Source organism: Phyllobates terribilis, unplaced genomic scaffold (genome assembly GCF_046119375.1).
Source record: "Phyllobates terribilis strain yellow unplaced genomic scaffold, ASM4611937v1 Scaffold_4__5_contigs__length_816908805, whole genome shotgun sequence".
NCBI lineage: Eukaryota > Metazoa > Chordata > Amphibia > Anura > Dendrobatidae > Phyllobates > Phyllobates terribilis.
The window spans coordinates 491,358,833-491,647,190 of NW_027362764.1; the positions used below are offsets into that span (position 1 = coordinate 491,358,833).

The 288,358-nt window shown below is 45.1% G+C and overlaps 1 protein-coding gene across 2 annotated transcripts; it reads right to left on the reverse strand.

Annotated features, from left to right (window-relative positions):
* Positions 1-1,031: 1,031 nt before the first annotated feature.
* Positions 1,032-209,222, reverse strand: ELOVL2 (ELOVL fatty acid elongase 2). Of its 2 annotated transcripts, none has more exons than XM_073678770.1 (8): positions 209,086-209,222; positions 45,070-45,133; positions 43,653-43,840; positions 14,829-14,906; positions 12,106-12,277; positions 11,643-11,767; positions 9,034-9,168; positions 1,032-7,132 (listed from the first exon to the last, which is right to left on the reverse strand). In XM_073678770.1, the coding sequence occupies exons 3-8, from the start codon at positions 43,815-43,817 to the stop codon at positions 7,010-7,012; spliced, it is 798 nt and encodes a 265-aa protein (XP_073534871.1). In that variant the 5' UTR covers positions 43,818-43,840; positions 45,070-45,133; positions 209,086-209,222; the 3' UTR covers positions 1,032-7,009. The 2 variants fall into 2 exon arrangements, with proteins under 2 accessions (XP_073534871.1, XP_073534870.1); XM_073678769.1 differs by lacking the exon at positions 209,086-209,222 and adding an exon at positions 159,542-159,714.
* Positions 209,223-288,358: the final 79,136 nt, after the last annotated feature.

The window sequence follows — 288,358 nt, forward strand, 5'->3', positions numbered from 1 at the left end:
TGAATACAATACCAAGAACACCATCCCAACCTTGAAGCATGATGGGGGAAACATACTTTGGGGGTGCTTTTCTGCAAAGGGGACAGGACGACTGCACTATATTGAAGATAAGTAAGAGTACTGAAGATAGGTCAAGGCTCTGTAACCATTTCAAGGTCCTAGAGTGGCCTAGCTAGTCTCTAGACCTCAACCCAACAGAAAGTCTTTGGAGGGGGCTGAAACTCAATGTTGCCCAGCGACAGCCCAGAAACCTGAAAGATTTGAAGATCTGTATGGAAGAATGAGCCAAAATCCCTGCTGCAGTGTGTGCAAACTTGGTAAAGAACTACAGGAAACGTCTGACCTCTGTAATTGCAAAAAAAAGGTTTCTGTACCAAATATTAAGTTCTGTTTTTCTATTGTATCAAATACTTATTGCATACAATAAAATGCAAATGAATTATGTAAAAATCATACAATGTAATTTTTCTGCATTTTTTTAAGATGTTGAAGTGTACCTACGATAAAAAATACAGACCTCTCCATTCTTTGTAGGTGGGAAAACTTGCGAAATCAGCAATATTTTTCTTCCCCACTATGTGTGTGGATATATATATCTAGATTGATAACTATCTAGATAGATATATATATATAAAATATAATCTCTATGTCCAAGTGAGGGAATTGGGTATGGGGCTAAACAAGGGAATAATATCAAAGAAAGAAAAATTGGTCTTGCGTCCATGAAATATAAAATACATATCAAAAACTTTATTTATTGAATACTCCCTGATGAAGTCTTATCACCAAAACGGCTGTCGGGGCTGGCACCATTACAGTCGGAGAGGACTTTTTTGTTTTTGTTGGGTTTGTGTTTATATACTTACCATTAATTGTCATACTAGTATGTTTACACATTGTGTTTTTATTGCACTGCCCTCATGTTACCCTTTATGATACTGATCGCACATAGTCATGGCTGAAAGTGTTGGCACCCTTAACATTTTTCCAGAACATGTATTTTTCCCACAAAATTATTGCAGTTACACATGTTTTTGTAATACACATGTTTATTTCCCTTTTTGTGTATTGGAACAACACCAAAAAACCTGAGGAAAAAGGCAAATTGGACATAATTTCACACTAAACCCCAAAAATAGGCCAGACAAAATTATGGGTAAAATGTTTTTGTTTCAAGCATGTGATGCTCGTTCAATCTCGCCTCTGGCAAGTAACGTGTATGGGCAATATGGAACTCACACCTGAAAACAGATAAAAAGGAGAGAAGGTGACTCCATCTTTGTACCATAACGTCAACAGCACATCTGGGCGAGCGCTCCTCTGCTCCAGTCCTGGCGCCACAGTGTTCAAATGTGTTTGTCTTTCAGACATTAATGCATTTGAATATAAGAAAGTGGGATCGGCGTCTTCTGGACAGACAGACTGGCATATGAAAGGCTAGTCTTATGAAGAAAATCTTTGGGGGGAATTTGCTGAGTGTGCCATAGAAGCAGTGCCGTTCATTACAGCTAAACATTTAAAATTGCATTTTCTTTGGCAAGATTCAAACCATATGAGTACACAGATCTAATTGTCATGAAATCACACAAACATAAGTGCAGATCTTGTAAGATCAATGTGTATATTTTGTGTCCAAAAAAAGGCTCAGTGAGGTACAGCACGGGAGCAGAGACTGGCTATTGCTAGTGGTGCACTGAGGGGCTGGCACCACTGCAATTTTCTCAGAGTACCCGTAATGCTGTTTGAGATATCATTGTGTGGTTTGTCCTGAAGAAGTGTTGCTATTTCGAAATGCGTAGACAAACCGCAATTTCAATCTCCAGGATCCTTGGTTTCATTCAAATTCAGTCCTTAGGTACGGCAGCTCAGAAGTTAACCCGTTTTTCCAACATATATATACATTACTCAAAAAAATAAAGGGAACACTCAAATAACACATCCTAGATCTGAATGAATGAAATATTCTCATTGAATACTTTGTTCTGTACAAAGTTGAATGTGCTGACAACAAAATCACACAAAAATCATCAATGGAAATCAAATTTATTAACCAATGGAGGCCTGGATTTGGAGTCAACCCCAAAATTAAAGTGGAAAACACACTGCAGGCTGATCCAACTTTGATGTAATGTCCTTAAAACAAGTCAAATGAGGCTCAGTATTGTGTGTGGCCTCCACGTGCCTGTATGATCTCCCTACTATGCCTGGGCATGCTCCTGATGAGGTGGCGGATGGTCTCCTGTGGGATCTCCTCCCAGACCTGGACTAAAGCATCCACATTGGTGGATGGAGCGAGACATGATGTCCCAGATGTGCTAAATCGGATACAGGTCTGAGGAACGGGCGGGCCAGTCCATAGCTTCAATGCCTTCATCTTGCAGGAACTGCTGACACACTCCAGCCACATGAGGTCTGGCATTGTCCTGCATTAGGAGCAACCGAGGGCCAACCGCACCAGCATATGGTCTCACAAGGGGTCTGAGGATCTCATCTCGGTTACTAATGGCAGTCAGGCTACCTCTGGTGAGCACATGGAGGGCTGTGCAGCCCTCCAAAGAAATGCCACCCCACACCATTACTGACCCACTGCCAAACCGGTCATGCTGAAGGATGTTGCAGGCAGCAGATCGCTCTCCACGGCGTCTCCAGACTCAGTCACGTCTGTCACGTGTGCTCAGTGTGAACCTGCTTTAATCTGTGAAGAGCACAGGGCACCAGTGGTGACAGCCAATCCTGGTGTTCTGTGGCAAATGCAAAGCGTCCTGCACGGTGTTGGGCTGTGAGTACAACCCCCATCTGTGGTCGTCGCGCCCTCATACCACCCTCATGGAGTCCATTTCTAACCGTTTGTGCAGACACATGCACATTTGTGGCCTGCTGGAGGTTATTTTGCAGGGTTCTGGCAGTGCTCCTCCTGTTCCTCCTTGCACAACGGCGGAGGTAGCGGTCCTACTGCTGGGTTGTTGTCCTCCTACGACCCCCTCCACGTCTCCTGGTGTACTGGCCTGTCTCCTGGTAGCGCCTCCAGCCTCTGGACACTACGCTGACAGACACAGCAAACCTTCTTGCCACAGCACGCATTGATGTGCCATCCTGGATGAGCTGCACTACCTGAGCAACTTCTGTGGGTTGTAGAATCCGTCTCATGCTACCACGAGTGTGAAAGCACAACCAACATTCAAAAGTGACCAAAACATCAGCCAGAAAGCATTGGTACTGATATGTGGTCCTCATCTGCAGAACCACTCCTTTATTGAGGGTGTCTAGATAATTGCCAATAATTTCCATCTATTGTCTATTCCATTTGCACAACAGCATGTGAAATTGATTGTCAATCAGTGTTGCTTCCTAAGTGGACAGTTTGATTTCACAGAAGTTTGATTTACTTGGAGTTATATTCTGTTGTTTGTGTTCCCTTTATTTTTTTGAGCAGTGTGTATCTTTTCTCCAGTGGGTCTGCAGCAGCCGAAGCCCAGCACTATCTATGGTTGTGGTACACAACCTGAAAAGGTGAGCAGGTTTCCTATTACAATTTTTAATAGGATAAGACCCTATTTGTGCAATTATTCTTTCAGCCTTTATACAGAGGACATTGTGTGACTGAGTATTGTGCTTTAGTTTTAGAAAAAAAATATTCTTAAGAGCTATGAACGTCTTTGCACTTATGTAAAAATGTGTTTTTTTTTTTCCATGTCAGTTTTATATAACAATGAGTTTCAGGCTGAAATCTTCATTTTTTCAGACCCCTTGAAATGCAATTTTCAGTCTGACCTTCTGACCCAAGCTTGAGATTTTTCTCCTGTGTGAGTGTCTGTACCAGTAATGTAGGCAGGATTTGAGGTTTATGTATTTCCAGGGTGCTGCTGCTGCTGTTTTATTAGGTCATTTATCAAAACAGCTTCTATCCTGAACGTATCTCCTTTTCTTGTGTCTTTGTCCATTTTAGCATCTTTTCTCCCTGAGACTGTCAATGCTTTCTCCCCTCTCTATGCTGTGTACAACCCTATCTCTAATAGTGAGCAGAAACTCTGTTGGTTTTGTAATATTTTTGCAGAGAACTGCGACAGAAAAAGGGCTTACACACGCTCTACAGCAGCAAAATGATACATTAACTTTCTAAATAGTCTTCATTAAAAAAGATACATAACTTTGTATATTGGAAGCAAATGAACAAGAAGAAAATGTCTGTGCTAAGGTGTACATATCTTTTAAGAGTATATTCACATCTGGGACGTAAATTTGAAAAATATCAGAGAGGTGACAGGCTAATCTCTATATAGTGGAAGATGGCGATCCGCTAATCACCATGGCAGAGGGGAGAAGACAAGGTAAAAAGGTGGCTCCATACGCATGTTGCTCTGTCCATTGTAGTTTGTGAGTCTTCACGCTTTCACCTGTTCTGAATTGCCACTCGCTGGATGTTTTATGCAACCATTTCAGTAAACTTTTTAGTGAAGATGTCATTACATTAGTCTGATCCCACTCCTTCCCCATTTTTTTGTTTGGTCTGAACAAATGAACCCTAGGATTGTGTCTATATACTTGATGTATTCCGATGCTTTGTGATTAACTGATAAGATACTTGTATTAAAGAAGCACACCCATCAAAATTTTTATCCTCTCAATACAGAGGCGACCCAAAGTTTTGCATTTTTTTTAAAGTGTGATTACCTCTGTCTGATTGTTGTGATGCCATTTCCCTGGTGATGAATTGAAAGTGCATGAAGTTGTCATCATACAAGACCTTAATTTTAACCACAATGCTTTTGAATATAGGTATGGTCAATTAATTAAAGAAAACTGACTGCCAAAAGTTTTGCATATACTATGTATTGATCACAACATAGAGAGTAATTCATTGCTTAGAATGCCATAACTTAGTATTTTGTAGCATAACCTCTTACTTTAATTACTGCACCACACCGATGGGGCATTGAAGCCACTAGGGTATTCAAGACATCTTGAGGGATCTTACTCCATTCCATTTACAAATCTGCAAACAATTCATATTTATTGCTATAGGTACGGGCCCCAACTCTTCGCCCTAACTCATCCCAAAGGTGCTCTATAGGGTTTATATCAGGTGATTTGCTTGGCCATTGCAACAGGAGAACATTTTTCTTTGCTCACCAATTTTTTACTAAATTGGATGTGTGCTTAGGATCATTGTCCTGCTGGAATTTCCATCCCTTGCCTACTTTGGTTTTACCATGTGGCAGCATTACATTCTCCAGTATATCCTTGTACATGGTAACATTCATATTTCCATCAATTCTATTCAGGGGTACAATAGCAGATGCAGAAAAGCAGCCCTAAACCATGACATTGCCACCACCATGTTTCACTGTAGGTGTTTGGTACCTTACATCATTATGTTTTCCAATTGACCAGTATATATAGTCCATGCCATCACTACCAAACAGATTGAATTTGGATTCATCCGACCACAACACCTTAGACCAATCAGTCTCTTTCCATTGGCTGTGTTCTTTGGCAAACTCAAGTCGGACCTTCCGATTCTTTGCAGAGATGAAAGTCTTCTTGACTGGAACTCGTGAATTCAACCCTACTGCTCTTAGCCATCGCACCAGTGTTTGGCGACTCACTTTGACCCCATATTCTTCATTCATTTCGTGTGAAATCTGTACAGCACTTTTATGGACATCAGATATTGACTTTTTCTTAATAATGTGATCAATTCTGGAGTAAGTTTTCCGTGGTCGTCCACTTCTAGATTTGTCAGCTGTTCCATAACCTTCTTTTTCTTTCTTTAATATACGTGACACCTGACTCTGAGAACAGTTGAATTCCATAGCTACCTCTTTTTGGCTTTTGCCTGACTTCACTCTCAGAATAATAAGCTTCCTGACATCTGGTGATAAATTTGGCTTTGTCTTTGTCATTTTTTAACCTAAAAACACACACATTAAAAAAAAAAAGTAGGCAAAATTTGACTACCCATGACAAAATATGCAAAACATTTGGCCCAGCAAATGTTGAAAACTTACACATAAAAGGATAAAACAATGTGAAACACAATTTCGGCCATTTGCTTCTGGTTTACTAAAATCACCAGGAAAATGGCGTCACAACAACCAGACAGAAGTAATCACACTTAAAAAAAAAAAAAAAAAAAAAAAAAAAAGCAAAACTTTTGGTACTGTATATTGCAGTCATCATATTATATGGCACTGTGTACTGTACTTAAAATTGCTCAGTTTGCCTTTCTACCCACTCAATTCTTCTGTTTTCCATTAGGTCTATGACATCACGTGATTAAAAACTGACTAGCTGAATCCTTCTAAGCTCTATGTAGAAACAGGAGGTCAATTTTGCCTGTATGAGTCATCAGTCACTGCAGAAGTCCCTGGCGGGGGTGGAGGGAGCAGCTGAGTCAGGAGTTGAAGAGAGGAATGATAATTGCAGGGACAGGATACTTCCCGTTTCTACATAGAGTAAAGAAAAGAGAAGAATTAACTGGGTAGAAAGGTAAAATGAGCAATTGTAAGTACCCAGTGCTATATAATATGATGATTGCAATATATTAAGAGGATAAAAACTTTGATGGGAGTATTGCTTCTTTAATATGTGGATTAAACCTTTATATTCATAATAACCAAATTCTGAAAAGTAAAATACAAATAGTCTTTCTTCACAGAATTTAAATTTTAGTAAGTACAAAGGTCTACATTAAATTAAAAATTGTTAGACATGTAAAAGAATGTAATCGGGAGGATATAAGGCATTTCCTGGACTACAATTAAGTACTTTCAATTTGCAATATTGTTATGTTGACATTTGGATAAAAGCCTTCAGTGTCATTATTTTGCCATAATCTATATAGCAAAAGATTACAATAATCTGGGGTAGTAATTATTTAAAAAAAATATATATATATGTATTTAACGGAAAAACTGATATTGTTCAGTTGTTAGGAGGACGCTGCCTGGAAGCATGTTCAAATATCGCTCCAAACAGCGGCTGCGTCTTAATAATCCTTCATCAGGCTCTAGTTGTGTTTCTTGTGCACGGCACCATTGCTTGCATTTACGAAGTTTTTGTGAAATCCATTCTGAAGTTCTGTGCTGGCCGTACCATTTGTATCTGATTTTGCTGGTCTTGATTTGTAAGTCTAAATAGTAGAATAAAGTTTACATTGTTAATATGTATCATTTTATCACATTCACTTTTATATACAAAATGAAAAAAAATCAAGAAAGTGATGGCCTGCGCTAGATGTACCTTCATAAAGCAAAACTCATGCCTTCAAGTTAAGGCGAAAATGCCGTTATAATGTTTATTTCATAAATCAATAGTACACATGAAACTAAGTAACTTTGTAATACATCTAATCAGAATGTGTGGGTTTTTTTTTCTCCTGGTTGATTTTTTCGCTCTTATTTTATTTGCAAATCCTTGAAATTCTGTATTCATTGAGAACAGATTTTCCCATTACTCAGAGAGATGGCAGTTGGTGCTTATAAAACTCCATGGAGAGGAGAAGAAAAGCTAGATAGAGACTGACATTCTGCTGCAAGTTCCATAGAACTTCATAAGCACCAACTCTTATCTTTTATCTTCGTAATGGGAAAATTGGTCTTCATGGATAAAATCTGTTTCAGTGAATTGAGAATGAATGATCAGTCCCAGAGGAGAAATTGGATTTCTCTGATGAGATATACTAAAAAAAAGTTGCTTATTTTCATGTGTACTATTGATTTATGGGAAAAAAAAATTAAAACGGGAGTTACTCGAACTTTTGAATTCGCCTGTTGGCTTTCTTGTTATGGAGTATCTCAGATTTGCACCTCTCAGCTTTTTTTTCCCTCTGAAAAAGGAGACATTGGTGGCTCATCTTATGTTCCATTTTGTCATATTATCACTATTCTCCCTAAGTGTCCAGCATACTATACGTACATTTTTTTTTTCCCAATCCAGTTTTGGTCATTTTTCCAGTAATGGACCCCACTCATTTGTACTCGAATGGATAATCAATACATGATATAATCCATCGTTCATCTCTATCATTTGCTTCTTCCAAAACAAGAATTAACGTTTCCTACTTATTTTCTGTTTAATAACAGATTCTAATGAATAAAAAAGTACCTTACAGAGACCTATCAGCTGATGTATTTCCCATGGAATAACAATTCTGAGGCACTTTATCTAAGATTTTCTTCCTGAAAATGTATATGTAAATTGTCTCTTCAGAGAGGATGAGGACTGGAACTCTAGTGCCACCTATTGGGAGCAGCAATCTTACAAGTCAATCTCTAGTCTTTAATGAGTCGTGCAATATGACTTAGGATAAAAGCCAAAACAGAATCTCAGTTTGCAGACAGCATTTCGGGGTGTTGCCCCTCATCAGTGCAAAGTATGAGATCTGATATGGCTAGGTGAGAGACACTGGACTGGGGTCTAAGGGTTAACGTTTCTCCTTGTGGAGAGTGAGAAGCCAAGCCTGGCATGTCATAGTGAGGAGAATTATAAGCCATGCATGCTCCTCTGGGAAATTAAATATGCAAATTGTCTCTTTAGAGTGCTGCTTCTAATAGGTGGTGCGAGAGTTCTAGTCCTCTTCCTCTCTGAAGTGACATTGTGGGAACGTAGCCTAACTAGATAAAAAGGTATAATGGGCAGCACGGTGGCTCAGTGGTTCGCACGGCAGCCATGCAGACCTAGGGTCCTGGCTTCAAATCCCACCAGGGACAACATCTGCAAGGAGTTTGTATGTTCTCCTTGTGTTTTGCGTGGGTTTCCTCCGGATTCTACGGTTTCCTCCCACACTCAAAAGACATACTGATAGGGAATCTAGATTGTGAGCCCCAATGGGGACAGCGCCCATAATGTCTGTAAAGAGCTGTGGAATTAATGGCGCTATATAAGTGAGTAAAATAAATTAAATAAAATGAAGTATAAAAAAATAAAATATGGGAAGAAATAAAAAACAGATGTTTCCATGTAATAAAAAAAAGGATTGATCATGTTGTCATATGATAAATAGGGTAAATGTTGTTCTTGTGGATAACTTACCTTTAGATAGAAATTCACAAATAACAAGACCAATGTAGTCATATATGAAGACTGGAATATGAGACAACCGAATGGAAACCCACAGGGCTTAACCACGGCACTCAGTGTATGTGAAATGGTGAGCAAGAACTGGATCTGGGAAAGCAAGACAGACAAAAAGCCAATGACTGCTCCTGTTTTATGAAATTGCTAATAGCACCTCTAAAGTTGTAATATACTGCGATAAGAATATTGTTTATAATGCTGCATTATATAATGAATTGACCACCTTTCGCTGCAATTAATGCTTTTGCGGTATGTCTCTACCAGCTTTACACATCTAGAGGCTGAAATTAGTACCCATTCCTCTTTGCACACTAGCTCTAGCACAGTGTAATTGAATGGAGAGCGTCTATGAAGAGCAATTTTCAAGTCTTGCCACAGATTCTCAATGGGATTTAGGTCTGGACTGTGACTGGGCCATTTCCACACATGAATGTGTTTTTATATAAACTATTCTGTTGTAGCTCTGGCCGTATGTTTAGCGTCATTGTCCTGCTGGAAGGTGAACTGTGCGCAGTATGGGGGGGACGGGGACCCTGTGCGCAGTATGGGGGGACGGGGACCCTGTGCGCAGTATGGGGGGACGGGGACCCTGTGCGCAGTATGGGGGAGACGGGGACCCTGAGCGCAGTATGGGGGGGGACGGGGACCCTGTGCGCAGTATGGGGGGGGGACGGGGACCCTGTGCGCAGTATGGGGGGGGGACGGGGACCCTGTGCGCAGTATGGGGGGGGACGGGGACCCTGTGCGCAGTATGGGGGGGGACGGGGACCCTGTGCGCAGTATGGGGGGGACGGGGACCCTGTGCGCAGTATGGGGGGGACGGGGACCCTGAGCGCAGTATGGGGGGACGGGGACCCTGTGCGCAGTATGGGGGGACGGGGACCCTGTGCGCAGTATGGGGGGGACCCTGTGCGCAGTATGGGGGACGGACGGACCCTGTGCGCAGTATGGGGGGGACCTGGATGGGGGACATGTCTGCAAGATAAAGACCAGGATGGAGGACCATGTATGCAATATGGGGGACCATGTCTGCAATATGGGGGACCTGGATGGGGGACCATGTCTGCAATATGGGGGACCTGGATGGGGGGACCATGTCTGCAATATGGGGGACGTGGATGGGAGACCATGTCTGCAATATGGGGGACCATGTCGGCAATGTGGGGGACCAGGATGGGAGACCATGTCTGCAATATGGGGGACCTGGATGGGAGACCATGTCTGCAGTATGGGGGACCTGGATGGGAGACCATGTCTGCAATATGGGGGACCTGGATGGGAGACCATGTCTGCAATATGGGGGACCTGGATGGGAGACCATGTCTGCAATATGGAGGACCTGGATGGGAGACCGTGTCTGCAATATGGGGGACCTGGATGGGAGACCGTGTCTGCAATATGGGGGACCTGGATGGGAGACCGTGTCTGCAATATGGGGGATCTCGATGGGAGACCATGTCTGCAATATGAAGGACCTGGATGGGAGACCATGTCTGCAAGATGAGGACCAGTTCAAAAGGTGTATAGAAAATAAAATGGTATCACTAAAAATGTCACTTTGTCATGCAAATAATGCGGCCCCCCAAATTAAATGTTTTTCTGTGTGCGGCCCATATGCGCAGCTGAGTTTGAGACCCCTGATCTAGATGGTTTTGAAGGTGGTGTGCAGAGTTAGTTTTTTGCCACACAGTGCTTAGCCCCAAAAAGTTCTACTTTGGTCTCATCTGACCAGAGCACCTTCTTCCACATACTAGTTGTGTTCCCTACATGGCTTTTTGCAAATGGGACTTAAGACTTGCTTTCAAAAATTGCTTTCTTCTTGCTATTCTTCCATAAAGGCCTGATTTGTGGAGTATACGACTAATAGTTGTCCTCTGAACAGATTCTCCCACCTGAGCTGTGGATCTCTGCAGCTTCTCCAAAGTGACCATGGGCCTCTTGGCTGCTTTTCTAATTAGTGCTCATCTTGCTTGGGATGTCAGTTTAGGTGGACAGCTGTGTCTTGGTAGATTTGCATTGTGCCATACTCCTTCCATTTTTGGATGATAGCTTGAACAGTGCTCCCCGAGATGTTCAGAGCTTGGGCTATATTTTTATAACATAGCCCTGCTTTACTCTTCTCCACAACTTTATCCTTGACCTGTCTGGTGTGTCCCTTGGTTTTCATGATGCTGATTGAGCCATAATGTTCTCAAACAAACATCTGAGCCCTTCACAGAATAACTGTAGTTATATTGAGAATGAATTACACACAGGTGGACTCAATGTACTAATTATGTTATTTCTGGAGTCAGTTGGTCGTTCATAATTTTATTTAGGGGTACCAGTTACAGAGGGCGAATACAAATGCACGGCAATTTTTCTAATTTTAAAAATATTTAATTCCTTTACACTTCACAAATACTTGCTACTTTGTTGCTATATCACATAAATCCCAATAAAATACATTTGTTTGTGGGTGTAACGTGAAAAATGTAGAAAAGGTCACGGGTATGAATACTTTTTCAAGGCACTGTATATATAACTAGATAGTCATGTAGAGAAATATGTTTCCTATCGCTTACCAGCTGTGCCTGAGTGAGGTATTTCTTCCACCAGAGGTATTTGTGCATGGATGGAATAACTGAGAGGCCATAGTAGGAGTACATGAGGACATGAATGAAACTGTTTAGCGTAGGTCCAAAGAAACCTATACAAGTATAAAAAAATGAGAGGAAAGGAGTTCAAATTAGACAGCATTGCTTCACAGCTTAGAGTTCCCAGAATTAGTCCAGAGTTTGAGGGCTGTATTCTGTGCCATGCAGAGTATAACTTTAATATTTATCTGAAAGTCCACCATGTATTCCATTGTAGGTGCTACACAATTGTGAATGTCAAAACTACTCTCCAATAAATACTAAGGACTAATTTGTGTGTATGAGCCATCCCAAAATAAAAAGGAACTTAGCCAACGTACTGAGGCTAATGTGTCGCCTAGTAGGACTACTGCTGCTTTTAGCTATTGCTATGCCACCAACGAAAACTTACTCTGACCACAAGGGATCCAGTTCATGACACACCACCATATATTGAACATTGTGGCATGATGATATACATGGAGAAATGTGATTTGGCTGTTCTTTTTCCGTAAAACAAAGAAAATTGTGTCCATGAATTCAATTGCTTTGGAAAAATAGTACCACCACAAAACTTTGGCCACCTGTGTAATGTTGAAAACAGAATAAAAAAAATCAAAGGATAATACAAAAATACATTAAATGAGTTTAGATATACATTACATGAATTTAAGTATTTGGACACCCCCAGTATATTGTGTTCAGGTGCATCTGCCACGCTAACTGCAAAACGTTGCATAAAATCAAGCGCACAGCCATGCAACTTCCATAAAAAAAAACAGTAGATTGGTATTGTCATATGCTGCCCTTGTCAGCTACAACTGCTTTAATTGTAAGATGGAAAGTTTTAGAAGTAACAAGATGAGCAGATCGCCCGAAATTCAAATTTGAGTTTTGTTCACTAAATTTGTTTTTCGGATGAAATCTATTTGATCCACATCAAAAGTTCTCCAATTTCACGTAAAAGATGTTTATTATGTTCTGAGGTCTCTCCAGACCCTAAAGCCGTGTTCCCCAACTCCGGTCCTCAAGAGCCACCAATAGGTCATGGTTTCAGGATTTTGTTAGTATGGCCAAGGTGATGGAATTATTGCCTGGGCCATACTAAGGAAATCCTGAAAACATGACCTGTTGGTGGTGCCTGAGGGCTGGAGTTGGGGAACACTGCCCTAAAGCATAATAAACAGGGCAATGAAGGGGTTAAAAACACAAAATATGATCACCTCACCTATCCTGTCACTGCAGCTTCCCGCTGAGTCCTAGGCCTCCGGCATGTCCAGTGCTGGCAGCATGGATGTCACGGTCATCTATACCATATGTTGCACCTTAGATGACAGGAGTACGACATATTATAGATGTCAATAATGTGCCGGAGGCCTAGTAGTCGGCAGAGAAAAAGGAAACAAGGAAGCAAGTGGAGGACAGGTTGAGAGGTGCGGTGGGTATAATTAGTTTTTTCCCCTTCCCAGATCTAAATAAATGTCCAGCAAAATGGTGGTAAACAAAACTGTAATTTTTGAGAAATTCTTAGCTAAATCAATTAGCATCAAATCTATTTGTTCATGTCTAGTAAAAGGTCAGTCAAAAGCAGTTAAAGGGACTTGTCAGCACAGAATAAATGTTCAAACCAAGTATAGGACTTGGTGCTTCACAGCGGAACCAATCATTAACATACACCTTCACACCTGCTTGTTTTCCATCTATCTCCACCCTTCTCTGCCCTATGAAGCCACAGCTGCGAATCAAAGAAGAGGAGAGTGGAGATGGAAGTGAAAACGAGCAGGTGGGAAGGTGTATATAAATTATTGGTGGCACCATGAAGCACCGAGCGGGGGGTACTTGGTTTGAACAATCGTAAAGGGCTGACAGAGGCCCTTTAACCACACAACCTTACACAGCTGGCCCACTAAGTGCCAAAGAGGAGAGTGAAAATCCTCTGTTGTGCGGCTCTCTACAGAATTCTAAACTACCTCTGCGTCCTAGGAAGCATCATTTTTCCATGATTATGCATAGCTGTGCCCCGTGCCGGTTATGGAGAGATCTTCGAGTTAAATTGGAACAGCAATTATGAGCCAGAGCATTTTGGCCAACATTAGTTCTTGACCCCACAAATACTCTTTAGCTGAATGGGCACAAATTCCCGCAGAGAAACTAAAATCTTGTGGAAAGCCTTCTGTGATAAGAGCTGTTATGGTGGTGTGAAGACCAGGTGCCTACATGCCTTTGATCATATAGTGTATGTTGCATACCAGATATGGAGATTTTAACTTTAGAGACAGCACATCACTACTTTTATTGATGTCATAGCGCAGTGACTTATGGCTGTGATTTAAGATTTCTTAACAAGCAATTATTTGTTTTTGCGGGAGAAATAACTCTGCCATTCTTGTATCCACGACACGGTTGATCCATATGGCCTTAGTCTAACTACACACAGATAAGGCTGAGTAACTTGTCTGTATCCTTCTAGAACTAGAAATGTAGAAAAAAATGCATTCTGTGTGGTATATGCTTTATTCCACAAACTGCTTCTGCCTTGAAAAGCATAGTTTGCTCATTGTGAATAGATCCTAACCAACAGGTAGATTTCTACTGTTAAACATATACGGTATGTTCTGGAGAATGCTGATTTCGCCAGCTTTGAAGCGGTTTTGTATTGGGACTAGAGAGCTTCAAGCTAAACACTTAGCTGTTGAACAAAATTTAGTTTCACTAACTATGACTTAAAGAAGTCCAGTGAAATTCTTCCATTATATATATAGTGCACATACTTCCACGCAGTTCAACCTCCTATTTTCTTCCCTCCTATATCCATCTTGATTCAAAAATATTGCCTTGCATTTTTTTTTCTCGGCTATGAATCCTATAATGCATTAGTACAGCACCTCATGGGCAGCTAGTGCTAGATTCTCCTCAAAAGCTTAGAGATTTTAAGCATAGAATCAGGAAGGCTGAACTGTTAACGTCGTCATTATAAATGTGTGACAGGGCGCTGTCTAGTCATTATCAGGAACTGTGATAGTGGTTTCTGTCACCCCTCCAACACCACAGGCAAAAATCACTGGACTGCTATGTTAACTGAAGTTGATTCAAATTAATTTGTTTTTACATGCATAGGTCATAAAAATGACTTACCCGCACATCGGCTTCACCTGCACTGTCCAGGTTCTGGCATTGTAAATTATAACCACCTTCCCATGTTGAAAGAATGAGCTGTAAAAGAAGACTGATTTTAAAAATATCTAAATTCATTTTTAGTTTTATTTAAGTGTATCATAGTTAATATGATGACATATTTAGGTACTATAAGACTTTTTAGCAAGAAACAAAATCTGTGCCTTAGACCTCTTCCTTAAAGGTATTAACCTGCAGCTATAGGGTTAATCTGCCGGTGAATAGCTTAACAATGGTCCCAGATCACTGTATTCAAAGGGGCGGCACCTGGAAGATTATTAACTTTATTTCTCCCTGGAGCTGCCGGCTTTGTCATGCAGGTGTGCATTATCACTCACTATATTGTGAGGGGCGGCTTTACACACACTCTGGCACTTTTACTGTCAGCGATGCCAGTATGACTGAAAGCCAGCGGCTCCTGGGAGGAATAAAGTTTGTTTTCTCCCAGGTGCCACTTTTTCAGTACAGCAACTGGGCACCTGCACAACGTTATTAATTAACCTGCAGATTAATAGCATTATCAGTCATGACAGATTCCCTTTAATGATCGGGCAAAAGCTCTTCTAAACAAACTTGTCATGAATCATACCTGCAATACCAAGCACAGAGGCTACAAAATATACAGCAGCTGAGCTAACAGTCTTGAGCTGTGATTGCCAGTACTTGGGAGAGAGGGGTGAAAGCCGCACCCTCAGAAGACTCTGAAGAACTGCCCAGTTGAATTCCAAGCAGAGATGTATATAATGTGTGTGTGTGTGTGTGTGTGTGTGTGTGTGTGTGTGTGTGTATATATATATATATATATATATATATATATATATATATATATACAGTACAGACCAAAAGTTTGGACACACCTTCTCATTTAAAGATTTTTCTGTATTTTCATGACTTTGAAAATTGTACATTCACACTGAAGGCATCAAAACTATGAATTAACACATGTGGAATTATATAGTTAACAAAAAAGTGTGAAACAACTGAAAATATGTCTTATATTCTAGGTTCTTCAAAGTAGCCACCTTTTGCTTTGATGACTGCTTTGCACATTCTTGGCATTCTCTTGATGAGCTTCAAGAGGTAGTCACCGGAAATGGTCTTCCAACAATCTTGAAGGAGTTCCCAGAGATGCTTAGCACTTGTTGGCCCTTTTGCCTTCACTCTGCGGTCCAGCTCACCCCAAACCATCTTGATTGGGTTCAGGTCTGGTGACTGTGGGGGCCAGGTCATCTGGCGTAGCACCCCATCACTCTCCTTCTTGGTCAAATAGCCCTTACACAGCCTGGAGATGTGTTTGGGGTCATTGTCCTGTTGAAAAATAAATGATGGACCAACTAAACGCAAACCGGATGGAATAGCATGCTGTTGCAAGATGCTGTGGTAGCCATGCTGGTTCAGTATGCCTTCAATTTTGAATAAATCCCCAACAGTGTCACCAGCAAATCACCCCCACACCATCACACCTCCTCCTCCATGCTTCACGGTGGGAACCAGGCATGTAGAGTCCATCCGTTCACCTTTTCTGCGTTGCACAAAGACACGATGGATGGAACCAAAGATCTCAAATTTGGACTCATCAGACCAAAGCACAGATTTCCACTGGTCTAATGTCCATTCCTTGTGTTCTTTAGCCCAAACAAGTCTCTTCTGCTTGTTGCCTTTCCTTAGCAGTGGTTTCCTAGCAACTTATTTTACCATGAAGGCCTGCGGCACAAAGTCTCCTCTTAACAGTTGTTGTAGAGATGTGTCTGCTGCTAGAACTCTGTGTGGCATTGACCTGGTCTCTAATCTAAGCTGCTGTTAACCTGCGATTTCTGAGGCTGGTGACTCGGATAAACTTATCCTCAGAAGCAGAGGTGACTCTTGGTCTTCCTTTCCTGGGGCGGTCCTCATGTGAGCCAGTTTCTTTGTAGCGCTTGATGGTTTTTGCAACTGCACTTGAGGACACTTTCAAAGTTTGCCCAATTTTTCGGACTGACTGACCTTAATTTCTTAAAGTAATGATGGCCACTCGTTTTTCTTTACTTAGCTGCTTTTTTCTTTCCATAATACAAATTCTAACGGTCTATTCAGTAGGACTATCAGCTGTGTATCCACCTGACTTCTGAACAACACAACTGATGGTCCCAACCCCATTTATAAGGCAAGAAATCCCACTTATTAAACCTGACAGGGCACACCTGTGAAGTGAAAACCATTTCCGGTGACTACCTCTTGAAGCTCATCAAGAGAATGCCAAGAGTGTGCAAAGCAGTCATCAAAGCAAAAGGTGGCTACTTTGAAGAACCTAGAATATAAGACATATTTTCAGTTGTTTCACACTTTTTTGTTAAGTATATAATTCCACATGTGTTAATTCATAGTTTTGATGCCTTCAGTGTGAATGTACAAATTTCAAAGTCGTGAAAATACAGAAAAATCTTTAAATGAGAAGGTGTGTCCAAACTTTTGGTCTGTACGGTATATATATATATATATATATATATATATATATATATATATATATATATATATATATACACTGCGTGCAGAATTATTAGGCAAATGTGTATTTTGATCACATGATACTTTTTATACATGTTGTCCTACTCCAAGCTGCAGAGGCTTGAGAGCCAACTACCAATTAAGTAAATCTGGTGATGTGCATCTCTGTAATGAGGAGGGGTGTTGACTAATGACATCAACCCCGTATATAAGGTGTGTTTAATTATTAGGCAACTTCCTTTCCTTTGGCAAAATGTGTCAGAAGAGAGATTTGACGGGCTCTGAAAAGTCCAAAATTGTGAGATGTCTTGCAGAGGGATGCAGCAGTCTTGAAATTTCCAAACTTTTCAAGCGTGATCACCGAACAATCAAGCGTTTCATGGCAAATAGCCAACAGGGTCGCAAGAAGCGTGTTGGCCAAAACATGCGCAAAATAACTGCCCATGAATTGAGGAAAATCAAGCGTGAGGCTGCCAAGATGCCATTCGCCACCAGTTTTGCCATATTTCAGAGCTGCAACGTTACTGGACTATCAAAAAGCACAAGGTGTGCGATACTCAGGGACATGGCCAAGGTAAGGAAGGCTGAAAAACGACCACCTTTGAACAAGAAACAAAAGATAAAACGTCAAGAATGGGTCAAGAAATATCTTAAGACTGATTTTTCAAAGGTTTTATGGACTGATGAAATGAGCGTGACTTTTGATGGGCCAGATGGATGGGCTAGAGGCTGGATCAATAAAGGGCAGAGAGCTCCACTCCGACTCAGACGCCAGCAAGGTGGAGGTGGGGTACTGGTATGGGCTGGTATCATCAAAGATGAACTTGTGGGACCTTTTCGGGTTGAGGATGGAGTGAAGCTCAACTCCCAGACCTACTGCCAGTTTCTGGAAGACAACTTCTCCAAGCAGTGGTACAGGAAGAAGTTGGTATCGTTCAAGAAAAACATGATTTTCATGCAGGACAATGCTCCATCACATGCATCCAACTACTCCACAGCGTGGCTGTCCAGTAAAGGTCTAAACGAAGGAAAAATAATGACATGGCCCCCTTGTTCACCTGATCTGAACCCCATAGAGAACCTGTGGTCCATCATAAAATGTGAGATCTACAGGGAGGGAAAACAGTACACCTCGCGGAACAGTGTCTGGGAGGCTGTGGTGGCTGCTGCACGCAATGCTGTTGGAAAACAGATCAAGCAACTGACAGAATCTATGGATAGGCTGTTGAGTGTCATCATAAAGAAAGGTGGCTATATTCATCACTAATTTTTTTGGTTTTTGTTTTTGCATGTCAGAAATGTTTATTTCTACATTTTTTGCACTGATATTGGTTTACCTGGTGAAAATAAACAAGTGAGATGGGATTATATTTGGTTTTTATTAAGTTGCCTATTAATTCTGCACAATAATAGTTACCTGCACAAACAGATATCCTCCTAAGATAGCCGAATCTAAAAAAAAAAACCACTCCAACTTCCAAAAATATTAAGCTTGAATATTTATGAGTCTTTTGGGTTGATTGAGAACTTAGTTATGGATCAATAATAAAAATAATCCTCTAAAATACAACTTGCCTAATAATTCTGCACACAGTGTATATATATAAAAATACAGACGTCTGCTTGCCATTCTTACATTTTCAATATATCTATATACATATATTGAAAATCCATGTAAAAATGACAATATAATCCTGACATTGAGAAGAGTATTTTATAATCAGGCCTTTATATACAGATTTTCAAAGTAGGTACACCAGCATCATCTGCTCTAAAAGATCTATTCATGTGTGCCATTTGCATTGTGCAATATGGTGACCGATCAGCTTTAAAACAACAAGATGTATTTTCTATAAGCGTAACAGTCAGTAATAACTTTACCACTAGAGGGACCTCTTGTATTACTGTATGATATTCATGTTTGCTACAGTAAAACTTTTGCTAGAAACAAAGTTGAAATGTAATGAAAGTGGAAGATGTTTAAAAATTGTTGCAAACTAAAAGTATTCAATCATGTTCTGCTTTCAATTTTCAAAGGGCCTATGAATAATGAGGCAGCATTTGATTACTACATTTTTCTTTTAAACAAGTTTTGATAAATTCTCTCCATTATATGTAGACATAAATGACAAACTGCATGAAAATTGAATTATGCTTTATAAAAACAAATGCAAACTCCGTAAGATACAAGCTATATGCCATGTATAATACTGGGATCTTCCTGTGCAGCAGAGAAGCCCACGGCACTCTGTCACAGACGTCCTGCTACAACGCCGTCTCCTGCACCTTCAATAGCTACATCTGTCAAATTTATTAATTTTTTCTTTAAATAACGTTTCGCTAAAATCAAATCTGATTGCTTTTAGCAAGAAATATTGACACTTGTTCTGTTTTCATACATGGACAATTTATTTGGGTCTCCCTTGTAGTGATGAGAAGTCTGTCTCTTTTTGGTGAACTGAATCATTTGTCTTCGCTCTCCAAATAAAGCTGGCTCTTTTGGATCCCAAACAGATGAACACACATGTATGGTAAAATCATAGAAGTCTTATGTGGCGGCTTTCATTTTTTCACGTACATTTTACCTCCAGTGAGAGCCATTCACAGACTGCCAGCAGCTCTCACTATGTTGCCATCTCCCATCGTTCACTGAAGGAAGCCAACTCTTCGTACCAGATCGGTCGCGAAGGATCCATCACTACTTTCCTGGTTTATGAGATTGCCATAAACCCTAATATCCTTGGTCTAATTAGCTCTTTGATAGTCATAGCAATTGTTACATGAGCCAAGAAGGCCCCTTCCGATGCAGGGGAGAAATCCCTAATGGTTGTGGCTTTCTGCTATCAAACACTATTAGATGCCCCTTGGTGAAGAAGATCTACTGTATGATAGATCCATCCATCTTCTAATGTATACTATTCAAGTAGAAATTTAGATTATATTGTGGGGGGCCTGTTTCGCACTTTGCTATGGGTCTCTTTGAATTTCCCTTATGTTCTGCCCAATATAAAACACATTCTGAATGCAACTTTCAAAAATAGTAGTTCTTCACGAAGAGGAAAATGCCCATGTCTAAGCTGAATGGAGCTGGCATTTCTCCCCGTATTCATGGGTTGCCGACCTTTGGCACAAACAGCATTACTCGTAGAAACAGCCAGACTATTAATCCAGCGGCACAGCACTTGTTCATGCTCCGCATGTTAGCACCGACGCCTGCTGCTGTGTGAGAAGAATCAAGCTGATGGGTTCCTAATACAGCCGACATACAGAAAACTATCTATAGTCAATTCTCTAGAAAACCCCTTTGGTACAGGACACGGACGGCTTCTAATACAAGATTCACACTACATAATCTAAAGTTTTACAGAAAGACATGGGAGGCTTTCCCAAATCTCTCCATCCAGCATTGTTCAGCTACCAGCTGCAGTCACCAGGGCACAACCTAATTATGCATTCTACACGGGGCATACGATTAGTATGGACAGGACAAAAGCTTATGTAAAATCCCAGACAACTCACATACGAGAGGCATTTTAATTTTAGGTATTAAGTTCCTATTTAAAAACCTCTTTTTAAACTATGGAATGTGCTACACAAATTGAGGATTGTCCTCCTGTGGTCACCAAAAGCTCAATTTCAAAAATACATTAAGTGTCTTTTATGTTTTTTTAAAGCAAAATTTATTAAAAGCAGTACATGCATACAAAAAAAAAGTTTTTCAATTACATTTTTTTTAATGTAAGGAATGCATAATTCAAAAGTAGACCAAATCCCTTTTAGAAACTTTTTTTTCCATTTTGTATGCCACATTTAAACAGAACCTGTCAGCTGATGCATGCTTCCCACCCAAGGGCAACATATATGAGGTGGCACTGGCTCTATGATCTTATCCAGGTATGTTTGACTCTGAAATGCTGCAGTGTTTCGGAGAATATACTTTAATAGCTGCAAGGGTCCAAGACTCACTGTAGACTACTTGGACAGGCAGATCCCCGGCAGCTTCTCCCTGCCCTGCATTGACAGGTCTCTGCATAGGTGTGCTTATAATCAGAGACCTGTCACTCCTGGTCAGTGGGCAGGGAGAAGCCGCCAGGGGCCCGCCTGTCCAACTAGTCTACAGCGAGGCTCGGTCCCTGTTGGTCATTAAAGTATGTTCTCTGAAACACCGCAGCATTTCAGAGTCAAACATACTTGGCTGAGTTCATACAGCCAGTGCCTGATACATGGTGCCCATGGATTAGACAGCATGTATCAGCTGTCAGATTCTGTTTAAAAGGTTATTCCCACAATGAGAATATCTGCATGATTATTGTAAATATATAGTACAACCCAACATAAACTTTTTTGTACCTTTTAAAGAGGGGGAGACACCAAGTGCAATAGGGTCTTAACCGGTGGAGAAATTGGTCTAGGTGCGAGGTATAGGAATTGCTCACCTTTTGGGGTTGTTTAACCCACAACTAAGGAATCAAAGTATGATACCTGCTGCACTACCCTCAGGTAGGGAGATCCCGCCGTTTGGAACAATTGGTAGGAGGATAGTAGTGGTGTGCAATATTTAGTTTCTCCCAATAAAGAAGTTGGTTCAACTTTAAAACACTTTGAAAATAAACCTTGTGGTCTAATCCCTCATCACGCCCTCCAGATTTCTTGAATCTAGCACAGCCACACAGACCACTACTCCTATGCTCCTACATTTTTTTTTTGTACCTTTTGTATCTTTTGTTGTCTCCTTTTCCCCGCAGTGCATCCAGTTTCACATAACTGAATTAGATGTCCTATTTCCTAGCTACTAAAACTGTCACATTACAAACCCTTCTATGAGCTCTCCTCCTTTCATACCACTGTCACCTCTGCTGTACTGCCCTACCCCCATATTGCTTGTCCAGAGATGTCAGTAATCACACTTATGTCTGTTGTGCTCAACTTGTAATCACACCAAAATTGCTCAATGGTATTCGTAGGGATTAACTAATATTTTAAATCTGTGAACAACTTCTCCCTGTATGATGCACAATCATAAGCAGGCAGCCACACACAAAGGAAAGAAGAACATGCCCCATCCATAGCTTAGAGCAGGTTTCTCAGTGTGTGAGATGTAACATTCTTATGTCTGCTGTTCTCAAGCAATTGGCAGTGAGATCAGAGCAGGGTCTAACTCATCTCACACAGGAGCAGTCTGTTCTGGGCTACTCCAGTGTGAGATGTAAATGACAGCTTATCTCATTGTAGAGCAAATACAAGTTGCTTGAGCACAGCAGACATAAGAATGTTACATCTCACACACTGAGAAACCTGCTCTAAGCTATGGATGGGGTGTGTTGTTCTTTGTGTGTTGCTGCCTGCTTATGATTGGTCATCATACAGGGAGAACAAGTTCACACCCCCAGTGAAAACTATCTGACAACACCCATTTGGCTTACCAAAGTTAACTCATTAGGTGCCAAAACTTTGCCAATACCTTCACAACAGAGGGGCAAACGTTTTATTCTACTTTGCAGCCACTATTACATTGTGTCCAGTTCACCATGAAAAATTTGGTAAAAGGTCCTCTTTAAAGTACAGTGAGCATTTAAGGTTCTGCAATTGATGCAATACAAGTGTACATGCTGCTAGGAAGGTTACATTCTGACAACAATACACAAAGGATTTCTATGCAGAATTTAAGGGATTTTCCACCAGTATGATATTAATAACCTATCCGCAGGTTAGGTTGTAAATATCAGATTAGTAGAGGTCCACTGGGTGTTGATCTGCAGTACCTGGCAGCGGCCACTAAATAGTGTGATGAAGCAGTGGTGTTCTGCTCTGTTCACTGTTTGCATCTGGCAGCTGTCAGAGCTGATAACAGCTGATTAGTGAGGGGGTCATGTGTCAGATCTCGAGGGAACCTATAATAAATAGGTTATCAATATAAGTGAAAAACCCTTTAAGCCTGTGTGCCTACGATGCGTTTTTCGTGCGGATTTGCAGCGCTGAAACGCTCCAGAAACGCATTGCATACCTTATCCCATGACTTCCTATGACATTCTGCAAGTTCTGTGCACATGGTCAGGATTTTTTCTGCCTGGATTTTACTTGCAGAAAAAATACGGACATGACCAATTCTTGTGCGTTTTTGCATGCGTATTTGCCTATACAATGCATTGGAAAAAAGCATGGCAAATACGCATGCAAAAACGCATGTAAAATCCGCATGCGTTTTTCTGCCAAGGAGATGCAGAAATGCTCAGGAAAATTTCTGCTTCATTTCTGCATCGTGGGCACTAAGCCTAAGAGTAAAACGTGCATATGTTCAGTTTTGGACATTAAACCTTAGTTAGATATTGAGAATGAGTAGTTGTGGCTTCCCAAGTAATGGGTGAAGACAGCAGATCCATGGCTTATAAACTGCAACTGTCACAGTACATGTAATCTGTGAAAATAAATAATGAATATTCCTTTTGAATAACAGCAAGCAGATCTCTTAAAAGTTGTAAAGAATTGATATAAAAAATATATTTAACTTTTTATTTGCTTAAACCACAGCTATGACATTTAACCTGCCCAACTAGGAATCTCTGTCAATACATTTTTAAATGGAACCGTTCATCAAGTTTTCCCTAAATAAACTGTATAGACCACCCTTGTGCCAACCGTGTCATATGATCACAGCTCCCGGCATACCTAAGATAATGACTTTTATAATTATTCCTCTCCTTATGCTAATCAGAGATGTGAGGTCTTATGGGCGTCTCCAAATTGTGCTAGGTGCCTCCTCTGTCTCCGCAATCGCTACCTCTCTTGACTTGATTGACATGGCTGGTGCCATCCACACAGCCTGTTGCTCCTGCGCAGCTCTTGTTCTTTACTGTACAGACGCGAGAGCTGAACAGACTGTAGATGTAGGAGATGTCAGCCATGTCAGTTAAGGCAGGATGGCTGGCGAGTGCAGGAACAGAGGAGGCGCCTAGCACCGTCCACAGACACCTACATTGCACCACTGATTAACATATGGAGAGGAACAGTTATAAAAAGTATTTTCTTGGGTATGTGGAACAGCTGTAATTTCATTAAAAGGTTGCAGGAATTCTTTTCTAGATGTCTGAAAGGTGATGAATACAGTTTGTATGTGATAAAATCTGGTAACTGGTTCCCTTTAACTGATACTGAGATATTATAGGAGACGACTATACTACTCTATAAAAGTCAGGGATAAATTAAACGTCCAACTAGTTAATAAGGCTCCATGTTAATGTCATACATGGAACCCCCTCTTTTGTTTCTTAAAGGATACGATTGACCCAATAGCTGTATAACAAAGATAATGCCTTTGAGTGCAGTCACTCTTGCCCTTGTACAAGTATATTTTGGACCTTCAATATTACAGATATGATAGGAGGAGAAACATCAGGACGAGACTCTTCTACATTCACCCTCTTAGAGGCGCTCTGGGTTTTATAAAGTAAACTCTTTTCATTCCTTGGCGTGATTATAAAGGAATTATCTGTAAATGACCTTGTATCCTATATTTGTGACATGCCATCTCCTTGCCTAGCTCCCTCCTGCTAGAAATCACAGTTATCGTATCTCACATTCTCCCGGCTGTCCTGCATTGTCCTTGAATGTGACCATTTACACAAGAGAAATCACTAGAGTAAGAGAAAATGAATCCTACCCATGGCAGCTCGCCCAGCTCTTATACCTTTGTGACTAATTGGCGTGTGTAAAGCATGGCACAAAACTTACAGTTCGATGGACCATGTACTTAGCTAAGCAAATAATGGTAGGACAATTTATTTTTAACTGCACAGAAGGTGAACTGGGGTCCCGTAGATATACTGATGCTTGGGCTATATTCACACATGACATGTCTGTGTGCTGTCCGTTTTTTTTTTTTCTTGGACAGGACACGTGCCCAAAGAGATGAATGGATCTTTTCACTCATCTGTGAAGACCATGGATTCGAGGGTGAGATCTGTGAGATTCAGGACAGGTCACATTCTGACTCGCGTATGTGGGTCAGGGTTGGCCATACAAATCAATAGGGGTTCATGAAGCGCAAATGCAAATCTGAAGTCTTCCAATTTGCTTCTGTTTTGCATCCATGTCTTATGGATCTGTTGCTTAGTGATAAATTTCAATAACACATGTAACCATCCAAGGGTATTTTTTATTGCATTGGTAACAAACACTTCATCAGTGAAAAACGATAGAGAAAAGACGGATGTGATTGACAATCGTCCGTTTCACACGGACGGTAAAATTCACACGTATGTGTGAATGTAGCCCAAGTCTGTAGGAGTTATATGGCACAATAAAGAAGTTCTATGGACTATGGACTGGTATGATCATCTGTGCATGTATATCAAAAAATACAGTACGATATTCTGACTTCTTTGTCACACCATTTGTGTGATCCAAGCAATCTGAAAGGTTCAAACTGCAGGCTTCTGATTGAGCTTTTATATAGTTATAAAATATAGAATCAAAAAGATGTCATTTTATAACATTTTCTTAATCTATAATGATTGATTATTTCTCACTGAGGTTTTTGTAACAATACAGCTTGTATTGTAAATGTATGACATTATCTTATACATTTCCAAGCTAGAGTTGCACTTAAATTTGCAGCTTAAAAAATGAGCATAAAAAAAACAAACACTTACTGAACAAATCCTTGCTACAAAATCTTAGCACAAAGTCTTATACTATACACAAGTACCTAGTGGGCCGGACATCCCTGGCAGAAAAACAGAGACCCCACTACAGGTCTGTGTAAAGCAGATTTGCAATTTTGGTCTTCGTTTCAGGTAACTTTTTACAATACGCGGTCAGGGGCATACTGATCATGCTGGCACACCATGAGGCTGCTATGGCCCATGAGCTGAGGGGTGCCCGTTGTCGAGCAGCACTGCCTCCCCCACTCAGTTTTCACTGGGCATTTTGATCACTTGAGGATACAGATACCTTTTAATACAATGATAGATTAGGGAGCGGTTTGCTACCTGTGCCACCATTCTGCCCGTGTGTCTGAGCTCTGAGTTTTAGTAAAGCAGGTGCCATCATAATGTGTGGGGGCATTTTTGGTATCATCATCCTGTGTGGTGGTAGAGGGGGTATCATACTGTGTGAGGGGCTGTTGGACCATAATACTAGTTGGGGGTGTGTGGGACCATTATAATGTGTGAGATTTGTAGGACCATCATACTTTTGTGGATGGCTGTGAGACAATCACACTGTGTGAGGGGGGATGTACTGTGAGTGCATCATACTGTGTGGAGGGATGTATTGTGTGGGACATCATACTGTGAGGTAGGTTATGGTGCAGGCATTATACTACGGGGGAGGTCAGTGTTTGGGGTACTGTGAGGGCTTCATAATGTGTGTGAACATTTTATTGTAGGCACTTGCTGTAGTTTCATTGTGACACCCCAGGGGTCTGGTTGCCACAGTGATAGAGATATTATGTCTGAGAGCAGGTGGGAGGTCCTTTGGTCAGGGATCCTGTGCATGCCACACCTCCTGCCCAGTCTTGGGAGGGGAAGAACTTCCCCTGTATAAACCCGGGGCTGAGGCAGGGTGAGTCAGACAAGGAGAGTGGAGAAGAGAAGCAGCATAGGAAACAGCAGAGTTACAAGGAGTCAGGGGCTGGCAGCTACAGAGCTCGCCCTGACTAAGAAGATTCTTTACCGGACCCGGAGTCCGAGGCTGTGGGGACTAACTCCTACCCAGCAGCAGAATCCGTCGGGCAGGGGATTTCAGGTCCTCTGGCCCAGAAGCCCGAAGGCACGGTCACACGCGTGGGACCAGCACCGCCATCGTGGAGCGGAAGCCATTAGAAGGCCCCGAGTCACCGGCCATACGGGTGAGCACCACACGGTACACTCAGGGACGTGGGCTACTTACATCAGCTTCTAGCAAGGTAGCCAGAAGAGTACAGTCAGTTTGGGAGGCCTACAACTACGCCTGGCCAGGGGAGATCCCATCTGCTCAAAGACTGACCAGGCCCCGTTTGCTAGCAAGTACTCCGGGAGGGTCTGTCGTTGTTACCAGTAAAGACCCTGAACTACACCGTACCGTCTCTGAGTGGTTCCTGCTACCCCCATCATCCACGTCGGCTGCCCTGAGGCCATACCCCTCCCGTTGGGGGTTATACTATCACGCTGCACAATCCTACCACCGGCCTCAGCGGTCTGCCCTGCAGCAGCAGCTTCCTGGCTGCACTCAACGGGTGGCGTAGTCATCAACTATTTACTACTAATAGACTGCCGTCTAGTTTGACTCCCTGGGCACGGACCGGGTCACCGCCACGAGATTACAACCCTCCACGGATCCGGCTCCGGGTAAGCGCCCACGTGCGCACCGCAGCGCGACACAGGCCCAGGGGCGCGTCAACTTTGGCGTAGTCGGCAGGATTTCGTGCCCGCAACCACCGGGTACTGCGTGCCTGAAAAGCAAAGACTGTTCAAACTTACCAGTGGTGAAGGTTTCCCGCCATCCGGCGCCATCTTCTACCTTCTTCCCGCCATCCGCGAAGTTTTCCCGCCATCCGGCGCCATCTTCGACCTTCTTCCCGCCATCCGTGGAGTTTTCCCGCCATTGGACGCCATCTTGAGGACGCCGCGCGGGAAGAAGAGGGGCGTGGACTCCGAAAGCGAGCGAGAACTGAAGCCCCGCCTCACGTCCGGACGTTGCGTAAGGTCCTGGAAGGAGCCCAGCAGACGCCGACGTCACAGGAGCGCGACGGAAGGTCCTCAACCCTGACGATCCACTGCGGAGCCGCGGCCTACGGAAGAGGATCATCGCAAGGTAGGCCACGGTCCACTAGGGGGGAGGAAGATGTCGGATACGGAGGAGAGCTTCACTGCCTCAACCCCCGCCAGCGCTACCGCTGCTGCAGTTATGCCCTTCACCATGCCCTATATCCCGGGAGCAGCTTGGCTACCCCAGTACTCAGGGGAGTCACATACCCTGCATGACTTTAGAGAAAAGCTGGATAGCCTCTTCCAGGTGTACCCCCTCACAGAAGAGCAAAAAGTGAGCATCCTGGTGGCCCAACTAACCGGGGCAGCCAAAAGGGAAGTAAAATCCTGGCCACCTGGGAGGAAGACTGTCGCAGGGATACTAACCCGGCTGAAGGACACCTTTGATACCCGCACCTCAGCCGAGATTAAGCTTAGATTCTACGGGTGCAAGCAGCGAGCGCATGAGAGTATAAGGGACTATGCACTAAACCTACAAGAGGCCCTGAGGGCCATAAAGCAGACCGACCCTGATGGGGTGGGAAACGAGGACAGGCTGTTGACTGAACAATTTATAGAGGGTTTATATTGCAATGCACACCGAACCCAGTTGCGGGCAATGGCCTTACAGGATCCCCATCTGGACTTTGCACAGTTCAAGGACAGAGCCATCCGGGTGCTCCGAGAACCGGCACCAGGTGGCGTTGTGACCCACAGACGCCCCACTACCACTTACTACCAGGAGGCGGCGCCCTTGTCAGCAGGGCCTGTGGGAGCTGATGCGCAGGCTTTGGACAATGACCCGGCTCCAGACCTACACCATCAGGTCCAAGAGCTAGCTAAGAGCGTTGCTGCGCTAACCCGAACTGTGCAGTCTTTACAGGTTTCCACCCCAGGGAAGATCCAGCTGGCATCCGGACCGGAGGACATCCCGTGGCGTCGACCAAGGAGGACCCCACCGGCCAGAGGAAGACCCAGTGACCGATACAGTGAGGACGGACGACCCATCTGCCGCCGCTGCAATCAACCCGGACATATGGCAAGGTACTGTTCTTTAAACGGGCACAACCTGGGGTAGAGGGCCAACCCCCAGGAAAAAGATCACCAGGCCCATCGAACTGGCGCGACAGATATGTGGGAGGACGTCCAGTCTTGCCTGTGGTACTGGATGGCATTCCCATGAGTGCCCTACTGGACACCGGGTCACAGGTCACCACCATCCCGTACGTGCTCTTCAAGCAGTACTGGAATGACTCGGATATTACCCGCTACCCCGACGACGACTTGAGTATCATCGCCAGCAATGGTCAGCCCGTGCCACAGATCGGATTTAAAGAGGTGACCATCAAAATTGGTAGAGTCGAACTGGCCGCACAGGGACTGATCATTGTAGATATCGATAAACATGAGTCACCCAAAAATAACTCTAGGAACTAATGTAATTGAAAATTGTCTTGCAGAGGTGATTTTCCTTTTACAGCAGGTTGCCAAGAATGCCAGCTCCGGCGAGCAGCGGGTGCTCCAGAAAGAGATCCGGGCACTGATGCAACGGCAACAAGTGGAACTCTCCGGCGGTGCGATTGGTAGCGTAAGAATGTGTGACCCTTTTCCTATTGCCATGCCCCCAAAAAGTGAAATGATGATTTGGTGCCGGGCAGCTATTGGTCTGAGAGGTAGAGATTACCAGGCAATGGTAGAACCAGTTTACTCAGACAGTAGGCCCACCATTTTGACAGCACGGGGGGTGGTCAATGTACGCCATGGGAGGGTGCCCATTCGCATAATAAATATCGGGGAGAGGGAAGTGTACCTGCCCCGGTATGCCACGCTAGCCAAATTATATACCACTAATCAAAGTTCTATACAATCTGTGGAACCCTTGCCTCCATCTCACCCGGAGGAAGGTAACGGCTCTAAGAAAGACATGGAGGACTGGTGTCAGCAACTACATTTGGGTACTGACTCCACTCCCTCACATCAGAAACAAGGAGTCTATCGGGTGGTTCAAGAGTATGAGAGAGTGTTTAGTAAACACCCGTTAGACTTCGGGCGAGTCAAGGGGGTAGAACATCGCATCCCCACGGGAGATCATCCTCCCATAAAAGAGAGGTATCGACCCGTACCCCCTGCACATTACCAACACGCCAAGGGGATGCTTAGAGATATGAAGGAGGCTGGGGTAATCCGGGATAGTTGTAGCCCCTGGGCAGCCCCATTAGTTTTAGTCAAAAAGAAAGACAACACCATGAGGATGTGTGTAGATTACCGGAAAATCAACCGTATCACACACAAGGATGCGTACCCCTTACCAAGGATAGAGGAGTCATTGGCTGCTTTAAGATCTGCTAACTTCTTCTCTACCTTGGATCTCACTAGCGGGTACTGGCAGGTTCCTGTAGCAGAGGCGGACCGGGAGAAGACCGCATTCACCACCCCGATGGGACTTAGCGAGTTCACCTGCATGCCGTTCGGACTCTGCAACGCACCAGGAACCTTCCAACGCCTAATGGAGTGTTGTCTGGGCCACAGAAACTTCGAGACGGTCCTGTTGTACCTGGACGATGTCATCGTATATTCCAAGACGTATGAGGACCACCTGAAACACCTGGCGGAAGTGTTCGAGGCTCTGGCGAGTTACGGCCTAAAGGTGAAACCCTCCAAGTGTCACCTCCTGAAACCAAAGGTGCAGTACCTGGGACACGTGGTGAGCGCTGACGGAGTGGCTCCCGACCCCGATAAGATCACCGCAATTAAGGGATGGCCAAGCCCCTCCAGCGTAAAAGAAGTGCGGCAGTTCCTCGGGTTGGTAGGCTACTACCGAAGGTTTATTCCCGGTTTCACCAAAAAGGCAGCACCTATGCAGGACCTCCTGATAGGCCAGTCCCGGAAGGCCAAGAACCAGAAGCCGCCCTTCAAATGGGAAGAGCTGGAAGAAGAGTCCTTCCGCCAGCTGAAGATGGCCCTCACGGGGGACGAAATCCTGGCGTACCCGGATTATAGTCAGCCCTTTATCCTCTACACCGACGCCAGTAACATCGGGCTAGGAGCCGTACTGTCCCAGATCCAGCAGGGGAAGGAACGAGTAATCGCCTACGCCAGCCGAAAACTGCGACCCACCGAAAGGAACCCCGAGAATTACAGCTCATTTAAGTTAGAGTTCCTGGCCGTAGTATGGGCAATCACTGAGCGCTTTAAGCATTACCTCGCTTCTTCCCGGTTCACCGTGTACACGGATAACAACCCGCTGACACACCTGGACACGGCAAGACTCGGTGCCCTGGAGCAGAGGTGGATGGCCCGTCTGTCCAACTACGAGTTCACAATTAAATACCGGGCAGGACGCTCCAATACCAACGCGGACGCCCTGTCCAGGATGCCCAACCTGCCGGACGGAGGAGAAGATCCGGAGGGACTGGAAGAAGTTGAACTCCCTGCGTTCCACCGTCATGGGACTATTCAGTATTCCCACCGGGTAAGGAGTAAGCAGGCTGCTACGTTGAACCCCTTACCCCACTACAACTGGGCGGAAACGCAAGACAGCGACCCTGCCGTCCGACTGGTGAAGGAGATGCTGACTCGGCCGGAGGCTCGCCTTGAACCAGACGCTCCGGAGGAAGCCAAACAACTATGGGCAGAGAAGAGTCGACTGTTCCTTTACAAAGGGAAGTTGTGCCGCAGAATGGTTAACTCCCGGACGCATGAATTACTCTGGCAAGTAGTGGTGCCACGAAGAGACGCAGCCATGGTGATGGAGGCATACCACGACGGAGCTGGACACTTTGGGTGGAAAAAGCTGGAGTTCCTGCTGCGCGAGCGGTTCCACTGGGTAGGCATGAGGGGAACCATCGAGAAGTGGTGCAGAGATTGTGGCCCGTGCAACCTGAGAAGGAAGGACCGAGCCAGCCAGAAGACTCCCCTGCAGTCCATCGTCACCCGGCAACCGTTGGAACTGGTAGCCTTGGATCATGTAAAACTGACCCCAAGCAGAAGTGGCTACGTCTACGCGTTAACCATCGTGGATCATTACTCCCGGTTCTTGGTTGTCGTCCCCGTCAAGGACTTAACGGCTCAAACAGCAGCTAGAGCCTTCCAGCAGCACTTCTGCCGTCCACACGGGTACCCGGACCAAGTGCTGACGGACCAGGGACCTGCCTTTGAAGCGGAGGTCTTTCAGGAATTCTGCAATCTGTATGGCTGCCGGAAGATAAGGACGACACCCTACCATCCGCAGACTAATGGACTTTGTGAAAAAATGAACCAGGTGGTAATGGATCTTCTAAAAACGTTGCCCCTGGAAGAACGCAGTCTGTGGCCTGAAAAGTTGCCCGATCTGGTGGACCTATACAACCACATCCCGGTAGGTTCCACCAACTGTACCCCGGCTTACCTAATGAGGGCAAGACCTGGTAAGTTACCTGTTGACCTGGAAATGGGAGTCCTGACCCCCGAGGACACTTCACCAGAAACAGACTGGGACACAGAGAGGCAGCAGCAGTACCGGAGAGTACAGGAGAGCGTGGAGCGAAGTCTCTGTCAGGCTAGGGAAAGACAAGAGAAAACTTACAACCAGTATGCTCCCGCTGTTCCCCTGGTACCCGGAGAGCAGGTCTTGAAGAGGAAGAGACGGCTCCACAAGTTGGACGACCAGTGGGAGAAGGACCCGTACACCGTACTGCCCTCAAGCCACGAGAACCCGAAGGTCTGTACCATCAGTAAAGACGGAGGGGAAACCACAGCCATTGTATCCCGGGACCACCTGAAGAAGTGTCCCGAACAACTGAGGAACCCTGAAGAGGAACAAGAAGACCATCGACCCGTGGAAGAAAGGGAAGATATGGTTAGTACCGTGCTCGGGGACTTTCCTCAGTCTTGGACTCAAGTCAATGGTGCAGTTGTGGTACCCGTACTCACCTTCCTCCAACCATCATCCCAAGAACCTACGGAGCAACGGGTAGAGCTGGAAGAACAGCCGGTCCAGGAGGCAGAAGACTCCACACAAGCAGAACAGGAGAATCAACCCTCTGCTTATAGTGAGCCTGCCGTACCCCTAGTGAGACAAAGAGCCGGTAGACAGCTGCCCAGTTTACCCTTGACAGCTCCTACACCCTGTAGTTCAGGGCCAGACAGTCAGCTCCGTAGGTCCACTCGGGCCACTAGAGGCCAGTTACCCGCACGCTGGAGAATTTAAAGTGTATAAATTGTTTTATTTATGTTTTTCTGTGTCTTGTTGCTTGTGTATAATTTTGTGTTTCTAGTTATTTTTAGGAAACCTTGGTGGATTTACCGGGAATCCTTGTATATAGTTGGAGCGTAACCCAGGATGGACTAGAGACTGTTAAGGACTCGGGGTAGGACAGACCCCTACCTGGTTACGTCTCCCTGTGTTGGTGAAATGGACACCTTTGCTTTTCTTCAAAGACTGCATCCGGTTGCGGACACGCCGTAACCATCTTATGTGTTTTTCTTATAGTATTGTTATTGTTATACTTTGTTATGTTTTTCTAAATGTGTTTAGTCCCGGAGTACTAAATTTCACTAGGGGGGAATGTGACACCCCAGGGGTCTGGTTGCCACAGTGATAGAGATATTATGTCTGAGAGCAGGTGGGAGGTCCTTTGGTCAGGGATCCTGTGCATGCCACACCTCCTGCCCAGTCTTGGGAGGGGAAGAACTTCCCCTGTATAAACCCGGGGCTGAGGCAGGGTGAGTCAGACAAGGAGAGTGGAGAAGAGAAGCAGCATAGGAAACAGCAGAGTTACAAGGAGTCAGGGGCTGGCAGCTACAGAGCTCGCCCTGACTAAGAAGATTCTTTACCGGACCCGGAGTCCGAGGCTGTGGGGACTAACTCCTACCCAGCAGCAGAATCCGTCGGGCAGGGGATTTCAGGTCCTCTGGCCCAGAAGCCCGAAGGCACGGTCACACGCGTGGGACCAGCACCGCCATCGTGGAGCGGAAGCCATTAGAAGGCCCCGAGTCACCGGCCATACGGGTGAGCACCACACGGTACACTCAGGGACGTGGGCTACTTACATCAGCTTCTAGCAAGGTAGCCAGAAGAGTACAGTCAGTTTGGGAGGCCTACAACTACGCCTGGCCAGGGGAGATCCCATCTGCTCAAAGACTGACCAGGCCCCGTTTGCTAGCAAGTACTCCGGGAGGGTCTGTCGTTGTTACCAGTAAAGACCCTGAACTACACCGTACCGTCTCTGAGTGGTTCCTGCTACCCCCATCATCCACGTCGGCTGCCCTGAGGCCATACCCCTCCCGTTGGGGGTTATACTATCACGCTGCACAATCCTACCACCGGCCTCAGCGGTCTGCCCTGCAGCAGCAGCTTCCTGGCTGCACTCAACAGGTGGCGTAGTCATCAACTATTTACTACTAATAGACTGCCGTCTAGTTTGACTCCCTGGGCACGGACCGGGTCACCGCCACGAGATTACAACCCTCCACGGATCCGGCTCCGGGTAAGCGCCCGCGTGCGCACCGCAGCGCGACACAGGCCCAGGGGCGCGTCATCATCATACTGTGTATGTGGGGGGGGGGGGTACTGTAGGGGCAAATTGTGTGCAGGAATTGACAGTTGGGTATTCTACTGTGTGTGGGTGGCATTTTAGAGGACATCATCCTATAAAATGGGTATCGTAGTGGGTGAAAAGACTACATGCTCAATACATGTCCCTCCTCTCCCTGTCTTTAAAAAGTTGTGAAGTATGCTCTTCTGTGACTACGCCTCTGTGACCTGACCCTGTCTACTATGTAGAATAGCAGAATATTGTTATGTGTGTGTAAATGAGGAATAACACTGTCTGATCATTTGATGATGTGTATCCTGCCTTCTTACCAGTTTTCCTCTCTCCAGGCTGTATCTCTACATTTCAGTTGTCTCAGACCTAGTGGGTGGATACTAGCTGCTTTGATGTCTCCCATACACTGTACACAGAATCAGAGCGATCCCTGCTCCTCTTTCCTTATGTAGCACACACAGCCCTTGGTAACATTTTCCTCAAATTAGTTATGAAATGGTTTTTATTGAGTGGACACTTTTAAGGGAGTCTTTGTGCTAAATGGGATTATTACATGCTTCTCTTTTCACTTGCCTTTATTTCCTATCTTGGTTACAAATCCAAGTACAATATGCTCTATGTGTTATCTGAACAAAAGAATATTGAATTAGAACAGACCCAGAGGTCAGGTCCTTGTGAAAAAAATATTCCAACAGTGTAAATGAAAAGTCTTGTACACGAGACAGAAATAAAACATATTTTGTCCCATTTCTGTTCATTTTGTGTTTGTCACAAAGACACAGTAAGAGCTTTGGAAAATTCCTCCCAGCACAACTCTAGCACACATAAATTACCGTATGAATCCAAAGCTACAGTGTCCGATGCTAAATTCATGCAACTTATATGGCTTCATATCATTAACAGCTTCAGGATGCAAATTAACCCTTGCAAAATCTGGCAATTTTTTGCTTTAACACTTTCGTTTTTTTCCCTGCACTTCTTTAAAAAGCCATAACTTTTTTTTTATTTTTACGTCAACGTATACTCAAAAAAACAAGAGCTCAGACGGCTGTCCATTTCGAATGACATCAATCATTTTTCCAATGTACTGAAAAATGTGAAAAAAATTCTAAGTGGGGTGATATGACGAAAAAAAGTAATTCTACTATTATAATTTTAGTTTTGTTTTTATGGCATTAAGTGTGAGTTAAAAATGGCCTGGCAATATGATTCTCCAGGTCAGTACGATTACAGTGATACCAAATAAGGTTTATTTATAATTGAGTAGTTGAAAAAAAATTCTGAGTGGGAGTGCAGTGATTGAAAAATGACAATTGTTTAAATAATTGTGTATATTGAAATTTGGATAGATCTGTTATGGACACGACAATAACAAATATGTTCATTTTTTACATTTTATTTATACTTTAATTTTTAAATCCCTTTAGATCACTTGAACTTAACAGAATTTAATGGCACAATACTACTATATTGCAGGATATAGTGTAACTAAGGTCCCCCTCAGGCTGGGCTTCATAGGAGGACCAGATTTTGAGGCTCTCAGCAGGCCCCCTGGCTGCCATCAGCTCCACACATCGCCATTGCGATTGCGTCAGTGATTGACAGCTGCATTTACATGTTTAAACTTGCAGTCACTGCAGTTAGACAGATACTGTCTGTGTAACACAGCTAGCGTCTGCCCAATACAGAGCAGGCTCAGCTCCTGAGCCCGCTATAAACAACCAGGACACGACCTGTGACGAAAAAGTATCTTACAAGTCTTTAAAGATGTACATTATCTATTAATACTGTTATTTTATGCTTTTCATGCAGATCATATAGTGGGGGTCCACATCTTAAAAAAATAATACACATAAACACTTGTCATACCATATCAAGTAAGGTGTAAATGTAGGGCTTTTAATCACAAAGTGACCATATAGTACAGACCAAAAGACACACCTTCTCATTTAAAGATTTTTCTGTATTTTCATGACTATGAAAATTGCACATTCACACTGAAGGCATCAAAACTATGAATTAACACATGTGGAATTATATACTTAACAAAAATGTGTGAAACAACTGAAAATATGTCTTATATTCTAGGTTCTTCAGAGTAGCCACCTTTTGCTTTGATGACTGGTTTGCACACTCTTGGCATTCTCTTGATGAGCTTCAAGAAGTAGTCACTGGAAATGGTTTTCACTTCACATGTGTGCCCTGTCAGGTTTAATAAGTGGGATTTCTTGCCTTATAAATGGGGTTGGGACCATCAGTTGTGTTGTGCAGAAGTCAGGTGGATATGACGCGCCCCTGGGCCTGTGTCGCGCTGCGTTGCGCACGCGGGAGCTTACCCGGAGCCGGATCTGTTGAGGGTTGTAGTCTCGTGGCGGTGACCCGGTCCGTGCCCAGGGAGTCAAACTGAGCGGCGATGTATCAGCGGTAGATGTTGGACGACTACGCCACCCGTTGAGTACAGCTAAGGAGCTGCTGCTGCAGGGCAGACCGCTGAGGCCGGTGGTAGGATTGTGCAGCGTGATAGTATAACCCCCAACGGGAGGGGTATGGCCTCAGGGCAGCCGACGTGGATGATGGGGGTAGCAGGAACCACTCAGAGACGGTACGGTGTAGTTCAGGGTCTTTACTGGTGACAAAGATAGACCCTCCCGGAGTACTGGCTAGCGATTGGGGCCTGGTCAGTCCTTGAGCAGATGGGATCTCCCCTGGCCAGGCGGAGTTGTAGGCCTCCCCAACTAACTGTACTCTTCTGGCTACCTTGCTAGAGGCGGGTATAAGTAGCCCACGTCCCTCAGTGTACCGTGTGGTGCTCACCCGTATGGCCGGTGACTCGGGGCCTTCTAGTAGCTTCCGCTCCACGACGGCGGTGCTGGTCCCATGCGTGTGACCGTGCCTTCGGGTTTCTTGGCCAGAGGACCTGGAATCCCCTGCCTGACGGATTCTGCTGCTGGGTAGGAGTTAGTCCCCACAGCCTCGGACTCCGGGTCCGGTAAGAAATCTTCTCAGTCAGGGCGAGCTCTGCAGCTGCCAGCCCCTGACTCCTTGTAACACTGCTCCCACAGAGCTCCTGATGTTCTGTTCCTATATTTGCTTCTTTTCTCTGTCTCTACTTCTTCTCTACTCACTAACCCTGCCTCAGCCCTAGGTTTATATAGGGGAAGTTCTTCCCCTCCCAGGACTGGGCAGGAGGTGTGGCATGCATAGGATCCCTGACCAAGAGACCTCCCACCTGCTCTCAGACGTAATATCTCTATCACTGTGGCAACCAGACCCCTGGGGTGTCACAGATACACAGCTGATAGTCCTACTGAATAGACTGTTAGAATTTGTATTATGGCAAGAAAAAAGCAGCTAAGTAAAGAAAAACTAGTGGCCATCATTACTTTAAGAAATGAAGGTCAGTCAGTGCGAAAAATTGGGAAAACTTTGAAAGTGTCCCCAAGTGCAGTTGCAAAAACCATCAAGCGCTACAAAGAAACTGGCTCACATGAGGACCGCCCCAGGAAAGGAAGACCCAGAGTCACCTCTGCTTCTGAGGATAAGTTTATCCGAGTCACCAGTCTCAGAAATCGCAGGTTAACAGCAGCTCAGCTTAAAGATCAGGTCAATGCCACACAGAGTTCTAGCAGCAGACCCATCTCTACAACAACTGTTAAGAGGAGACTTTGTGCAGCAGGCCTTCATGGTAAAATAGCTGCTAGGAAACCACTGCTAAGGACAGGCAACAAGCAGAAGAGACTTGTTTGGGCTAAAGAACACAAGGAATGGACATTAGACCAGTGGAAATCTGTGCTTTGGTCTGATGAGTCCAAATTTGAGATCTTTGGTTCCAACCACCGTGTCTTTGTGCGACGCAGAAAAGGTGAACGGATGGACTCTACATGCCTGGTTCCCACCGTGAAGCATGGAGGAGGAGGTGTGGGGGTGCTTTGTTGGTGACACTGTTGGGGATTTATTCAAAATTGAAGGCATACTGAACCAGCATGGCTACCACAGCATCTTGCAGCGGCATGCTATTCCATCCGGTTTGCGTTTAGTTGGACCATCATTTATTTTTCAACAGGACAATGACCCCAAACACACCTCCAGGCTGGTGGCTACTTTGAAGAACCTAGAATATGAGACATATTTTCAATTGTTTCACACTTTTTTGTTAAGTATATAATTCCACATGTGTTAATTCATAGTTTTGATGCCTTCAGTGTGAATGTACAATTTTCAAAGTCAAGAAAATACAGAAAAATCTTTAAATGAGAAGGTGTGTCCAAACTTTTGGTCTGTACTGTATGTCCCTCCAATGTGTTGTTTGGTTTCTGTAGCCCAAAGTACCTCATATGAAAAAAGTGATTCTAAGAGAGGAGTTCACACATTAAGCCTGGACGACAAGACAAAGATGGTGGGCCAAACCTTAAAGGATATGGGTACCAATTTTCAGAGTTGCAATATATACAACTCAAAAAAAATATATAGGGAACACTTAAATAACGCAATGTACCTCCAAGTTAATAAAACTTCTATGAAATCAGCCTGTTCAGTTATGAAGCAACACTCATTTTGAATCAATTTCTCCTGCTGTTGTGCAAAAAGAACAGACAACCTGTAGAAATGATAGGCAATTAGCAAGACAACCCCTATAAAGCAGTGGTTCTGCGGGTGGTGAACATAGACCATGCCTCTGTTCTCATCCTTTTTGGCTGTTGTTTTGGTCACTTTTGCATTTTGTCATTGCTCTCACCCCTAGAGGTACAGTAACATGAGGCGGTGTCTACAGTACAACCCACAGAAGTTGCTCAGGTAGTTCAGCTCATCCAGGATGGCACATCAATGCAAGCTGTGGCAAGAAGGGTAGCTGTGTCTGTCAGTGTCCAGAGCATGGAGCAGATGCAAGGAGACAGGCCAGTACACCAGGAGACGTGGAGGGGAGCGTAGGAGGGCAACAACCCAGCAGCAGGACCGCTACCACCTCCTTTGTGCAAGGAGCAGAGGCAGGCCACTAACATCCATGTGTCTGCTCAAACTGTCTTAAACATGAGGGTGGAATGAGGGTCCGACGTCCACAAGTGGGTGTCGTGCTTACAGTCCAACACCATGCAGGGCGATTGGCATTTGCCAGAGAACACCAAGATTGGCAGATTCGACATTGGGGTCCTGTGCTCTTCACGGATGAGAGCAGGTTCACACTGAGCACATGTGACAGAGTCTGGAGACGATGTGGAGAACGTTCTGCTGCCTGCAACATCCTCCAGCATGACCACTTTGGCAGTGGGTCAGTAATGGTGTGGGGAGGCATTTCTTTGGCGGGCTGCACAGCCCTCCATGTGCTCGCCAGAGGTAGCCTGACTGCCATTAGGTACCGAGATGAGATCCTCAGACCCATTGTGAAACCATATGCAGGTGCAGTGGGGCCCTGGGTTCCTTCTGATGCATGACAATGCTAAGCCTCAAGCAAGAATAGAAGGAAAGGCAGCACTCACCCAGTCTTCTTTAAAACGTTCCTTTATTTTTCTGTGCGAAGCATTTCAGCGTGCAGCATTGGACTGAGACCCCGAAGGGTATGCGGGGGAGAGGAAAAAAGGGACAACGGCCGTTTCGCTGCCTTCCGGCGCTTCAACGGGTCTTTGGACCCTTCTACAGACCATGAGGGACGGCCTCCGCCTTATGCTAGCAGATACTAATATTGAGGAATGGGTGATTTTCCCCTTCTATAGCTGCAGAGTGTGCCATGGATTCTCTCCTTTCTACACTAATGCACAGCCTGTGTGATTTCTCCTCTCAACTCCTTTAACATGTGTATGCTTTTCTCCCTACCTATATAGGGTGGGCCATTTATATGAATACACCTAATTTAAATGGGAATGGTTGGTGATATCAACTTCCTGTTTGTGGCACATTAGTATATGGGAGGGGGAAAACTTTTCCAGATGGGTATACGCTGATACAATGCAGTCTTTGTGATCTGCCCTCCCTGAAGATGTGAATGCTTTTTCTCCTCTCTACAGACTCTGATTTCCTGTGTACAATATTCCTCCTCCTGCTGGTATCTCTAACACTAAATGGAGAGCGGAGAGAGCAGACACAGCCAGGAAGAGTGTTCAGTAGGAAATGCACAAATTAGATAACAAAAGGTTTTTAAGATGATTTAGAAAGTTACTGACTTTGCATTTAGAAAGGAAATGAACAATACAAAATGCTAAAATATTGTTAGGCTATAGGTCATGTAAGACTCAAAAATATTATTCTGGTCTTCCACAACAAAGAACATATGATGCACTTTTTAGAATATCTAATACCCTCTTCAGCCATCTCGTTGTCCCTCCCTGAAAGTCCTTTTCTCACTGCAACGGCACCTTGAGTATCTGACATATATGTACATTTTCTCTTCAGCTTGAGTCCTTCCCTCGGAGCCACCTAGGTCCAGCTGCCTAATATGTCTATTAATTCTAAGTGTTGGAGCATGGCTGGTCTCTCGAATGCCTCATTAAAATATAATATACCATTTCCGTAAAAGGCTACATGACAGAATTTGTTATTGCTGGATGCTGGTTTCTTTTCATAATTCTGGGAATACTCCTTTTTTTAAGTTATTCCTTATGTTTTGACTGGAGCCCCGCTATCTCAGTCCTCTGAAAGGAAATCTGCAGAGCATCGTCTTGAGTGGAGCAGAGACCCCCCAGTGTATGCCCGACCCCCTTTCCATTCATTTACTATGGGACTGCTGAAATTAGCAAAGTGCTGTGCTTGACTTTCTCCAACAGTCTCATTGACAATGGATAGAGCGGAGGTCAAGCATGCACACCTTGGGGTTCTGCAGAGTCCTAGTCTCAGGATTGGGGGTGCCAGTGGTCAGATTTCCAGCTGTCAATGAGTTATCCCCTTTGAATAGGGGATATTGAAATACCCCTTAAAGTCTCCTTGTACTGATTTTTCACAACAGTTTTGGAAATCCAGCCTTGGTATCCATTTTTAACCACTGTATAAATAGCGTAAAGAATGTACATTCATGCTTGTAAAAAGTGATGTCATGGAATCCTTTTAATAGCTAAAATGGTTGAAAAATACTCTCTAGTAGCGCTACTTCATCTATGTATTTGTTCTAAAACTGAAGCTTAATCTTGGCACCACTGACCCTGGACAAGTCGCACCGCACCGAATCACGGATAAACACCTACCCATTAAAGTCTATGGTGCTGTTCACATAGCTGAGGTTTTTTGTAGACCCTGTGTTTGCAAAAAATCACAGAAACATGTCTGTTTTTGATCTGAGTCACAGATGAAAATTACCCATAAAAGTCTATGGGTCTGTGAAAATGACTGACAGCACACGGATGTCATCAGAATGCAATCCATGCTCTGTCCTAATTTAACACTGCAATGCATATGAGAAACTTTGCAAAAAAAAAATGTTGTTGAAAATTACTGATGAAACATCGATGGTAAAAATGAAAATCCTGGCCATACACTGATTAAAATCTGATCCAGCACACTGATGAAAAATCACTCCATTTTTCTTTTATGTGAACAAAAATGGATGTCCGAATGAAGCTTAGAGTTTATTCTTAATTTTTTTACATCATATTACTACATAGCACCTGGTGTGAAGACTACACTTCACAGAACTCAGAGCGACAAAGCTGTTGTTTTTTTGTGTATGTATATATATATATATATATATATATATATATATATATATATATATATATATATATATATATATATATACTGTATAATGTCCAGCTGTGATGCTGGAAGATTTATTTCAGCTCTGAAGTCTGCAGAATCATAAATCATTGTAATAAAATGCAGGCTCTAACTCAGAATCAGAGTAAGTAATACCATGCACTTATAATTATTTTTTAAAAGGGGTCATTTCTAAAAATTAAGGGGGTTGTCAGTTATATAACATAAATCTTTTTCAGTCATGCATCTTGAAGGTAACCTGTCATGTGAATAAACGCTATTAAATATTGGACTTAGCTACAGGTAAATAAAATTCTGAAGCGGCCCAGAGAACTGAAAGTCCAGCTGCTGGGAGGAAATGAACTTCATTCGCCCTGGCACTAACTGACAGCCGGCTCTACAGTACGTCAGTGCCGGAGCGTGGTTACAGCAGCTGCTCACTATGTACTGAGCGGTGACTGAAGCCGCGCCACCATGACTGAATAATTTCCGAACCCGACATTTAATGCACGACTTGAAAACGTTAAAGCCGCACACAAAAGCCGATACAAAAATAAACCGAAAAGATAAATTATTAGTTATTAACGAGGTACGTGATGTCTGTTGTGGTGACTTTGAGGGCGCGTCCACATCGGATGGAAACTGAGCTTAAATAATGAAATGAAAACCCATCTCTTCAAGAATGCTCACAACCTGCAATGACCCCGGTGCCTCCTCACCACCACCGGAGCTACTGCAACCCCCCAACCTACTGTCTCCTTCCCCGTTCCTGTAGAATGTAAGCCCGCAAGGGCAGGGTCCTCTTCCCTCTGTACCAGTCTATCATTGTTAGTTTGTTTACTGTAAGTGATATCTGTATTTGGTATGTAACCCCTCCTTATGTACAGCACCATGGAATCAATGGCGCTATATAAATGAATAATAATAATATGACTGAAAGCTAAAGGCTGCCGGAAGGAATAATGTTAATCTCCTCCCGGTAGCTGAGCTTTAAGTGTTGGCACTGGGCAGAATGCTGTTAATTTGTAGATTAACCCCATATCTGCAGGTTATTAGCTTTTTTTCACATGACAGGTTCCCTTTAAAATAAAAAAAAATGGTGGCATGCTCACCTATCAGGATCTCTTTGGATCCAGCACAGGCCACCCTGGAAGTCTAGTCAGAGGATCACTGCAACTTGCGATTGGCTGCAGAGGTCACGTGACTAGAAGATCACGTCATCAGAGAAACCTCTTATGATTCAATTGCTGTAAAAAATTTGCACAATCACATTTTCAATTCTTACTTTTACTGTTTAAAGTCTACCAACTACATTCATTCATCCAATAAAGAAAGTGACATAAAAACACACAAAAGACATGTTAGCCACTTACCTCTACTAACATGTACATGGAAAGCAAAGTGACTGCAAAATTGTAAACAATTAAGTGACCCCTGAGAGAGAAAGCTGGTCTGTTCTTCATATATTTGGTCCCCAACCATATAGAAATTATGTAGAGTATAGTCAAAGAAAGGGTGGGAAGGCAGGAGTCCAGCATGAACCATCCTCTAACCCTCGGATCTGAAAAAAGGCAGAAAATGGAGAGAACGGTAATATACAGACAGATTATTATAGGCCAGATGCCACAATAGCCACAATACAATTGTGAACATCATTAAAAGGTGATTCATACCAAAAAGTAATGTAGAGATAGGGGGGGTATTTTTCTTGCTGAAATACTAAAAACATCTGTAAACTGAATATTCTGACCTAAGTAAGGTCGTCATATTGTAGTGACTGGTCTGCTCCAATAAAAAAACAAACGGACTTTAAAAAAATATATTGTGCATTCGACTAATGGAAGCAACCAAATAATAAGGGTATGCAATTATATGTTCATAGTGAAAGGAGAGCTATCAAGTAACATTCCAGAATAAACGGTTATATGTATGTACATGAAGATTAACACTATTTCTGGCCCTTATGCCAGTGATCACAGGATACTGACAAGGCCGCTGGACAAGGGTCCTGTGAATAGATTTTATTATCTCTAGAAGTTTGTCACTTCATGAAAGGTGTCACACTGACAATATTAATTCATCTAATTAATCTGGAATATATTTTTTAATCTGCATTGTAATGTATTGCACTTACACTAGCCAGGTATATTTACAGTTGATTGGTGACAAATTGTCATTAATTTATGGCTTTATGACTGGTTTACAGCTAAAAGAGGTGATGCATGGCCAAGGCATTCATAAAGCATTAAAGAGGGGATGTGTGTGCCATGCACTGCACCTTCAGACCAGCACTAGGCTTAACACAGTGTTCCAGCTTTGAATAGTCTTCCTGTGACAAGGTATCCTCCAGAAGGAAGAAAAACTGTCTTACTCGTGCCATGTATTGGCAGTAGCTACCATGTAAGTTGAGGGCTATAAGAGCCTTAACACATATTTAGCAATCTTAGCCAAGTTAGAGTCTCTGTAAAACAGAAGAGAAATCCATCTATAGCCAGCTGTTTCAGGTTATTGCCCCTCATCAGTACAGAGCACGGTGCTAGAACCAAACAGTTTTACTTCATTCTGGAGAAGAGAGAATTTGCATATTTTTCCCCAAGCAGCATTGTCTGTAAGACTCCAAACTCACTGGATCCGCACAAATTTCACATTTACGTCAATTAGTATTACCATCCAGAAAAAAAAGATACAGCTAGATAATAAAACATACAATATTTTAAAATATAGACATGCCGCATTTTTTCAATAATTTCCACATTTCTTTAAACGTGAAGTTCTATTCAATTTACTTACCTCTTGGACCAAACAAATAATCCACAAAAGCATTTACTTCTCGGTCTAGTGTCTGTATGTGATCCTACAAGAAAACCATTAAAATATTTATTCTATTTGTGTATATATCATCTTACGTTTTCTAGACGAAAATATTCAAAACGTAATAAAAACGCCAATATTAATTTTTAAACAAAATGGTAAAAGAAACTTATATAAATGAAAGGAAAACAAATGTCTAAGATTAGTTAGTAAATTAATTGTGGAATTTTCATATTGAATAGAAAACTCTTTTTTTAGGGTAAACAGATAATTATCATTATATTAAAATTGATAATTGCCATAGCAATTTGAATACTTAGTACTACTACAGGTTCATCTCATTAAATTAAAATATCATCTAAAAGTTAATTTATTTCAGTTCTTCAATACAAAAAGTGAAACTCACATATTATATAGAGTCATTACAAACAGAGGGATCTATTTCAAGTGTTTATTTCTGTTAATGTTGATGATTATGGCTTACAGCCAATGAAAACACAAAAGTCATTATCTCAGTAAATTAGAATACTTTATAACAACAGCTTGAAAAATGTTTTTAAAATCCGAAATGTTGGCCTACTGAAATGTATGTTCAGTAAATGCCCTCAATACTTGGTCGGGGCTCCTTTTACATCAATTACTGCATCAATGTGGCGTGGCCTGGAGGTGATCAGCCTGTGGCACTGCTGAGGTGTTATGGAAGCCCAGGTTGATTTGATAGCAGCCTTCAGCTCGTCTGCATTGTTGGGTCTGGGGTCTCTCATCTTCCTTTTGACAATGCCTCATAGATTCTCTATGGGGTTAAGGTCAGGTGAGTTTTCTGGCCAATCAAGTACAGTGATACTGTTGTTTTTAAACCAGGTATTGGTACTTTTGGCAGTGTGGACAGGGGCCAAGTCCTGATGGAGAATGAACTTTCCATCTCCAAAAAGCTTGTCGGCAGAGGGAAGCATGAAGTGCTCTAAAATGTCCTGGTAGACGGCTGCGCTGACTTTGGTCTTGATAAAACACAGTGGACCTACACCAGCAGATGACATGGCTCCCCAAACCATCGCTGATTGTGGAAACTTCACACTACACCTCAAGCAGATTGGATTGTGTGCCTCTCCAGGCTTCGTCCAGATTCTGCGACCTTGATTTCCAAATGAAAATTGGAACTTCCCCATGATTGTGGCGCCTACTGAAACAGACTAAAGGACCTTTTTAAATGCTTAAGAAGCCTTTGCAGATGTTTTTTGTTAATTATTTTAATTTACTGAGATAATGACCTTTGTGTTTTCATTGGCTATAAGCCACAATCATTAACAGAAATAAACACTTGAAATAGATCACTCTGTAATGACTCTGTATAATATATGAGTTTCACTTTTTGTATTGAAGAACTGAAATAAATTAACTGTTTGATGATATTCTAATTTAGTGAGATGCACCTGTATCTTATGGGGATCTCCAAGGTAATATAAATAGTCATAGAAGACCTGAAGATATGCTCTAACTTAAAATGAGCCATTATGCTCACTATTAATGGAATAAGGGGTTTCTTTGTCATTGTAGTGACCTTGTATTAGTGACAGTGATGAGATGCCTACATAACTTTCATGCAGGGTAAAGCAGTGAGATAATGCCTGTTCCTCATTGAATATTCCTCTTAGGAATGCCAGGGCACTTCAGACATCTTGTATGCTTTAGGATCTAACACAGGCTTGGACTGGCCCAAAGGTGATCAGGTGAATCTCCTGGTGGGCCCTCCACCCCACAATATGAGCACTGGTAAGCACAATACATTTGATTCACTATGTACAGACAAAGGCAGCATTTTAGCATTCATTAAACAAACTACTGTTTATTTACATAAAAGCATAGGTACATTTGTGGCTGAAGGTAATATAATATTTGCATGTAGCTGAACAGTAGGCCCCCAAAGTCAATGTTAATGGTGGGCCCTTGGCTCCCCAGTCCTACACATATCTAGCCTGGAAAATTGTATTCTAGTTTGAAGAAAAAGCAAACCATCTCATAACATAAATTGTGCACTATATGTCTGTGATAAGTAGATAATTACCCTCATTCCTGGGACACAAAGGATTATAATAAAGTTGATAATTTCAGACTAATTAACCTTGCAGTATAAAATAAGAGCCTCCCAAGGATCAAGTACACACGGTACATTGCACTTTCTAATTAGGTCATTTTAGTCTAGTTCTGTGACCTAAACCTTCTACTAGGTTATCAGGAAAGAGATAAGAAAATGTTATTGCTACACTGCACCATTATTATGCTATTACAGCATAACATACTAGAAAGTTGCATTTTTTTTTACAAAATGATAGAAAAATTGCTGAGTTTGTCCATCTTTGGACTGAGAACATATGGTAAAAGAGGGATATATTCCTCATGAAGTTATACAGTGGGGAAAAAAAGTATTTAGTCAGCCACCAATTGTGCAAGTTCTCCCACTTAAAAAGATGAAAGCAGCCTGTAATTGACATCATAGGTAGACCTCAACTATGAGAGACAAAATGAGAAAACAAATCCTGAAAATCACATTGTCTGATTTGGAAATAATTTTTTTTCAAATTTTGGTGGAAAATAAGTATTTGGTCAATTACAAAAGTTCATCCCAATACTTTGTTATATATCCTTTGTTGGCAAAGACAGAGGACAAACGTTTTCTGTAAGTCTTCACAAGGTTGGCACACACAGTTGCTGGTATGTTGGCCCATTCCTCATGCAGATCTCCTCTAGAGCAGTGATGTTTTGGGGCTGTCACTGGGCAACATGGACTTTCAACTCCCTCCAAAGGTTTTCTATAGGGTTTAGATCTGGAGACTGGTTAGGCCACTCCAGGACCTTGAAATGCTTCTTACGAAGCCACTCCTTTGCTGCCCTGGCGGCGGTGTGCTTGGGATCATTGTCATGCTGAAAGACCCAGCCACGTTTCATCTTCAATGCCCTTGCTGATGTAAGGAGGTTTGCACTCAAAATGTCACGATACATGGCCCCATTCATTCTTTCATGTACACGGATCAGTCATCCTGGTCCCTTGGCAGAGAAACAGCCCAAAAGCATGATGTTGCCACCCCCATGCTTCTCAGTAGGTATGGTGTTCTTTGGATGCAAGTCAGCATTCTTTCTCCTCCAAACATGACGAGTTGTGTTTCTACCAAACCGTTCTACTTTGGTTTCATCTGACCATATGACATTCTCCCAATACTCTTCTGGATCATCCAAATGCTCTCTAGCAAACTTCAGATGGGCCCGTACAAATAATGGCTTAAGCAGGGGTTCACATCTGGCACTGCAGGATCTGAATCCCTGACAGCGTAGTGTGTTACTGATGGTAGCCTGTGTAACGTTGGTCTCAGCTCTCTGCAGGTCATTCACTAGGTCCCCCCGTGTGTTTCTGGGATTATTGCTCACTGTTCTTGAGATCATTTTAACCCCACAGGGTGAGATCTTGTATGGAGCCCCAGATCGAGGGAGATTATCAGTGGTCTTGTATGTCTTCCATTTTCTAATTATTGCTCCCACAATTGATTTCTTCACACCAAGCTGCTTGCCTATTGCAGATTCAGTCTTCCCAGCCTGGTGCAGGGCTACAATTTTGTTTCTGGTATCCTTCGACAACTCTTTGGTCTTCACCATAGTGGAGTTTGGCGTGTGACTGTTTGAGGTTGTGGATATGTGTCTTTTATACTGATAACAAGTTCAAACAGGTGCCAGTACTACAGGTAATGAGTGGAGGACAGAGCCTCTTAAAGAAGAAGTTACAGGTCTGTGAGAGCCAGAAATCTTGCTTGTTTGTAATTGACCAAATACTTATTTTCCACCAAAATTTGAAAACAATTTCTTTCCAAATCAAACAATGTGATTTTCAGGATTTGTTTTCTCATTTTGTCTCTCATAGTTGAGGTCTACCTATGATGTCAATTACAGGCCTCTTTCATCTTTTTAAGTGGGAGAACTTGCACAATTGGTGGCTGACTAAATACTTTTTTTCCCCACTGTATGTAGGATCATCTTCTAACTACATACACATGTCGCAGTGCAGGGGTGTGCAACATTTTGTGATCTGAGGGTCACAATGTCAAACTTTACAGCTCCCAAAAGCCATAGCAAAAATGGTATTCCTATCTGAGATACTTAGTCAGCATTCAGATATCCATTTTTTTATTTTGTAGGGAAAAAAATTCAGTTCATCAGAGTTTGGTCAATGTCAGTCAGCCTTTACCATCAGTGATTTTCTTATATGCAACCCCCCCCCCCCCCCGACCAAATTGCAAATTTCCTACAAATTACAATGTTAAAAAGAAACAACACACAGACTCCACATGGATGGTATGTGCTTGCTGTTCTTTAATTTCATAGTTTCATGGTGATTGTCACAGACCCATAGACTTACATGGGTAATTTAGATCAGTGAGTTGCATCAAAATTCGACGTTTCTCTGTTATTTTTGTGCAGACAAATGGTCTGCAAAAAAGTACATGGATACATCATGTACACATTATGGTCAGTGGTGCAGTTTACATGAAAAACATGGAAAAAACACTTAGAGCTTGTTCAAGTGTTGAGTATTTGCAATGTTTTTTTCCATGCATTTTTTGTTTACAATGTAGCGCCCCGAGGGTTCGGTCGCTACAGAGGTATTGCATCTCAACCAGATGTGCAATATCTCACTTCCAGGTAAGGATGGAGTGTGGATCAGGACCCCGACACCTGCATGCATTACACCACATTTCCGGGGGAAAGGGCGACCGATATGCTCCAAGTAGAGCACGACAGTCCCTGTCCCTGGCTGGAGTGGGGGGTGGGAAGGGGGGACCCTGTAGTGCATAGGAGGGAGAGGGCAGTTCCTGGGTGCACTTAGAGAGAGGTATAAAAGGTGGGCACCATCTTAGTTCTGTGTTCAGTTTGAGAGAAGAAGTGACAGAGTAAGGGCCTCTGCAAGGCACAAAATACGCAGCAAAAAAAAAACCAAGATGTGTGAACAGAGAATTTCGGTTTCTCATAGACTTTGCTGGTACTGCAAAACGCAACTGAAAATTTGCATAAAAATTTGCATCAAAAAACACTGAAAAACCCAACATGTGTGAACCTCCAGTCCTCAAGGCCCACCAACAGGTCATGTTTTCAGGATTTCCTTAGTATTGATGGAATTATTGCCTGAGCAGGTGATGGAATTATCACATGTGTAATACTAAGGAAATCCTGAAAACATGACCTGTTGGTGGGCCGTGAGGACAGGGGTTGGGGAACCCTGGCCTAAGGGAAAAGAGAATGCCTAAATGAGGCCTTAGAGATGTATCAAAAGTCTCCTAGTGCAGGGTATGAGGGCAATGCACTGAACAAGGTTCACCAATGAAAAAATAAAAAATGCCAGTATTTCTCCTTTAAAATCGAAGTTATATAGCAACTCGGTGTGACCCATCGCTGTGCCAGACACAAGTTGCCCCAAGGAAGTGTTAAAGGGCCCGATGTCCTGATATAAATGTCTCACACTGGTAACACCCATTTTAATTTAAAATATTCTCTGGAGGCAGATTCTCAGGGAGATCTATGTCCAGCCCATAGATCCTAACAGCTCATTTACATATTAAGAAAAACGAGGATTTCTCTGGAATAAGACATCAGATCACAGATATCAAGGTATCATTTTAGTCTTCTTATGAACTACATACAGACGGCTTAGGAGGGTTGATCCTACTGACAGATTCCCTTTAACTACAATTCTCTGCCATAATAATGCAATCTACACAGTGACCCTAGTTGTTCTACCCATCATACCAGTATGGGGCACAGAATACACCCCCAATAATGATAGCCACAAGGTGCCCGCTTTTGCAACCATCAATACACTCCCCCAGCTCTGCACAAAAATGGAGCCATAATATGCTAGGGAGCATAGGCCATAAATTTAGGAGTCAATTTTGTGCTTTCAATAAAGTAATTCCAGCTCCAGTCTTAAGTAGGGGAAAGGTTCCATATTAAAGTGCTGGTCCCAAAGTTCCCTATTATCTTACAATCCTATAAATAAGAGAATTTGCAAGTAAAATTCTGTCCAACCTTCTGACTGTGAATGCAGCTGGACTCAATAAAGTAACTACTTGATTTCAACCTCAGGTCTGTTTAAGACAGTGTTTTCTTTAAGCTAATGTGGTTCTGTGTAAATTATACATGCATCATATTAATTACAGATATAACTTTAGATTCTTAATATCTCGCATCACAAAATGATCTACTGATGGAGGTCTAATGGATTTACTTATTGTAATTACACTAATTACCTGATATAAGAAATGATGTGTAATCATCATTCATTCGATTACTTATTTCTGGTGGAAAAGAAACCGCTGCAAGGTCTCTAGAGTTGATAGGTCAAAGGAAGGAGATCTATAGATGCTAGCCTATCATTTTCAAAGTATTATTATTTATTACTATAGCGTCATTTATTCCATGGCGCTTTACATGTGAAAAGGGGGGTATACATAATAGAAACAAGTACAATAATCTTAGACAATAGAAGTCACTGATTCGTACAGGAGAGTGGACCCTGCCCGCGCGGGCTCACAGTCTACAAGTGATGGGTGAGGATACAGGATTGTTCAGAAACAGTAAAAGTTATGTAAAGTTTTTTTGTTGTGGAACTTATTAGTAAACTTTAATACTGAAAACTTTACAGATGGCTAAATTAAAATCCCTACTGTTGTCCCAGAAGTTTTTATTTTTAAAATGTTTGCCAAGAAATATCTATTTTTATAAGCCATTATAGTCTGGTAAATATAGGAATTAAAGCCAACAGATATCGCCTTCTTGATTAGTAAAGGGCCTTTCTCTTTTTGCTTTTTTTCCATTATGGTGTATTGTTTTCCTAAATATTTTTTTGGGCAGCACACATGACTGTTTTAATATGATACCATATATTTTTTTTGTTAATAAGTAGTTGAAGATGGACATTTTAGGTTGATCGCGCTGCTGGGAGAAAGGAGTACTACAACGCTGTGGTTGTACTACAAGTAGATTTAGTAACGCGTTTCAGGTTCATGTCCAATCTTTTCTTAAAATTGAACTACATGTCACACCTCAAGTGCTTAATTTCTACTGTGACCTGCAGATAGCTCGACAGATCATGCTACAGGTTATCTCCAGGTCACAGTAGTGTAGTGTCCTAATGCACTTGCTCACAAGTCCTACATTTTAGGACAGGTTAATGCCTATGTACAATACGGTGACCATTTTGAAGTAGTATAGTTATTACCTCTGTACAGTAGAAAAATGAACTTGACTTACTAATTAAAGGTATTTAATAATTTATTCAGTGTTCAGCATAAATGATTGTACCTCCTTTTGAAAAGTAAGATTGTAATCAATATCTCACTGAACACGGGAACAGTGTCCAAAATTTTGACAAGACTGAGTTTCATAGAACATTTTTAATCTTTAATATGAAAGTAAGGTTAATAATCTAAAATCTTCAGCGTTACTCAAATTAGTTGATACACATCAAAAAGTACTACATCTAGCATTTTGTATGATCGCCATGATTTTTAAGGACCACGCTAAGTCTTCTAGGCATGGAAAGAACATGTTGGTGACATTGAAACATCTATGTTGTTCCATTCTTCAAGAAAGACCTATTTTCGAGACTGGATGCTGGATGGAGATTGATGCTCTAGTTGCTTCTTCAGAATTCTCCATAGGTGTTCAATTGGGTTTAGATCAGGAGACATACTTGGCCACTGAATCACTTTCACTCTGTTCTTCTTCAGAGATGCAACAGTGGCCTTAGATGTGTGTTTTGAATCATTGCCATGTTGGAAAGGTGCATGTCTACCAAGGACAAAGAAGATGGCAGGATGCCCTTTCAATATAGTGCAGTACATCTGTGAATTCATTATACCCTCAATGAAATGTAGCTCTCTGATATGAGCATCTCCACATAAGGACACTGCCACCACCATGTTTCACTGTGTAGGCACCATGCATTTTTGTTTGCATTCTTCAGCTTTGCAACATGATACATTTTTGAAACCACCAGTCCCAAAAATATTTATCTTATTTTATCTTGGTCTCATCACTCATCACTCCAGAGTATAGTCCCAGTAGTCTTCATACTTTTCAGCATGGGCCCTGGCAAATTGTAAACCAGCTTTCTTGTGCATGGGCTTTTCCTTCGTGGATGACACCAATGCATGCCATTCGTCTATAGTGCACGCTGTATTGTGTGACTTTCTACTTCTTTAGCTAACTGCAATGAACTTGCATGTCGATTTTACCCTTCTCATCAGAAGATGCTCCTGTTTAGGTGTTAACTTTTGTGGTTGGCTTGGTGAGAAGGTTGGAGTTCCATCTTCGTTGAATCTTTGTATCACTTTTGCTACATTATTCTGGCTAATAAATAAATCTTTGCTAATCATCTTCTAGCCTTCACCTTGTGTAATTATTTTCTTCCTCAGGTCTTGTGACATTTCTCTTCCATGTGGTGCAATTGCTGACAGCATGAAATGGGAAGGGGTTTTCTTTGAAAAGTCACGCCCTTTCATAGTCAATTATCTTCTGGACACTTGTTTAATGAATAATTAGACTTACCTGTGGTTGAATTCTTGTTCATTAGAACTAAACTTTAGCTTTACTCCTAATACTTTCATTGGGGTGTAAAATTACTTTTTAGGGTATGCAAAATAACAAATCTTGAATGCAATCAATGACTCACATTTGTGGGAATATTTTGGAGTATGGTATCCCATAGAAAATGTTGATTCTGAAAGGTAACTAAAAATTTTCACTAAAGTTATTTTTTTACAAAACTGTTGGGGTGTACTTATTTTTGTTGAGCACTGTAAAATAACATTTTCTCAATTTTTTTTCTATTCCCTGAGAACCCCTTTAAAAATAGATTAAGGAGCATTTGGATAAGCAACAACTTACAAATGGATAAAAGACATTTTTACAAACACATTACATTACCATTATATGCGGCCTTGCAGTTCTTGAACCTCTAAATGCAGAACAGTTCTGCTTAAAAGACAGATCAATGCAATCCATTTATAAGTAATCCTTCTCAACTCTTTTTTTGTTTTATCCCAGTGCTCAAAGCTTCGCACAGAGCTCAATTTAAGATTAGGCAGCTTTAAACATGTTTCTGCTACATCTGTTTTGCACTATTAGTAGAAATAAAATTAAAGAGGACCTGCCAACAGCCCATAAGTGGATAGTTGTTGCTCTTATTTTATTCCTGCTGCTCCCTTGTCTAATCCCATTTATTTATTTATTTTAATTATTTTTTAAACCTACCATAAAGTTCTAGAGATAATGGCCTTTTTATTTAGTGCAAGTTTTTATAGTCTTTACCAAAGGGGCGCTGCTCACATGATTCTCTTATTAAGACTTAAGACTTATTACCTTGTGAGCACCACCCCCTTAGTAAAACCATAAATATTACCGCTAAATAAAATGGCCCATATCTCTGAAACTGTACAGCGGATTTAAGAAAAAATAAAGGAATACTCAGGAAAGCAAAGGGAATAAAACAAAGAGTGAAAACTGGCCACTTTTCACCTAGTGATAGGTTTTCTTCAAATTACAATATATACTCTTTTTTTTTTTAGGATTTAGCATTCCAGTGAATCACTAACCTAATATTGGTTGTATACCGACAGTTTTTTTTTAGAACTTCTTCACATTTACGTTGCATAGAGTCAACCAACTTCTGGCACCCGTCAACTGTTATTCCAGCCCAGGATGCTTTGACTACATCCCACAATTTTTTGGCAGTTGTTGGCTTTGCCTCAGAAACGGCATTTTTTATGTCACCCCACAAGTGTTCTATCGGATTAAGGTCCGGGGATTGGGCTGGCCACTCACTCCATAACCTCAATTTTGTTGAACTGGAACCAAGATTTTGCTTGTTTACTGGTGGATTTAGGGTCGTTGTCTTGTTGAAACACCCATTTCAAGGGCATATCCTCTTCAGCGTAAGGCAACATGACCTCTTCAAGTATTTTAATATATGCAAACTGGTCCATGATCCCTGGTATGGGGTAAATAGGTCCGGTATCGTAGTAAGAGAAACATGCCCATATCATGATGCTTGCACCACCATGCTTCACTGTCTTCGGAGTGTACTGTGGCTTGAATGCAGAGTTTGGGGGTCGTCTGACGAACGGTCTGTGGCCCTTAGACCAAAAAAGAACAATTTTACTTTCATCAGTCCACAAAATGTTTCTCCATTTCTCTTTAGGACGGTTGATGTGTTCTTTGGCAAATTGTATCCACTTCAGTACATGTCTTTTTTTTTTAACAGTGGGACTTTGCGGGGACTTCTTGCTAAGAGATTAGCTTCACACAGGCGTCTTCTAACTGTCACAGTACTTGCAGGTAACTTGAGACTGTCTTTGATCATCCTAGAGCTGATCATTGGTTGAGCCTTTGACATTGTGGCTATTCTTTGATCCATTAGAATGGTAACCTTCCATTTTCTTCCACGTCTTTTTGGTTTTGCTTTCCATTTTAAAGCAGTGGAGCTTATTTTATCTGAACAGCCTATTATTTTCTGCACTTGTTTATAAGTTTTACCCTCTCAAATCAACTTTTTAATCAAAGTACGCTGTTCTGAACAGTGTCTCGAACGACCCATATTTCTCAGGCTTTCAAGGAGAAATGCATGTACAGGGTGTGCTGGCTTCACCCTTAAATAAGGGCCACCTGATTCACACCTATTTCTTCACAGAATGATTGACCTCAGTAATTGAACTCCACACTGCTATTACTTTGAACACACACCCTTTAAATTAATTATTCAAATACACAAACTCAAAAACATGCAGATCATGAATGTGGAATCTGTTAGTTTTCTTAGAATATACTGTACCAACTGGTAAATTGTTTGACAAGTGGTAATATCATGTATACCAAAAACAGTGATTAATCTGGTTAGTCATACTGGACTGCTATTATTTTGAACACTACAGTAAATGTCAAAATAGTGCCACTTAATGTTCACACATTGTAATACTGTGCTCACATAATCAAGGAATGGTCACAAGTTGTCAAACAATGCCTGATAATTGGCGCTTTCACTTCCGTTCCTACCATGACTGGATTCCGCATACTTTTCCCCAAAACAAAGCAGCCAATGTTAAGTTTCCTCTTGTTCCTGTGGTAAGAACTAAAGGTGCATTTATGTTAGACCTAGTTATCAGGTAACACTTGGGTGGTTTCGTTCCATTCAATCTCCAATGCACTGTACTTGGCTGTGTCCTATGGATAGGTGGTAGCTTGTTCTAACTGGAATACCCCTTTAACTGTTCTTGCCTTTCCAAAAGAGTTCATGCTGTCCTGTCAGTAATGTCCCCTTGACATTACTAGTTGAAAGCTCCTCCCTGTGTTCAAGACCTTATAAAATCCATTGAACCGAACATTCTGACCAGCAAGACAGCACAGAAAATCTGACACTATTCTACAAGATCCAGAACACTTGTGAGATTTGATAAGTAAAATAAATTATTTTGAACCTTTCATTAGGGGCAGTAGTGTCACAAATCCCCAGACTAACTACCAGTTACAAACTCTCCTGTGTAGACAAGTCAGTCCTCATGGTAGTTCTCATATCGGTCCCCTCCTTGCCAAGTGCCTATTCCTCTCTATGCCCCCCTCATGCAGTGATCTAGTAGCTTTTAGTAGCAAAGTTATATATACTATCAATATATGCTGTGTGTGCTGTGAGAAGACTGCAGTATATACTTATAGGATGCAGCGTCACATTCCTCCCCTGCCTCCAGCTTGTAAGAGCTGACAGAAAGAAACTTATCACCTGCAAAAGGCAGGAGAAAGGCTAAGGGTGCAACACTCAGATGCTACAATGTGAGGGGAGAGCAGGTTTCTGTATTTAGTGCATATATCAAAATATATTTTTGCAAATCTCAGTATGCATAATGTAATAAAATTAAAACAGAAAAAAATCTGCATATATATCAATTAGAATATTTGTCAAGTATGGTATTATGTTTACCATTTATCTTCCCTTAACTTTTACAGAAGCACATATTTTCTCATGCTGAATTGGTGAAAAGGGTGTTCTGAGATTCCAGGGTTTACTGAACTTGCAACATGATGACGTCATTAGATCTATAGAGAAGTGCTGTCAATAATGCAGTTTTATCTCTTGATTACTTAACAGCTCAAGCAGCAGGAAATTAAATATACCCTGAGGAAACCTTGGGACAGTATGACGCCAGGGTTTGGAGCAGCAATCCAGTTTCATAGTGTAACAAACTACAGTAAGGTTGCGTGCCCACGATGCGTTTTTCAAGCGTTTTTGCTGCGGAATTTGCGCAGCGTAAACGCTTGCAAAACGCTTGGAAATCCTTCCTCCATTGTCCCCAATGTCAATCCGCTCTATGCCCATGCTGCGGAATTTTCCGCAGCGTATTTTATGTGCAGAAAAATCCGCAGCATGTCCATTATTTGTGCGCTTACGCATGCGGAATTGCCTACTCAATGCAATTGAAAAACGAAAGGCAATTCCGAATGTCCAAAACGCTTCAAAAACGCGCGAAAAACGCGTGTTAAATTCCGCACACGTTTTTTCGGGCAAGGACATGCAGAAATGAAGTGGAAATTTTCAGCTTCATTTCTGCATCGTGGGCACATAGCCTAACTGAAAAAAGAGTTCTGCATGACAAACTGGTGAACACCTACTGCAAAGGAATGCACAGTATAATATAGTTGTAATGCAGCGGCTTGCTGCACTGCTAGAATGTCCAGGGGGTGTGCTCTAGCTGACCGTTTACCTCCCCCTCAGGTGACTGATCACGTGACTGTGACATCATCACAGGTCCTGAGTGCACAAAAGGATCTATAAACACTGGTAGTTTTGAAACAGGTAGAGAAAGAGGTGCCTGGTGAAGCCTGGAAGGCAGAGGCTGGATCCCCGGTGTTTGAGATACCAGTAGCCTTGGAGGGCGAGAGGCCTGGTCCCTGTGTGGGACTCCACTAGCCGGGAAGGTAGAGGCTGGATCCCCTGTGTTTGAGATACAAAATACAAAGACACAGAGGATATAGCCACATATGTAGGGGTTTTCATCAAGGACCAGTTGGTCAATGTAAATTACCCATAATAGCAGAAATTGTGTACTATATGGACTAAATATAAATGGCAGACCATTCGGTTAGACACACAACAACCAAGAGAATCACCGAATGTAGGGTCCAATTATCAACATGGCATATATTAAAAAACCTTTATTAAAGTATTGGTTACAGTGATAAAACAAGCACAAGAATGCCCGCATTCAGATAAATAAATCAAAATATTAGTACATCAGATGCAATAGTGCATAAAACAGTCTATGCAAAATATATAAGAAACCGAGACCGCCAACCCATGCATGGCGTTATGACATGTGGAATGGTATATTGTGCCCACCAGAAAAATTAAATACTAGAGTAATGGTATGCAATATTGTGTAAATCTAATGATACTATGCTGATGGGCACATAAACCAAGCAGACAATGATTGACAATGCTATGACACTAAACGACCACTACACTGCCCATAATGAGAAAAAAGATGCGAAACCACAAGTGTAAAGCCCCCTCATATGAAGGAGGGAAAAAATTGAAGTAATCAACATAATAGTGAAAGACTCATTATAGGAGCAGGGAAGATGACAGTATATACCTTCAGTCATGGTGGTCATTGATTCGCATCTTCAGCCATGGTGGTCATTGATACCTTTGGGCCTTCGGTTTTGGAAGAGATTTTGACTTCCTTTCTCCAGTGGCTACGCCTCTTGTGACTGTCCTTTTCCTATAGTTATACTTTAATTGGTGGTTGTCTATGTAAAAGGTCATGTATACATATTTATGTATTTTTTGTGTTTTGTATTGCTCTATATGTGCATTTGATCATGTATCATAAGGTTGAATGGCCGCATATACATATCATGGTACATCGCATGGTGTTTTCATTTTTGTTTCCATCATTCATTTTATCTAATTCATTCCATTCTTCTCTCCTTTTTTCACCATCACTACACAATCCTTTACAATACGCTATATAATTCCCACACTCCACATGGCAAGTTCACATACCATCTAATTTTTTACATAGTACACATCATTCCATTTTACCCCTTCACTTCAACTTCCACGCAATACACACTATCTACCAACACCCCTTTTCCTCTTCCTATTCTCCCCATCTCACTCTCCATAATATCTCATTTCACTCATTTCATTTAATTTTGTATGTTTTGTTACAATAGGTATTTTTGCACATGTATTGCATATTTCCACAATTTTCTTGATGCACCGTCTGTGCTCCGGATGTCTCGGGCTCTGTGTCTCTATGGGTCAGATGACTCGGGTCCCCGACGTCACCTGTGACATGACGCGGATGCCCGCGGTTTCCGGTCCCTCCTGACGGCGCATGCGCGATAATTCATTCTGACCATCCTGCATTGGTGAACATATACCGCCAGCGCGTCCATGAAGTTAGGCATCCACCCCTTCCGGCCTACATTCTGCCGGACTTCCGGTTTCACTTTTGGCGGTCAGCCACTTACCATCTACCTTAATTCGATTGGCTATTCACCTCTTTTTAACCTTTCCGGTTCTAAGGAACTCTACCCCCTGACGAATGACCTTGTGTCCGAAACGCGCGTCGGGGTGTGCTCTGCATTCAGTCTCAAGACCGCCTATCAGGTAATCTATACTGTCATCTTCCCTGCTCCTATAATGAGTCTTTCACTATTATGTTGATTACTTCAATTTTTTTCCCTCCTTCATATGAGGGGGCTTTACACTTGTGGTTTCGCATCTTTTTTCTCATTATGGGCGGTGCAGTGGTCGGTTAGCGTCATAGCATTGTCAATCATTGTCTGCTTGGTTTATGTGCCCATCAGCATAGTATCATTAGATTTACACAATATTGCATACCATTACCCTAGTATTTAATTTTTCTGGTGGGCACAATATACCATTCCACATGTCATAACGCCATGCATGGGTTGGCGGTCTCGGTTTCTTATATATTTTGCATAGACTGTTTTTATGCACTATTGCATCTGATGTACTAATATTTTGATTTATTTATCTGAATGCGGGCATTCTTGTGCTTGTTTTATCACTGTAACCAATACTTTAATAAAGGTTTTTTAATATATGTCATGTTGATAATTGGACCCTACGTTCGGTGATTCTCTTGGTTGTTGTTTGAGATACCAGTAGCCTTGGAAGGTACGTGGCCTGGAGGCCCCATCTGGGAAGCCTTAAAGCCACAGCTGTGGCAGAACGGAGCTGACTGAAACAGCTACGACCCGGCAAAGGTAAAAACGCTGCTTGATGTGGACATTGATATTGTTACCTTGCTGAAGGCTGTATCTGGAGCCAAGTGGGCATATCTGTCACTAGAAGGGCTCTGGGATATTATGTGCAACATGTCGGCGAGCCACTGAGATGGACTATGTTATGAGCGGTTTATGAGATGTAATAAACTGCTGGACTGTGAATTACCGGAAAAACGTTGCATGTGTGCTTTAATTGACCCGGTGAAGCGTGTGCCCACCAGCGTGATGAATAGCGCTACCTTACATGTGGTTGGAGAATGTGGGCAACTGCAGCCTGGTTGCTAGGGGTAACGGCACAGGACGACGATTGTGGATGCAAGCATCTTGCTGTGGCTCGGCGGGGTCACGAAGATTAAAGCATCTGGCTGTAACTCGGCGGGGTTACGAAAATTGTCGTCACACCCAAACCTGGTTTTGCTGTGGTTCGGCGGGGTCACGAAGATTAAAGCATCTGGCAGTAACTAGGCGGGGTTACGAAAATTGTGGTCACACTCAAACTTGGTTTGTTGTGGCTTGGTGGGGCCACGAAAATTTTCCGGGGAGAGCGGTGTGAAGTGTCTAGTGTGAACAGTGTACCGCGATGGCTATGAATGGAGCAGTATCCCCAGACGGAATGGAGAAGTGGTTAGATGATCGGCTGCAAACGCTCTTCAGCAAAATGGAGTTTTCTGAAGAAATGCAGGAGCAGATAAAGATGTCTGTGAAGGGAGCAGCAGATGAGACTGAGGCTGCTGAGCGGTTAAGGTACCTGTTAAAATTGCAGCAACAGGACATGGTGCAGGAACGGCAGGAGCTGTTGGCACCGTATAGAATGGCGGCAGTGGACCATTCTGTGAGTTCTCCGGGGGTACCAGTATTGTCCCAGAGTGCCCGGGGAGGTGGTAAGAGATGTTGTGAACTGGGTCCTTAGACGATTGCGTGCTTTGTTTTTTTTTAAACCCCTCTACAGGTGTGGATGTCCAAAAGGGGGCGGAGTCTCAAAAGGGGGCAGAGACTCAAAAGAGCGTGGAGTATAGGAAACCAAAATTGGTTACTGGTTGTGGGTTGGTACCGCCTAAAAATAAATGTGATCGTTGATAACGGAGTAGCTCCAGTAGAAGGGGTTGACGTCAAAGTGGGAGGTGACTTGTTGGTCCACAACACCATGGGGAGTGACACAGACCCCACAACTGATGGTGACACTACGAAAGTAGAAAGAGAGTTCAGTCAGGAGGAGCTAGACGAGGTGAGAAAGTCCCCCTCTCGTCGTCGACGGCGCAAGGGCCACAAAAAAGTTGCTCCTGTAGCCTTTGCTGAAAGCGCAAATAAAGAAAATGTAATGCTGTGTGCTTTCATTCCGAGTGTGGATCCTCCTTTAGAAGCAGAAGAGGAGGTGATGTTGCCAGTAGCAACCTCCGGTACAGTACTGAGACAGAAGGATCAGGATCCGACAGCCCTTAAAGAGGAGGCGGCAAGTCATGACCAAGAGCTGGAGCCTATCAGGCAGCAGTATAAGAGTGACGTGCAGCAACTAAGGAAAAACTTGGAGAACGTGTCCTCAAACCAGCTGAGCCTGGAGTCTGAAAGGCAGAAAATAAACCAGGTTGTGAGGAACTTACAGCGAGAACTGGAGGAAAGCAGCAAGGAAGTCACCAATTGGAAGGAAAAGTTCCAGAAAAATAAAGAGGAGGTTTTTCAGTTGGAGCTTGACAAAGTGGAGTTTGAAGATGAGCTGTGCGAGTTGAAAGATCGGTTCTCCCTGGTACACTTAGAGCTGATGCAGGTGAAGCAAAAGCTGGATGAGGGACTACACCAGAGGGATAGAGAGCTGTCTGCCTTAAAAGAGGCGCTGCAGGATGAAGTTTCTGGACGTGACCAAAACCTAGAACGACTGCGCGAACAGTTCAACAGGGAGCTGTGTGACTCCAAGAAGGAGTATGGTGAACTCATGAGGGAGCTGCAGCAATTCCAGGACCAAGTAAAGCCTCTAATGCAGGAGAAGGAGCGGCTGGTGGACTCTCTGTACCAGCGAGACCTGGAGCTATCCGCCCTTAAAGAGGCAATAAAAGATGAAGTGTCTGGTCACGACCATGAGGCAGAAAAGAGGCATGAAAAGTTCAATAGGGAACTGCAACAAGTCAAGAGAGACTATGAGGATCTCCTCAAGGTTAAGGAAAAACAAGAGGATGATAAAACTGAGGCAGAGCACATGCGCCAAGTGATTGAGACTACTCTACAGGACACCCGTGCTGAGAATGATGATATCCGCAGAAAGATCTCAGGTCTGGAAGCTCAGGTGAAGGAGCTGCAGACGTTCTGTGGTGATCTCCAGAGGGCAGAGACGTGCCTTAAGGATAGAATCTGCAGGATGGGGGTGTCCATCGAAGAAGGGAGGTATGAAGCAAATGCCTCTTCGCATAATGCGAGCTTGGGTGATTTGGTGGATGTGAGAGCCGAGATCAAGGAGCTCAAGGAGTCGCTACAAGCCCATTTGAAGCAAGAGAAGCTTGAGAGACTGGCTGTTGAGAGCCGAGGGGGCGCATTGGAGGCAGAGAGCTCTGAGAAAATTCTGCTGATAAAGGAGCAGTTGAAGCCGGAAGAGCTTCAGAGATGGGCTGCTGAGGGGCGAATAGCTGAGCTAGAGAAAGAAGTTGTCGAGCTCAAAGGTCGCCTGGCAAAGTACCAATCAGTGAACGAGGCCTCCTTGGAGAAGGGCAAACAAGTTGCGCTCAGTCCTTTGGGTCATAAGAGGGTGGACCTGAGAAGAGCTGAGAGAGTGTTGAAAGAAAATAAGTATGAAATGGGAGGGGTCAAGACGAGAATTCTTGAGTTCATAGCTGTGAGTCAGCTCAGGGGAAGCATACAGGGTGAAGAAGTTGAAAGTCAGTTGTCCCTGAAACCTGAGCCAGATGATCATTTGGAGACCACTGGTGAGACAGAAACGTCTCGGTACAAGTGTCTTATAGATGTACCCGAAGATTTGAGAGAAGAATGCACCAGAGAGTCAGTGCATGAAGAGTTTAAGAAGGCAGTGGGAGCCTGTAAGGTGTACTCGACCTCAGAAGCTAAACAGCTGGTGGTCCTGTCCATAACCGAAGTCACAGTGAAGAGGGTGGCTATCCTAAGTGACATGCACTGGCGATGTGTTCGCACGAAGCGGTTTGTCCGGTTGAAGACGGAACAAGCCATTAGACAACTGGAGCTTATGAGAAAAGCTCAAAGTCTGCGGGAAGAAGTCATCCGGGTGCCTCATGCTCTGGTAAGAAAGATCATTGGGAGAAATGGCCAAGCCATGCAAATGATGGTAAAGAAGTCTGGTGTGATGAAAGTAAGCAGTCCACGTGATCATCAGGACTGGATACCAGATGAAGAAGGCATGGCGTCATTCTCCACTGTAGGAAAGGAAGAAAATCTTGCATATATACGCATGCTGATGGAGTAAAGCGTGACCTACCTGTGAGAGGTAGAACAGTTGAATCTCGCCAGACTGAAAATGGAAAGACAGCATCGTCTGAGCAGCAGAAGATGGCAGCCGTCTATAAATTGTGAAACCAGACAGAGAAAGGGCCCTTCAAATAATAGGACGGCTACAGTAGACGTTAGAGACCTTTCAAGATGTCCTGAGGATAGTGGGCGTGGGTTTAGAGGTAGTGAGACCTCCAGTAACTCAGGTCTGAGAGGCCCATACAAACGACCCAATAGAGTACGGGACAGCACGAAGTCAGACCTGACCGTAGATACAAGGGCAAGTAAGTCACACTGCTGTATTGACCGCTGGGAGAGGGGGAGGTCTGACAAGGTTACTACTCGGAAATGTGACTTGACGAAGTTAGTGACAATGACAGATGGTAGGTCCCTAAGGAATGGGATAATGTCGATGACTAATGTTCCAGGGGCTGAGCAGCGAAATTGTCAAGTACATGGTCTCTGTGTGAACCGTGGGTTATAATGTGATTGTGTATTCTATGTGTTCAACCCCACAAGTTTGAACAGAGGGGGGGATATGTAATGCAGCGGCTTGCTGCATTGCTAGAATGTCCAGGGGGTGTGCTCTAGCTGACCATTTACCTCCCCCTCAGGTGACTGATCACGTGACTGTGACATCATCACAGGTCCTGTGTGCACAAAAGGAAATATAAACCATGGTAGTTTTGAAACAGGTAGAGAAAGAGTGGCCTGGTGAAGCCTAGAAGGCAGAGGCTGGATCCCCGGTGTTTGAGACACCAGTAGCCTTGGAGGGCGAGAGGCCTGGTCCCTGTGTGGGACTCCACTAGCCTGGAAGGCAGAGGCTGGATCCCCTGTGTTAGAGATACCAGTAGCCTTAAAAGGTACGTGGCCCGGAGGCCCCATCTGGGAAGCCTTAAAGCCACAGCTGTGGCAGAACGGAGCTGACTGAAGCAGCTACGACCCAGCAAAGGTAAAAAACGCTGCTTGATGTGGACATTGATATTGTTACCTTGCTGAAGGCTGTATCTGGAGCCAAGTGGGCATATATGTCAATAGAAGGGCTCTGGGATATAATGTGCAACATGTCGGCGAGCCACTGAGATGGACAATGTTATGAGCGGTTTATGAGATGTAATAAACTGCTGGACTGTGAATTACCGGGAAAAACGTTGCATGTGTGCTTTATTTGACCCGGTGAAGCGAGTGCCCCCCAGCGTGATGAATAGCGCTACCTTACAAGTATAAAACCAAAATAAATTGTGGCAAGGAATATCAAACTGTGTACATAGATACATATAGAGGTGGCTCGTAACTGGACCTGATTATAGGCAAGTTCACTTCTATCAGAGGCGTCTGTAAGATGACCGTAGATGTCACGGGTGTGTCAGAGGTGACAGACAGTCACCCTGCAGTTGGTTGCAGGAGATCTCTGCGTTTGTCATTACAGACATCTTCTTAGAGGCTGGCTGTCTCTAGGACCCAGCGACTACCTCCCTTTGGCTAATTCTCTCCCTGACCTGAGTGTATAAATACCTGGTGTGTCTGAGAGGGAGGTGCTGGTGATATTCATTACTACTTGTGAGTCTTTAGCAAGAGCAGTACTTCGTCCTCTCTGGAGCTTGAGGCCGTGTGCGCATTTGGCTGGAGTCGTCGTCTAAAGGTAAGCAATTCCCCGTTTGTCTACCCTTGTTGTCTATAGAGTTTAGTGGAGATCTACTAGTGCTCATCTCCTCCCTTCCCTAGCCTTAGCCATAAGCCAAGGAAAGTCAGGACGAGGCACGCGTGCTGCAATTGGTGAAAAGCCAATATAGGGATGGTAGGTGAGACAGGGTGACAATAGACCACACTAGAAGGTCTCCACTCCCCCTTTCCCTAGTGTCTGGGCTCACTTTCTCTCTTCCCTCTGTGTTGCACTTAGTCTTTCCCACACCCTGCGTGACAGTAGAGCACATATGTACATTTCTGGCTCGTGGGGTGGTTTTATTTGGCCTGTGACATCAGAACTACCACCTATATGTGGGACCATTATTCTGTATGGAGGACTACGTGGGGCTATTATTCTGTATGGAGGACTATGTGGGGCCATTATTCTGTATGGAGGACTATGTGGGGACATTATTCGGTATGGAGGACTATGTGGGGCCATTATTCTGCATGGAGGACTATGTGGGGCCCATTATTTTGTATGGAGGACTATGTGGGGCACATTATTCTGTATGGAGGACTATGTGGGGCCCATTATACTGTATGGAGGACTATGTTGGGCCCATAATACTGTATGGAGGACTATGTGGGGCCCATTATTCTGTATGGAGGACTATGTGGGGACATTATTCGGTATGGAGGACTATGTGGGGCCATTATTCTGCATGGAGGACTATGTGGGGCCCATTATTTTGTATGGAGGACTATGTGGGGCCCATTATTCTGTATGGAGGACTATGTGGGGCCCATTATACTGTATGGAGGACTATGTGGGGCCCATTATACTGTATGGAGGACTATGTTGGGCCCATAATACTGTATGGAGGACTATGTGGGGCCCATTATTCTGTATGGAGGGCTATGTGAGGCCCATTATACTGTATGGAGGGCTATGTGGGGGCCATTATTCTGTATGGAGGGCTATGTGGGGGCCATTATTCTGTATGGAGGGCTATGTGGGGCCCATTATTCTGTATGGAGGGCTATGTGGGGCCCATTATTCTGTATGGAGGGCTATGTGGGGCCCATTATACTGTGTATTGGTTGGCCTGCGACTTTGTCCAAGTTTTTGATTTCAGCCCTCTGTGTGTTTTGAGTTTGACATCCCTCAAGCCACTGGCGGACACAGACAGTAGAAGGCCCTTGTGCAAGCACAATATAAGGGTCCTTTCCAGTCCAATAGCTCATCATAATGCACAATTCCACCTTTGAAGGTAGACGTGGGCCTCCTTACCTCTTAGGCCCTTGTGCGGCTGCACAAGTTGCATAAATGATATGTCCACCCCTGTCACAAACACACTAATCATGGGTTTGAGCAATCTATGTACAAACGTCACTGTGATGGAGCGGACTCAGTAACTAAGTACAGTTATATGAAAAAGTTTGGGCACCCCTATTAATCTTAAGCTTAATGTTTTATAAAAATTGGTGGTTTTGCAACAGCTATTTCAGTTTGATATATGTAATAACTGTTGGACGCAGTAATGTTTCTGCCTTGAAATGAGGTTTATTGTACTAACAGAAAATGTGCAATCTGCATTCAAACAAAATTTGACAGGTGCATAAGTATGGGCACCCTTATCATTTTCTTGTTTTAAATACTCCTACCTACCTTTTACTGACTTACTAAAGCACTTTTTTTTGGTTTTGTAACCTCATTGAGCTTTGAACTTCATAGCCAGGTGTATGCAATCATGAGAAAAGCTACTTAAAGTGGCCACTTGCAAGTTGTTCTCCTGTTTGAATCTCCTCTGAAGAGTGGCATCATGGGCTCCTCAAAACAACTGTCAAATGATCTGAAAAGCAAGATTATTCAACATAGTTGTTCAGGGGAAGGATACAAAAAACTGTCTCAGAGATTTAACCTGTCAGTTTCCACTGTGAGGAACATAGTAAGGAAATGGAAGAACACAGGGACAGTTCTTGTTAAGGCCAGAAGTGGCAGGCCAAGAAAAACATCAGAAAGGCAGAGAAGAAGAATGGTGAGATCAGTCAAGGACAATCCTCAGACCACCTCCAGAGAGCTGCAGCATCAACTTGCTGCAGATGGTGTCACTGTGCATCGGTCAACTATACAATGCACTTTGCACAAGGAGAAGCTGTATGGGAGAGTGATGCGAAAGAAGCCGTTTCTGCAAGCACGCCACAAACAGAGTCGGCTGAGGTATGCAAAAGCACATTTGGAGAAGCCAAATTCTTTTTGGAAGAAGGTCCTGTGGACTGATGAAACCAAGATTGAGTTGTTTGGTCATACAAAAAGGCGTTATGCATAGCGGCAAAAAAACACAGCATTCCAAGAAAAACACTTGCTACCCCAGTAAAATTTGGAGGAGGTTCCATCATGCTTTGGGGCTGTGTGGCCAATGCCGGCACCGGGAATCTTGTAAAAGTTGAGGGACGCATGGATTCCACTCAGTATCAGCAGATTCTTGACAATAATGTTCAAGAATCAGTGATAAAGTTGAAGTTACGCAGGGGATGGATCTTTCAGCAAGACAATGATCCAAAAGACCGCTCCAAATCTACTCAGGCATTCATGCAGAGGAACAATTACAATGTTCTGGAATGGCCATCCCAGTCCCCAGACCTGAATATCATTGAACATCTGTGGGATCATTTGAAGAGGGCTGTCCATGCTCGGCGACCATCAAACTTAACTGAACTGGAATTGTTTTGTAAAGAGGAATGGTCAAAAATACCTTCATCCAGGATCCAGAAACTCATTAAAAGCTACAGGAAGCGACTAGAGGCTGTTATTTTTGCAAAAGGAGGATCTACTAAATATTAATGTCACTTTTCTGGTGAGGTGCCCATACTTATGCACCTGTCAAATTTTGTTTGAATGCAGATTGCACATGTTCTGTTAGTACAATAAACCTCATTTCAAGGCAGAAACATTACTGTGTCCAAAAGTTATTACATATATCAAACTGAAATAGCTGTTGCAAAAACACCAATTTTTATAAAACATTAAGCTTAAGATTAATAGGGGTGCCCAAACTTTTTCATATAACTGTATCCATTTATGCTAAAAGACTATCATTAAATGAGCGTTTTTCAAAATGCTTGTTTCGCAATAACCTTTCAGTGTAAACAGGCTGCCAATGATCTGATAAACGATCAAAATGCTCACTACTTGAGTGAAATGCTCTTTTGTGCTGTACAAAAGATCATTATTCTTGGCAGCGCATCATTCTGTGTAAACAGGACTCGAGCTGTCTATGTGCACTGAATAATCTCTTACAGATCGTTCAGTGTGCATCATTTACTATGGTCAGCCTGTGAAACCTGAGATAACAGTGACTCCTGCCGTTTAACTCCTTCGATCAATAGTGGCCCTCCGTCACCATGCTGCAGGAACAAAAAAAAATTCTTGCTGCATCATGAAGTGGTTAAACAGGTGCTACCATGATGCCAGTTGTCCAACGTTTGTCTGATTCATTAACCTGCCATACACTGACTTCTGATATGGCGCTGGTGGGGTGAGCTGAATGTAACTATCGTCTATACTTAGTTACAAGTTGTAAATGCTGCAATTATAATTAACAGATAATATTTTTAGTTCAGATTAGTTTCTGGCAGACTGATTAATTGGCCACTAATACTTGTCCACTTTAAACTAACAATGGCCTGATTGCATAGAATTTAGTTATAAATCTGTCCATGTAAATGTCATGTACATATCCTCCAAAGTTAAAATACAAAATGTAACTAAATGTACAGTCAGCAGAATTGGTGCCTTTCTTTTGAAGGATTCTAGTGCTGTTCCTCCATTCTGGAGTGACATTTGTATTGTCCCAATATGGCTGCCACAGTCTATGACATCTGTATAGGGGCCCCCATACACATTAGATCAGGGGCACAACATTCCAGCCCTCAGGGGCCACTAACAGTGCATGTTTTCAGGATTTCCTAATTATTGCACAGGTACTGATTCTAACACCTTGTGCAATGCTAATGAAATCCTGAAAACATGCACTGTTTGTGGCCCTTGAGGACTGCAGTTGTGCCTCCCTGCATTAGACTAAAAGTTGGCCAACCCCACCATTTTCAAATTTAAAGGGAGTCTATCACCTCCAAAATGCATTTTAATTAGCTATACCATTACATGGGGGGCTTGACTCCTATAAAAATCATACTAACAATGTACCTGTTACTAGTACAGAGCTTGAAAATAAAACACTCGAAATTTGAATGCAAATGACAGGGCATTGGGGCACCCCTGCTGTGGCCAAGAGTTCTGTGCATCTTTGTGCTCCCTCGTTTTGCATGTCTGGGGGCTTCCCTTATTTCTGATTGACAAAACTTGCTTAATAGGGCGAAAACTGCTTAAAGAGGACCTTTCACCAAATGTTCCATGTTGAACTGGACACTTGATGTAATAGAGTCTGCAGAGTGGAATAAAACACACCTCAGCTGCTGAAGAACATCATAATACACCTCAGCTGCTGCAGAACCTCCTAATAGATCTCAGCGGCTGCATATCATCACAACACACAACTCAGCTGCTGCAGAACATCATAATATCCTTTAACCAAGAGTTTACAACAAAGTGATGTCACAGAATTAATTTTTGCTCATATACTCCTGCCACCAGGGCACTCTACACTGTTCTGTTCCTTTTGTTTAATTTTTACCAATCACTTTCGAGCAGAGAGCGGAATATACTTTCATAGCCACCAATGTTACAAGTTTGATCTTTTCATCTACAGTTCTTTGCTGTGTAATGTAGCTTCAGTGCTTATTTAGACTACACACTCAGGCTGGCAGGACCTGAGGACTGTGGTCATGTAACCCCGAAAACATCATCACTAGTGTTGAGCGATACCTTCCGATATCAGGAAATATCGTATCGGATTGGATCGGACCGATACCCAAAAAGTATCGGATATCGCCGATTCCGATACCGGAAACCAATGCAAGTCAATGGGACACAAATATCGGAATGAAAATAAACCCTTTCTTTCCTTGTAGGTTAATTCTACATGAAGGAAAACAACCAAGAATAATGTAGAATGTATTACGCGAAAAGCCGGCAATTCATCAGCGGCATACACCGGTACCCGACAATTTACAACAGAAAGAATAGAGCTTCACAAATAGATTAGATAGATAGAAACATGTCAGTCACATATATATGAAGTACAGTGACAGTGTTGCTTACTGTACTTGTCATTTAGTGTAAAGGATTTATTTAAAAATATAATAGTGTTTTCATGCACTGTCTCTTTAAAAAAGCCGGCCGGCAATTCAGCAGCGGTACCCGACAATTTATAACAGACAGAATAGAGCTTCACACATAGATCAGATAGATAGAAACATGTCAGTCACATATATATGAAGTACAGTGACAGTGTTGCTTACTGTACTTGTCATTTAGTGTAAAGGATTTATTTAAAAATATAATAGTGTTTTCATGCACCGTCTCTTTAAAAAAGCCGGCCAGCAATTCAGCATCTGTACCCGACAATTTAGAATAGAAGGAATAGAGAATCATACATAGATTAGATAGATAGAAACATGTCAGTCACATATATAAGTACAGTGACAGTGTTGATTACTGTACTTGTCATTAGTGTTAAAATAAAGGATTTATTTAAAAAAAAATTGGCGTGGGGTTCCCCTTAATTTTAGTCTCTAGCGGAGGTTAAGCAGACGGCTGGGGCAGATGTTTGAAGCCTGGGAAGGGGGTAATACCCACAGAGCTTCCCAGGCTACTAATATGAGCCCCCAGCTGAATACCTAGCCTTTACTAGCTATTAAAATGGGGGACCCCCTCAAAAAAATGACGTGGGGTCCCCCCTAATTTATTAGCTAGCAAAGGCTAGGCAGACAGCTGGGGGCTGATATTAATAGCCCAGGAAGGGTGCCATGAATATTGGCCCCCACCCAGGCTAGAAACACCAGCCGTCAGCTGCCCCAGAAATGGCGCATCCATAGGATGCGCCAATTCTGGCACTTAGCCTCGCTCTTCCCACTGCCCTGTAGCGGTGGCAGTGGGGTAATAGGGTTGGGGTTGATGTCAGCTTATAATGCCAGCTGACATCAAGCCCAGGTTAGTAATGGAGAGGCGTCTATAAGACACCCCCATTACTAACCCCATAGTCAAAGTTAAAAAAAAAAACACAAACACCCAGAATAAAGTCCTTTAATTGAAATAAACACACAATTCTTTATTGTTCTAAATTAAACTCTACTTATCATCACGCCCATTCCAGCTGAAGCCAACGATCTCCTGCAATAAAAGAAAAATAATAAAGCAACCTCATCCTTACCTTTCCATGGTTCCCAGGACAGCTTCAGCTCTGCTACATCGAGATGACAGGCTGGACCGCAGCAGAACGCTGCCATCCAGCCTGTCATCCCGCAGACACTGAGAAGCGCAGGCATGCTTGCGCTCCTCAGTGTCTCTCTGTGACAGCATCCAGATGAGCCGAGTTCATGTCCAATGAACTCAGCTCACCTCATGCACGTCACTGACAGCGTGGGAGAATTCTCCTGCACTCAGCGCTTCAGCGTGAGAATTTTCCCACGCTGTCAGTGACGTGCATGAGGTGAGCTGAGTTCATTGGACATGACCTCACCTCATTCACGTCACTGACAGCGTGGGAAAATTCTCACGCTGAAGCGCTGAGTGCAGGAGAATTTTCCCACGCTGTCAGTGACGTGCATGAGGTGAGCTGAGTTCATTGGACATGACCTCGGCTCATCTTTATGCCGTCACAGAGAGACACTGAGGAGCGCAAGCATGCCTGCGCTTCTCAGTGTCTGCGGGATGACAGGCTGGATGGCAGCGTTCTGCTGCGGTCCAGCCTGTCATCTCGATGTAGCAGAGCTGAACCTGTCGTGGGAACCATGGAAAGGTAAGGATGAGGTTGCTTTATTATTTTTCTTTTATTGCAGGAGATCGTTGGCTTCAGCTGGAATGGGCGTGATGGTAAGTATAGTTTAATTTAGAACAATAAAGAATTGTGTGTTTATTTCAATTAAAGGACTTTATTCTGGGTGTTGTGTTTTTTTTAAATACTTTACTAGAAATTCATGGTGGTCATGTCTAATATTGGCGTGACCCCATGAATTTCGGGCTTAGGGCCAGCTGATAATGCCAAGCTGGCCTTAACCCCTTTATTACCCAGTGAGCCACCGCACCAGGGCCCTGGATGAGTTGGGTACAGCGCCAGAAGATGGCGCTTCAATGAACGCGCCATTTTCCGGGGTGGCTGCGGACTGCAATTTGCAGCGAGTGGGGCCCAGAAAGCTTGGGCCTCCCTGCGCTGCGGATTCCAGCCCCCAGCTGCCTAGCTGTACCTGGCTGGACACAAAAATAGGGCGAAGCCCCACGTATTTTTTTTTTAAATTATTTCATGAAATTCATGAAATAATTAAGAAAAAAAGGGCTTCCCTATATTGTTGTGTCCAACCAGGTACAAATAGGCAGCTAGTGGTTGGGGGCAGCCCGTTCCTGCCTGCTGTACCTGGCTGGACACAAATATAGTGCGAAGCCCCACGTCAATTTTTTTTTAATTATTTCATGAAATAATTTTTTAAAAAAAGGGCTTCCCTATATTGTTGTGTCCGGCCAGGTACAAATAGGCAGCTGGTGGTTGGGCGCAGCCCGTTCCTGCCTGCTGTACCTGGCTGGACACAAATATAGGGCGAAGCCCCACATCAATTTTTTTTTAATTATTTCATGAATTTCATGAAATAATTAAAAAAAAAAATACGTGGGGCTTCTCCCTATTTGTGTGTCCAGCCAGGTACAACTAGGCAGCTGGGGGATGGAATCTGCAGCGCAGGGAGGCCCAAGCTTTCTGCCCCCCTGGTGCAAATTGCAGTCCGCAGCCACCCCGGAAAATGGCGCGTTCATAGAAGCTGGATGCTGTACCTGGCTGGCATACAAAAATATGGCAAAGCCCACGTCAAAATTTTTGGGAAAAATTAATTAAAAAATAAATAATAATTTAGGGACTGCATCTTTATTAACTCCTCAAATGTCATTTAGTGTTAAAATAAATGATTTATTTAAAAAAAAATTGGCGTGGGATCCCCCATAATTTTAGGCTCTAGCGGAGGTTAAGCAGACGGCTGGGGCAGATGTTTGAAGCCTGGGAAGTGGGTAATACCCACGGAGCTTCCCAGACTACTAATATCAGCCCCCAGCTGAATACCCAGCCTTTACTAGCTATTAAAATGGGGACCCCCCCCAAAAAATGACGTGGGGTACCCCCTATTTAATAGCTAGCAAAGGCTAGGCAGACAGCTGGGGGCTGATATTAATAGCACAGGAAGGGTGCCATGAATATTGGCCCCCTCCCAGGCTAGAAACACCATAGGATGCGCCAACTCTGGCACTTAGCCTCGCTCTTCCACGCTGCCCTGGTGCGGTGGCAGGGGGTAATAGGGTTGGGGTTCATGTCAGCGCCAGCTGCCATGAAGCCCAGGTTACTAATGATGGGCGTCTATAAGACACCCCCATTACTAATCTACAAAGTGTTAAAAAGAAAAAACACACTACACCCAGAAAAAAATAATTTATTTGAAATAAAACACACCATTTTATTTAATTCTTAGTTTACTAAAAAAAAATAGTTATCTGTCCACGTTCCTGCGCTGATCTCCCATGCACAGCTGTCACATCTGGAGATGGTGACAGCTGTGCATGGCTGCTGTAAGCTCACACTGACGGGAACACGTCCGCTCCCGGCAGCGGGAGCCACTGACTGAGGTCACCGGAGTGCATTCAGGCAGCGCAGCTCCGGAGACCTCCTTTATGGCACTGCTGTACCGTGGGAATTTCTCACGATACAGCAGGGCCGTAAAGGAGCTAACCGGAGCAGCGCTGCCTGAACTCCGGCGAACCCGCTTATGCAATGACGGGGCTGCTTTACGGCCCCATCATTCTAGCGGCGGCAGCGGTCCAGAGCGGTCACATTCTATGTGGCTGCTCTAAACTGGAGATCATCGTGGGACACTCGTGGACTACTACGGAGGGGTAAGGATAAGGTTGTGGTTTATTATTTTATATTTTATTACAGGAGATCGATGGCTTCGGGGAATTAAGTGTCTAGGTGAGTATAGGTGTAGTTTTTTATTTTTTACTTTATTTTAGGTGGCGATCGGCGGGGACAGGTAATGTATGAACTAATTTATTGTAGGCAACCACTGGCCACAAATGACATGTATTTAAAATTTATTGGGGACACAGTAGGGCAATTTAAATAGCAGGATCAGGCTGATGGGAACTACTGCTCCCATCAAGCTGATCCTGCTGGCACGAGTGGAGACGGGGGACAGACATAGGCCGATGGGAGTAGTAGTGTCACATCGGCCTATGTCTGCCTGCACGCACACACACCTGCAGACATCGCACAGACACCGCGCACACTCGCAGACATCGCACAGACATTGCACACACTCGCAGACATCGCACAGACACCGCACACACTCGCAGACATCGCACAGACACCACAGACATCGCACAGACACCGCGCACACCCGCAGACATCGCACAGACACCCCGCACACACTCGCAGACACACGCACAGACACCCTGCACACACTCGCAGACATACGCACAGACACCCACACACACCAATCATGACAGGCTGATCGTCTGGGAGGTGTGGCTGACTTGTGCGGCCGTGGGAAAGTTCATGTGAGTTCATGCAATGCAGTCAAGCATGAACTCACGTGAACCCTCTGAGGGCATAGCGGCTACTTCAGATGAACAGCTGATCAGCATCACCTGATACCTCAGCTGTTCATTTGAAATAACCGGCGGGAAAGCGCAGCACAGAACGAGAAAGCCGGCGGTGAAGACTTTTCACTGCCGGCTTCCCCGCCCGGGTCCTTCGCTCCCCGCTCCTTGGTGCTGCGCTCCCCGCCCGGTCCTAACTTACGATCGGGATGGGAGGTGGCGAGGGGAGCGGAGGATCGGGGTGGGAGGCTGCGGGGAAGCAGTATGGGGCTGTGTGATTGTTTAAAAGCTGGCGGCTTTTTACCGCCCGCCGGCTTTTAAACGATCAGGAGAATTCTCCCACGCTGGGATGGCATTCTGATGACAGGCTGGATCTCAGCTGAGCGCTGCCATCCAGCTTGTCATCCTTCAGAGACACTGCAGAGCGCAGGCATTATGGGAACTTCCGATTCCGGTATTCGATATTGTAAAAGTATTGGAATTAAGTATCGGAATTCCGATACCGCGAATATCGGCCGATACCCGATATTTCAGTATCGCAATGCTCAACACTAATCATCACAGGTCGTTTTATATGTCTATGTAGATGACTTCAGGAGGCTAAAGTACACCCCCCCAGAGAAAGCTGTCTAATAACGCAAAATTGAACTTAAAGAGGTATTCCCATCTCCATGATCCTATCCCAATATAAAGTAGATGTAATAATAAAAATATATATATATATATATATATATATATATATATATATATATATATATATATATATATATATATGAGGATGCATAACATATATATAAGATATATATATGAAGAGGCATGACAGTGCATCAAACTCTTGGCCACACCAAGTTGTCCCCTAATTTGCATATGAATTAAAAGCTATTTTTTTCAGGCAGTGAACCAGTAACCGGTACAGTGCTAGTATGATTTTTATAGCAGCTAAGTCCCCTATATCATGGTGTAGCTAGTTTAAAATGCACTGTTGGAATGACAGACTCCATTTAAAAACAGACGATCCCTTGATCCCACGGAGATAACTCATGCTATCTAATGTGGGGTCCTTTAGAATGTTCTAAGAAGTTACAGACATGTCCTCTCCCCCTCCACAACCCTTTGATAGGATCACTGACATCAGAACTAGCGTCACTGGTCCTATCCAGAAAGAGGAAACAGTGGCAGGATTATTCGAAAGAAGAGCACCAATTACGTTCACCATACAGTTCACAAATATATTTGGACTGGAAATTTTTGATAGGCCAGTCATACACATTATACAACAATCTCCCAAACCCAGATACTCCATAAACAAGATCAGCCGAGCAATCAAGCTCATTTCAATGGAGAGAGAGCGGAAAAACTGGGGTGAAATCAAAGGTTTCAGCTAATTATTGTCTGAAGTCCACACAAATATCTATTCACATCTGATTTTTTTACTCCCAATGGAACACAAGCTGTCACGCTGTCTCTGTATACTGGAGGTAGGGGGCCTAAGCTGACCCTAAGCTGGGGCCCTGACTAATCCCTCAACCTGGAGGTACTGTTAAAGGTACAGAGGTCCAGGCCGCCAGCGTAACCCCTACCTCCTGAAGATCCCTGCACCTCAGTAATCTAGTCCTGAGAAGGACCCCGATCACAACCAAAGGGAACAAGAAATAATATGCCCAAACACAGTATTTAGACGAACGAGACAGTACAAGGGAAAAACCAAAACCACCTTGCATACAAACAACTTCTCAACTACAACAGAGGGAAAACCAAAGGGAAAGGAGATAAATGATAAAGCGAGGAAAGGGAAAAAACACTTCCAAGTACACTTATCTCAGCAACTCCAAACACCACGATCCGCTCTGTCAGTCTGAATGAAATGCTTTCACCGACACCTCCCAGACAGACCAGCAGGTATATGAAGGAGTCTCACTACAGAAGTATTGATTGCAGCTGGGCGAGGCTGGACCTCATCTAGCCCAGAGAGAGAGAGAGAGAATTAACTCCCTCACTGCCGAGAAACACAAAGCACCAACAAGTCAGCTGCGAGAAGTCAGGCTGTGTACTCGTGACGATCTTCGTGGCAACACACCCGTGACAGTACCCCCCCTTCTACGAGGGGCCTCCGGACCCTCAGGGCCAGGTTTATCCGGGTGAGTCGTGTGGAAGGCCCGAACTAATCGGTCTGCGTTAATATCCGACGCAGGAACCCACATCCTCTCCTCAGGACCATACCCCTTCCAATGAACCAAGTACTGAAGGGACCGGCGATTAAAGCGTGAATCAATGACCCTCGATACCTGGAACTCCAAGTTACCATTGACAACCACTGGAGGGGGAGGTAAAAGTGACGGTACCACCGGCGCCACATACCTCTTAAGCAATGATCTGTGAAACACGTTGTGAATTTTAAACGTAGGGGGGAGGTCAAGACGGAATGCCACCGGATTAATAATAGAACTGATTCTGTACGGCCCGATGAACCTGGGACCCAGTTTCCAGGAGGGAACCTTAAGTTTTATATTCCTGGTAGACAACCATACCCGATCGTTCACACTTAGGTCCGGACCAGACACTCTCCTCCTATCAGCCATACGTTTGTATCGGTTCCCCATAGTATTCAGATTCTTCAGCACCCCTCTCCATACTGAAGCGAGTGATGAGGAAAATCGTTCCTCCTCAGGAACCCCCGAAGAGCCCCCCCCACTGAAAGTACAAAACTGGGGGTGAAAACCATATGCCCCAAAAAACGGGGACTTACCAGTGGACTCGCTCCGCCTATTATTAAGAGCAAACTCTGCCAGAGGTAAGAAAGAAGCCCAGTCCTCCTGGTTCTCTGACACAAAACACCGGAGATATGTCTCCAAGCTCTGGTTCATACGTTCCGTCTGACCATTGGTCTGAGGATGAAAAGCCGATGAGAATGACAACTGCATCCCCCGCCGTGCACAAAACGCCTTCCAGAACTTAGACACAAACTGAGACCCCCGATCAGACACCACCTCGGAGGGTACCCCGTGAAGCCTCACAATCTCCCCAATGAACACCTGCGCAAGAGTTTTAGCATTAGGGAGAGCCGGAAGAGCGATAAAATGTGCCATCTTGCTGAACCTGTCCACTACAACGAGTATGACCGTTTTACCCGAAGACGGAGGGAGGTCCGTAATAAAGTCCATAGACAGATGAGTCCAAGGACGCTCCGGGATCTTCAAAGGTAAGAGGGCCCCAGACGGACGGGTATGTGAGGTCTTAGAGCGCGCACAAACCCCACAGGACGCGACAAAAGTTACCACCTCCTTATGTAAATTAGGCCACCAAAACCGACGCGAGAGGAGATCCACAGTTGCTTTACTCCCCGGGTGTCCTGCAAAAACTGAGTTATGGTGTGCCTCGATCACCTTTTGTCGCAACTGATCTGGAACAAACAATCTCCCTGGAGGTCCAACAGGGGCGTCCCCCTGAGCCTCCAATACCTCCTCCTCCAGCTCAGAGCATACTGCCGAAACCACCACCCCCTCCTGAAGGATAGGAATCGGGTCGTCCGTATTCCCGGCCCCCGGGAAACTACGAGATAAGGCATCCGCCTTTACATTTTTTGACCCAGGACGATATGTAACGACAAAATTAAACCTGGTAAAAAACAATGACCACCTAGCTTGTCTGGGATTCAGACGTTTCGCGGACTCCAGATATAGCAGGTTCTTGTGATCGGTGATGACGGTGACCGGATGAACTGCCCCCTCCAGAAAATGGCGCCACTCCTCAAAAGCTAACTTAATGGCCAAGAGTTCCCTATTGCCGACATCGTAATTCCTCTCAGCGGACGACAATTTTTTAGAGAAAAAGGCGCACGGATGCCACTTACCAGGGGACGAACCTTGTGACAATACTGCTCCCACCCCTACCTCGGAAGCGTCTACCTCTACAATGAATGGCTGAGACGCATCAGGTTGAATGAGTATGGGCGCCGAGGCAAAGCATTTTTTCAAAGAGGAGAATGCTTGACAAGCCTTGTCAGACCACCTAGAAAAATCCGTCCCCTTTTTAGTCATGTCAGTGAGAGGCTTAACCATGGACGAGAAATTACGAATGAACTTTCGGTAATAATTAGCAAACCCCAGGAAACGTTGTAGTGCCTTAAGATTCTCTGGCCGATCCCACTCAAGAACTGCCCGCACTTTCCCAGGGTCCATACGAAAACCGGACGCTGAAACCAGGAAGCCTAAAAACTGGAGTTCCTGTACGGCGAACACACACTTTTCCCACTTGGCATACAGTTTATTATCCCGCAAGATCTGTAACACCTGCCTAACGTGCTCCTGATGAGACACCAGATCCGGCGAGTAAATTAGGATATCATCCAGATATATGACAACAAACTGTCCCACCAAGCGGCGAAAAATGTCATTAACAAAGTGTTGGAACACCGCCGGGGCATTAGTCAGACCGAATGGCATGACAAGGTTCTCATAATGCCCCTCCGGAGTGTTAAACGCCGTCTTCCACTCATCCCCCTCCTTCATCCTAATCAGATTGTACGCCCCCCTGAGATCCAACTTAGAAAACCATTTGGCACCCACGATCTGATTAAAGAGATCGGGAATAAGTGGGAGCGGATACGGATCTCGGACCGTAATCCGATTAAGTTCACGGAAATCCAGGCAAGGGCGTAGGCCTCCATCTTTCTTCTTAACAAAGAAGAACCCCGCAGCCACCGGTGAAGATGAAGGTCTAATATGCCCCTTAGCCAGACTTTCTGAGATATAATCCTTCATGGCCTGCCTCTCAGGACCAGAAAGGTTATACAACCTAGCTTTAGGTAACTTGGCCTCTGGGAGCAGTTTTACAGAACAGTCATACACGCGATGAGGAGGTAGTTCCTGACACCCTTTCTCCGAGAATACATCCTCAAAGTCCGCCAGAAATGGAGGTAAGACCCAAGGAGTAACCGCACCAATGACCGTGTTCATGCAGTTTTTATTACAGAATTTACTCCATTGGCTTATCTCCCTGGTTTGCCAATTAATAACCGGGTTATGCTTAGCTAACCAAGGAAGGCCCAACACAATAGGAGTGGGAAGACCCTCCAACACGTAGCAAGACAACAGTTCTTTATGTATTGCCCCCACTTGAAGTTTTACGTCATGCACAACTTGCAAAAAACTTCCCTGCCCGAGAGGCCTGGCATCGATCGAGAATATGGGGATGGGTTTAGCCAACTCACTCAACCGCATACCTTGAACCCGGGCAAACCGAGCATCAACCAGATTAGCCCCGGCCCCACTATCCAGAAGAACAGATATCTTCTCAGTTCTCGTACCCACCACCACCTCCGCCGGTACGAGAAACTGAGACGAACCTAGGGACGAAATACCTACTCCCAGATTGCCGTCCACCACACAACCTGGGATCAACAGTTTTCCGACGACTCTTCACTCTGCAAGGGACGGGATGGACACCCCCCAATAAAATGTCCCTTTCTCCCGCAGAAGAAACACCTTCCTGCCTTATGGCGCACCACCGGTCCCCTCCCCCGAAATGATGTCCCTCCTAATTGCATAGGCTCCTCTGGACTGACCAGGGGAACCACCATATGAGGGGACCTTGTAGGAGGTGGAGTCATCACAGGGGGTAGAGTTATCCCGCACCTCTCCCGAAGCCGTCTGTCCACGCGAATAGCGAGGGCCATAGCGGCTTCCAGAGACACGGGAGAGTCATACTGTGCCAACACATCCTGTAATTTGTCGGATAAACCATGACAAAACTGGCTCCTAAGAGCCGGGTCATTCCACTGGGTGTCCGTGGCCCACCTACGGAACTCCGAACAGAATTCCTCCGCCGGACGATCTCCCTGCTGGATCCTACGTAACTTAGACTCAGCAAGAGAGATCCGATCTGGGTCATCATATACGAGTCCCAGGGCAGCGAAAAACCTATCCACTGTCTGGAGAGCCGGGGAACCCGGGGGAAGAGAGAACGCCCAAGATTGTGGGTCCCCTTGTAGGAGCGAGATGACAATTCCCACCCTTTGTTCTTCACTCCCCGATGACCGAGGCCGCAGCCGAAAGTGCAATTTACATGCCTCCCGGAAAACAAAAAACTTGTCCCGCCCCCCAGTGAACCTATCAGGGAGAGCTACTTTAGGTTCTGGTCCGGCTTGCTCCTGAGGATGCCAAACCTTGGACCTAACGTCCGCCAGCTCCATGGACAAACTCTGCAATTGCCGAGCTAGACCGGCTACTGGATCCATAGTAGCTGGAGAAAAACTAAGTGGGTCGGTGAAAATGTCACGCTGTCTCTGTATACTGGAGGTAGGGGGCCTAAGCTGACCCTAAGCTGGGGCCCTGACTAATCCCTCAACCTGGAGGTACTGTTAAAGGTACAGAGGTCCAGGCCGCCAGCGTAACCCCTACCTCCTGAAGATCCCTGCACCTCAGTAATCTAGTCCTGAGAAGGACCCCGATCACAACCAAAGGGAACAAGAAATAATATGCCCAAACACAGTATTTAGACGAACGAGACAGTACAAGGGAAAAACCAAAACCACCTTGCATACAAACAACTTCTCAACTACAACAGAGGGAAAACCAAAGGGAAAGGAGATAAATGATAAAGCGAGGAAAGGGAAAAAACACTTCCAAGTACACTTATCTCAGCAACTCCAAACACCACGATCCGCTCTGTCAGTCTGAATGAAATGCTTTCACCGACACCTCCCAGACAGACCAGCAGGTATATGAAGGGGTCTCACTACAGAAGTATTGATTGCAGCTGGGCGAGGCTGGACCTCATCTAGCCCAGAGAGAGAGAGAGAATTAACTCCCTCACTGCCGAGAAACACAAAGCACCAACAAGTCAGCTGCGAGAAGTCAGGCTGTGTACTCGTGACGATCTTCGTGGCAACACACCCGTGACACAAGCTTGGGGATTTTAGAATTGTAAACCACTAAGCCGAGAGTGTATCAACCAATGCAAAGCAAAAAATAGCGTATTTTACATATGATTATGGCAGTTTTGGTTGGCAATAGCTCCAATAAAGTAGTAGAGGATGCACAGAAGGTAAATTATCGTACAGGTTTCGGGGTGAGTCAAGACAATTTTTGCCGGGATCCTGACTAAGCAGCCAGACTACAGAAGTAGTGCTTAGGAAGCCTTTGCAGGTGTTTTTTGTTAATTATTCTAATTTCTTGAGCTAATGACTTTTGTGTTTTCATTGGCTGTAAGCCATAATCATCAACATTAACAGAAATAAACGCTTGAAATAGATCACTCTGTTTGTAATGACTCTATGTAATATATGAGTTTGATTTTTTTGTATTGAAGAACTGAAATAAATTAACTTTTTGATGATATTCTAATTTAGTGATATGCACCTGTATATGAATCTCCTCCAATCTAAGATTTTGGCATACATGGATCACTTTAACAGATGGCACTGGGCATTCTAATAGTAAGCACTCTCTAGGCGTCAAGGATTTTTCCATCACACTGTCCAATAGTAAAGTTGAATCAATCCCTGTAGAGAAAGCATTGCCACTACTTCACAATAAAACAGTAGTGTTCTTTAAACTACTCAAGCCAAGAAATTATTTGGCAGTTGTCTCAACCTGAGATTCGATATCAGATCTGTGTACATCTACTCAACCACAAAAACAGAAAGCAATCCACATGGCTCCTGTCAAACAATTCCCAAGCTAAAAGAACTTTCACATGGTGCATAGATATCTATGAAATTGTGTGGCCCACTTTCCAAAGGTTGGCCTACAGTTTCTCCTAGCTGTTGTTCAGCTGCGGGGTTCATCTGACTTTAGTCTAATGTTTATAGAGACCTTAATGTGGATAGCAATGTCCTTTCTCTTACTGGTTAATAGCATATTGAGAATTCAAGGATTGGGTATGTTGAATACAAAAAAAGTCAATCCGTTGTTCCCATGGGAGTCATGGTCCTATGACTTATTCCCCTCTTTCCAAACAAGCTTGCACAGACTGGGCATGGGGGTCACAAGGGAGTGGGAAACATTGTCCGAACAAGTATTTAGCTGACAGCTATTTCTGTGATCTCATTGTAGCAGCAAAGAATTATAAGGACCCTGGTTATACTCCATTTTCAATAACTAAGCTACCAAACATAACCCCAAACATTTTATAGAGCTTTAACAAGCTAACAAACAAGTGCTGCCAACTGACTGCGTTCAGTTCTGGGATTTAACCGGGTGCAATTATAAATTTACTGTGCAGGAATAAAGCTCCTGCAATTTAGCAGGTGCAGGTTTGATCCCCAGCTGTCAGACACAGCCAAGGACACTGGGGAGAAGACCTACGTGGTTTATAGCAGCTTCTGTCTTCTCTTACGCCAGCTACACAGTGCACAGGAATAGTGTTGAGCGAGTATGTTCTATTAACCCTTTCGCCGAGTATGCTCGGGCCGAGCTCCGAGTATTTATGCTGCTTGGTGATAAGGTTAAATCGCTCCCGTGTGCATGATTTGCGACTGTTTGACAGTTTTATTACATGTGAGGAATGTCTATTTCTTACACATTCCTTCCATGTAATAAAGCTGTCAAATAGTTGCAAATCATGCACACGGGAGCGATTTACCCTTATCACCGAGCAGCTATAAATACTCGGAGCTCGGCCCGAGCATACTCGGACAGAACATACTCGCTCAACCCTACTCAGGAAGTATTGCCAATGCTTCTGTTGGACTCGGTGATCACATGATAGCTAGGCCTCTGCCAGCATAACAGAGGTGCTTGGTCCTTGCGGAGTCACATCAACTCGGCCAGTGATGTTTGGCATAACAGGACACTGTTTTCCACTGTAGCTGGGGCTTCTATGGTTGTCCGAGTTACAGTGGAAAAAATAACAATAAAAAAAATCTTCCCCAGAGAATGATGTCTTGGAGTACAAATTATGTAAAAATTAAAAACATGAAAAAACATTTGTAAACAATAAAAAGTCCCCATGACAAAGACTAGGGGAAAAAAACTAATTTTTACATACAGAACAATAAAAAGGACACATATTAGGTATCCAAATGACCATAATTAACAGTTGAATTAATTTTCCAGGTTTATTTAGAGTGGAAAGTGAACAGTAAGAAATAAACATTAAAAAAACAAACCAAAACTAGCTTTTTCTTTTACATATCTTTCTATAGTAGAAAATTATATAAATTATACAGTAAGTTTTATGTACCCCAAAACTTTGCTAAAAACATTACAATTTGTTCCGAATACAACAAAGCCTCATACAGCTGTGTCAATGTCCAAAAAAAAATTCTGGCTCTTCAAGATAAAAAAATCATTCAGGCCTTGTCACTGCAGGGGGTAATATTGCTTTTTTGGACTTTTGAGTCACACATATGCTATAAAAGTAGTAATTGATTGGCAACCATCGGTACAAAAGCTTATTTATCAGTGATTTCCTCTTGTACTTCCTTAAAACTGACAACATATCGAAATTTTTGTGTAAGATTTGTCAATGAAAATCAGAGAGTAAATACTACATCCCCAAAAAGGGGCTTAATGTACAGCAGATATCCCCCTCCTGTTACGGCTTGAGGGGATAACACGGGATTTTCTAACACATGCTGCTAGGCTGTGGCGCTGTATGCTACAACACTACATGACCTTGTTTCACAGCAGAGTGCTGGATTATCGGAGTGTCTCTCGTGTTACTGGTAAGTGTAGACCCAGACAGTAATAGCTGAAATACAGGATCACTTTGCAGAATGCTGACTTGACAAATGATGCCTCAGCTTCGAGAAACAAATTCAATCCATGTTACTGTGGACGTTTAATGCTCGCCCCCCACTGTTCAAACAGATGGACAAATAATTACTCAAAATACACAGTAACAGTCGATCAATTTGGCACTTTTGCGAGGTTGTCATATTTTCTGATTTGTTTAACATTAATATTACAAGGATGGAGCTCCGACTGTCGGCATACACTCTAATCAGGGGTTCTGGAGATCCGGTACGGTTCAAGCAGATAGGACTGAGCTGTAATTTCAGGTAAAGCCACAAGAACAAGTATGGAGCTGTGTCTGGTGACTAATGCAGGGGACATGCTGGAGCACCATAGCCATTTTAATTAACAGATCTTCAGAGTCAAACTCTCACTTGTACGATATTAATTAACAAGTGTTAAACTAATCTAATAGGGTCCGACATTAATGGTATTTCTTTCATTTCACACTAAGTCGTCTAAGGGCTGAAACACGTAATTCAGTGAATACTTTCTCCTGTATTCTTATATGGCTTGTGTATTATTTTAGCAAAAAAGAAAATAAAGTGTTTTTTATTAATTGATGCCGGCTTCCTTTATCTACCTGATAATAATGGTCTATCTTTTTGTCTTAGAGAAGTTATTTTAAAGGTGTTGCTTAGAAGAGAAAAACTATTTTCAAGTACCCTACTAGGGAGGGGGTTCTTTCGTTCATGAGTGTGACCATAGAGCATTATGATAAGCTATCATCAGAAAATGACCTATTTTTTAAATGAGGATTTTCTTTCAGTTGTATTTTTTAAACATTTTTGTCAGTTATTTTTTTTGCATATCACAAACTGTAATAAGAATTAAGAAAACCAATATAAACAAACGGAGGTTTCTTTGTAAAATTTAACAATTCAGAGTTGCAAGAGGCAAATTCAGCAAGACGGCCTGACACGAGAAGCCGCATGGTAACCACGGTGAGTTGGGCAGCGCTGATGAGGCATGCGAGTTACCACCATAACAAATTACACCCTGGCTACATGATTGCAGCCAAGTACACTGCTCAAAAAAAATAAAGGGAACACTAAAATACCACGTCCTAGATATCACTGAATGAAATATTCCAGTTGAAAATGTTTATTCATTACAGAGTACAATGCGTTGAGAACAATGAAACATAAAAATGATCAATGTAAGGCTGTGTGCCCACGATGCGTTTTTTAAGCGCTTCCGCAGCGGCAAAAACACTGCGGAAAAAACCGCAGCACTACCAATTATTTTGCGGAAGCGCTGCGTTTTCACCGCCATTGACTTGCATTAGAACGCATGTATTCCGCTTCACTAGATAAGCACATGCGGAATACATGCGTTCAATGTGCAGATAGCACCCGGGTGTGGAGGAGAGGAGCCTCTCCTCCGGACACGGGTACCATAGAACCTGTAAAAAAAAGAATAAAATAAAAAATAAATATTATATTTACCTTCTGATGGCCCCCGCTGCGCTCGTCCTCCCTTGCCGGCAGATCGCGATGGACTGAAGGACCTGCGCTGACGTCATAGTCATGTGACGGGTCACGCGATGCTGACGTCGGCAGGTCCTTCAGTGTACCGCGATCTGCTGGCAGCCAGGACGGAGCGAAGCAAGACTGCGGGGGCCATCGGAAGGTAAGTATAGATTTATTTATTTTTTTTAAACATTCTTTCAGTCACAGTATATAAATCCATGCCGGCTGCATGGATTTATATAGTGTGACCAAGTTGACAAGCACTTTCCAAGTGAAGCTAAAATCGCTTGGAAAGGAAAAACGCATGTGCAATCCGCATGCGTTTTTTCTGCCAGGGGAGATGCGGAAACGCTCAGGAAAAATCCGGAGCATTTCTGCATCGTGGGCACATAGCTTCAATCAAAATTTATATCCCACAGAGGTCTGGATTTGGAATGATACTCAAAATCAAAGTGGAAATATCAAATTACAGGCTGATCCAACTTCAGTGAAAATGCCTCAAGACAAGGAAATGATGCTCAGCAGGGTGTGTGGCCTCCACGTGCCTGTATGACCTCCCTACAATGCCTGGGCATGATCCTGATGAACTGAACCGGCAGATGTTCTCCTGAGGGATCCCCTCCCAGACCTGGATTAAAGCATCAGTCAACTCATGGACAGTCTGTGGTGCAACGTGGCATTGGTGGGTGGAATGAGACATGATGTCCCAGATGTTCTCGATTGGATTCAAGTCTGGGGAACAGGCAGGCCAGTCCAAAGCATCAATGCCTTCATCATGCAGGAACTGCTGACACACTTCAGCCACATGAGGCCTAGCATTGTCATGAATGAAAAGGAACCCAGGGCACACTGCACCTGCATAAGGTCTCACAATGGGTCTGAGGATCTCATCCCGGTACCTAATGGCAGTCAGGTTACCTCTGGCGAGCACATGGAGGGCTGTGCGGCCCTCCAAAGAGATGCCTCCCCACACCATTACTGACCTACTGCCAAACTGGTCATGCTGGAGGATGTTGCAGGCAGCTGAACGTTCTCCACGGCATCTCCAGACTCACATGTGCTCAGTGTGAACCTGCTCTCATCCGTGAAGAACACAGGGCCCCAATGTCAAATCTGCCAATCTTGGTGTCCTCTGGCAAATGCCAATCGCCCTGCACGGTGTTGAACTGTAAGCCCAACACCCACTTGTGGACGTCTGGCCCTCATACCACCCTCATGGAGTCTGTTTCTGACAGTTTGAGCAGACATGTTAGTGACCTGCTGGAGGTAATTTTGCAGGGCTCTGGCACTGCTCCTCCTTGCACAAATTAGGAGATAGCGGTCCTGCTGCTGGGTTGTTGCCCTCCTACTGCCCCCTCCATGTCTCCTGGTGTACTGGCCTGTCTCCTGATATCTGCTCCATGCTCTGGACACTGTGCTAACAGACACAGCTACCCTTCTTGCCACAGCTCGCATTGTTGTGCCATCCTGGATGAGCTGCACTACCTGAGCAACTTTTGTGGGTTGTACTGTAGACAGCGCCTCATGTTACTGTACCTCTTGTGGTGAGAGCAATGACAAAATCGAAAAGTGACCAAACAACAGCCAAAAAGTATGAGAACAGAGAAATGATCTATGTTCACCACCTGCAGAACCACTCCTTTATAGGGGTTGTCTTGCTAATCATTTCTACAGGTTGTCTGTTCTTTTTGCACAACAGCAGGAGAAATTGATTCAAAATCAGTGTTGCTTCATAACTGAACAGGTAGATTTCACAGAAGTTCTATTGACTTGGAGTTACATTGTGTTGTGTAAGTGTTCCCTTTATTTTTTTGAGCAGTGTGCATTATTTACACTGTAACGTTTCAGGGAACATATACTTTGAAGATCCGGCTAATGACCATAGCTGGAGATGAGACTAGTCCAGCGCCAGCTCTGGCTGGCTTGTCTTGGCACTGATACAGGTGATTTACAGGTCTCTCTATATGTATACACGAGAGAGACACCTGTCAATCACCTGCAGAAGCGTTGGAAACAACTGGACTTTCAAAGTTTATTTTTTTCTGAAGCCAGAGCATTGCAGAAAATTATACCTGGCTCCAATTGTACAGTCTTAAAGGGGTTTTCCCACTAACAAAAGTTCATGTTAATCAATAGATCTTGGAATAATAATAAGTTCCACAATTGGATGTGTTAAAATAAAATGTTCCTGTGCTGAGATAATCTTATAAATGTTCCCCTGCTGTGTACTGTGTAATGGCCGTGTCTTACCATGCAGGGACATGGTCTGATCATACCACATCTCCTGGGCAGGGGGGGAGGGAATTATTATTCCAAAATCTAGTGATTAAAATTAACTTTTTTTTAGTGGGAAAACTCCTTTAAAGGGCTGGTCTCAATCTAATATTGATTTGCATCCTAAATGTCTATTTATATTAATAATAATAGTTTTTTTTTAAATGGTTTAATTAGAAAGTCCCTATCCTTCCTTCTCTAATCTAACTGCTTTATATTTATAGCTATTTTCATTTTAATGATGTTCATTTGAGAATCCCCAGTGCATGCTGGGATACTCTTTGAAACGTTATCAGGGGCTAAAGGCTGTGGTCACTGCAGGAAGCCTCTGTCCCTACCCTGAGATGAAGTGTCATCAGTGGCGTCCGTTTCAGGAGTTGGGCTAGTCCCTGCTGTACTCAGTAAACATCGGTTGTCAATTCCAATATATGCTCAGTATGAGATCCCGTCTTACTGTGCAATATTCTTCCCTGTGCACACTGACTCTAATGAGAAGTGACGAGCCTGCAAAAGAGCACGCTGTGAGCGCATTGTAAGGAGATAGCCGGGCAAGCAGGCTACTACAGCTTTAGGTTATTTACTATATATGTTTTGTTTGTCGCTTAAAATGAACAGTAAAAAAAAAGTTCGTCATAATGAGATATCTGGACAGTTATTAGACATATTTGAGCCCCAAGACAAAAACATAATCGGGCACTCTGACCTAAAAACACTTACAGAACGTCATGCCAACCTTCATATCTGGACTTTCACAGTCAACATTTAAGAAGGAAGTACTGACACCTCATTTTTCTGGAATTGTCATAGTCCTAGAACAGTTCATGAGGACTACAATGACATTATGCTTCCCTATGCTGATATTCAGGTGAGTTAAATACTGTGCAGTACAGGTTTGTTAGACTCATAATTTTTTTCCCCCAGGCAATCAGAACATTATTAGATGTATTAGAGTTAAAAAGGGTTCACTTAAAAAAATCCTTAAATGTCCATAAAATTTTAAGTTAGATATACACCTTACTAATATACTTCTATCAAAGGTGCCCTGACCGATAGATATTAGAGCTGTCTGGTTCTAGGAAGTTCCACTTCCAGCATGTGCTGGACGGAGGACAACATTTCTGGTGTCCACACGCCATCAATGCATGAAGGGGGCTGGCTGGCTCATTTCAGGAGCTAAGGCATTCCGCCTCTGTGTCACAGCTGACTCTCTACTGTATTGAGCAGAAGCTAGAAATGGAGCTGCCAGGAACTGGGACTATGTTGATATTTGAAGACCGGGGCAGTGGCTCCTCTTATAATTGAAGTGTATTAGTAATTTGTATATGCAAATAGGAAAATATCAAGGGTCATCCATAGTGTTCATTAAAAATAGGAAAAGAACAAAGCGCATCTATAGTTCTCATTAAAAAATGATGCTTTTATTTCAAACTCCATAAACCTTCACCGTAATGCATCATACAAAACTCTTGACACTTTTTTGGCGCTTACCACACTCTTAGGCCTCTTTCACATGTCCTGATATTTCCGGTACTGGAAAAAACAGTACCGGAGATATCCATATCTGTGTGTCCTTGTGTGGCATACGTGTGCCGCATCAGAATCACATGTACCGGCGCCTCGGAATCAGTGGTACAGTTTTCGCTGTTCCCTGGCGCCGGGTGCTGGAGGCATCTCACATCATTGTCCCCTGCTTGTGCTGCGATCAGTGAGCACAGTGCAGTACAGGGACCCTTCTCGCTGCAGTCATTCTCCCCTGCTCCTCAGCTTGTGGGTCGCCTCAAGTCACCACACACACTGGTGAAGAAATGTTGCACAGTTAGATTACAGCGTGGGACACTGGATTATTTTAACTATGGACAGGTGAGGGATATTGTTCTTTTTTATTTTTGGTTTGATTACAGGGAACAATGGCTTTGGGGAATTAGGTTTAAAGGTAAGTATAATGTGTTTTTCATTTTATTCTTATTTTTATACTTGGAGACATCGGGAGGTGAATACTATTCTCAACATTGTCACTTGCTTGTGCTGATCGCAGCAAAAGCAGGGGACAATGATGAGAGATTCCTCCAGCACCCGTCGCTTGGGAACAGCATGAACTGTACCTCTGATTCCCAGGTGCCGTTATATGTCACACAGATGAAACACGGATGTCATCCGTGTGTCATCAGTGCGCACGTGTGCGGGACATTTTGTGGCCCGTGCAGTGTGCAAAAAACAGACATGTAGCGTGTTTTGCCCACAGACACACGGTCTGTGAAAACACACTGACACGTGCACAGACCCATTCATTTGAATGGGTCTAAGTGTGTCAGTGTCTCTCTCTCTACGTGTGAAAACTGTTACCACACGTACTGGAGAAAGGGACATGTGAAAGAGCCCTTAGTCATAGAGCATAACACAGTATGGTGCAATTTAAGAGCAGTGACAACCAATCATGTGTGAAGAAAAAATATTCAATTATTTCCAAAAGGCATCAAATACATATTATGAATTTTTTTAGTAAACCTTTTTACACATATATGAGTATAACCGAAACATCAAAATTAATATATGAGTAGTGTGTCGTTCTTAAAGGGAATCTGTCAGTAGGATCTGCTGTTCATTAAGTGCTCCTCCTCGGTGCACCAAGAGTGGGTTTAGCTTCAGCGGCAGCCTATGTGGGGGGCAGACTGCCATTTTTATCTTGCATTGTTGCTTCTAGCTCAGGCTTTTTTCCTCCTGTTTCTCCTTAACTTTTGAAAAGCAAGAACCAAACATTTGGCCCGTCACATCAATCCCCAGTTATAATCCTTCCCATTTAATATCAAATAGATCACTCTCCTAAAACTCCTTGCACTGGGACATAGCTGCAAAAGAAAAAACAACAGGTTGCAACCCTAGGCAGCAAGCCATAGAAGTCACATTTGAGGCTAGTAGCTGGAGTAATTATGGGAAATATTAATTTTAAATACTCATTGCTCATTGTAGGTATATTTGGAGGTGGGCATGAGTCAGCCAGGGCACTCTTAACTCTAGTGGTGGTTCTGCAGGAAGCTGCAATGCACTGTGGGTCCTGACATTAGTGATGGGTAAAATGCGATTTTTTGGTGAGCCGGCTCTTTTGGATCGGCTCACCAAAAAGAGCCGGTTCTTTTGGCTCAGAAAACAGCTCTTCATTTCCTATTACCTTTGGCTTTAAATTTGAAGCCAATTTGAAGCCAAATTCTGGTATGTTTTAACCCATGATTAGTAAAAATCTACACATGTGCCAATTTATGACATAAAACAGAATAGTTTCCAGAATAACCAGATTTTATATTATTTGCTGTAAAAACTTTAACAAACACAAAATGAACATGCAAAATAGCAACAAGATACTAATTATCAGTGCCACATTTTAAAGCTACCTTCACACTTGGCGAGTTCGCTGTGGGCTGTCTGCTGCAAACAGTCTGCAGCAAAACTGCAGTGTCAAATGTCGCATCTGCATCCAGGCGGATTTAGATAAGGAATTTGCTGCGGAATTCACCCGTCCATTGACTGAAATGAATTTCGCATATCGGATATTCTGCACATATTGACATGCTGCTGCTGAAGCCAATTTCACACCTCATGTCAGATTCTGAATTTTTCCACGAAGTGAGAATGTGTTTTGGATAAAAACCATTGCCACTGTTAGCTTCTGTAAATGCCATGGAATTTCCACGCTGATGATCTGCATGGAAACTCCGCTGCAAATCCACAAAGTGTGAAGGCAGCCTAAAATTGTCTTTAGGGCCCATTGGATAGATAAACTAAGTGCCATAGCTTGGATGGACTGATTCATTTTATTTCTTCTGTTATTATCTGTTTTGGAAAAGACTGTTTTTTTGGTGTCCCATCAAGGACCAATGTCTTTTGCCATCACTAATATAATGTCATTAAAGGGGTTGGATCACATGGGCATTAGTGCCATTAATTGAAGAGAACTTTTTAAAATAGGTATATTCTCCATATACTTATTTTAAAAATTCTGCTTCAATCCTGCTGGTATTCCATAAAAACCAATGTAACTGTTTACATGGGTTTCCATGGAAGTTGTCCTGTGCCGGAGCCCTATTCAGCAAAAGACACACAGGATGCGACCATGTTGTCGGCCAGCGCTCGCTGACTGACCGCATGGACCATGCAGCACCCGAGCCTGCGATCCAGTGATGCTCAATCCAGCGATGGTATGTTTGCAGAGGAGATCCTTATCTGCCCTGCCCATATGCATCACTGGATCATTTGTTCTCTTCCATTCAAGTGAATGGGAGAGAACAAGGGACGCACATTTACATCCGCTGTTTCTCCCTCGCTCAGCGAGGATTTACAAGCTGGCGGTAAATAACTATAATCAGGCTAAATCCAGATGTCAGTGTTCCTTTAATAAAGTGCCTGACTGCCTGACTGCTGCTTGCTTGTCACAGATTGTAGGGGGGCAGGGCTGTGAGTCAGTGCTATGTGTGGCAGCAGGAGGAGCATGCATTCTCAGTCTCCTGAATAAGATCAGAGTGACTACTGCCGGGAGGGGCGGGGCCAGAGGGGACTGGCTGTGGAACGTGAACTGGCAAAGAGCCGTTTAAATTTCAATTGGCTCCCTGCCAGGAGCCGACTCATATGATTCACTATAAATTCCTTGAATTGTTTGACAAGAGTAAATTAACAGAACATACTAACATACTTTTTTCTTTCTATCAACTGTAGTAGAATGGTTGCAAACTTAGTTAATAAACTAAGCCAGGCATCCAGCCCCTTCCTTACTTCAGCAACACTGAGACCGGAAGGATGCTCTTTGCCCAAGTCAGACCATCAGCAGCTCCACTTCTGTGACCACGAGGGGGAATCTGTGCAATTTTTACAAGTAGAGTATATCAGTTTCATTGGTTTAAATGTGCACAACTCAAGGACTTTTTCTGGTGCCAGACAATCCCTTTAATTTTTTCAACAATTTGTGGTGCAGTAACGCCTCCGAGGGATTTGACCAGGTGAGATAGCATTCTCTCTAGGTACATCAATGTCATTGGTTTTCCTTCCTTAGACGAATATTGGAAGGTAATAACCACTACATAATTGGAATACTCCACAAGACATGTGACTCGCCCCCTGGGCCGTGGGGCACTCGGGACCGGGCTTCAGGGCAATGCTGGGAGTAGTAGTGGCGACCCGGTCCCGTGGCTCAGGGTGGTCAGACCAGTGGCAGTCTTCTATGTGCTTTGCAATGTCCGACTACGCCACCCGTGGATTGCGGCTATTATGAACCGCTGCTGCAAGGCAGTCCCCGAAGGCTGATGGTGTGTGCAGCTGAGATAGTATAACTCCCCACGGGAAGAGTGTAGCCTCAGGGCAGTGTAGTAGATGGTGGGGGTGATGGTGCAGGGAGTCCCAGTACCGTTAGTGCTGGCGAAGTAAGAAGCACAAAGACAACGTGTTGCAGTCCAGGGTCTTTTACTCACAGTTCGTATACTCCAAGCCACTTCTGTACAGGTAGTGACTGCCCAAGCCGTGCTGCGTCCACCAGGTGAGGGGCTCGGTCAACCCCCAGGCAATTCAGGAGCATGGCACAGGACTCCCTTCTATCCTTCCTCTGGCTCGTGCCCCACCAGTGACCAAGCTTTTGTCCAGCTGCCGCGGATCTATGCGGGTAAACGTGGGCCCCGTTTCCCACTATCCTATATGGTGCCTTCCTAGCAAGGTTTAGCAGGGGGTCGCACCAAGTGATGATCACGACCTCCGGTTCTTGGCTGAGGGATAATTAACCTCTACCAATTTGGGATCCGGTACCCTTTTCTTGCCTGACCCGTCACCCGTAATTTCCTGGGTCCTTAGGGTCCCTTCTGCCTTCTTGTTTCTGAGCCCTTCTGTTTCTCTGTCACTCCTTCTCCTTTCCTGATCCTTCTTCTCCTCCTTCCCTCGGCCTCTTCTCCAGGCCTACTTCTCCTTCTCCTCCCAGGCTCCGGCCTTCACCCTAGGCCTGCCTTTGAGCAGAGCTCCTACAGAGCCCCCGCTCCCTGTCTTCTCCTGTCACTGACTTGACTGAACTGAACACTGATCTAAGATGGTGCCCACCTTTTATACCTCTCCTCTGAGTGTGAGCTCAGGTGACCAGCACCCAATGAGCTCCTACCTATGCTCAGAAACCGTCCCCTTCTGCTCCTACATCACTGGGTTTTCCTCCCCCCTCCCCACTCCAGCCAGGGACATGGTCTGTCGTGCCTGCATTACTGTATAAATGGGAGCAACGTTGAGCAGTCCCCCGGAAATGGGGTGTGTGTGATGCATGCAGCTAACTGAGCCCTGGTCCATACTCCATCCTTACCCGGGAGTGGAATATCACACCTCTGGCAGAGGTGCAATACCCCTGTAGCGGCCGAACCCTCGGGGCGCTAAACATGCAGTTTTGGACCAAGTCACCTCGCCAACTTAAAGGGGTATTCCCATCTCCAAGATCCTATCCCAATATGTAGTAGATGAAATAATAATAATATTAGCAAATACCTCCAATTAGAAATGTAGTATAGTTTTCCGATTTTTCGTTGTCTCTTTCCTCATGTGCAGGACATTGCAGGACCTTAGGTATCCATGGTTACGGCCATCAGCAATGAGCTAACTCACTATATCAATGGTCGTAACCATGGATACCTAAGGTCCTGCAATGCCTGCACATGAGATAAGTGACACAGAGAATCAGAAAAACCATACTACATTTCTAATTGTAGGTATTTTCTAATATTATTATTATTACACCTACTACATATTGGGATAGGATCTTGGAGATGGGAAAACCCCTTGTCTCATGTCACTAAGATCCTTACACTTGCCCATTTCTCCTGCTTTCCAACATTTCAGCTGAAGAACTGACTGTCCAATTGCTATCTAAAATATATCTCACTTCTTGACAGGTGCCATAGTTCATCTGTTAGTGGTTTTAATGCTTTGACTGATAAGTGTTCACACAGTTATATATATATATATATATATATATATATATATATATATATATATATATATCCACTGCTCAAAAAAATAAAGGGAACACTCAAATAACACATCCTAGATCTGAATGAATGAAATATTCTCATTGAATTCTTTGTTCTGTACAAAGTTGAATGTGCTGAGAATCACACAAAAATCATCAATGGAAATCAAATTTATTAACCAATGGAGGCCTGGATTTGGAGTCACCCCCAAAATTAAAGTGGAAAAACACACTACAGGCTGATCCAACTTTGATGTACTGTCCTTAAAACAAGTCAAAATGATGCTCAGTATTGTGTGTGGCCTCCACGTGCCTGTATGACCTCTCTACAACGCCTGGACATGCTCTTGATGAGGTTGCGGATATTCTCCTGTGGGATCTCCTCCCAGACCTGGACTAAAGCATCCGCCAACTCCTGGACAGTCTCTGGTGCAATGTGACGTTGGTGGATGGAGCGAGTCATGATGTCCCAGATGTGCTCAATCGGATTCAAGTCTGGGGAACAGGCGGGCCAGTCCATAGCTTCAATGCCTTCTGACACAATCCAGCCACAGGAGGTCTGGCATTGTCCTGCATTAGGAGGAACCCAGGGCCAACCGCACCAGCATATGGTCTCACAAGGGGTCTGAGGATCTCATCTCATTACCTAATGGCAGTCAGGCTACCTCTGGCGAGCACATAGAGGGCCGTGCGGAAATCCAAAGAAATGCCACCCCACACCATTACTGACTCACTGCCAAACCGGTCATGCTTAAGGATGCTGCAGGCAGCAGATTGCTCTCCACGGCATCTCCAGACTACCTGCTTTCATTTGTGAAGAGCACAGGGCGCCAGTGGCGACTTTGCCAATCCTGGTGTTCTGTGGAAAATGCCAAGCGTCCTGCACGGTGTTGGGCTGTGAGCACAACTCCCATCTGTGGATGTCGGGCCCTCATACCACCCTCATGGAGTCGGTTTCTAACCGTTTGTGCAGACACATGCACATTTGTGGCCTGCTGGAGGTCATTTTGCAGGGCTCTGGCAGTGCTTCTCCTGTTCCTCCTTGCACAAAGGCGGAGGTAGCGGTCCTGCTGCTGGGTTGTTGCCCTCCTACGGCCCCCTCCACGTCTCCTGGTGTACTGGCCTGTCTCCTGGTAGCGCCTCCAGCCTCTGGACACTACGCTGACAGACACAGCAAACCTTCTTGCCACAGATCGCATTGATGTGCCATCGTGGAATAGATCCCACAGGAGACCATCCGCAACCTCATCAGGAGCATGCCCAGGCGTTGTAGGGAGGTCATACAGGCACGTGGAGGCCACACACAATACTGAGCCTCATTTTGACTTGTTTTAAGGACATTACATCAAAGTTGGATCAGCCTGTAGTGTGTTTTTCCACTTTAATTTTGGGGGTGACTCCAAATCCAGGCTTCCATTGGTTAATAAATTTGATTTCCATTGATGAGTTTTGTGTAATTTTGATGTCAGCACATTCAACTTTGTACAGAACAAAGTATTCAATGAGAATATTTCATTCATTCAGATCTAGGATGTGTTATTTGAGTGTTCCCTTTATTTTTTTGAGCAGTGTATATATATATATATATATATATTCCTCTGTACTGAACCGAGACGGAGAAAGATCGAGATATTGTAAATGTGCCAAGCTCTGATATAACGTTGACATTTGACCTGCTCATAAATTATTTTTGTATCTATCTTTCAGCAGTAAATACATAGCAACTGTTATCAGCTTCTACAGAGGTCCAGTTAAATAATTGATTGTTATCTGCACTTACTTCATTTAGAGTATATTGGATTACTTTGCAAAGTTCTCATTCAGCTATATTGAACCAGGTGATTCTTTAGAAATGCACTTAGGCATCATCTGTATATGACTTTATTTTCTGCCTCTTAAAGTTGAAGAGACATCACTTTTATAATAAACTATTAAAAGCAAACATTTCTCACCTCTTTTCTGAGTTTTGCATGGCATAGCACTTATCGCTTCTTTTTCTGCTACCTTTGCCTGCCTTGAGCAGGGCAGCAAACTGTAGTTCCCTAGCGAAAAAAGCCTTGCAACATTGCTGATCTTGAAGACTTGTCCAGTACTTTGTTTTTGGGTCATATTTCACCTCACTCTACATACAGATAATAGGATCCCAGTTGTAGATGAAAGAAACAAAATCAAAGATCGTAACTCCATCCCATATAAATAATTGGGAGGCTGAATACCAGGTAAAGCCACTATGAAAAGTAAGGAGAACCACAGCCCCTTCATTCAGCTGAATAGGGGGTCTATCCTATGAGGTACCTTGTACTGTTAATGCAAGAATTTTGACACATAATGAAAATGCCTCTTCAGTGTTCTCCTGCAGTGTCCTCCTCAGTGTTCTTCTGTAGTGTCATATTCAGTCTTATCCTGCACAGTGTCATCTTCAGTGTTGTCCTGCACAGTGTCATCTTCAGTGATCCCCTGCACAGTGTCATCTTCAATGTTCTCCGGCACAGTGTCATCTTCAATGTTCCCCTGCAGTGTCATCTTCAGTGTTCCCCTGCATAGTGTCATCTTCAGTTTTCCCCTGCACTGTGCCATCTTCAGTGTCCCGCTGCAGTGTCATCTTCAGTGTTCCCCTGCACATTGTCCTCTTCAGTGTTCTCTTGCACAGTGTCCTCTTCAGTGTTCCCCTGCACAGTGTCATCTTCAGTGTTCTCCTGCACAGTGTCATCTTCAGTGTTCTCTTGCACAGTGTCATCTTCAGTGTTCCCCATGCACTGTGCCATCTTCAGTGTCCAGCTGCAGTGTCATCTTCAGTGTCCCTCTGCAGTGTCATCTTCAGTGTTCCCCAGCAGTGTCATCTTCAGTGTCCCCCTGCACAGTGTCCTCTTCAGTGTTCTCCTGCACAGTGTCATCTTCGGTGTCCTCCTGCAGTGTCCTCTTCAGTGTTCTCCTGCAGTGTCCTCCTCAGTGTTCTCCTGCAGTGTCCTCCTCAGTGTTCTGCTGTAGTGTCATATTCAGTCTTATCCTGCACAGTGTCATCTTCAGTGCTGTCCTGCACAGTGTCATCTTCAGTGTTCTCCTGCACAGTGTCATCTTCAGTGTTCCCCTGCACAGTGTCATCTTCAGTGTTCCCCTGCACAGTGTCATCTTCCGTGTTCCCCTGCACAGTGTCATCTTCGGTGTTCCCCTGCACAGTGTCATCTTCGGTGTTCTCCTGCACAGTGTCATCTTCGGTGTCCTCCTGCAGTGTCCTCTTCAGTGTTCTCCTGCAGTGTCCTCCTCAGTGTTCTGCTGTAGTGTCATATTCAGTCTTATCCTGCACAGTGTCATCTTCAGTGCTGTCCTGCACAGTGTCATCTTCAATGTTCTCCTGCACAGTGTCATCTTCAATGTTCCCCTGCAGTGTCATCTTCAGTGTTCCCCTGCACAGTGTCATCTTCAGTGTTCCCCTGCACTGTGCCATCTTCAGTGTCCCCCTGCAGTGTCATCTTCAGTGTTCCCCTGCACAGTGTCATCTTCACTGTTCTCCAGCACAATGTCATCTTCACTATTCTCCTGCACAGTGTCATCTTCAGTGTTCTCCTGCACAGTGTCATCTTCAGTGTCCTCCTGCAGTATCCTCTTCACTGTTCCCCTGCACTGTCATCTTCAGTGTCCCCCTGCATTGTCATCTTCAGTGTTCTCCTGCAGTGTCATCTTCAGTGTTCTCCAGCATGTCATCTTCAGTGTTCTCCAGCACAATGTCATCTTCAGTGTTCTCCTGCACAGTGTCATCTTCAGTGTTCTCCTGCACAATGCAGTGTCATCTTCAGTGTTCTCCAGCACAGAGTCATCTTCAGTGTTCCCCTGCACAGCATCATCTTCAGTGTTTCCCTGCATCAGTTTTTTTTCTGCAGTGTCATCTTCAGTGTTCTCCTGCAGTGTCCTCTTCAGTGTTCTCATGCATAGAGTCATCTTCAGTGTTCCCCTGCACAGTGCAGTGTCATCTTCAGTGTTCTCCAGCATAGTGTCATCTTCAGTGTTCTCCAGCACAGTGTCATCTTCAGTGTTCCCCTCCACAGTGTCATCTTCAGTGTTCTCCAGCATAGTGTCATCTTCAGTGTTCTCCTCCACAGTGTCATCTTCAGTGTTCCCCTCCACAGTGTCATCTTCAGTGGTCTCCTGCACAGTGTCATCTTCAGTGTTTCCCAGCATAGTGGTGCCTCTGGACACGCTACACAGCTGGTGGCCAGGACCATCCCTGTGCAAGGAAAATGCTTACAGGAGCTACAACCCAAAAACAATACTTTGGCCCCTTCATTTTCATTTATCAGTTGGGGTCTGAAATCCCAAAATGATTCGCCATCACTTTATGGATGATATATTTCTATATTATTAAATATACTACTATTTCAATGGGTTATTTCATATGCTGATTAAAAGAACTGAATATGTATGTTTTCTCCCCAATAGCTGCATAACAGAATTTTATTATGTCTTTTCAGATTATCTGAGGGAGAAAGCATTAGCCGGGCTCCTTGAGTTATTCAGCTTTATCTAAGAATCCGATCAATTTATCCATTTACTAATGTGACATTTTTTTCTGAATTGTTCTTAACATTTTACATGCTTATTGAACTGTACCCCATAGTACAAATTACAGTGTTACCATGGAAACCCTGTATCCTGGAATATCTTTTGTGTAATGGCACAGACCTTCCGTCAGACATGTCCTGAGGCATTTACCTTTTCTATTAACATGCTGTACTGATACACAGTTTATGTCTGGCAATAAACACAAGTACAATGATATGGTTTATCTAGGAAGTACAAAACCTCAGGGAATATCTTCTGCTCCATTTTCTTCTTGCATTACTTCACATAGTGATACAGACGACATAAGTAGATACGCAGTGCCCCGAGAAAGTATTCACCGCCAGTGGTGCTTAGTTTGTATTTTTGGGCAGTATGTTCCACTTGATTTACACAACATGCTTACCACTTTGAAGGTGCAAAATATTCTTTACTACACAAAAATTAAGACAAAAAAACAGAGAATTTTACACCCTGTTGAGGCCAATACTTTGTGGAGCTATGTTTTCCTGCAATTACAGATGCAAGTACCTTAGCATTTCTAGATATTGCATCTTTCTCAATTTTTCAAAGCAAAATTCCACCAACTTCTTCAAGTTAGATGGGTTACATTGGTTTACAGTAGTGTTCAAGTCATGACACAGATTCTCAACTGGATTTAGGTCTGAGCTTTGACTAGACCATTCCAAGACATTTATAGGGGTTAGCTAGGACTTTCATTATTTTGTGTATGGCGATAAAAACTATCAGGCAGGTAGTTGCTAACTAACTGAGCGCTCTGCAAGGAGATGATCTTGGACACCTCAGCCAGTGATTTCTCTACTTTATTTCACCTCCCTTAAACTGAGCAGCACCTTCTCTTCCAATCTGCTATGTCGACGTGTCACTGCTGACATCATGCTAATTGACAGCTGGTTCTTCACAGTTAGGTAGCAGGGGCCAGCTGTCAATCAGCATGACATGGGCAGACATGGCCCATCAACAGAGCAGAGCAGAAGAGAAAACACTGCTCTGTAGACATGATGTCAGCGGAAGCAGGTGAATAGCCGGCTTAAATATTAGCTTGTGTATAATGTCAACCATCTTTCCTTCAAACTTAAGCAGCATTCTAGTCCATGCCTATGAGAAACATACACACAGAATAAAGCTGCTACCATCATGATTCACTATGTAGATGGTGTTCTTGGGGTATGCAACACAGATTTTTTTATGATGACCAATAATTTCAATTTTAGCCTCATCTGACCAAAGAGCCATTTTCTATGTGTCTGGGGAGTCTGCCAGATACATTTTGGTGAAATCCAAATATGGTTTTTGGGCTCTCTTTTATAAAGCCCCACTCCATTGAGTGTGGGGCTTATATTGGTTAATGCTCTCCTTGCCCGGTTTGTATGTCTTGCTGGGTGATCTTCCTTTGACAGTTGTGCCATATTACATATAAATATATCTTGGATGTCTAGTCGTAGCAGTGTGCTGAGATGCTTTTGAATGGGAACGTTAATACAAAGGAGAACTTTTTTTGTGGGCAAGAGAAATCCAGTATGTGCTCTTACACCAATATCAGAGGCTGATTCAGTGCGTATTGTACATCAGCTAGTTACGCCCTATGCTTATTCCAGCCTCTAAGCACCATTATTTTTTTTTAAAAAATCTGCAATTTCATATAGTGTTAGATATTTACTATTTTTACTATTCAGTTCTTATTGATTATCTGAATCTATAGGTGGCAGAAGCCAATATATGGCTCTTTGTTTGCACATTATGTTACAGTGGAATAGATGAGCATTTTCTAAAGGATAAGAGGGTATTCATGAACACAAGTAAAACAACTTGGTAGCTTGCAATTACACTGCCACAGGCAATGAAATAAAGCTATCCCCCTGCCATTACTAAATGAGCATAATTTCAGAGCTACTGTACCAACATGGAATTGATATAGCTGAACTTGTACAAACCCCATCTTGCGAGCTGTGCCAATTCTCTACAATGCAAAACCCAGGACAATTTGATTAATTGCCAATACCCACAGTTTTAAGCGTGCCCTAAAACCGCACTTCTTTAGACTCACCTCACTTATGTAATTATTCCAGTTCTACAATTCCAAAATTTTCTTCCAAATATGATCCCTCATATCATCTGTTTACACAGCCTCCATGCACTGTAACTGTAAAGATACTGGCTGGTGACCAGTTCATGCAGCATTATGTGAACACCCTATTTATTATATTGATGGCCTGTCACTGGTGTGTCAGAGGTGACAGACAGTCGCCTTGCAGTGGGTTGCAGGAGATCTCTACGTTTGGCACTGCAGACAGTTTCTTAGATAAGAGGCTGTCTTTAGGACCGAGCGGCTACTCTCTCTTGCTAATTAGCTCTCTGGCCTGGGTGTATATATGCCTGGTGTGTCGGAGAGGGAGTCGCCAGCTATATCCATTTCCACTTGTGAAGCTTCACAGGGTTCCTTCCGATGTGGTGTCTGATCGGGGGATCGAGTTTGTTTCCAAGTTCTGGAAGGCATTCTGTTCTCGACTAGGGGTGCAGATGTACTTTTCCTCTGCCTTCCACCCTCAGTCGAATGGTCAGACCGAGCGTGACAATCAGAACTTGGAGACATACCTCAGGTGTTTTGTCTCCGAAAATCAGGAGGATTTGGTATCCTACTTACCGCTGGCAGAATTTGTCATCAATAATCATCGTCAAGAAATCCACTGGCAGGTCATCGTTCTTCGGTGCATACGGTTATCATCCACAGTTTGGTACCTTCAGTGAGGGAGGAGCTTCAGGAGTTCCTGAGGAGGAACGGTTTGCTTCCTCGCTCTCCTTGGTATGGCAGGGTGTGCTGAGTAATTTAAAGATCATGGGAGACCGGTATAAACGTATGGCTGACAGAAAACGCTTGCCAGGTCCAGACCTGAATATGAATGACTTTGTGTGGTTGTCCACCAGGAATATAAGATTGAAAGTTCCTTCTTGGAAGCTGGGACTTAGGTTTATTGGTCCCTATAAAATAACCGCCGTCATTAACCCAGGAGCGTTTCGTCTTGAACTCCCTCAGGCCCTTAAGGTCCACAATGTGTTCCACAGGTCCTTACTCAAAAGGTATGTGGAACCTCTTGAGCCCTCACCTCTATCACCGCCCCCAGTAATGGTTGATGGTAATCTGGAGTTCGAGATTTCAGGATTGTAGATTCTCGTCTCCAACGTCGTTCTGTACAATACTTGGTGCACTGGAAAAGCTATGGTCCAGAGGAGAGGATGTGGGTTTCAGCGTCAGAGGTGAACACTCCCAGACTGGTTCACTCATTCAACACCTCTTTTCCTGAGAAACCCGGTCCTGAGTGTCCGGAGGCCACTCATAGAGGAGGGGATACTGTCACGGGTGTGTCAGAGGTGACAGACAGTCGCCGGGTAGTGGGTTGCAGGAGATCTCTACGTTTGGCATTGCAGACAGTTTCTTAGATAAGAAGCTGTCTTTAGGACCGAGTGGCTACCTCTCTCTTGCTAATTAGCTCTCTGGCCTGGGTGTATATATACCTGGTGTGTCTGACAGGGAGTCACCGGCTATATCCATTTCTACTTGTGAAGCTTAGCAGGAGCAGTACTTCGTCCTCTCTGGAGCTTGAGGCCGTGTGCTTATTTGGAGTTCATCTAAAGCTAAGCCATTTCCCCTGTTTTGTCCACCCTTGTTGTCTATAGAGTTTAGTGGAGGATGACTAGTGCTCATCTCCTTCCATCTCTAGCTGTAGCCATACACCAGGGAGAGTAGGGCGAGGCACGCGTGTGGCAATTGCTGAGGAGGCAATATAGGGACATTAGGGGAGACAGGGTGACGCTAGACCAGACTAGGAGGTCTCCACTTCCCCCTTTCCCTAGTGTCTGGGCTCCCTTTCCCTTTTCCCTCTGTGTTGCACTAAGTCTTTCCCACACCTGGCGTGACATGGCCAGACCATACAATAAAAGCACTTTTTACTATTCATCTTTCGTGTCTCACCTATTTCCCCATAGATTGTAAGCCTGCGAGCAGGACCCTCACTCCTTTTGGTATCTGCTGAGTTATGTGTTACTCTGTTATGCCTTTATTGCCTGTACAAGCCCCTCTGTAATGTAAAGTGCAGCTGATTATGTTGGAGCTATAGAAATAAAAATTATTATTAATATTATTAACCCCCTACTGTATCACCCTGAATGTACAAAACTAATTTTGTAGTGGTTAGTAATACAGCCCAATTATCTGTTTTGTTTGGAAGTCATATAGTAGTCGGGTCAGTTGGGCATGTAGCAATAGTATCATACGTAAAAGCCTTTTACTGCATGCAGAATCTCACTTGGATTTATCAATACATGGAAATATTTATTGCTCAAGAATGGGGTCCAATGGAACAATTGGAAAAATCCACAACAGTAGACAATGTAATCTACGGCAAGGCGTCGGCAGAGATTTACATGCATCCTTCATTCTTGGCTCTCAGTGAACAATCATGAGTAAAACATCTGTGCACACTAGAGAGAGTCAAAAAATATTTCTGAATATGAATTGATCAAGATTATTTCCAGAACCCATTCACACACACAACTAAGCAAGTATGCATGTAACCTATTGTTTTCCAATTTGATAAAGCAATGAATGTACTTAGATCTAAAATACACATTCAAGGGGTAATCTGGGAGATGACAATGTTCTAATATATTCTCTATATTAATTCAGTCTATGAAGCAGATCTTGGAGCAGCACTGTATAGATATGCAGCCAAAAGACAGGTACTCTAAAGTAGAAAATAATGTAAAGGGAACCTGTCACTATGATCATGATTTTCTAACTAAAGGAAATACAAGTTATTGACAGGAATGTTCAATTTAAAAGGGTTGTCCGGAGAAAACAAGTTATCACCTATCCACAGAATAGGCGAAAACGTATTGATCGGTGGGGGTCTGACCGCTGCAGCCCTCACTATTCGGCAGAATGGTCCATTGAGAATGAATGAATTGGCAATCGGGCATCAAACATGCCACTCCATTTCGTAAAGGGGATAAAAATTCCCTGCTCTGCCATACATGGAGGTCCCAATTGTCTGACCGCCATTGATTAATAAGTTATTGCCTATCCTCTGGAGATATTAATTCTTAAATCCCAGCACTTAGTGTATTGATCTGTCAATCACAGGAGCAGGGGAAAGCAGATGGGAGTAGTGGCATAACTAGAATCTGATGGGTTTTGATGTAAGATTTGGACCGGGCCCCCCACCCATCCTGAATAAAATATATATACATACAGTTGAAACCAGAAGTTTACATACACTGTATAAAAAGACACATACTGCCAAAATGGTAACAAAGTAGCTTAAGGATAACAAAGTCAATGTTTGGGAGTGGCCATCACAAAGCCCTGATCTCAATCCTATTGAAAATTTATGGGAAAAGCTGAAAAGGCAGGTGCGAGCAAGGCGACCTACAAACCTGGATCAGTTACACCAGCTTTGTCAGGAGGAATGGGCCCAAATTCTGACCAACTATTGTGAGAAGCTTGTGGAAGGATATCCCATATGTCTGACCCAAGTCATTCACTTTAAGTGCAATGGTACCAAATACTAATAAAAAATATGTAAACTTTCGACTTTGCAGTAAGTAATAAAAATGCCTTAAAACATTCTCTCTCTCATTATTCTGGCATTTGGCAAATATTAAAAATTATGGTAATCCTAATTGACCTAAAATGGGAAAGGTTTATTCTGATTTCATGTCAGATATTGAGAAAAACATGTATATGTGTCTTTTTATATAGTGTATGTAAACTTGTGGTTTCAACTGTGTGTATGTATATATATATATATATATATATATATATATATATATATATATATATATATACTCCCTCCATCCTGTTATATATGACACTTATCCTGGCCCTTAGGGGCACACATAGAAGTCATGGGGCCCTATGGCAGAAGTATAATGCACTTCCCATAGTCCTCCATATGGTATAATGCACATTTCATAGTTCTCCCTATACCATAATGCATCCCCCATAGTCCTCCATAAAGTATATTGCATTCCATAGTCCTCCATATAAAATACTGCACAGTCCATAGTCCTCCATAAAGTATAATTCACAGCCTATAATCATACATGTAGTATAATGCACAGCCCATAGTCATCCATGTAGTATAGTGCACAGCCCATAGTCATCCATGTAGTAGTATGGCCACGGGCACCATGTACTCATGGATTTAAAATAAATAAACCATTATACTCCCTTTCCTCCGCTCCTTACGCCACGAGGCATTCCCTTGTGAAGCTGGCAACTGACTTCAGCGTGCAACAGGAGCATGATGGGTCTGTGCAATACACTTCAGCTGGACGTTCGTCCGAGGACGCACACCCAGCTGAAGCTTCTGTTGCTGTGGGCGGACCCCTAACCTGCAGATATCTGGCAATCCGAAGTGGCAGGGTGCAGAAAACAAAAGGATGATGTCTATCAAGCACAAATGAAGAAATCTGTAGTTTTGAAGTGGCAGATTATTGGGGAGCAGCTTATCAGACACATGTCCCTGAGTCTTTTTGTGGCCAGAAAATATATTTACTTTCCCAGAAAAATGCCTGTGCTATTCATATTCTGCAAATTCTTCAAAGTCATCCATGAAAATGCAATAGTTAATGCTGCTTTTTTTCTGAATATCTTAGCTTGCTCTAAGTGAATTGGAGCATTCGATAGAAACAGGTTTATATTTAGAGGCTGTAAAGACTTCCAAGCATAAACCATATATAAAGAGCGTATATGAAGTGTTTGTCTCTGTAATATAAAGGTTTCAATACAAGAAAATAAAATTCTCCTTCAGCTCGGTCCCTGTGCAGAGATCTTGGAGACTGCAGGTGCAGGAAGCAAGTAAGGCCGGTGTTTGGATCACTACATACATAAACACTGGCCTCCGCGATCCAGGACCATAGGGACTGAATTATATTACAGTGCTAAAGCCTGGCTAAGATAGCAAAAGTGTTCTATCTGTTACTTAATAGTCCAATTTAAAGAGCAATCTGACCTGTTAGTGCACACCATGCAGTATCATCATTGGCGGCATATAAAACACTAACTTCCACTCTGTTATCAGTCCAGTATCCACAATTTAGCATTTATAACATGGTATAAAAGGTATATATTCGTGTTACAGAGTTTCTACTTTCCTGACTAAAGTGTCCCCGATGTTGTCAGGCTGCTGAAGGTGTTGTCATGAGAAGCATATAAAACCATATATAGAAGGGTAGCCCATGTGGCCAGTGATTATGGGTCCACGTCTTTCGTATGATTGACCCGGCTTCAACCAGTACTATTGAGATTGAGGCTCTGCTTCTTTTTACATTCTTCATAAAAGCCCATGCAAAATTGTTGCTTGGTGACTTTGAAGGAAATGATAAAAATTATTACAAAAATTTGATGCCTGGTTCATCGATGGGTAAAGGAGTGACACAGGAGGGTACCTAGACATTTCTGATGGCAGTCCTTCCACACACAATCATTTTTTTTGACTAGCAATATTAGAATATTGGCAGAGATTTGTTATTATGTTTTACATATATCCTAGATTATATCGAAAGATGTGCCAAATCTATCACAAACATCCAAAAGACTTCGTATCAAAATGGAATTGCTCAGGTGGTGCCCAAAGGAAAATCGTCTTGAAATGGCTTCCATACAAAAGTAGCGACTTTACCCATGATAAAGAATGACGCGTTTTGGGAAAGATTTTGCACCTTTATCAGGTTCAACAATCCACATGTTCAAATTCTCATATATATATAAAATGGAGGGAAGATATAACAACACATCCGGATATGCCCTAAAAAAGGTGTACCTATCTGCAATACATAAATTGTTAAAGGGAACCTGTCAGATCACAACCCATACGGATGCGCCCCAAAAGAGGTGTAACCATCTGTAATACATAAATAGTTAAAAGGAACCTGTCAGCTGATTCATGCTGTCCAGGCAATGAACAGCATGATTCAGAGCCTATATGCACAATTGCAGCCAGACATAATCTTCTTTGAAACGAGATGGAAAATATTGTTAGGAGATCGAAAGGGAACTAGAAAAGAAAAAGGTAATTGATTAGATGCTATTCACCTTTTGCAGCTCTTTGAATCTTGCCATCGGTTTTTAAGATTCTGTCTCTTACAGGTGAAGTGTACCTACGATAAAAATTACAGACCTCTCCATTCTTTGTAGGTGGGAAAACTTGCAAAATCGCCAGTGTATCGAATACTTATTTTCCCCACTGTGTAATGTAGATTTTAGGTAAGCTTTTCTTCCGCGAGGATTTACAGTGGCATGTAAAAGTTTGGGCACCCCCAGTCAAAATTACTGTTAAGCTAGCAGTTGTCTCTGTAATAAACAGTTAAGCTAGCAGTTGTCTCTGTAATAAACAGTTAAGCTAGCAGTTGTCTCTGGAATAAACAGTTAAGCTAGCAGTTGTCTCTGTAATAAACAGTTAAGCTAGCAGTTGTCTCTGGAATAAACAGTTAAGCTAGCTGAAGATGAAATGATCTCTAAAAGGTCTAAAGTTAAAGATGACACATTTCCTTTGTATTTTAGGCAAAAAATGTATATATGCTCATCTTTTACATTTTAAAAATTACAAAAAGGAAAATGGGCCAATGCAAAGGTTTGGGCACCCTGCATGGTTAGTACCTTGTAGCACCCCCTTTTGAAAGTATCACAGCTTGGAAACGCTTTTTGCAGCCAGACAAGAAACTTTCAATTCTTATTTGAGGGATTTTCATCCATTCTTCCTTGGAAAATTCTTCCAGTTCTGTGAGATTCCTCAGTCGTCTTGAATGCATTGCTATTTTGAAGTCTAGCCACAGATTTTCAATGATGTTCCGATCAGTGGACTGTGAGGGCCTTTGTAAAACCTTTAGCTTGTGCCTTTTGAGGTAGTCTATTGTGGATTTTGATGTGTGTTTAGGATCATTATCCATTTGTAGAAGCCATCCTCTTTTCAACTTCAGCATTTTTACAGATGGTGTTATATTTGCATCAAGCATTGGTTGAAATTTCATTAAATCCATTCTTCCCTCTACCCGTCAAATGTTCCCCGCCCGTGCCACTGGCTGCAACACAACCCCAAAGCATGATTGATCCACCCCCATACTTAATGGTTGGTGAGGTGTTTTATTCCTTAAATTCTCTGCCCTTTTTTCTCCACACATACCTTTGATCATTGTAGCCAAAGAGTTCTATTTTAACCTCATCAGTTCACAGGACTTGTTTCCAAAATGCATCAGGCTTGTTTAGATGTTCTTTTGCATACTCCTGATGCTGAATTTTATGGCGAGGACTCAGGAGAGGTTTTCTTCTGATGACTCTCCCATGAAGGCCATATTTATGTAGCTGTCTCTGAACAGTAGAACAATGTACCAGAACTCCAGAATCTGCTAAATCTTTCTGAAAGTCTTTTGCAGTCAGGCTGAGATTCTGATTTGTCTCTCTAGCAATCCTACAAGCAGCTCTCACTGAAATTTTGCTTGGTCATCCAGACCTTATCTTGACCTCCACTGTTCCTGTTAACTGAGGAACAGGGCAACTTTAAAACACTTTGCTATCTTCATATAGCCTTCTCCTGCCTTATGGGCCTCCACCATTTTCATTTTCAGAGTGCTAGGCAGCTGCCTAGAAGAACCCATGGCTGCTGTTTTTTGGCACAGGCAGATAGGTATACGGCACTCAGTGTAAGAATGGTGAAGGAGAAAAGGTTCCACCCTATGACATATATATATCAAAGTACTCGGCACTCAAAATTCTGCACAAAATTGATGCAAAAAATCTTTATTATTTCATGAAGCACTCCAAAGCAAATGTGACGTTTCGGCGTTATACACCCAGGCCTTTATCAAACACGGATTGCATGTGCTGTGTAAACATGGAAGCAGCGCTGCTGAAAGGCAGGAGATGCCTGCAATGGAAGGCGCTCGTTTTTTGGCACAAGGTTAGAGGAGGCTGGGTTTTTATAAAGATGGGAAATTTGCATCACCTGGCCTTTCCTAACGATGATAGTGAACAAGCCATAACCCAGCAGGCTAATTAAGGTCTGAAACCTTGATCACAGTTATCTGAACACACAAATCTCCAAGGATGCCCAAACTTTTGCATCGATCCATTTCCCTTTTTGTAATTTTTAAAATAAAAAAAAAATGTCAATTTTTTTTTTGCCTAAAATACAAAGGAAATGTGTCATCTTTAACTTTAGCCCTCAAGGAGATCATTTCATCTTCAACTTGTTTAACTGTTCACAATAACAGTAATTTTGACCAGAGGTGCCCAAACTTTTACATGCCACTGTATATGATAGAAAGTATGTTAGCTTTTTTTTAACCAATATCAGTGCCACATTGTTTTTAAGGTACAGTGGTTTCTTATGGTGGAATCATGAACACGGACATTAACTGAGGCAAGTGAGGCCTGCAGTTCTTTGGATGTTGTTGTGGGGTCTTTTGTGACCTCTTACATGAGTCGTCACTGCGCTCTTGGGGTAATTTTGGTTGGCCAGCGACTCCTGGGAAGGTTCACCACTGTTCCATGTTTTTGCCATTTGTTGGTAATGGCTGTCACTGTGGTTTTCTGGAGTCACAAAGCTTTAGAAATGGCTTTATAACCTTTTCCAGACTGATAGATCTCAATTACTTTGTTTCTCATTTGTTCCTGAATTTCTTTGGATCGCAGAATGATGTCTAGCTTTTGAGGATCTTTTGGTCTACTTCACTTTGTCAGGCAGGCCCTATTTAAGTGATTTCTTGATTAAGAAGAGGTGTGGCAGTAATCAGGCCTGTGTGTGGCTAGGGAAATTGAACTCCGCTTCCTAAAGATGTGATAAACCACAGTTAATTTATGTTTTAAGGAAGGGGGGTGCAATCACTTTTTCACAAAGGGCCTTGTAGGTTTGGATTTCTTTTTCCCTTAATAATAAAGACCTTTGTTTAAAAACTGCATTTTGTGTTTACTTGTGTTATCTTTGTCTAATATTTAAATTTGTTTTGTGATCTGAAACATTTAAGTTTGACAAACATGCAAAAGAATAAGAAATCAGGAAGGAGGCAAACACTTTCACACCACTGTATATCTACTTTTCAACAAATTATGTATTGCAGATGGTTTCACGATTCTTAGGATGCACCCGGATGGGTAGTTATGTCTTCCCTCCATTTTATGTACAAATATGAGAATGTAAAAGTGTATATTGTTGAACCTGATGAGAGCACAAAATCTTTCAAGATATCTGGAATGTTATTTTGTTCTTACGCCACTTCTTATTTGGCTTACTTTACATCAACATTTTGCACCACAATTTCTGAGCAATTTGCCATATTTTTAAGACTCTTCCTAGTTGCTTACCCTTTTCTAGACAAATGTAAAAACTTTCTGGTGAGGTACAAAAATTATCTAAAACACATGATAAATGTAGCACAAGGCATCTATTGCCATAAATTTTGCCAGAATGTTGCTAAATTTAGCCTAATCATTCTCCATTTTTCTTTTTGTTTCTTTTGGTTAGGCCACGTTCAAACAACAGTATTTGGTCAGTATTTCATATAAATATGCAAGGACGTAACAACCTCGGTCGCACTTGTGACTGTGTCCGGTGGGTCATGGGCCCGATGACACCAGCAAGTACTTCATTTGGATGTGCGTCATCGGCAGCCAATGTTGGTGTGAACGTGACCGGGGGAGCATGGCAGTGATGTGATGTGCTCCCGTCGCCTTAACTCTGAAGTCAGCTGTCAGCTTCAGAAGAGGACGCCATGCGGTGGGGGAATGGAGGGAAGGTGAGTATAATGGTTTATTTTTTTTTTTAAATCAGTCAGTAGACGGTGCCCGTGGCCATACTACTACATGGATGACTATGGACTGTGCATTATATTACATGTATGACTATAGGCTGTGCATTATACTGCATGGATGACTACAGTGGTGGCCAAAAGTATTGGCACCCCTGCAATTCTGTCAGATAATACTCAGTTTCTTCCTGAAAATTATTGCAATCACAAATTCTTTGGTCTTATCATCTTCATTTAATTTGATTGCAAGGAAAAAATACAAAAGAGAATGAAGCAAAAGTCAAATCATTGATCATTTCACACAAAACTCCAAAAATGGGCCAGACAAAAGTATTGGCACCCTCAGCCTAATACTTAGTTGCACAACCTTTAGCCAAAATAACTGCGAACAACCGCTTCCGGTAACCATCAATGAGTTTCTTACAATGCTCTGCTGGAATTGTAGACCATACTTCTTTGGCAAACTGCTCCAGGTCCCTGATATTTGAAGGGTGCCTTCTCCAAACTGCCATTTTGATATCTCTCCACAGGTGTTCTATGGGATTCAAGTCTGGACTCATTGCTGCCCACCTTAGAAGTCTCCAGTGCTTTCTCTCAAACCATTTTATAGTGCTTTTGGAAGTGTGTTTTGGGTCATTGTCCTGCTGGAAGACCCATGACCTCTGAGGGAGACCCAGCTTTCTCACACTGGGCCCTACATTATGCTGTAAAATTTGTTGGTAGTCTTCAGACTTCATAATGCCATGCACACGGTCAAGCAGTCCAGTGCCAGAGGCAGCAAAACAACCCCAAAACATCAGGGAACCTCCGCCATGTTTGACTGTAGGGACCGTGTTCTTTTCTTTGAATGCCTCTTTTTTTTCCTGTACACTCTATGTTGATGCTTTTTCCAAAAAAGCTCTACTTTTGCCTCATCTGACCAGAGAACATTCTTCCAAAAAGTTTTAGGCTTTCTCAGGTAAGTTTTGGCAAACTCCAGCCTGGCTTTTTTATGTCTCGGGGTAAAAAGTGGGGTCTTCCTGGGTATCCTACCATACAGTCCCTTTTCATTCAGACGCCGACGGATAGTACGGGTTGACACTGTTGTACCCTCGGACTGCAGGGCAGCTTGAACTTGTTTGGATGTTAGTCGAGGTTCTTTATCCACCATCCGCACAATCTTGCGTTGAAATCTCTCGTCAATTTTTCTTTTCCGTCCACATCTAGGGAGGTTAGCCACAGTGCCATGGGCTTTAAACTTCTTGCACGGAAGACACAGGAACATTCAGGTCTTTGGAGATGGACTTGTAGCCTTGAGATTGCTCATGCTTCCTCACAATTTGGTTTCTCAAGTCCTCAGAAAGTTCTTTGGTCTTCTTTCTTTTCTCCATGCTCAATGTGGTACACACAAGGACACAGGACAGAGGTTGAGTCAACTTTAATCCATGTTAACTGGCTGCAAGTGTGATTTAGTTATTGCCAACACATGTTAGGTGCCACAGGTAAGTTACAGGTGCTGTTAATTACACGAATTAGAGAAGCATCACATGATTTTTCAAACAGTGCCAATACTTATGTCCACCCCCTTTTTTAGGTTTGGTGTGGAATTGTATCCAATTTGGCTTTAGGACAATTCTTTTTGTGTTTTTTCACTGAAGACAAATTAAATGAAGATAATAATACCAAAGAATTTGTGATTGCAATCATTTTCAGGAAGAAACTGAGTATTATCTGACAGAATTGCAGGGGTGCCAATACTTTTGGCCACCACTGTATGCGCTGAGTATTATACTACATGGATGACTATGGGCTGTGCATTATACTACATGGATGACTATGGGCTGTGCATTATATTACATGGATGACTATGCGCTGAGTATTAAACTACATGGATGACTATGGGATGTGCATTATACTACATGGATGACTATGGACTGTGCATTATACTACATGGATGACTATGGGTTGTGCATTATACTACATGGATGACTATGGGCTGTGCATTATACTACATGGATGACCATGCACTGAGTATTATACTACATGGATGACTATGGGCTGTGCCTTATACTACATGGATGACTATAGGCTGTGCATTATATTACATGGATGACTATGCACTGAGTATTATACTACATGGATGACTATGCGCTGAGTATTATACTACATGCATGACTATGCGCTGAGTATTATACTACATGCATGACTATGCGCTGAGTATTATACTACATGCATGACTATGCGCTGAGTATTAAACTACATGGATGACTATGGGTTGTGCATTATCCTACATGGATGACTATGGTATGTGCATTATACAGTATGTAGAACTATGGGGAGCGCATTATATAGTATGGAGGACTATGGGCTGTGCATTATACTATATGGATGACTATGGGCTGTTCATTATACTACAAGTATGACTATGGAATGTGCATTATACTACATAGATGACTGGACTGTGCATTATACTACATGGATGACTATGGGGAGTGCATTATATTACATGGATGATTATGGGCTGTGCATTATACTACATGGATGACTATGGGGATCGCATTATACAGTGTGGAGGACTAAGGGGAGTGCATTATACAATATGGAGGACTATGGGGTGTGCACTATACTATATGGATGATTATGGGCTGTGTATTATACTACATGGATGACTATGGGCTGTGCATTATACCATATGGATGACTACGGGCTGTGCATTATACTACATGGATGACTATGAGATGTGCATTATACTACATGGATGACTATGGGCTGTGCATTATACTATATGGATGACTACGGGCTGTGCATTATACTACATGGATGACTATGAGATGTACATTATACTACATGGATGACTATGGAGTGTGAATTATACAGTATGGAGGAATATGGGATGTGCATTATACTATATGGAGGACTATGAGAAGTGCATTTTATTTGGGGCCTCATGACTTCTATGTATGTCCCTGTTGAATATAATGTTTTATTTTTTTTTTATACATTAAAGAACAGTGGCAGAACAGGGGACATATATCAGGAAAGGGGATATATATACCAGGATGGGACCCAGCATAAGCGACATATACGAGGATGGGGCCCAGGATAAGGGACATATACCAGGATGGAGGATATACATATCAGGATGGGGCCCAAGATAAGGGACATATACCAGGATGGAGGGCATATATATACCAGTATGGGGCCAGGATGAGGGACATAAATACCAGGATGGAGGGCATATGTATCTATAGTTTTTTTTCTCCATGAGTGGGTGCAAACCCTCTCAGACAATGATTCAGTTATCTTAATATTATATATCTCCAAAGAAAAAAAGGCAGCACTCCATATGTAGTGGAAGAAAATAGGACTTTATTAGCCCATCAAAATTGTGGCAACTTTTCGGCTGAGCACAGCTTGAGAAAGGCTTTTATTTCTTTGGATATATATATATATATATATATATATATATATATATATATATGTATATATATATATATATACAGTACAGACCAAAAGTTTGGACACACCTTCTCATTTACAGATTTTTCTGTATTTTCATGACTATGAAAATTGCACATTCACACTGAAGGCATCAAAACTATGAATTAACACGTGTGGCATTATATACTTAACAAAAAAAGTGTGAAACAACTGAAAATATGTCTTATATTCTAGGTTCTTCAAAGTAGCCACCTTTTGCTTTGATGACTGCTTTGCACACTCTTGGCATTCTCTTGATGAGCTTCAAGAGGTAGTCACCGGAAATGTTCTTCCAACAATCTTGAAGGAGTTCCCAGAGATGCTTAGCACTTGTTGGCCCTTTTGCCTTCACTCTGCGGTCCAGCTCACCCCAAACCATCTCGATTGGGTTCAGGTATGGTGACTGTGGAGGCCAGGTCATCTGGCGTAGCACCCCATCACTCTCCTTCTTGGTCAAATAGCCCTTACACAGCCTGGAGGTGTGTTTGAGGTCATTGTCCTGTTGAAAAATAAATGATGGTCCAACTAAACGCAAACCAGATGGAATAGCATGCCGCTGCTGGATGCTGTGGTAGCCATGCTGGTTCAGTATGCCTTCAATTTTGAATAAATCCCCAATAGTGTCACGAGCAAAGCACCCCCACACCATCACACCTCCTCCACCATGCTTCACGGTGGGAACCAGGCATGTAGAGTCCATCCGTTCACCTTTCTGCGTCGCACAAAGACACGGTGGTTGGAACCAAAGATCTCAAATTTGGACTCATCAGACCAAAGCACAGATTTCCACTGGTTTAATGTCCATTCCTTGTGTTCTTTAGCCCAAACAAGTCTCTTCTGCTTGTTGCCTGTCTTTAGCAGTGGTTTCCTAGCAGCTATTTTACCATGAAGGCCTGCTGCACAAAGTCTCCTCTTAACAGTTGTTGTAGAGATGTTTCTGCTGCTAGAACTCTGTGTGGCATTGACCTGGTCTATAATCTGAGCCGCTGTTAACCTGCGATTTCTGAGGAAAGTGACTCGGATAAACTTATCCCCAGAAGCAGAGGTAACTCTTGGTCTTCCTTTCCTGGGGCGGTCCTAATGTGAGGCAGTTTCTTTGTAGCGCTTGATGGTTTTTGCAACTGCACTTGGGGACACTTTCAAAGTTTTCCCAATTTTTCGGACTGACTGATCTTCATTTCTTAAAGTAATGATGGCCACTCGTTTTTCTTTACTTAGCGGCTTTTTTCTTGCCATAATACAAATTCTAACAATCTATTCAGTAGGACTATCAGCTGTGTATCCACCAGACTTCTGCACAACACAACTGATGGTCCCAACCCCATTAATAAGGCAAGAAATCCCACTTATTAAACCTGACAGGGCACACCTGTGAAGTGAAAACCATTTCAGGTGACTACCCCTTGAAGCTCATCAAGAGAATGCCAAGAGTGTGCAAAGCAGTCATCAAAGCAAAAGGTGGGTACTTTGAAGAACCTAGAATATAAGACATATTTTCAGTTGTTTCACACTTTTTTGTTAAGTATATAATTCCACATGTGTTAATTCATAGTTTTGATGCCTTCAATGTGAATGTACAATTTTCATAGTCATGAAAATACAGAAAAATCTTTAAATGAGAAGGTGTGTCCAAACTTTTGGTCTGAACTGTATATGTGTCACCCTGGCCTGGATGCCACAAAATGTATTAAAGCTGTGTCTGAGAGCAAGGGGGAGGTTCTCTAGTCAGGGGAACATTAGCATGCAGTACCTCCTGTCTCAGACCAGTAGGGGGAGCAGGCTGCCCCTATAAAAGCTGGTACTGGGGGCAGGGTTAGAGAGAACTTGATGGCCTGTCTCAGGACTGAGACGTGTCCCAGAGCAGAGCAGGGACAGACAGTCGTATTGCACCTAAGAGGAAGTGTGGCAGGAGGAGAGCCACAAGCCAGAGACAAGAGGCGAAGAGAGCCTGTCTTGGCAGATTTAGGCTGAGTGCCCACGTAGCGTTTTTCAAGCGTTTATGCTGCGGAATTTCCGCAGCATAAACGCTTGTGAAACGCTAGGTAATCCGCACCCCATGGTCCCCAAGGGGATTCCGCATGTTCTATGCACATGCTGCGGATTTTTCCGCAGCGTTTATGCTGCATACAAAAATCCGCAGCATGTCATTTAATTTTGCGGAGGCGCAGCGGAACTCCGCCATTGACTTGCATTGAGACGCATAGAAACCGCGACTGTACATTTTTACAAGCGGCTTCTATGCGTCTCTATGTGCGGATGGTACCCAGTTCTGGAGGAGAGGAGACTCTCATCCAGACCTGGGTACCATTCTACCTGTAAAAAAAGAATAAAATAACAAATAAAGTTTATATTCACCTGTCCGGCGGCTTCTCTCTGAATGCCGGCATCGCTTGAGGACCTGCGGTGACGTCACAGTCATGTGACCGCAGGCCCTTCACCGCTCTGTCTCGCGATATGCCGGCATCCAGGAACCAGACAGGAACGAGCGCTGCAGCCACGCCGGGGCCTCGGGGGTGAGTATAGCTTTATTTGTTTTCATTTTTACGGTTCACACTATATAAATCCATGCTGTTTGCATGGATTTATACAGTGTGACCTAGTTGTCAAGCACTTTCCAAGTGATGCTATCGCCTGGAAAGCGCTTGTCAATCTGCATGCGGAAACGCATGTGAATCCGCATGTGGATCCGCATGTATTCTGCAGGAAAAACGCATGCACAATCTGCATGCGTTTTTTCTGCCAGGGAGATGCAGAAATGATGCAGAAATTTTCTGCTTCATTTCTGCATCGTGGGCACATAGCCAAAAGACTTACTTTACCAGACTTTGGTGTCTGAGGCTGGGAGGATTCTACATCCTCCAGCAGATAACCAGTTCGCAAGGGACTGTATATTCCTTGGCCTAAGAAGCCTGGAGGCCCTGCCACAACCGAAGGGACCAGTAAAGCCGTACAAGGCTGGGAGCAGAAAGGAACCCACGTCGCAGGCCATAGAGGCGAGAATTCACGGAAAGCTCGGAAACGTGGGCTGTTATCCTATAACGAGGAGATAGCCAGAAGGAGCGCAGAAAGCACGGTAGGCCTACACCCTCACCCTGACCAGGGCCAATTTCCCCGTTGCTCTCAGACATCCAGGTCCCCTCCTAGCTGGGACTGTTTATGGGTCAGTTTACCTGTTTCAGTAAAGACCCTGGACTGCAACCTATTGTCTGTGTGCTCCTTCGCGCCTCCAGCACTACCGGTACTGGGACTCTCACCACCATCACTCCCACCATCCATTATACTGCCCTGGGGCCGCACTCTTCCCGTGGGGAGTCACACTACCCTAGCTGCACGCCTCATCAGCCCCAGCGGTCTGCATGCAGCGGCGGTTCCTAATAACCGCAATCCACGGGTGGCGTAGTCGGACATAATCAATAGCACATAACGGACTACCACTGGCCTGACCACCCTGAGCCACGGAACCGGGTTGCCACTACTACTCCCATCGTTCCCTATTGCCCGGATCCAAGTGCCCCACGGCCCAGGGGGCGAGTCAGCTTTGGCGTAGTCGGCAGGATTTCGTACCCGCAACCACCGGGTACTGCGTGCCTTCAAAAGACTGTCATACCTGCCGTGGTGAAGGTTCCCACCATCCGGAGCCGTTTCCCGCCATCTTCAGTCGGTTCCCGCCATCTTCAGCTGTTTTCCCGCCGTCGGACGCCATCTTCAGGACGCCGCGCGGGAAGAAGAGGGGCGTGGACGCCGAAAGCGCGCGAGACCCGAAGCTCCGCCCCACGCACCGACGCTGCGCAAGGTCCTGGAAGGGAGAGAGAGCGACGCTGACATCATCAGGACGCGACGCAAGGTCCTCGTCCAGAGCAGCAGCAGCGGAGCCGCGGCCTACAGAAGAGGATCGTCGGAAGGTAGGCCACGCTTAACTAGGGGGGAGGAAGATGTCGGACACAGAGGCGCCCACTACCACCAACGCAGCTGCAACAGCAGTGATGCCCTTTTCCCTGCCCTACATCCCTGGAGCGGCCTGGCTGCCCAAGTACTCAGGGGAGCCCCATGCCCTAACTGACTTTAAGGAAAGGCTGTACAGTTTGTTCCAGGTTTACCCCCTGACAGAGGAACAGAAGGTCAGCATACTAACAGGGCAGTTAACTGGCGCAGCCCAAAGGGAGGTAAAATCATGGCCCACTGAGGATAAAAGGACTGTGAAGGGTATTCTGGCCCGGCTGCGGGGTACCTTTGACACACGTACCTCCGCTGAGATTAAAATGAGGACAGCATCAGAGACTATGCCCTAAATCTGCAGGAAGCCTTGAGGGCTATTCAACAAACAGTGTGCAGGAAACGGATAAGCTGCTAACAGAACAATTCATAGAAGGTCTGCTGTCTAGCGCCCACAGGGCCCAACTGCGCCTCATGTTCTTTCAGAACCCCGACCTGACCTTTGCCCAATTTAAGGACAGGGCCATAAGGGTGCTCCGTGAATCTGCAACCAGTGGCGCTATAAACCCCCGACGCCCTGCTCTCACCTACCACCAGGAGGCGGCGCCCTCATCTATGGACCCCGTGGGGGCTGATGCACAGGCCCTGAACCAAGCCCCGTCGAAAGACCTGCACCACCAAGTCCAGGAGCTGACCAGGAGCGTTGCTGCGTTGACCAGGACCGTCCAGGCGTTGCAAGTGGACCCGTCAAGACCCATCGAGCTGGCTTCAAGTCCAGAGGATGTCCCGTGGCGTCGACAGAGGAGGATCCCGTCGTTCCGAGGGAGGCCCACAGACCGCTACGCAGAGGATGGACAGCCCATTTGCCGTCGATGCAACCAGCCCGGACACATTTCCAGGTACTGTAATTTAAACGGGTCCAACCTGGGGCAGAGGGCCAACCCCCAGGCATAAGATCACCAGGCCCTTACAATTGGCGTAATAAGTACGTTGGGGGGCGCCCGGTTTTACCCGTGGTGCTGGACGGTATCCCCATGAGCGCCTTGCTGGATACTGGGTCACAAGTAACCACTATCCCTTATGTACTTTTTAAGCAGTATTGGACTGATGCTGATATCACACGGTATCCAGACAGTAACTTGAGCATCATCGCCAGTAATGGCTTACCCGTGCCGCAGATGGGGTTCAAGGAAATGACCATTAAAATTGGTAAAGTTGAACTGCCGGCACAGGGAGTGATTATTGTGGACATTGACCGTCGTGAAAGTCACCCTAAAATAACTGTGGGTACTAACGTGATTGAAAATTGTCTTTCAGAGGTAATTGTAATCTTACAACAGGTGGCGGTGAATGCTAGTTCCAGCCAACAGAGAGTCCTCAACAGGGAGATAAAAGCCCTGATGAGACGGCAGCAGGTAGAACTGTCTGGTGGTGAGATCGGTAGCGTAAGACTGAGTGACCCATTCCCCATTTCCATGCCTCCCAAAAGTGAAATGATGATCTGGTGTCGGACTGCAATCGGGTTGAGAGGTAGAGACTACCAAGCCGTGGTAGAATCCGTGTACTCAGACAGCAGGCCCACCATTTTGACAGCCCGGGGGGTGGTTGATGTCCGTCATGGGAGGGTGCCCGTCCGCATCCTCAACATTGGGAAGAGGGAAGTACACTTACCCAGGTACGCTACACTCGCCAAACTGTTTGTTGTCGAACACAAAGCTATCAGGGCCGTGGAACCCTTGCCTCCATCTCCACAGGCGGAGGGTAATGGCTCCCAGAAACAAAAGGAGGACTGGTGCCAGAAACTCCACGTGGGTGCTGACTCCACTCCCCTGCACCAAAAACAAGGAGTCTACCGGGTGGTACAGGAGTACGAGAGAGTCTTTAGTAAGCACCCGCTAGACTTCGGCAGAGTAAAGGGGATAGAACACCACATCCCCACAGGGAGCCACCCACCAATAAAAGAGAGACACAGACCTGTACCCCCTGCACATTATCAGAACGCAAAAGGCATGCTAAGAGAGCTGAAAGAAGCTGGGGTCATTAGAGACAGCTGTAGCCCCTGGGCAGCCCCCCTGGTTCTGGTCAAAAAGAAAGACGGCACCATGAGAATGTGCGTAGACTATAGACAAATCAACCGTATCACCCACAAAGACGCATATCCGCTGCCTAGAATAGAAGAGTCTTTAGCCGCACTAAAATCAGCTAACTTCTTTTCTACTTTGGACCTTACTAGCGGGTACTGGCAGGTTCCTGTGGCAGAGGCTGACAAGGAGAAGACCGCCTTCACCACCCCGATGGGACTGAGCGAATTCAACTGCATGCCTTTCGGGCTCTGCAACGCACCAGGGACCTTCCAGCGGCTGATGGAATGCTGTCTAGGGCACCGAAACTTCGAGACGGTCCTCCTTTACCTGGACGACGTGATCGTCTATTCGAAGACCTACAAGGACCATCTGAAGCACCTGGCGGAGGTGTTCGAAGCCCTGGCAGGCTATGGCCTGAAGGTGAAACCATCGAAGTGTCACCTGCTGAAACCAAAGGTAAAGTACCTAGGGCACGTGGTATGTGCGGAAGGAGTAGCCCCCGACCCTGACAAGGTCACAGCAATCAAGAGCTGGCCAAGCCCCTCGAACATCAAAGAGGTGAGACAGTTTCTCGGGTTGGTAGGCTACTACCGAAGGTTCATCCCCGGGTTCACTAAGATGGCAGCTCCTATGCAGGACCTCCTGATCGGACAGTCTAAGTCCAGGAGTCAAAAGCCACCCTTCAAGTGGGATAAACCGGAAGAGGAGTTCTTCCACCAGCTGAAGATGGCCCTCACGGGGGATGAGATCCTGGCCTACCCTGATTATGGCCATCCTTTTATTCTTCACACGGACGCCAGTAATGTGGGACTGGGAGCCGTACTGTCCCAAAACCAACAGGGCAGAGAACGGGTGATCGCGTACGCCAGCCGGAAGCTGAGGCCCACCGAGAGGAACCCGGAGAATTACAGCTCCTTCAAGCTAGAATTTTTGGCGGTGGTGTGGGCCGTGACGGAACGCTTCAAGCATTACCTGGCCTCCGCAAAGTTCACCGTGTACACGGACAACAACCCGTTGACACACCTGGACAATGCAAGACTGGGTGCCCTGGAACAGCGGTGGATGGCCCGTCTCTCCAACTATGACTTCGTGATCAAGTACCGGGCAGGCAAAACTAATGCCAATGCGGACGCCCTATCAAGAATGCCTCACTACCTGAAGGTGACGAAGACCCAGAAGAGCTGGAGGAGGTAGAACTCCCCGCGTTTCACCGGTATGGAGCCGCTCAATACTCTCACCGCATGAAGGAGGAGGATCTAACAACTGTGATGATCAATCCCCTACCTCACCACAGCTGGGCCGAGACCCAAGATAGTGACCCTGCAGTCCGCCTGGTGAAAGATCTGCTGACCCAGGAAGACGCCCGCATGGATCCAGATGCCCCAGAGGAAGCCAAGCAGCTATGGAAAGAGAAGAGCAAGCTGTTCCTCTACGAAGGCAAGTTGTGCAGAAGGATTGTCAACCACCGGACGCACGAGCTGACCTAGCAAGTCGTGGTTCCAAGGCGGGATGCAGTTATGGTCCTGGGGGCTTACCATGACAGAGCGGGACACTTCGGTTGGAAGAAACTGGAGTTCCTGCTAAGAGGAAGGTTCTTTTGGGTCGGCATGAGAGGAGCTGTAGAAAAGTGGTGCAGAGACTGTGGCCCTTGTCACCTGAGGAGGAAGGACCGCACCAGCCAGAAGACACCCTTGAGGCCCATCGTCACCACGCAGCCTCTTGAGCTGGTAGCTCTGGACCACGTCAAATTGGCTCCAAGCCGGTCTGGATACATCTATGCCCTGACAATCGTGGACCACTATTCCCGTTTTCTAGTGGTGGTCCCGGTAAAGGACTTGACAGCCCAAACAGCGGCCAGAGCCTTCCAGCAATATTTCTGCCGTCCACACGGGTATCCGGAACAGGTCCTGACAGACCAGGGTCCAGCGTTCGAGGCTGAAATCTTCCAGGAGTTCTGCAACCTCTATGGCTGTAAGAAGATTCGTACGACGCCTTACCACCCCCAAACCAACGGGATGTGTGAGAAGATGAACAATATAGTCATTGATCTCCTGAAGACGTTGCCCCTGGAGGAACGCAGCCTGTGGCCAGAAAAACTGCCGGACCTGATATACCTATACAACAATATCCCGGTGAATGCTACAAACTGCACCCCGGCTTACCTGATGCGAGCTAGACCAGGTAAGCTTCCCGTAGACCTGGAGATGGGAGTCCTAATACCTGAGGACACCTCCCCGGATGCGGACTGGGATACGTAAAGGCAACTGCAGTACAAGAAGGTACAGGAGAGTGTGGAGAAGAGCCTGGCCCAGGTGAGAGAGAGGCAAGAAAAACTCTTCAATCAACATGCCCCTGCTGGTCCCCTAGAACCTGGTGAGCAAGTCCTAAAGCGAAAAAGAAGGCTACATAAGTTGGACGACCAGTGGGAAAGGGAACCCTACACCGTACTGCAGTCTGACCACGACAATCCAAAGGTGTGCGTAAACACCAAGGACGGAGGAGAAACCACTAGTGTTGTCTCCAGAGACCACCTCAAAAGGTGCCCCGAGCAACTCCGTAGTGCAGAAGAGGATCAGAGTGACCTTGAACCCGCAGAGGACAATGAAGAAATGATCAGCATTCCCTCAGTCCTGGACTCGCATAAATGATGTCATAGTGGTACCTGTCCTGCATTTCCTGCAACCGGCACAGCAACAACCAACACCAGAGCCGGAAGGTGAAGAGGAGCAAGAGGTTCCAGAGGCAGAAGAGCCTGTACCAGCAGCCCAGGAGAGTCAACCCTCTGCTGACAGTGAGCCTGCCATGCCTGCGGTAAGCCAAAGGACCCGCAGACAGCTTCCTGCCCTACCTGTACACCCAGCTGGTAGCTGTACCCCTAACGCTAGTGGGGAAAGCCAGGTTGGTCCACCACCAGACAGTGGGCTACGTAGCTCAACCAGGAGCACAAAGGGGCAGATACCCGCTCGCTGGAGAATATAGAGCGCGCAAAAATTGTAAATAACCCTGTTACCAAATGTTGAATTGTTTGCAAAGTTATATGCATGTTTGGTAATTCTGTGTTTCAGTTTCTTGCAGCTACCGTAAGGACTCAAAGGTTATGGACCTTTTATAACCGGGACCTTGTATGGACTGCGTTCGGAGCCTAACCCAGGAATGAACTAAGACTGTGAAGGACTTGGGGTAGGACAGACCCCCACCTGGTTAAGGCTCCCCGTTGTATTGGTGATATGGACACCCGGTCACAGGCCACACTGTGACCTTAAGAACTCAATCTGTGCATCGTTTGTCTATTAATGTTTTATAGTTATGCATATTGTCTTTGTGTATTGTTTAGTCCCGGAGTACTAAATTTCACTAGGGGGGAATGTGTCACCCTGGCCTGGATGCCACAAAATGTATTAAAGCTGTGTCTGAGAGCAAGGGGGAGGTTCTCTAGTCATGGGAACATTAGCATGCAGTACCTCCTGTCTCAGGCCAGTAGGGGGAGCAGGCTGCCCCTATAAAAGCTGGTACCGGGGGCAGGGTTAGAGAGAACTTGATGGCCTGTCTCAGGACTGAGACGTGTCCAAGAGCAGAGCAGGGACAGACAGTCGTATTGCACCTAAGAGGAAGTGTGGCAGGAGGAGAGCCACAAGCCAGAGACAAGAGGCGAAGAGAGCCTGTCTTGGCAGATAAAAGACTTACTTTACCAGACTTTGGTGTCTGAGGCTGGGAGGATTCTACATCCTCCAGCAGATAACCAGTTCGCAAGGGACTGTATATTCCTTGGCCTAAGAAGCCTGGAGGCCCTGCCACAACCGAAGGGACCAGTAAAGCCGTACAAGGCTGGGAGCAGAAAGGAACCCACGTCGCAGGCCATACAGGCGAGAATACACGGAAAGCTTGGAAACGTGGGCTGTTACCCTATAACGAGGAGATAGCCAGAAGGAGCGCAGAAAGCACGGTAGGCCTACACCCTCACCCTGACCAGGGCCAATTTCCCCGTTGCTCTCAGACATCCAGGTCCCCTCCTAGCTGGGACTGTTTATGGGTCAGTTTACCTGTTTCAGTAAAGACCCTGGACTGCAACCTATTGTCTGTGTGCTCCTTCGCGCCTCCAGCACTACCGGTACTGGGACTCTCACCACCATCACTCTCACCATCCATTATACTGCCCTGGGGCCGCACTCTTCCCGTGGGGAGTCACACTACCCTAGCTGCACACCTCATCAGCCCCAGCGGTCTGCATGCAGCGGCGGTTCCTAATAACCGCAATCCACGGGTGGCGTAGTCGGACATAATCAATAGCACATAACGGACTACCACTGGCCTGACCACCCTGAGCCACGGAACCGGGTTGCCACTACTACTCCCATCGTTCCCTATTGCCCGGATCCGAGTGCCCCACGGCCCAGGGGGCGAGTCATATATATCAGACTCTAGTTATGCCACTGTCCGTAAGCCAAAATCAGGAGAGGAACATCAGAGGAAAAGTATAATAGAAACACGTCACCACTTCTGTATTTTTCACCCGCTCCTGGTTTTGGCTTGCAAATACTGATGTGAAATACTGACGAAAATACCGCCATGTGAACTTGGCCTTATACTGACAGTTTATAACATCCTACCATCTAAATTCAGTAAGGTAAGTCATTTCCTGTGAAAGGTCGCTAGTTCAATATAATAAATAGATGTATATTTAATATATAAAAGAGTTAAGCCTCAAGCCTTTTAATATCTACTATATGAGTCAGCAAGCTTTGTTTTGCTGAATGCACTGATTGTTAGGACACAGCATGGGAATTTTCTTTCACTGTTTTGTCTAATGTCTTTCAGTTCCCTGGAGAGAGAGTTCTGCATGAGATAATTAGCTTATGAATTAAAAGGAAATATAAACACCTCTTATGTGATTTTATAGAGTGCTATTTGCAAGTGCCAGACCACATAGTGCTGTAGAATATAACAAACCATGATGCATATGCAGAAATAGTTGAAGAGGGGACTCATACAACTCACACCACATCTAAAAATTGCTTAAAAATGTTTCTTAATGTACACAGTTTAGCTGTGGTCTGCGGCATGTTTGTTCTTAAAGGGAATCTGTCAGTAGGATCAACCCTCCTAAGCTGTCGACATGGACATACGGGTCATAAAAAGTTGAATAAAATGATAGCTTGATATCAGCAATCTGATGTCTTATTCCAGAGAAATCCACTTTTTCTTAATATGTAAATGAGCTGTTAAGTTCTATGTAGTGGACATACAGCTCTCCGAGATTCTGCCTCCTGAGCTTATTTTGAATGAAAGGGTGTGTTTCCTGAGTGGGACATGTAATGACTGACAGTCTGTTTTCCTGATCTACTTGTCTCACACTGGTCACTCCCCCTTTCATGTAAAATAATCTCTGGAGGCAGATTCTCATGCAGATCAGTGTCCTGTCCATAGACCTTAACAGCTCGTTTATATATTAAAACGTGAATCTCTCTTAAGACATCGGATCGCGGATATCAAGGTATCATTTTATTCAGCTTCCTACATGCCCATATAGATGGCTTAGGAGGGTTGATCCTACTGACAGATTCCCTTTAATTAAGAAGTTATGGGAATTGTTTCGAGGACTAGGTAAACTACATCAGTGATTACAGGTGTTTACATGTGAAATTTCATGCAGAATCTTTGTGGGAAAGATATAACTTAAAGGGGTTGTCCGGTACTTTTTTTAAGTTGCCCAATGTATTCAGCATGTGGGCATAAGTATCTCTGTAAATACCTTGTGTTGCTGATAATGCCTGTGAGCGGCGCTGTCACTAGCCGCTCACAGGCATCACGTGACCCCCGGCTGCAGCCGGCGCTGACATCCGCTGATGTCACGACAAGTCCAGGCTGTAGCCGAGGGTCCCTCTTCCGCGTTCCATCGGTGGCTGCTGGGTTGTGGGCGGGGTTATTCCCCTGCGTCACACTCGGCATCCACCACGCACTCTGTCTCTCCCCATTCATTGGGAAAGCGCATGGTAGATGCTGGGTGTGACGCGGGGAATAACCCCACCCACAACCCAGCAGCCACCGCGGGGACCCCAGTGCTGAGTCACGCCTCACTTGTCATGACGTCAGCCGGGGGTCACGTGATGCCTGTGAGCGGCCAGCGATAGCGCCGCTTACAGGCAGTATCAGCAACACAAGGTATTTACAAATACGCACATGCTGAATACATTGGGAAATTTTAAAAAAAAGTACCGGATAACTTTTTTAAAAAGCCCCAAAAACTGGACAAATAACTTTTAAAAATAGTAACCACATGTGCCACTAAAAGAAAATCTACTACTCGTGTCGAAATTAGAGTTTTCTAAACTTTAAAACATAATATGGAACATAGATTCTACATTTATAGAATTGCACACTGCAACAGCACTAGGGACATCTCTTTAAAGAGAGTCTGTCACAGCCAAAACGCTAATTAAACCAATGATACATGCACTGGCGTAACTAGAGTCCGATGGGGCCCCGATGCAAGATTTGGACCGGGCCCCCCATCATTCTGGTATATATACAGTATGTCCTCATCCTGGCCTTATCCTGGTATGTGTATATGCCCTCCATCCTGGTATATATGTCCCTCATCCTGGCCCCATCCTGGTATATACTGTATATGACGCGCCCCCGGGGCAATGGGGTACTGGGCAGCATATGGATGCTGGGGGGGGGGGGTATGTCACAGTGGCTGGCCCGGTCCGTGGCCCAGGGCGGTCAACAAAAAGGGGAATGTTATTTATATGGGGTTTGTAGTTTTAGGAAGTGTTCGTGACGCCACCTGTGGTACCTGGTAAGGATTACCAGCGCTGCTGCAGTCCTCCGGGGGTGATGGAATGGCAGCCGGGATGTTTCTGCTCCCCACAGGCGGAGCGGGCCCCCGGGGCAGTGTAGGTGCAGATGGTGGTGATGCTGGGCGTTGTAGTGCAGGCTGGAGGGATGGCGCAGCTGAAATAATGGACTGAGGCAGTACAGTGCAGTCATCCGAGTCTTTACTCACAGTTCTTATGTAAGTTCCACAGGTACACTGTACGGGTGTCAGCCTCCCACGTCGCGCTGTATTCACCAGACTGGGGGTTCAGCTCTTCCTCAGATGCGTCAGGAGTGCTTAACAGAACCCCGCTTTCTTATGTTCCTTTCCTTGACCGACTTCACGCTGGGTCTTCTCCCTCCTGCCCTGCGCTTCCCCACTCACAGTCCCGCTCGGGTGCTCTGAAGTCCCTCTGGGCAACTTGGAGTTACCGGACCTGCTTGAACCCTCACGGTGACTAGGATGAGGCTTTGGCAACTGCACTATAAAAGCCACAAGCCTCCGGTTTTTCCAGCCGAGACCTGGAGTAACACGGCGGGGCCAGGGGCCGGTCCCCTTCTTGCGGCCTGATCCCTCTGTCTTCTGACAGATTCGGGGCGTACGGGTGCCCTCCTGCACTCGCCGTACCCCCTGGGATCCCTTCTATAGAATAGAGCCTTTCTCCTCTGCTCCCCTCCTGGGCCTCTATCACTAGGCCCCACTTGTGGAGCAGAACTCCCAAGAGACTCTGCTCCCTGACTGACTGTCCTCACTCACTGTGCTCTACTGTATTGCCACCCTAAGATGGCTTCCCTTTATATATCTCCTGTAAAAGTGCTCCCCTAAACTACTTCCTCCACCTACACCCACTACTGGTTCCCCCTACCTTTGGTTCCCCCCACTCCAGCCAGGGACAGGGCTCAGCAGGAAACACATTGCATCTTGCCCTTCCAGCCGGCCTGGAGCAGTGTAGTGTTGAATGCGGGTGTTGAGGTTCCGGGCATCACTCCCTCCTTACCTGAGAGAAGGAGACACCACACCTCTGATATATATGTCCTTTATCCTCCCTTATCCTTACTGGACTTAAAGCAAGAAGTCCAGTAAGTGACCCAGCACTGGAATCAAGATCTCTGCACTTAATTTATGTTCCTCTAAGATGGGGCGGCATTAACCTGGTGACAAGTTCTCTTCAAAACAGAGGAAATTGAGATTTTGATGCATATAGCATTCCATTATTTTAGGGGAAAATGCAAATGCAGCACCAACTGAAAGGCTATGTGCCCACGATGCAGAAATGAAGCATCTCCTTGCCAGGAAAAACGCGTGCAGAATTTGACACGTGTTTTTCACACGTTTTTCGCATGTTTTGCACATGTGGAATTACCATGCGTTTTCTAATGCATTGTAGATGGCAATTCCGCATGCGTAAACGCACAAATAATGGACATGCTGCGGATTTTTGAGCGCATCAAAAACGCTGCTTTTTCCGCAGCATGGGAATTGAAAGTGTGGAATTGCATTGGAGACCATGGGGGAAGGATTACCAAGAGTTTCCCAAGCGTTTATGACGCGCCCCCTGGGCCTGTGCTGTGCAGGGGGATACCCGGAGCCGGATCGCTGGGGGTTGTAGTTCTCCGTGGCGGTGACCCGGTCCGTGCCCAGGGTGGTCAAACCAGTGGCAGTCTATTTGTATTGTAATTGTCCGACTACGCCACTCGTGGATTGCGGTCAGTGGGGACCGCCGCTGCGCTGCAGACCGCTGAGGCTGATGTTATATGCGCAGCCAAGAATGGGATAACTCCCCACGGGAGAAGTATTGCCTCAGGGCAGCTAGTGTGGATGATGGGAGTGATGGTGTGAGCGTCCCAGTACTAATGGTGCTGGTGCGGCGATGAAACACAGAGACGTGCAGTTGCAGTTTTCAAAGCTTTACTCACGGTTGTTATTCTGGTCACTTGTGCACATGAGGGACCGCCTGAACCGTGCTGCGTTCACCAGGCAAGGGACTCGGTCAACTCCCAGGCAATTCCAGAGTGTGGTTCAGAGCTCCCCTCTCTTCCTTTCTACTGGCCGTCCCCACCAGGGACCCACCTTTGTCCAGCTTCCTCGGGCCTTCTGTTGGCGAAACCTCTCTCCGGTTTCCCTGACCCTATACGGTATGCCTTTCTGGTGGATGTAGTGAGGGGTCGCACCAAGATGTGGTCACAACCTCCGGTTTTGGCTGAGGATTAGTCGCCTCCACCAATTCGGGTTCCGGTACCCTGCTCTGCCAGCCCTTCACCCTGTATCTCCTGGGCATATGGGGTTCCTTCTGCCTTCGTGTCTCTGGGCCTTTCTCTGTGTTCCTTGCTTCCTTTCTCCTCTGTTCCAGTTCCTTTCCTACTTTCCTTTCTCTTCTTTCTTCTCTCTCTCTCTCTCAGGCTCCAGCCTCCTGACAAGGCCTGCCTGCAGAGCAGAGGCCATGCAGGGGCTCTGCTTCCCGTCTTCTCCTCAGACTGTCTCCACTGAACTGGCTGGACTGGACTGAACTCTGTTCTAAGATGGTGCCCACCTTATATACCTCCTTCTGACACCCGAGCCCAGGTGACTAGCAACCAATGGGCTCCTACCTATGCCCAGAGACCCACCCCTATCTGCTCCTACACCACTGGGTATTCCACCCCCTCCCCACTCCAGCCAGGAACAGATGCTGTCGTGCCTGCACTTCTGTCTAGTGGGAGCACCGTTGAGCTGTTCCTCGGAAATGGGGTGTGTGTGGTGCATGCAGCCTACTGAGCCCTGGTCCACACTCCATCCTTACCCGGGAGTGGAATATCACACCTCTGGTTCGAGGTGCAATACCCCTGTAGCAGCCGAGTCCTCGGGGTGCTACATTCCCCCCTGGTAAATCACAGCACGTCCTCGGGCTGGAAAAGAGCAAAGACAATTTAAACATACAAGTTTTTAGAATGCATTCGTATATAAGACAATAACTTTTCACTCATCCCTTTATGGGATGTATTCTTCTCTTTTTAACGTTACTGGTACTCCTTTTCGTAAAACATCTTGTTAATGCCACTGGAACTCTTTTAGCATATAAAACATCACATAAAACATTTGTATTATTATTCTAGCAGCATATAAAACTTTTCAATCTAAAACATTTTCAAGTAGAACATTCTTGAGCTCTGGCCACTGTGCAACTTGCGACCAAGAAAAGGTGCAACAGTCCATTTAATCCGCCTTGAGGTAGACGTTGCGGTTTTTGTATAAAACCAGTAGGGGGCGCTTTAAGAAGCGCAACTATGTACAAGGGTATGGCCGCTCTCAGTCCTCGGCCAGTGGGGATAAGGGAGTGGCTGCTCACAGTCCTCAGCCTAGTTAGGGATTAGGGGCACACAAGTAACAGTTCTTTAACTATTCCACACGAGTCCCAACGGGGACCACACTTCACTCAGCAACAGTTCTTGTACCCTGACGGGTAACTATATACAGTTCCATTTTACCGTTTACTGGTAACGGTGTCCTTCTCGCTCTTACGGGTAATCTTCTGGTCCGTCCGGATCCTCAGTGTATTCCGTGTCTGGGCGGTACTGCAGTTCCTCCTCTGTGAGCCGGTGAACGTGGAGGGCGTACAGTCCCTTTGCGCCCTTGTGCCGGGTGTAGGTGACCACGTCGCCGGGGTACAGGTCACGTCCGTGATGTCCCTCTGGCAGGTGGCTTTCAACGTCCCTTCTAGTGACGAAGACGTCGGTGTCAGCCTCCGGGTCTCTGATGAAGCCCCAGCCATGCTCCAGCTGGAACTTGACTACAGTCCCGGTGGCTCTGGGTCCGCGGATGGCGTGGGTGTCTTGCCGGGCACTCCTCTTTTGCTCCGCGCTCCTGGCCTGGAGACGCTGCTCCCTGATGCGCCTCTGCCGCCGCTCTCTTTCATAGGTGGCTAGCTGCTGACGGCAGCACTCCAGGCGCTGGGCTTCTTCCGCCCGGGTCTCCTGGGTGAAGCCCATGAGGTTCTCGCCAGTGGGGTCCCATGCAAACTGGGCATCCTCCGGCAGGGGTGGAGCGATGTTGGCGGGCTCCGGGGCCGGGATCAAAGGCTCACTCAGGGGTCGCTCTTTCCGGAGACGGGGGTTGGCGAACTCCGGCGGCCATTCAAAGGGTAGCCCGTCCGGAATGGTATATTGGGCATACAGGTCCGCGCCCAAGGGTGGCACTGTGGGCTTCGGACGGGTGGCAGCGCCCGGGGGCACTCGGCCTTGCGACCAGGCCGGTGGTCGCTTGTTGGTCGCGCCCGGGGGTGGCACCGCCAAGGTAGGGGGCGCTGATGAGGCAGCGGCGCCCGGGTGTGCTGGGTCTTGCGTCCTGGCCCGTGACGTCTCACGCTGTACGGCACCAGAGTTCAGAGGGCACAGCGCGGGGCGGGGCGTGACGACGGTGCTTGCTGCCTGAGGCCTAGCTGGTGGCGGTGGAGGCGTGGTGTCAGGTACGGTCCCCGGGGCTTCGGGTCCCGCAACGGAGGGTGAGGGCAGGCTGGTGTTCCCCGGGCTTGGGGTGGTGGCGTCCCCATTACCTGCCTCGGTCTCCGTGGCCTCCTCCGCGGCGTCATCTGCAGCTGCCGGTCCCTCTTCTCCGCGCCCAGTGGTAAGCGCGCTGCCCGGTTCCGGCGGGGTCCTCTGCTGGTCATCTCCGTGCTGCCGGGCCATCTCCTCTCTCCACCCGGCAAACACATCCCGCTGCGCCCGGACCATTCTTCTATTCAGATCTTCCAGCGCTGCGCGCGCACGATCCGGGTCTCTAGGCAGTTGGGCCAGCAGTTCTGTCAGGCTGCAGGGTGGCTCCGCTTGCAGCAGGCTGCGGGCCAGGGTGCTGGTGGAGTTTTCTGCTCCCTCCATCTCCGGGTGCAGCAAGTCCAGACTGATCCAGGCCGCACCCAGCCCCTCAGTTTTCTTTCCTATCCGCCCCCATGGGGGTTGGTCTTGGGGGCATCTGCTGACAATCACCTTCAGGGGCAGCCCCCCCACGTTGATGGACATCTCCATTGCTGCATTCATGGCTGGTGGGGGCGGGCTCCTTCTTTGGCGCCACTCTGGGACCTGGCCCACGATGGGAGGTGGCTTCCTGCTGTCCTTTGGTGCGCACATAATGGCGTCCGCTCTGCCAGGGCGGGAAAAACGGATGAAGATGGCGGGAAACGGTCCAAAATGGCGTCTGATGGCGGGAATCGGCTCCGGATGGCGGGAAACGACTCCGGACTGCGGGAAACTTCTGGAAATGGCGGGAGACTTCTTTTTAAGGTACATGTGCAGTTTTCTTCAGGCACGCAATACCCGGGTATGATGGCGGGTTGGTAATGATGGCGGGTTGGTAATGATCCTGCCGACTACGCCAAAGTTGACGCGCCCCCTGGGCCTGTGCTGTGCAGGGGGATACCCGGAGCCGGATCGCTGGGGGTTGTAGTTCTCCGTGGCGGTGACCCGGTCCGTGCCCAGGGTGGTCAAACCAGTGGCAGTCTATTTGTATTGTAATTGTCCGACTACGCCACCCGTGGATTGCGGTCAGTGGGGACCGCCGCTGCGCTGCAGACCGCTGAGGCTGATGTTATATGCGCAGCCAAGAATGGGATAACTCCCCACGGGAGAAGTATTGCCTCAGGGCAGCTAGTGTGGATGATGGGAGTGATGGTGTGAGCGTCCCAGTACTAATGGTGCTGGTGCGGCGATGAAACACAGAGACGTGCAGTTGCAGTTTTCAAAGCTTTACTCACGGTTGTTATTCTGGTCACTTGTGCACATGAGGGACCGCCTGAACCGTGCTGCGTTCACCAGGCAAGGGACTCGGTCAACTCCCAGGCAATTCCAGAGTGTGGTTCAGAGCTCCCCTCTCTTCCTTTCTACTGGCCGTCCCCACCAGGGACCCACCTTTGTCCAGCTTCCTCGGGCCTTCTGTTGGCGAAACCTCTCTCCGGTTTCCCTGACCCTATACGGTATGCCTTTCTGGTGGATGTAGTGAGGGGTCGCACCAAGATGTGGTCACAACCTCCGGTTTTGGCTGAGGATTAGTCGCCTCCACCAATTCGGGTTCCGGTACCCTGCTCTGCCAGCCCTTCACCCTGTATCTCCTGGGCATATGGGGTTCCTTCTGCCTTTGTGTCTCTGGGCCTTTCTCTGTGTTCCTTGCTTCCTTTCTCCTCTGTTCCAGTTCCTTTCCTACTTTCCTTTCTCTTCTTTCTTCTCTCTCTCTCTCTCAGGCTCCAGCCTCCTGACAAGGCCTGCCTGCAGAGCAGAGCCCATGCAGGGGCTCTGCTTCCCGTCTTCTCCTCAGACTGTCACCACTGAACTGGCTGGACTGGACTGAACTCTGTTCTAAGATGGTGCCCACCTTATATACCTCCTTCTGACACCCGAGCCCAGGTGACTAGCAACCAATGGGCTCCTACCTATGCCCAGAGACCCACCCCTATCTGCTCCTACACCACTGGGTATTCCACCCCCTCCCCACTCCAGCCAGGAACAGATGCTGTCGTGCCTGCACTTCTGTCTAGTGGGAGCACCGTTGAGCTGTTCCTCGGAAATGGGGTGTGTGTGGTGCATGCAGCCTACTGAGTCCTGGTCCACACTCCATCCTTACCCGGGAGTGGAATATCACACCTCTGGTTCGAGGTGCAATACCCCTGTAGCAGCCGAGTCCTCGGGGTGCTACATTTACGCTGCAAAAAATCCGCAGCATAAACGCTTGAAAAACGCATCATGGGCACGGACCCAAACAGTCATGGACAAAAGCATCAAATCAGACAAAAAAAATCACAATAACGCCAATAAGATTCCTGACAATTTCAAGTGGAATGCATGGTCTCCTTTCAGGCATAGATTTCTTTTTCTATTTTAGTTGAATGAAAAAAGAATGTTTAGGCTCGAGGGAGAAATTATGACATTTAAATACAAGGCAAGCTATACCAGGACTGTACAAAAATAGTCCCAATGCTGGGGTATCGGATAGCATGTAATTGGGCAATAATTCTACACTCAAAATGTCCACGTGTAAACCTCATGAGAGTCTATGGGTTAGCCAGGACAAGCACTGATGACATCTTTAACTGTTGCTTGGAGAGGCTTGAGAGGCATAGGAGGTAACCGGAAACAACCACATCAATCATCCAGTAAACCTGTTAATCCGACAAACTGCTAGACTTAGATTGTGTAAATTGTACAGTAATGTTGGGAGATTAAATTAAAAAGAAAGAGAAAAGCACTAGAAGAACAAAGCAAGCACTGAAAACTCACGTAGTCATACACATATGCATTGTACATAAGTGGTATTCTTTATATCCCATCTACTATTTAATGTAGCAGCGTTAACACACTGCGTGCCATCGAAATGTCAAGTTAAAGTTTGCGGCTTCCTGCAATGTAAGTAGGGATCAGAAGCACAAGAGGTAGATTTAAACTTTAGCCAAGATCTTGGGAGGAACATACTGAGATTTAGAGGAACAGATTAACCTTGTATTTTAGGCCTAATTAAGATGGCCGTTTTTCACGTATGTGTTCGATTCGTGGCTTTCACAGAAACAACAAGTACCCATTGTAATCTATGGAGCTGTTCATATATTTGTGGTTTTTTTTGCAAACTGTGTGTCCACCAAAAAATCATGGAGACTTGTTTGTTTTTGTTCCAAAATACCCATACAAGTCTACGGGTGTGTGAAATTCATAGACAGCATGCAGATGTCATTAGTGAGCAGTCTATGTGCTGTCTATGATTAACATTGTAAAGGGTAGGAGAAGATGTGTCATTTATATATTTATTTTTTTCATATATGAGAGTCACTGATGAAACACTGATGATGCTCAGACTGTTAAAAAAGTAATGAAAAACACTCACTGATGTCTGAATGAGGCTTTAGAACTCAGGACTAATAAAACCTGATACACAGAGAGTGCCCTGTAAGCCAACCACAGCTCTGCTTAGACCTTGCCCATTGGCTCAGAAATCACATCTGTGTGTCCCCGTCTGCCTGCATGTGGCTCTTTGGTCTCTGTCATAATATTGTACTAAAGTTCATCTAGGGATGTCGAAGAATTGCTGGAACTTGGCACTAGAGTCACAACCGTATCATTTGACTCCAGCAGTCAAGATTATGTAACTGGTGCGAGACTACAGTCAGCATTGTCCAACCGGACTTTGCAGCAGCACAATATCACAAGCACCTCACATATTCTGTTTGTTGGATATTTTCTTCTCTAATTGCCGCTTGTAAATGCTAGTCATCAGATCCAGACTGCCCTGACCTCGGGCGGCATGACATAGTGACAGGCTCTCTGATTACAAACAACTATGGGGGGGATGTATCATGCTTTTGTCGTATAAAAAAGTTACACATTTTGTCACGCATCACTTTTGTGCAAAAGTTTGAAACTTTTTGCTATTTTGTGCCACTTTCAAAAAATGATTGTAATTTGGAATATGCACATAAATTTTAAGGCAGAATCATGTATCGCAACTTTTTGAAAAGTTGAACAAAAAGTCACAAACTCATTCCAATAGTGGGGTGGTATAATGAGTGTGAAATCATTTCCAGACAGCAGTTTTGTACTTAACGATGCGCCAAACTTATTAACCGGTTCAGGACCGCCCACTGTACATAAATGTTGGCGCTGCCTGGGCTCTGTGCAGCGCCGACGTTTAAAAACGGTGGGTGGTCCCGCAGCGCTCAGGACCCCCAGGGTCCTGCTAGCGCTGCGGTACCGGTTCAGAGCGATAGCTCTGACATGTGGCATCATGGGGACCTGATTGGATCAGGTCCCCATGATGTTAACCTGTTCCTATCTTCTAGATGCCGCGATCCATAGCGATCGCGGCATTTAAAAGATAGGGACAGCCGGTGGTCGGCGATCGGGACCCCCCACATACCTGTCAGCGGCGGGGATCCCGGTGCTGTGACCTCTGACATCATCGAGACCTGATTGGCTCAGGTCTTGATGATGTCAGCGTCACACCAGCCAATCAGAGAGATCACCAGGGAAGTTTGTTTTAGCAACAAACTTTCCCGGGCGATCTGCCTGATAAATGCAGTTTCTCCTCCGATCTCAGTGAGAGAGCAGAGGAGAAACAGTGTGACAAGAGCTGTCAGCCTTGCCACTGTGAAAGTAAAAAAAAAAAAAAAAGAAAAAAGAAAGTAAGAGTTAGGGTTAGTGAGTCTGTCAGATCAGTCAGTCCTGTCAGATCAGTCCAGTCAGATCTGTCAGTCAGTCAGTCCTGTCAGATCAGTCCAGTCAGATCTGTCAGTCCTGTCAGATCTGTCAGTCAGATCTGTCAGTCCTGTCAGATCTGTCAGTCAGTCAGTCCTGTCAGATCTGTCAGTCAGTCCTGTCAGATCTGTCAGTCAGTCCTGTCAGATCTGTCAGTCAGTCAGTCCTGTCAGATCTGTCAGTCAGTCCTGTCAGATCTGTCAGTCAGTCAGTCCTGTCAGATCTGTCAGTCAGTCAGTCCTGTCAGATCTGTCAGTCAGTCAGTCCTGTCAGATCTGTCAGTCAGTCAGTCCTGTCAGATCTGTCAGTCAGTCAGTCCTGTCAGATCTGTCAGTCAGTCAGATCTGTCAGTCAGTCAGTCCTGTCAGATCTGTCAGTCCTGTCAGATCTGTCAGTCAGTCAGTCCTGTCAGATCTGTCAGTCAGTCAGATCTGTCAGTCAGTCAGTCCTGTCAGATCAGTCAGTCAGTCCTGTCACATCAGTCAGTCAGTCCTGTCAGATCAGTCCGGTCAGTCCAGTCCGGTCCCGTCCTTTCAGTCCGGTCCATTCAGTCCAGTCAAAAAATATAAAAATAAAATGGCCTGTCAGACTTATACCGCAGAGGAGGTGTATGCCCTGCTGTGTTCTGACACTGATGACAGCGCAATCTCAGATGGAGATATGGATTTTGAGGGCTTTAGTAGCGGCGACACTGAGAGCCCAGAAATGAGCAGTGATTCTGTTCCATCCTCAAGCCCAAGGACCAGTACAGCAATAGGGGCAAATAGCGCTACTGGAGAAACGTCTCCAAATCAGGGAACACTGCCCAGTACAAGCGCTGTCCCTGCTACTAGTGAATTGGCGCACGCCAGTGTACAAGGGGCGTTGCCACATGATCTAGCATTTCCCAGATGGGAGGCTTCAGATTCGGCTGCTCCATTCAGCCCTGATTTCAACGCCATTCCTGGTATAAATGTGGAGGTGGAAGATTTTGGACCAATTCATTTTTTTAATTTGTTTTTTACAGACAGCTTGCTAGAGCATATTGTCGTGCAAACAAATTTATACGTGTCCCAATTCATAAGCCAGAATCCCCGATCTTACTATGCTAGGGCAAATTTATGGACACCAACTAATGTCCCGGAAATAAAAAATTTTTTAGGACTTACATTTGCCATGGGGCTTGTTAAAAAAACGAGCATTCGATCCTACTGGTCCAACCACCCTGTTCAAGCCACCCCTATGTTTTCAGTCATTCTGCCTAGGACCCGTTATGAAATGCTCATGCGGTTTTGGCATTTTAACGACAATAGTCAATGCCTGCCCAGAAATGCCCCAGAACATGACAGGTTATATAAAATTAGACCCATCATTGAAAATTTGTCAGAAAAATTCTTAAGCCTCTACACCCCAACACAAAATATTTCTATAGACGAGTCCCTTGTAAAATTCAAAGGAAGACTGCACCTCAAGCAATTTATCCCATCTAAAAGGGCAAGGTTTGGAATAAAGCTCTATAAAATGTGCGAAAGTTCAACCGGATACACATCCGCTTTTCGCATATATGAGGGGAAAGATAGCCAACTAAACCCACCAGGATGCCCTACTTATCTGGGGACATCTGGAAAAATTGTTTGGGAGCTGATAAGTCCATTTTTTCAAAAAGGCTACAATCTATATGTGGACAATTATTACACCAGCATACCCCTATTTAAAAGTCTGGTTGAACACAACATCGGGGCTTGTGGGACCATCCGTAAAAACCGTCAGGGGTTTCCACAACCATTGGTCAACCAAAAGTTTCAAAAGGGGCAGTCAGGGGCTGTACGCAACGGAGAGCTGCTTGCCCTGAAATATAGGGATAAGAGGGATATTTTTGTCCTCAGCTCGATCCACACAGATGCCACAAGGGCCACTGTAGAACTAGGATCCACCACTCCGAAGCAAAAACCTGTGTCAGTCATTGACTACAACAAACACATGGGGGGTGTGGACCTTGCAGACCAGGTTCTACAGCCATACCAGGTATCAAGAAAGTCCTATACCTGGTATAAAAAGTTGGTTATTTATTTGTTTCAGGTGGCCACATACAATTCTTTTGTGTTGTACAAAAAAGCAGGAAATTCAGATCCTTTTCTTGATTATCAAGAAAAGGTAATTGAAAATCTTGTCTTTCAAAGTGTTAGCCCCGCTCATCCATTAGAATCTGAGGATGTGAAAAGACTCACTGAGCGACATTTTATTGCACTTATTCCAGCAACGGAAACAAGAAGGAACCCCCAGAAAAGATGTCGTGTATGTACTAAGAGAGGAATGAGGCGTGATACCCGCTACTATTGCCCACAATGCCCATCATTGCCAGCCTTATGCGTCACTGACTGCTTTAAAATCTTCCACACAGAACCACGTTTTTAAACTGTAAAAATGTATCCCAATTTGTCATTCAAACATTTGGTTCATTTAGTGAATGACACATTCGAGTAGAGCTCACTTAATTTCGAGGGGGGGTTCTCCAGAATCTAAACCTTCCATTGCGTGCTTGTTTCTGGAAATCATCCATTGAGTTAAAATGGTCACTAAACCCATAGATGAATTCCCAGAGGGGTTTCATTTCCAAAATGGGGTCACTTCAGGGGGGATTCTTTAGCTCTGGTACTCTGAAAAGTGCCAGAACAGCATAATCCCCCCTGAAGTGACCCCATTATAGAAATGACACCTCTGTGGGAATTCATCTATGGGTTTAGTGACCATTTACCTATCTACTTATTTTCCCACCACTAGATTAATTTATACAGAGGAGTAGATTGTAAAATTCGGTCACTTGTTGTGGGTTTCCTCTGTTTAGGCACCTCAGGGGCTCTCCAAATGCAACATGGCGTCCGCTATCCATTCCAGTCAAATTTCCATTCCAAAAGTCAAATGGCGCTCCTTACCTTCCAAGCCATGCCGTGCGCCCAAACAGTGGCTTTGCACCACATATGGGGTATCAGCGTGCTCAGGAGAAATTGCACAACATATTTTGGGGTCCATTTTTTCTGGCTGCCCTTGTGAAAATTAAAAATTTGAGGCTAAAGTAGCAGTTTTGTGTTAAATTTGTGTTTTTTTATTTTCACACTTCAACATTATAAAATTCTGTGAAGCCCCTGGGGGTTCAAGGTGCTCACCACACATCTAGATAAGTTCCTTGAGGGGTCTAGTTTCCAAAATGGGGTCACTTGTTGGGGGTTTCCTCTGTTTAGACACCTCTGGGGCTCTCCAAATGCAACATGGCGTCCGCTATCCATTCCAGTCAAATTTCCATTCCAAAAGTCAAATGGCGCTCCTTACCTTCCAAGCCATGCCGTGCACCCAAACAGTGGCTTTGCACCACATATGGGGTATCAGCGTGCTCAGGAGAAATTACACAACACATTTTGGGGTCCATTTTTTCTGGCTGCCCTTGTGAAAATTAAAAATTTGAGGTTAAAGTAGCAGTTTTGTGAAAAAAAGTTAAATGTTCATTGTTTTCTTCCACATTCCAAAAATTCCTGTGAAGCACCTGAAGGGTTAATAAACTTCTTGAATGTGGTTTTGAGCACCTTGAGGGGTGCAGTTTTTAGAATGGTGTCACTTTTGGGTATTTTCTGTCATAAAGGCCCCTCAAAGTCACTTCAAATAAGATGTGGTCCCTAAAAAAAATGTTTTTGTAAATTTTGTTGTAAAAATGAGAAATCGCTGGTCAACTTTTAACCCTTATAGCTTCCTAACAAAAAAAAATTTTGGTTCCAAAATTGTGCTGATGTGAAGTAGACATGTGGGCAATGTTATTTATTAACTATTTTGTGTGACATATCTCTCTGATTAAAGGGCATGAAAATTCAAAGTTTGAAAATTGCAACATTTTCAAAATTTTCGCCAAATTTCTGATTTTTTCACAATCAAACGCAAGTGATATCAAAGAAATTTTACCACTATCATGAAGTACAATATGTCACAAAAAAACAATCTCAGAATCAGGGGGATCCGTTGAAGCGTTCCAGAGTAATTACCTCATAAAGTGACAGTGGTCAGAATTGAAAAAATTGGCCCGGTCACGAAGGCAAAAACAGGCTCTGGCGCGAAGTGGTTAAATATTGAAAATTTGATAAATTTGTCACAAATAACGACATCACTGCCAGAAGCAAAGCTGACTTCAAAAATCCCTCTCATAATAAATCTCTCCCAGAATTTGGGATGTTGCCGGCCATTGAAGGAGCGCAGCTGGGCAGCTCCCCTTCTGATTCTCCTGCCTAGTGCAGCCTGATTTATAGGTCCCTCCCTACAAAAAATATGCAGCAGCACTATAGCAGTTCTTTGTAATGAGGGAGCCTGTCCCTCTGGCAGCAGGAATTGGTTGTCAGGTTCCCTTTAAAGGGAATCTGTCATCCAGTTTTTGCTATGTTATCCGAGATGAGAAGAGACATAGTAGATATATATAAGGGATTACTTGAAAAAGTAAACATACATACCCTTAAAAACAATATTTATTAAACTCCTTATAAAATTACACCCTGGTAGTCCTGGTGGTCCAAATAGTGTTCTAGATCCTTTGCACGGGGTTCTTAGGTGCAATTTTATAAGGAATTTGTTAAATATTGTTTTTAAGGGTACATATGTTTATTTTTCATGTTATCTGAGAGCAGCATGATGTAGGTGCACAGACTCTGATTCCAGTAATATGTCAGTTACTAGGCTGCTTGCTATAATTTTGATAACATCACTGTTTTACCTGCTGCAGATGTAGAAGTTCTCTTAGGCTGCGTGCCCACTATGCATTTTTCAAGCGTTTTTGCCGCGGAATTTCCACAGCGAAAACGCTTAAAAAATGCTGGGTAATACGTGCCCCATGGTCCCCAATGATAATCCGCATGTGCTGTGCACATGCTGCGGAAATTTCCGCTGCGGATTATCATTGCGTAAAAATACGCAGCATGTCCATTAATTTTGCAGACACGCAGCGTAATCGCCGTCATTGACTTGCATTGGACCGTGTGACATCTGCATCACTACATGTGCACATGCAGATATCACACGGTTCAATGTGCGGATGGTACCCAGGTCTGGAGAAGAAGAGACTCTCATCCAGACCTGGGTACCATGGTACCTGTAAAAAAAATAATTTTAAATAAAAAATAAAGATTATATTCGCCTTCCGATGTCCTCCCGGTGTTTTCTCTGCTGCGTCTGGTCTGCTGTATGGGTCGCGGTGGTGTGAAGGACCTGCATTACGTCATTGAGTCATGTGACCACAGGTCCTTCAAGACACCGCCCAAGACACCGGACATAGCGGAGAAAACACCGGGAGGACATCAGAAGGTAAGTATAATCTTTATTTTTTAACATTTTTATTCTTTTTTTTTAACTATTACTTGGTCACACTATATAAATCCATGCTGGTTGCATGGATTTATACAGTGTGACCAAGTTGTCAAGCACTTTCCAAGTGATGCTAAAATCGCTTGATAACCCACATGCAGAAATGCATGCAAAAACGCTTGACAAACGCTTCTACCTGGCGGGAAAAACGCATGTAAAATCCGCATGCATTTTTCCTGCCAGTGAGAAGCAGAAAAAATATGCAGCATTTCTGCATCGTGTGCACTTAGCCTTAATGTTGTGATTGCCAGTTTTCTACCCATGTACTGTGTATGTTGCCAATCAGTGGTGGAGCGGGGTTGTGCAGAGCTCATGAATATGAAAGTCTACCTTGCAGCAGGTTTAATAGTCCTCTAATAATTATCTCCTACTGATGAAATAGTGATTTTATTAAAACTACAGCAAGCAGCCCAGAAAGTGACACATCACTGGAATCAGGGTCTCTGTCTCTACATTATGCCGCTGTCAGATTAGGTGGCAACAACCTGGTGACAGATTTTCTTTAATACACTTATACAAAAAAAGTAGATTATGTGTTTTTGATGATCTTTCATAATTCTAATACACAAGAACACTCAGCCACATCTGCAATCGCAATAGTTGCAATTTGTCTGATTCTTTCTTTGCACAGAGAAAAGCTTGTGGTCCTGTGCTCAGCAGTACAGCTCTTCTGACCTCTCAGTGTGAAGCCCCTCCACATATGTGTTCTTCATTGAAGGCAATACTGATTATGTGCTAAGTAGTAACAGAGCAGAAGAATGTGCTGTAAACTATAGCGCCATTACTGCCATTGATGATGGCTTCTATTTTATCCACTGCCTTATTAAAAATGTTTCTCTATCTACTGTTCTGCGTACTTGAATGCTATGGATTAAATGGGTTGAACGAATCATGAAACCGTTTGCTCTGTGTCCTGCTAAGGCATGTGCAGCTCACGGAAGGTAGTCCACTCATTACCACTCGATTTCTGTAGGCACCAAGTAAAGAGTTATTCTCATTATAGCCTAATTGAGACAGGAATAAGTCTGTCCTACATTGGATAGTTGGAGGTCCGACATCTGGCCCGAGCAATGATCAGCTTTGGATGTAAGCATTGAGTTGAACAGAACATCTACGTACACTGTTCAGAGGCCTTTGCCGATAGCTACAAATCAGATCCTACAAAATTGAGTTATTCCCAAAATTACAATGTGGTCTTATAATATGTGCACATATACATTTGGGCCAATATAACTAACTTTTAAATCTGGCCTGTTTTGCACACATCACCTCAAACAGATGCCCCTCTGGGCTCTATTTAACCTCCAGTCGCAGTTGGAGCCATCCTATTGTTATGGAGTGCTCCTGGCTGATCATGAACTCTCTCAGCTGACGTCCTGCCATAGCTGTGTCTGCCTCCAGCACTGACATTATTCTATCTGTAGAGTACACTCTATGCATCTACATCAGTATAGCTGTCTGTGTGGTTTTACATCATTAGCTGGTTTTTCTCAGAGCGCAACTCTCCTGCACTCCTCCACACCTGAGCGTGAAATTACTAGGCAGAACAGATAAGCTGTTTGTTACCCACTGCTAAGAGGATAATTTGCTTTTGTTACTTTTGTTATATAAGTATCAGGGTGGGCTAGTGACATTCTTCACATCCCAGGGCAACATCCAATCTACCATTTGCTATTAGGATTTCCTGGCTGATAGCGCTGTTATTATTAATTGATCACAGTGACAGCAAAAAAGGGGTTTACTTCTTTCACATACGTCTTGTAAGTTAGGATCATAAGCACCGAGTAAGGCCAAGAAGCTGCACTAGGCAGATAAAAAGTAGATCTGACCTTTAACCAAGATATTGACACGATGCACATTAATATTCACAGAGACTGATAAACCTTGTACTCTGTAGCTCAAAACTAATTAAATAACCCTGATATCATACTGTATTTTTATCTAAAAAACCTGCACAAATATGAATGGAAGACATCAATGGATGTCATTTTTTTGTAGGAGCATAAGGCTTCATGCACTAAGGTATACGAGTATACGAGACTCTTTACATGTCCCATGTTGTCCGGGGCCCTATTTCAACACCCATAGAAGGCTATGAGGCCACACTGTATCTCTCTGATTTTACATAAATTCATAGAGAATCCAACAGAAACATATGATACCATGTTCATTTGGATGCAGTATTAAGAAGAATTCTGCCTTAGGCCACGGCCCCATTATCAGTATTTGATCAGTATTTGGTCAGTAGTTTTTCTCAGCAGTGGGAGCCAAAACCAGGAGTGGGTGATAAATGTAGAATTGGTGACTTGTTTCTATTATACCTTTTCTCTGATTGTTCCTCACCTGGTTTGGGCTCCCACTCCTGAGAAAAATACTGACCGAATACTGACCAAATACTGATAATGATGCTGTGGCCTTAGAGGCATTACCCCCCGCCCACTGCAGTATAACAGTACCATGGAGTGTGCCACTGTATAGGCTGCATGTGAAGATCGAGATAATGGGGTCTTCATAAAGCCGGAATCTTGATCTTCGCATGCGCCACTTCCAGCGTCATTTCATTGGAGCCCTAAGGACTGTCTGTGGAATCACACTGCACAGTGCCGCCCACCCCAATGATGGCGGAGGCGAAGTAGAATTTCAAAAAGGCGGCAGACCACTGAATAATAAGTGACCTGTAAAAGAATCACAGGAGTCTGGCAGAGGGGTGGAGGAGCAGAAAAGACCCTACCCCCTAGGCCCGCCCCAATACACAGATATATCATTAGAAGAAAACTTTAGAGGCTGATTAAACAACAATCACTGATCGGATTCCTTCACCGCAGGTATCATTTTAATCAGCATAACGGCGCCATTATGGCCATGCATTTACTTTATAGTGTTAAATCCTGCTGACAGGTTCTCTTTAAGTAGTGATAATATTGGTCTGTGTACAGTATTTTTCTGTAGAAGTATGGTGATATTATTTATATACTATGTAGTAATATTGGCAGTCGTCATGGTGTAGCGGTATTAATTGAGCCTTGTATAGTGGTAACTGTGATCTTTGTATAGTGTTTTAGTATGTAGGTACAATGTAGTTTTAGTATAGCAGTAACAGTTTTATATTATATGATTATTATTTTCATTTAAATAGTGAGGGGGTGGAGACACATAGTTTGGGGATTGGACTCCTAATCTTTTAAGACCATCTCAAAGCCCCTGATATGCAGTAGTTTCTTAATCCCTCTGTAGTGACAGTGAACATATTATCTTAAAAATCTATATTTATGCAGGGCAATTGAAGCTCTGTTTAAGGAAAACAGTACTCCAACCATTACAAAGATATATTAAGAAATGACTTAAGACAGAATCTTGGACCTCTTCTGATTTTACATATACCGTAAATTAAAAAAAATGGTTTATCAAGGCAGACATTAGCTTTACAAGTCAAAGGAGTAGAACTAAAAAGCTAATAGGTATCACCCCCAGGGTAATGGCTTATGTACGTTTGATGAGCAACTATATAAATACTTATACCATTAAATAAAAAGAATTACATTATTTCTCACTTTCCTAAGGATTTACAACAAGTGTACTGTTTTCAACAGGTTTTCTGGAGAACCATTCTGCAGCACATCGAAATTGTCAGGGAGAACAGCAAACCTGTTATTCAGAGCATCCCATATAATTCATGTTAGCATGATCTTTATTACTTAGCAAATAATTAGAAAATTTGGAGCTTAGAAGAAATGGTTTTCAATGGTTTCAAAGCACTCCTAAGGCTTGTTCCCACTAAGGATTTTCATGCTATACAAAGCAAACTAGATTATGGCGCTTACTGCGCTATAGCACAAGTAAGAACGGGCCATGTGGTTCCCTCGGGACTTCAAGACCTGCTTCGTTCTTAATGTAGATTATATGAATCTGCACAAAGGGGGAAAACCACAAGATAAGGGCCAAGCAAGTAAGACCCTTAGGACGTAAATCTTCTCTTTATTTTTCTGTTCAGGATCTAGGACTAATGTATCACAGAATATAATATAAGAATAAAATGCTGCAAAAGTAAAGCACCTAACTTTCCCACAATGGCATACAAGAAATCTCATGAGCTCAACACTGGAAGATTAGATCACGTAGGACTTTAATCACGTAGATCAGGCTGTTGGTGCTGGAATAGAGCATTGCTTAGCCATGTTTACTGTAATGCTATGGAAAATTGTCAATGGTGGTGCGCAATATTCTACCCAGGATAGCAACATTGACTTTGCCTTGCTTCAAAATATACGCTAAGAGCTGCAGGGCTTCCACTACTACAGAGCACTATGGTGTCATATTCATATTAGTTTTTATTCCGCTGTTAGGACCACAACACTGGTATTGTATGACCTCCAAATCTCCCTGCTACTTGAGTACAGTATTTATTACATTACTTATATAGTGCCATTAATTCCACAGCTCTTTACAGACACCATCACTGTCCCCATTGGGGCTCACAATCTAGATTCCCTATCACTATGTCTTTGGGTTGTGGGAGAAAACCCACACAAACATGAGGAGAACATACAAACTCCTTGCAGATGTTGTCCTTGCTGGGATTTGAACCCAGGACCCCAGCGCTACAAAGCACAATGCTAACCACTGAGCCACCGTGATGCCCTAGTCATTCAATTTTTCAGCAATTTATGGAGCACAAACAGCATTATTTATTTTATAAGCGTGTGTCACACATATCCATTTAAGACACTCAAACTCTTACATAAAACCCAAGCCGATGCTTACCTCTTGAATTAGCTAGGCCAATTCCTGAATTAGTCTCGAGCCCCTGCCATGTCTTTTAAGAGGAATGCAGGCAGTTTCTACCAAAGTAGGACACAAGGACATGTCTTCTCAAGGTGAGTGCCTTTCATATACTCCCATTAGTACTGTAGAGAGGAATCTGTTCATCAAAAACCATGACAAGATTGCTGCTGCTTTACAGTTTCCACTTCATTAATGATTTAAAAAAGTCAGATTGGTGGGGGTCCGACCCCCTGAACCCCCACCGAACAGCTGTTTACAGCTCCAGCAGATGTAAACAGTGAACACTGAAGAGCACAGCTCCGTTCACTACGCAGTGGTCATTGCCAGGAACTGCAGCTGTAATTTGAGGGCAGCATGGGGTAGAGGCTTAGAAACTGATTTCAGGGATGTGTCACTTATTAGGCTGTGTGCTGTTGTTTCAATACAGTCAATGTTCTATCAGCAGGAGATTAGCACTGCCGGACTAGCTGCCTGTGTGCCCCCTGGTCCAACCACACACCCAACAACACTGATCATCAGCTTACTGTCAATATACAATGTACACAGAAAGCTGCTAATCAGGGGTCAGCTTTCTGAGCTTTGCTACATCTACAGAAGAAAACGCTGATTGTATCACAACTGCTGCACCCAGTAAACTACATGACACACCACTTGAATCAGGGTCTCTTTCCCTACATTATGCTGCTCACAAATTACGTAGCAAAACCTGGTGACAGATTACCTTTAAAAGGAATTTGTCAACACAAATTTCCCTGCATAGCAGAGTAGTAGTCTGGACCATTATCTTTTTAAATTGTGCTTCGGTGCATCTAATAATGTGACTTGAAGCTAGAAAATGAAGTTCCATCCCTGCTGTAGGTTTGATTGAAGTTTTGCCTGTGAGGGTGCTGAGCGCGACGACAATGAAGGGACAGTATAGCCGGGACTGATCGGGGCTGCGGCTCTACCTAGATGACTGGAACTGTCACCACACAACAAAGATCTAACTTCATTCTATTGCTTCCAGTCTCACTGACAATTGCAACTACCAAAAGAATGAATCACCCTAAACTATCCTGCCCTTACATAGAGACAGAAATTTGTGATGTCAGGTTCCCTTCAAGGAACCTGTCACCATGAAAATGCAGTCCCATCCGCAGGCACCATGCTATAGATCAGGGGGAGCTGAGCAGATTGATATATACCGTAGTTTTGTGAGTAAAGATTCAGTATAACTTGTGCTTTTATCACTTAAACCTCTGCTCTTTCTGGGATTTTCTGTCCAGTGGGCGGGGCCATCAGTGACTGACAGCTTTCTCTCAGTGCATAAAGATAGCGGTCAGTCACGGATAGGTTATACTGAATCTTTTCCCAAAAAGGTCTATAACATGCTGCCTGCAGATTGAATAGTATATTTGTAGTGACAGGTTTAACTGATCGATTTGTGTGAATTGAAGGAAATTATGCAAAGCGATCTCAGACATTTTGGTGGTGATTGTAAAATCTGGTACCATTTATTTGATTTTACTCACTTGTATAGAGCCTTAATTTTCCACAGCGCTTTACAGACATCATCATCACTGTCCCCATTGGGGCTCACAATCTGAATTCCCTATCAGTATGTCTTTGGACTAAGAGAGGAAACCCATGCAAACACAGGGAGAACATATAAACTCCTTGCAGATGTTGTCCTTGATGGGATTTGAGCCCAGGACCCCAGTGCTGCAAGGCTGCAGTGCTAACCACTGAGCCAGCGTGCTGCCACTCCCCCACCCCCACCCCCACCCCACCATAATCTGTACACTATGATGGTCCTGGACTAAAACAAACACTTAAATATGGTATTTACCATTGACAAGTTATTGGCACAGCAACCACCTGGATCAGGATGACCTTTCCGCATCTGATGAGCTCATTTTTCTTTACAAGTCATTGATGTAATTTGGTGATCACTATAACGTTTACTTGACCCATTGATTTATGTAAGGTGCACTTTAGCATGTTGCCACTTCCATTAGTTTTGTATGTAGTAGAGACATACATTGTACTCTATGCAGACGCCTGTTATCGGAGATGTCAGAGTCTAGAGCATCTGACCTGTGTACCTCACCTGACACTTTCCTTTGTCCTCTTCTCAGTGCATTGCCCAATGAAGGCAGACGGAAAAGATAAAGCATTTCATCACCTCATGTCTACGTACTGCAGCACTTTGAACATACAAATATAGTCAGAGCCAAACAAGTAGGAATAGTACAACAGACTACCCAACAATAGGACTTGCCATATATTTCTTTACTACTCAGTAAATTGACTTTCGGTACTTTAATGCCTTTTTTTTTTTACTAGGGTTAATTGACTTGGGGAACTTAAGACATACTTTTGTAGGGCAGGCTGGGACATCTTGGTCAGAGATTTACTAAGTAGCTAAATATGGCAGTTTTTTTCAGGAGCACAGCACATGGTGTGTAGAGGATAAAAGCGTTACCACAATCTGATTATAAAGTCTGTGGTCGCATTACCCTTGTTCAGGGGACAATATAAAGCAAATTAGCTCTGGGTGGACAGAACTATCTGATCACTCCATTTTCAGGCAGCGAATCATGCAACTAAATTACTTAATCACCTTAGGAAGAAAATCCTCTTATTTGGAAAAATGTCACGTGGGAAAAGTGTTGGGAGTAAAAGACGGGATGTGCATCTCATACATAAACCTACATGGGCAGAACAACCTCCAGCAAAAAAAAAACAGAATTTAATTATAATAATCTGTAGGTAGATACTATTTTAAACATATTTGACAGCTTACTTGAAAGTGCGTTTGCAGGGAGAAAATGAAGTTATATTCTCCCTGCAGCCACTGACTTCTGGCCATCGGTGCGGAGTGTGCTGCAATCATTCCCTTGTATGATATCCTGCTTTGCACACACACGTGGAGGAGGATGTCTGTCAAAGAGCAGGTGAACAGTTTAGGGTCTGTGCACACGTTAAGTATTTTGTGCTGAAATTTCTGCATCTCTTGGCAGGAAAAATACTGCATAAAATAAATGCATTTTTGATGCATTTTTAGGGTCTGTGCACAAGTATTTGGTGAAGAAATTTCTGCATCTTTTGGCAAGAAAAACAGCGGCAAAAAACATGCATTTTTACTTGCGTTTTTGGTGCAGATTTTTCATTAGTATGTGTGAAATCTGCAGAAATTCTTTCTGCAATAAAGCTGAAAGAATTGCCACACTGCAGATCTGCACCACATCTTCAAGTCACAAATAAACACCGCGTGCATGAGGCTTCAGGATTCTCATTCACTTTGCTGGCATCAAGAAACCCTTCAGGTTTTGTGACAAATCTGCACAGAAAAAAGTGACAAATCTACATGTGCACAGGCCTTTACAGTAAGCTCATTGTGTAGTGAGTGATGACTGATTACTTCCCTGGGGCCACCAAAGGATCAGAAGCAAGTGGCTGCAGGGAGAATATAACTTCATTTTCTCCCTGTAGCTTGCACTTCAATAAAGCTGCCAAATATGGTTAAAATGATATTTATCTGTAGATTACCACTATGGCTGCAAGTACATAACATTTCTTCTTTGGGTTATTTTTTTGCTGATAGGTTCCCTTTAAAGGGGTTTTCAGTTTTTTTTTGTAAATAAAACATAAAATAAATATATCAACTGTAAAACCATCATTTATATGCCCCTTGGGCAACAGAGAAAGGACCCTTCTATCAGACAAAGTGGAGCGCCATGGCAAGGATCAAGTCTAGTATTAGTGGACTTGTTACAATATTTCAATGTGAGCTGCAATATATTACCTCTCCCCTGCAGCAGTCACTAATGGAGGATAGTGCGGTCGACTTCGGTAGTCATGGTTAGATGTTTAGCTGTCAGACATACAACAACCAGCTGATGACTGAGTAGTTTGCTTTTCAGACAGGGTTCTCCTGTTGGCACTAATGTAATGTAAAAGTATACAACTGTCTAATATTCTGTACTATGTAGTTAAATGGAACCTGACATCCGATACATCCTGCCCAATCCACGTGCAGCATGTATCAGTCACCAGCTCTATTATTTCAGCCACGAATCTTTGACTCTGAAACGCTGCGAGGTTTCAGAGAAAATATACTGCAAAAGCCACTGGGGACTAAGATGCATGGGTGACTGGCTAGTCAGAAAGGCCGACCTTTGGCAGCTTCTCCCCGCCAACGGCAAAAGATGGACAGGTCTCTCCCTACATGCGTGTAGAGGTAAACCTGCCTTTTTGATTAGTCACCCATGCCGATTGGTCGGCTTTGAAAGTAGGTTTCCTCTGAAATAGCGCAGCATTTCAGAGTCAAATATACATGGCTGAAATCGTACAGCCACTGCCTGATACATGCTGAAAGTGGACCGGGCAGCAAGTACCAGCTGTCAAGTTTCTAATTTCCACACTTACATATTTTCAGTTCATTTTTCTTGGCAAAAACATAAATGCTAATTATTTTACAAGACCCTTGTGATGGGGTACATTTTTCTTCTTGGCCATAAAGAAACAACCAATATAGCAGTTGTCAAGTGACCTAGAATAAAAATGCCCATTTCAGATAAGAATGCTGAAGACATGGAGCTAAGCAGAACTATTTCCAGCGTAAGTCCACTGTAAAAAAAATCTGTAATGTCAAATTGATGTGCCAGAATTTTAATCGGTGAGAGACTCCCATCGCTCACCGAAACAAAAGATCCTCAGCCAAACAGTGCTCTACCCATGCATTCGGTGTTACCTAAGGATTGGCTCATAGATGTTCTATAGCCTTTCATAAGCTAAGCCCCCTGTGTGGACTTCTGCCCCTTCATTTCAGTAATTGGGGAGGTTTCACTACCTAGTCCCCCACCGATCAAACATGACATGTCACTATGTCACATGAAAAGTTTTTAAAAAGTTACTCCTTAGTAAAAACGAGCAAATAAATGATGAAAAAAATAACACAGGACCACAGGACACTGAATCCTATTTTTGTAGACATTGTTGAGAGTACAGAACGGCTTGCTCATGGATCTAGTACATTGTACAAAAGGTGGAAGCAGCAAAAAAGAGAACATATATTATTAAAAATATGCATGCTTTACTCATTGTTACTACCTGATAAATGGAACATAGTATTCCCCCAGGCTTTGTTTCAACTAGGAACTTATTAAGTGCTGACACTGAAGTCCTACTTTAAAACAATCCATGCAGCTCTTTAGAGGATTTTTTAGCACATAGAGCGTGCAATAAATAGATTTTTGCAGCGCTTCATAAAAAAAGCACTGATACCAGTCTTTTCCATCATAAAACAACAAGCAGCAGGTATGAACACACCCTTGGGATGGCAGAGAAGCAGATCACTGTCCCCTCATGGCCCAGCAGAGACACCATTACCAAAGCATTCCAGAATAATCTGGAAATTATACAGATAAAATAAAGGCAGCAGCATCTTCTTGAAGATTGGTGATTGCAAAGGAGATATCTAGGAAACAAGAGAGCACAAAGATAGAATGACCAGGAAGCAATGCTCGGCAATGGCACTTAATCAGAGTCTAAAAGTAAACGTGAAATGAATAATAGAAGAGGATGTAAAGAGAGAAGATGAAGAAAATGCCAAGTTGTAGAGAATCAACCTGTTACTGCTGAAAGATAACTGATGAGTGTTCACTCTCTGACTTAGCCAGGCCCCAAAGACCACCGGAGTTGTGATACACTTCTCTGCTTATATTTTCCCAAAGCAAAACCATTGCTATTCCTTCTTCAGGTGTGATTCTGGGTGGACAAAGTGGGCCAGCCCCTAACTGGATTCATCCCTCATGACGTAGATCCTCTACGCTTCAACGTCTGCAGCCCACAAGCGGGTTCTGTCTCATACATCACTTTCCCTTTATGGGCTACTCACAATAAAAGGCTTGTGGGCAAACTCTCTCCTGTGTCATGTACTTCCGTACATCCTCGTCATACCCATTGGAGGTAGTTCCTCGAGGGCAGCCAGTCTTCCATGCTTGGAACAGCCATAGAAAGCCTCCTATACTCATATTGCCCAGCCAAAAAAGCACCCATGATTTGGAATGTGTCCACCCCCAGGGTGTTTGTTATCAGGCTATATCACTGTCACCTGAATTATTGCCATCCATAAGCATTCCCCAAAGACGGAAAGACCTGGCTTAAGTGCACCACAGCTCTCAGATTATACCTCATTCTGCAAGCTCAGCAGCTCTATAACCACAAGTCCCCGTAGCAGTCTAAGGGGCTTCCTGGGATAATACATGGGGCCACCGGCCAGATGACCTACCTGTACAGCAAATGCCACTTACGTATCTCCCAAGTTAGACACTCACACAGGAGACTGCAATAAACTATTACTTTAAATTAAATATTATAAACCTATAAACGACTTGGAAGATTAGCGCCAGTATAATAAAACATGGAGTTTATTTACATATACTTAAAATACAGCATAAAATACATAAAAAGTGGGAAGGAAACTATTTTTTGGGGATTAATTTAAATTAAAGTACAGTAATGAGTACAGATAACACACATCCATATGCCGCAGATATAAAACAATAATGAAAATCTAGTGAGGGGTGATCTGGACCAACATCATGGCATCCACATAGCAAGAAGCTTTTACACACCCTAAAAGTTTGAGATTTATCATGCGTTTTTTTGCTGTTTTTTTATAAACGTTGTATCTGTGAAGTGTGGGAACCCTGCGCAAATATACACTGGACAAATGGGATGCATCTCCGAGAGCCCCATAACATCCAATGGGGCAGCCCATCTGTTTTCACTGGCACCTCGGCTTCCAATATTATATATAAGACCCTTTAGTACCACATAGTTATTCTCTTGTATGTGATAAAGAAGGACATGGAGCACAAAGCCCTGTTTGACAGCTGAGCGTGTCCCCACCCTCAAGTAAATGGGATTTTACCTATAGAAGTCGTGTTGGGAAGCAGCATTGCTTAGTTACCTTCCCTGGTGTCAGAGGTTATGTTATCAATAGTCTATAGTTTCTAGTTACCTGTAACTGCAGTACATTTTGCGCATGAATGCGGTTTATAAAGTATTCCCCACTCAGTATAAATAAAAATATAAATGATAATAAAATAATAACGTCACATCTGGTACTGCTTAATGTCCATATCTGATCAAAGCATATGGACATTTTTAGAATATTTATATTTTCTTTGAAAACACGTCGTACAAGTGTCGATTGCTATATATACTATATATATGCTATATGATATATATTGGCTCTTGCCAATTAATTGCATATACTTGCTATAAATGCGCCTACAGATCAACCCATGTCTAGATACACGAGACTGTACATGCAATGGCCAAGTATTTTCATGAATCACATTGGTAAATTGACTCTACAATCTGGAATCTATAAACGTAGAGTCCATCAGTCAGGGTGATATAAGATGTGCTGCTCCATTAGGCCACAGCCCCACTATCAGTATTTGGTCAGTATTTTTTCTCAGGAGTGGGAGCCAAAACCAGGAGCGGGTGATAAATGCAGAATTGGTGACTTGTTTCTATTATACCTTTTCTCTGATTGTTCCTCACCTGGTTCTGGCTCCCACTCCTGAGAAAAAATACTGACCGAATACTGACCAAATACTGATAGTGGGGCCGTGGCCTTAGTACTCACCTACATGTCTGGCCCGAGGTTCCTGAAAAGGCTGACCTGTTAGAATTGATTCTGTTAATGATTTGTATTTTTTGGCTCTCGTGGACCATATTCTGTAATCTGATATAATCTTAAAGCAAATCTGTCAGCAAATTTTACAATACAAACTGTATGCATTAAATTTATCTTATAAACCTGATGCGGCTGGTGTATTTACTTTGAAAATCCACATCAGAATGGCTGTATAATCCTGATATTAAGATGATTATTTGGTCCTACTACAGAGTAAAGCTCGCCATACACATTAGATGGCTGTTGGCTGAACAATGCTGCCGCCAATCGTATGAATAGCAGCCAATCGTTTGGCCAGCAGCCACCTCGGCCAGCACTCCCATACATAGTGTTCGCGCTGCAGAGTGCTCCTATGTTCTTTATGAGAGAACAGCCTTATCTCCAGGAGAACAAAAGAATCGGCAGTCAGAAATGGAACATGCCAGATCCTTAATTCCCCCAACAATCAACGGTTCTGGCCCATTATACTGTATGGAGGACTACGTGGGGCCCATTATACAGTATGGAGGACTATGTGGGGCCCATTATACTGTATGGAGGACCATGTGGGGCCCATCATTCTGTATGAAGGACTATGTGGGGCCCATTATACTGTATGGAGGACTACGTGGGGCCCATTATACTGTATGGAGGACTACGTGGGGCCCATTATACTGTATGGAGGACTATGTGGGGCCCATTATACTATATGGAGGACTATGTGGGGCCCATCATTCTGTATGAAGGACTATGTGGGGCCATTATACTGTATGGAAGACTATGTGGGGCCTATTATTCTGTATGGAGGACTATGTGGGGCCCATTATTCTGTATGGAGGACTATGTGGGGCCCATTATTCTGTATGGAGGACTATGTGGGGCCCATAATACTGTATGGAGGACTTTGTGGGGCCTATTATTCTGTATGGAGGACTATGTGGGGCCCATTATTCTGTATGGAGGACTATGTGGGGCCCATTATTCTGTATGGAGGACTGTGTGGGGCCATTATTCTGTAGGGAGGACTATGTGGGGCCCATTATTCTGTATGGAGGACTATGTGGAGTCCATTATTCTGTATGGAGGACTGTGTGGGGCCATTATTCTGTAGGGAGGACATCTATATTTCCAGTACGTGTGGTATCTGTTTTTTTCACGGACACCACAAGTACCCATTATAACCTATGTTGCTATGCACATGTCCGTCTTTTTACGCCAACTGTGTGTCCCATGCTACACACATGGAGACATGTCCATATTTTCCGGTAGCATGGAAGACAAGGGCCAATATAAGTCTATGGCACTGTGAAAAACATGTACAGAGCATAGATGGAATCCGTGTGCCATCCGTGTTTAACGTTGCAAAACACTGATGACAGTAAAAAAGGACACACGGATGACCCACTGATGACACCGGTACCGTTTTTTCACTTACGTGTTTTATACGGACGTGGGAAGGACACAGGGCATTATACTATTGAATAAATCTACTAATGCCTAAAGGGTGTCATAAAAACATAAGAATATAATAACAAAAAGAATTTGGTATCAGAGATTTATATTATAAATAAAAATGACATGACAGGTTTTCAGAAATGTTAGCTAATAATTGCATTCTCCATGCTGCTTCCTTCTGACTTCAACATTGACCCTTTTCCCCATTCTCCAGGGCCCCATTTTAGTGTCCTACGTTTGGAGTGGTGTTTTTCTTTTTGCTTTTATTGAAAAAACCAGCAGAGCACGATCTATAGTAACCTGAAGCTACCGTGCAACTGGCCCACGAGACCCTCCTTTGTCAATCAGTCCACATCAGTACTCAGTGTGACCTTCTAGACGCCATTCCGTGGGTACAAAAGCAAACCCTTACCTTTTACAAAAGCATCTAGCCATACCCTCATATAGATACTCTTTGCTGCTGCGTGCTTAATGTATTTTTGCCACCATTTTCTACAGACATTTGTAATTTTTGGGTATGAAAACTTAAAAAAGTTTCAAAACAAACTGCCAAATTGTAGCTAGAATCTCGTCCTTTCTAAAGCTTCTTTAAGCAGAAAGTTAAAGGGAACCTGTCATGTCTCCAAACTCTATTAACTTGCAGATTAACCCTATATTTTAATAGCGTAACAATGAGGTCTGGCCACCTCACTGAAAGCCCGGATACTGAGAGAAAATTAACTTTACTCTTCCCATGAGCTGCTGGCTTTCAGTTGTAGAGGCGTCCCTGGAGCGGGTATAGTCACAGCTCAGTACACAGCGATCAGCAGCAGTAATCACGCCCCGACAGTTTGATTGACAGCTGTCTCTGCAGAGCATCTGTGCGGAGCAACCTGTTCATCAAAGTGCCGGGGAGAGATTACAGCCTCTGCTCAAAGTATATATCATATCACGGGTGATAATATTAGCTGCTCCGGGCACATCTCTCTGGCTCTGTACACAGAGCGGTGACTGAACCCGCACCGGTGACCCCACCGTGACTGAAACCCAAATACTGTGGGAGAAATAAATATTTCTTCCCGGCAGCAGGGCTCAAAGTGCGGGCGACAGGCAGGTTCAGAACGCTATTAACCTGCAGATTGACTCCACATCTTCACGTTAATAGCGTTTTTTTATGTGACAGGTTCCCTTTATTGGGACGGCTTAATGTCAGAGGATTGGAGCGCTGCAATTACGGAGTCAGCAGAACATTGGTGACTATTCTGCACACTGTGCCTTGGCACCCAGAGACCCCGCTCTGTAGCCTTATGTGCTCTACCACTTCATCTCTGACTTGTGGTTCTATGCCTCATGCAATCATTCATCTACTTGGGTGTCTTGTCAGTGCCTACACATGGCAATATAAATGCTTTATGGAGATCGGAGCTTCCTTATAATTATTATTTAAAGGGGTTGTCCTACACTGAAAACATTTTTTAGGCATTAATGGTTTTAAAATATTAAGGGAAGGCATATTCACCTTCCAGCGCCCCCATGGATCCAGCGCAGGTCGCTCCAGAGGTCTGTGACAGTTCTGGAAAAGATGTCTGCTCTGTTTGGAAGTCACAGGACCACAGCACTCTATCATTGGTCAGGTGACTACAAGAGCGCGTCATTAGAAAAGCATCTGATGCTGCGCTCTTCTAGTCACCTGAGTGCTGGAGCCAATAATTATTTCAAAACCATTAAGGCTTCAAAAAGAAAAATTTCAGTTTTCAGTGTTGGACAAACCCTTTAAGGGCCTCTCAGTAAGTTCTGGAACTTTTTTCTTCTTTTTTTCTAAAATAGTTTGAGTCTATAAGAAGGAATTTACGTTGAATTGACAGCTCCTAAAGCTTCAGCTCTTTTCTCTTGACAACCGTAAAGCGAGGCACATAGACAATGCTCCTATAGAGACAGCGCTCCATTACTCTGCCCCATGACAGAGGTGTATTATCTCTATGGCACTGTGTTCTTGGCAATGTTTTTAGGTCATTCCGCTGGATTCTGTTTCTCTTACAAATCACAGAATGAAGGGAGGCATTTCCCGCCCCTGTCCTCAGCCCACCATGCTCCCCTCCCCTTGTACAGCCCCTCGCCATATACTCATGGAGATCAGACCAGCACGGATCCAGCCTATTCTTTGGATCTCCTGACAGGTCACACCAGATCACTGCCTCCTTGGATTTCTGCAATTGTCCTATAGATCCCATGCTTTTATTGAGGGTCCAGGGACTGGTGGAGGTGGGTTAAGCTCTATTACACTGACAGTTACATCCTCCCTACAAGGAGCTGATGGCTCAGAGAGTACTAGAGATACACTAGTAATGCACATGCCAATACAGGAGCCCATGCCACTCCCTGGACCCCATACAGTGCAGGTGGCATCACTACATATAGTGACAGGTGATGCCACCAGTGTGGATGGAGGGATGAAGTGCAGTGCATGTGCCCAGATGCCTGGTGCCCGGCTCCTAAGTGCCACCATTGCTAAATATGAGGACTTGGCATGATACATGTGTAAGGCAAGTGTCACCGTGACCCCCTGGAGCAGTAGTAGCTGTGCCCCCATTATAATAATACTGGTGCTGCACACTGACACCATTATGCTAAGTGCACACTAATGAATGAAAGCAGACAGGGATGAGTATGCACTCACCATAATGGGGGCAGCAGGACGGACACAGCCAGCAGCAGCAGCACCGGGAACTCCCGCGGTAATGACGAGCGCTGTCCAGGGTATCGCGCTCCGGGCTGGAGGACGTCTCCGCTGCTCAGTGCACAGAGGCCGCCTGTGCCACAGTGTGAGCGCAGCTCCTGCTGCTGCTGGCTTTGTGACGTAGCAGAGGGGCGTGTCCCCGGCGGCTGTGTGCAGTGGGGTTTACAATGGTGTGGAAACAATAGTGTACAGCAGGGGGCGCACGACACGCTCTGACAGACGCTTGTTGCTAGGTAGTAACACCTGCCGCTCCAGTAATGCGAGAGTCACCGGGAAGCATTGGTACACTGTGGGATGTCATGGGTTAAAGGGAGTCTGTCACCCCTGAAATGCTCACAAAACCACTTGTATGTAGGGGACTCAGCCCCCATAAAGGTCACATCTGTAATACAGGTTGTAGTGGTTTAGTGGCCATGAAAAAAATATATATACAGTACAGACCAAAAGTTTGGACACACCTTCTTATTTAAAGATTTTTCTGTATTTTTATGACTTTGAAAATTGTACATTCACACTGAAGGCATCAAAACTATGAATTAACACATGTGGAATTATATACTTAACAAAAAAGTGTGAAACAACTGAAAATATGTCTTATATTCTAGGTTCTTCAAAGTAGCCACCTTTTGCTTTGATGACTGCTTTGCACACTCTTGGCATTCTCTTGATGACCTTCAAGAGGTAGTCATTGGAAATGGTCTTCCAACAATCTTGAAGGAGTTCCCAGAGATGCTTAGCACTTGTTGGCCCTTTTGCCTTCACTCTGCGGTCCAGCTCACCCCAAACCATCTCGATTGGGTTCAGGTCTGGTGACTGTGGAGGCCAGGTCATCTGGCGTAGCACCCCATCACTCTCCTCCTTGGTCAAATAGCCTTTACACAGCCTGGAGGTGTGTTTGGGGTCATTGTCCTGTTGAAAAATAAATGATGGTCCAACTAAACGCAAACCGGATGGAATAGCATGCCGCTGGAAGATGCTGGGGTAGCCATGCTGGTTCAGTATGCCTTCAATTTTGAATAAATCCCCAACAGTGTCACCAGCAAAGCACCCCCACACCATCACACCTCCTCCTACATGCTTCACGGTGGGAACCAGGCATGTAGAGTCCATCCGTTCACCTTTTCTGCGTCGCACAAAGACACGATGGATGGAACCAAAGATCTCAAATTTGGACTCATCAGACCAAAGCACAGATTTCCACTGGTCTAATGTCCATTCCTTGTGGTCTTTAACCCAAACAAGTCTCTTCTGCTTGTTGCCTGTTCTTAGCAGTGGTTTCCTAGCAGCTATTTTACCATGAAGGCCTGCTGCACAAAGTGTCCTCTTAACAGTTGTTGTACAGATGTGTCTGCTGCTAGAACTCTGTGTGGCATTGACCTGGTCTCTAATCTGAGCTGCTGTTAACCTGCGATTTCTGAGGCTGGTGACTCGGATAAACTTATCCTCAGAAGCAGAGGTGACTCTTGGTCTTCCTTTCCTGGGGTGCTCCTCATGTGAGCCAGTTTCTTTGTAGCGCTTGATGGTTTTTGCAACTGCACTTGGGGACACTTTCCAAGTTTGCCCAATTTTTCGGACTGACTGACCTTCATTTCTTAAAGTAATGATGGCCACTCGTTTTTCTTTACTTAGCTCCTTTTTTCTTGCCATAATACAAATTCTAACAGTCTATTCAGTAGGACTATCAGCTGTGTATCCACCAGAATTCTGCACACCAGAACTGATGGTCCCAACCCCATTTATAAGGCAAGAAATCCCACTTATTAAACCTGACAGGGCACACCTGTGAAGTGAAAACCATTTCCGGTGACTACCTCTTGAAGCTCATCAAGAGAATGCAAAGAGTGTGCAAAGCAGTCATCAAAGCAAAAGGTGGCTACTTTGAAGAACCTAGAATATAAGACATATTTTCAGTTGTTTCACACTTTTTTGTTAAGTATATAATTCCACATGTGTTAATTCATAGTATTGATGCCTTCAGTGTGAATGTACAATTTTCAAAGTCTTGAAAATACAGAAAAATCTTTAAATGAGAAGGTGTGTCCAAACTTTTGGTCTGTACTGTATATATATATATATTATATATGTACCCATATAAGTATTTATATAATACAGCTCTCCCCTCTGATTGTGGTCTCCTACTTCAAGCACCAGGCCTTATCACTTCACTGGTCACTACTCTCACCTCAAAATGTGCCCCGTCATGTCCTGCTCCTTGAACCCCAGGGCAAGTAGACCACATGTTTCACATTCACCCAGACCCCAGCCAGGGTGATAGGAGCTTTGGTGAGCGTGACCTTCCTCATCAGCCTGTGCTTCAACATCATTGTGACATGCAGAAGTAGTTCTGTTGCTTCATAAGCATCCAGCAATTATTAGAAGTAACACAAGCACAGGATACAGGAAGTGTTGTGCTCCAGAAGCATCCAGCAACTAGAGGGGTTAACACAGTCACAGGAGACAGGGAGTATTTTAGCAGAGCCCCAGGGGGATTGTGGGGAACTTGTTATTGCAGTCTGTCTGAATCCGAAGAGAAAGGTGGTGTGTTATCTGTATCTGACAGAAGGCAACTGAACAGGATTCAAATCAGGAGAGAAACTAAACACAGGTCAGATAAACCCCCTGAACTAACAGTGCAGAGTATTATCAGGCAGGAAGATAAGGACTGGAAGGAATTGTGTCACAGGGATCATCTCCATCAGCAAACCCTCCCCCCTCCATCTCCATGCAGGATAAAAAATGCTGTGTACTATTGTGTCCTTGTGAAGGAAAAGCCTGTGGTTGTGTATGCATAGAAGTGTGCTGCTAAGAGATCTAATCTGTGCCGAACTGTGCTACTGAAGAGACTGCGTTTACTGTACCTGCTTTAATAGACTGTACTGTGGTGAAGCCTGTTTCTACAAAGAGTTAAATTGTACTGGTCATACTTGAATAAACTCCACTGTTAAACTGTTGAAAACGACTCTTGTCATATGTGTCTGGTCAGCAGTTGGATCTATCGTGTGCCTGAGAGAAGCTGCAGCCTATGGTCGCCCCGAGTAACGGTTCCCCCTGAGTAACAGTTACCCCAAGATTCCAGCGAATTCATGAAACCCATCTCGCCCTATCTGAACCTAGCTGCGTGCGTGTAACATTGGTGGCCCGTACAGGGAATCTTGAGCGGGAATTAGCGTGTAGAGGGAGAAGAGGAAAAGTGTCTGGAAAAACACAGCAGCACAGCACCTTAATTCAACTCTGCTACACCAGTTAAAGGGGACCAGCCCTAAAGAAAACGCACTAGCAGCAATGGATGTGAAAATACAAATGGACAGAATTAGTGAGCTGCTTCTTCAGTTAACCTGTGAAGAATTGAGAACAGTAGCAGAACATATAAAGATGTCAGAAGAACAGATTTCTAAAGCACACAACCGCAGGCAACTGTTAGCTGCCATTAATGTAAAAATGAATGAGCTGGGGGAGAAAGAAGCTGAAGATGTCATGGGGACGTTCCTCCAGGAGCTATCACAGTTTCTAACCAGGTTGAAGGGAGGATGGAGGGGCGACACCAATTACCAAAAGCCGAAATCTCCATCCGCAGACAGATCTACAGGAATTGAAAGAACAATTCAAAGCCCTAACAAAAGCCCTGCAGGAATCGACCAAAACCTCTGAACAGGTGACAGACTCAGACAGAACCTTTAACCTGCTCGGGTTAGATAAATCAGGAGGACAGTCCTCTCTAACACCACAAATCACCATAAGGAAAGAATTCAAGATCCTGGGACAGATTGGAGAGTGTGAACAGAAGGAGAGACTGTCTTAAAGGAAATTGTTTCACCAGATCGATGCAGGCTTACAGAAAGGCTACCATCCAGATGAGATAATTGAGGGGGGTGGTGAAAGGACTAGCCCAGGACTGAACCTCCGTAGTATGCTAGAAATGAAGAGTCAATTGACCTTGCAACAGCTGAAGATGATTTTAAAAGGGCACTATAAAGAAGAGAGTACTTCAGAATTGTTCCACCGACTCATTAACCTCCCACAGAAAAATAATGAATCACCCCAAAGTTTCTTGTTCAGAGCAATTGAACTGAAGGATACACTGTTGTTTGCATCCAGAGATCTTGATGCTGGACTAGTCCAGAAGAAGTTCTTGAGATCATTGGGAATGGGGTTAATCAGCAAAGACATCAAGTTGCAGCTGAAACAGTACCTAGACGATCCTGGCATTCTGGACCAAGTCCTAATTGAAAAAATGAATGAGGCAGCTAGTTTGGAGTCAGAGAGCGAACAGAATTTAAAGAAAGGCTCTGCTCCTAAAATCACCAAAATGAGTCAGATGAAGTTGGAGACCCTGGTGGCCAGGCCGAAGATCATCATGGAGATCCTCCAGTGCCACCTCCGAGAGGGAACCTTAAATCACCAACAAAAAAGAGCACCGCCAGCGCTGACTGGGAGGAAGTAATAGGAGAACTGCGAGCCGAGTTGATTGAGGTGAAAAAGTTGATTCGTTCCAGGCCAGAACCTGTATCCCTCAGACCCAGTAGTGGGTTCCAAAACAGGAGATACTCGGCTTGTGAAGCGTGCCATTCATCAAATCAGAGTACGGTGTGTGTCTACTGTCTAAGATGTGGTGAGGAAGGACATTATTCCAAGGAATGCCAATGGTCAAGGTTTTTTTGGGTTAAAAAACAGGAGGTTGCCAGTGCGGGGCGACTGGTAACCACGACACGGAGGAGGCCCCAGAAGAAAATCCAAATCTCTCCAAAGCCCAGAACGGCGCATGAGGTAAAACGGCTGAGTCAGTATTATCCCCAAGTGTGTTCCCGTCAACAACAGCTGCAAGAGAGACAGGGGCATTAGTTACTTAATGCCCAGTGCGGAGGTCAAACGATGTACTCCTGGGAGGAGGATTCCTCGGTCAGTAAAGATAGTCTCATCAGCCTAATCGGTGTAAGGTGCTTTATACAGTGCCAGCTAGACGGACTCCTGGTAAAAGCACTGTGGGACACAGGAGCCCAAGCAAGCCTTTTAAATAAAGAATGGAGAAGGTGCTACCTGCCACATACCTGCCTTCGGTCGCTATAAGAACTCTTAGGACCAGTGGAACTCCACGGCAAAGCCGTCAACCAGACCGAAATCCCTTTCATAGGCTGGGTGGAAGTAACTTTCCAACTGAGGGCCACAAAGAACAGCAAAACCATTGAGATTTTGGTACCTTTGCTCGTGACCAGTGATCCGAACGTGGTAGAGGATCCTATAGTGGGTTATGATGTAATCAGTGAGGTCATCACGAAACACAAGTCAGGGACGCTGGTGGTGGATGCAATTGCCACATCACTTGCCAAACCCAACGCTGTGGCGGAAAATGTCCTTCATAGAGTAAAGAAATCACAGAATACAATGGACCTAAAAGAAGTCAAGGTAGGCTGCCGCCTAACCATCATCCCTGCAAACCAAATGGTGGGGGTGAGGTGTGGAGCCCGGGTAGAACCGGGAAGAAAAGTCCAGAAAACAGTGTTCGTGCCAAAAGACTCCTCAGAACTTCCGGAAGGCCTAGTTCAAGGTGAGACTGTGCTTACGATTCCTACTCGAGTGACAGTACCGGTGATGAATACTACGAAACACGAAATTAGACTGTATCCAAAGACTGTGTTAGATCACATTGAAACTGTTAAAACAGTATATCCAGCCAGTGTGGGACCCACCCAGGGGTCTACCGTGAATTCAGTCTCCCCACCAAGGAACAGGAGTTGCCCAGGGGAGGAAATTGAACGACTCACCTCAGTGCCCTGGGATCCCCCAGTACCCCTGGAACACTTGTGTGCTGAAGATATAGCGATAGCAAAACAGATGCTGAGAGAAGAGTGTCATGCATTCTCTAAAGATGACTCTGATATAGGCTGTATCCCGTCGTTGCAATTGAAAATCTATTTGAAAGACACGACCCCAGTAACCATAAGCTACATGTCTGTGCCGAAACCATTACACCGTGAAGTGAAAGAGTATTTACAAGATCTGATCAACAGAGGTTGGGTCCAAAAGTTGAAGTCGTCTTATTCCTCTTCTATTGTCTGTGTTAGGAAGAAGGACGGTACGTTGAGACTCTGTTGTGATTACAGGGAACTAAACTGAAAATCAGTACCTGATCGATACCCAATAACAAAGATACAAGATATGCTGGATAGCCTATCAGGAAGTACCTGGTTCTCTGTCCTCGATCAGGGTAAAGCATACCATCAAGGGTTTGTTGAAGAGTCCAGTAGACCCTTGACAGCATTCATCACACCGTGGGGGCTATATGAGTGGATCCGCATACCATTTGGGTTCAGTTCAGCTCCAGCAGAATTCCAGAGGAGCATGGAGACATGTTTAGAAGGATTGAGGGACGATATCAGCCAGCCGTACTTGGATGACAATACGGTACACAGCAAAACCTCCCGGGAGCATGTTGAACACGTGAGGACCGTATCACAGCGCTATCAACAACACGGAGTTAAATTGACCCCAAAGAAGTGTGAACTGTTCAAAAGGCAAGTCCAATTTCTAGGGAAAATTGTGTCCGGAGAAGGATATACCATGGATCCAGAAGAAATCGCTCTGGTACTGGCCTTAAAAGACAAGTGGCCCTCTACTGTCGGAGAGTTGAGACAGATATTAAGATTCCTCTCCTACTATCGTACTTACGTTCAGAACTTCTCCAGGATTGTCGCCCAACTATACCTCCTTTTGGGGGGGACGACATAGTTAACAACATCCATGGAGAAAAAGAAGAATGCAGGTAGGACTGTGCTTAAAAGAAACAACGCCATTTCGTCCCAACAGCCCACTCTCTTGATAGCAGACCACAAGGAGGTATTGGAAGAACTAGTAGACTACCTGGTAAAACCACCCATCTTGGGATATCCTGATTTCAACTTACCATTTGCTCTTCATTGTGACACTTCTCAAGTTGTACCAGGAGCTGCCCTGTATCAGCATCAATATGGAAAATTGAGAGTCATCGGTTACGGTTCTAGAACGTTGACAGACGCCGAGAAGAATTACCATCTACATACCGGAAAATTGGAGCTCCTGGCATTGAAATGGGGTATTTGTGAATGACTTAGAGATTATCTCTACCACAGCAAAGAGTTTGAGGTATACACTGACAACAACCCTTTGACCTATGTCCTCACTACAGCCAAACTGAATGCAACGGGTCAGAGATGGGTCGCGGAACTAGCTGACTTCAATTTCAGCATCAAGTACAGGCCAGGAAAATGCAATGCGGATGCTGATGGATTGTCGAGAATGCCACTAGACCCTGAGGAGTTCATGCAAGAATGCTCGGAGGAAGTTAGTCTGGAAGCAAGTAAGAACACTACCCAAGCAGTACAAGCCTATCAAGAGGAAGTAACACCATTGCGTGTCTGTGGACAGTGGAAACCACCATAACAGCGAGAGAACAAGATCACCCCTGTCCATTCAACAACTATCAAAAGAATACTACTTTATGTGGACCAAAATCGGTTTCCAAGTAAACGGGAGCAAGATAATGAGTCACCAGCAGTATCTGTTTTAGTTAAAGAATGGACGAAGCTCTATCTCAGTGAAGACGATATCCTGTATCATAAAGGAGGACAAAACCGGCTGTTGGTACTACCCAGAGTATTCCGTAGGTTGGTCTTCAAAGCATTCCGTGAAAACATTGGACACCTGGGAGTGGAAAGGACAACCAACTTGATCCTTGAACGTTTCTTCTGGCCGTACATGCAGAGGGATATTGAGAGGTACGTGACCAGGGAGTGTGGGTGTCTGAAAGATAAACGTCCCAACATATCAACTTGGGCACCTATGGACAACATCCAAACTACGTATCCGTTTGAGATGGTCTCAATAGAGTTTCTGCATCTCGAGATGTGCAAAGGTGGTTACGAATACATATCGGTGGTGATGGACCATTTTACTTGATTTGCGCAAGCATATGCCACCACCAATAAAGCTGGTCGAACAGTGGCAGAGAAGATATTCAATGATTTTGCTTTGAGGTTTGGGTTCCCTAGGAGGTTACACCACGACCGAAGAAGAGAATTTGAGAACCAGCTCTTTACCAAGATAGGAAAATACTGTAGAATTCAGAGATCCCACACAACGCCCTATCACCCAGAGGGTAATGGACAAGTGGAACATTTTAACCAGACATTATTGTCGATGTTGCGCACTTTAACAGCTCACGAGAAGAAAGACTGGTAGAGTTCTCTGTCAAAAGTGGTACATGCCTATAACTGTACAAAGAGCGATGTGACAGGTTACTCACCCTTCTTCCTATTGTATGGATGATCACCACCCCTGGACGAAGCATTTCCTATGCGAAACGTGCGTCGGGTGCGTGGTGGGTGCCTGGACTACTGATCTATGCTCTTTGGGTAATTATGGTTACTTCTCAAACCACTTTGGGCTATTCTTATTGACATTGGTTATCTATACATGCCGCTATATTGGCATTATGTATTTATAGAGGTTATCTATTTGTTCATACATTTATGTACGCACTTTATAGGTAGAGTCACTGTACATATTGATATATTGATCTTACTAGTTTTATGTGATCTACCATCTATGATATATAAAATATTTTTTTTGGTAACTTCTTCATTTTCTATGCATTATTTTTCGCTGCATTTTGTATTTTATGCCCTTGGTTTTATATTATTATTACATCCTGTGGGAGCTATATGTTAGATAATAATGTTATCCTATATACTACTTAGTCCAGGCACTCCACCTTTTCTATCTGTGGTGTGTCTTTGATTTTATTATTGTTGTGTGTATTTGTTTTTATGTGTTTCTATTAAAGCATTGGCAATTTTCAACCTGGGCTGTTTAGTTGTTTATTTGTCTTATTTTTTGGTGTTGCTGATTGCCAAGACTGCCAATCGACATCATGTTCGATACTCCGGTGTCAGAGACTTACAGAACGTATCTGGAGTACGTTCGGAAATGGAAGGAATGGATGGCAGAGGCATACAACATAGTGTCCAAAGTGCAAGAGCAAGAGTAAGGAGTACTATGATCGAAAATGTTATGGAGCAGAATTGGCACCTGGAAGCCGGGTGCTAGTCAAGAACGTACGTGAGAAAGATGGTCCAGGAAAACTTTGTTCGTACTCGGAAGACAAGGTGTATGTTGTCTTAAAGAGGAAAGCCGATGACAGTCCAGTGTATGAAATCCGATTGGAAACAAGGGACAAGAAAATCAGAATAGTCCATCGGAATTTATTACTACCCTGTGATTATCTCCCACCACAACAAGACTTCCCAGAACCAGACCGACATCAACCAAGATCGACTAAGAGACCACCACAGACTGAAGTTCCGGAGGTGTATAGTGACCTTGAAAGTTCCGATGAGGAAGAGCATACCGTTGTATTTATTGGACCGGCAAGGAGAGGGATGTACCATCCTCAGGAGAGTGAACTAAGTCCTGAAGCTCCAGACTTTGTACCAAGGAGTACAGATGAAGTCCAATTCAAATCTGATGATCGAACACCGGTCACTGAAGAGACCAATCGACACTCAGGAGAAGCGGAATTACCAGACCGTGTGGAACTAGGCAATTCCAGAGAAGTACAGGAACTTACAGTGGCAGCTACTAGAGCATCTGAGGAAGCACGGGAAATGAGTGTAGCGGAAGAAACTCCTGTAACCGAAGAACCCGTGGTATCTGAGGAACAACCCACCAGGAGGATGTCGACTTCAGAAGTGAGGAGGTCCGTGATGCTGATGTACGAGACACTTGGTGAACCGAGTCAACTGCCAAGGACTTTCGATTGGAAAGAGGTATCTCTGCCTATGGACCAGGTAAACCCACTTGAGTGGTATTCATCACCGAGAGACAGTATGGACATTGTTACCTGGTGGAAAGACTTGTTTTGGCCTAGTGAGAGAGAGAGCTCATTGAAAACGTACAGAAAGCTCCAGCGGAAGAGAATTGTGTTAATTGTTTATTTCTTACAGGAGTCCTACAAGAAAAAGGTCATAAAAATAGGTTATCAATGTTTATGAACATTATACCAATTTAACAATGCCAATTTGTATATAAATTTATTCAACTTTCACCACTGTCTCAGAATTGGTCAGATTGACCATTAAGACGAATGTTGAGGATGAGATTCAAAAAGGAGGGAAGAGTGTGACATGCAGAAGAAGTGCTGTTGCTTCAAAAGCATCCAGCAACTATTAGAAGTAACACAAGCACAGGAGACAGGAAGTGTTGTGCTCCAGAAGCATTCAGCAACTAGAAAGGTTAACACAGTCACAGGAGACAGGGAGTGTTTTAGCAGAGCCCCAGGGGGATTGTGGGGATCTTGTTAATGTAGTCTGGCTGAAGCCGAAGAGAAAGGTGGTGTGTTATCTGTATCTGACAGAAGGCAACTGAACAGGATTCAGATCAGGTGAGATACTAAACACAAGTCAGATAAACTCCCTGAACTAAAAGTGCAGAGTATTATCAGGCAGGAAGATAAGGACTGGAAGGAATTCTGTCACAGGGATCATCTCCCTCATCAAACCCTCCCCCCTCCATCTCCATGCAGGATAAAGAATGCTGTGTACTATTGTGTCATTGTGAAGGAAAAGCCTGTGGTTGTGTATGCATAGAAGTATGCTGCTAAGAGATCTAATCTGTGCTGAACTATGCTACTGAAGAGACTGCGTTTACTGTACCTACTTTAATAGACTGTACTGTGGTGAAGCCTGTTTCTTCAAAGAGTTAAATGGTACTGGTCGTACTTGAATAAACTCCACTGTTAAACTGTTGAAAAAGACTCTTGTCAGATGTGTCTGGTCAGCAATTGGATCTTTCGTGTGCCTGAGAGAAGCTGCAGCCTATGGTCGCCCTGAGTAACGGTTCCCCCAGGATTCCAACAAATTCATTAAATTTGTCTCGTCCTATCTGAACCTAGCAGTGTGTGTGTATCATCATACTGGTGGCTGTGGAGCGATTTTGTACCAATTGAAAAGTACCAAGAGGCACCTCTGAATTCTATTAAAGGGAACCTGTCAGCTGACTCTTGCTGCCCAAACCTCAGGCAGTGTGTATCAGAGCCTTGCTGCACAATTGCAGCCAACTATATTTTTTTTATATAAAATGCTCTGGAGTTTCAGAGAAAAAATACGTTAAAGATCCAGCTGGGGTCTATAGTCACAGACTAGTCCGGTGCCTCCTCCAGCAAGTGATTGACAGGTCTCTGGCTATGTACACGGGAGAGATCTGTCAAACACCTGCAGCGGTGCTGTGAAAAGTCAGCCGGGGGCTGCTCCGGACCAGCCTTGTCTCTGGCTATGGTCTCCAACTGGATATTTAAAGTATATTTAAGTACATTTAATCATGTAACCAGGATCTGATTTATACTGCCCATGGATTGGGCACCATGAATCAGCTGACAGGGTCCCTTTAAATCTTTCTATTTACCAATTTATTACAGATATTTCTAACAGATCTGCTTTTTTTCACATACTTTATAAATATTTATGTAAAATACAATACAAGATAAATGTATCCTGTTTCAGTATCAAAAGCATAGAACAAAACATTATAATCCACTCCTCAACATTGAAATTGCAAAACAAAAAGGGCAACTATTAATATCCTCATTGAAATCAGCCAAGGTGTGTAGGTGCTCGGATTTATGTACATGGCATTTATATGCGATGATGAATAAAGCAAGTTTTGAAAATGCATATTCCATATTTATCATTATTTGCATATCAGTAACATGTCTAGCTATCCTGGGATTTTCATATTTCCACTTTTCCTCCTTGATGTTGCAATTTCAATGTTAAGGAGTGTAAAACACCAAAATATTGGGGAGGTCCTCGAAAGGACTCAAACATCAGAGGCAACTAATAAGAATTGTGACCTTAAGGCCACGGCCCTACTATCAGTATTTGGTAAGTATTTGGTCAGTATTTTATCTCAGGAGTGGGAGCCAAAACCAGGAGTGGGTGATAAATGTAGAATTGGTGACTTGTTTCTATTATATCTTTTCTCTGATTGTTGCTCACCTGGTTTTGGCTCCCACTCCTGAGAAAAAAAACTAACCAAATACTGACCAAATACTGATAGTGGGACCGTGGCCTTAGAATTGTTATCCTTAAATGCCATGTCGCATTTTACTCTTCATACTGTGAGCAGCCTATGTTTCTTTAACGTGCTACCATCACCTTCAGAGTCTGTGAACTTGGAGCTCATCTGGGACGTCATTGATCGGCAATTGCAAAGGGAGCTGCCAGCAGCAGATCTTGATTATTTGCATGCCCAAGTGCAGTCAGCATGGCAGAACAGTCCTCAAAAAACCATCAATAACCTCATTAGTAGCATGCCGTGGTGTGTATGTTTCTGCATACTCATACGCAATACTAAATAAATCAAGATGGTTTGAAAAATTTGTTTACATTTTTTTTATCATCAACATATCTATCTGCCTACAGTGGTGTGAAAAAGTGTTTTCCCTCTTCCTGATTTCTTATTCTTTTGCATGTTTGTCACACTTAAATGTTTCAGATCACAAAACAAATTTAGATATTAGACAAAGATAACACAAGTAAACACAAAATGTGTTTTTTAAATGAAGGTCTTTATTATTAAGTGAAAAAGAAATCCAAACCTACAGGGCCCTGTGTGAAAAAGTGATTGACCCCCCCCCTCCAAAAAAAAAAAACTCTTCTGGTCTACTCCACTTTGTCAGGCAGGTCCTATTTAAGTGATTTCTTGATAGAGAAGAGGTGTGGAAGTAATCAGGCCTGTGTGTGGCTAGGGGAATTGAACTCAACTTCCCAAAGATGTGATAAAATTCAGTTAATTTATGTTTTAGTGGGGGAGGGTGGCAATCAGGGTTAGAGGGAACTACGTGATAAAATTATACTGTGCCATTATCTAATTAACCCTCTAACATCTGAAAAAATCTTGAACCCTAGTACAGTAGATATCTTAGATATAACCTTTTCATTATTTTTTCTGCACATGGCTTATTACTGCTATTGAATGGTCTCTGAAGATTCTTGCTTATCTTAAGGATCTTGTTTATCTGTTTTGTTGATAGACTCAAGGAGAAGCGAAAAAGAGAAGATGTAAAGAGAAGAGAAAGAGGAAAAAAAGAAAAGGTTCGTAAATTGCATTTGCAATTGCCTTGAAGTGGTTCCCTAGTGGTTCACTGCCACTTTCTCTATCGGTTACAAAGGCTTTCATTTCTAGAATTGCACTTATTGTTATAACTAATACTAAACTTTTCAGCAACCTTGGATTATGTTACAAGTTTATGTTGTTTGTTGATTTTTTTTTGCTTTACTGGCGTTAATATCTGTTTGACTTAGTCTGTGGGGTTTATTCCAATTTAGTGGTTATGTTTCAGGTTTTCCCACAGCGATGATAAGCCCAACCTCCAGTAACAAGGAGAAAAACCCTGAGTCAAGCAATCATCTACTGTGAAAGAATCTGTGGCAGTAAAGCTATGTACATATGCCTTTCCTCTCTCCGCCTCTATTTCACAAGTCTCCCCAATTATTAAGGTCAAACTAAGGGATGTAGTGGGAATAAGCAATATATTGATAAATTAGGTTCAGAACGAGTCCAATAACACCCTAGACTGAATAATTTTAGATCCAAGACCTTAATATGTTGTTATGACCAGTAATAAATCCAACAGTACCTGTACATCCTCAAGTTTCCCTACTTTAGAGAATATTTGTAATGACTTTCAGCATTCTAACACTGCCATTAGTGGGTTTTCAAATCAAGCTAGGACCCTGAAAGAAGTCTTTAATCTCCTAAGATCTGATGTTCATACATACTGTATAAAGAAAGTCTTACAGTTGCTGACGACAGAATCTCTTAGCTGAAGGACATAGTTCTGTCCTTGAAAAGAGATGTTCAAACTCTTTTGAGACAGAATAAGCAATATAATTAAAAAATTAATAGATATTGAGAATAGGTCGAGACAGGCTAACATCTGTTGCCTTAGCATTCCTGAAGGGGTTGAGGAGAAAATAACGTTATTCTTTGCGGATTATTGGTTTGATAGAATTGATACTAATAATTTTGCTCTAAGCATGTGCATTCAGGCCCCAGTACAAGGGGTTATATCAAGAGCCATTGTGGTCAAGATAGTAGTCTACAGAGATAGAGACTTGGTGCTCAACAAGCAAGAGACTTGTGTTTGGAGTTTAACGGCTGCGATATAATGTTGCTTGCTGGTTATGCGGCTGAAACTCAAAATGACAGGCTCACATTTATGGATGTTAAAAAGAACTTTTAAGGGGTTCTCTGGGAAATAAAGAAAACTATTAAATGAAAAATAAAGTACTTTAAATAAATTGATAAAAGATTTTAGTTATTTGTTTATGCTCGTCCTGTGTAAGCGGCTATTAAACGTTTTTCAAAATAGATACCGTCACATTGCTGAATGCAAAACCCATTGTAAACAAAAAGCAGGACAATTTTAAAGTTTTTATTAGTGGAGAAAACTCTTCTGCCTTCTTTGGATGCTAGCTATGAGAATATGAAGAGTAACAGGTGGGAATGTGGGTATATCACGGATAGAATAACATCTCAGCTGAAACACAGGCAGCTAGATAGCAAGTTATGAGCAGTAAGGAGGATGGACGAGTCTAATCTATGGAAGAATTCATACAATGTATACTATTAGTAGCACTTATACTCTGTTGGTAAATCACATCTCTTACGTCCAGTCTCTCCTTCTTTTTCTTCACAACTTCCTGATTAGCTGCCTGTGCTTCAGTTGAGATCTTATCTCAGTTTTGATCTACACATATTTCCTCCTGTCTCTCCTCATAGCTAAGGGCCAGAGAAGGTTGGGAGAGTTTTCTCTATCCATACAACTCATCCTGCTGTGTATTTAGGTGTTTTGTTTTTAGTACTGTTGACATCAGCCATTTTGAATAATCGTCTAATTTGACCCTTATCCAAAGGAGCGTAAATAAATAATTAAAAGTATTCATCAAGTTTTTCATAATAATATATTTTTCCATGTATTAATTTTATTTATTTCAAGCAGAACTCCATAAGGACCCACGGCGCTATAATTTTTCCTGTTGGGTTACGGATTACAAGGATAGACTCTACTTTGCTTCTTTCCACTTTTGTTCCTGTTTGTTCCCTGGATTTATTGACCAGTGAGTTTTGCAATAGTCATTGTAGAGGAGGATGGGGGGGATTGCTCGGTTTCAGAGTCTATCATAGGCGAATTAAGTCATTGGATGATCTATTATGATGAGACGGATATAGGTGGGATAGGTGGGGTCACTGGAGGGAGGTTTTTTTTTCTCCCTCCCTTTTTCTCTCCTGATATTATTGCTATTTTCCCTGTCCTTCTCCTTCTACCAAGTGAGTCAATAATCCTGTTGAGCAGTTTATGAAGATATTATCATGGAATGTTAGGGGCCTTGGCTTCTGACTTAAACTGTGTAGTCTGCAATCTGGTTAAAAACTATCTTACAGCTATGATTGTTTGCTGGAAACACATCTGGTGCAGGATGAACAGAGTTTTCTAGAGAAAAGATGGATTAAACATACTTATTTTTCACATTTCACTAGTCAGGCAAGAAGGATTTGTATTTTAATACATAAGAATGTTAAACTTTCAGATTATATCAGACACAAAGGATGAATTGGGGACATACTGTATATTTTCCTTGAATATACCCTTAATGGGATTTGTGGGTCATTAATCTTCCTTTATTTTCTCCCGTTGGGTTAGTTACGGGATTTATGATAAATAAGGTACACTATGTCCTGAATATAGTTGATGATTTTAATGGGGTTTTGGATACAATATTGTATATGTAGCTATAATGTAGTCTCACAAAACACTGTAACTAAGTTAGTTCAAATACTAGATGAATTTGGGTGGCCACACCTTTGGTGGTGTGGGAATAGTGGAGTGCAAATGTTCTCATTATTCCAAATCTTTTAACACATTTTCACGTATTGATTTAGCATTGGGGAATGCTTTGTCACTTAGGGATACGGATAATGTTAAGTAGAAAGTAAAGGGTATTATGTAGTGGTTGTAGTCAAGGTTTCAGAAGGTTCTAGGGTTAGACTTAAAAAATATCACTTCAGTCTTCAATGGCTCATCACGAAAGACCACCAGACTATTTTATGAGGTTTGCACACTTTTGTTTTATAATACTATAAACTCGGCCCCACTCATTATGGTTTACACTGACATTAAGGATGATGGAAGCCTCCTTAATGTTATTAATTTAATTACTGAGGAGTTCGAATGTATGAAGTATTTTAAGGTTTATTATTTCAAGGTCACATTATTTGAATGGTTTACAACTGCTTAGGATATCTAAAGACCAAGGTGAATAATTAGGTGTTCCTATTTCAGAAGGACAATTGGATGAGGTGTTAGGGAAATCCCCTAGAAATAAATCCCCTGGATTTCATGGATTACCATATATAATGAGGTTTTGGTTAGGAATTTCTAATGGATATGGGAAAAGGCTATGGGGAGATCCCTACTTCTTTGAGAGATTCTCTTATCCTAATATTGAAGAAAGTCAAGGATCCAACTGAATCAGATTATATTAATAAAATTAGATTCATATCAGATTATTTTATTTTTCAGTCTCCCGAATCAACACTGATGTTAAGTTGCTAGCCCAAATTTTGGCAATGATATTACGGAAAATTGATTCTGTTATTCATGCAGACAAGTGTGGTTTTATGCAGGGAAATATCAGAAAAATTTTTTTTTTTAAACTGTCAGATGGCTCCTTCCACGAGAGAGAGAGAGAACAAAACACAAACACCAAAAGCTGTCCTTTTCACATTAAGTTGCCATATTATAGCCCAACCTCACAATATAATGTTATTACTAGTGTTGAGCGAGCACTAAAATGCTCGGGTGCTCGAAGCTCGGGCCGAGCTCACTGTGATACTCGGGTGCTCGACCCGAGCAACAAGCCCAATGTTAGTCTATGGGAGACCCGAACATTTTTGCGGCGGCTCCCCCGGCAGTCTGTAGAAAGCCTGAAAAGTGCCCAAAACGATAGTGACAGTGCTCAAATGACATGGGGACAGCATGGGGATCGCCCCTGGAAGCATTTCTGACCCCCAGGTCACTGCTGTCAACAACGTGGTCAGAGGTATTAAGCCACTTTTACAGGCTCACAATAAAACGTTCAAAAACGAAAGTGAAAGTGCTTTCCTGTGAAATATGTTAACCCCTTAACGACCATGGGTCTTTCTGTTTTTGTGTTTTCCTTTTTTGCTCCCCTTCTTCCCAGAGCCAGAACTTTTTTAATTTTCGTTCAATATGGCCATGTGAGGGCTTAATTTTTGCGGGACGAGTTGTACTTTTAAACACCATCACTGGTTTTACCATATCTTGTGCTGGAAAATGGGAAAAAAATTCCAAGTGCAGTGAAACTGCAAAAAAAATGCAATTCCACAGTTGTTTTTTGGGTCCTTTTTTTACCACGTTCACAGATTGCTAAAACTGACCTGCCATCATTATTTTCCAGGTCGTTACGAGTTCATAGACACCAAACATGTATAGGTTCTTTTTTATTTAAGTGGTGAAAAAAAAATCCAAAGCTTGCTAAAAAAACAAAAAAAAATGACGCCATTTTCCGAGACCCTTAGCTTCTCCATTTTTCGGGATCTGGGGCCAGGTGAGGGCTTATTTTTTGCGTGCCGGGCTGACGTTTTTATTGATACCATTTTGGGGTAGATCCGATGTTTTGATCGCCCGTTATTGCATTTTATTGCAAACTTGTAGCGACCAAAAAAACTTAATTCTGGCGTTTAAATTTTTTTTCTCGTTACGCCGTTTTCTGATTGTATTAATTCTTCTTTTATATTGATAGATCGGGTGATTCTGAACGCGGCGATGCCAAATATGTGTATGTGTTTTTTTTTTATATATATATATATTTTATTTTGAATTGGGCGAAAGGGGGGTGACTTAAACCTTTATATATTTTTTATTTTTTTTATTTTTTTAAAAACTTTTTTTTTACACTTTCTGCTTGCTTCTATAGTCTCCAGAGGAGACTAGAAGCAGCAGTTGTCTAATTGCTTCTACTGCATACAAGCGATGAGCAGATCGCTTGTATGCAGGAGAAATGCTCACTTGCTATGAGCGCTGACCACTAGGTGGCGCTCATAGCAATTGAGACATGACAACCACAGGCGTCTGCTGCAGACCCTGAGTTGTCATGCTCACCCATTGGTGACCCGCGATAACGTGACAGGGTCACTGATGGGCGGGGCTTAGGACTCCCGGAAGCGCGAGTTAAATGCCACTGTCAGAGATTTAACATGTTAACAGCCGTGGGTGGATTGCGATTCCAATAATCAGCTGACATGTGCTCGCTTCAGTGCGGCCTCACCGCCGGAGCCCCCGCTGAACCGGCCTTCCCGACCTGGTGCGTACTATTACTGACCAGGTCGGAAAGGGGTTAAGGAACATCCTTTCCAGGGTAAAGACTTATGTATAAGGTAAAATAAATAACCAAAAACAAAAATACTCCTCCACACCTTGGGCTATGTTCACAAGTAGCATTTTTTATGCGTTTTTGCACGTTTGTATTGCTTTCAACCGTGACAAATGCATTCACCGGGAAATGTCATTTTAACATTTTACAACCTTATCTGGCCATGTGCTGTGTGACACATGCATACAGTGCTGAAAAGACAAGAGATCAGCATGGGGAAGACCCCTGGAAGCATCTCTGACACCCAGGTCACTGTCTAAAAGTGTGCCCATCAGAAGTGATCCTTGCCACATCAGAAGATGCAGACTTGCAACTATCCCCGTGCAAGTCCTTGTCCCAGGGCAGTGTTCAATTGTACCTCCCCCATTCCTTGCAATGCAAGCGAAAATATGCAGCCAACCACCCACCCACCCGCAGGCTGCAATACCATACTGCTAGCTTTCACTTGAAATGGGGCCTTTTAGTTTGGAGGAGGCCGAAGCTGGCCACTACCTCATGGCCGCTTCGGCAGCGAGGTATCCATACTCTGTCCCCAGCCGCCCGGCGGCCGGGTGTCCACGCTCGGTCCCCAGCCGCCAGGTGGTGGCCAGGTGTCCTTACTCGGTCCCCAGCCGCCCTGATTTCTCCTGTCACCTTCCCCCACACTTTTCTTTGCCTGGCCTGCTTTAGGGCAGCATTGGACGAGCCCACCAGAGAACCAGACTCCTCCGGTGGGCCCTGGCTTCTCCATCAGGAGAGTTGAGAGTGCCTAGGTCAGGAGCATGATGATGATGATAGAAGTTAGCATCTGCTTTGTTTGTTGTAATGCAAGCGCATGTATGTAGTAGCGGCTAGGCCTGAGGTGGTCCGCGTTTTGGCGCATATCCTACCTCCTCCGAGCATTGCTGGATGTTTTCCTGCTACTATCCCAGTTCTATGAGTCCCGTTAAAACAAAGCTTCAGGTGATAAATGATGGATGAGGTGGTGGCAAAGGAGAAAGAGCAGGAGGAACAGGGACCATTCACATCAATATCAGGCCAGTCAACCAGATATGTCTTGTAGGATATGTTTCTGTAACAAAAGGAGCGGTTCGGCTACACAGTTATAGGGCATACAGTGAGTGCAATGCCTACCAAAAATTTCGAGCCACTCCAATGCCCCTTGGAAATGACATGGAGGTCAGAGGGCGTTAACTAAACCTTTTTTTCGATTTATAGCAACTGGGTCTCCCGTGCACTGTTGGCCTAAGCAGTGAATGGAAGGCTTTCCAAAAATTATGAGGAACTGCAATGCCCCTTACAAGAGCCATGTGTGGCACCCCAGGGGTCTGGTCACCACAGTAATAGAAATATTACGTCGGAGAGCAAGTGGGAGGTTTCCTGGTCAGGATCCCTTAAACATGCAACATCCTCCTGCCCCAGTCCTGGGAGGGGAGAATTCTGCCCTTATAAACTGGATCTGGGGCGGGGTTGAGTGAGTCAGAGAACAGTCAGAGTCAGAGTGAGAGCAAGGGAAAGTAACAGCAAGGAGCTCTGTAGGAGCTAGGAGCTAAAGACCAGGGGCTGGAAGCTGAGCAGAGCTCGCCCTGGCAGAAGACAATAGGAACCGGACACAGGAGTCCGAAGCTGTGAGGACTTATATATTCAGCAGCAGAAACCAGCCGGCAGGGGATTTCAGGTCCTCTGGCCATAGAAGCCCGGAGGCTCAGTCACAAGCAAGGGACCAGCACCACCGTCGTGGAGCGGAGGCTAACAGAAGGCCCCAAGTCACCAGCCATATGGGTGAGCACTACACGGTACACTCAGGGACGTGGGCTACTTCTACCCGCTTACAGCAAGGTAGCCAGGAAGAGTGCAGACAGACGGGGAGGCCTACAACTCCACCTGGCCAGGGGAACTCCTGCTTGCTCACAGACTGACCAGGCCTCTTATGCTAGCCAGTACTCCCGGGAGGATCTACCTTATAATCATCAGTAAAGACCCTGAACTGCACTGCAAAGACTCTGAGTCGTTCCTGCTGCGCTCGTGCACCATCACCCCCATCATCCACACTCACTGCCCTGAGGCTATACTCCTCCCGAGGGGAGTTATCCCATTCTATGCTGCGCACACAACACCAGCCTCAGCGGTCTGCCTCGCAGCGGTGGTACTCCCTGACCGCAATTCACGGGTGGCGCAGTCGGACAATTAACCTCAAAACCTAAGAAAGACTGCCACTGGTTTGACCAGCCTGAGCCATGGGACTGGGTCACCACCACGGAGACTACAGACCCCAGAGACCCGGCACCGGGTATCCCACACACGTGTACACATGGCCCAGGGGGCGCGTCACATGCAGTACAGCATATTACAAACATAAGTCCCATTATTGGGGAGTGGGTCTCCCATAGTATTTGCTTATGCTTTCCCAGCAAAAGCTGCCAAAAATTAGGACGGAGCAACTTGCAATGCCCCTTACAAGAGCCATGCAGTACAGCATATTACAAACATAAGTCCCATTATTGGGGAGTGGGTGTCCCATGGTATTTGCTTATGCTTTCCCAGCAAAAGCTGCCAAAAATTAGGACGGAGGAACTTGCAATGCTGGCACCCTGGTGGTATAGTGGTGGTGGAGGCTGAGGATAAGGAGAAGAAGATTAAACAGCCGAAACGAGGAAGCGTATACCCATGTGTGGGTGTGAAGCGGTGCATGTGAATACACCTCCCGAAATAACACAGTGGATTTGACTTTATGTTACTCTGCTGTCATTTGGTGGTGATGAGAAGTCTGGCCCAATCCAGCCCTTGTTCATTTTGATAAGGGTCAGCTTGTCAGCATTGTCAGTTGACAGGCGAGTGCGCTTATCAGTTATAATTCCCCCAGCGGCACTAAAAACACGCTCCGATAACACGCTAGCGGCAGGGCAGGCCAGGACCTCCAAGGCGTACAGAGTGAGTTCATTCCAAGTGTCCAGCTTGGATACCCAATAATTAAAAGGCACAGAGGAATCACGGAGGACGCTGGTACGATCGGCAAGGTACTCCCTCACCATCTTTTGAAACTTTCCACTCCTTGTGAGAGTACCCCGCGCCTCAGGGCCTGTAAGCTGGGCGGGTGTCAGAAAACTGTCCCAGAACGTTGACAGTGTTCCCCTGCCTCTGCTGGATTGGAGTTGCATCTCTCTCGCCTGTACGCCTTGGTTGGGCAACGAACTGTGACCTCTGCCGCTAGCGTGTTCAGATGGGAATTTTTTTAAGAGTTCTGCAGCAAGGGCCTTCTGGTATTGCCCCATTTTTGTAGACCTCTCCACCTCAGGAATAAAAGAGTGAAAGTTCTCCTTGTAGCGGGGGTCTACAAGTGTCACCAACCAGTAATGACTGTCACCCAACATTTTGACAACGCGAGGGTTACGGTTAAGGCAGCGTAACATAAAGTCAGCCATGCGTGCCAGACTGGTAACGGGCAAGATTTCTGTGTCCTCACCAAGATGACGACTGACCATGCTCTCCTCCTCCTCCTCCTCCTCCTCTTCCTCTTCCCCCCTGTCCTCAGGCCACCCACGCTGAACCGACGGTATGACACTTGTACAGGTACTACCGTCTACAACGCATGATAGCAGCTCCTGTTCTTCCTCCTCCTCCTCCTCCTGTCCCTCATTGTCCCCCAATGCACGTTGGGATGAGATGAGGCTGGGCTGTGTGTAATCGCCCGCTACGGCTTCTTGATCCATCTCATCATACTCTGGCTGCAATGCCTCCTCTTTAATTCTCTGCAGAGAGCGTTGCAAAAGACAGACAAGTGGGATGCTGACACTAATGATGGCGTCATCGCCACTCACCATCTTGGTGGCCTCCTCAAGGTTTGTCAGGATGGTACATATGTCAGACATCCAGGTCCACTCCTGAGGTCTTATGTGTGGAGTCTGACCTGAATATCGACGGCCTTGTTGCAGCTGGTACTCCACAACTGCTCTCTTCTGCTCACAAATCCTTTGCAACATGTGGAGGGTAGAGTTCCAACGTGTGGGGACATCACACACCAGTCGGCGTGCCGGAAGCTGCAAACGCTGCTGCAACACAGCAAGGGCGGCGGAAGCTGTAGCCGACTTGCGAAAATGAGCTGACAGGCGGCGTACTTTCACGAGCAGATCTGGCAACTTGGGGTACGATTTAAGAAACCGCTGAACCACGAGGTTAAGCACATGAGCCAGGCATGGTACGTGTGTGATCTCACCTCGCCTCAGAGCCGCCACCAGGTTACGGCCATTGTCACACACGACCATGCCGGGATGTAGGTTCAGCGGTCTCAGCCACAGATCTGCCTGCTCTTTCACAGCTGTCCACAACTCACAAGCAGTGTGAGGTTTATCACCTAAGCTTATGAGTTTCAGCACAGCCTGTTGCCGCTTGGCGGAGGCAGTACTGCAATGCTTCCAGCTTGTAACTGATGTGGTGATATCTGAGATGGAGGCTGAACATGAGGAGGAGGAGGATGCGCAGGAGCTGTACACTGTGGGGGCAACTCTGACTGACATAGGGCCCGCAATCCTCGGTGTGGGGAGGATGTGTTCCGTCCCAAGGTCCGACTGGGTCCCGGCTTCCACTATGTTTACCCAGTGTGCCGTCAGAGAGATGTACCGTCCCTGGCCACAAGCACTTGTCCACGTGTCCGTTGTCAGGTGGACTCTCCCAGTAACTGCGTTGTTGAGGGTACGGCAGATGCTTTGGGACACGTGCTTGTGTAGTGCGGGGATGGCACACCGGGCAAAATAGTGTCGGCTGGGGACCGAGTACCGAGGGACGGCCACCCCCATAAGATTGCGGAAGGATTCCGTCTCCACCAGCCTAAAAGGCAGCATTTCCAATGCAAGCAGTCGTGAAATGTGCGAATTTAGGACTGTGGCCTGTGGGGCGTCAGCTGCGAATTTCCGCTTTCGTTCAAAGGTCTGGGATATGGACAATTGAACGCTGCGGTGGGACGTGGACGTTGATGCTGTTTCTTGAGAAACTGCCATAACAAGTGAAGACTGAGAGGAGGGGGCATCTTTACATGCAGTATGGACAGCGGATTGCCTTGCACACACAACAGGGGGTTCTATTGCACGCACAACAGTGGAAGAAACAGTGGTGACACCCGCTGACACTGGTCGTGGACCCTGGGTTTCGCCCCACAAAGTCGGGTGCTTTGCTGCCATGTGCCTGATCATGCTGGTGGTGGTCAGGCTGGTAGTTTTGTCACCCCTGCTGATGCTGGCATGGCAGGTGGAACATATGGCCTTTTTGGGGTTATCAGCAGAGTCTTTAAAAAAATTCCAGACTCTGGAAGACCTACCGCTTGTACTGGCAACGTCCCTCGTGTTGGTGTTACGGGGAACGGTTGCCTGCCTTCTGTCTGCGGCCACCACACTGCTTCTTCCTGCCTGTTGGGGTACTCTGCCTCCCTCCCCCTGTGTGCTGCTGGCCTCACTCTGCATGTCCTCCCTCCACGTTGGGTCAGTTATTAGATCATCCACCACCTCCTCCTCTTCCACTTGCGCACCACGATCCTCCTCCTCACTTCCTGGCAATTGTGTCTCGTCATCGTCCACCTCTTGTGACAGATTGCCAACGTCGACTTCCTGTGGCCGTGGCTGTTCAAATATTTGGGCATCGCAACATGGGATCTCCTCTTCCACCACTTCAAGCGTATCAGGCGAGGGGCCCAAATATGGAAATGGACCAGTGAACAGCTCTTCAGAGTGTCCAAGTGTGGGATCACTTGCTGTCTGACGACACTCGGCATGGTGGGAGGAAGGAGCATCAGGGTGAGGAGGAGCATGCGGTCGAGACTCACGGCTACTAAGAGTTGACCGTGTGGAAGACAGACCATAGGTGGTGGTGCCCAGGTAACTGGAAGTATTGTCTGCTATCCAATTAATAACCTGTTCACACTGATCAGTTCTCAATACTGGTGTTGCTCTGTGCTTCCCTAGTAATTCGGTCAAGAAGTGGGAGCGAGAAGATGTGGCTGTTGGTTGTGGCACATTTTCACCTTGGCCACGGCCCCGTCCTCTGCACGAACCATCACCAGAATGTCCACTTCCACGTCCCTTGCCACGCGCCTTACCCATTGTAAATGAAGTAAAATAGCTTACACTTGCACTATCAATGGAAAAAGGGTAATAAAGAGTAGATTAGAACCGTGGAAGAGGAAAACCACAGTTATTGTTTACTGGGGTATACCACACTTTTTTAAATAGAGATATTTGCGGCTGAACAGTGAGCGACACACTCAAACTGCTTTTTTTTTTAGATACCAAAGGCCCAAAACTGGATAGTACAGCGATTTGACCCGTGGAACTGCGAAACCACACTGGGATGTCGGGCCTACACAAGACTATTTTCAACAGATATATTTTTGTGTCACAACAGTCAGGAGACAATACTGTTTTTCTTTACGGAAAAACTACCAAAACCTGAATAATAGGGATTTTTTACCGTGGAACAGCAAAACCACAGGTATAATTTACTGGTGTATACCAGGCTTTTTAAAATATATATATATTTGCGGCTGAACAGTGAGCGACACATTCAAACTGTTTTTTTTAGATACAAATGGCCCAAAAGTGGATAATACAGAGGTTTGTACCGTGGAACTGCAAAACCACACTAGTATTTCTTGAGCCTACACCAGACTATTTTCAACAGATATATTTGCGTCTGAAAAATCAGGGAGACACTATTTTTTTTTTTTTTTTTACAGCAAAACATGCAAAAAGCAGGATAATAGAGATTTTTTACCGTGGAACAGCAAAAGCACACTTCTGTCTCTCTGGCCTACACCAGACTATTTTCAACAGATATATTTGTGTCTGAAAAATCAGGGAGACACTATTTTTTTTTTTTTTTACAGCAAAAAATGCAAAAAGCAGGATAATAGAGATTTTTTACCGTGGAACAGCAAAAGCACACTTCTGTCTCTCTGGCCTACACCAGACTATTTTCAACAGATATATTTGTGTCTGAAAAATCAGGGAGACACTTATTATTTTTATACAGCAAAAAATGCCAAAAACAGGATAATAGAGATGTTTTACCGTGGAACATCAAAACCACAGTAATAATTTACTGGTGTATACCAGGCTTTTTAAAATATATATATATTTGCAGCTGAACAGTGAGAGACACACTCAAACTGTTTTTTTCAGATACAAATGGCCCATAGAACTGCAAAAACACACTTCTATTTCTCTGGCCTACACCAGACTATTTTCAACAGATATATTTGTGTCTGAAAAATCAGAGGCACACTTTTTTTTTTTGGGGGGGGGGAAGCACCAAAAGGTTAATAAGATGGGTATTTGTACATTGTGAAGGAGGAAAAACAAAAGAGGATTTAGATAAAAAATAGGATTTTTCCTGGCCCCCGGGACCTGGAGCTACGTCCAGCAATTTCAGCAACAGGAGCAGCACACAGGACTGTAATGCAGCGTTTGCTGGTATAACCACTGCGTCTCCTATACAGCCTGCCTGCCTGCCTGCCTGATATACCTGGGATGGATATTAGTCCTTCTGTTTGTTTGATCTGGCAGCCTTTACAGACCCTACACTAACTATTTTGCAGGATATATCTCTCCCTAAATCAGCAGCGCTGTCCCTACACTGTCTGATCCGGAGCGACTGTGTCCAAGATGGCGGTGCCCGGTTTTAAATACTCAAGGTGACGCTGTGCGGCCAGCCAATCACTGTAATGCCCACAAACAACATGGCTGCGGCATTACAGTGACTGGCTGGCAATCCCTGCATGTTCATTGGCTCTGTAAAGAGCGCCAAACATGCAGGGCGGAGACCCGAGCTCCCGCCCGAGTAACCCGGAAATGCTCGGTGCTCGCCGAACATCCCGAGTAGCATGATGCTCAGGCGAGAACCGAGCAGTGTCGAGCATGTTCGCTCAACACTAGTTATTACTACTGTAAAGTAGCAGGTGGTAAAATCTTGGAGGGGAGATATGTGTCACTGAGGTGGCTAGCTTCGGTGATGAAGATCCTGGAGATGAAGGTTCCAGCAATTATAGATTGCTGAGAGGTTTTTTTTGGGACCGGATTTTAAGCCTGAGATTTAGGAGTGGCCAAAGAGCTTGTGTTGGAATGGCTGCTCCCATATCTCCAATCCAACTTTTGCAGCTCCTATAAAAGGATGCTAAATTGGCTCACGTTGCTGTGGTGTTTGAGAGGCAGTCAGTCTGGCTGCTGGTCCAAGTGAATGAGGAGCAACACCTGTGTTGCTGCAAGGGTGAGAGACCGTTTGCTTAACCTGCCTACCCAGAGAAGGGACTATGTTAGTTTTGTTTTCCCATTCTTACCTTCATTTGAATCCTGTGAACGTTAATAATGATTAATAAACCTCACCTTGTTTAAAGAACTTGATGTCGCTGTATACCTGAAGCGCTGCCAGAAAGCGACTGGTCCTTTCTAGTGAATGTGCTCGCCACTGCTCGGTACTCGCCTGAGCATCACGGTGCTCGACAAGCTCGGAGAATATTTCCGGGTTGCTTGGGCGGGAACTCGGGTCCCTACCCTGCATGTTTGGGGCTCTTTAGAGAGCCAATGAACATGCAGGGATTGCCTGCCATGCACAGTAATGTCGTAGCCATGTTGGTTGTGGCATTACAGTGATTGGCTGGAAGCACAGCATCATCAGGTCTATATAAGACCTGGCGCCACTATGCTCGTCACAGTCACTCCGGAATCAGGCAGAGTAGGGAGAGATGCTGCTGAGTCAGAGAAAGATTTGCTTGTTTATAGTTAGCAAAGGTATTCCACAACATATATATATCCATCTGAACTAACAGTCCTTCTGAGGACTAATCCAGGTGCATATAATCAGTGCTAGGCAGGCAGTGTATGTGGCAGACTGCAGTGCATGATACAGCACAAGAGGGTCCATTGAACGTCCTGTCTGCTGCTGCTGTAATAATTACAGATATTTCTAGACATAGCCCCAGATATCAGTTTCCAGGGCATTTTTTTTGTTTTATCTTAATGCTGGTTACTTGCTTAAAAAGAAATCCAGAGTACACCATTTTTCTGCTCCATTTGCTTGTTAGCACTCCAGAATACAGCCGGATCTGTTGCATATTTCAGCGATAAAAATCCAGAAATTTGAACTGAACGTGGAAAATATTGGCCTCCTTTTCCATTCTGTTGCAGTATTTCAGTCAAGCTATTGTGTAGAATAATATTAGTAAATTACAGGCCTGCTATTTAAAACCGTGGTTCTCTGTCAGACATATCACCTATAACAGTGTTCCAAAATCAGCCATTTCTGCCTTCCATTTCGTTGCAGTGTGTCGGTCAAGTTATTCACACTAGGTCTCTGTGTAGAATAATATTAGTAAATTACAGGCCTGCTATTTAAAACCGTGGTTCTCTGTCAGACATGTCACATATAACAGTGTTCCAAAATCAGCCATTTCTGCCTTCCATTTCGTTGCAGTGTGTCAGTCAAGCTATTCACACTAGGTCTCTGTGTAGAATAATATTAGTAAATTACAGGCCTGCTATTTAAAACCGTGGTTCTCTGTCAGACGTATCACATATAACTGCGTTCCAAAATCAGCCATTTCTCGTAAACGTGGAAAATATTGTCCTCCATTTAAAATGGGCAAGGTGCGTGGCAAGGGATGGCGAAGTGGACGTGATGGTGCATGCAGGGGCCGAGGACGTGGCCGTGGGCAAGCTGAAATTGTGCCACAACAAACACCCACATCTTGTCGCTTGAGCCTTTGCACCACCTGCCAGGCCAGCATCAGCAGGGGTAGCAAAACTAGCAGCCTGACCACCACCAGCATGATCAAGCACATGGCAGCAAAGCACCCGACTAAGTGGGCCAAACTCCAGGGTCCAGAAACAGTGTCTGTGGGTGAAACCACTGTTTCTTCCGCTGTTGTGCGTTCACACCAATCTCCTGTCCATGGCGCATGCCAAGATGCCTCCAGCCCTGCACATGTCATTGCACACTCTCAACTAGCACTATCAGCAAGCACGTCCACGTCCTTGTCCCAGAGCAGCGTTCACTTGTCCCTACCCCAGTCCTTGGAACGCAAGTGCAAATACAAAGCCAATGCCCCACAGGCCACACTAATAAATTCACACATTTCCCGAATGCTTGCGCGCGAAATGTTGCCTTTTAGGCTCATGGAGACAGAAGCTTTCCGCAACCTAATGGCGGTGGCTGTCCCTCGGTACTTGGTCCCCAGCCGCCACTATTTCTCTCGGTGTGCCATCCCCGCATTACATGAGCACGTGTCTCACAACATTAGCCGTGCCCTCAACAACGCAGTTACTAGGAAAGTCCACCTAACCACGGACACGTGGACAAGTGCTTGTGGGCAGGGACGGTACATCTTGCTGACTGCACACTGGGTTAATATAGTGGAAGTCGGGTCAGACTCCACACATAAAACCTCAGGAGTGGACATGGATGTCAGACATCTGTACCATCCTCCAAAACTTTGAGGACTCCACCAAGATGGTGAGTGGCAATGACGCCATAATTAGTGTCACAATTCCGCTTCTCTGTCTTCTGAAACGCTCTCTGCTCACAATTAAAGAGGATGCTTTGCAAGCGGGGCACGATGAGATGGAGCAATGAACCATACAGGGTGATTCCACACAGCCCAGTCTCATCTCATCCCAGCGTGGATTGGGTGACAATGAGGAAGAGGAGGAGGAAGAACAGGAGCTAGTTTCCTGAACTATAGACGGTACTACCTGCACAACTGTCATACCATCTGTTCAGCGTGGATGTCCTGAGGACAGGGAGGAGGAGGAGGAGAAGGATGAGGAGGAGAGCATGGTCAGTCGTCCTCTTGGTGAGAACATGGAAGTCTTGCCTGTTAGCAATCTGGCACACATGGCTGAGTTTATGTTACACTGCCTTTCCCGTGACCCTCGCGTTGTCCAAATTTTGAGTGACAGTCATTACTCGTTGGTGACACTTCTAGACCCATGCTACAAGGAGAACTTTCTGTCTCTTATTCCCTTGCAGGACAGGCCTAATAAAATGGTGCAGTACGAGAAGGCCCTTGTTGCGGAATTATTTAAAAAATTCCCATCTGAAAATGCTGGTGGCAGAGGTCACAGTTCGTTGGACAACCAAATAGTACAGGCGAGAGAGACACAAATGCAATCCAGTAGAGGCAGGAGAACACTGTTAAAGTTCTGGACAGTTTTCTCAGACCCTCATATCGCACAGGCCCTGAGGCACAAGATACTCTTCCAAGGAGGGAAAAGTTTCGGAAGATGGTGAGGAAGTACCTTGCTGACCGTACCAACGTTCTCTGTGATTCCTCTGTGCCTTATAATTATTGGGTATCCAAGCTGGACACGTGGCATGAACTGGCTCTCCACGCCTTGGAGGTCCTGGCCTGCCCTGTCGCTAGTGTTTTGTCAGAGCGGGTTTTTAATGCCGACAGTGGAATTATAATCGATAGGTGTATCTTCCTGTCAACTGAAAATGCTGACAGGCTGACTCTTATAAAAAATGAACAAGGGCTCGATTGGGCCAGACTTCTCAACACCACCGAATGATAGCAGCGTAACATAAACTCAAATACAGTGTCTTTTTTTTGGGAGATCTAACTCTATTCCCATGCACCTCTGTATTCAAAACCAGACATGGGTATACGCTTCCTGATTTTGTCTATTTGCTCTTGTCCTCCTCCTTCTCCTCATCCTTCTCCATATCGCCACCATATCTACAGTGAAGGAAATAATTATTTGATCCCTTGCAGTTTTTGTAAGTTTGCCCACTGACAAAGACATGAACAGTCTATGATTTTAAGGGTAGGTACATTTTAACATTGAGAGATTGAATATCCCCCCCCAAAAAAATCACATTATATAAACTAGATAAATTTATTTGCATTTTGCAGTGAGAAATAAGTATTTGATCCCCTACAAACCATTATGAGTTCCGGCTCCTACAGACTAGTTAGAGGCTCCTAATCAACTCATTACCTACATTAAAGACAGCTGTCTTACATAGTCACCTGTATAAAAGACTCCTGTCCACAGACTCAATTAATCAGTAAGACTCTAACCTTTACAACATGGGCAAGACCAAAAAGCTTTCTAAGAATGTCAGGGACAAGATCATAGACCTGCACAAAGCTGGAATGTGCGACAAAACCATAAGTAAGACGCTGGGTGAGAAGGAGACAACTGTTGGTGCAATAGTAAGAAAATGGAAGAAATACAAAAAGACTGTCAATCGACATCGATCTGGGGCACCATCAAAATCTCACCTCGTGGGGTATCCTTGATCATGAGGAAGGTGAGAGATCAGCCTAAAACTACACGGTGAGAACTTGTTAATGATCTCAAGGCAGCTGGGACCACAGTCACGAAGAATACTATTGGTAACACATTATGTCTTAAAGGTTTAAAATCCTGCAGTGCCCGCAAGGTCCCCCTGCTCAAGAAGGCACATGTACAGGCCCATCTGAAGTTTGCCAATGAACACCTGGATGATTCTTTGAGTTATTGGGAGAAGGTTCTGTGGTCAGATAAGACAAAAATTGAGCTCTTTGGCATTAACTAAACTCACCGTGTTTGGAGGAAGAGAAATGCTGCCTATGACAAAACAGAACACTGTCCCCACTGTCAAGCATGGAGGTGGAAACATTATGTTTTGGGGGTGTTTCTCTGCTAAGGGCACAGGACTACTTCAACGCATCAATGGGAGAATGGATGGAGCCATGTACCGTAAAATCCTGAGTGACAACCTCCTTCCCTCCTACCCTCCTTCCCTCCACCAGGACATTAAAAATGGGTCGTGGCTGGGTCTTCCAGCAAGACAATGACCCAAAACATACAGCCAAGGCAACAAAGGAGTGGCTCATAAAGAAGCACATTAAGGTCATGGAGTGGCCTAGCCAGTCTCCAGACCTTAATCCCGTAGAAAACTTATGGAGGGAGTTGAAGCTCCAAGTTGCCAAGCGACAGCCTCAAAATCTGAATGATTCAGAGATTATCTGCAAAGAGGAGTGGACCAAAATTCCTCCTGACATGTGCGCAACCCTCATCATCATCTTCAAAAAACATCTGACTGCTGTGCTTGCCAACAAGGGTTTTGCCACCAAGTATTACGTGTTGTTTGCCAAAGGAATCAAATACTTATTTCACACTGCAAAATGCAAATAAATTTATCTAATTTATGCAATGGGATTTTCTTGATTTTTTTGGGGATATTCTATTAATTAATGTTAAAATTAACCTACTCTTAAAATTATAGACTGTTCATGTCTTTGTCATGTCTTTGTCAGTGGGCAAACTTACAAAAACAGCAAGGGATCAAATAATTATTTACCATATCACCATATCTACGTCTCTTGTAAGGGACATTGGAGTTCCTCCAAATTTTTGGCAGCCGTTGTATTCACTGCATAGGCAAACAGTATGGTAGACCCACTTCCTAATAATGGGAACATTGTTTTCAGGAGGCCCTCCGACTTCTACGTCTCTTTCAAGGGGCATTGGAGTTCCTCCAAATTTTTGGCGGCCGTTGCTTCACTGCATAGGCAAACAGAATGGGAGACCCACTTCCTAATAATGGGAACATTGTTTTCAGGAGGCCCCCCGACCTCTACGTCTCTTGCAACGAACATTGGAGTTCCTGCAAATTTTTGGCACCCGTTGCATTCACTCCATAGACAAACAGTATGGGAGACTCACTCCTTTTCAATGGGAACATGTCGTATTCGTTACTGTAGGCCAGCTCTATGTGTCTTTTAATTGTTAGTAGGGTTTTTCCTAAATTTTGGCAGCCGTTGGACTCACTGCATACCCTATAGCTGTATAGCAGACCCTCTCCTTTCTAATAGGAACATGTCATTACTGTGGCCCAGCTCTATGTGTGTTTAAATTGTTAGTGGAGTTTTCCCTAAATTTTGGCAGCCGTTAGACTCACTGCATACCCTATAACTGTATAGCAGACCCTCTCCTTTCTAATGGGAACATGTCATTACTGTGGCACAGCTATATGTGGGTTTAAATTGTTACTGGGGTTTTTCCTAAATTTTAGCAGCCGCTGGACTAACTGCATACCCTATAACTGTATAGCACACCCTCTCTTTTCTAATGGGAACATGTCGTACTTGTTACTGTGGCCCAGCTCTATGTGTCTTTAAATTGTTAGTGGGGTTTTTTCCCACAGCATGGGCATTACCACCATAGGAGAACCTCTCCTTTCTAATGGGAACATTTTTTTTACTGAGACCCTCCTCTATGTCTCTTCAAAGGGGTATTGGGGTGCGTCCAATTTTTTGGCAGCCTTTGCAGTCACTGCATACGAAATAACAGTATAGGAGACCCACTCTTTAATAATAGTAACAACAAAGCATAGCCGACTGCTGGCCCTTTAAAAATAGTAAGGCTGTAAAAATAGTGTTTGTGACTTTCACAATCCCTCCTTCATAAATGAAACAGGATGTGTCTGATGATGTGTCACATACCACATGACCAAATAAGGTTGTAAAATGTTAAAATGACATTTACCAGCGAATGCATTTGTCACGGTTGAAAATGTGGCACCCTGCTGTTCACAGGTACCACAGGACCCAAAAGGGTGCATGGATGGACTTCTCCACAAGAGGCCCTCATTACATACAAACACCTCCACCCTTCCACCTCATACCACCAGTGGGAGCCCGTTAGGGATATATATATGGAGGGTGGAGCCAGGCAGCTTAGTTTAGAGTGCTGCCACTGAGAGCAGTGAAGATGCAGCACGTCTGCTGCTGAGTTCTGAGGGCCCAGAGTGTGAGCAAGGAGGAGAGGAGAGAGGAGCTGAAGGGGGCAGAGGAGCATCATAGGCTCACCCCGAATATACAAACCGGACACCGGGTCCGCGCCTACAGGGTTCTTTATACCCAGTAGGGATCACCGGCATACCAGGAGGACTACAAGTCCCTGGCCGACCTGAAGCTAAACCCTTAACAGGATCAGGAACCACGAAGGCCCCAGCGTTACTAGGGATAGTGGTTGCCAGCAGAAGGTCCTACTACCAAGCGACAGGTGAAGGAACAGCACGACGCATAAGCTAGGCCCAGTTGCAGGCTGGCCAGGAGCATACAGAGAGGCAGACACGGACCAGGAGGCCTTATACCCACTCACTGGGGAGAAGTCCTGAAGTGCACCCATTCTACTGAGTACCCTGGACCGTACCTGACATCCGCACCAGTAAAGGTATTGAAGCGAATCCCCTGTCTCTGTCAGATACTCCTGCTGCGCCATTCCGCCTGCACTACAGGTCCCAGCATCACCACCCACCATCAAACTCCACACTGCCCCGGGGGCCCGCTCCACCTGTGGGGAGCAGAAACATCCCAGCTTGCCATCCCATCACCCCCCGGAGGTCTGCAGCAGCGCTGGTAATCCTTACCAGGTACCACAGGTGGCGTCACAAACTATTTACTTTATTTTTATTTCTATCCAAGTTCCAATCCCCTTTTTCAAGAGTGACCCCAGGGTACGGGCCCGGGAGCCGACCACCGCGACATCCCCAAACCAGGCAAAGACCCGGGTACCGAGTCGTCCCCATTCCCTGGGCGCGTCAAAAGCAATGCAAAAGTGCAAAAAGGCATCAAAAACGCTACGTGTGAACATAGGCCAAAGTGTGGAGGAACATTTTTGTTTTTGGTTATTTATTTTGCCTTATATACAAGTCATTACCCTGGAAAGGATGTTCCTTAACATATTTCCCAGGAAAATCCATTTTGGTTTCGTTTTTGTATGTTTTATTGTGAGTCCATAAAAGTGGTGTAATACCTCTGACAACATTGTTGACAGCAGTGACCTGGGAGTCAGAAATGTTTCCAGGAGTCTTCCCCATGTTGTTCCCATGTCATTTGAACACTGTTCCCATCGACTTTGGCAATTTTTAGGCCCCCTGCAGACCTCCAGGTGGGAGCCGCAGGAAAAATGCTCGAGTTTCCCATAGACTTACATTGGGCTCATTATTTGGACCGAGCACCAGAGTATTCCAATTTGCTCAACCCGAGCAAGGAGCACCCGAGCATTTTAGTGCTCGCCCATCACTAATCCTTACAATACTTATAATTCTTCTTGTTACCCTCATATCAACCATAGGAGCATGGCTTCACTATGAATTGTAAAATTCATCTTCATTTGATGCCATTACGTTATTTTCAGCTTCCGTCCTTCCATCCTCGGAAGTGCGGTCCACCGTGGCACCCACGCCATGTTCATTAGAGACAGTGCGGTCCATTATAACATCCACTGCGCATTTATCAGCTTTATGAATTTTGGGTTCCCATCTGTTCCTCCTATTCCTTAATTTGAAGCCCATGTTTAATTACATTTGCGCAAACAGGTAATATATATTCTGTTTTCTAAACCTGAACACTAAAGCACTCACACCCCCGATGAAGCCACACTTGATCATAACTGATCCATCCACATCAAACTTTTTTGGGGTAGTAGCATTTTTTCACATGCCTCTTATGATCTCATACTTGTCTCATTCTGTTATATATTTATTCTCATTACCTTCCCTTATGTGATCTTTTGGTCTATTACAGCCATTATTAAGTGTATATATTGCCTTATATATTTTAGGCTACTTTTCTACCCTTGTACTTTTGTAGTGAGCTGGCAGGCTCTGGCTGTTCTGTGATAATTGAAATAGAGCCTGTGACAGAAATGATTACGCAGGATGGTGCTGCCACCTTGTGGCCAGAGGTTGCACCTGCGCAGGGTGTGATGACAGAGAAAAAGACTGAGCCTCCTGTGTCCCGCCCTAGAGAGTCACGTGACCAAAGTGGGAAGCAGGAAAAAGCGCGCCAAGAGTCTGTTGTTGTCTGTGAAAAGAGCCAGGACGGTGTGCAGGTCCTCGTGTGTGGCGCAGAAGAGACTCTCAACGTGATTACTTTTATCTGACACCTTATCCTCAGAGCCTTCCCCAGCTTCTGCACTGCTGAAGGATTCAGCTATTACACTCCCTGCTACTGGAGTGTGGACTACATAAGGGAATCCACAAAAGCTGCTATCCGGATCAGCGAGACTGTAAGCGGGACCTCTGGCGAGAGGCCGAAGTATTCTTTTCTTTCAGTGAAATTTGTTGTTCCTGTTTTCTTCGGCTGGGACCCCTTCCTGCAAAGACAGACAGGCCTGCGACAGGGGACACATCCTTCTGGAGTAAAGGACTGGTAACGTGTGAGTAGGGACAGTGATGGTCAGCTTATAAGTACAAGTTATTGCTGTGAACATTTACGGTTGTCATTTATTGTGTTTTGCTGTGTTAAAAATGTATACAAGTAAAGATACGGTTATCAAGATAGAGTCTGTGTGTGGGGATCTTGCTGGGCCAGATCATGGATACCAACGCGCAGCCTTGCCTGCCGTCACTTCATCTGGCGTAGTCGGCAGGATCTGTGACCAGCAAGATTCCCACCCAGGCCACGTGTACAGTCAGAAAGCCCCGCCGGTGTCTATTGTGAATCAGGTCAGGAAATTTGGCGGACGAAACTACCCTGTACCAGAGTGGGTGGAACAAGTCCGGATACTGGGGGAAATGTATAATATTGACCCTAAGACCTTGGCAGAAATGGCGGTACTGACGCTAGAGGGGGAGGCATGGACGACAGTCAGACTGGAGACGGTCAGGGGCCAGCGTACAGTAGATGATTTGGTGCTGGTGCTGGAGAACACCTATGGGCCGACCACATACCAGGGAACACTGCGACACATGTTCTTTAGACGGACGCAGCTTGAATGGGAGGATATTCCCCAATATGCGAACGCCCTTCAGGTACTCCTTGAACAAGCCTGTGGAAAAGGGGAACAACTAGCTGGTATGGCTCCTCGTGACCTGGTACTGAGAGACCAATTTGTAATAGGACTGAGAGACCAGTATCTTAACCGCACGTTACAGGACTTGATCCGGATGATGCCGACTCTTACTTTTGCTGAAGTCAAACAGGAAGCCATAGAACGTTCAAGGGGACCCATCATGGATGTGGGGATTCCAGGTGCTGCGTGCAGATCCATATCTGACATTAAAAATCCGAACAGTGACACGGAAGACCTGAAACAGATGGTAGCAGACTTACAGAAACAGATATTACAGTTAACATTAGACCGACAGGGAGACCAGCGAAGACAGCCTAGTCGTCCCGTGGGACATTGTTGGTCATGCGGTGATCCTCGCCATAGGGCAAATCGTTGTCCTCAACACTTCCCTCCGCAAAAATCTCCGTCGCACCAGCGAACAAACCCTCAGTCGCCCCAGCGAAGGGAATTTCGATCAGATCAGCGAATGGAACCCCAGCCATATCCACAAGCAGAGCTACCACGCCAGTCCTCACCACAATGGCCGCCGTTAAACTAGACACCCCTGCAGCTGAGGCTCGCGCAGCAGGGGAGGCCAAGGAGAGGGGTGTGGAAAAACAGAGCCGATGGCGGAGTGCTCTTGCCTCGAGTAGCCCGACACTTGAAGTTGTCCTGGAAGGAATTGCCGTACAGGGACTGATGGACACTGGGTCACAAGTGACCACGATCTCTGAACAGTTTTGCGAAAATTACCTCAAACCAAGAACTGCTCGTGACCCAGACACCGCCATTAAGATTATTGCGGCTAATAACCTACCCATTCCAGTGACCGGAGCCTTGGCTCTGCTTGCCCAATGGGATCGGCTGATCGTGAAAGATGGAGTCCTGTATCGCAGGGCCCTTTTGTCCCATATGCTGGAGGAGTGTTTGCAGATTGTTGTCCCGGTGCAGTTGGCCCATGAGATGGTGGGCGAAGCTCACAGGAGGAATGGCCACTTCGGCATAGACAAGACTCTCCGGTGGACCCAGCAGTTCATTTTTTATCCGGGGCTCCGTAAGCTGGTTGAAAACATCTGTCAAGAATGCCATACCTGTGAATTCCACAAGTCCGCGGAACAGCGTGCCCCCGTCCAGACTATTAAGATGTCGAGGCCCCTCGAGCTGTTGATGGTGGACTATCTGTTGATCGGAACGGCGAATAGTGGCTACCAGTACTGTCTGGTGATGGTGGACCACTTCACGAAATTCGCCGTCGCTGTTGCTACCAAAGATCAGACTGCCGAATCAGCTGCACAGGCCATCTGTCAGCAGTTCGTTCGGATCTACGGGTGTCCGGAGCGGCTGCACTCTGATCAAGGGGCTTGTTTCGAAGGGCGAGTCATTGAAGAACTCCAACGGATGTATGGAATCAAGAAGTCCAGGACCACCCCTTACCATCCACAAGGGAATGGCGCGTGTGAACGCTTTAACCGGACCCTCTTACAACTGATCCGGACATTGGCTGAAGACAAAAAGCCCGACTGGCCTCGATTCCTCCCGGAACTGCTGTGGGCCTATAATAATCAGGTCCATTCCGTCACCGGATACACCCCATACACCCTTCTCTTTGGCCGTCCAGGCAAAGACATCCATGAGTTGCAACTGTCTAGCTCCGAAGAAGATACCTGTGGTACCTATCCTTCCTGGCTACAAACACACCGCCAGAGAATGGAGACTGTCTACCGGCTAGTAGGCCGACAAATTCAGGATCAAGTGCACGCTGACCCACTTCCGGTACAAGAAGACCCACTGAATGTAGGTCAACTGGTCCTAGTCCGTATAAAGAAACCGCAAGGGAAACTCCGGCCCAAGTGGGAGACCGAAGTCTATCGAGTAATTGGACAGCCGTACCCCGGTGGCCCCGTCTATCGAGTGCAGGGCGAAGACAGCGGCAGCATCCGAACTTTGCACCATAATATGTTGCGCCCTTGCCGTTCCCAGCCTGACTCCCCTACTGTGATACCTAGAGAGATGGATATCACTAATACTGTCGTAGACACTGACCCCGGGGATGTAGAGATTGAATGCATGCCTACCCCTGTCCGTCCGACTGACGCACTTGAACTGATAACCTCCTCTACTGACATGTCGACTGGGAAAGAGAGTGGGGTGACTGATCGGAGAGAGGGGATCCAACCCGTTAGGCGGACAACGAGGACCACTGCAGGGGTACCTCCAGGACAGTCCTACAGAGACCAATATGTGTGGCCCTCTTCCCAGCCGCCCCCTGTCACATCCACAGCCATCGCCGCCCTGGAGCCGGTCGTTGACAGGGACTGCCAACCTTTGAGTGGGGGGGGGGGGTGTAGTGAGCTGGCAGGCTCTGGCTTTTCTGTGATAATTGAAATAGAGCCTGTGACAGAAATGATTAAGCAGGATGGTGCTGCCACCTTGTGGTCAGAGGTTGCACCTGCGCAGGGTGTGATGACAGAGAAAAAGACTGAGCCTCCTGTGTCCCGCCCTAGAGAGTCACGTGACCAAAGTGGGAAGCAGGAAAAAGCGCGCCAAGAGTCTGTTGTTGTCTGTGAAAAGAGCCAGGATGGTGTGCAGGTCCTCGTGTGTGGCGCAGAAGAGACTCTCAACGTGATTTCTTTTATCTGACACCTTATCCTCAGAGCCTTCCCCAGCTTCTGCACTGCTGAAGGATTCAGCTATTACACTCCCTGCTACTGGAGTGTGGACTACATAAGGGAATCCACAAAAGCTGCTATCCGGATCAGAGAGACTGTAAGCGGGACCTCTGGCGAGAGGCCGAAGTATTCTTTTCTTTCAGTGAAATTTGTTGTTCCTGTCTTCTTCGGCTGGGACCCCTTCCTGCAAAGACAGACAGGCCTGCGACGGGGGACACATCCTTCTGGAGTAAAGGACTGGTAACGTGTGAGTAGGGACAGTGAGGGTCAGCTTATAAGTACACGTTATTGCTGTGAACATTTACGGTTGTCATTTATTGTGTTTTGCTGTGTTAAAAATGTATACAAGTAAAGATACGGTTATCAAGATAGAGTCTGTGTGTGGGGATCTTGCTGGGCCAGATCATGGATACCAACGCGCAGCCTTGCCCGCGGTCACTTCACTTTGACAATTGTTTGCTCAGTATTTGTCGGTATGGATAAGGGTTGGATCTCCACATATAATGTTTTGTGGAAACCGAGGAAGTCTTTGCTCTTTAAAATGTTTTTATGTTCTGATTGTTCACTTTTGCATACAATAAAATACTTTCATTATTCAGGTTTCTTTTGTGATATTATGGGGTTACCAGTGCCTATTTAATACCTCATTTTTTCTTTTGTTTTTTGGGTATATGTCACAGTCACCTTACCTTTTGGCGGTGCCGTTACATTTTTTATTTTTTTTGAATTGTAAATCAGGGCCATGAGAAAGAAGAGCTGACATTGTCTTTCTCCCAATTGCTCTGTAAGCCGAGTACCGAGGGGGTTCTCAGGATACGACGAAGTAACAGGCAAGGAAGACGACCTAGACAGTTTATTCCCAGAAAATAAGTTTTTACTGAATCAAGAGGAAGCTATATTAAACTACACCCACAACGTATACAAATCCAAACACTTAGCCTAGAGTTGAGACTATTATGTTGTACAGCAGGGCAGCCCACAATATGTACTGCAGAATATAAAAACTATTAACCACTTCGCGCCAGAGCCTGTTTTTGCCTTCGTGACCAGGCCAATTTTTTCAATTCTGACCACTGCCAGTTTATGAAGTAATTACCCTGGAACGCTTCAACGTATTCCCCTGATTCTGAGATTGTTTTTTCGTGACATATTGTACTTCATGATAGTGGTAAAATTTCTTCGATATCACTTGCGTTTATTTGTGAAAAAATCGGAAATTTGGCGAAAATTTTGAAAATTTTGCAATTTTCAAACTTTGAATTTTCATGCCCTTAAATCAGAGAGATATGTCACACAAAATTGTTAATAAATAACATTTCCCACATGTCTACTTTACATCAGCACAATTTTGGAACCCAAATTTTTTTTTGTTAGGGAGCTATAAGGGTTAAAAGTTGACCAGCGATTTCTCATTTTTCCAACAAAATTTACAAAAACATTTTTTTAGGGACCACATCATATTTGAAGTCACTTTGAGGGGTCTTTATGACAGAAAATACCCAAAAGTGACACCATTCTAAAAACTGCACCCCTCAAGGTGCTCAAAACCACATTCAAGAACTTTACTAACCCTTCAGGTGCTTCACAGGAATTTTTGGAATGTGGAAGAAAAAAATTAACATTTAACTTTTTTCACAAAAATGTTACTTTAGACCCAATTTTTTTATTTTAACAGGGGTAACATGAAAAAATGGACCCCAAATTTTTTTGTGCAATTTCTCTTGAGCGTGCTGATACCCCATATGTGAGGGATAACCACTGTTTGGGCGCACGGCAGGGTTCGGAAGGGAAGGAGCGCCATTAGACTTTTTGAATGTAAAATTTGTCTGAATAATTAGCGGACGCTATGTTGCGTTTGGAGAGCTCCTGATGTGCCTAAACAGTGGAAACCCCCCACAAGTGACACCATTTTGGAAACTAGACCCCTTAGGGAACTTATCTAGATGTGTGGTGAGCACCTTGAACCCCAAGGTGCTTCACAGAAGTTTATAATATTGAGCTGTAAAAATAAAATTTTCACATTTTTCCCACAAAACCGTTTTTCATCCCTTAATTTTGCATTATCATAAGGGTAATAGGATAAATTGCACCATGAAATTTGTTATGCAATTTCTCCTGAACACGCTGATACCCCATATGTGGAGGCAAATTACTGTTTGGGCACATGGCAGGGTTTGAAAGGGAAGGAGCGCCATTTGACTTTTTGAATGTAAAATTTGTTTGAATAATTAGCGGACGCCATGTCACATTTGGGGAGCCCCTAATGTGCCTAAACAGTGGAAACCCCCCACAAGTGCCACCATTTTAGAAACTATACCCCTTAGGGAACTTATCTAGATGTGTGGTGAGCACCTTGCACCCCCAGCTGCTTCACAGAAGTTTATAATATTGAGCCGTAAAAATAAAATTTTCACATTTTTCCCATAAAAAATGTTTTTCATTCCCTAATTTTGCATTATCATAAGGGTAACAGGATAAATTGCACCATGAAATTTGTTGTACAATTTCTCCTGAGTACGCCGATACCCCATATGTGGGGGAAAACCACTGCTTTGGTGTACGGCAGGGTTCGGAAGAGAAAGAAGCGCTATGTTGGCTGGGCTAGGCAGCAGACACCATGTCACATTTGAAGAGTCGCTGACATGCCAAAACAGCAGAAACCCCCACAAGTGACCCCATTTTGTAAACTACACCTCTCAAGGAATTCATCTAGGGAAGTAGTGAGCATTTTTTAATTTTTAAATTTATACCATTGGGCAGTGAAAAAAGCATAATTATATTTTTACCACAAAAAAATGTTTTACCCTCAGATTTTACATTTTCACACAGGGCAATGGGTAAAAATGGTGCCGAAATGTGTCACACAATTTCTTCTAAAAGTGTCAATACCCCATATGTGGCTGTATCGTACCACTTAGCCATACGGTGAGATTTGAGGGGGAAGGAGCGCTATTTGACAATTGGAGAACAAATTATTGTAGAATAGGCATTTGGATTTGGGAGCACAAAATTTTCTGAATTTCTTTTGGGGGGCAAGGGCCATTTCGCTTTTCCAGAGCCTTTCTGCTACCAGTAACTTGGAAGTCCCTTATATTTTTAACAGATGATGGACCTGAGTGGGGACTAGCTTTTTTTGAGGACTGAGTTGAAGCTTTTATTGGGAACATTTTACGTAACATTTATCCGGCGCTCTAGGCTGAGCACTTACATCGGGGTTTCCATCTAATTTTCCAAGTGATGTAATTCAGATGAAACCCCTGCAGGATCCATTCACTGTAATGAGGCAGCAGAGTTACTCTGGACTCCGTCTGGCCTCTGTTTAGTGGTGTCCTTTTTTTCAGAAGTGCACAAAACTGTGGCCAACCGCACTTTTATGCACGCCTAAAACAAATGACACCGTGGGATCCCAGGCTAGACGGCATCCACAGTGGCCTATATCTGCCTCATTACAGGGAATCTTGCATCATGGGTTCTGGCTGAATCACGTATTTCAGAGATTTACACGGAAACTCTGGTGTAAGTGACGCGCCCCCTGGGACATATTCCTTTTTGAGGGGAATACCCGGCACCGGATCAGATGGGGGGGGTTGTAGTCTCCGAGCGGCTGTGACCCGGTCCCGTGCCCAGGGCGTCAAGCTAAGTGTTATGTGGCAGTCCTTACTGATGTTATAAGAGTTCTTTTGTGTCGACTACGCCACCCGTTGTGATGCGGTCACTGTGGCCGCCGCTGCAGCAGGGTCCGCTGAGGCTGATGGTGGATGTGCAGCTTGATGGGATAACCCCCAACGGGAGGGGTATAGCCTCAGAGGGGACAGGCGCAGAGGATGGGGGTTGTGGTGGTGTGGTGCAGCCGGCAATGAAGACAGACTCGGGTTGTGCAGTTAAGGGTGTTTACTTACTGCTGATGTTGTACTGGTCACTCCAGCTGCTAGTGACCACCCGAGCCGTGCTGCGTCCACCAGGTCCTGGATCCAGCCAACCCCCAAACAAGTCCGGAGCGTGGCCCTGAGCTCTCCCTCTGTCCTTTCTTCAGCCGTCCCCACCAGGGATTCACCTAGGTCCAGCTCCCTCGGGCCTTCTTTTGGGACACCCTTGGCCTTGGGTTCCCTGACCCTCCACGTGGTGTGCCTTCGGGGTGAATGTGGTGGGTGACCGTGACAGACACTGCCCACGGTCTCCGGTCTCTGGCTGGGGAATGTCTTTACCCCCACCAGCTTGGGTTCCGGTACCCTCTTGCTGACTCCTCACCCGGTGCTCTAATTTGGGTTCTTGGGTCCCTTCAGTCTTCCCCCTCTGGGTCTTTCTCTGCTCCACTCTCTCTCTCTCCAGGGCTGCTGTTTCCTTCTCTCTCCTCTCCAACTGACTTGTTCTCAGCGTCTGACCCTGATTCTAGTTGGTGCCCACCTTATATATCCCTCTATGTGTGAGCTCAGGTGACCAGCACCCAATGAGCTCCTATCACTACCCAGACTGCTCCCCCTATCTGCCCCTACACTACATGGGATGTACCACCCCCCTCCCACTCCAGCCAGGAACAGGCTCGGTTGTACCTGCACATTTCTAAGTGGGAGTACCGTCGGCCTGCTCCTCTGGAATGGGATGTATGTAGTGCATGCAGTCTATCTGAGCTCAGTTCCACACTCCTTCCTTACCCGGGAGTGGAATATCACACCTCTGGGTTGAGGTGCAATACCCCTGTAGCAGCCGAATCCTCAGGGTGCTACATTCCCCCCTGGTAAATCACAGCACGTCCTCGGGCTGTAAGACATAAAACACCAAAACATACAAAATTTTCATATAAACATATAAAACATATACATTATATATATATAAAACTTTTTATATAAACATTCTCGTAGACTTCTCTTGTCTCTGGTTCCTCCTCCGGACACTGTGCAACGTGTGTCCGGGAAAAGTGCGACAGTCTCTTAGAAAATACTGGTTTTCTATAAAACCGGTAGGGGGCGCTTTAGGACGCGCAACTATTTACAGGGGAAATTGGCCGCTCTCAGTCCTCGGCCAGGTAGGGGGTAGGGAATGGCTGCTCACAGTCCTCAGCCTGTAGGATGAAGGGGTTAACGGGTAAAACAGTTCACTGGTCCCAACGGGGACTATATTAGCAACAGCAACAGTTCCAGTTTCAGTTTCAGTTTCTATATACCCCGATTGGGTAACTATTTACAGCTCCTGCTCTGCCGCACTCAACGGCGTCTTCCTCCTGCTCTTTCTTGATATGATGTTTCTTCAGACCCGTCCGGGTCCTCTGGCTCCTCCTCTCCGTACCGCAACTCCTCCTCCGTCAAGCGGTGTACGTGGAGGGCGTAAGGTCCTTTGGCACACTTGTGCCGGGTGAAAGTGACCTCGTCTCCGACGTAGAGGTCACGGCCTTTGTGACCTTCCGGCAGGTGGGACTCGACGTCTCTGCGGGTCACAAAAACGTCACCGCGGTTGTTACGGTCCCGAATAAAGCCCCACCCATGCTGCGGGTTGAACTTTATCACTGTCCCGATGGTGCGGGGACAATGCGCTGCACGGGGGTTCCTCCTAGTCCGGCTCTTCTGCTCCGCGCTCTGGATTTGGGCCTGTTGTTCTCTGACCCGCCTCTCCTCCCGTTCTCTCTTAAACTCTGCCAGCTGTTGACGGCAACACTCTGTACGTTCAGCTGCGGCTGCCCGAGTTTCTCCGGTGAACCCCATCAAATCTTCTCCCGTGGGGTCCCACACGAATTGGGCTTCTGCTAGAGGAGGCGAGACCCGAGCCACGGGCTTCGGAGCCGGGATTAGGGGCTCACACAAGGGCCCTAGTCTTTGCTGCCGCTCCAGCTCAGGGTACCCTTCGGGCCAGATGAAGGGCCGCCCGTCCGGCCATGTGAGCTGGCCGAAGAGGTCCTCCCCCAGGTGTGGCACCCTAGGTATTGCGGGCGCGGGCGCGGTGGTGGTGGCGCCCGGGTTGCCCAGGCCTTGCGGCCAGGCCTGGGGCACCTGGAAGGTGAAGGGCACCGTTAGGACGGCGGCGCCCTGGGCCACCTGGCCTTGCGGCCAGGCCGGAGGCTCCGCGGAGGTAGGGGGCGCTGTTGGTGGTGCGGCGCCCGGGGGTACTAGGCCTTGCGACCAGGCTGGTGGTAATTCCTGCTTTGTCACGCTCCGGGTCGGGGCGCGTGACGTCACAGGGGTCGCTGCGGCGGCTTTCGGTCGGGGCCTAGTCCATGGCGGTGACATGGCGGCTACGGGCACAGCAGGGGGACTTTCGGGCTCTGCGACGGGGAGCTGGGGCAGGTAAGCGGTGTCACGGCTTGGGGTATAGGCGTCCCCTTTACCTGCCTCCATGCGTTCGGCTCCCTCCTCGGCGCCGTCTCCGGCCTTGGGTCCTCCCGCGCCATCCTCAGAGGCGGTCTGCTTCCTCTTCCAGGGTAGCGTGCTCCGTTGACTAGTCTCTGGTTGCTGGGCCATCTCCCGGCTCCACTCCGCCAGTATCTCGCGCTGTACCCGGGCCATCCTTCCCGCGAGGCCCTCCAGGGCACTCCGCGCGCACTCCCGATCTCGGGGAAGCTGCGCCAGGATCTCCGCTAAGCCTAGCGGGGTTGTTGACTCCAGCAGGCTCCTGACCATCGGGTCGGTGCTGCTCTGCTCTCCTCTTTCTTCCTTTTGCAGGCTCCTGGCCAGCGGGCCGGTGCTGCGCTGCTGCCGCTCCATTCCCGGGTCTACTCTTCCTCTCCTCGACTCCGGGTGCTCTCGCTCTGGACACCTTGCCTCCGGGTGCGCTCGTTCTAGACTGCTCCAGGCGACACCCATCTTTTCTCTTTTCTTTCGTCTCCTCCCACTTCGAGGGCGGTCCCGGGGCAACTCGGTGACTGTCAGCTCCAGGGGCAGTTCTTTCACGCTGACAGACACCTCCAGCATCACAGTCTCTGTTGGTGGGGGCGGTTTCCACTTTTGGCGCCATTTTCTGTCCCGGCCCACGATGGGATGTGGCCTCTTGCCCTCCTTTGGCACGCCTATAATGGCGTCCGCTGCTCTTCCAAGGCGGGAAATCTGCGGTTTTGGCGGGAATCGTCGCCCAGTGGCGGGAAACTCTGCAGATGGCGGGAACAAGTTGGAAATGGCGGACAATCGGCGGGAAACGACTGGTGATGGAGTCCGATGGCGTGGACCCTCCGGAACCGGCGGGAGACTTCTTCCTGAGGTAAACTTGCACTTTTCTTCAGGCACGCAGTACCCGGGTGTTGCGGGCACGTAATCCTGCCGACTACGCCAAAGTTGACGCGCCCCCTGGGACATATTCCTTTTTGAGGGGAATACCCGGCACCGGATCAGATGGGGGGGGTTGTAGTCTCCGAGCGGCTGTGACCCGGTCCCGTGCCCAGGGCGTCAAGCTAAGTGTTATGTGGCAGTCCTTACTGATGTTATAAGAGTTCTTTTGTGTCGACTACGCCACCCGTTGTGATGCGGTCACTGTGGCCGCCGCTGCAGCAGGGTCCGCTGAGGCTGATGGTGGATGTGCAGCTTGATGGGATAACCCCCAACGGGAGGGGTATAGCCTCAGAGGGGACAGGCGCAGAGGATGGGGGTTGTGGTGGTGTGGTGCAGCCGGCAATGAAGACAGACTCGGGTTGTGCAGTTAAGGGTGTTTACTTACTGCTGATGTTGTACTGGTCACTCCAGCTGCTAGTGACCACCCGAGCCGTGCTGCGTCCACCAGGTCCTGGATCCAGCCAACCCCCAAACAAGTCCGGAGCGTGGCCCTGAGCTCTCCCTCTGTCCTTTCTTCAGCCGTCCCCACCAGGGATTCACCTAGGTCCAGCTCCCTCGGGCCTTCTTTTGGGACACCCTTGGCCTTGGGTTCCCTGACCCTCCACGTGGTGTGCCTTCGGGGTGAATGTGGTGGGTGACCGTGACAGACACTGCCCACGGTCTCCGGTCTCTGGCTGGGGAATGTCTTTACCCCCACCAGCTTGGGTTCCGGTACCCTCTTGCTGACTCCTCACCCGGTGCTCTAATTTGGGTTCTTGGGTCCCTTCAGTCTTCCCCCTCTGGGTCTTTCTCTGCTCCACTCTCTCTCTCTCCAGGGCTGCTGTTTCCTTCTCTCTCCTCTCCAACTGACTTGTTCTCAGCGTCTGACCCTGATTCTAGTTGGTGCCCACCTTATATATCCCTCTATGTGTGAGCTCAGGTGACCAGCACCCAATGAGCTCCTATCACTACCCAGACTGCTCCCCCTATCTGCCCCTACACTACATGGGATGTACCACCCCCCTCCCACTCCAGCCAGGAACAGGCTCGGTTGTACCTGCACATTTCTAAGTGGGAGTACCGTCGGCCTGCTCCTCTGGAATGGGATGTATGTAGTGCATGCAGTCTATCTGAGCTCAGTTCCACACTCCTTCCTTACCCGGGAGTGGAATATCACACCTCTGGGTTGAGGTGCAATACCCCTGTAGCAGCCGAATCCTCAGGGTGCTACATAAGTGCTCAGCGCAGAGCACAGGATAAATGTGAGCAGAGCCTTACTGGGATCTTTGGGAGACATAATAAACAAATCAGTAGCAGGTGAATAATATTTGTTTTATTTATTTTTTATGCCGTTCCTAGTGTGATATAACTGATTAGATTACTTTATTCTTCGGGTCGGTGCGATTACAGAGATACCAGATTTATATCGGGTTTTTATGACTGACAGCTGTCACACACTAAAATACGCTTTTTTGCAAAATCTAGTTTTTGCATCACCATATTTTGAGAGCTATAATTTTTCCATATTTCGGCCGATAGAGTCATGTGACGGCTTGTTTTTTGCGGGACGAGTTGAAATTTTTATTGGAACCATTTTTGGGCACGTGACATTTTTTGATCGCTTTCTATTCCGTTTTTTGGGAGGTAAAGTTAACAAAAACAAACACTTCAGGAATTGTTTTTTGAGTTTTTTTTTATGCCGTTCTGCGTGTGGTAAAAGTGATCAGGCAGCGTTATTCTTCGGGTCAGTACGTTTACAGCGATACTACACTTACTGTATTTTTTTTATGTTTTAGCGCTTTTACACAATAAAACAATTTTATAGAAAAAAAAATATTTTTTTTGCATTGCTTTATTCTGAGCGCTATAACTTTTTTATTTTTTGGCTCATGGAGCTGTATGGCGGCTTTTTTTTGCGGAACAAGATGACGTTTTCAGTGGTACCATTTTTATTTCTATTCTGCTTTTTGATCGCATTTTTTTCCACTTTTTGTTTGGCGATATGATGAAAAAGCATATTTTTTTGCTCCGTTTTTTATTTATTTTTATTACGGTGTGCACAGAAGGAGTTAATTAGTGTGACAGTTTTATAGCTCGGGTTGTTTCGGACGCGGCGATACCAAATATGTATACTTTTTTTGGTTTTGTAATAATTTACGGATTTATTGGTTTAATATTTTATTTATTTATTTTTATTTATTTTGTGATTTTTTTTTTTAATAGTTTAAAAACTTTTTTTTTACTTTTTTTTACATTTTTACTTAGTCCCTGTATGGGACATTAATTTTTATTTTTCTGATCACTGATCTCATGTAATGTAATACACATATATTACATTATATGAGATCTTCACTGACTGTTTCAGTCAGTCTCCTGTCTGACTTCAGCTACATACAGGCTGAAGTCAGACAGGAAGGACACCATATATGGCAGAGCTGGAGGCGGTCATGTGACCTCCAGCTGCCATAGCAACCCCAGGTCCTCAAACGAAACGGAGGTCTTCGGAGGTAAGTAAGACGACCCCCTCTCTTCCTGCTGTCTCCTATATGCCGCGATCACTATAGATCACAGCATATAGAAGACAGCAAAGGGTTAACATCACTGGGACCTGATCTAATCAGGTCCCGATGATGTACCCTGTCAGAGCTAACGCTCTGCACCGGAATCGCAGTGCTTGCAGGACCCTGGGGGTCCTGAGCACTGCGAGACCACCCACCGTTTTTAAACGTCGGCACTGCACAGAGCCCGGCAAGCGCCGACGTTTATCTACAGTGGGCGGTCGGGAACCGGTTAATACTTGAACCAGGAACAATTTCAGTGAATACGAGGCCTGGGCTGCCCACGGTGCAACACAGCGGTTTACAATCTTATAATACTACTTCTAAATATCCCGGCTCCCCAAAGCTCTTAGTGTACACATTTACGTTTTAACAGCAGCTGCTCCAACAGGACTTTGGATCAGGGACTTTTACGATAGCAATGTTCATAGGTGCCTTTCAAGTACCTTACTATGTAAAACAAGTCTGTCCGTAAGGTTCAGTGCTACTCAATTATATAGCACGTGAGGTATGGCCACACCGTACTAGATACTCAGGAGTCCAGCATAAAATAAAAAATAAAAGTCTAAATAACAACAAGATCCCGGGCTCCGTTAGTGGGGAAAGTTCTGGCCTGCGCAAAAACACGGTCTAACTAACTGACTAGCTATATAGAGGCCTCTGATCAGACTTTGGTTAAGGCGCCAAAAAAAATGTAGTTGCGTGCACGATTACCCTCTACAATGATGCCGAGGGCCTTAAATCTCTTACAGACCTGGGTCTGACTCGTCAGGTGCTAGCAGGCTGCTGAGGGGGCTTCCTTCACAAACGGGAGTATATCCATCCAGACAATTGTGGCTGGTCTCCTTCTCCGAAAACCGTCACTCCTCACGCGGGCCTCCGGCTGTACTCGCCCACCTTTGCCATCTCCCCTAGATACCAATTTTGTTTGTTTTCCATTGAAAAACAAATTTAGCAGAGAGTAGTAAGGAAACAGTGACCTCCTGTGGTCACATGACGCCATTGCAGCTTATACATATCATACATTAGCATATATAAATGGATGAGCTGATGTCTGCAGGAAACAAGGTTTATATTCATGTGAACACTGGTATCTATACTTTGTACCACTTTAGTGGGTCAGCATATATCTCCATCCCTGTAGCGCCGGACTACTGTCCCACCATCCTACATGCCACCCCACTAGTGATTGATGTCCTCGGCAATCCCCCCCCATACAAACTCATCTTGTGCATAGCACTGTGGAGGCACCCGGGCGTTGAACCTGGTCGTTCTACGCAATACCGTAGGCTCAGTGGCGTCATACATGTCGCTCCCCCTAGGCCGTGGGGTACTCGGCAGCATGGGCCTCTTAGACACTTGGGGGATATCACGGTGGCTGGCCCGGTCCGTGGCCCAGGGCGGACAACTGAAAAGAGGGGAATGTCTATTGGGATAATAGGTTTGTAAATGTTTGTGACGCCACCTGTGGTGTCTGGTGAGGATCACCAGCGCTGCGGCAGCCCACTGAGGCCGGTGTTAATGCAGCTTGCATGGTATAGCTCCCCACAGGTGGAGCAGGCCTCAGGGCAGTGTAGATGAAAGGATGCAGGGACAGATGGGACCCAGCCGGGTCAGAGCAAGAACAGGGACAGACACGATAGTCACTTCAGTACCTTTTACTGATGGAAATTCAGGCACATCCCGGAGCACTGTAGGGTGAGGGGTGCACGTCTGGATTCTCCCCAGTGAGCGGGTGTAGGGCCTCCTGTTTCTTGTTGTGTGGTAAGTTTCTGACCTGCCTGGAGCTAGGCCTAACTTGGTTTCTGTTCTGCACCTGCTGACTTGGTGATAGGGCCTTCTGTTGGAGATCACTCTCCCTATTCTTTGGGGTCTCCGTGATTCCTGACCCTGCTACGTATCAGCTTTTGGTGGATCCTGGGACATGTAGTTCGCCATGGGTTCCGGTTGTTTTCTACTGGTCATGAAGATCCACGTAGACTCGGACCCGGTGTCCGGTATGTGCTTCTGGGGTGAGCTTGTAAAGCTCCTCTGCCCCCTAAGTTACTTTCTTCCACTTGCCTTCGGCCCCGCTCGGGCCCTCACTAGGCTACACACACTGCAGCCGGGACGCTGCTCTTCTTCGCCGCTCTCAGAGTGTCGGCACACTCCTAGCTCTCTATCCTGAGCTCTGTGAGTTCTAGTCTGGACTCACTCTACAGACTGTACTAAACTCTTTTGTGTCTGAGCAGGAACTGCTGAATCACTGAGCTGCCTGGCTCCACCTTCCCTATTTATATCCCTAACGGGCTCCCTCTGGTGGTCTGAGGTGGAAGGTGGAGGTGTGTGTGTGCTGTGGGGGCCTCTTGTGGAGGAATCCATTAATGCACCCATCTAGGATCTGTGGTACCAAGCGCAGCTGGGCGCCACATACACAGGCACCGGGGGAGGGGACATTGACTGTATGACCTCCTCCGGGGATGGCAAACATGTCGTGGCCGGGACCCCAGTCGGGATCAAAATGGGGGTATCCCACCACTCACCCTCTAAGAACAGTTCCTCAGCATTTGTGGCCGGAGTAGGCACTTCCTTTACAGCCAAGGGCGCCTCAAAAGTGCAACGTCTCAGCATGTTATGGTGAAGGTTTCTTGAGGGCCCCCCAGTCCCCATCGGTTCCACTTCATAGACTGGAATAGACGAATCAACATTCCTCTTCACTGTGTATGGGACTGCTTCCCATCGCCCATCCAGTTTTCCTTATGGCCGTTTGGCCTTTACCATAACTCGATCACCTGGGGTATACTCATCCCGCCGTACGGGCCGTGGGTTGGGATGCATGACTCGTCTCAAACGCTCCCCCACAACCCTATGTACCACCCTCAGCCGGCGGTGTTCTTACTCTCACGCAGTGGAGCTTCAGGGTGGTGGTTGCATAGCATCGGGCATGTGGAGATCCTCAATTTCTTGGCCCACTCTCCTAAACATGAGCAGATGTGGTGAATACCCGGTGGTGCTATGTACCCTATTGTTGTAGGCCCACATCAACTCAGGCAAATATTCTGGCCACCGGACTTTTTGACTGTCTTCCAGGGTCCGCAACATTTGGAGCAATGTACGATTGAACCGCTTATATGCCCCATTCCCTTGGGGATGGTACGGGGTCGTGCGTGAACGTTCGATTCCATAAAGTTGGTACAGTTCAGCCATCAAAGCACCCTGAAAACATGCCCCTTGATCCGAGTGTATTTTCTGTGGGCACCCGAACACCTGTATAAAGTGTTTGCACACTGCCTCAGCGGCCGATTCGGCTGTCTGATCTCGGGTGGGTACAGCTACCGCGTATTTCATGAAATGGTCCATCACTACTAGACAATATGAATGACCTGAAGTAGAGTGCCCAATCTGCACATAATTAATCATCACAATGTCTAGGGAAGCAGAAGTCGTGATGGTTTGAACAAGGGCCTGCTGTTCTGATCTCTTACTCAGTCCACACGCCCGGCACTTAAAACAGGCCTCCGCCACCATGCTTTCCAATTCAGGGCTATACACCAGTCGCTGAAGCCATTTCTTTGTTCTATCGCTGCCAAAATGGGCGCCTTTCTCATGGGCTTCTCTAGCAGCCACTGGCTCCATTGACATAGGGATAACATTCTGTTGTCGCTGCTTCAGCTCCGCCGGCAAGTACACTCTCCGGCACAGGAGCCCTTGCACAACACTCAACCTATCCCACTGTCTCAGCAACTTCTCGGCCTCAGAACCCAGAAGTGCTTTTTCCTCTGGTCGGGGCCAGACCTTAATTCGCACCCACTCTCTTACTTTTTGAATATCTGGGCACTCACCCTGAACTCTCTCCCAATCCGTCAGTGTTTTCCCCAGCATCATCTTCATCCCGGACACCACCCCACTTGAATGGGTCATGTTCCGCAACAGGGGCAACTGACCGAGATTCGGGGTTTCTTCTAACTCTTCATCGACACTCTGGGTTGCTACCCCTACAGGAACCCGAGAAAGGGCGTCTGCATTGCTGTTCTCTCTCCCTGACTGGAATCGAATGCGATACTGGTACTTGGAGAATCTGGACAGCCATCTCTGTTCGAGGGCCCCTAGTTTAGCATTTTCCAAGTGTGCTAATGGGTTATTGTCCGTCATTACGGTCACCTCAGCACCTGTCAAGTACTCAGCGAACCGTTCTGTCATGGCCCACACCAAGGCCAATAGATCCAATTTGAAGGAACTATAGTTGTCAGGATTACGTTCCGAATCCCTCAAAGCTCTGCTGCCATAAGCAATCACCCTTTCGCGACCGTCTTGTACCTGAGACAGCACAGCTCCCAGACCATGCAAACATCAGTGTACAACAAAAATGGGTAATCAAATCATGCATAGGCTAAGACCGGAGCACTGGTCAAGGCCTTCTTCACAGCCGCAAATGCTTCTTGTTGTCGGTCTCCCCATTCGATGGGCAGAGTCTTAGGTCCTCCTTTGATGCCTCTCAGCAACTTGTTTATTGGGCCGACCAGATGGGCAAACTTGGGTACAAATCTTCGATAATACCCGGCCAGTCCAAGGAAGGCTCGCACCTCCTGTAGCGTGTTTGGACGAGGCCAGTTCAGAACTGCCTCTACTTTGCTCGTGGCATGTCCTAGGTACTCTATCCGACGTCGGAATAATTGTCACTTTTTAGGCTTGATCTTAAGGCCATGGTTCCGTAGTCGTTCTAGGACCTGTCGCAGCTTTTAAAGTTGATCCTCAAAGGAGGTTCCAAACACCACCATGACGTCTAAGTATATCAATACCGACTCGAAGTTGAGGTCGCCCAAACAGTGCTCCATCAACCGCTGAAAGGTGTCTGGCGCATTCGACAGGCCAAAAGGCATCCGATTAAACTCAAAGAGTCCCATAGGTAGGATGAAAACTGTTTTTGCTTTGTCCTTCTCGGCGACCGGCACCTGCCAATATCCACTGGCCAAATCAAGAGTTGAGAAAAATTTAGCATGACTCAGGGCGAACAATGATTCTTCAATTCGTGGAAGGGGTACGCATCCCGGAAGGTCTGTGCATTCAATTTTCGATAATCCACGCAAGACCGAAGAGACCCGTCCTTCTTCCGTATCCAAGACCACTGGGGCTGCCCAGGGACTTTGACTTTCTCGAATCACCCGATTCTCCAGCATACTCGCCACCATGTCTTTCACCTCCTGATATATTTTAGGTGGAATCTGCCGGTATTGTTCCCTGACTGGCGTGGCATCACCGGTGGGAATCTCATGCTCGATGGCGGAGGCACACCCAAAGTCTTCGTCATGTTGTGAGAACGTCTCCTGGAATTCCCAAAGAGTGTCTTCCAGGAGTTTCTGTTGCCCCGGGGTTAGCGTACGCCGGCCCACTCCCATTCGGCTCATAATCATGGAACCATTCCAATCCGCCGTCAGGGGCTCCTTCTGGCAAAGGCAAAGGTCCAAGCGCATTTCCCGTCAGTCCGCAGCGTGAAATCTTCCCATCGAATACATGTACTTCAGCCAATAGTGTCCTCCTAGGAATAATCATTTCAGTGTCTAGGACATTAATGCAGCGTATGGGCATGCAGCCATCTTTCACAGTAGCGAGGATTCGAGCCACCAGTGGTCGGGTCGGCGTGTCTACTCGGTTGGCAGGCTCAATCAGGACTTCCACCCCATTCAACCGTTGTCCAGTCCCCATGGGTAGCATCAATAACTTCTCCTGTCGTGTTGGAATCTTTACCGGTCCTCTAGGGGGCACTCTCACCTGTCCAGCAAGTCAACCACTCCTGATGTTCTTCTGCAGCCTACAGCTCCTCACCATTTGTTGCAGAACTTTCTGAGTCGGCCGGTGCATAGTGCCCTGTTGCCAATGGTTAGGACCTTCTTTGGCATATAGATGGTGATCCAAGTCTCGCAACACATTCATTCCCAGAGTTACATCTAATCCCATCCGGGGCATGTGATTCACCAGCATGATCCCCTTCTTACCAATGTTCTGTCCAAACAGATGGACCCGCATCCAGACTATCCCTCGCACATTCATCTCGCGATTGTTAGCGGCCATCCGTTTAATGATACTCCCGTCTTCTGGCTCCATCGGCTCCATCATGTGTCCAAAGTTTCTCTGGAAGAATTTCAGAGGCATAATGGTACATTCTGACCCGGTGTCAACAAGGCAGCGCACACGTCGGCCTTCTAACTCCGCTTCCATTACGGGGCTACTGGCATACAGGTCATGTTCCTCACACACTGGGATCGGCTTTTGGTGGACCGCCGCAGGTTGCCGATCTACTGCGGCGAGCTGAAGTCTAACGCTGATTCAGGTCTCGTCAGGCTAGGGCACTCTCAAACTGTTTGGCCATACTGTCTACAGTACCAGCATTGACGTCCACTGTGTAGCTGGGCCTCTGTAGTGCCGTATTCCGAGCGACTCCTTCCTCTTGCCGAACCTGTTGTAGGGGTTCGAGGTTGCGATGCTACGGGTGGTGCTTGGGGTGGTCGAGCCCTCACTTCGGCTATATATAGGTGGAGTTCTCGCATTTGTTCCTGCAGCGTCGTGGTCAAGGCCCGGAGAGCCTCCCCCATGGCTACTGTTTCTCCTGATTCCACGCGACAGAATATATCTGTCGGTTATATGGGTTTTCAGGGTTCAGTTATGAGAGGAGTCTTCAATCTCCCCTCATGTTATAGTACTTGGGTCATTTGCCGCTATCATGGCTCTCATGTCTTCATTTTTCTTCTTTTTATTTTGGACAGGGACTTTCCAGAGATCATTGCCTGTGACAAGCTTGAGAAAGGTTCACGACTTGGGACTGAAACGTCACCACATGGGCTAATAAATAATTTCTATTTTTGCACTTTAATTGTGTGCTCCCTCTGATTTTTTGGATTATACCACAGGATTGGTACGTACCTGGGGGCATTGCACCTGATTTTTTCGCTTTTGCTGTTTTTTGTCTTTTTTATTATCAGTTTATATAAAGACATTTCTTTGTGTCACAGTTACATGTATTGAGTCCGGCGAAGGCGTAACATCTTGGAGGAGGCAGATCTGGTGGAGGTTGTTGTGGTGGTGATAACAGGTAACGATGAATATAAAATACGAGTACCATGAAACCAGGGTACGGGCAGAGCTTAGGTTTATCAGTCACTACTGGTGATGTCACACATAGGTGGTATTTTCTTGGAAATCAGCAGAATCTAGTGATAAGACAGTTTATGCCTTCTGATGAGCTGCATTGCTATATTATTGCATTAATCATATTATTATACGGATAGATTTTTCTATATCCGCTGCCTATTGATTGTTTCCTTTTTTATTGTAGCTGAGCCTGATATTGCCATTGACATGGAACATGAACTAGATTTGAGAATCCAGGATGCACAGGAGATAGATTAATGGAGGTAGAATCCATCAGAAGATCTGGTAGAAAAAGACAGGTATAAAATGCTTTTGTAGATGGATGAAGAAAAAATGAAATGGAGAAAAAGAACAAGAATTCAAAATGAAAAGTCTGCAGTCACTCCCTGTACACTGCGCGGATTTGCTGTTGTCTGCTCCTGGAACGGCCCTGTCTGCTAAAAGTGACGTAGCGCAGCGCACCTTGCAGCTCACATTTTATGGCGACAAAGCTACAGATATATATAGGCACACACACATATATACCTTTTACATAGCCTCCTTTATTATGTATGTTGCCGTCCCTTATTACAAAGTGCCCTCTCATGTTATGTACAGAAACCTTCCCTTACATATTGGATTATTTATAGCCCCCTGTCTTTATTACATACCGTCCTCTCTTGTTAGATATATAATGCAATAACAGTTGATGGAGCAGGGGAAAGCTTGTTTTCTGATGGAGGAGCTGACGGACTGGTCTTCTGGTCACCTGCTGCTCCATCAGCAGTCATTTTATATCTAACAAGAGACGACTATTTAATAAATAGAGGGCACTGTGACTGACAAAAATAACAAGAATACGCTATGTAAGGGACAGCACTGTACATAACAGCAGAGGAAGCTATATAATAAGAGACGGCACCATATATAGCTAGAGAGGATGGTATGTAATAAAGGAGGGTGTTATACATAATAAAAGATGAAACTATATAACTAAGAATGGTGCTATACATAATAAGTGAGTACACTATATACTAAGGGAGTATGCTATACATAATATGGTTACATTCCTGTATCTGTGTCCATAGCCATCATTGTCGCCCGCTTTTACAGACGCATTGAGCATGTCCTATTCTGATTCTCAAAATCAAATCAGAACAGGACACTCTCTGCCCCTCACAGATCTCAGTCTCAGATCCGTGATTTTCCTGGATGTGTGAATGGATCTATCAAACTCTATGAGTCCGTGGACCATCCAATAAAAAAAATCTGGCAGCTCATGGACATTTTACACAAATGTGATAATATAGCCTAAGAGATTTTACATGTAACATTATCACTGCAAGTCATACAGTGCAGATATAGAGTAATATTTACATCCAGGAACTTACCGCTGACGTCTCATCTGATCAGAGTCGGTTTCTGCTGTTTCTTCTCCATCTGGTCACACCTTCATGTCAACATCTCCCAGCCACGACTCGTCTTGTCACGATGATCAGTGCAGCCCTAAAAATAACAAGGTCACATATATTGTATATATACATGTGTCTCCCCACACTGTGCCCCTGACTACAGATATGTACCCCCCCCCATTAATATACTATTAGCCACTTAGTAATCAAAATATAAAGTGATAAGCAGCACTGTGCCCCCCCATTAACTATAATCTCCTCCGGCCAATAATATAAATTATTCAGTCTCTGTGATTCTCCCCAATTAACTGTAAGGCCATGTACACACGGAAAATATACAAGGCTTTACAGTACAAGTAAAGTGAAACTCCCATCATTGCTCTCTACCAGCACCCCCCCATCATTGCTCTCTCCCAGCACCCTCATCATTGCTCTGTCCCAGCACCCCCATCACTGCTCTCTCCCAGCACCTCCATCATTTCTCTCTCCCAGCACCCCCATCATTGCTCTCTCCCAGCACCTCCATCATTTCTCTCTCCCAGCACCCCCATCATTGCTCTCTCCCAGCACTCCCGTCATTGCTCTCTCCCAGCACCTCCATCATCCATCATTGCTCTCTCCAAGCACCTCCATCATTGCTCTCTCCCAGCAACCCCATCGTTGCTCTCTCCCAGCACCCCCATCATTGCTCTCTCCCAGCACCCCCATCATTGCTCTCTCCCAGCAACCCCCATCATTGCTCTCTCCCAGCACCCCCATCATTGCTCTCTCTCAGCACCCCCATCATTGCTCTCTCCCAGCACCTCCATCATTGCTCTCTCCCAGCACCTCCATCATTGCTCTTTCCCAGTACCCCCATCATTGCTTTCTCCCAGCACCCCATCATTGCTCTCTCCCAGCAATCCCATCATTGCTCTCTCCCAGCACCTCCATCATTGCTCTCCCCATCCCCACCATCCTCATCATTGCTCTCCCCATCCCCACCATCCTCATCATTGATCTCCCCATCCATTGAATGAAGCATGCGGGCCGGACAGGAGACAAGCCGGGGGAGGGTGGGCGCTGTGTAAAAATACCCCTAATAAATGTGCATATTAACAAGTTTGTTTATATGTATTTTTATTTATGTCTTCAATTATGTATATGCCTCTATGCGCATATATCTGTGTGCATGTCTATGTGTATAATTATGCATGCATATCTGCGTGTGAATGTCTGTTTGTTTGCATATCTGCGTATGTCTGCGTGCATGTGAATGTCTGTCTACATGTGTGTGCATATGTAGCACCCCGAGGGTTCGGTTGCTACAGAGGTATTGCATCTCACCCAGATGTGCGATATCTCACTTCCAGGTAAGGATGGAGTGTGGCTCAGGACCCTAACACCCACATGCCCTAACACCCATCCGGCGCCATCTTCCGCTTCCTTCCCGCCATCGGTGGAGTTTTCCCGCCATCCGGCGCCATCTTCAGCCTTCTTCCCGCCATCTGTGGAGTTTTCCCGCCGTTGGACGCCATCTTGAGGACGCCGCGCGGGAAAAAGAGGGGCGTGGACTCCGAAAAGCCCGCGAGAACTGAAGCCCCGCCTCACGTCCGGACGTTGCGTCAGGTCCTGGAAGGAGCCCAGCAGACGCCGACGTCACAGGAGCGCGACGGAAGGTCCTCAACCCTGACGATCCACTGCGGAGCCGCGGCCTACGGAAGAGGATCATCGCCAGGTAGGCCACGGTCCACCAGGGGGGAGGAGGACACCAGAAACGGACAGCAAGATGGCGGACCGGCAGCAGACTAAGCTGCCCAGCATCAGCAGCGCCCCAGCCATCGCGGGCCCCGACCAGCACCAGGAGAAGACGCGTGACGCAGGAGCGGTCGCGGGAGCAGGTAAGAGGAGTCTCCCTGTCCCGGACGCTGCCAGCGTCAGCCTGCTCCCGGGCCACCTGGTGGAGCCGCCGATCCCGGGCGCTGCAGACGCAGACCTGCTCCAGACCTGGGCACTGCCACCACCAGCCCGCGCCCAGGCCCAAAGTCGCACCCCCTGACCCCGGGCGTCATTAACAGTACCACTCAGACCCCGAGTACCAAGAGGGCCCGGACGGGTCTGAACCTGAGAAAGAGAAAGGAGCGTGTGGAGCACACCGTTAATCGTAAACGGTAAAAAGAGGAGATGTGAATAGTTACCCGACCGGGTATAAGGACTGTTGTGGGACTGTTTCCACTAAGAGTGTGGTCCCCGTTGGGACAGAAAGAGAACTGTTTCCCTTATCCCCTATCTGGCTGGGGACTGAGAACAGCCACCCCTTTTCCATCTAACTGGCTGGGGACTGAGAACAGCCACCCCTACCTGGCCGAGGACTGAGAGCGGCCATATCCTGTAAATAATTATGTGTTTCTAGTAATGTATAGGAGTCCTTGGTGGATTTACCGGGAATCCTTTGTACAGTTAGTGGAGCGTAACCCAGGATGGACTAAAAGACTGTTAAGGACTCGGGGCAGGACAGACCCCTGGTTACGTCTCCCTGTTTTAGGAAAATGGACACCTGGTTGCAGAATAAACTGTGACCTGTTATAAAGAGACTTCTTCGTGGATCTGCTGCTAGAAATGTTTTTATATGAAAAATTTATATGCTAGAATGTGTTACTATGAAAAAGAGTTCCAGAACAGTACATATGCACTTATACCGTTTAAGAGAGAGCCGTTCCCATAAAGGGAAACTGAATGTTGATACCTGTTGTACTTGTTGTTTATGAAAAATTTGCATGTTCTAATGTATACCCTGTCTTTTGCTCAGTTCCAGCCCGCGGACGTGCTGGGTTTTGCCAGGGGGGAATGTAGCACCCCGAGGGTTCGGTTGCTACAGAGGTATTGCATCTCACCCAGATGTGCGATATCTCACTTCCAGGTAAGGATGGAGTGTGGCTCAGGACCCTAACACCCACATGCACTACACCACATTTCCGGGGGACAGCTCGACGGTGCTCCCATTAGTTATGCAGGCACGAGTGAGCATGTCCCTGGCTGGAGTGGGGGGAGGGAACACCTAGAGAAGGGAACCCGGTAGTGTGTGCGTGGGGGAAGTAGATCCTGGGTGCACTCTGTACAGGAGTATAAAGGGAGGCACCATCTTGGAAAGGGAGTGAGTTGAGAGAGGAGAAGACAGGGAGCAGAGCTGCTTTATGGGCTCTGCTCCACAGGCAGGCCCTGTCAGGAGGCCTGAGCCTGGAGGAGGAAGAGGAGCAGACTGGGCTCCAGAAAGGACAGAGGGGACCCCAGGGGTGTGGACTGGCTGGAAGCCACCACACGCCCGCCGCTACCTGAGTAGGGGGGTCAGGTCAAGAAGATGGGAACCGGATCCCAAATTAGTGGAGGAGAGAAACTACCCTCAACTAAGAACCGGAGGCTGCGACATTACATGTGGAGCAGCCCCTCACCACACCCGTTAGAAAGGCACCACATAGGACCTGGGAAACGCAGGCCAACGTTTGCCCACCAAGAAGGTCCGAGGCAGCTGGACATAAGCGTGGTCACTAGTGGGGTTGAAGACCAGAAACAGGGGACATAAAGGGGGTCCTGCAAAGCACTCCAGAAAGACCTGGGAGTTAACCGAGCCCCTCACCTGGTGAGCACAGCGCAAAGCAGGCGGCCACCTCTGCAGCGGTGGCCTGGAGCAGTAACCAAGTAACCGTGAGTAAAGACCCTGAACTGCACCACCAAGACTCCGAGTTGTCTTTGTTGCGCTCGTGTACCACCATCACCCCCATCATCTATCCCTGCTGCCCTGAGGCCATACCCCTCCCGTTGGGGGTTATACCACCACGCTGCACATCCTTATACACCTGGCCTCAGTGGACTGTTCTGCAGCGGCGGCTTCAAAGCCGCACTCAACGGGTGGCGTAGTCGATCAAGTTAACATCTACTGCCATAGACTGCCACTTAGTTTGACACCCTGGGCACGGACCGGGTCACCGCCACAAGGACTACTACCCCTATCCAGATCCGGCTCCGGGTATCCCCTGAATATGGCCCAGGGGGCGCGTCACATATCTGCATGCATGTGAATGTCTGCATATGTTTGCGGGTCCGCTTGCGTGTGTCTGCACATGTGTGTTTACGTGTGTCTGTAAGCAGGTTACTTGGATGCAACAGCGCAGACAATGAGGAGACAGTGGTACTTAATCAACACTACTTATTTAACTAACACAAAAAGAAGAAAATATATTTATTTAAGTATATATATGTACAAATACATTGCCTGTGTGAATGCTAGCTACTGCTGAGTGTGAATCCCTACAGTATCTATGTAGTAGGCTGGCTTGGTTCTGTTGATATATCTCTGTAGTAAGTGCAGTAATATTCATTAATCATTCCCAAATACATAGTTAATGCTTTAACTCTTAAATAACAGTGAAATATTATTGAATATTGATAAAATTATGACTGGTGATTGGTTACTAGTAGAGTTGGTGGGAATCGATTGGCAGGGACTGGGTCTCCCTCCCTTCCTGGGCATGCGCAAAGCTCTGCTCACATAGAGTGCGCTTTCTTTTCCCCCGGCCCCGTCTGTCTGTGCACTGTGCCACAGGGTTCTATTGCACAGGCGCCGGGAATTCAGTGGAGGAAACAAAGCGCGCCCTATGTGAGCGGCGCTTTGCGCATGTGACTCGCCCCCTGGGCCGTGGGGTACCCGGAACCGGGCTTCTGTACGATGCTGGGGGTAGTAGTGGCAACCCGATCCCGTGGCTCAGGGTGGTGAGACCAAATTGTGGCAGTCTATTTATCAGTGTTTTGAATGTCCGACTATGCCACCCGTGGATTGCGGTCAGGGATAACCGCCGCTGCAAGGCTGACCGCTGAGGCTGGTGTCGGTGTGCAGCACAGAGGTAGGATAACTCCCCACGGGAAGAGTGTAGCCTCAGGGCAGTGTAGGTGGATGCTGGGGGTGATGGTGTAGGCGCAGCAAAGATCACACTGAGTCCAATGGTGCAGTCCAGGGTTTTTACTCACAGTTATCCATGTCACTTCTGTCAGCAATGACTGCCCAAGCCGTGCTGGGTCCACCAGGTGAGGAGCTCGGTCAACCCCCAGGCAATTCAGGAGTATGGCACAGGACCCCCTTCTGTCCTTTCTCTGGCCTCTCGTGCCCCACCAGTGACCAAACTTCTGTCCAGCTACCGTGGACCGTGTCGGGTAAGCGTTGGCCTCCGCTTCCCGCTATCCTATATGGTGCCTTCCTAGCAGGTTTGGCGGGGGGTCGCACCAATAAATGATCACGACCTCCGGTTCTTGGCTGAGGGATAATTTACCTCCACCAACTTGGGAATCCGGTACCCTTCCACAGCCTGACCCTTCACCCGATATAACGCGGGTTTGCAACGGTTGCTGTCCGTTCTGCTCTCTTAGGGTCCCTTCTGCCTTCTTGTTTCTGGATCCTTTATACTCCTCTGTCTCTTCTCCTTCCTTCCTTCTCCTTCTGGCCCCGGCCTTCTCTCTAGGCCTGCCTCGTGGAGCTGAGCTCAGGCTGAGCCTCGGCTCCCTGTCAGCTCTCTCTCTCTCCTCTGACTGAACTTCTCTCTTGACTAAGATGGCTCCCACCTTTTATCTGCTTCTCTGTGTCTGAGCTCAGGTGACCTGCACCCAATGAGCTCCTTACTATGCTCCAGAAACTGTCCCCTTCTGCTCCTACATCACTGGGTTCTCTCCCCCCTCCCCACTCCAGCCAGGGACATGGTCAGTTGTGCCTGAATAAAATGGGAGCACCGTCGAGCTGTCCCCCGGAAATGGGGTGAGTGTGTGTATGCCGCTAACTGAGCCCTGGTCCACACTCCATCCTTACCTGGGAGTGGAATATCACACCTCTGGTTGAGGTGCAATACCCCTGTAGCAACCGAACCCTCGGGGTGCTACATTCCCCCCTGGTAAACCACAGCACGTCCTCGGGCTGGAAAAGAGTAAAAACATTTGATTTACAAGACATGCAGAATTAAAGTTTTTTTTGTTTTTTTTTTGCCAAACATTATATTGCATCTTTAATACCACCGGAACTCTTTTATCAGCCATCATGCAAAACATTTTCAATATCATGTAGCTCTCCTAGCAGCATATATAACAATTCTATATATAAAACTTTTTCAGGTAAAACATTTTTTTTTTTTAAGTAAATTCTCTTCTTCACTGGCCACTGTACAACTTGCGACCAGGTGTCCATTTTTCAATAAAGTGCAAACTTGGCAAAACTTTTAACAGGAGGGACTCGTTCGTAAACCCTCAACGTAGGATCTGGGGTGGCTGCAGGGCATAGCTGATCCAACTGCTGGACCTCATCTTCGGCCACCTCTAACGGGTTTTTGTTCTGAGGTCAGTTGTTGTAGTTTCTGATAAAACCAGTAGGGGGCACTTTAAGAAGTGCAAATATATACAAAGTTGACTGCTCCCAGTCCTCGGCCGGATAGTTCACTAAGTTGGCTGCTCCCAGTCCTCAGCCAGTTTTAACTGACCCGATGCCGGGTAACTCTAAGTAACAGTCTCTTTACCCTGGCGGGTAACTATATACATTTGTACGCTGCCGCTCCTCAGTAGCGGTGTCCTCCTTGCGCACCTTCTTCCTCCTCACCATACTCTCCAGACCCGTCCGGATCATCTGGGTAGCAATGCTCCTGGTACTGTTCCTCCTCCACCCTCTGGACATTGAGGGCATACCACCCTTTTAGGCCTCGATGTCGGGTGTACATTACCCGATCTCCCGGGAACAGCTCCCTCTTCGGGTGACCCGCTGGCAGGTGACCCTCCACATCCCTCCTGTCGACATGGAGGTCTGTGGCTGTGGCAGAGTCCTGGATAAACCCCCACCCTTTCTCCTGGTGGAACTTCACCACGGTCCCAGCAACTTTAGGACCGCGTGCTGCTTGTGGGTTTCTACGAGTCTGTGTCTTCTCCTCCATGCTCCGGGCCTGCAGCTGCTCATGCCTCTGGCGCCGCACCCGCCTCTCCTTCTCCAACTGCGCCACCTGTCGGTGACAGAACCCCCGCCTGTGGGCTGCGGCCGCCCGCGTCTCCTGCGAGAACCCCATGAGGTCCTCCCCGGCCTGGTCCCACTCGTACTGGACCTCTTCGATCGGGAGCTGGGGGTCATCAACGGCCTGGGGAGCAGGCAGGAGCGGACGAAGCAGGGCTCCATCCTCTGTGGACAGGCCCACCCGGAGACAAGGGTGGACCCACCCTTCTGGTACAGGGACCGGCTCTCCATCGGGTCCGGCGAGCTGGCTGTACAGGTCAGTCCCAAGGGGTGGTGGCTTCGGGACCGGGGCGCACGCGGTTGGGAGGCGCCTGGGGAGGTCAGGCCTTGCGACCGGGCCTGGAGCGGGCCGCTTCCGACCGCACCCGGGGTCAGGGGGCACGGCCTGGGGCTTGATCCGGCGATGGGGCTCACAGCTTGGGGCCTGCGTGCCGGCGGCGGGAGCGTGGAAGCTGCAGTGGCTCCCAGGACTTCTGGCTCTGCAGTGGGATCCAGGAGTAAGCCTTCGGTGTCAGGACCCGGGGCAGGGGTGTCCTCCTTACCTGCCTACACGGCAGCGCTGTTCTCGGCCTCCGGTCTCCTCGGGGGCAGGCGCACTGCCGGGTGCTGGCAGCGTCTCTTGCTGCCGGGTCACGACCCGCCGGGCCATCTCCTCCCTCCATCCAGCGATGACTTCCCTCTGCGCCCGGACCATCCTCCGGTCCAACTCCGCCAGCGCTGTCCACTGGAATTCAGGGTCTTCTGCGGGGAGCTGAGCCATCAGATCCGTGAGGCTGAACGGGGTCGCCTCGGCCTGAAGCAGGACGCTTGCCAGGGTGCTAGAGTTGGTGCTCCTCTCCATCTCCGGGTGTGATCTGGTGAGACTGATCCAAACCACACCCTGCCCCCCGGTTTTCTTCTCTTTCCGCCCCTGTTAGGGGTGGTCCTGGGGCAATCTGCTGACAATCACTCTCAGGGGCAGCCCCCCCACCTTGATGGACATCTCTACAGCCGCACTCATGGCTGTTGGGGGTGGGCTCCTTCTTTGGTGCCATTCTGGGACCTGGCCCACGATGGGAGGTGGCTTCCTGTTATCTTTTGGCGCGCACATTATGGCGTCCGTTCTGCTGGGGCGGGCGTCATTTTCAATACAGTGAAAGAGTCTCTTTTCAGGCACGCAATACCCGTTTGCGGCGGGTTGGTCACAATCCTGCCGACTGCGCCAAAGCTGACTCGCCCCCTGGGCCGTGGGGTACCCGGAACCGGGCTTCTGTATGATGCTGTGGGTAGTAGTGGCAACCCGATCCCGTGGCTCAGGGTGGTCAGACCAAATTGTGGCAGTCTATTTATCAGTGTTTTGAATGTCCGACTACGCCACCCGTGGATTGCGGTCAGGGATAACCGCCGCTGCAAGGCAGACCGCTGAGGCAGGTGTCGGTGTGCAGCACAGGGGTAGGATAACTCCCCACGGGAAGAGTGTAGCCTCAGGGCAGTGTAGGTGGATGCTGGGGGTGATGGTGTAGGCGCAGCAAAGCTCACACTGAGTCCAATGGTGCAGTCCAGGGTTTTTACTCACAGCTGTTATCCATGTCACTTCTGTCAGCAATGACTGCCCAAGCCGTGCTGGGTCCACCAGGTGAGGAGCTCGGTCAACCCCCAGGCAATTCAGGAGTATGGCACAGGACCCCCTTCTGTCCTTTCTCTGGCCTCTCGTGCCCCACCAGTGACCAAACTTCTGTCCAGCTACGGGGGACCGTGTCGGGTAAGTATTGGCCTCCGCTTCCAGCTATCCTATATGGTGCCTTCCTAGCAGGTTTGGCGGAGGGTCGCACCAATAAATGATCACGACCTCCGTTTCTTGGCTGAGGGATAATTTACCTCCACCAACTTGGGAATCCGGTACCCTTCCACAGCCTGACCCTTCACCCGATATAACGCGGGTTTGCAACGGTTGCTGTCCGTTCTGCTCTCTTAGGGTCCCTTCTGCCTTCTTGTTTCTGGATCCTTTCTACTCCTTTGTCTCTTCTCCTTCCTTCCTTCTCCTTCTGGCCCCGGCCTTCTCTCTAGGCCTGCCTCGTGGAGCTGAGCTCAGGCTGAGCCTCGGCTCCCTGTCAGCTCTCTCTCTCTCCTCTGACTGAACTTCTCTCTTGACTAAGATGGCTCCCACCTTTTATCTGCTTCTCTGTGTCTGAGCTCAGGTGACCTGCACCCAATGAGCTCCTTACTATGCTCCAGAAACCGTCCCCTTCTGCTCCTACATCACTGGGTTCTCTCCCCCCTCCCCACTCCAGCCAGGGACATGGTCAGTTGTGCCTGCATAAAATGGGAGCACCGTCGAGCTGTCCCCCGGAAATGGGGTGAGTGTGTGTATGCAGCTAACTGAGCCCTGGTCCACACTCCATTCTTACCTGGGAGTGGAATATCACACCTCTGGTTGAGGTGCAATACCCCTGTAGCAACCGAACCCTGGGGCGCTACACATGCCCGTGAAGTGAGGGAGACCACTGCACGTCACAGGGCCCTGTGACATGCAGGGGAGGGGGGAGAATAAGATAAATAAGCACATAGGCGGGGATTTCGGGGATTACTAAGAAGATAGGCGGGGATTTCTTGGTGTCCAAGGTACGCCAAGTTTATGCAAAACCGAGTTCATAAAAAAACATTTCTCTGCAATCAAACCTCTACTATGGGCCATACAGGTACAGTACAGACCAAAAGTTTGGACACACCTTCTCATTTAAAGATTTTTCTGTATTTTCATGACTTTGAAAATTGTACATTCACACTGAAGGCATCAAAACTATGAATTAACACATGTGGAATTATATACTTAACAAAAAAGTGTGAAACAACTGAAAATATGTCTTATATTCTAGGTTCTTCAAAGTAGCCACCTTTTGCTTTGATGACTGCTTTGCACACTCTTGGCATTCTTTTTGTAAAGTATATAATTCCGCATGTGTTAATTCATAGTTTTGATGCCTTCAGTGTCAATGTACAATTTTCATAGTCATGAAAATACTGAAAAATCTTTCAATGAGAAGGTGTGTCCAAACTTTTGGTCTGTACTGTATGTATAGATTTACTTTTCTGGAGATGAAGGAGGGAGGAGTCCAGACCAGTGCACATGAGGGCAGTCAGTCATTACTGAGGAGAGACAAGAACACCACAGGAGCAGAGCCTGGTGTGCAGACTGATGCTTTTGCTAATCTCTGTGGAAGGACTGTAAGCCATATAATTGCACCAGAACCCCAGACTAGCCAGAGGATCCGGGAATGCCCTCCTCCCCCTGGCTTCACAGAAAGAAGGTGAATTCTGCCTCCCATTCCTAAGGGATTGAATCCTGAAGCTCCAGACTAGAAACGATGTGACTATAGAACAGCTACTTCAAAGAGTGAGTAGCTTGCTGGGGTGTGTGGTTCCATTGTGGACAAATATAGAAAAACTTTCTATAAGGGAGCCTTGCTGAGACTTTTGGATCCACACACTTGAAGCAATATTAGGACTATCTGTGAAGGTGTTTGTGGCTATTTAAAGGACAAATGTGACCAGGGTCGGACTGGGGTGTCTGGGGCCCACAGGGAGAACTGACTCTAGGGGCCCACCTACAGCCATATGCAAATATCTGTTATCCGCTATCCCTGTTATAGTGGAGCATTGACTGGCGGCTCCTGCACATCTACTGTGCACCACTATAACTGGGATGTACAATTACGGTAGTTTGCATTAAAGGGCTTCTTTGGTTAAAACAAGTTATCACCGATCCATGGGATCCACAGGATCGGTGATCACTTATTGATCGTTTGGGTCCGAACATTGGAAAACGCGCCTATCAGAAGAATGGGGAAGTTTCATCCCTGACAGGACACTTATCCCCATTTTAAAATGCAGCTTCCAAAAAAGAGCAGCGCTCACAGTCACTGAGGGAATGACTGGATGAGTGGTCGCATCTCACATGCCGCTCCAGTCTAATGGGGAGAAAAGCTCCACATTCTGCCGATTGTGTCCCAGCAGTCAGACCCCCACCAATCAATATTATCACTGATCCTGTGGAGAGGTGATTACTTGTTTTCACCAGAGAACCCCTGTAAGTGCATCTCTGCCGCTCTGGTCCAAGTATTTAATCTCTAAGGCTGCAGCCCCACTATCAGTATTTGGTCATTATTTTTTCTCAGGAGTGGGAGCCAAAACCAGGTGAGGAACAATTAGAGAAAAGGAATAATAGAAACAAGTCACCAATTCTGTATTTATCACCCACTCCTGGTTTTGGCAGCTACTCCTGAGAAAAAATACTGACCGAATACTGATGGTGGGGCTGTGGCCTAATGGAAAAAAATCTTTTCCTAGTTAATATCAGCAAGAACAAAATGACTGCCATACACAACACAGTCCACTATATCAACACCAATAATACCACATACAAAAGAGACAAATATCGCCACACCATGACTAGATCACATATTACCACCACATAGTGACCGAATAATACTACATACAAGGAACAAATACGGCCACACCATGACCAGACCACATATTACCACCCCAAAGTGACCAAATACTACAATACTGATCATGAATACAAACCACAATACTAACAACACTGTTATTACCACCAGTGACATTATACACAGGAGCTCTGTATATAGTGTCAGTGTACAGGTAATACAGGGATCACCAGTGACATTATACACAGGAGCTCTGTATATAGTGTCAGTGTACAGGTAATACAGGGATCACCAGTGACATTATACACAGGAGCTCTGTATATAGTGTACAGTATACAGGTAATACAGTGACCACCAGTGACATTATACACTGGAGCTCAGTATATAGTGTCAGTGTACAGGTAATACAGGGTTCACCAGTGACATTATACACAGGAGCTCTGTATAGAGTGTCAGTGTACAGGTAATACAGTGATCACCAGTGACATTATACACTGGAGCTCTGTATTTAGTGTACAGGTATTACAGTGGTCACCAGTGACATTATACACAGGAGCTCTGTATATAGTGTACAGGTAATACAGTGGTCACCAGTGACATTATACACAGGAGCTCTGTACATAGTGTATAGTGCACAGGTAATACAGTGGTCACCAGTGACATTATGCACAGGAGCTCTGTATATAGTGTACAGATAATACAGTGGTCACCAGTGACATTATGCACAGGAGCTCTGTATATAGTGTACAGGTAATACAGTGGTCACCAGTGACATTATACACAGGAGCTCTGTATATATTGCACAGGTAATACAGTGGTCACCAGTGACATTATACACAGGAGCTCTGTATATAGTGTACAGATAATACAGTGGTCACCAGTGACATTATACACAGGAGCTCTGTATATAGTGTACAGGTAATACAGTGGTCACCAGTGACATTATACACAGGAGCTCTGTATATAGTGTATAGTGTACAGGTAATACAGGGATCACCAGTGACATTATACACAGGAGCTCTGTATATAGTGTCAGTGTACAGGTAATACAGTGATCACCAGTGACATTATACACTGGAGCTCTGTATATAGTGCACAGGTAATACAGTGGTCACAAGTGACATTATACACAGAAGCTCTGTATATAGTGTATACATAATATAGTGATCACCAGTGACATACACAGGAGTTCTGTATATACTATATACACACGTGGTCAGAATTGTTGGTACCCCTCGTTTAATGAAAGAAAAACCCACAATGGTCACAGAAATAACTTGAATCTGACAAAAGTAATAATAAATTAAAAATCTATGAAAATGAACAAATGAAAGTCAGACATTGCTTTTCTGCTTCCACTGAATTTAAAAAAAAAATTAAACTCATGAAATCGGCCTGGACAGAAATGATGGTACCCCTGAAAATAATGTGACAAAAGGGACATGTTAAATAAAGTTGTGTCCACTAATTAGCATCACAGGTGTCTACAATCTTGTAATCAGTCAGTGGGCCTGTATATAGGGCTACAGATACTCACTGTGCTATATATAGGGCTGCAGATACTCACTGTGCCTGTATATAGGGCTACAGATACTCACTGTGCCTGTATATAGGGTTACAGATACTCACTGTGCCTGTATATAGAGTTACAGATACTCACTGTGCCTGTATATAGAGTTACAGATATTCACTGTGCCTGTATATAGGGTTACAGATACTCACTGTGCTTGTATATAGGGCTACAGATACTCACTGTGCTTGTATATAGGGCTACAGATACTCACTGTGTTGTTTGGTGACATGGTGTGTACCACACTCAACATGGACCAGAAGAAGCAAAGGAAAGAGCTGTCTCAGGAGATTAGAAAGAAAATTATAGAAAAGCATGTTAAAAGGTAAAGGTTATAAGACCATCTCCAAGCAGCTTGATGTTTCTGTGACTACAGGTGCACATATTATTCAGAAATTTAAGATCCATGGGACTGTAGCCAACCTCCCTGGACGTGGGTGCAGGAGGAAAATTGATGACAAATCAAAGAGACGGATAATATGAATGGTAACAAAAGAGCCCAGAATAACTTCTAAAGAGATTAAAGGTGAACTTCAAGCTCAAGGAACATCAGTGTCAGATCATACTATCCACCGTTGTTTCATCCAAAGTGAACTTCATGTAAGACGACCAAGGAGAACACCATTGTTGAAAAAAAAAAATAGTAAAAAAGCCAGACTGGAATTTGCCAAACTACATGTTGACAAGCCACAAAGCTTCTGGGAGAATGTACTATGGACAGATGAGACAAAAATTGAAGTTTTTGGCAAGCACATCAGCTCTATGTTCACAGATGGAAAAATGAAGCATATCAAGAAAAGAACACTGTCCCTACTGTGAAACATGGTGGAGGCTCTGTTATGTTCTGGGGCTGCTTTGCTGCACCTGGCACAGGGTGTCTTGAATCTGTGCAGGGTACAATGAAATCTCAAGACTATCAAGGGATTCTAGAGAGAAATGTGCTGCCCAGTGTCAGAAAGCTTGGTCTCAGTCGCAGGTCTAGCAACAGGATAATGACCCAAAACACACAGCTAAAAACACCCAAGAATGGCTAAGAGGAAAACATTGGACTATTCTGAAGTGGCTTCTATGAGCCCTGACCTAAATCCTATGGAGCATCTTTGGAAAGAGCTGAAACATTCTGGAAAAGGCAACCTTCAAACACGAGACAACTGGAGCAGTTTGCTCATGAGGAGTCGGCCAAAATACCTGTCGAGAGGCGCAGAAGTCTCATTGACAGTTACAGGAATCGTTTGATTGCAGTGATTGCCTCAAAAGGTTCAACAAAATATTAAGTTAAGAAGAAGAACCATCATTTCTGTCCAGGCCGATTTCATGAGGTTAATTTTTTTTTAAATTCTGTGGAAGCAGAAAATCAATGTCTGACCTTCATCTCTTCATTTTCAAAAATTTGTAATTTATCAGATTGAAGCTATTTCTGTGACCATTGTGGGTTTTTCTTTCATTAAACGAGGAGTACCAACAATTTTGACCACGTGTGTAGTGTAAGTGTACATGTAATACACTGACTCACCAGTGATGTCTCTAGGTGAAGTCCTTCATCTTCGCTTTTCTTCTTCATCTGGCACAGACAGCCATCACTTCTTCCAGCCAGGAATCATCTCTGCAGAAAATAACACACAGTTATTAATAACTGATCTCTTCTAGAGAATATTCCCACTTTCCCCCCCCGACCTCTACACTACACCAGTTGAAGAAAAAAAGCAACATAGTGCCGTCCTGCACAGTAACAGGACCCCTCTTTTGTCCCATCCCATGGAAAACAATTTCCTAAAAAGTAAATTATATTACAGAAGTAATAATGTAATAATAATTGGAATCTAAAGTAATAATGTTCCCCACTGGTCACCATAAACTAATAAAGTATGTTCCTCAATCTGGCTCCCAAACAGTAATTAAGTCCCTTGTCTAGCCAGGCACCCCCATATGTCCCTTCTGGCCACCATTTGTCTAGTGTGACCCCTCCATATATTTATCCTAGCACATGTGTATCGAGCCTGCCCCCTCCCATATACCCATCCTAGCCCCCCCATGTGCCAGTCTGCCCCCCCACATATCCATCCTTGCCTCCATGTTTCCAGCCTGCACCCCCATATGTCCCCCCCATATATCCTCCATGTGTCCAGCCTGCCCTCTACATATTCATCCTGGCCTCCATGTGTCCAGCCTCTCCCCTCATATATCCATACTGCCCTTACCCCCTGCATATATCCATCCTGACACCCCCCATATATCCAGCGTGCCCCTCCATATATTTATGCTAGCCCATGTGTATCGAGCCCGCCCCCCCCACATATTCATCCTAGCCCCCCCCATATATCCATCCTGGCCTCCATGTGTTCAGCCTGCCCCCCCCCCATATATCCATCCTGGCCTCCATAAGTCCAGCTTGCCCCCCCCCATATATCCATCCTGGCCTCCATATATCCATCTTGCCCCCCCATATATCCATCCTGCCCCCCCATATATCCATCCTGCCCCCCATATATCCATCCTGGCCTCCATGTGTCCAGCCTGCCCCCCAAATACCCATCCTGCCCACCCCCCTTTGCCTGGGTCCACCTTGGTTCCCCCTTGTGTGTCCTGCCAGGGCTCCCCCTTGTGTGTCCAGCCAGGGCTCCCCTCCCTTGCGTGTCTAGCCAGGGCTCCCCCCTTGCGTGTCCAGCCAAGGCTCCCCCCCTTGCGTGTCCAGCCAGGGCCCCCCCCCTTGCGTGTCCAGCCAGGGTTCCCCCCTCGTGTGTCCAGCTTGGCCCCCCCTCGTGTGTCCAGCTGGGCCCCCCCTCGTGTGTCCAGCTGGGCCCCCCCTCGTGTGTCCGTCCAGCTGGGCCCCCCCTCATGTGTCCGTCCAGCTGGGCCCCCCCTCGTGTGTCCGTCCAGCTGGGCCCTCCCTCGTGTGTCCGTCCAGCTGGGCCCCCCCTCGTGTGTCCGTCCAGCTGGGCCCCCCCTCGTGTGTCCGTCCAGCTGGGCCCCCTTTGTGTGTCTGTCCAGCTGGGCCCCCCTTGTGTGTCCATCCAGCTGGGCCCCCCTTGTGTGTCTGTCCAGCTGGGCCCCCCCTTGTGTGTCTGTCCAGCTGGGCCCCCCCTTGTGTGTCTGTCCAGCTGGGCCCCCCCTTGTGTGTCTGTCCAGCTGGGCCCCCCTTGTGTGTCTGTCCAGCTGGGCCCCCCCTTGGGTGTCTGTCCAGCTGGGCCCCCCCCTTGTGTGTCTGTCCAGCTTGGCCCCCCCTTGTGTGTCTGTCCAGCTGGGCCCCCCCTTGTGTGTCTGTCCAGCTGGGCCCCCCCTTGTGTGTCTGTCCAGCTGGGCCCCCCCCTTGTGTGTCTGTCCAGCTGGGCCCCCCCCTTGTGTGTCTGTCCAACTTGGCCCCCCCTTGTGTGTCTGTCCAGCTGGGCCCCCCCTTGTGTGTCTGTCCAGCTGGGCCCCCCCCTTGTGGGTCTGTCCAGCTGGGCCCCCCCTTGTGTGTCCTGCTGGCCCCCACCTTGTGTGTCCAGACCATTACACACACACACACACACCTCTTACCTTCCTGCGATCCCGTGCGGTGTCCTCCTTCTCCTGAGTTGCGCGCCTCCTTCACAGCAGGCGCATGACGATGACGTCATACGCCGGCCGGCGAAGGGAGACACGCAGCTTCAGCTGCTTCACTGGGACGTGCGCCGCGGTGGTTCAGGTAATGAACGCTGCGTGCGCGCGTCCCTGCATACACTGTGCCTGCGCTTTTAAAGGGCGCGTGCCCCTTAAAACCACAGGATTTTTTTTTCTTCTCTTCTCCCCCCACTACTCTGCAGCAGGGGCGGGGCCCACCGGGAAATTTCCCGGTATCCCGCCAGCCCAGACCGACCCTTAATGTGACATCACTATCTTTCAAGTTAATTGCAAAGTTTCAACTGATTTTTTATATATGTAAATTGTGAATACTATAGTACGAGTAAAGAGGCACTGGTAGGCTAATCAATTTGTAGCAGCGAATTTGGGAGACACAAACCACTATGTGTCAGTAAATGAAGATACCAATATGACAAGTAGTAATTCGCGCTTAGGGAGCAGGATACAGACACGGAGAGAGGGGTTGGAAGTAAAAAGTGAGTCTTTATTAGAATATCAAGACATAAAATGTAAAAAGTATAAAAGGATATATATAGAATATCTAAGGAGGGGGGGTTTTTTGAGTAAGGGCTAAAAAGGGGGGGGGGATAAAAAAAGGGGGTCTAGAATCTAAAAAACACACACTAAGGTGTGTATAGTGAAACAATGGTCCTGAGGAAACAATATTGCTGGGTTCAAATATATCCTCTGTGGAGCTCAGAGTAGGAGGACCTGTAAGGAAAAGGAATGGGTGGTTAGGATATTTTAAGATTTTTTACATTTTTTTTAAAAATGGTGGTCCTGGGGGAGTGGTATGGGGTGGTATGAGAGGACTTATACCTGATCAGATGGGTAGAGATGATCGGGTGGGTCGTCCCGGGCGATCCTCAGGTTAATACCTATGGTATCATATATGATGAGTAACTGGTGTGATACGGTATTATGATACAATGTAGAGGCCTTAGTACCTGTATATGGGGTCGTGCTCCTGAGTCCAATTAGTCGATCACGTAGTAGGGATGCAGCTTATTGGGGGGTTATGTTAACCTGCTCAGTGGCTGGGTTCCAATGAAGACGGTACCTCTGAATGATAGCAAGAAGATAGGTAAGGCAAATGAGAGGGTGGTGGGTTGGGTATACTGGTCTAAATGGGGGGAAGATGGAGGTTACCTTGCTTACGTCGTACTCAGATATGTTGTGGTTGGTTTGTAAATGGCCCAGAGGAGTCTGGTATTAAAATAGCCGTGGGGTTCCACAAGTGGTATTTATATCACCTGTAAATGGGAATACAATATTATAGTATTGGGCAGAGATAAGGACCAGGAGGAAATAAATGGTTGATGATTACCTGAGTCGCTGGGTATTTAAGTGCTATTCTATTATATTCCTGGTGGGATAGTAGTGAGCTGTTCGTGGTTTATAGCCTCTGATCCAATATGTCCAGTGGGGCACGGAAGTGGATGGTAACGTTTTTGAGAAGTTGTCCCTGGTTGGGGTAGATAGTACTGGGGGGAGGTCAAGGAATAAGATTAGTTGTCAGAGGGAGACGGTGCAACGTGCAGTATACTCACAGTTAGGTGGCCTTACGTGGGTATAGTAGCGATCGGTCGTACATGGTGTACCGCTGTCGGTGGTACAGGGTGTACCGTTGTCTGATGAGGCGGGCAGGAATGTCCTGGATCCGGAGCGAGAGCGGAGTCCCGGCCGGTGACTACCGCTTCCCGCGTCTCCGGATGTGGATGCAAGTGTGCTCCCTGCAGAGAGCGCTTGAGGACCTGGGTCACGTGACGCCACGTGATGCTTAGGATACAATGGCTGTAGTGGGGCAGTCTCCAACGCGTTTCGAAAGACACGGCTTTCTTCTTCAGGGATAGCCTCACACAGCGCTATGGCACCTATATATGGCCTGATGGGGGCGTAGTCCTATGGGTATCTGTCAATCATGAGTGCGTCTGTCAGTCAGCAAAAGCAAATAATTCAATTTCGCTGTTAAGTCCTCTGGGTTTGAGGGTGTTTAATTGAAAGATCCATTTGCTTTCTGTTCTAGACATAGTTTTGATGAAATCACCTGATCTCCAATGTTTTGGCACAATTTGGATCCCTGTGACCTGGGTCCCATTGGGGCATCCTTTGTGTTTCTCCATATAGTGTTTGGATAATGGGTGTCTGATATATTTGTTTTTTATATTTCTTAGATGTTCATTAATTCTGACGTTCATAGGCCGTTTCGTTCTCCCTACATACATTTTTTTACATGGGCATAGTATACTATATATCACCCCTGTAGTGGTACATGTGATAAAGTCCTCAATGGGGTATATCTCAGGTCCATGACTGACAGTACACTGTTTAGGTATTTTTAATGTTTTGCACATTTTACATTTTTTGTGTGGTTGGTTGTGTTGTTGGCAATTGTTTATTGTTGGGGCTATGATGTTTCCTAGGTTCCGTGCTCTTTTGTATATGAATTTTGGTTTGTCAGTAAGTAATTCTCCGATTGTTTTATCATCCCTAAGTATGTGCCAGTGTTTAGTGACAATTTTTCTGAACAAGTAAGTATTGGAACAGTATGGTGTGATTATTGGGATATTTAACTGGTGTTTCGACGATTTTTCTGAACAAGTAAGTATTGGAACAGTATGGTGTGATTATTGGGATATTTAACTGGTGTTTCGACGATTTTTCATATAGGGTTTTTTTATTATTATGGTCATTAGATACCCCCAGGAGGTGTTCTCGTGGTATTTTGGCTACCAAATTAACCGTTTCTTTCAGGAATTCTGCATTATAACCTTTTTCGATAAACTTCTTAGTTAGTTGGTCGGCCTCTTCTTCGAAGTCTGGACCCTTAGAACAGTTCCTATGTAGTCATATAAATTGTTCAGAAAAATTGTCACTAAACACTGGCACATACTTAGGGATGATAAAACAATCGGAGAATTACTTACTGACAAACCAAAATTCATATACAAAAGAGCATGGAACCTAGGAAACATCATAGCCCCAACAATAAACAATTGCCAACAACACAACCAACCACACACCCCCTTTCAACAAAAAATTAAAGGTTTTTTTCCATGCAAAAAATGTAAAATGTGCAAAACATTAAAAATACCTAAACAGTGTACTGTCAGTCATGGACCTGAGATATACCCCATTGAGGACTTTATCACATGTACCACTACAGGGGTGATATATAGTATACTATGCCCATGTAAAAAAATGTATGTAGGGAGAACGAAACGGCCTATGAACGTCAGAATTAATGAACATCTAAGAAATATAAAAAACAAATATATCGGACACCCATTATCCAAACACTATATGGAGAAACACAAAGGATGCCCCAATGGGACCCAGGTCACAGTGATCCAAATTGTGCCAAAACATTGGAGATCGGGTGATTTCATCAAAACTATGTCTAGAACAGAAAGCAAATGGATCTTTCAATTAAACACCCTCAAACCCAGAGGACTTAACAGCGAAATTGAATTATTTGCTTTTGCTGACTGACAGACGCACTCATGATTGACAGATACCCATAGGACTACGCCCCCATCAGGCCATATATAGGTGCCATAGCGCTGTGTGAGGCTATCCCTGAAGAAGAAAGCCGTGTCTTTCGAAACGCGTTGGAGACTGCCCCACTACAGCCACCGTATCCTAAGCATCACGTGGCGTCACGTGACCCAGGTCCTCAAGCGCTCTCTGCAGGGAGCACACTTGCATCTACATCCGGAGACGCGGGAAGCGGTAGTCACCGGCCGGGACTCCGCTCTCGCTCCGGATCCAGGACATTCCTGCCCGCCTCATCAGACAACGGTACACCCTGTACCACCGACAGCGGTACACCATGTACGACCGATCGCTACTATACCCACGTAAGGCCACCTAACTGTGAGTATACTGCACGTTGCACCGTCTCCCTCTGACAACTAATCTTATTCCTTGACCTCCCCCCAGTACTATCTACCCCAACCAGGGACGACTTCTCTAAAACGTTACCATCCACTTCCGTGCCCCACTGGACATATTGGATCAGAGGCTATAAACCACGAACAGCTCACTACTATCCCACCAGGAATATAATAGAATAGCACTTAAATACCCAGCGACTCAGGTAATCATCAACCATTTATTTCCTCCTGGTCCTTATCTCTGCCCAATACTATAATATTGTATTCCCATTTACAGGTGATATAAATACCACTTGTGGAACCCCACGGCTATTTTAATACCAGACTCCTCTGGGCCATTTACAAACCAACCACAACATATCTGAGTACGACGTAAGCAAGGTAACCTCCATCTTCCCCCCATTTAGACCAGTATACCCAACCCACCACCCTCTCATTTGCCTTACCTATCTTCTTGCTATCATTCAGAGGTACCGTCTTCATTGGAACCCAGCCACTGAGCAGGTTAACATAACCCCCCAATAAGCCGCATCCCTACTACGTGATCGACTAATTGGACTCAGGAGCACGACCCCATATACAGGTACTAAGGCCTCTACATTGTATCATAATACCGTATCACACCAGTTACTCATCATATATGATACCATAGGTATTAACCTGAGGATCGCCCGGGACGACCCACCCGATCATCTCTACCCATCTGATCAGGTATAAGTCCTCTCATACCACCCCATACCACTCCCCCAGGACCACCATTTTTAAAAAAAATTTAAAAAATATTAAAAATCTTAAAATATCCTAACCACCCATTCCTTTTCCTTACAGGTCCTCTTACTCTGAGCTCCACAGAGGATCTATTTGAACCCAGCAATATTGTTTCCTCAGGACCATTGTTTCACTATACACACCTTAGTGTGTGTTTTTTAGATTCTAGACCCCCCTTTTTTATCCCCCCCTTTTTAGCCCTTACTCAAAAAACCCCCCCTCCTTAAATTGTGAATACTGTTTGTTTTATTGTTACTTGCCATCCCCCTTACCATATTTACCAATTACCTTCCTCCACAATAAACCTGTTTAAGTTTTCAACCTCATCTTCTTGTGAGTGTATACGGAGTGTGTACAGGGATTTCCCGAGTCGACCCCTGGCAGAAGAGAAAGACCCTCCTGCATCTCACTACAACTCCCAGCAAGATTCGGGTGGAGGCACTGTGCTATATGGAGGTGAGAACTACCAAACACCCTGCCCACGTAGGCGGCTTAAAGGGGTGTTACACATACAATGTCAGCGGGATGCTCCTTCTTTGCAGCTCCAAACTGACCATTTTTCAAAACATTATACAGAAGTTTGCACATTACATCTCATCTAGTAAGACTGCTTGCCTATTATGCTTAGACTGATTATACAAGGTGGGAATGCCTTCTGCCTTTTCTATCTACTGCCATTTCTGGGTAATCCACGCACAACACATCTAGTAAGATACAATACCCTCCAAAAAGGGATGTCTGGTTTACAAAACCCATTTTCAAATGTTCTTTTAGGAAATTCTAGACATGGTTCATTTACTGAAGCCTCATCTGATAGCAAGAGGGTCCAACCCAGAGGCGGACATATCATTGGTGCAATCTGTGCAGCTGCACAAGAGCCCAAGAGGTGATTGGGCCCACTTCTACCGCCAAAGCAGGTGGACCTGTGCATTATGATGAGCTATTGGACTGCAAAGGGCTCATATATAGTTCTTGTACAGGGGCTCTTTTCTGTCTGTGTCATGCATGTAAGCCCATCTATTTCAATGGAAACAGGGATTTTTTTCTTTTCTTCTGTGGTTGCACTGTGGGGAAATTAAAAACTTGCTGTTTTGTTCTGCCACAGTTGTGTTGGTGTGTGTTTCTGACAAAAAGAATTGTTCAAAAGACACCACTCCTTTATTTTGCTTTTTACCATTCTGGTAAAGCAGTGTAATGTCACGAAACCACATATGTAACAAAATTATAGATTTGTTTTATTCAGAGAAGAGATTTAGCTGACCTACCATGCATCTTAATAACCTAGCCTGCCAGAGTCGTTGTCAGTGTTTCTTCTGGTACCTAGCAATTATACCTTGCCAGTATACTCATCCATAGTTAGGGCATAGCCTCAGGGGTGTATAGGATGCAATTCAGATTGTGCATTAGTGGCCAGAAGCTTCAAGTTATGTCCATTTAATGACTATAAAGTATACACTGTATACTAATACAAGGAGGTGGACATTACATGACTGTTGAGTAGGCTCAGCTTGCCAAGCATCACACTTGGTCATAATAACGCTAAACTACCTTAAAATGATGCTACATTAAAAAAAATCAATAGCATCAATTTGCAATTAGAGACTAGGTAAAAACAAGCGGTCAATTGAGCCATAGCCATAGCTTGCTTCACTTATATGCCCCATGATTTTAAAATGAGGTGTTTTGCCTAACTCAGATATTCTTCCGTCGACTTTAGCCAATGATTTTCCAGAAATCTGGAATTATGAGGTGTTTAAAAAAATAAAACGACCGAGGGAAATATGAACGACTGAATTCACAAAATTGAAAACAATAAACATTCTTTGCAGAGTGAAGTGAAAGTTGTGCTACACAGATAGCATTTTTAACTGCACTCTGTCACCCTCTAGTGGAATTCTAGCATTTTGCAATCTGGATGGTTCCATTGTGAGGACTGATTGCACATAAACAGGGGTGTAACTATAGAGGATGAAGGAGTTGCAGTTGCATTCAAACACTAAGCCTAGGAGGTCCAAATGGAACCTTTGACCCATATTATAAGACCAATAGTATTAGGCTGCGTGCCCACGATGCATTTTCCAAGCGTTTATGCTGCGGAATTTACGCAGCGTAAACGCTTGGGAAGCGCTTGGTAATCCTTCCCCCATGGTCCCCAATGACAAGCCGCAATGTCAATGCCCAAGCTGCGGATTTTTCCGCAGCATCTATGCTGCGCTCAAAAATCTGCAGCATGTCCATTAATTTTGCGGACACGCAGCGTAATCGCCGCCATTGACTTGCATTGGACCGCGTGTCATCCGCATCACTACATGTGCACAAGCGGATATCACACGGTTCAATGTGCGGATGGTACCCAGGTCTGGAGGAGAGGAGACTCTCCTCCAGACCTGGGTACCATAGAAACTGTAAAAAAAGAGTTTAAAATAAAAAATAAAGATTATACTTATCTTCCGATGTCCTCTCGGTGTTTTCTCCCCTTCGTCTGGTCTACTGTATGGGTCGCGGTGTTGTGAAGGACCTGCCATGACGTCATTGAGTCATGTGACGTCACCGCAGGTCCTTCACACCACCGCGAGCAGTGCAAGAGACCGGACGCGGCGGAGAAAACACCTGGAGGACATCAGAAGGTAAGCATAATCTTTTTTTTTTTATTTTTTACCATTCTTATTCTTTTTTTTTTAACTAACTTGGTCACACTTGGTTGCATGGATTTATATAGTGTGAACAAGTTGTCAAGCACTTTTCCGAGTGATGCTAAAATCGCTTGGAAAAGCGCTTGATAACCCGCATGCAGAAATGCATGCAAAAACGCTTGACAAACGCTTCTACCTGGCAGGAAAAACACATGTAAAAACCGCATGCGTTTTTTGTGCCAGGGAGAAGCGGGAAAAAATGCAGCATTTCTGCATCGTGGGCACATAGCCTTAAAGAACCATGATAGTTGGGGGCACTGTTGGAGATTTTGCATTGGAACCTGTGAAGGAAACCATCTTGTTCTCTGTATTATCAATGTGCATAGACTTTCGTTCATGCATCCCCCAACCTCGAAGAACAAGTTCTGTACTAGTCCTGCATGACTGCAGGCTTTATCTATTGTGCATGTCAGGACCACCCTGAATACTTGCCATTCTTTTGATTACCAGCCTATACAACCTGCTTTACATTGAGTATACAACTGTGGTATCTCTGTGTGTTGCTTCCTCATATATATTAATTTATATTAAATTTCATTTATATTAAATTTGGCACCACACTGTATTGCAAGGAGCTGATTTCGCTCACAAGCCCATGAGCTTCAAGTTACGCCATTGCATTTATCATTTGGTATATGAATATACATGACACTAAGGAAAGTCAATAATGTCCAGTGATATGAATAGGTAGCCTGCTGTATAGAGGCATTGCCATAACTGTATACAAATACTACTATAGGGCATCTTACCTGACCTTCTAGGAAGTGTGATTTACAGTGGGGGTGAGATCTATTGAGCCAGGCAGACTCCTCGCCCCTCCAGAAAGGCCAGTTTTTCTGGGAAGGTCTGGTGTAAACTAGTCAATTGCTCACCTATGAAAGCCTCAGCTATGAAGACCTTCTGATTTCAGCCTTAGGAGAATGATGACTGCAGTGACGAAGAATAGACAATATTACATCTGTCATATTACACTGGTGGACACATTTTAAGGGATACCCAAATAAAAGAAGAATAAAAAAGTAATAATTTTCCAATTTTGACTGATACTCAATAAAAAGAAGACAAACATATTGACTAGTGCCATGTATGACAGGCACACATTTGAGATGGACGGCGATGAACTGGAAGTTGTAAAGGACTTCAACCTTCTTGGATCGATGATCACTCAAGATACCGCAACGACACCGGAAGTCAATAGGAGAATAGCTATGGGCAAATCAACAATGAAGTCACTGGACAAAGTCTTCAAATCGAGGAACCTTTCATTGGCGATAAAGACACGGCTCGTACATAGTTTGGTCTATTCTGTGGTAACATATGGATGTGAAACCAGGATAATAAAGAAACAAGACAGAAGAATCAACCCCTTCCAAAATTGGTCTGAGGATGTTATCAATACCATGGATGGCAAGAAGAACAAATCAGTTTTGGAACAAACCAAGTCAGACATGTCACTCAAAGCAAGGATCACTAAGCTACGACTTGCCTACTTTGGACACATAATATGAAGAGAGCAATCACTTGAGAAGGACATCATGGTCGGGAGACTAGATGGAATAAGGTGAAGAGGAAGACTAGCAACCCAATGGCTTGATACTATCAAGATAATTGAGGAGAAGACCATGGTGGACCTATCTAGACTTGCACAAGATTGATCTTCCTACAGATCGATCATCCATAAAATCTCAATGGTTCGAGATTGAGCTAAAGGCCGTTAACCCCCTTCCGACGACATCAGTAATAGTACGTAGCTGCGCTCTGGAACTTATGGACCAGCTATGTACTATTACGCATAATGCGATTGCGCCCGCACACAAGCGGTGCGGGGCGATCGCCGCCAGGTGCCAGCTGATTGTCACAGCTGACACCCGGTGCTATGTGCCAGGAGCGGTCCCGCACCACACCCGGTGCTATGTGCCAGGAGAGGTCCCGCACCGCTCCCAGCACATTAACCCCCGCAATGCTGCGATCGAAGGGGGGGTAAACGCCGATACTTACCTCCTCTCCGGCCTCCAGCGATGTCTGCGGCGGCTCCCTGATGTTGTCATGATGACCCGATGGCAACATCCGGGTCACCAGGAGGCAGGAAGTTACTTTGGTCATGCGCAGTGCATGACCAAAGTAATGTCTCCCCTGTGTGCAGCGCTGACAGGCTGCATAGCATAGGGAGCTGCTGCTCTCTATGCTATACAGCCGATCAGGCTGCCAAAAGTGAAAGTCCCATAGTGGGACATAGTGTAAAAATAAAAAAAAAGTATAGGAAAGTGAAGAAATTTTTTTAAAAAAAATATTTAAAAAAAATGAAAAAAATAATCCCCAAAAAATAAAAATATATTGTAGCCATAATATTTATTTATTATGAAAAAAAACAATATACATACAACACATATTTGGTATCGCCGCATCCGGAACGACCTGACCTATAAAACTTTCCCACTAGTTAACCACTTTAGTGAACATAGTAAAAAAAAATAAATAAAAAACAAAGCAAAAAACAATGCTTTATCATCATACCGCCAAACAAAAAATGGAATAGCATGCAATCAAAAAAGACGAATGTAAATAAAAATGGTACCGCTGAAAACGTCATCTTGTCCCGCAAAAAACAAGCCACCTTACAGCTCCATTATCCGAAAAATAAAAAAGTTATAGCTCTCAGAATAAAGAGGTAAAAAAAAATATTTTTTTCTAGAAAATAGTTTTTATTGTGTAAAAGCGCCAAAACATAAAAAAACTATATAAATGCGGTACCGCTGTAAACGTACTGACCCAAAGGATAAAGCTGCCTTATCAATTTTACCACACGCGGCATAAAAAAACACCCAAAAAAACAATTCCGGAATTGCTGTTTTTTGTTTATTCTGCCTCCCAAAAATCGGAATAGAAAGCGATCAAAAAATGTCACATGACCGAAAATGGTACCAATAAAAACTTCAACTTGTCCCACCAAAAACAAGCCATCACATGACTCTGTGGGCCAAAATATGGAAAAATTATAGCTCTGAAAACTAGTCTTTGCAAAAAAAAGCGTCTTTTAGTGGGTGACAGCTGTCAATCATAAAAACCCTATATGAATCTGCTATCGCTGTAATTGCACGAACCCGAAGAATAAAGTAGTCTAATCACTTATACCACACGAGGAACGGCGTAAAAAAATAAACTCTAGGGTTAGGGTTGTGCTAGGGTTAGGGTTAAGGTTGTATTAGGGTTGGGGTTAGGGTTGTGCTAGAGTTATGGTTGTGCTAGGGTTAGGGTTGTGCTAGAGTTAGGGTTGGGCTAGGGTTAGGGTTGGGGTTGTATTAGGGTTGGGATTTTTTCAAAAGTAAAGAAAAAAAATGATGACGATATGGCAACTAGTGTTGAGTGCAAGTGCTCGCTACTTGAATGTGCATCAGGTGCTCGGGTATGCACTGAGTATCGTGGGTGTTCGAATGACATGCTCGAGTCTCTGCCCCATATGCTCCGCGGCCAAAAAAATATTGCTGGGATCGCCTGCCATGCACGAGCAATCCCCGCATGTTTTCTTGTGGGTGTCTAACAACCGTGAAACATGCGGGGTGGGGACTCGAACATGTCACTCGAGCACCCATAATACGTGGTGCATACCCGAGTACCCGATGCAAACTCAAGTAGCAAGCGCTTGCACTCAAGACTAATGACAACTTATTCAATATGATGACTTAATGTTCTCAAATTCTGTCGTACCTCTGGGTTCAAAAGGTACACTATACCCTTTGGTAAAATCCTTGAGGGGACTAGTTTCCAAAATGGAGTCAATTGTGGGGTGTTTCCACTATTTAGGCACATCAGGGGCTCCCGAAATGCGACATGGCGTCCGCTCTTGATCCAGCCAATTTTGCGTTCAAAAAGTCACACAATGCTCCTTCCCTTCTGAACCCTGACGTGCGCCCAAACAGTGTATTTTCCCCACATATGGGGTATTGGTGTACTCAAGAGAAATTGCACAACAGTTTTTAGGTTCCATTTTCTCCTCTTACCCTTGAGAAAATAAAACATTTGGGGCTAAAAGATCATTTTTGTGGAAAATGTTTGATTTTTTTATTATTACGGCTCCATGTTATAAACTTCTTTGAAGCACCTGGGGGTTAAGGGTGCTCACCACACATCTAGATAAGTTCTCTGAGGGGTCTAGTTTCCAAAATGGTGTCACTTGTGGGGGTTTTCCACTGTTTAGGCACATTAGGGGCACATCCGCTAATTATTCAAGCAAATTTTATATTCAAAAAGTCAAATGGCGCTCTTTCCCTTCTGAACCCTGCCGTGCGCCCAAACAGTGGTTTTTCCCCACATATGGGGTATCTGCGTGCTCATAGGAAATTTCACAACAAATTTGGGGGTCTATTTTTTCCTGTTACCCCTGCAAAAATAAAAAAATTTGGGTCTAAAGTAACATTTTTGTGAAAAAAGTTAAATGATCATTTTTTTTTCCCCTTTCCAAAAATTCCTGTGAAGCACCTAAAGGGTTAATAAACTTCTTGAATGTGGTTTTGAGCACATTGAGGGGTGCAGTTTTTAGAATAATGCCACTTTTGGGTATTTTCTGTCATAAAGGCCCCTCAAAGTCACTACAAATGTGATGTGGTCCCTAAAAAAATGGTTTTGTAAATTTTGTTGGAAAAATGAGAAATCGCTGGTCAACTTTTAACCTTTATAGCTCCCTAATAAAAAAAAAATTTGGTTTCAAAATTGTGCTGATGTAAAGTAGACTATTTTGTGTGACATACAGTACAGACGAAAAGTTTGGACACACCTTCTCATTTAAAGATTTTTCTGTATTTTCATGACTATGAAAATTGTACATTCACATTGAAGGCATCAAAACTATGAATTAACACATGTGGAATTATATACTTAACAAAAAAGTGTGAAACAACTGAAAATATGTCTTATATTCTAGGTTCTTCAAAGTAGCCACCTTTTGCTTTGATGACTGCTTTGCACACTCTTGGCTTTCTCTTGATGAGCTTCAACAGGTAGTCACCGGAAATGGTCTTCCAACAATCTTGAAGGAGTTCCCAGAGATGGTTAGCACTTGTTGGCCCTTTTGCCTTCACTCTGCGGTCCAGCTCACCCCAAACCATCTCGATTGGGTTCAGGTCTGGTGACTGTGGAGGCCAGGACATCTGGCGTAGCACCCCATCACTCTCCTTCTTGGTCAAATAGCCCTTACACAGCCTGGAGGTGTGTTTGGGGTCATTGTCCTGTTGAAAAATAAATGATGGTCCAACTAAACGCAAACCGGATGGAATAGCATGCCGCTGCAAGATGCTGTGGTAGCCATGCTGGTTCAGTATGCCTTCAATTTTGAATAAATCCCCAACAGTGTCACCAGCAAAGCACCCCCCACCATCACACCTCCTCCTCCATGCTTCACGGTGGGAACCAGGCATGTAGAGTCCATCCGTTCACCTTTTCTGCATCGCACAAAGACACGGTGGTTGGAACCAAAGATCTCACATTTGGACTCATAAGACCAAAGCACAGATTTCCACTGGTCTAATGTCCATTCATTGTGTTCTTTAGCCCAAACAAGTCTCTTCTGCTTGTTGCCTGTCCTTAGCAGTGGTTTTCTAGCAGCTATTTTACCATGAAGGCCTGCTGCACAAAGTCTCCTCTTAACAGTTGTTGTAGAGATGTGTCTGCTGCTAGAACTCTGTGTGGCATTGACCTGGTCTCTAATTTGAGCGGCTGTTAACCTGCGATTTCTGAGGCTGGTTACTCGGATAAACTTATCCTCAGAAGCAGAGGGGACTCTTGGTCTTCCTTTCCTGGGGCGGTCCCCATGTGAGTCAATTTCTTTGTAGCGATTGATGGTTTTTGCAACTGCCCTTGGGGACACTTTCAAAGTTTGCCCAATTTTTCGGACTGACTGACCTTCATTTCTTAAAGTAATGATGGCCACTCGTATTTCTTAACTTAGCTGCTTTTTTCTTGCCATAATACATATTCTAACAGTGTATTCAGTAGGACTATCAGCTGTGTATCCATCAGACTTCTGAACAACACAACTGATGGTCCCAACCCCATTTATAAGGCAAGAAATCCCACTTATTAAACCTGACAGGGCACACCTGTGAAGTGAAAACCATTTCCGGTGACTACTTCTTGAAGCTCATCAAGAGAATGCCAAGAGTGTGCAAAGCAGTCATCAAAGCAAAAGGTGGCTACTTTGAAGAACCTAGAATATAAGACATATTTTCAGTTGTTTCACACTTTTTTGTTAAGTATATAATTCCACATGTGTTAATTCATAGTTTTGATGCCTTCAGTGTGAATGTACAATTTTCACAGTCATGAAAATACAGAAAAATCTTTAAATGAGAAAGTGTGTCCAAACTTTTGGTCTGTACTGTATCTCTCTGATTTAAGGGCATAAAATTCAAATTTTGAAAATTGCAAAATTTTCAAAATTTTCACCAAGTTTCAGTTTTTTTCGCAAATAAACGCAAATGAGATCGAAGAAATTTTACCACTATCATATGGGGGCCAGTATCCTGTATGGAAAGTTATATAGGGGCCAGTATCCTGTATGGAGTGTTATATGGGGGCCGGTATTCTGTATGGCGCGATTCACCGATTTCTGAGCTATTGTGGAATTTACAATAGATATCGGTCATGTAATGTAAGAAGTGAAATCTTTGGCATTGTACTATGTATATATAGTACAGACCAAAAGTTTGGACACACCTCTCATTTAAAGATTTTTCTGTATTTTCATGACTATGAAAATTGTACATTCACACTGAAGGCATCAAAACTATGAATTAACACATGTGGAATTATATACTTAACAAAAAAGTGTGAAACAACTGAAAATATGTCTTATATTCTAGGTTCTTCAAAGTAGCCACCTTTTGCTTTGATGACTGCTTTGCACACTCTTGGCATTCTCTTGATGAGCTTCAAGAGGTAGTCACCCGAAATGGTCTTCCAACAATCTTGAAGGAGTTCCCAGAGATGCTTAGCACAGGTTTGCCCTTTTCCTTCACTCTGCGGTGCTGCTCACCCCAAACCTTCTCGATTTGGTTCAGGTCTGGTGACTGTGGAGGCCAGGTCATCTGGCGTAGCACCCCATCACTCTCCTTCTTGGTCAAATAGCCCTTACTCAGCCTGGAGGTGTGTTTGGGGTCATTGTCCTGTTGAAAAATAAATGATGGTCCAACTAAACGCAAACCGGATGGAATAGCATGCCGCTGCAAGATGCTGTGGTAGCCATGCTGGTTCAGTATGCCTTCAATTTTGAATAAATCCCCAACAGTGTCACCAGCAAAGCACCCCCACACCATCACACCTCCTCCTCCATGCTTCACGGTGGGAACCAGGCATGTAGAGTCCATCCTTTCACCTTTTCTGCGTCTCACAAAGGCACGGTGGTTGGAACCAAAGATCTCAAATTTGGACTCATCAGACCAAAGCACAGATTTCCACTGGTCTAATGTCCATTCCTTGTGTTCTTTAGCCCAAACAAGTCTCTTCTGCTTGTTGCCTGCCCTTAGCAGTGGTTTCCTAGCAGCTATTTTACCATGAAGGCCTGCTGCACAAAGTCTCCTCTTAACAGTTGTTGAAGAGATGTGTCTGCTGCTAGAACTCTGTGTGGCATTGACCTGGTCTCTAATCTGAGCTGCTGTTAACCTGCGATTTCTGAGGCTGGTGACTCAGATAAACTTATCCTCAGAAGCAGAGGTGACTCTTGGTCTTCCTTTTCTGGGGCGGTCCTCATGTAAGCCAGTTTCTTTGTAGCGCTTGATGGTTTCTGCAACTGCACTTGGGGACACTTTCAAAGGTTTCCCAATTTTTCGCACTGACTGACCTTCATTTCTTAAAGTAACGATGGCCACTCGTTTTTTCTTTACTTAGCTGCTTTTTTCTTGCCATAATACAAATTCTAACAGTCTATTCAGTAGGACTATCAGCTGTGTGTCCACCAGACTTCTGCACAACGCAACTGATGGTCCCAACCCCATTTATAAGGCGAGAAATCCTACTTATTAAACCTGACAGGGCACACCTGTGAAGTGAAAACCATTTCTGGTGACTACCTCTTGAAGCTCATCAAGAGAATGCCAAGAGTGTGCAAAGCAGTCATCAAAGCAAAAGGTGGCTACTTTGAAGAACCTAGAATATAAGACATATTTTCAGTTGTTTCACACTTTTTTGTTAAGTATATAATTCCATATGTGTTAATTCATAGTTTTGATGCCTTCAGTGTGAATGTACAATTTTCATAATCATGAAAATACAGAAAAATCTTTAAATGAGAAGGTGTGTCCAAACTTTTGGTCTGTACTGTACATACACTCCGTTACCGGGTCTCATACTGGTGAATCCCTGGAGCGCACAGTGCCTGCGCTGGGGGGATTCATAAGTCTGTAGTCACACAGAGTGACTGCAGACTTATCACTTTTGACCGGACAACCCGTTTAATCCTTTGTGCTATCCACATGACATTTGTGTCAATGTAGTACTTCCATGAGACCCCACTTTCTCTTGTGTCCCCCTATGCTGTGTTTGTTATGGGATTCAATAGATCTATAGTAATGTGTTTTCAGTACGCTCCACTGGTGACTAGCAGAACTGTATTACTTACTTTCATGGCAGCGTGAAGGGCAGCAGAAAAATAAACAGTTCCTGTATCTTAAAAGATATGCAATTTATCAAATTTAGGTCCAGTCTGACATTTTAACAGTTTTGTACCAGTTCCAAATTTGTAATAGTATCAGTACCCATCATAATGTATTTATATCTTGAAATAAAACCATTTCTGATCTGATGCACCATTATGGCAATAGCTTTAAATCATTGACATTGTACAAAGAGACGTTGACTTGAATGGGAGATTGTGTGGTTTGCATGCCAGGAGAGCTTTTCAGTCATAGTCCATCAGATCCTATAATTTATTTGGCAATAAAAGCTGCACTGCCAGTTTGGGAGGAGTGAGGAATGAACTTCTGACCAGTGCTAAATGTGCTGACATTGGAAAACAATAATCATAATGGATCATCCTTAACTGTCCAATCTACAATCTAATACTAGACTGACTAGTTATACCACATTAATGTATGTACTGTTCACTGATGCAGAGTTAATTACATACTGAATTACTAATCGTATCTTTTATATATTTTCTGGCATTAAAGGTTACCTGTCAGCTGAGACATGCTGCCCAGACCATGGACAGCATGTATCAGCCCCTGGCTGTACGATCACTCTTCAGCGTTTCAGAGAAAAACATTCTTTTAATACCCTCTGCCAGGAATCTAGACCGTGCTACACACTAGTCGTACACGTGGGACCTGCTGACAGTGACTGATAAGTCTCTGCCTGCGTGCATTTGTAAGCAAAGGCTTGTCAGTCACTGTCAGTGGATTGGGAGAAGCCACCGGGGACCCTCCTGTTCAACTAGATACCCTCACAGCTTGGTCCCCAGAGGCTATAAAAAGTATTTTTTTCTCTGAATTGCTGCAGAGTTGAATTGACGACGAGCTGAATCCTTACAGTGAGTATATTACACGCTGTTAGGATTGGCTACAGGGCTTTATTTTATAATTAAAGGGCTTTTCCAGGTTTGAGATGAAAGTCTGCAGTCACTCTATGTGTCTTCAGGCTTCTGAATTCTCACAGCACCTGCACTGCAGACTTTTAGGATTCCCCCTTGACGGTGGCAAGAGTGGACGGTCATGTGAGCATAAGTATGCGATTTGTATTCTGGCCACATTCTAACTAGACGTGTCCGGCCTCTCTCAATTAATTTTTATTAAATGAGGCCATGCATGTCTAGTCGGCTTGTGACCGCATGTATGCAAATTGCTGGCACCAGAGAATCCTGAAAGCGTGCAGTGCGCACTGTGAGAATTCAGAAGCCTGCAGTCACATAGAATCACTGAAGACTCATCACAAACTTGGACAACCCCTTTGATGCTCCTAACATAAATTAAAATATGAGAATTAGTCAGTATCACAAAAATGTTTTACATTCAGGTACCTGATAGATGACGTTGTCTGTGATTGGAGTCGCTGTCTTTCTTTTCTTCATCTTATCCAGACAACATGATGGCTTTTCACAACCACAACTCGTCACACGATACCCTTAAAAATAGCAGTGTCATTATCATACTTATGAATAAAAATCTGATAAAAATAATCGGTTCGTTTTTCTCATACATGGAAAAATTGTTGTGTGAATGAGGTCTTAGAAGCATACAATTGTTTAACATATTTTTGTGACCATGGAAGCCATGCCTGTAACAATACACATAACATATATATAGTGCCTGTCTGCCTCTAGCACTTCTCTTTGATATTATATTTTGAGACATCCTCTTATATAATATTTTTTTGACTTTTAAGAGCAATCTGTCAGCAGGATTTTGCTATGTAATGTGAAGACAGCAGGAGGTTGGGGATGAAACACAAAATTCAGTAATGCGTCACACTACTGTGTGCTGTTGTTTACTTACAATGAAGGTTTTATCACCGGGAGACTATCACTGCCCAGACTACAGCTCACATGATTGCTAGACTGGCCATGCCCCCTCCTGTGATAAGCAGACGTACATAGAAACCTGTGGTGTGGGTTACAGTTAGCTTCCTGACCTCTGCTTCACGATGGATCTAAAAACTCTGATTGTATCACAACTGCTGCACCCAGTAAACTAAGTGATACATCATTGGAATCAGGGTCTCTTTTCCAACACTATGCTGCTCTCAGATGAGGCAGCAAAAATCTCGTGACAGTTTCTCTTTAATGTGATTTATTTGTTTAGGTGCTCTGTACTACACCTGTTTTACTATTTGATGGGACTTCTTATCATGATCAGTCTGTCCTTGAGGTTGTCAGGCATTACAGTGTATTTTTAGTGTTTTCAATAGGATTGGGTGGTATATGTCTACTTCATATTAAAAATAAATAAATTGTGTATGCTAGTACTGAGGTGTGCACTGATTATTCTTGTATATCTCCTGTTTTGTATATTCCATATTCACAGGAATAGCTAATAGATGCAGGTCCCACCATGTAACAGGTTCCCTTTAAGTCTTAGAAGAGGGACCTCTGGGACTTGTGTAACATGTTACGTAAAAGCTAAGTAAGCAATAAAAAGAGATCAAACTTGTATGGTATCAAAAAAATAAAATGTAAGCTAAGCACACAAAAAACAAACCCTCACACAGCTCCATTGACAGAAAAATATTAACATAAGAATCTCAAAAATGGTGACACAAGCCGATTTTTTTGTTTTTACAAAGTCCTGAATTATTTTTCTTTACCACTAAAATATAACGGTTTTTTTATAAGTTTGGTAACGCCGTATTTGAACTGGTCTGAAGAATCAAACCGCAAAATGAATACTCCAAAAAAACTATGGCGGAATTGCATTTTTTTCTCAACATTTTACCACACATGGAATCTATTTCACATTTTTCAGTACATTACAAAGTCATGTGAAAGGTGTCATTCAAAACTACAGCTCGTCTCACAAAAAATAAACAACAACCCATCATATGGCTTTGTTGATAGACATATAAAAAAGTTTATAGGTCTTGGAAGAAGGGGAGTGCAAAAAAATTGTCAATTTCCTGGTCAAGTTATATACTTTTTAATATGAGTTTAGCATACCATGCTTTTCTATACTTATAAAAATAAATGTATACAGTAACTTTCATAAAGTTGTTTAAATGTAAAAAAAAAAGTCGTACTACAGCTGATCATTATACGCCACTCCACTGCCTCCTATCATCAGGACAATACACAATTGACCAACGACTGATGGACGAGGCGACGGCTGCTTTCACTACTAGGCCGATCATTGGGAAACTCACAGTGACCGTATAGTAAATACACCATCGATTCCAACGCATGGAATATACTGTCTATATATACCCCGGTACGGTCACTGCCAAGCTCCACAATAACCCAAGAAAAACTACTAGCTGCCACCACCAATCGCTTTGTAGGCCGATTGGACATCCGTTACAGATAGTGTATGGCTTCGAGGATGCGATTTAAGAGGAACAAAGCTATTGGATTTTATATTTAATACAGAAATGAAGCACTGTTTATTTAAATATACAAAAGATTTTACAAAGAGGACAAAACAATAGAGCATCTACGATTGCATAAAACAAAAAGGAAAAACTAAAGAAAATTACTAAACTTTGGTCACGGAAATGGCTCAGATTTATGGAGGGAAGAACTCCAGTGAAACTTGGATCAATTCTACACAGCAATATCACAGTCGAGAGGAGATATTACCATCATCTTTCCATTCATGATTTTATTTGTTCATAGTTAAGAGACATGGCATAAATATTGTCATCTATCCAGTTGACGGAACCATGGCCATCGTCCAGCGACTGAAAACCATGCTTTGCGTTCGCACGTTTCCGAAAATATGACTTTTCTATCTATTATATCGACGCAGTTTATAAAACCTCACTTCATAATTTCTATAAGATAGACAAAGGAGTTTACGTTTTCTTGTTAGCTGAGGCTGTTATCTGCCCTCCTCTGCATTCTTTTGTGTCAAGCTAAGATTGGCTTAACATCTGCTAGCCATTAGGATTTTCCTTAATTGCCTGTTTCCAAAGGAGGGGGTCAGCTGCAAAGGGGTTACTGCTTCAAAGGTTGTTTTAATTGCCAGCTCTTTCACCCTTTTGGAGAGGTCTTATGGGTTTTAATTGTTCTATGACAGGGACATTATACCTGGATGTGGACATTGTACCCTAATGAGGACATAATAGCAGGATGGGAACATTATACCAGAATGGGGGCATTATACCAGAATTTGGACATCATACCAGGCTCGGGACATTATGCTAAGATGGGGGACATTATACCGGAATGGGAACATTATATCAGGATGGAGACTTTATACGAGAATGGGGACATTATATCAGAATAGCGACAATATAGCAGAATGGAGGACATTATACCAGGAAAGGGGACATTATACCCGAATGGGAACATTATAGTAGAATAGGGACATTATACCAGGAAGGGGTCCAGGATGGGGGAAAATGTTATATCATTGGGTCCAGGATGGGGGCATTAATACTGGTAGGGGCCCAGGATGGGGGAGATTATTACAAGAAGGACGGGGGACATTATTACATGGGGGGGCAAACATAAACGTCTTTATAAGATCTAGAATGCTACAAGGACCCATACATACGACCAACATGCAGGTGGTGGCCCAGGTCCAAATTTTGCACCGGGGCCCATCGGACTCTAGTTATGTCACTGAATCCTATGATTTTACCGCATGCATCAAACAGTCATGCCCACCTAGGGTCACCAATGAGTTTGCAGTAACACAAGTTGTTACTGCCAAATAAAGAGGTTTTTCACCCCTGCAGCTGCATTAGTGCATGGCTGCATTACCGCATGCAGTAGTGCAGCGTGTAAAAGCTGCATTACAAGAAACCACTTTATTAGATGTATCCATTATTTCTGCCTATAGATTACAGTGAAAATACCTTTTTAGAATCTGAATCACTTCAACATAAACAACTGTTTCCATTAGTTTTATTCTCCACGAGGAATAACATTGGCTGCTCTCTAAAGAACAGAGAAACAAATTGATTTCCCCTCTGATTCAGAACAGGTATAATCAGAGGATTATAATTATGTAGGTTCTGTAATGAGAGCTGCTAGAAGACAGTGATTGCAGTCTGTGTGTTTTTCCCAGTATCTTAGACAACTAATTACAATCAACAGGAAAACACTGGCATCTATGGAGCCAGAAAAATAGGGGGGAATGCATCAATGGTTGTCTAGTGTTGAGCGATACCTTCCGATATCAGGAAATATCGTATCGGATTGGATCGGGCCGATACCCAAAAAGTATCGGATATCGCCGATTCCGATACCGGAAACCAATGCAAGTCAATGGGACACAAATATCGGAATGAAAATAAACCCTTTCTTTCCTTGTAGGTTAATTCTACATGAAGTAAAACAACTAAGAATAATGTAGAATGACATGAAAAGCCGGCAATTCATCAGCGGCATTCACCGGTACCCGACAATTTACAACAGAAAGAATAGAGCTTCACACATAGATTAGATAGATAGAAACATGTCAGTCACATATATATGAAGTACTGTGACAGTGTTGCTTACTGTACTTGTCATTTAGTGTAAAGGATTTATTTAAAAAAATATTAGTGTTTTCGTGCACCGTCTCTTTAAGAAAGCCGGCCGGCAATTCAGCATCTGTACCCGACAATTTATAATAGACAGAATAGAGCTTCACACATAGATTAGATAGATAGAAACATGTCAGTCACATATATAGGAAGTACTGTGACAGTGTTGCTTACTGTACTTGTCATTTAGTGTAAAGGATTTATTTAAAAAAATATTAGTGTTTTCGTGCACCGTCTCTTTAAGAAAGCCGGCCGGCAATTCAGCATCTGTACCCGACAATTTATAACAGACAGAATAGAGCTTCACACATAGATTAGATAGATAGAAACATGTCAGTCACATATATATGAAGTACAGTAATAGTGTTGATTACTGTACTTGTCATTTAGTGTTAAAATAAAGGATTTATTTAAAAAAAAAATGGCGTGGGGTTCCCCTTAATTTTAGGCTCTAGCGGAGGTTAAGCAGACAGCTGGGGCAAATGTTTGAAGCCTGGGAAGGGGGTAATACCCACGGAGCTTCCCAGGCTACTAATATCAGCCCCCAGCTGAATACCTAGCCTTTACTAGCTATTAAAATGGGGGAACCCCCCCAAAAAAATAACGTGGGGTACCCCTAATTTAATAGCTAGCACAGGCTAGGCAGACAGCTGGGGGCTGATATTAATAGCCCAGGAAGGGTGCCATGAATATTGGCCCCCTCCCAGGCTAGAAACACCAGCCGTCAGCCGCCCCAAAAATGGCGCATCCATAGGATGCGCCAATTCTGGCACTTAGCCTCGCTCTTCCCACTGCCCTGTAGCGGTGGCAGTGGGGTAATAGGGCTGGGGTTTATGTCAGCTTATAATGCCAGCTGACATCAAGCCCAGGTTAGTAATGGAGAGGCGTCTATAAGACACCCCCATTACTAACCCCATAGTCAAAGTTAAAGAAAAACACAAACACCCAGAATAAAGTCCTTTAATTGAAATAAACACACAATTCTTTATTGTTCTAAATTAAACCATACTTACCATCACGCCCATTCCAGCTGAAGCCAACGATCGCCTGCAATAAAAGTAAAATAATAAAGCAACCTCATCCTTACCTTTCCATGGTTCCCAGGACAGCTCCAGCTATGCTACATCGAGATGACAGGCTGGACCGCAGCAGAACGCTGCCATCCAGCCTGTCATCCCGCAGACACTGAGAAGCGCAGGCATGCTTGCGCTCCTCAGTGTCTCTCTGTGACGTCATCCAGATGAGCCGAGTTCATGTCCAATGAACTCAGCTCACCTCATGCACGTCACTGACAGCGTGGGAAAATTCTCCTGCACTCAGCGCTTCAGCGTGAGAATTCTCCCACGCTGTCAGTGACATACATGAGGTGAGGTCATGTCCAATGAACTCAGCTCACCTCATGCACGTCACTGACAGCGTGGGAAAATTCTCACGCTGAAGTGCTGAGTGCAGGAGAATTTTCCCACGCTGTCAGTGACGTACATGAGGTGAGCTGAGTTCATTGGACATGACCTCGGCTCATCTGGATGCCGTCACAGCCAGACACTGAGGAGTGGAAGTATGCCTGCGCTTCTCAGTGTCTGCGGGATGACAGGATGGATGGCAGTGGGAAAGTTCATGTGAGTTCATGCAGTCAAGCATGAACTCACATGAACCCTCTGAGGGCACCGCGGCGACTTCAAATGAACAGCTGATCGGCATCACCTGATACCTCAGCTGTTCATTTGAAATAACCGGCGGGAAAGCGCAGCACAGAACGGGAAAGCCGGCGGTGAAGTCTTTTCACTGCCGGCTTCCCCGCCCGGGTCCTTCGCTCCTTGGTGCTGCGCTCCCCGTCCGGTCCTAATTTACGATTGGGATTGGAGGTGGCGAGGGGAGCGGAGGATCGGGGTGGGAGGCTGCGGGGAAGCAGTATGGGGCTGTGTGATTGTTTAAAAGCCGGCGGCTTTTTACCGCGCGCCGGCTTTTAAACAATCAGGAGAATTCTCCCCCGCTGGGATGGCATTCTGATGACAGGCTGGATCGCGCTGCCATCCAACTTGTCATCCTTCACAGACACTGCAGAGCGCAGGCATTATGGGAACTTCCGATTCCGGTATCCGATATTGTAAAAGTATCGGAATTAAGTATCGGAATTCCGATACCGCGAATATCGGCCGATACCCGATATTACAGTATCGGAATGCTCAACACTAGTTGTAACCCTGTTTTCCATTTTTACACAAGCCACACTTGCACAAACTTCTGTCTTTTTCAATTTTGCATCAATTTCACTATTTTTTTAAAAGTAAGTGGCCAGCCACAGCATAAATTAAAATGGAAATCTATGCCAGCTATGAGATTTCAGATTGTGGAGTACACCAGCCCAAGATGCCTATAATTTAGTAAGAAACATGCACCTCCACAATAAATTTAGCAAATCTTACTCCAGTATGCTATTCTTTAAGATTAACATTTGAATTTGTTCTGTGGAAACGCACTATAGAAGACCAAATACTTAATAACTGCTCAAGTAGAATCCAAAAAGTTGCGTGATGGTTTGGGCACAGGTGTACCAAATGAATGACAACAAAGTAAGTGCACTCACTGTTAAAAGTAAGGTCTGATGTGCAAGAGCTATTTCGATTCAAGTTGAATAGCATTGGAGCACTGTCGACAAATAGGTGGAGAGGAAATGTATTGCGATTAGTGTTGAGCATTCCGATACTGAAATATCGGGTATCGGCCGATATTCGCGGTATCGGAATTCCGATACTTAATTCCGATACTTTTACAATATCGAATACCGGAATCGGAAGTTCCCATAATGCCTGAGCTGTGCAGTGTCTGTGAAGGATGACAAGTTGGATGGCAGCGTGATCCAGCCTGTCATCAGAATGCCATCCCAGCGGGGGAGAATTCTCCTGATTGTTTAAAAGCCGGCGCGCGGTAAAAAGCCGCCGGCTTTTAAACAATCACACAGCCCCATACTGCTTCCCCGCAGCCTCCCACCCCGATCCTCCGCTCCCCTCGCCACCTCCAATCCCAATCGTAAATTAGGACCGGGCAGGGAGCGCAGCACCAAGGAGCGAAGGACCCGGGCGGGGAAGCCGGCAGTGAAAAGACTTCACCGCCGGCTTTCCCGTTCTGTGCTGCGCTTTCCCGCCGGTTATTTCAAATGAACAGCTGAGGTATCAGGTGATGCTGATCAGCTGTTCATTTGAAGTAGCCGCGATGCCCTCAGAGGGTTCATGTGAGTTCATGCTTGACTGCATTGCATGAACTCACATGAACTTTCCCACGGCCGCACAGGTCAGCCTCACCTCCCAGACCTGTCATGATTGGTGTGTGCGGGTGTCTGTGCGATGTGTGCGGGTGTGTGCGGGGTGTCTGTGCGTGTGTGTGCGGGGTGTCTGTGCGATGTTTGTGCGGGTGTGCGCGGTGTCTGTGCATGCAGGCAGACATAGGCCGATGTGACACTACTACTCCCATCGGCCTATGTCTGTCCCCCGTCCACTCGTGCCAGCAGGATCAGCTCGATGGGAGCAGTAGTTCCCATCAGCCTGATCCTGCTATTTAAATTGCCCTACTGTGTCCCCAATAAATTTTAAATACATGTCATTGGTGGCCAGTGGTTGCCTACAATAAATTAGTTCATACATTACCTGTCCCCGCCGATCGCCACCTAAAATAAAGTAAAAAATAAAAAACTACACCTATACTCACCTAGACACCTAATTCCCCGAAGCCATCGATCTCCTGTAATAAAATATAAAATAATAAACCACAACCTTATCCTTACCCCTCCGTAGTAGTCCACGAGTGTCCCACGAAGATCTCCAGTTTAGAGCAGCCACATAGAATGTGAGCGCTCTGAACCGCCGCCGCCGCTAGAATGACGGGGCCGTAAGGGTTCACCGGAGTTCAGGCAGCGCTGCTCCGGTTAGCTCCTTTACGGCCCTGCTGTATCGTGAGAAATTCCCACGGTACAGCACTGCCGTAAAGGAGGTCTCCGGAGCAGCGCTGACTGAATGCACTCCGGTGACCTCAGTCAGTGGCTCCCGCTGCCGGGAGCGGACGTGTTCCCGGCAGCGTGAGCTTACAGCAGCCATGCACAGCTGTCACCATCTCCAGATGTGACAGCTGTGCATGGGAGATCAGCGCAGGAACGTGGACAGGTAACTATTATTTTTAGTAAACTAAGAATTAAATAAAATGGTCTGTTTTATTTCAAATAAATTATTTTTTTCTGGGTGTAGTGTGTGTTTTCTTTTTAACACTTTGTAGGTTAGTAATGGGGGTGTCTTATAGACGCCCATCATTACTAACCTGGGCTTCATGGCAGCTGGCGCTGACATGAACCCCACCACTATTACCCCCTGCCACCGCACCAGGGCAGCGTGGAAGAGCAAGGCTAAGTGCCAGAATTGGCGCATCATATGGATGCGCCATTTCTGGGGCGGCTGACGGCTGGTGTTTCTAGCCTGGGAGGGGGCCAATATTCATGGCACCCTTCCTGGGCTATTAATATCAGCCCCCAGCTGTCTGCCTAGCCTTTGCTAGCTATTAAAATAGGGGGAACGCCACGTCATTTTTTTGGGGGGGGTCCCCCATTTTAATAGCTAGTAAAGGCTAGGTGTTATGTTCTGCTACCAAAGCTAAGGAAAGAGAGGAGATCTGTCCCTACTATGAGACTCAGCTGAATCCCTACGATGTAACAGGGAACCTGATCCTGCGATCAGACCTGCTAAAGTCCTAATCTAGTCTGTACGAAGACCTATAGATGTGGGAAGGGAATCCCTATAAGTACTCAGGACTGGGAGGAATATGGGACACCTCCTAACAGAAATAGTAGCAGACAGACGAACAAACAAAATAGATAGAACATAGAGGGCCGTAGACCAAGCAAACTAACAGAGTTAGATACAGAGCACAGGCTAGCTAGAAAGTAGATATACAATGAAGTCCAGCAAAGCCAGAAGGGCGGAGCAGGACTAAATAGGCCAACAAGGTCATGTGACCAGCAAAGGAAAAAAAAACCTAACAGCAAGGTTCTAACAGTACCCCCCCTTCTAAGAGGATCCTCCGGATCCCCTAGGACCAGGCTTATCAGGAAATCTCCTGTGAAACGCTCTGATAAGTCTGGACGCGGAAACATCATCTGACCTCACCCAAGAGTTATCCTCGGGTCCGAAACCTTTCCAGGCCACAAGATACTGCAAACTACCTCTATACCGTCTAGAGTCAAGGATGCGAGAAATTTCATATTCCCCGTCCTCCACCACCGGAGGAACAGAGGCAGAGGCGTCACCATCCGACACAACAGCTTTTTTTAACAGAGAGACATGAAAGACCGGATTAATTCTCCAGGAGGTAGGAACCTCCAACCTAACAGCAGATTGGTTGACAACCTGAAGCACCTTAAAGGGCCCTACAAACTTGGGACCCAATTTCTTAGAAGGAATCCTCAACCGCAGATTCCTAGAGGACAACCAAACCATGTCACCAACAGCGAACAAAACCTCCTACTCCTGTCGTTTCCTATCAAAGTAGTCTTTAGATTTTCTGTTGGCCTCCTGAAGATTACCACGTACATCCGTCCAAACTCTTTCCAAATCACCGGAAAAATTCTCCTCCTCAGGCACGGCAGATCCCAACTTGGAGAACGACCCAAACGACGGATGTCTCCCAGAACAACAAAAAAAAGGCGAACAACCAGCAGAAGAAGATGTATGATTGTTCAGAGCAAATTCGGCAAGTGGCAGAAACTCAGACCACCCCTCCTGATTGTCTGCCACAAAACAACGCAAGAACTGCTCAACATCCTGGTTTTTCCTTTCAGTCTGGCCATTAGATTCAGGATGATATCCGGACGAAAACGACAAATGAATTCCCAACCTGTCACAAAAGGCACGCCAAAAACGAGCCACGAACTGTGGACCCCTATCAGAAACAATGTCAGTAGGAACGCCATGAAGTCTGACAATTTCCTTGACAAAGGCCTTAGCGAGAGTTTTAGCGCAGGGCAGTTTGACGAAGGGAACCAAGTGACACATCTTGCTAAAGCGGTCCACGACCACCCAGATGACAGTAAAACCCTCAGAGGGGGGAAGGTCAGTTATAAAGTCCATAGCCAAATGTGTCCAAGGAGCACTGGGGACCTCCAAAGGACAAAGCAACCCCGCAGCAGGAGTATGTGAGGACTTAGATCTAGCACATATAGTACATTGGCGCACCCACTTAATGACTTCCTTCTGCCATCCAGGCCACCAAAAACTGCGACCCACCAGTCTCTTGGTCTCAGAGATTCCGGGATGACCTGCCAACCGAGATTCGTGACACTCAACAAACAAATCTCTCCTAAAGGTCTCAGGCACAAACAACCTCCCATGAGGAGTGTTAGATGGGGCATTCTCCTGAGCTTTAAGAATCTCATCTTCCAAAACGGAGTCTAAAGCAGCTATCACAACACCTTCTTGTAAAATGTTTTCCTCTTTCTCAGCACCGACTATGGGAGAAAAACTGCGAGACAAGGCATCCGCCTTTACATTCTTAGTACCAGGGATGTAAGTAACGGAGAAATTAAACCGCGAGAAAAACAGTGCCCACCTAGCCTGACGGGCATTCAGGCGCTTGGCAGCATCAAGATATATCAGATTTTTATGATCCGTAAGAACCTGAACGGGAAATTCCGCACCTTCCAAGAAGTGGCGCCAGTGTTCAAATGCGAGTTTAATAGCCAATAATTCCCGATTACCAATATCGTAATTCAATTCAGTCTCCGAAAATTTTTTTGAAAAAAAGGCACAGGGATGTAATCCATCCCCGTTATCCTGAGACAATACTGCGCCAACCCCCACAGAGGAAGCATCAACCTCAACCAAAAACGGCCTAGTAACATCAGGCTGCATAAGGATGGGAGCAGAGGTGAACCTCTCCTTGAGATACACAAAAGCTTCAATGGCCTCAGAAGACCACTGAACCGCATCAGCACCTTTCCTGGTGAGATCAGTCAGAGGTTTGACAATACTAGAAAAATTTTTTATGAACTTTCTATAGTAATTGGCGAAACCCAAAAACCTCTGTATCGATTTCAAACCAATAGGCCTAGGCCATTCCTGCACAGCCTGAACCTTAACCGGATCCATCTCAAAACCTTTGCTGGAGATAATGTAGCCCAAAAAACTAATTCTCTGTACAGCGAACTCACATTTCTCCAGCTTAGCAAAAAGCGAATTGTCCATTAATAACTGTAATACCTCACGCACGCTCCGCCAATGAGACTCCAGATCTGGCGAATAAATCAAAATGTCATCCAAATACACAACCACATTTTTACCGATCAAAGGTCTAAGGATGTCATTAATCAGATTCTGAAAAAATGCAGGAGCATTAGTGAGACCAAAAGGCATAACCAGATTCTCAAAATGACCCACAGGAGTGTTAAAAGCAGTCTTCCATTCATCACCCTCCTTCATGCGCAACAGATTGTATGCCCCCTTAAGGTCAATTTTAGAGAACCACTTGGCCCCCAATAACTGGTTAAACAGATCAGGAATCAATGGCAGTGGGTAAGGATTGCGTACCGTAATTTTGTTAATCTCACGAAAATCCAGACAAGGACGTAAACCGCCGTCCTTTTTTTTTACAAAAAAAAATCCAACCGCCACAGGAGACTTAGAGGGCCTAATGTGACCGGCGGCCAAGCTTGTCTGTATGTATTCCTCCAAAGCCTTCCTCTCAGGAATAGTAAGGTTAAATAAACGACTCTTAGGAAGAGTCGCTCCAGGGACAAATTCAATAGAACAATCATAGTCTCTATGGGGAGGCAAAACCTGCGATTCCTTCTCAGAAAAAACTCTCCAAAAATCCTGAATAGGAACAGGCAATTCTCCCCTATCCAAAGCTGCAATACGCCCGTTACAACACTTGTCATAACATTTATGGCTCCAGGATTTAATTTCACTGGTAGACCAATCCAGTACAGGATTGTGAAATTTTAACCAGGGCAAACCCAATATTACTGGAGAAGGCAAGTTATTCAACACTACCAAATCCAATTTCTCATGGTGAACACCATTAATAGTGAGAGGAAATTCACTGACCTTGAGAGTAATATTCTTCAAAGGGGAGCCATCCACAGAAACCACAGCAATGGGGGATGACAAAGGTTCAGGTTTTAAATTGAGTTTTTCCACGAATCCCCCATCAATTACATTCAGTGTAGACCCGCAATCAACAAACACCCGAAATTCCATTAATTTTTCCTGAGCAATCGTGGAAGCAGCTAAAAATATACCCTTGGAATTTAAACAGGCAATACGGGCGTGACTGACCATTTTTTTTTCTTTCTTCATACGAAGCTCACAGCCTTTAATCAAATGACCAGATTTTCCGCAGTAGAAACACAAGCCTTCCGAAAAACGACGGTCTTTTTCTTGAGAGCGAGGTGCCACCGATCCAATCTCCATCGGTTCACCACTGTTAGTACACACATTATCATAACCAGAAACTGACATAGCAGAGGATTTGCTCTCATTAACCCTAGCACGCAGTCTTCTATCCACCCGTATAGCTAATTGCATAGCCTGTTGCAAATCTTCAGGTGTAGGATAAGCAATTAGCAGGTCTTTAACCCTTTCACTGAGCCCAGCAAGAAATAGACTTTTCAGAGCAGAATCGTTCCACCCTGTTTGAGTGGACCAACGACGAAAATGTGTACAATATTTTTCCACATTACCCGATCCTTGTTTTAGACGTCTCAACTCAGTCTCAGCTGATGCGACACGGTCAGGATCATCATATAATAGTCCCAAAGCAGAAAAAAAACTATCCACTGATCTGAAGCATGAATCACTAGGTTGCAAAGAAAAGGCCCACTCCTGAGGCTCTTTGCGCAAAAGTGACATTATGAACCCTACGCGCTGGGATTCATCCCCAGAGGACTTAGGTCTCAAACGAAAATACAATAAGCAAGCATTTCTAAATGAAAAAAATTCTCGGTGCTCACCAAAAAACAAATCCGGCAAACATACCTTAGGCTCCAAGAAATGTGCTCCAGGACAGTTACTCACGTGCTGACGGAGCTCGGCCACCTCCAGAGAGAGTCCCTGCAGGCGATGAGCCAAATCCTGAACCGACACCATGATGGAACAGAAAAATCTTTCCTTAGAGAATTTGCTGGCTGGACTTACTGTTATGTTCTGCTACCAAAGCTAAGGAAAGAGAGGAGATCTGTCCCTACTATGAGACTCAGCTGAATCCCTACGATGTAACAGGGAACCTGATCCTGCGATCAGACCTGCTAAAGTCCTAATCTAGTCTGTACGAAGACCTATAGATGTGGGAAGGGAATCCCTATAAGTACTCAGGACTGGGAGGAATATGGGACACCTCCTAACAGAAATAGTAGCAGACAGACGAACAAACAAAATAGATAGAACATAGAGGTCCGTAGACCAAGCAAACTAACAGAGTTAGATACAGAGCACAGGCTAGCTAGAAAGTAGATATACAATGAAGTCCAGCAAAGCCAGAAGGGCGGAGCAGGACTAAATAGGCCAACAAGGTCATGTGACCAGCAAAGGAAAAAAAAAACTAACAGCAAGGTTCTAACACTAGGTATTCAGCTGGGGGCTGATATTAGTAGCCTGGGAAGCTCCGTGGGTTTTACCCCCTTCCCAGGCTTCAAACATCTGCCCCAGCCGTCTGCTTAACCTCCGCTAGAGACTAAAATTATGGGGGATCCCACGCCATTTTTTTTTTAAATAAATCCTTTATTTTAACACTAAATGACATTTGAGGAGTTAATAAAGATGCAGTCCCTAAATTATTATTTATTTTTTAATTAATTTTTCCCAAAACTTTTGACGTGGGCTTCGCCATATTTTTGTATGCCAGCCAGGTACAGCATCCAGCTTCTATGAACGCGCCATTTTCCGGGGCGGCTGCAGACTGCAATTTTCAGCGGGGGGGGGGGGCAGAAAGCTTGGGCCTCCCTGCGCTGCAGATTCCATCCCCCAGCTGCCTAGTTGTACCTGGCTGGACACAAAAATAGGGAGAAGCTCCACGGTTTTTTTTTTTAAATTATTTCATGAAATTCATGGAATAATTAAGAAAAAAAGGGCTTCCCTATATTGTTGTGTCCAACCAGGTACAAATAGGCAGCTGGTGGTTGGGGGCAGCCCGTTCCTGCCTGCTGTACCTGGCTGGACACAAATATAGTGCAAAGCCCCACGTCAATTTTTTTTTAATTATTTCAGGAAATTCATGAAATAATTAAAAAAAAATTATGTGGGGCTTCGCCCTATATTTGTGTCCAGTCAGGTACAGCAGGCAGGAACGGGCTTCCCTTCAACCACCAGCTGCCTATTTGTACCTGGCCGGACACAACAATATAGGGAAGCCCATTTTTTCTTAATTATTCCATGAATTTCATGAAATAATTAAAAAAAAAAATACGTGGGGCTTCGCCCTGTTTTTGTGTCCAGCCAGGTACAACTAGGCAGCTGGGGGCTGGAATCTGCAGCGCAGGGAGGCCCAAGCTTTCTGGGCCCCACCCGCTGCAAATTGCAGTCCGCAGTCGCCCCGGAAAATGGCGCGTTCATAGAAGCGCCATCTTCTGGCGCTGTACCCAACTCATCCAGGGCCCTGGTGCGGTGGCTCACTGGGTAATAAAGGGGTTAAGGCCAGCTTGGCATTATCAGCTGGCCCTAAGCCCGAAATTCATGGGGTCACGCCAATATTAGACATGACCACCATGAATTTCTAGTAAAGTATTTAAAAAAACACAACACCCAGAATAAAGTCCTTTAATTGAAATAAACACACAATTCTTTATTGTTCTATATTAAACCATACTTACAGTCACGCCCATTCCAGCTGAAGCCAACGATCTCCTGCAATAAAAGTAAAATAATAAAGCAACCTCATCCTTACCTTTCCATGGCTCCCACGACAGCTTCAGCTCTGCTACATCGAGATGACAGGCTGGACCGCAGCAGAACGCTGCCATCCAGCCTGTCATCCCGCAGACACTGAGAAGCGCAGGCATACTTGCACTCCTCAGTGTCTGGCTGTGACGGCATAAAGATGAGCCGAGGTCATGTCCAATGAACTCAGCTCACCTCATGCACGTCACTGACAGCGTGGGAAAATTCTCACGCTGAAGCGCTGAGTGCAGGAGAATTTTCCCACGCTGTCAGTGACGTGCATGAGGTGAGGTCATGTCCAATGAACTCAGCTCACCTCATGCACGTCACTGACAGCGTGGGAAAATTCTCCTGCACTCAGCGTTTCAGCGTGAGAATTTTCCCACGCTGTCAGTGACGTGCATGAGGTGAGCTGAGTTCATTGGACATGACCTCACCTCATGTATGTCACTGACAGCGTGGGAGAATTCTCACGCTGAAGCGCTGAGTGCAGGAGAATTTTCCCACGCTGTCAGTGACGTGCATGAGGTGAGCTGAGTTCATTGGACATGACCTCGGCTCATCTTTATGCCGTCACAGCCAGACACTGCAGAGCGCAAGCATGCCTGCGCTTCTCAGTGTCCGCGGGATGACAGGCTGGATGGCAGCGTTCTGCTGCGGTCCAGCCTGTCATCTCGATGTAGCAGAGCTGAAGCTGTCCTGGGAAACATGGAAAGGTAAGGATGAGGTTGCTTTATTATTTTTCTTTTATTGCAGGAGATCGTTGGCTTCAGCTGGAATGGGCGTGACTGTAAGTATGGTTTAATTTAGAACAATAAAGAATTGTGTGTTTATTTCAATTAAAGGACTTTATTCTGGGTGTTTGTGTTTTTCTTTAACTTTGACTATGGGGTTAGTAATGGGGGTGTCTTATAGACGCCTCTCCATTACTAATCTGGGCTTGATGTCAGCTGGCATTATAAGCTGACATCAACCCCAGCCCTATTACCCCACTGCCACCGCTACAGGGCAGTGGGAAGAGCGAGGCTAAGTGCCAGAATTGGCGCATCCTATGGATGCGCCATTTCTGGGGCGGCTGACGGCTGGTGTTTCTAGCCTGGGAGGGGGCCAATATTCATGGCACCCTTCCTGGGCTATTAAAATCAGCCCCCAGCTGTCTGCCTAGCCTTTGCTAGCTATTAAATTAGGGGGGACCCCACGTTATTTTTTGGGGGGGTTCCCCCATTTTAATAGCTAGTAAAGGCTAGGTATTCAGCTGGGGGCTGATATTAGTAGCCTGGGAAGCTCCGTGGGTATTACCCCCTTCCCAGGCTTCAAACATCTGCCCCAGCCGTCTGCTTAACCTCCGCTAGAGACTAAAATTAAGGGGAACCCCACACCAATTTTTTTTTAAATAAATCCTTTATTTTAACACTAAATGACAAGTACAGTAATCAACACTGTCACTGTACTTCATATATATGTGACTGACATGTTTCTATCTATCTAATCTATGTGTGATTCTCTATTCCTTCTATTCTAAATTGTCGGGTACCGATGCTGAATTGCCGGCCGGCTTTTTTAAAGAGACGGTGCACGAAAACACTAATATTTTTTTAAATAAATCCTTTACACTAAATGACAAGTACAGTAAGCAACACTGTCACTGTACTTCATAGATATGTGACTGACATGTTTCTATCTATCTAATCTATGTGTGAAGCTCTATTCTGTCTGTTATAAATTGTCGGGTACAGATGCTGAATTGCCGGCCGGCTTTTTTAAAGAGACGGTGCACGAAAACACTAATATTTTTTTAAATAAATCCTTTACACTAAATGACAAGTTCTGTAAGCAACACTGTCACTGTACTGCATATATATGTGACTGACATGGTTCTATCTATCTAATCTATGTGTGATGCTCTATTCTTTCTGTTGTAAATTGTCGGGTACCGGTGTATGCCGCTGATGAATTGCCGGCTTTTCGCATAATACATTCTACATTATTCTTAGTTGTTTTACTTCATGTAGAATTAACCTACAAGGAAAGAAAGGGTTTATTTTCATTCCGATATTTGTGTCCCATTGACTTGCATTGGTTTCCGGTATCGGAATCGGCGATATCCGATACTTTTTGGGTATCGGCCCGATCCAATCCGATACGATATTTCCTGATATCGGAAGGTATCGCTCAACACTAATTGCGATGTAACAATCCAGGGAGTCCCAGCCGGTGATGAGAGATGGAAGCATAGCAAAGGTACACTGCTTGTACATTACTTTTAACAGTGAGTGCACTGACTGTTGTCATTCATTTGTTACACCTGTGCCCAGACCATCACAGTGTATCTGTTGTATCTGTTAAGCAATTGCCAACATGTTCACTAAACAGGTTGGTAGACATATACATGTATTTTGATACGTTTATTCACCACATGGTCTATTTAATACTTCTACAGCCTGGTTGGTTCTTTTTCTTTGTCATTACCTTGTATTATTTTATGAATCACTGTTTCTTCTGATCACTGTGACAGACTGTGATACATGTATTATGAATGGTTAAAGTTTTAATACTATCTTTACTGTCAGTGGAGTGCGGTCACAACTATTTTGACACTTCTATTCACTTTTTCATACTCCTTTTTTTTGCCAGTGGTTTCCCGCAACTTTTTGGATTCTACTTGAGCAGTATTTTGTCTTCTAAAGCACCGTGGTTCAGTTTGTTTTTAGATTTCATTAGAATCCTGATGAAAAACTGTTTGAACTGTTTCAAAAATTTTTCAACAACGGGAAGTTACACAAAAATTGTATGACTTTTGGTGTTTTATGTTTTTACACCAGTCTTGGCTAGCTATGCCCAGTATATATGACCTCCATCCTGGTATATATATATATATATATATATATATCCCTCATCCTGGCCCCATCCTGGTGTATATATGTTGGAATAATGCTTATTATTGTATATATTGCAACAAATATTATTTACTACTGTTTAGTAGTGCATGAGTTCCTGTCTCCAGCATTAGTGTTATATTGCCAGTAATACATTGTTAAAAAAACAAACCAAAAAACAGGAAGTTGCTCTTCACTCAGTGTGTGTGTAGCTGGAGCACACTTTACTTTCACTTTGCAAGCTGACAGACAAGATGCTAAGATCCTAAGCTATAAGAAATACCAGTTGTAAGCTGTGCTATCTTTGTTCCTGAATAAATATATACTCACTGTTGAATGGCTGGACAGTACAGAGATTAATCCTCTGCCAACAGATTATGGGCCCATAGACCCAGAAACTCAAAGACGCATAGAACAGTCCAGAGGTGAGAGAACAACAGTGTACTACGAAGAAGAAGCAAAGATGGCCTCAAGCAGCAACTCTGTGAAGTTCACAGTGCCGAATCTGACTAACCAGAAATACCAATCCTGGAAATGTAAGGTAAAGCTGTTGCTGAGAAGAGAAGGTATGTGGAAATACACATAGGAGACTAGACCTGACCCACTACCAGAAAACTGGGTAGAGAAGGATCAAAAAGCACAAAGCAAATCTCCCTCCATATAGATGATGATCAGATTGTGCATGTATGTAAATGTGAAACTGCAAAAGAAATGTGGGAAAAGCTGCATAAAGTGCATGAAATGATAAATTTCAGCAATAAGCTCTATTTAATGAGAAGAAAGCTATATCAGTCTAAGCTAAATAAGAGCCAAGATATGCAGGACTACATAAGAAATGCTCTAGAAATTGTTGAGCGCCTGCGGGACATTGGGGAGGATCTAAAGGATTTCTATGTTGCTGCACTACTACTAAGCGAAATATCCAAAAAGAGGGAAGCAGCAAACCCAAATAAAATCAATAAATCTTTATTTCAACAAACAGATACAATTTGATAAAAGATAAAGGGGAACACAGAGCAGAGTACAGCCTGGGTTGCGAATACACAGTGTAACTCACAGGTAAGTAAATATACAATGCAAAAGACACAAAAAGGTGTAAACTTAATCACTAACAAATATATAGGCTTGGAGAGAAGTGAATATGCCGGCAGCAGCAGCTCACCTCAGCATCTGAGAGCGCGCGCTGCTCAGATGCCGACATGAGCTGCCTGGCAGACAGGACGCAGCAGCGCTGGAGCAGAAGTGAGGAAGGAAGGTGAGTATGTGTTTATTTTTTTGTGCATGCAGCGATCGGGCCACACATACCAGGATTGCTTGATGAGGGGACCACGCATACCAGGATTGGGGGGTGAGGAGGCCACACATACCAGGATTGGGGGATGAGGGGGTCATGCATACCAGGATTGGGGGATGAGGAGACCACACATACCAGGATTGGGGGATGATGGGGCCATGCATACTAGGATTGGGGATGAGGTGGGCATGCATACCAGGATTGGGGGATTAGGGGGCCATACATACCAGGATTGGGGGATGAGGGGGGGCACACATACCAGGATTGGGGGATGAGGGGGGCCACACATACAAGGATTGGGGATAAGGGGGGCCACACATACCAGTATTGGGGGATGAGGGCAGCCACACATACCAGAATTGGGGGATGAGGGGGGCCACGCATACCAGGATTGGGGGATGAGGGGGCCACACATACCAGGATTAAGGGATGAGGGGGGCCACGCATACCAGGATTGGGGGATGAAGGGGGCTACACATACCAGGATTGGGGGATGAGGGGGGCTACACATACCAGGATTAGGGGATGAGGGGGCTACACGTACCAAGATTGGAGGATGAGGAGGCCACACATACCAGGATTGGGGGATGAGGGGGGCCACACATACCAGGATTAGGGGATGAGGGGGCCACACATACCAAGATTGGAGGATGAGGGGGTCACGCATACCAGGACTGGGAGATGAGGAGGCCACACATACCAGGATTGGGGGATGAGGAGGCCACACATACCAGGATTGGGGGGTGAGGGGTGTCATACATACCAGGATTGGCGGATGAGATGGCCACACATACCAGGATTGGGGAATGAGGAGGCCATGCATACCAGGATTGGGGGATGAGGAGGCCATGCTTACCAGCATTGGGGGATGAGGGGTGCCATACATACCAGGATTGGGGGATGAGGGAACAATGCATACCAGGATTGGGGATGAGGGGTGCCATTCATCCCAGGATTGGGGGATGAGGGGTGTCATACGTACCAGAATTGGGGGATGAGAGGTGCCATACGTACCAGGATTGGGGGATGAGGGGTGCCATACGTACCAGGATTGGGGGATGAGGAGTTCCATATGTACCAGGATTGGGGGATGAGGGGTGCCATACATACCAGGATGGGGAAATTTACCAGTAGCTGCTGCATTTCCCACCCTAGGCTTATACTTGAGTCAATACGTTTTCCCAGTTTTTTGTGGTAAAATTAGGGGCCTTGGCTTATACTTGGGTCGGCTTATTTAAAATATACAGTATTTTAAAATTAGTGAGTACGTGGTGCCCACAATACTGCAGGACTGTGGGGTGCATTATACTATATGGGGGCTGCATTTTACCCTATAGGGTGTGTAATGTACTGTATGGAGGACTATGGGGAGTGCATTATATTCTATGGAGGACCATGGTAAGTTCATTATACTATATGTAGGATTATGGGGGCGTATTATACTATATGGAGGATTATGAAAGGGCGCATTATACTATATGGAGGATTATGGGTGGCATATTATACTATATGAAAGGCTATGTTGGGCCATTATAATATTTTGAGGGCTATGTGGGGGGCCATTATACTTTATGAAAGCAATTATACGTTGTGAAGGTTTTTGTGGGGTCCATCATACTGTTTGGAGGGCTGTGTGGGGGCCATTATACTGTTTGGAGGGCTAGTGCTGGCCATTATACTGTATGTAGGCCCATTATACTGTATGGAGGGCTGTGTGGGAGTCACTGTTGGGGGATCATACTGTGTGGGGGCACCATACTTAGCCTCGGGAGTTGAGGTGGGGTAAAGTAGGGTCATTATACTGTGCATATGGAGGCTAATGTGGAGGAATGCACCATGGGGGTATCATACTGTGTTTGGAGGGCACTTTTGTTGGCATCATGCTTTATGGGGGCAATGAAAGAGGAATCTAGGACTTCAGCAAGAGGAAAATTACTAAGTAAAGGCTGGAAAGTTGTGAGATCTGCTCTTCTGTGACACAGACAAATATGTAATTATTTTTTGTGGGAGGAGGGCCCAATTAGAGCTTTTGCTATGGGGCCCCATGATTTCTATATATGCCCCTGACCAAAGTATATGACTGTATAAATAAGGTGGGCTGATGTAAGAATCAATAGATCACATGCTAAGTTCATGTACAGATTGGTACTATTGAAACTAAGGTGCCCAAGTGCAAAAAGTAGTAAAGTACACATGCAGAAAAAACTTGATAATGTGCAAGAAATGCAAAAAACATTGAGGTCAGAAGAAGTAAACCATACAGATGCACTCCAACTGCCAATACAGCATAGGAAGAATCTGCATAGAAAGCTGCCTGTGCAGCTGCAACTACTCCAGGTATTCTACCATTCATTCACAGAGCTTTCTATGCATATGCTTGTCTATGCAATATTGGCAGTTGGAGTGCATCTGTATGATTTACTCTTTCTGACGAGCTAAACATGGCTTGTCTGTCCTAACAGGAAAACATAACGTATGGCACAGTCCATGTTGCTGCGGGGATCTGCCCACTCACAAACAAACAGAAAAAGGTTCAGCTTTCCTTATCACGAAAATACACCTCTGGAGCCAGCGTCGGACTGGTGTGCATTGGGCCCTTCAGAGAAAATCATTCCTGGGGCCCACTATGTAACTACATAGAAATAATACAAGCCCACCATGTAACATAAACGTAACATAAACGTACAGTACCAGTACGTCCCCAGCAGGATTTGCATGTGTGCAGTTGGCTCAGGATTGGAGCCCACATCACAAGCAACATACAGTGGGCATGTGCCTGTATGGTTACCATTCAGCGTTGCACCCCCATATTGATACTCCTGTGAAATCCAGCATTAGGCTGGATTCATCTGAGATCATTATTTCTACTACAAGTATATACTGCAATACTGTTACTGTTATATTAAAACATACAAAACAAGCAGGGGCCTAATGATCGCGGTCATAGAGTGTGCAACCGGGACCAGACCAATGCTTGAATGTGGCACATTCTGCTGAAATGTATAGTGACGCAGAGACCTGTCGGCTCCCTGCATTGCAATACACACTGCCGACCAATCAGAGGCTGGCAGCAGATGTCGGCTTGCCAATGATGAGTGTGCTCTCGGCTGGGGGAACATTATACCACGATGGCGGACATTATATGACGATGGAGGACATTATACCAGGATGGAGGACATTATACCAAGATGGAGGACATTATATCAGAATGGTGGACATTGTATCAGGTTGGGGGACATTATATCAGGATGGGGGACATTATATCAGGATGGTGAACATTATATCAGGATGGTGGACATTATATCAGGATGGTGGACATTATACCAGGATGGCGAACATTGTACCAGGATGGCAGATCAGAGCATGGGTCACTGAATCTCTTCAGCTGCAGACTGCAGCTCACTACTGATCAGAACACTGATCAATTCTGCTGGATCCTGAACACTGCGATAAAGCACCTGGAACAAACAAGGAGAGCAGTGCTGCCATCGGTGAATCTCTCTCTTCTGCAGCTCATGTGCACTGAATGGAGCACTGTTACGATCAGCTGGCATTTTATCACCGCTGTGCCTGTATCTGTAGTCTGTAGACAGCTGACAGTGCCAGCACGTGGCCCCACCGGACGATCCTCCGATCCCCTAGTGGGCCAGTCTGATCACTTCTCACTAAATTAGAATATCATCAAAAAGTAAATTTATTTCAGTTCTTCAATACAAAAAGTGAAACTCCTATATTATATAGAGTCATTACAAACAGAGTGATCTATTTCAAGTGTTACTTTCTGTTAATGTTGATGATTATGGCTTATAGCCAATGAAAACACAAAAGTCATTATCTCAGTAAATTAGAATACTTTATAACAACAGCTTGAAAAATGTTTTTAAAATCCGAAATGTTGGCCTACTGAAATGTATGTGTGACGCCTCTACTCAAAAGCCCTTTTCTTTACCCTGGGAGATGGGGGACTCGGAGTCGGGTCCTGTGATGGAGAGATGGGGTGTAGCCGTGGCCCGGACCCGACCTGTGCTCAGGCCCTTCACATTAAAAGGATGGTGTGGGCTTATCCGGGTTGAGTGGCTGATTCCGAATACACCACCTGTGGCACCTGGTGAAGGTCACCAGCGCCGCTGCAGTCCGCTGAGGCATGGTGTTCTGGTGGCCGTCGTTATTACTACTCCCCACAGGCGGAGCAAGGCCTCAGGACAGAGAGACAGGATGGAGGGGGTAGTAGTAGAGGAGACCGGGTGCTGCGTCGTGCGGTGTAGCGCAGAATAAAGAGTCCGGAGGCCATAGGGGTGAACTTCCAAGGCTTTACTCACATAAGAGATGGCAGAAGGAAGGCGACTCCCTGCTCCCCGCGGAGCAGAGAAGTGCAGCATCCCTGTGGTGGTCGAACCCTCAGGGGCGCCACATTCCCCCCTGGTGAAACACAGCACGTCCGCGGGCTGCAAAAGAGTAACACCCAGGAAATTTTTCTTTTTATATAACCATAAACTATCTTCCCTTTATGGGAGGCACATCTTCTTAAACGTTGCAAATATAACAGTACAAAAATACAAAAGTATAAAATTATAAAAGTGCTAGTATTTTCCAGAGACATCATGTGCAGACAGACGGGTTAAGGTGCAAAGACACAGAGTAAGTTCAGAAGTGCGAGGGACCTGTCCCAAACCCTCAACATGGGCCCTGGGGTGGCTGCAGGGCATGAAGATCCCGAGTTGGACCTCCCGGAGAGCCACCCTGAATGGTTTTCCTTCTGATGTCTTGAGGTAGAAATGTCCACGGTTTTGCATAAAACCAATATGGAGCACCTAAAAAGATGCAAACTATATACAAGAAAGGAGTCTGTCTGCTGCCAGTCCGCAGGGACACATGTCTCTAGAAACCGGGGATAGGAAAAATCAAAACCTAAATGTCAACATTTTAACTATAAACAAGTTGCAACCGCCGGGGCTGCTTAAACCTCGGGTTCCCTCCTGGGAAAAGGCTCATTCCTCCCGACGGAGGCTGACTGGTCCCCTGAGGCTGAGCGCGAGGGGGCGTCGCTCCCGGACACTTTGTGTACATCCAGGGCGTACAACCCTCGCACCCCCTGGTGGCGAGAGTAAGTTACTATATCGCCCGGGAAGAGGTTCCGGCCAGGGTGTCCCTTCTTTAAACGAGGCTCGACGTCCCGCCTGCTGACAAACACGTCGTCCTCGTGCTGGGGACTTCTGATGAACCCCCACCCCGCCTCATGGTGGAAGCGGACGACTTGCCCTTCCACCCGGGGACTGGGACGGGTGGCCTCTTCCTGACGAGCCCGGGATTTGGCAGCTTTTGCCCGTACCTCGAGGCGTTCGCAGCGGAGCTCCGTTGACGTTGCTCCCGAGCGAGTTGGAGTATCTGCTCACTTCACCGCTGACTCCTCCTCTGTGCTTCAGCACGGGTTTCCCAGGGGAAGCCCATCAGGTCCCCCCCCCCGGTTGTCCAAGGCCCACTCCTCAGCCTCCGGCCAGGTGACTGCTGGTGCAGGTAGCAGTGTTATTGCGGCCTGCTGCGGGTCATCTGCAAGCGCGGACCAATCCGGGTTGGAGCCGGTGGACACCTCTGCAGCTTCAGGAGCTTCGGGTTTGGGAGTAGGGCAGCATCGCAGGTCCCCACCTATAGCTGCCGCTTGCAGCTCCGGAGCTAAGACCTGCTCCCAGGTGGCCGCACCGGGCAGGAGATATTCGGCCATGAGGTCCAGGATAGGAACGGTAGGCTCTGCTGCCGGGGCAGGGGTAGCACACTCACCCGCCGCTGGACCGCTCACGAACTCTGTCAACGTGTCTCCTTGGGCTTCAACTCCTTGGCGGCGGGCCCGGATGCGCAGCAACATTTCTTCCCGCCACGCAGCCATCGCCGCCTCCTGGGCCTCTCTCTGTCTCCTCATGAGACCCAGGGCTTCCTGTCAGAAAAAGTCCAAATCTCCCGCTGTTAGAACACTGCCGCCTTGCTCCCCAGCGGGTGAAGGGCCTGAACCGGGTTCAGAAGGCTCGGTAGGTTGCGCTCCAGAATCGTCCATGTCTGCTCATGAAGATGGCCAACCTCCGACTGCAATGGCCGCACCTTGTTACTTTTCTTCTTCCTCCTCTTTTGGGGCGTTTCCTGGGCAGCATGCTGACAGGCCCGCCTTCGTTCAGCCCATCCAGTTTGACGGGCATTACCCCGCGGACAGTCTCTAATGGAAGGGGCAGTCCGCACTTTTGGCGTTATGCGGGAGTCCAGCCCACGATGGGAGGTGTTTGAAGACCGTCTGTTCACAGCACTATGGCGCCTGTTCTTCTTGAGTGGGCGCCATTTTAAGTGGAAAACGACAGTTCAAGGTGTAAGGCACACAGTACCCGGTAGCAATGGGTAATTCCTTCCTTTGCTGCGGGCACGCTATCCTGCCGACTACGCCAAGTTTGAGACGCCTCTACTAGAAAGCCCTTTTCTTTACCCTGGAAGATGGGGGACTCGGAGTCGGGTCCTGTGATGGAGAGATGGGGTGTAGCCGTGGCCCGGACCCAACCCGTGCTCAGGGCCGTCACATTAAAAGGATGATGTGGGCTTATCCGGGTTGAGTGGCTGATTCCGACTACGCCACCTGTGGCACCTGGTGAAGGTCACCAGCGCCGCTGCAGTCCGCTGAGGCATGGTGTTCTGGCGGCCGTCATTATTACTACTCCCCACAGGCGGAGCAAGGCCTCAGGGCAGAGAGACAGGATGGAGGGGGTAGTAGTAGAGGAGACCGGGTGCTGCGTCGTGCGGTGTAGCGCAGAATAAAGAGTCCGGAGGCCATAGGGGTGAACTTCCAAGGCTTTACTCACATAAGAGATGGCAGAAGGAAGGCGACTCCCTGCTCCCCGCGGAGTTCTGCGGTCACCAGGAACGGGGGTCCGACAACCTCCGAGTAAGTCCAGCGTTCGATCAGGACCCCGCACCAGAGTGTTCCTGAACTACAGACCGTATCCTTTCCTGTCCGTGTGTGTAGATAGGCCGGGTCTCCCTCTGAACTCCTCTCAGAAAAAGGGTACGGGAGACAGATCCGCTCCTTCCGATACCTGGTGGGATCCTCAGGGCCTACCGGGCTTTCCCAACCAGGACATGGAGTAGCAAGGTCGGGTGTCGGGGGCCGGTACCCCTCTTGCAGCCGGACTCCCTCTGAATATATCAGGTGGTGAGGACAGGTGGCGTACACCGCTCCGTCTGCATCCTCCCTGGGATCCATTTGCTGTGGAGCTACACTCCTAAGCTCCGGGCCTTCTTGGTCATGGTCCCTGACCGGGTTGAGACATCCATCATCTGCAACCTGCCCCTCGACCCAAGGCCAAAGTACGAGGGCTGTGTCTCCATCCTCTGCAGACCCACACAGGATCCACGCTCAGGGAGGAAGATCACAATACAAAGACTAGACTAAAAAGGACCATGAACCAAGATGGCTTTTTATTAAATATGAATTATTAAGTGTCACTAAAATGTGAGTCCTCCACCCTCACCCACTAACTGGTTCCCTTAGCTCTTGGTTCCCCAGTCTCCCTGTAACCAGGAGGGCAGCACCTAGTGCATTCTAGCCCCCTCTGGTGGAGAAATGTGGTGTTGGATGTGGAGGTTGAGTCCTGACCATTATGCTGTTCTTACCTCAGAGGAGGAACACTACACTCCACTAGAGAAGTGCAGCATCCCTGTGGTGGTCGAACCCTCAGGGGCGCCACATATGTTCATTAAATGCACTCAATACTTTGTCGGGGCTCCTTTTGCATGAATTACTGCATCAATGCGGTGTGGCATGGAGGCGATCAGTCTGTGGCACTGCTGAGGTGTTACGGAAGCCCAGGTTGCTTTGATAGCAGCCTTCAGCTCGTCTGCATTGTTGGGTCTGGTGTCTCTCATCTTCCTCTTGACAATGCCCCATAGATTCTCTATGGGGTTAAGGTCAGATGAGTTTGCTGGCCAATCAAGCACAGTGATACTGTTGTTTTTAAACCAGGTATTGGTACTTTTGGCAGTGTGGACAGGTGCCAAGTCCTGTTGGAGAATGAAATTTCCATCTCCAAAAAGCTTGTCGGCAGAGGGAAGTATGAAGTGCTCTAAAATTTCCTGGTAGACGGCTGCGCTGACTTTGATCTTGATAAAACACAGTGGGCCTACACCAGCAGATGACATGGCTCCCCAAACCATCACTGATTGTGGAAACTTCACACTTGACCTCAAGCAGCTTGGATTGTGCCTCTCCACTCTTTCTCCAGACTCTGGGACCTTGATTTCCAAATGAAATGCTAAATTTACTTTCATTTGGAAACAACACCTTGGACCACTGAGCATCAGTCCAGGTCTTTTTCTCCTTGGCCCAGGTAAGATGCTTCTGGTGTTGTCTATTGGTCATGAGGGGCTTGACATAAGGAATGCGACACTTGTAGCCCATGTCCTGGATTCGTCTGTGTGTGGTGGCTCTTGAAGCAATGACTCCAGCAGCAGTCCACTCCTTGTGAATCTCCCCCAAATTTTTGAATGGCCTTTTCTTAACAATCCTTTCAAGGCTGCGGTTATCCCGGTTGCTTGTGCACCTTTTTCTACCATGCCTTTTCCTTCCACTCAACTTTCCATTAAAGGGGTTGTCCACTACTTTCACATTGACGCCCTATCCGTAGGAGTGGAGAAAATTTTTTTTTTATCATTCATATTCTCTGAAACAACGCCAAGAAAGGAAAGATTCTGCCGGGGAATGTAAACTTTTGAGTATATATATATATATATATATATATATATATATATATATATATATATACATATACAGTACAGACCAAAATTTGGACACACCTTCTCATTTAAAGATTTTTCTGTATTTTCATGACTTTGAAAATTGTACATTCACACTGGAGGCATCAAAACTATGAATTAACACATGTGGAATTATATACTTAACAAAAAAGTGTGAAACAACTGAAAATATGTCTTATATTCTAGGTTCTTCAAAGTAGCCACCTTTTGCTTTGATGACTGCTTTGCACACTCTTGGCATTCTCTTGATGAGCTTGAAGAGGTAGTCACCGGAAATGGTTTTCACTTCACAGGTGTGCCCTGTCAGGTTTAATAAGTGGGATTACTTGCCTTATAAATGGGGTTGGGACCATCAGTTGTGTTGTGCAGAAGTCAGGTGGATACACAGCTGATAGTCCTACTGAATAGACTGTTAGAATTAGTATTATGGCAAGAAAAAAGCAGCTAAGTAAAGAAAAACTAGTGGCCATCATTACTTTAAGAAATGAAGGTCAGTCAGTCCAAAAAATTGGGAAAACTTTGAAAGTGTCCCCAAGGGCAGTTGCAAAAACCATCAATCGCTACAAAGAAATTGACTCACATGGGGACCGCCCCAGGAAAGGAAGACCAAGAGTCCCCTCTGCTTCTGAGGATAAGTTTATCCGAGTAACCAGCCTCAGAAATCACAGGTTAACAGTAGCTCAGATTAGAGACCAGGTCAATGCCACACAGAGTTCTAGCAGCAGACACATCTCTACAACAACTGTTAAGAGGAGACTTTGTGCAGCAGGCCTTCATGGTAAAATAGCTGCTAGGAAACCACTGCTAAGGACAGGCAACAAGCAGAAGAGACTTGTTTGGGCTAAAGACCACAAGGAATGGACATTAGACCAGTGGAAATCTGTGCTTTGGTCTGATGAGTCCAAATTTGAGATCTTTGGTACCAACCACCGTGTCTTTGTGCGACGCAGAAAAGGTGATCGGATGGACTCTGCATGCCTGGTTCCCACCGTGAAGCATGGAGGAGGAGGTGTGATGGTGTGGGGGTGCTTTGCTGGTGACATTGTTGGGGATTTATTCAAAATTGAAGGCATACTGAACCAGCATGGCTTCCACAGCATCTTGCAGCGGCATGCTATTCCATCCGGTTTGCGTTTAGTTGGACCATCATTTATTTTTCAACAGGACAATGACCACAAACACACCTCCAGGCTGTGTAAGGGCTATTTGACCAAGAAGGAGAGTGATGGGGTGCTACGCCAGATGACCTGGCCTCCACAGTCACCAGACCTGAACCCAATCGAGATGGTTTGGGGTGAGCTGGACCGCAGAGTGAAGGCAAAATGGCCAACAAGTGCTAAGCATCTCTGGGAACTCCTTCAAGATTGTTGGAAGACCATTTCCGGTGACTACCTCTTGAAGCTCATCAAGAGAATGCCAAGAGTGTGCAAAGCAGTCATCAAAGCAAAAGGTAGCTACTTTGAAGAACCTAGAATATAAGACATATTTTCAGTTGTTTCACACTTTTTTGTTAAGTATATAATTCCACATGTGTTAATTCATAGTTTTGATGCCTTCAGTGTGAATGTACAATTTTTATAGTCATGAAAATACAGAGAAATCTTTAAATGAGAAGGTGTGTCCAAACTTTTGGTCTGTACTGTATATATATATATATATATATATATATATATATATATATATATATATGTGTGTGTGTGTGTGTGTGTGTGTGTGTGTGTGTGTGTGTGTCCCTATAGTTATAGTTTTGGATGATTACTATGGTCCCTTCATTGTTTGCGCCGTTGCATCCAAATAACCTGTTCACAAAATCAAAGTATGTCATTGGGTTGGAAGGGGTTAAAGAGGCAGTTTTGATGACATCACAAAGCACATAAACATCATAGACCTCATGTGACATCACAATTGGTATAGAATGTACAGAGTGTAACACCTGAGCCATCTTGTTTCATTAGAGCCTGACAGCTTCAAGGAAACAGGTCCAGGTAGGGAACTCTTCACTTACGACCTCACTCATACATTGTATAGATGGGGGGTTAGTAGTGGGATTCAGAACTGCTTCACTAACCTGAAAGTCTCAGCAAAAAGTGCTGTATAATTTGTCCTGTGCTGTGAGTGTTATAATGATTCCATGATTTAAAAAAATGTTATTGACCAGTTTGATGCAGACATCTGCTGAAAACAAAGAACACAGTATTTCTGCAATGTGTGAACACAGCCTTACAGACACAAAAAAGTCGGATGTCGTATAGTGAAGCTACATGAGGATGACAAAGTTCTGGTGGCTCCGACTGTGAATAAGGAACAAAAAATAATCTACAGATCCCAACTAGAGATGAGCAGGACGCACAGATGACATCGCGCTGTCCTGAAAGATAAGAGATTCGCAGCCTCCCTCCAGCTGCCGGGTAGCACTGACCTAGACGCTGGACCAGAGACCCGTGAATCCATTCGCTCATCTGTAGTCCCAACTGTCCCGGATACAGTGGACAGTCCTAGATTTGGGTCTACAACCTGCAGTCTTGGCCGTCTGCTGAATTTCCCTCATTACCAGCGCCCCTCTGACAACTCCTCCTGCCAGGGGAGAAAGATAATGGTAAATGGGTGTGGATTGGGGTGTGGCCAGGGGCATGGCCACAATTTGCAGAAGCGCGCTACACGTTCCGCATAATTTGTCCCTCTTTCTGTTCAACAAAAGTTGGGAGGTATGCCTTCCCTAAATGAGGACTTGCTGGTCGATCAACTGATCATCTGTCAGAGATCTTGAAGACCCTCAGCAATCGGCTGGTTTTGCCCTCTATGACACCCATGTGCTCTAATAAAAGCATATAGAAAGGGGTGGGCCAGTTGAGACCACTCCATTTGGTTCCATTTTTGGCTATCTTTGCAATTAATGTTGTCAAAACATAGTGTTTTCATAACATAAATGTAATTGCAGACTGCTCCAGTTCTCCATTGTCAGCTCTCTTGGTCGTGTTGGATCAGGGGTGACCTGGAACTGACAGTTTATCGTGATCAGGAATTGCAGTATGGCGTCCTGTGTTTTCCTTTAGTTCATAGAACAGTAGGTGATGCAGATTAGAATAAAAGGGTGGAAATGTTCAGGTTATAACATGTGTCATGACTCAATTAAAAATGATGCTGGGGGTTATTTGCAGCCTGTGATTTTGTTTTATTAAATCATCTCTTCCTTGATGTTGGAAACTTGATACATAACACAGCAGTGGCAGTTATTACGACATCACAGGTGATATGACATCATAGATATCACATGACATCACAATTGGTACAGAATGTGTAAAGTTCTAATCCTGAACCATCTTGTGTCCCAGAGGCAGCAGCTTAAGGAAGACAAGTCCAGGTAGGCAGCTCTTCACTGCACACTAAGGCCCCATTCACACCTTGTGTAACTGTGGGGTGTTTGTGGTGAAGTTTAGAACTGAACCATTTACCCCTAAAAAATCTCAGCAAACATCTCTGAGTGAGGTGTTCTCTCTTGTGTATCCGGATGATTCCTTATATAGGACCTATCATTTAATCCTCTTTTTTTTGTAATGATAGGTGTTATGTCTCATCTAGTTCAGATGAGCAGCTGTAATGGAGCACGGACAGATGACGGTGGCGCAGCAGGATGGCCGAGCAGAAACAATGGAGAACGTAGTAGCTTGATGGCAGCAGGAGGACCAGACCTGGGACCACAGGATATCATGAACAGAACTGAAGCAACGGCAACTGGTGTAATAGAGTTACAGACTCTGATCAGACTTTGATCAGAGCGGCATCAGTTTTTCTCAGATGTGGAGAGGAGAAACAAAAGGTTTCTCACCTTCTCCCTTCTGTCAGTTGGTGAACATCGGACCACACTCAGATGTCATCAAAGTGTGGTCCAATTTTTTCACGGACCCATAGACTTGCATTGCCATTTCCAGATTTTACGGACTATTAGACGCACTGGACCATAAGATGCATCCCAAATTTTGGGGTGGAAAATATATATTTTAAATAAAATGGTGGTGCCTCTTATAGTCCGTTTAACGGAAGGTTACTGGGGGCGGCGGCGGCGACAGTGGAGTGGGGTCACAGGAGGCAGGGCTGCTGCTTCATGGGGCTGGAGGTGGCAGGAGTGGGGCAATGCTGCGGGCCCTGGGCTCTCATAAGATATCGGCGCTTAGTGAGCAGAGTTCCCTTTCCTATTGTTTGACCTGCAGTGGGCTTTGGGAAATTGGCCGCTGGAGGTGACACATGCGCAGATTGAGATTTCGGGAGATGCATGTGCCGCCTCCAGCGTCCATTTTCCCAAAGCCCACTGCAGGGCAATCAATGCCTGCTCACCGGCGCCAACATGTTATGAGAGCCAAGGGCCCATCGACACCGGCCTCCTAAAGCAGCGACACTGCCTCCTGTGACCCCGCTCCACCGTAACCACCCTTTGGTAAGATACATTGAGATATTGTATATTAGATTGTAAGCTCCTAGGACAGGGTGTACATTATTCTGCATGCCCTCAGGAGCAGTCTGTATATTATATACTAGATTGTAAGCTCCTAGAAGAAAGGTGTACATTATTCTGCATTCCCTCAGGAGCAGTCTGTATATTATATATTAGATTGTAAGCTCCTAGGACAGGGTGTACATTATTCTGCATGCCCTCAGGAGCAGTCTGTATATTGTATATTAGATTATAAACTCCTAGAAGCAGGGTGTACATTATTCTGCATGCCCTCAGGAGCAGTCTGTATATTATATATTAGATTGTAAGCTCCCAGGACAGGGAGTACATTATTCTGCATGCCCTCAGGAGCAGTCTGTATATTATATATTAGATTGTAAGCTCCTAGGACAGTGTGTGCATTATTCTGCATGCCCTCAGGAGCAGTCTGTATATTATATATTAGATTGTAAGCTCCTAGGACAGGGTGTACATTATTCTGCATGCCCTCAGGAGCAGTCTGTATATTATATATTAGATTGTAAGCTCCTAGGACAGGGTGTGCATTATTCTGCATGCCCTCAGGAGCAGTCTGTATATTGTATATTAGATTGTAAGCTCATAGGACAGGGTGTGCATTATTCTGCATGCCCTCAGGAGCAGTCTGTACATTGTATATTAGATTGTAAGCTCATAGGACAGGGTGTGCATTATTCTGCATGCCCTCAAGAGCAGTCTGTACATTGTATATTAGATTGTAAGCTCCCAGGACAGGGTGTACATTATTCTGCATGCCCTCAGGAGCAGTCTGCATATAATATATATTAGATTGTAAGCTCCCAGGACAGGGTGTACATTATTCTGCATGCCCTCAGGAGCAGTCTGTACATTGTATATTAGATTGTAAGCTCCCAGGACAGGGTGTACATTATTCTGCATGCCCTCAAGAGCAGTCTGCATATTATATATTAGATTGTAAGCTCCCAGGACAGGGTGTACATTATTCTGCATACCCTCAGGAGCAGTCTGTATATTATATATTAGATTGTAAGCTCCTAGGACAGGGTGTACATTATTCTGCATGCCCTCAGGAGCAGTCTGTATATTGTATATTAGATTATAAACTCCTAGAAGCAGGGTGTACATTATTCTGCATGCCCTCAGGCGCAGTCTGTATATTATATATTAGATTGTAAGCTCCCAGGACAGGGTGTACATTATTCTGCATGCCCTCAGGAGCAGTCTGTATATTATATATTAGATTGTAAGCTCCTAGGACAGTGTGTGCATTATTCTGCATGCCCTCAGGAGCAGTCTGTATATTATATATTAGATTGTAAGCTCCTAGGACAGGGTGTACATTATTCTGCATGCCCTCAGGAGCAGTCTGTATATTATATATTAGATTGTAAGCTCCTAGGACAGGGTGTGCATTATTCTGCATGCCCTCAGGAGCAGTCTGTATGTTGTATATTAGATTGTAAGCTCCTAGGACAGGGTGTACATTATTCTGCATGCCCTCAGGAGCAGTCTGTATGTTGTATATTAGATTGTAAGCTCCTAGGACAGGGTGTACATTATTCTGCATGCCATCAGGAGCAGTCTGTATATTGTATATTAGATTGTAAGCTCATAGGACAGGGTGTGCATTATTCTGCATGCCCTCAGGAGCAGTCTGTACATTGTATATTAGATTGTAAGCTCATAGGACAGGGTGTGCATTATTCTGCATGCCCTCAAGAGCAGTCTGTACATTGTATATTAGATTGTAAGCTCCCAGGACAGGGTGTACATTATTCTGCATGCCCTCAGGAGCAGTCTGCATATAATATATATTAGATTGTAAGCTCCCAGGACAGGGTGTACATTATTCTGCATGCCCTCAGGAGCAGTCTGTACATTGTATATTAGATTGTAAGCTCCCAGGACAGGGTGTACATTATTCTGCATGCCCTCAGGAGCAGTCTGCATATTATATATTAGATTGTAAGCTCCCAGGACAGGGTGTACATTATTCTGCATACCCTCAGGAGCAGTCTGTATGTTGTATATTAGATTGTAAGCTCATAGGACAGGGTGTACATTATTCTGCATGCCCTCAGGAGCAGTCTGTATGTTGTATATTAGATTGTAAGCTCCTAGGACAGGGTGTACATTATTCTGCATGCCCTCAGGAGCAGTCTGTATATTATATACTAGATTCTAAGCTCCTAGAAGCAGGGTGTGCATTATTCTGCATGCCCTCAGGAGCAGTCTGTATATTATATATTAGATTGTAAGCTCCCAGGACAGGGAGTACATTATTCTGCATGCCCTCAGGAGCAGTCTGTATATTATATATTAGATTGTAAGCTCCTAGGACAGTGTGTGCATTATTCTGCATGCCCTCAGGAGCAGTCTGTATATTATATATTAGATTGTAAGCTCCTAGGACAGGGTGTACATTATTCTGCATGCCCTCAGGAGCAGTCTGTATATTATATATTAGATTGTAAGCTCCTAGGACAGGGTGTGCATTATTCTGCATGCCCTCAGGAGCAGTCTGTATGTTGTATATTAGATTGTAAGCTCCTAGGACAGGGTGTACATTATTCTGCATGCCCTCAGGAGCAGTCTGTATGTTGTATATTAGATTGTAAGCTCCTAGGACAGGGTGTACATTATTCTGCATGCCCTCAGGAGCAGTCTGTATATTGTATATTAGATTGTAAGCTCATAGGACAGGGTGTGCATTATTCTGCATGCCCTCAGGAGCAGTCTGTACATTGTATATTAGATTGTAAGCTCATAGGACAGGGTGTGCAATATTCTGCATGCCCTCAAGAGCAGTCTGTACATTGTATATTAGATTGTAAGCTCCCAGGACAGGGTGTACATTATTCTGCATGCCCTCAGGAGCAGTCTGCATATAATATATATTAGATTGTAAGCTCCCAGGACAGGGTGTACATTATTCTGCATGCCCTCAGGAGCAGTCTGTACATTGTATATTAGATTGTAAGCTCCCAGGACAGGGTGTACATTATTCTGCATGCCCTCAGGAGCAGTCTGCATATTATATATTAGATTGTAAGCTCCCAGGACAGGGTGTACATTATTCTGCATACCCTCAGGAGCAGTCTGTATATTATATATTAGATTGTAAGCTCCTAGGACAGGGTGTACATTATTCTGCATGCCCTCAGGCGCAGTCTGTATATTATATATTAGATTGTAAGCTCCCAGGACAGGGTGTACATTATTCTGCATGCCCTCAGGAGCAGTCTGTATATTATATATTAGATTGTAAGCTCCTAGGACAGTGTGTGCATTATTCTGCATGCCCTCAGGAGCAGTCTGTATATTATATATTAGATTGTAAGCTCCTAGGACAGGGTGTACATTATTCTGCATGCCCTCAGGAGCAGTCTGTATATTATATATTAGATTGTAAGCTCCTAGGACAGGGTGTGCATTATTCTGCATGCCCTCAGGAGCAGTCTGTATGTTGTATATTAGATTGTAAGCTCCTAGGACAGGGTGTACATTATTCTGCATGCCCTCAGGAGCAGTCTGTATGTTGTATATTAGATTGTAAGCTCCTAGGACAGGGTGTACATTATTCTGCATGCCATCAGGAGCAGTCTGTATATTGTATATTAGATTGTAAGCTCATAGGACAGGGTGTGCATTATTCTGCATGCCCTCAGGAGCAGTCTGTACATTGTATATTAGATTGTAAGCTCATAGGACAGGGTGTGCATTATTCTGCATGCCCTCAAGAGCAGTCTGTACATTGTATATTAGATTGTAAGCTCCCAGGACAGGGTGTACATTATTCTGCATGCCCTCAGGAGCAGTCTGCATATAATATATATTAGATTGTAAGCTCCCAGGACAGGGTGTACATTATTCTGCATGCCCTCAGGAGCAGTCTGTACATTGTATATTAGATTGTAAGCTCCCAGGACAGGGTGTACATTATTCTGCATGCCCTCAGGAGCAGTCTGCATATTATATATTAGATTGTAATCTCCCAGGACAGGGTGTACATTATTCTGCATACCCTCAGGAGCAGTCTGTATGTTGTATATTAGATTGTAAGCTCATAGGACAGGGTGTACATTATTCTGCATGCCCTCAGGAGCAGTCTGTATGTTGTATATTAGATTGTAAGCTCCTAGGACAGGGTGTACATTATTCTGCATGCCCTCAGGAGCAGTCTGTATATTATATACTAGATTCTAAGCTCCTAGAAGCAGGGTGTGCATTATTCTGCATGCCCTCAGGAGCAGCCTGTATAGTATATATTAGATTGTAAGCTCCTAGAAGCAGGGTGTGCATTATTCTGCATGCCCTCAGGAGCAGTCTGTATATTATATATTAGATTATAAACTCCTAGAAGCAGGGTGTACATTATTCTGCATGCCCTCAGGAGCAGTCTGTATATTATATATTAGATTGTAAGCTCCTAGGACAGGGTGTGCATTATTCTGCATGCCCTCAGGAGCAGTCTGTATATTATATATTAGATTGTAAGCTCCTAGGACAGGGTGTACATTATTCTGTATACTCTCAAGAGCAGTCTGTATATTATATATTAGATTGTAAGCTCCTAGGACAGGGTGTACATTATTCTGCATGCCCTCAGGAGCAGTCTGTATGTTGTATATTAGATTGTAAGCTCGTAGGACAGGGTGTACATTATTCTGTATGCCCTCAGGAGCAGTCTGTATATTATCTATTAGATTGTAAGCTCCTAGGACAGGGTGTGCATTATTCTGCATGCCCTCAGGAGCAGTCTGTATATTATATATTAGATTGTAAGGTCCTAAGACAGGGTGTGCATTATTCTGCATGCCCTCAGGAGCAGTCTGTATGTTGTATATTAGATTGTAAGCTCGTAGGACAGGGTGTACATTATTCTGTATGCCCTCAAGAGCAGTCTGTATATTATATATTAGATTGTAAGCTCCTAGGACAGGGTGTACATTATTCTGCATGCCCTCAGGAGCAGTCTGTATATTATATATTAGATTGTAAGCTCCTAGGAGCAGGGTGTACATTATTCTGCATACCCTCAGAAGCAGTTTGTATATTATCTATTAGATTG

Excerpts from the sequence above, each read along its gene's own strand:
- ELOVL2 (XM_073678769.1), bottom strand. Across the intron at positions 14,907-43,652 it reads CCATGTACATGTTAGTAGAG|CTCATTCTTTCAACATGGGA; the intron begins GTAAGTGGCTAA and ends CTTCTTTTACAG. Across the intron at positions 12,278-14,828 it reads CAGGTGAAGCCGATGTGCGG|GTGGCCAAAGTTTTGTGGTG; the intron begins GTAAGTCATTTT and ends AACATTACACAG.